The sequence below is a fragment of the Sapajus apella genome, unplaced genomic scaffold (assembly GCF_009761245.1).
Source record: "Sapajus apella isolate SASKATOON/1434 unplaced genomic scaffold, GSC_monkey_1.0 scaffold10, whole genome shotgun sequence".
Lineage (NCBI taxonomy): Eukaryota > Metazoa > Chordata > Mammalia > Primates > Cebidae > Sapajus > Sapajus apella.
The window spans coordinates 40,043,169-40,331,526 of record NW_022436950.1 but is presented as its reverse complement, the minus strand read 5'-3'; the positions used below and the strand labels follow the sequence as shown (position 1 = coordinate 40,331,526).

The window sequence follows — 288,358 nt, the reverse complement described above, 5'->3', positions numbered from 1 at the left end:
GACAGAGACGCAATAACTCCATGTCATTCTTTGCCTAGCAGAGCACATATAACTGTTATGCAATGGTGTGGGTGTAAATTTGGAGGAGAAATATAAACAACCAGCACTATGTCCAGTAAGAGCCATGAAGACTAACTGAATTAAATAGGATGTTTTCTTGAGTAGCATCCACCACTAGCTGCCTCCAATATCTATTCTCCTCTTCTTTGGTAAGAAAACCATAACTTTAGTTGTACACATGGCTACCCAAAGAAAGACTACACATCTTGGAGTGTCTTGTGACAAGTGTCACATTTCTATGCAACCACTGGAGAAATCACAGTGTTGGCTAACACATACTGAGCTCTCACTAATTGTTAGCTACAATTCTAAGTATTTTACCTGTATTAACTTTTGTGGGGGGGTGTGGCTTAAATAAGACAGAAATATGCTCCTCACCTAACAGCCTGGAGGGAGGTAGTCCAGAGCTGGGATGGCAGGCTTGCTCTGCAAGGTTATGCAGGGGCCCAGGCACCTTTCATCTTGTCATTTCATTTTCTGTAGGGTGTTATCATTCTCCTCATACACATACCAATCATTTATATATACTTTTAATCATTATAACAACCCTAGCTAAGAACTATTATTATCCCATCTTATAAAAGGACTAAGGTACAGGAAAAATAAGTAAATTGCTCATGTAATAGAGTCAAATCCAAACCCAGGCCTCTTTGCCACTGCTTCTGCCCACCCATTCCAAGGTCCTGTCACCCCTCACAGTTGCCTCTGCTGAATGAAACTCTTACTGCAATTCATTGCCTCTTTCACTTTTTAACACACATTTTTCATGACATTTTAAATATTTTTAGTAAAATAGGCTGAAAGCTTCCTTTATTTTATTTATGTATTAATTTTCATAGAGACGAGGTCCTACGACGATCTTGAACACCTGGGCTCAAGCAGTCCTCCCGCCTCAGCTTCCCAGAGTGCTGGGATTATAGGCCTGAGCCACAGCACCCAGCCCTGACAGCTTTCATAAGACAGGTTATATGTATGATTCATCTTTGCATTCTCACACACCTCATGTGGTGCCTAGCAAACAGTACTAGCAAACAAATTTATTTAAATGAATGGATTTACACATGTCTGGGATGCCTGCAATGTGACAAGCTCATTGAAGCCTATGAATGATTGCATCTTCCCCTTTAAACTGTTTTGGTTTTTAATAGAAAAAACTTCAATTTTACCACAGTATTCCCCATTTTAATTGTTAGTTTGAGCTCCTTCTTTCACATCCTCTATTTGACAAATTAGTATCAACGTCTTGCAAAGTCCAATGATTTTTTAAAAATTTTTCTTCTTTTCTATATACAAGTCAAGTCTTCTGGGGTTTTTTATTGGTAGTTTTCTATTGTTCTATTTTAGTACAGACTACGTATGTTATTTTAATTTTTACCAAATATATGTATATGTATATATATCTATATATATATACACATATAGATATATATATCGTGTTACAGCTCTTTTAAAATTTGTTCAGCAGGCTTTCCAATTTTTGCCAGAAAGCCCCCTAAAAAATAAAAAAATAAAGAAATAAAGAAAAAAATACACATAAATATATTTAAAGATCAGAAGAAATATGTAAATCCTTCTTTTCAGCATATATTGTAAATATTTGGCAGACCATATCACATTTGAAATTCTTGCATGAATTCAATAGCTATTGACCATTATACACCCAGGGAAATCATATTGTTCTATGTGGTTGATTGTTAGAAAGAACCTAAGGAGAGCTTTAACTAAGAGGCCAGGGACATTACTATGCATTTGTCTATTTAACCTTGATTCAAGCAATAAGAGCATTGTGAACATTTCTATGGAAGCTCAACCACCCAACATAAAGCCTAGTAAGATAATAATAAAAATCCTCATCCACCTCCTCAGGCCTCTTAACACCTGCCACCCAGTGAAGATTCCTGTGGTACTCGACTCCCAACTCCCTCCTCACATACTTGTTACTTATGACGAGGTCCGTGAATCACTCTAAAGATGCTGTCCACCCTTTAATATCCTGCACAACCCTAAATTGTGCGCAGCTGAGCCATCAGCAGCTAAGGAAGAGGTTCAAAGAATAGCTATTCACGGTATAGCCACAAGATACAACGTGGAGACCAAAGGGCATCAAAAGAAAGACTCAAAGAGCAGAATGTTGGAGTGAGGCAGAGGCTTTTGAGAGAAAAGGAAACTTTGAGACGGCAGTTTTACCGGGGATTAAGACAAGTGACCCTGTTTACCTACACAGGATGGCTTCCTTTAATTAGTGGTCTCAGCAGGAGGAATTTGTGATGCTAAGGATATCACAAAGGGCAGGTAATATTCTGATACCTGTCTTAAGCACTCTGAAATCCTTGAAGTATCCATCTAGAAAACAATTTTTTTAAATAAAAGGAGAAAGAAAATCCTGTTAGTTTATCAGACTGACTTTCTAGCTGCCTGAGTTCACCCAGATGCAGTTTAAGTATATGTAGAATGTATTTTACCACATCTACTTTGCTTCTACTTTTAATTCCACGCAATATTGAATGTCTGAGGAACACAAAGTAGTTGTTTAATGATAATGGTATTGGAATTACATTCTTTCTTCAAAATATGTATGTGCCAAGTCAAAGCCTGAATGTGAGTTAAGCATATGCCTAAATTTGTATGACTTTACATGCAGTCCACTAAACATATAACTAATAATTTTAGTGACAAAAATAGAAATCTCTTATTTTTATCACATTTTACAGTTTACAAAGCACTTTGAGTAGATGGTGAGTTTCATTTATGAAACAATATTTGAAGGAATTTCACAAAATTTTACAATGATTACATCTGATTAGAAAAACACATGCTTCTTATAGAAATAACTTGGAAAAATTTAAAGATAACTAAGAGCACTTTAACATCCCCTACACACACACACACACACACACACACACACACACTCACACACACACACACACGCACACACAGAAACCTATAAAAATTTTTGCTAAATTTCTTTTCAGGCATATGCTCTATAATTTATTTATACCCTACATTGTTCCAGAAAGGATTTAAAGTGGTTTACAGTGAAATACGGTTATAGCAAAATAAATGAAAACTCTTGAGAATTTAAAAGAAAATAACAAGGATAGAAAAGGAGACTAAAATAAAACTAATTTTTTGAAAATCAAAAGGCAGACGATGACAATGTTCATGCCTGCCACCAGCTTATCATGCTTTTAGCAATTAACACAAAGCAGTAAGATTGCTTAGTTGCACAATTTACTTAAGTGGCCATTGGGGAAGGGCGACAAGGAAACAAATTTCTCAAACAAAGCACAGCTCTTCCTTATGTTCCTTATATTTTTTTCAGATGGTCTTTATAAAAATGCAATGAAGGACATCTACCAATCTTATGGTAGATTTGACCATGAGATTCAAAAAGCTGTTTCTTACAGGGCCTTCCAATATAGGATAATAAGAGTCTTCCGTTATGTCTATTCCACACATACACACACAAACTATATTTAAAGTCATGTACCACATAAGATGTTTGGTCAATGACAGACTGCATATATGATGATGGTCCCATAAGATTATAATATTTTTACTGTAGTTTTTCTATGTTTAGATATACAAATACTTACCACTGTGTTATATTGGCCTACAGTATTTAGCATAGTCCCATGCTATACAAGACTGTAGCCTAGGAACAACAGGATACATCATATAGCCAAGATGTGTAGTAGGCTACACCACCTAGAGTTGTGAAAGTACACTCTGTGATGTTCACACGATCAAATCTCATAATGATGCATTTCTCAGAATGTTTCCCATCACTAAGCAATGCATGACTCTTACACATATATCTTTTATTATATTTATTATATTATATAAGTATATAAGATATACATATATAAGGGCAACACACACACTTTGATTACTTAACAATCAATTATATCGGGCATTTATACTCTAGTTTTTCACTATTTTAACACTGGGATAAATGTCTTTACATATAACTTTATCTCTGCTTCTTTAGGAATAATTTCTAGAAGCGGAAATGGTAACTAAAAGGTATGAATATGTCTAAGTCTCTTCCCATATTCTGTCAAAATACTAGCCAAGAAATACTGATACCAATGTATGCTTCCATCAACAGACTATGAGAGTATTCAAACTGATAGTCTTAATATTACCAGTTTTTAAAATTCCTGCCAAAATAAGAAGAAAAAAGAAGAAGCAGAAGAAATAATTTGTGGTTCTCTTTGGCATATGTTAAAATATTTTCACAAATGTAGAGAATAAATTGTATTTATAAAGTATGGCGTGGTGTTTTTGGTTTGGTTGGTTGGTTTGATTTTTCTAGACTATAAGCTTTGTAAAGGCAAGTATCACACTTCACAGAGCCTAGAACAAGACCTGGTACATAATTGACAGGTAAAATTATTCACTGCATGAATAAATGATTATATGTTTATTTACATCAGCTTTTGTGTATTAACATTTTGGCTCTGCATTGAAATGACGAAGATTTTTGTCCTTGACCAAACTCTAGCTAGGTTCCTCTAAATCATCTTTAAACCAGGCCCAGGCCTTAATCTTGGGCATATAGAAACTACAGACTCTCAACACAAATTATTTGATCCATACTTTTGCCCCAACATTAAAGACTTAAGCAAACACCTATATGGTTTCTAAGAGCTCCAGGATGTATCCCTAGATGATCACAGCCCTCCTTTAAAGTGCCTGCCCCCTTTAAAGAACATACAATTTACTGCTTGTTCTAGCCAATACTCAAATATAGCAGCCTTTCTTAGAGTATTTACTCAAAAGGGCTTGAAATTGTAAATCTTTCCTCTGTTGCTTTGAGATGTATGTTAATCTATTATTCTAGAGTGCCTTTCTCAAAGACCTAAAAGCCAGTCCTTTAAAATATAGAAGGATAGGAGCTCTGCTTCACAGGCTCTATGGGAGAATAGAATCCCAGCTTAAGTAATTCCAGGTAGCAGATGTAGCTGGCCTAATCAGCCTTTATACTAACCAATCTTTTTTAATTTCTCCCTTCTCTGACTCTACTGAGCCCCCTGCTCATCCTCCTCCTTCCCATTCCCTCATTTTTCTGTTAAAACACCCAGTCACCTTCACACAAATAAAAGTTGAATTCAGTTTACTACAGACCTTCTTCCCTAATGCAATTGTGTATTACTGATTAAGATCTCTCCCTACCACTTTAGCATCCATCTTTCTTTTATTTTTGTTAGAAACTCATCCTTGTCCTCTCTATCATTTCAGGGATTACTGGTGAACCAAATGTTCTAGCAAAACTAATTATATCTTTGCAGATAATTTAATAAGAAGAATGCCAATCAACTGGTGTTTGTATATATGTGCTTAGATTTCTTTTTCTTACATCTCACTGGAAGCTTTAGGCTTATATGGTTATAATTTGAATAACATGTTAAATAACTGTCTCCAAATATAAAATCCCATGGGCCATTAAAAGCTGTAACATCTTTTCGCACATGCCTAAAACTTTACTATCAGTCTCATAGTTTGTGCCACAAAATATATTATCTGTTCCAACTGAAAAAGTATCAGACCTTCTGTCAACCTTTTTAATGATTTTCTATTAATGGTCATTGTCTTGTACATCTGTCTCTGTGTTTCAGAAGTTCACAGGTAAATAGTAACGATGGCTACCATTGGAGGGTACTGGCAGAGTATCAGGCTTATATAAGATGCTCCAATGCACATCCCCTCAAAACTTAACAATAGCACAGTAAAATTGATACTTCTAAAGATGAGAAAACTGAAGCTCAAAGAGGTTAAACAAATTGCCAAAGATCACAGAGCCCGTAAATAATGGAGCCATGATTTGAACCATCAACTGTTTGACTGCAAAGTCTGTGTTCTTTCGATGATGCTTCACAACCTAGACATAGTCACACATAGATTTTTGGCTCTTTCATATTTCTCATCTTTGATAACTAACATGCAGTCAAAACAAAGTGAATGAGGGGGAAAATTATACTCAGAATAAACATTGTAATTATAAAAGAAATAAAAAGGAAAAGAAGAAAACAGTCAAGCTGTGGCAAAGCAAACTCCAAAGCAACCAAGAGGCTTATAAACCTCTAGTTTTCTTTAAAGGAGCTGTATTTCCTCCCTCTAAAAACTCTGGCTTTGGAATGAAGGTGACATACTGTGGGAAGACCAAGGAAATTAAACTTTTTTCATCTTATTGATTCCTATTTCTTTCATTCCATCTGTTTCCTTGGCATGGTGAAGGGGGTGACGATCGACGCAGAGTAAGCCGGCTCTGTCAGTCAGAAGATAGGAGCTGACAAACCAGACACGGGCTTGGGAAGGCCTTCCATGAGGGAAAGAATCTGTGCCAGATGACAGGACTCACAGAGAGTCTGACAAAATGTTGCAGACAATCAGGAAGCGTCTGATCCAGATTTCATAGATAATAAGCAGGCTCTTTCCTGTGTGCGTGCACATAGATTTGAGTATTTCTGATCAAGTGCCCCATTTTTACACAGAACAGGAAGTACATCACAGAAAAATATCAAATGAAAGAGGACAAGAAGGAGGGTATAAAAAAGGAAAAACAAACAACTAAACTGGTAACGCAGAAAACTTGAGTATATAATATGATGACATGTTAAAAAATGCTTTAGAAGTTAATAATTCTAATATTTATCACCAGGGTGCAAATACATTGGAATTTCACAAAAACAATTTGCTATAGGTTAGAGCCTTCTTAAAAATCATACAGCACTCAGTTGCTCTTCTATCATACAAAGCATATTTTGTGATTTCCAACATTTACGTCATATCCAACATAAACTCTAAAATCGCCGTAAAAAAATGCTGCTTGCATGAGAAAGAATCTGAAGTAGATCACTAGACAGTCTTGTGATTAAACTCTAATAAGGATATAAATTCTGTGTGTCATTAAGAGCTTCATGCAGGAAAGGCTTCTACTCTGGCAGAGAAAAGACTAAAATGAAAGGAAGCTCATTTTGTTGGGAGCCAAAAGACCCATATATGGTGAGGCTGGAAAGTGAATCAGTTTTACCATTTCATTGGCCCCACCACCAAGTTAAGCTACTATCATCGACAAAAGGCATAATGTTATCTCTTTGCTTGCTCTCTCCTGGACTGGAAAGCTCCCATCAAAACAGACAAGAAATGTCAAAAACTGAACAGGGCTGATTTATAAACCTCACATGGGAACACTTCGGTTGTGAAATCCTCCTGAACACTATTATGTGCTGAATTGTGTCCCTCAAAAAAAGATACTAGAGTCCTAACTCCCAGTACTTCAGAATGTGACTTTATTTGTAGATAGGGCTCTTACAGAGGTCATAAAGTTAAAATGAGATCATTAGGGTGGGCCCTAATCCAATGGTGTTCTTATAAAAAGAGACATTTGGACACAGGAAGAGGTATACCCATAGAGGAAATTCCCTGTGATAAAAACGCAAGGAGAACATAGCCATCTATAAGCCAAGGAATGGGGCCTGGAACAGATCTTCCCTCATGATCCTCAGAAGGAACTAACCCTGCCAACACCTTGATTTCAGACTTCTAGCCTCCAAAACTAGGAGACAATAAATTTCTATTGCTTAAGCCACCCAGTTTAACACCCTTTGTTAGAGCAGTGCTAGCAAATTCATACAGATTTGGTAACTGGAAACGATCCATTGCTGTAACAAACACCAAAAAATGTGAAATTGGCTTTGGAATCGGTAATGGGTAGAAGCTCAAAGTTTTGAGGTACATGATAGGAAAAGCCTGTATTGCCTTAAAGGAGAATGTTGCTGGGAATATGAATGTTACCGGTGCTTTTTGGTGAGGCCTCAGACAAAAATGATGAATACGTTACTGGAAACTAGAGGAAAGGTGATCCCTCTCATAAAGTGATAAAGCACTTGACCAAATTGTGTTCCGCTGATTAGAAGAGAGAAGTTGTAAGCTATGAACTTTGATATTTCATTGAGGAGATTTCTAGGCAAAGTATTAAAGGTGCAGCATGGGGCCTCCTCACTGCTTATAGTATAATACAAGAGGGGAGACATAAATTGAAGCAGCAAAAAGGAACTAGAAGTTGAGGATCTGGAAAATGCCCAGCCGACTCATATTGAAAGAGTATATTCTGGAGAAAACTTCAAGGGTATAGCTGAACCACTCTTTGCTAAAGACATTAGGCGTGTGACTTGTAGACCCAATCAACCATCTCAGCAGAAACAGTGCCAGCTTGGACTGAAGGATACAGAGACAAGACAAGACAAAGGGAGGCTGTCTGACTTCAGGAATTCTGCAGGCAGAAAACAGTCCAATAAAGCTATTTGGCTATGCACATGTGTTAACCCCCAAAAGGGTGACTCCAAAGACAGCTGGAGGAGGTTGGTGGAGCTTCCATTGCCATCACTGGCCCAGAGGATGGGGACACTGTCTTCATTTAACACGGCAAAACTAGTCTCATTGTCATTCTTGGCCTCCTTCTATGGCCTCACTTCCAGTAACCCAAGTTTAAAACTTGTCATCAGTGACCCCTTTCCTTTCATTCATATTCAATTAGGCACCTGTTCCTATCGACTCTTCTATTCTTCACAGACATTTATATCACTGAAGATTGTACTTTCAGTAATAAAAAGCATTCTTAACTAGTTTTATGACATCGTGCTAAGAACTTTATGCAGTTTATGGTTTTTCATCCTCATAACAGTGCAATGCGATAGGTATGCTATTAATATTCATTTCACAGATAGGAAAACTGAAGCTCAAAGAGATACCAAATCACTATATTTGCCCAAATCACATAGTCATGAAGCATCAGAGAAGGGACTTGAACCAGACTGAACTGTCTCTTCTCCTGACCTATATTTTTAAAATCTCATCTCAAAAGTATCTAAGTGTAAGTTACACCTTAGCTCAAAATTTTTCTGACTTCTCATTGCCTGTAGCCAAAATACCTTAATCTGACATTTCACAGTACCTTTACTCATCATGCCACCTGTCAAAATCTTGCCCGTCCTAAATGCCCAGTCTCACTGTGAAAATTTATCTTTCAAATTTTTATCTGAACATAGGAAAATATTACTTAGAAAAATAGTCTTTCTCCTTGGAAGTTGCTATGGCTTGAATGTTTGTCCTCTCCAAAACTCACGTTAAAATTTAATCCCAACGTGGCAGTATTGATGGGGGGTGTGTTATAAGAAGTGATTGGGTCATGAAGGTTCTGTCCTTCATGACAGATTAATAGATTAATAGATTAATGAATTATCATGGGAGGGGAACTGGTGGCTTTACAAGAAGAGGAAGAAAGATCTGAGCTAGCACATTAGCAAGCTCAGCTCTCTCACCATGTCCTGCATCTCCTCAGGACTCCGTAGAAAGTCTCCACCAGCAAGAAGGCTCTGACCAGATGTGGCCCCTCAAACTTGGACTTCTCAGCCTTCATATTTTTGTTAAAAAAAAGTTTCTTTATAAATTACCTAGTTCCTGATATTCTAAGCAACAGAAAACAGACACACAAAAGTCTATGATGTGTAATATTCATTCATATCAACTTCAGAATTAACATGTCAACCACTGAGACTGAAATCAGCCTCTTCTTTCAAAACTCCTTCTCCCAGTATTCTCTGCCCACCTGCCAATCATTCACCCACTCTTGAAATCCTGATACTGTCTTTGACTCCTGCTACTTTTCATGTGTTATCTGCTGCTAAGTCCTATTGTTTGTTCTGCCACTGAAGGGCTCTCAATCTATCCCTTCTTCTCCATTGTCATTATCTCCATCCTCATTTATGCTCCCTGGACTTGAAAGCATAATACAGCTTAAGAGAACTACCACTAGATTAAATTTCCACCACAAAATAAGCAGAGAGTGACAGGACAGAGGCACTGGGGGAAGAGGAAAGAGACACAGGAGAGAAATTGCCACATCCTCCATGAGAGACCTAGGCCTAAAAGAAAGTGAAGAAAGAGAGAATAAAATCCACATCAAATGGAGTGGAGGGATGGGGAAGAGAGGTGGCGATGGGAAGTGCTGACAGCTTGAAGATGAGGAAATCAAGGAGAGGAGAAACCAGGTAGAAAAAAGATGGTTGGTGTTATGAATCTGATTCTTTTAATTTACCTTTGGGAGACATGGCATTATTTTTTAAATTACACTCTGACTGTTATATACTATGCTTCTTTGACAGAGCTGTTCTCTAAACCAAGGGGAATAGTCTTTTCTAGTCCTGCATTCTCTATAACTCAGCTCTCAATTGTCTACTAAAACTACCTCTTGCTTGGCATGTGATGCTCTGAACCAACAGCCCCAACCCACTCTTCCTCAGCCAGCCTCTCCCACCCATGACAGTGCACCCCCAACAGCTTCCTCCTCCACATGGGTCTTTACCTGTACTCTCCTCCCTCAGAAACTTCCAGCCTCCATCCCTACCTCTCAAAATCCTCTCCATCCGATAGGGTTTGGATGTTTTGTTTCCCCCAAATCTCATGTTAAAACGTGATCCCAGTGTTGGAGCTGGGGCCCAGTAGGAGGTGTTAGGGTCATGGTAGATACCTCACAAATGGCTCAGTGCCATCCCTGCAGTAGTGAATAATAAGGAGTACATGAGAGATCTGCATGTTTTAAAGATTCTGGGACCTTCTCCCTCCCTCTCTCTCCCCCTCTTGCTATGTGACATGCTTGCTTCCCCTTCTCTTTCTACCATCATTGGAATCTCCCTGAGACCATAGCCTGAAGCAGATGCCAACACCATGCTTCTTGTACAGCCTACAGAACTGTGAGCCAAAATAAACCTCTTTCCTTTATAAATTACCCAATCTCAGGCATTTCTTTATAACAACACAAACGGACTAACGCTCTATCCCTCAGGGTGTAAGGAAAAGGCTACTTCCATGACTCCCTCATCTGGAATTGCTCTTGTTCCCTCCTTTGTGCACAAACAATGCTTTGTGTTTTGTCTTTTTAGTCCTGTTTCTTTTCTAATTCTGCTTGTCCTGAATTGGAATATTAGCCTATCTTAGTTCCTGAATAGAATACACACAGCCTTAAAGGTAAGGACAGGACCATGACTTGTTTATCTTGATGCACATAACCGAGTATCTTACACAAAATAAGTGCCCCACACATATTTGCCAACTGAAGTGGCATTTTATCCCAATGGCTTTTTTATTTTTCTCCTATTAAGCAAGGAGGTAGGTTGTCCACAAGGGTTTTGCGTGGGAAAATTTCTCATGGAAAATTTTAGCCTCTTTGTTATAGATGAAGCATCAATTAAAAAGCACAAAGTGACACAGTCTGAACCTAGAATATGTCCTGGGGCCCAAACCAAAGAAAGAGACAAATTTAAAGTTGTACAAACCAACAGTGGGAGGACCATCTATACTTAGTGACTAGTCTGTCAGAGTAAAAAACCTCAAGTGGGTTGTAAATATAGGGTGGATTCTTTGGGGGATTTTTCTTCTATTTGCTGATTCAGCTCCTACAATCAAGAGATTTTGTTATTCAATTTTACTTAAGGCAGACTAAATCAACTGATTTCATGTTTATTCCTGATTTTTGTTTTTCTTACCTTGACTAAACTCTATAGTTTAGGAAGCTCTTTCAGTTTCAGTGATCAGAAATATGCTTTTATTCTTTTTTTTTTTCCAAAAGCTATTTCTTTGCTTGTAGGCTTCTATGGAAATTCAACTAATTTGTTAAAAAATGTAATTTTTTTGAATTTTCAGGAATCCACAGGACTCTTGTCTTCTGAAATTCTGGTTGATGATATGGATGCATTTTTTTCCCAGCACTCAATAAGACCCCCTGTGAATACATGGCTGCATAACACGTACAGGATACACTCTTGGTACCAAATGGTTGTTTTGGCATTTTGTATTCCCAAATGTCCTAATGGAACTTTTTATGATTGTCATTTTCCAAACCAAGAAAGATATATTGAAGGTATGTCTTTTGAGGACTGCTCATCTCATGAAATCCATTCTACTTAGAGTTTACCTAATTATGATGACTTTAAATTGGGAAATTAGCAAAACAACAATGATTAAAGTTTCCTAAGCATTGATTGGGCATTTTTGAGACTTCCTTCTAGAGCTACGTGATATGGTGATTAGACTTTCAGAAGAATAACTGAAAGATTAGACGAAGCAGACCACCACTGCCCCTAACCCACACTAAAGTTGTAGACTGAAAAACGATAGAAAAGAAAAATTGAAAATAAAGGGAAAGGAAGAGTCCTTTGGGGACTTTCATATATTAACTGTCAGCAATTTACATTCTCCTTGAACAATTGCTGAATTTCCTACCCTATCTCCACCTCTCTAAATAACAATTTTCCAAACCTAAAACTCTGTTTTTTTACAATTCATCCCCATTACAGGCACCTATGTATGCATGCTCACATATTCATATACACACAACCACACAGTTTTTCTCAGATTTGCAGAGAGGTCAGAGACAAAGGAGGGGGATGACTTAAAAAAAAAAAACAAAAAAAAAACCTCCAGTAAGTTTGATCTAAACAAAATGGTTATTCAAATGGGTCCCCTACTAATTTCACAAAGATGCATGATAATATCCAACATATGGCTTTAACTATGTTTTTTAATATTAGAAATTGAATGCACATTTTAAGACACAAGTTTTGCTGATATGCTGTTGATAATGTAGGAGAACTATTTTCCATTTGTTTCTAATTATCTTAAAGACAGCCCTGGGGATCATTTACCCATGGTTTAAGAGCACTCAGATAAGTCTACAGATGCAACAGGAGGGCATGTGTGTCAGCTACTGCAGCGGGGCTGCGTGAGGGTGGCTTAGCCAAGACTATCCTCTTATGTTTGAAATCACTAGATACGGTTCCTAAGGTCAAGCAGTACTAAAAAATAAAATCCTTCCTTTGTCAACATTCTTAGGGTGTGGGCTATGGAGCCACACTGCCTGGCATTTAAGCAACTGGGTGACTTTGGGCAAGTTAGTTAACCTCTCTTTGCCTCAATTTCCTCACCTGAAAAATGGGGTTGTACCTATAAAATGGTGCCCAAAAGAGAGAAGGCACACAATCATTGATTTGGCCCCCGCTTAACTCCCTACTTTGTCTCTCTCTGTCTTCCACTCTCAACTGCTTTCCCTGATCTTGCCATCAAGGTTCCTTCCAATTCTTCAAACATGCTCTCCCTTGACTCTCCTGGAATATTTTCTTCTTTCCTTCTGGCTAATCCACACTCCTCTGCCAGGTCTCGGTGCAGACTGTACTCCCTCCAGCCTGAGTTTGGTGGTCTTCACCTATGTGGCCACAGGTGCCTGGGATCCTTCTATTATTGTGTGTCTAACACAGCCTTTTAATACTTATTGGTTTCCCCCATTGGACTCTGAGGAAAATACTGGATCTGTCTTGTTCATTGTTGCAATCCCACCTCGTGAAAAAAGCTTAGCACTGGAACTAATTGTATTTTTTCTTTGCAAAGCATAAAAAGAGTCTTCCTCCTTAATGTACAAAAATAGACAAAAATGCAGGGGAGGTATGTTTGCTTGAGAACATTTTTAATTTTAATCCTTCCTAAGATTTGGTGAGCCCTTTCAATCTGAAAATTCAAGTGTTTCCTTGGCTCAGAGATTTATTCACACACATGTACATACACATGCATGCACAGTTGCAAGTATACATATGTGCACACACTTGTATTTATTACTTCATTTCTATTCTTCTTTTTTCTCAGTTAGTAATGGTCATTGTTTGCTTATTGGAGCTCTTGAATTTGTCTTCCTTGTCTCTTACTGCATCTTTTCACTCGTGATTTTCATTTCTTTTGCTTCATTTCTTTGATATGTGTTTGCAACTGTTCCCCCACTTGATCTTACAGATTATTTATTTCATTTTTCAGTGTTTGGATTCTTTTTTCCACCCTTCTACTAGTAAACTATTTTAATTTGGAAATTGTTGTTTTATTACTTTCATCATTTCCTAAAATGTGGCTAAAGCATTCTAAATTCTTTCTTGGTTTTTGTTTTTCAAAATCCCTTTTACTTTTATTGGATCTTCCCCATACCTGGCAGCTCGGTTTCTCTTCTTCAAGTAATTGAGATTTCTTTGCTTGCTCCTAAGCTAAGTGGGTCCTCTAGTGCCATGCAGCTCAGGCTGCTGGGGCCTGGAGCAGTGCTAGACCAGCTAGCTTTGAGAGATGAGACTGGCATTTCTTTTCTTGGAGGCTAGTCATGAAGTGCCCACAGGCACCTAGGACCTCTCCACTGAGAGCTAGAGCCTCAGCCAGCGGCTGCAGCATCTGCTTTCTCCTCCCTAGGTTCTGGCAGTGGCCCTGGAAACATTGGCCCTCTGTACCAGCAACTCTCCTCCCTGCAAGTCCTGCACTTCTTAAGGATCCCAGACCTCAGGTGATTGTTTCATACAACGTGAGTGTATCCTGCAAGGTTTGCCGAGAGGTAGATGAAGGCTATGAGCATGTATTGAGGCTACCATTTTCCATTATTTAATTTTAAAATTATCTGAGAGAATGAGAGTGGACAAGGCATAAAACAACCTCTTTCATATTAAATAAATACTTTTTACATTCAAAAAAGTTGAAATGCTCAAAATTAAAATAACCAATTAAGAATAATTTTTAATTTTTAAGAAAAAAACTATAAAATTAAAATTTCTCTGAAGTTTAGTAAGACACACTATAAGACAATCAAACTCATATGGGAAAAATTAGCCTCAAAGCTCATCATACTCTTTGAAATACATCATGGCTGGCCTTGCAACACTGAATATAGAGGAAGTATGGTGATTAAGAACGTAGACTCCAGAATTCATTACTTATTCTTTCATTGCCTTGGTTTCCTCATCTGAAAAAAAAGGGAGGTAATAATACTACCTACCATATAGCTTTGTGAAGATGAAATGAATCAATATTTGAAAAGTGCTTAGAATAGTATCTGGCATATAATAAATGCTATATAAGCATTTGTTAAATAAAATAAGATAAAATAAGTATAAAAGCTGTGAACACTATAGGGAATTTTTTATATCCAGGATATCATTGAATTTTTTTCATCTTTTTAAAATACCTTTGCCTTCAAAATGGGCTCACTGCTGCCTATTTGAAAATAATTCCCTAACAGATGCTATAACAAGGACTGTGGCATAGACAGTTCTGGAATGCCAAGAATTTCCATTGAGAGGAAAGAAGTGGGAATTTTTTACTTTAAAATGTTTACTCAAGGCATATGTTTTTATTATAATTCACTTTCAACTTTATGGTAAAATAACAAAGTATTTCTATCAAGTAGATATTAAAAATAGCCTGAAATTTTTCATGTTTCAGAGAACAGTGTACCCACAAGACATGACAGAGGCCTGTTTCCTGGTGTGCCCATTTTTAAGCACACCCCACACATTCACACAGTTGCTCCACTAGATTCTAACAGAGATGTATACACAAATGGACCATTTTGCTGTCTCTTCCTAACTCTATAGTCACAAAGATGAAAAGAAAAGAAACTATGATCAGCATCTGAACAATGTCAGAAATGTCAAAAGTTCTATCAATTACATAATTTTAGAATAAAAATTACAAAAGCTAACATTTATTGAGGCATCTTGATAAGAACTTTCCATGCATTATCTCATTTGAGTTTCTGGTAGATAGGGCTCAATATTTTACTTCTCTGATGACCACTTAGGCCCTTCTTGGCCTCTTAAGTTAGCTGTATCTTTTTCAATGCTGAAGTCCAGGAAATAAAACTGAGCAAATTTAATTTAGTTTTAATAATTTTGATGAGCCAAATGCCAGTGACAGAGGTTTGGGATAAAAATGTGTTTTTGATCTGTGCCGAGGGGGCATGGTAAGCAGCATAGCCTAAATGGTTGGCTATGGACCTCTGAATAAGCTTTAATCAGCTGTATAATTCACACAAAGCATTCAGTTTGATCCAGGCAACCAAAGACAATGTGGGATTTTATCCTATTTGATCTGCAGTGGAAGCATTGACTCATTATGTTTCTTGTCAACTTTCTATGTTGCTTAATGTCATGTAGAATCCAGTTCAAAGATAATCTTTTGGTAACATTTTTTAAGAGCAGCAGAAGCTCATGCATTCAAGAGAAAACAAATGTATGTGACATGCAGAGCCAGGAAGGAGGTTGAGTCAACTGCAAATTTGGATTTTCAAATCTACACCATTGCCCAGGTCCTGACCCTAACCTTCTGTCTCCCAATGGCAAAGAGAACCAGGGTGTTCTGCCTCCCATAACATGAGAAGCCACTCTGCTGTGTGAAATCCCCCATCAATTTTGCAGAGGTTTTCTGCCATTATCACACTCCAGGTAGGCAGTTGTCATGAAGCATTAGAGCCGTGAGAAGCTGACAGCATAACTGCGGGCGAGCCCAGGGCTCAGTGCCGTCCAGCACCTGCCGCCTGCTCAGGCAGGAGTGTCCCCTGTCAAGACACAGCCTGGCAAGAGGCTTCAGGAATCACTTGTATCGGTGCCCTTCATTGACAGCACGCTGGAGGGCAGCCTGTCTAGCAAAAGCAGGACAGAAACCTTTGCCAGCCACCTGCCTGCCCCCATATGGTAGCCATTTAAAAACCCGTCACTTTTATAAAGAAACTCTCGAATTATTCATTCATCAACACAGTTTTGACTGGCCTGACTGCCTCAATGCATGATCACCTGGCTCTGTGATTAGCAGAGGCTTGTTTTCGCAGGACTTCATTTTGGTACCACTAAGGAAGAAATCGCCTAAATATAGCTGGGTGAGCAAATTAAGTCCATTCTACCTTATGGAATCTCACTGTTCCAAGGAGGGCATTCCTGGGGAGCAAGAGTATTTTCATACACAAGTGGATTCCATCAACATGCCAGGAGCAGCTCTCTCTAGGACAATGGAGGAAGTGTCTGAAGGAATCTTGCAATGTGATACCTTGTTTCCTCACTTTCCAGATCCAGAGGTAATAGGGGAGCAGTTAACAGGGAAGGAGGCAGGGGAAATTTTTTTCAAAAATCATAACCAAAAAATGAAAACCCCCTGATTATTCACTGGAGCCGTCAATAGATTCTAGAAAATTTAACAATGGAAATACACTTTAAATGACCTAGAAATTCATTACTACTTGCATGCATGTCAAAATTTTACTAATAATTTTTTCTGTTAAATTACATTCCTGAGAGAATGTAAGTGTATGGCAAGGTTTCAATTGATATGTTGAAATTTTCTTCCTTGTTTCCATGTTTTCTCACTATCTCCCTCCACTCTCATGTAAACTCCATGAGGTTAGTGGTCTTGTCACTGTCACTGTGCTCAGTAAATATTTAGTGGGCTAACGATAAATAAATGCAAAAAAAAAAAGCATGAATGAATGGTAGACATTTGGAATAAAGCACCAGATGTCTTATGATATGGCTTCTAAACTTTGTACAGAGGTTGTGACAGAAAGCATAGAGTGAAATCGAATTACAAGAATAATAAAGATTCTTGAATATTTTAAAGTATGTTTGGTACATTTTGGTTAAAGACTCAGAATTTTAAAAATAAGTTGCAATAATAAAGAGTGAATGAATGATTCAGGTACCTGAGTGTTGAGTGCAATTCCTGTTGTTTGAGCTTAAGACTCATTGTACGTGTCCCACCTGCCAAAGGAGTTTTCAGAAGGCAAGCAGGTGAGAATTTACATGCTTCCTTCTAAAACCAGCTACTAATCGCTAGGTTTTTTTTTCTTCTTTCTTTCTGCCAATCTTACCGTCTGTTCTTTTTTCTCCAGCTGAAACCTGTGCCCAGATGCTCTTCACCCTGAGGCTTTCCCATGAGATTGAGCTGCTTCTACCTAACTACCTCTGAGACCTTTAGCTCTACTGTGGTGTCCCACAGACTCTCAAATGCAACAGTCTCAAACTTAGCTCCTGACCATCTTCCCACACTAGCGCCTCCCACCACATCCTCCATCTCAGCAAAGGGAGCCCCGTGTTTGTACTCATTCAATTCAGAAATCTGGAGACATCCCAGACTCTTCTCAAATTTCGCCTACCATACCACATCTAATTAATAATCAAGCCCCGTGGATCCTGATCCCTTATCATCTCCAACTTCTATACTCTCCTCCCCTTCGCTACAACCACTGGCTTCATTCAGACTTTCATTATTCTCACAAGGATTATTGCAATAGTCTCTCAATGGTTGCCCTGACTCCAGTTTTGCCTGGGTGATCTTTATGAAATGAGACAGTGCACAAGTTACCCCACCTATTCACCAGGTTGGCTTACACGTCTTCATGGCTCCTTATTGTCTCAGGAGATATGGCCGAGTCTCTGTAGTATGACCTACATTTGTGATCTAGTCATTGTTTCACTTCTCAGCAAGCCCCTTCTTTTTCTTCTGTTTCAGCCATTTGAGCTGCACAGTTCTCAGTAGGTCATGTTGTTTCATCCGTGGGACTTCAGCTCTCACTGATGCAGCTTCTAGTAACCCAATATGAAATTTCTTTTTTATTTAACTTTTATTTTAAGTTCAGGGATACATGTGCAGGTTTGTTATGTAGGTACCCTTGTGTCATAGGAGTTTGTTGTGCAGATTATTTTGTCACCCAGGTACTAAGCCTAGTTAGTACCCACCAGTTATTTTTCCTGATCCTCTCCCTCCTTTCACCCTCTACCCTTTAACAGGCCCTGTCTGTTGTTCCCCTCTACATGTCCATGTGTTCTCATTGTTTAGCTCCTACTGATAAGTGAAAACACACAGTATTTACTTTTGTGTTACTACATCAGTTTGCTAAGGATAATGGCCTCCAGCTCCATCCATGTTTCTACAAAAGACATGGTAGCATTCTTTTTTATGGATGCATAGCATTCTATGGTATATAGGTATCACATTTTCTTTATCCAATCTACGATTGATGGGCATTTATATTGATTCCATGCCTTTGCTATTATGAATAGTGCTGCAATGAACATATGCACACATGTATCTTTGATAGAACAATTTATATTCCTTTGGGTATGTACCCAGTGATGAGATTGCTGGGTCAAATGATTTTAGGTCTTTGGGGAATCACACTGTTTTTCCACAATGGTTGAACTAATTTACACTCCCACCAACAGTCTAAAAGCATTCCATTTTTCTCCAACATGAAATGTCTGCCTCCATCACCAGATGAGTTAGGCCTTAAAAAAGGAAGGCAGTACTCCAAAGCTAAACTGTTCCCTCTCTGGATGCTGGAGTGAGACAGGCAGCAAAAGAGAGAAACTCCATTAGGACTGTTTACCCCACCCAACACATTAGCTCACTGAAGTGGTTAGTCTAAGGTATTTTCCTTTAATTTTGGGGTGAGAAAGAATTAACCAGACCTTCATGATTTCTTGCCTTGACAGCAAAATGCCTTTGGAACTGTCCTACCTTCAGTCATTTTTCTAATCCACTCTCCGCACTACTGTCAATCAGCTTCCCAAACCTCTAATAGGTTTACACTACACCCCTACTTAAACATCTTCAGCAGCTCCCATCTTCTGCCTGGCTCCTGAAAGTGTTTTCCACATCTCCTGGTGCAGTGTATGGAACACTCCACAACTTCCTGCTGAACACAGTTATGTTAGCAACTTGAGGACTGGCCCAATTGAATGTTAACTATTTAAGTAAGAATAGACAGATGTAAAACAACAATAAAAATTAGCTTGTCAGAGTCTGTCAATACGGTGACATGTTTAGGAACAAGGTTAAACTTGAAAGCATTACTCCTTTGTCTCTCCCACAAATTTAAGCAAAAAGTAGCTGAAAAACTACAGGCTTTGAATGACATAGACTCTGGTTCAACTCCTGGCCCTGCCACCCATATATGATCATGTACAAATGGCTGGCTCTCTGCATGTCCTGATTCCTCACCTGTAAATGGACATCATAATACCTATATCCCAATCGTTATGAGGACTAAGTGAGGTATTCTCATTTCAAAAGTAACCCAACTCACCTTCTCTAGTAAAACAATATGCCCATCCATTCTGATCGCCTACCTCAAATTTAAAAGGCACTATGTTTTTTTAATTTAAAATTATTGTTTTAGTAAAACAGATATACAAAAATGACAACAAAAAAGTATGCCAAGCCCATGACTAGAGGTAAGATTTTGGATTTTAAATGATGGGCTGTTTTTTTTTGTTTGTTTGTATTTCCTTCTCTTGCACAATGTTGGGTTATAAGAGATTGGCTGAAGTGGATGCTATAAAGAGAACACGTGATAAAAGGAATGAACTCTCAGGAAAGGAAAACCCTGTTTTTAAGTCTTTGAAATCCTTAAGGTCGGCTTCAAACAGGCAGTTGGGATAACCTAGCCAAATTGGCAGTGACTAGGAAGTGACCCAAGCCAAGTAGCAAATTACTTGCTAATAGTCCCAAGTCACCTTTACTGCAGCCCTCAGCAGAGCTCCAAGTTTGTCTACCTGCCATCGACAGCATGGGGGAGAGTTTGTCCTCAGAGGGACCACCACCTACAAAGCCTGGCTCCAGTTTAGCGCTTGGATGGAAGGTATTTAGATAAACTAATTGCACAGGGATGTGGTTTGCTCTGGAGAAGTCAAGACTGTGTTTAAATGTCTGAAATTCCTGGTGTCGCTAATAATTGTAACCTCTGCTTCAATAAAACACACAAATAATGTTACTGAAACACTTCCAATCACAAGGTATTATTTTTGGTCTAAAACAGATGTAGCCCTCGGTACTTAAAAGGAGGATGTCTGGATAAATTTACCTCTGCCCAAAGGGAAACAAAGCTCCTGGAACTTTGGCCAAGGCCTCATTTCTGAGAAGCATCTATTGCAGCAATGGCAGCCCAGCAGCACGACTGTGGTGTCATTCCCGGCACAAGTAAGGGCCACTTTGGGAAACCTATTTAAGGTGCTGGAATGGATAAGCTGGGAGCTCTAAGGGAAATAAAGTAGTACTTTTGAATATTTAGTAGTTGTCAGGCAGGGCATTAATATGGATTATTTCATTTAAGCAGCATGGCAGCTCCATTTTACAGAGGAGGAAACTAACGACTAAAAAGACTAAATAATAAACTCAGACACTGAGCCACTAAGTGTGGAATTGGAATTTAAACTCAGGGCTGTCTATACATAAAGCACATGCCTTTCACATTGTATCATACAGTATCTCTAAGAAATTACAAAGAGCTAACCCTAAATAAAGGGATGTCTGGAGTGAAACTGCCAGGATTCAAATTTCTGTTCTATCATTTGCTATTCGTGTGACCAAAGATAAGGCATTTAATCTCTCTGACTTTTAAGTTTCCTCATAATAAAATGGGAAAGAATAATAGTAACTGATAGTGCTGTTGGGTTGATTTTTGTGCATGGTGTAAGATAGAGGTCCAATTTTATATATCTGCACATGAATATCCAGTTTTCATCATTTATTGAAGAGACTATCTTTTTCCCATTGTGTATTCTTGCCACCCTTGTTAAAGATCAGTTGATCATATATGCATGGGTTTATTCCTGGGCTCTCTATTCTGTTTCATTGGTCTGCATTTCTGTGTTTATGCCAATACCATACTGTATTGATTACTGCAGCTTTGTAATATATTTTAAAATCAGGAATGTGATACTTGTAGCTTTGTGTTTGGTGTTTAAAATAGCTTTGATTATTCAGAGTCTTTTGCACTTCCATATGAATGTTAACATTTTTCTTCCTATTTCTGTTAAAAAAACAATGCCATTGGGATTTTGATAGGGATTGTACTGAATTTACAGATAGATTTGTGTAGTATGGGCATTTTAACAATATTAATCATCTCTATACATGAACACCAGACATATTTCCATTTTTTGTGTGTCTGTTTTATTTCTTTCATCAGTGTTTTATGGTTTTCAATGCATGAGTCTTTCATCTTTGTCAGTAAGTTTATTTCAAAGTATTTTATTCCTTTTGACAGTATTGTTAGTGGAATTGTTTTCTTAATTTTTTTAGGTAGTTAATTGTGAGTGTATAGAAGCACAACTGAGTTTTGTACATTGACTTTATGTCCTGCAACTTCACTGAATTCTTTACTTAGTTTTACCAGGTTTTGTGTGTGTGTGTGTGTGTGTGTGTGTGTGTGTGTGTGTGGAGTCTTCCAGGTTTCGTACATACAAGTTTATGTCATCTGTAAACATAGACAATTTAACTTCTTTCTTTCTAATTTGGATGAGTTTTATTACTTTTTCTTGCCCAATTGCTCTGGTTAGGACTTCCAGGACTACATTGGACAGGAGTGATAACAAAAATGACAATATTTTTGTTGAGATGAGAGTGGGTATCCTTGCTTTGTTCCAGATCTTAGAGGAAAAGCTTTCAAGTTCTCATCATTGAGAATGATATTAGCAGTGGGTTTTTATATGTGACCTTTATTGTGTTGTGATAAGTTCCTTCTATACTTAATGTATTCAGAGGTTTTGCCATGAATGGATATTAAATTTTGTAAGTGCTTTTTCTGCATCTATTGACAGGATTATGTGATTTGTGTCCATTTGTTCTGTTATTATTTTGCATCACATTGATTGATTGGCATATGTTGACCCATCCTTGCATCCTAGGGATAAAGCCCACTTGCTCATGACATATGACCTTTTTAGTGTGCAGTTGAATTTAGTTTTCTGATACTTGGTTGAGAATTTTTGTATTCATGCTTTTCAGGGATATTGGCCAGTAGTTTTCTTTTCTTGTGGTACTGGTATCTTTGCCTGGTTTGGGTATCAGGGTGATACAGTACTAGTACTGACCTCATAAAAAGAAATGTTCCCTCTTCTTTTATTTTTGGGAAGAGTTTAAGAAAGATTGGTATTGATTCATCTTTAAATGTTTGTTAGGATTTACCTGTGAAGCCATCTAGTTCTGGGCTTTTCTTTTTTAGAAGGTTTTGATTACTAATTCAATCTTCTTATTTGTTATTGGTCTGTTTAGGCTTTCTATCCCTTCTTGATTCAGTCTTAATTGGTGATATACTTTTAAGACTCCATCCATTTCTTCCAAGTTGTATGGTTTGTTGCTATATAATTGTTCATAATAGTTACTTATAATCTTTTTTATTTTTGTGACACTAGTTGTATTATGTCCTCTTTCATTTCTCATTTTCTTTATTTAAGACTTCTCTCTTTTCTTCTCAGTCTAGGTAAGGGCTTAGCAACTTTATTTATCTTTTCAATTTTTGTCTATGACACTAAACAATAAAAGCAAAACTAGACAGGTAGAATTACATCAGACTAAACTGTTTCTGCACAGCAAAGGAAACAGTCAACAGAATGAAAAGCAACCCACAGAATGGGAAAAAGTATCTCTAACCCATAAGGGGTTAATATCCAAAATTTATAAGAAACTCTTACAATTCAATTGCAAAAAAAAAAAAAAAAAGGCAACCCAATTTAAAAATGGGCAAAGGAACTGAGTGCCATCTCTTCAAAGAAGACATACAAATGGCCAACAGTTATATAAAAAGGTACTCAATATCACTAATCATCAGGGAAATGTAAATCAAAATCACAGTGAGACATTATCTCATATCTGTTAGGATGGCTATTATCAAACAGAAAAACAAAACAAAAGATAACACATGTTGGTGAGGATGTGTAAAAAAGGAACCCTTATAAACTGTTGGTAGGAATGTGGATTGGTGCAGTCACTGTGGAAAACATTATGAAGTTTCCTCAAAAAATTAAAAATAGAACTACCATATGTTCCAGCAATCCCACGTCTAGGTATATATCCAAAGGAATTGAAATCAGGATCTCAAAGAGATATCTGCACTCCCACATTCATACAGCATTATTGAGCATTAGCCAAGAAAAATCCTACCATTTGCAACAACATGGAGGAACCTGAAGGACATTATGCTAAGTGAAATAAGTCAGACACAGAAGGACAAATACTACATGCTACCACTTATATGATAAACCTAAAATAGTTAAACTCATAGAAGCAGAGAGTGAAATGGTGGTTATCAGGAGCTGAAGGGAAGGAGAAATGGAATGATATCGGTCAAAGGATACAAAGATTCAGTTATGTAAAACGAGTAAGTCCTAGAGATTTACTATACAGGATAGTATTTTAGTTAACAATACTGTACTGTGTACTTAAAAATTTGCTAAGATGATAGACCTTATGTTAAATATTCTTATCACAAAATAATAATAAAGAGGGCAGGATAAAACTTTTGGAAGTGATAGACAAGTTTATGTCATACATTGTAGTGATTTCACAACTGTAAACTTATCTCAAAACTTATCGAGTCATATACATTAAATACATACAGCTTTCTGTATGTTGATCATATGCAATAAAGTTGCTTAAATAAGAACAGTGCTATTGGGCAAATTAAAAGAGCAATACAGGTAAAGCGCTTAGTGTTGTACCTTTAGCCTTGTGCCCAATCCAGATGCTCAGACATCAAAACTCAGAGAAGCAAACTGGCTTGTCTCTTCAGCCCAGGCACCTAGGGAGGAACCCAGGGTCAGCCCACAGACACTCACTGGAGCCCCCAAAAGGGGGACCCACCCTGCACAAAATACCCAGCAGACAACCATGTCTAATGGCCAAAGGCTTCATCCAGCACAGAGCAAGTTGCCTTCCAAATTTCACACTGAGTTGCCCACCTAAGCATATCTTGAACTACAAACTCAAGGGCTACAAATTCAGCCCAGTCATGGTAATTCACATTTCTTTAGTATCCCACATTGTGCTGGAGTACATCAATAAAGATTTGCTGGGCACATGTGGAAAACATTAGTTACTATGTGCATTCACGCAAAGGTGGTTAGTATCCAAATAAATCAGATTGATGCTTTATCTAACAACCATTAAATCTAGGCCTGAATTCAACATTTTCTGGCTGCTGACAAGGCTTAATATTTTAAAAATCACCCCAACTGAAAGAACTAAGTCTTTAGGTGTGGTAGTGCCTACTCCTTAGCCAAAAATGTATGTATACCAGTGGTACAGCAGTTCACATCTTGCATGGGATATATTAAAAAAAGATAAAGTACACACCAATTCTATGGAATTATGAAAAATTAGGCAATGGGGTAAAAGAAATTCTTCCTTTTTGAAGTTAATCATTAACATTTCTCCAGGAAACAAACAACTGAGATTACTGTCTTATTTCCAAAGGTTGTCCAGGGGTGAGCAAAAAAGCTAATTTCATTAGATGTAATACATAACCAAGGGTGGTCATACAATCATTGCCTGCACATGTGCCTGACCGTAAAAAATACCTCAAGGAATAGGAAGTTTCAAAATAAATGCAAAAATAAGATACATGAGAACATTTTCACAGTGTTTAAACACATACATGCTTCAATAAGATGCACAAACAATGTATTCATTGTTTAAATATGCCCAATTGGCCATTATTCAATGCGCATCAGGTATCAAGAAAGAAGAAACTGACTTCTTCTTCAATTCTCTTACTAGATGCTTATAATAGAGGTCAAGAAATTGTGCAAACAATACATCAAACCAAGCAACCAAGTACAGTATCAAGGAGGAAAAAATCAGAATATTCAATTTTTCAGTAACCAATAATTTAAAAAGTGATCTTTTATTTTTATTCTCAAAGTCGAATGGCCAATAAAGTTATGAGTTACAAGGTTTTCATCACTAAAAGTAATTTAATTCTATTAAATATAGCAACTGTCAGTGTGGGGCTCTGTCATATAAACAAAAAAGCACTTAGCACAGTACCTGGCATTTGTAAGAACTCATGACGATAATTAACTGTTTTTCCTTTTCTGAAATTGATCCTAACAATGAAGTATGTCACATATTTTTCTGTCCTCTCCAGAAGTAATTAGATTAAAATGAAGTCATTAGTGTAAGCTCTAATCCAATATGACTGGGATCTACACCCAGAGGAATGACAACATGTAGAGAGACAAGGAGAATCCATGTGAAGACAGAAGGTGGAAGGGATGAACCTACAAGCCAAGGAAGGCCAAAGACTGCTGGCAAACCACCAGAAGCTAGGAAAGGAAAGTGAGAATTTCCCTATTGGTTTCAGAGGAAGTATGGCCCTGCCTAGGCCTTGATTTTAGACTTCTGGCCTCCAGAACTCTGAGACGATACATTTTTGCTGTTTTAAGTCACCCATGGTGCTTCACTACAGCACCTCTGGGAGACAAACACACCTGGTAATGGGTAGTCTTCAGCTGGCTGTCAATGGCCTCCTGCCCCTGCTTCATGACTGACCTCAGAATCCCTCCCAGTGGGCACATGTAAGAATTTCAGTCCAAGCCCGACTTCAGCAACTGGACTAGAATTTGTCTGCAGAGCTATCATGGCTTTTTTGAATATGCTATACAGTTGAGAAAAAGATATCTGGTTGAAAAAATATGTATATATATATATGTATACGTATATTTATATGTATACATATATACGTATATATGTGTGTATATATATATGTATATGTCTATATATATACATATATACATATATATACACGTATATATATATATACGTGTATATATATATGTGTGTGTGTGTGTGTGTGTGTATATATAGATAGATAGAGAGAGAGAGACTTGCTTTGTCATTCAGACTGGAGTACAGTGGCACAATCTTAGCTCACTGCAAACTCCACCACCAAATTTCAAGCAATTCTTGTGCCTCAGCCTCCCGAGTAGCTAGGATTATAGGCATGGCCACCACACCAAGCTAATTATTCTATTTTTAGTAGAGATGGGGTTTTGCCATATTGGACAGGCTGGTCTTAAACTCCTGGCCTCAAGTGATCCACCTGCCCCTCCCTAAGTGCTGGGATTACAGGTATGAGTCACAGTGCCTGGCCTATATTTTTGTACAATTCAAAATAAAGTTCCAAAAGGAAGGCAAGGAATGGAGACAATAATCTGTTGTTACATGTTCATTTTAGTTACAGGAGTATATGTTATCGCTAAGGAGGTCTTTGATCTTTCCATGATTATAAAACAAGATAATTTTCTAAGGTGACAATAGTTCTTAGTTTTTAAAAATGGCACATGCAAAATATACTCAAAGTATTCAAAGTCACACATCTGCATTACAGCCCGTGTCAAATTAATTAATATGTTTTTTCCCTTGAAGTTCTGGCTGGAAAGAGTCCCTGAATGTGATAATAATAATGATGCTAAAGCAGCGATAATAACAAATATATAACATATGCCACCCACTATAGCAAATCTTTTATAGGTTTCATTTCATTTAGGCCTGATTATGGTCCTTTAAAATAGGTACTAATATTTTTGCAGATGAAGAAGCAAAATCAGAATGTACAAGTAACTTGCTGATATAGTTTGAATGCGTGTCCCCAACCAAATTTCATATTGAAATAAGATCCCCGATGTTGGAGGTGGGACCTTGTAATAGGTGATTGGATCATGAGGGTGGATTTCTCTTTAATGGTTTAGTACCATCCCATTGGTGCTCTTTTTGCATTCGTAAGTTCTCGGGAGATCTGGTCATTTAAAAGTGAGTGCCATCTCCTGCTTGACGTCTTTTGTTCTTACACTGGCCATGTGATGTCCCCTTCACCTTCTGCCATGAGTGTAAGTTTCCTGAGGCTTCTCCAGAAGCCCTGCAGATGCCAGCATCATGCTTCCTGTACAGCCTGCAGAACCATAAGCCAATTAAAACTGTTTTCTTTATAAATTGCCAAGTCTCAGGTATTTCTTTACAGCCATGAAAGAATGGACTAACACACTTTCCCTAAATAAGAGGATGAGTAAATAGCAGGAGTACAACTTGAACCCCAGTTTGTAACTCCAGAGCCCCATATTCAAGCAGTGCACATGTCTTCTTCTGCTCAGTGTTTCCACCTCTGGTGTAATTTAGTTAAGGCTGAATGCTGTAACAAAGATACTTGGATGCTCCTGTTTAGATTGACAGCTCACTCTCAACCAGTCAACCTTGAGCTCCTTGTTGTGATCAGTCAGCCTACACACTTAGAAATATGAATGGAAATTGCAACCATCTTCTGGTGGCATTTTATATTCTTTCCATTGATTTGAAGTACTTCATTTTAAAATTCTTAGTAAGCCAGTCAGGGGTTATTTTTAACATCGTTCAATTATTTATATATACTTAAAAGCACCCAGAGAGTTGAACTTGACTTCAGGCCAGCTCTCATTATTAATCAAACTACGATTTTTTCATTTTTTTTATTTCCATCTTTCTGATAAAGGGCCCAAAATGAAATGTATAACAAATGCACAGTACACAGTGAATGCTTTACATTTACAGGTATTCTGGCAATTTGAGATATCAGGTCAAATCTGGTCTATTAAACTTTGCCATGCAGAAATATTACCTCAATGGTCAGTACAACTTTATGGCAGATTCTTTACAAAAGGAAATCCTGCCATTGGTTGAATACCTACTCAACTAAGATGCTAGGACCAATCCTGGGCATTCTGGGTACAAAACTGATCATAAACTCCTCATTTTACAGATGGAGAATCTGATGGTTCAACGATGTCAGAACTTGCCAGTGGCCTTGCAATCAGTAAAGGGAAGGGCTAGATTTCTACAGAGGACCGTCCTACTCTTAACTCTTTCACCATCCTGATTCTCTAGCCACACTGTCAGGGTGTTGACTAGGAAGACAGACAAAAGATTAGTCTAGGGACTTGGGCACTGTGTGGAGTCCTGATGCAGGCAAATCATTTACATTACTTTGTCTGCCTGAAGATATTTTTATTTGAAGACTAAATGAAGAGAAATTTATTTTCAAGCATGCCTGTAATTTGGACTAAATAATCCTGCTTCTGGAAAATCTATGGATTTTAAATCCAGATTCTCTAGAAAGACCAGAAAAATCACTCAATTCTCATTCGTCATCTTCTCCAAGCACAAAATAGAAATATGACTTTGGGGGAATCAGTGGTGCCAATCTCTCAGAGAGGGGTATGAAAAATAATATTTTTGTTGGTCAAAAGGACTCCAATGTGGTCCTTAGCTCTATAATTCCACAGTAAGTGCTCACTAGTTATTTAGTGGGTACCACTGAACTCAGTCAGACTTGGTTATTCTCCTACAACTCAACCACGCTGGAAAAGGACATAAAAATGTCTCAATGCCTCAATTTACCCTTTGGCAATATTATGACAACAATATATTTTTGTCATAAATATCAAGTACTACTCAAATTTGAGGCTTTATACTATGACACCCTTTTCCTTTATTATCAATAATAATATACTCCCTGGTAATCTACCAAAAAATGCCAGGAAAGTTACTATTTACTCAAATATTTCTCTCATTCACTTCCATTCACGCCTCTGTTAGAACTCAGCAATTGTTCTGTGATTTGTTTTTCTGGACATTCACCATGAACTTGTCAGCAGCCAGCACAGAGCACTCACATGATGTACTTCTGCTCCCCACTCTGCTTGTCTACCTGGTGACCAACCACACCTGCAATGGATTCACGGTACCTCCCCAATACCAGTGTTCTTGGCTTGCTGAATGATGTTACAGGGTTGAGTTTTAAGTCCCCATCTGTACAAGACTCACAATTTATTCCACTTAGTGTGACAAACGTGTTCTTACCAAGAAAAGCAACCAATTGGCCCACATTCTGCTTTACATTTATTAAGTATATTGTCTGCTTTTAATCAATAGCGTCAAATCTCTCCTGAGTCTTCTTTACTTCCCACCCCCTCAGATGGAAAAGTATGAAAAGCCACATCAATTACTTCCACTCACTCATCCTTCTCTGACACAGAAAAATTATTTTGGATTTAGCAAATGGCTGCTTAGTGTGAGGCTTATCATTAGCTAGTTATTTAAAGTACTAGTTCTTAAACTTGGCTGACTATTGGCATCCCTCAAGGAGCTTTAAAAATTCTAATGCCCAAATCTCACCCTTAGAAATTCTGATATAATTGGTCTGGAGTATAGCCTGGACATTGGGATTTTAAAACTCCCCATGGGATTCTAAAATACAGTCAAATTTGAAAGCCATTGATTTTGAATTTGGGAAGGCTAGGTTTGAGTAGATTTAGCAAGTCAGGAGATAAAACTATAATAGTAGGGATGAAGATACCTTGACTTCTCTTTGGTAGGTCCCAGGTTTTCCTTGGAAACTCCTGATATACTCCAGTTCATACTGCTACCAGGCTCAGGGTTTTATACTCCCTCTACAATTTCCCTAATACCCTCCCCTTTTTTGGGAAGTTTTATTCCTTGGATTCCTTTGACTTTTATTTAAAGTAGAAATGTTTTTTAAACATTATTGAAATCCATTCTCATCTTTCGGTTTTGCAATGCCATGACTTTTAATAAAGAAGGTCAATTTTTTTTTAATAAAGACGGTCAGTCCGAGAGAGGTCCAAGACTGCTGATCACTAGCAGCTCGGGATTGTAGCTCCCACTGAAAGAGCAGAGAACGAGAGGACGCCACACTTTCAGATTAATTTTTGTTGCTCACGCACCAGGAGATTCCCAGCGGAGGAACCCCACGTGTCGCCAGCGCGACTCTTGAGGCCGGCTAGGCGGTTTTGCCGCTGCCTTGGAGCAGCGGTTCTTGGTGCAGAGTCAGAAAAGCAACATCAATCTTAAACCGCTGTTTTGGCTGGCGCAGTGGGTTGCTCAGATTCTAGCGCCGGGAATCAACAAGTTGGACGTCCATTCAGAAACCCAACTATAAAGACGGTAATTATAAAGACCGCAGATGGATAAATTTATAACAAAGGGAAGAAACCAGCCTAAGAAGGCTGAGAATATCCAAAATCAGAACGCCTCTCCCTCTACAGGGGATCACAGTTCCTCATTAGCAACAGAACAAGGCCTGATGGAGAAAGGCTGTGTTCCATTAGCAGACGCTGGCTTTAAAAAGTGGATGATAAGAAACTTCTGGGAATTAAAAGAACTTGTTCTAACCCAATGCAAAGAAACTAAGAACTTTGAAAAAAGATTTGACGAAATGTTAACAATAACACACAATTTAGAGAGGAATATAAGTGAATTAATGGAGCTGAAAAATACAACACGAGAACTTCACGAACTATGCACAAGTTTTAACAGCCAAATTGATTAAGCAGAAGAAAAGTTATCAGAGGTCGAAGACCAACTTCATGAAATAAAACAAAAAGACAAGATTAGAGAAAAAAGGATAAAAAAGAACGAGCAAAGTCTCCAAGAAATATGGGACTATGTGAAAAGACCTAATCTACGTTTGATAGGTGTACCTGAATGTGACGAAGAGAATCAATCCAAGCTGGAAAATATGCTTCAGGATATTATTCAGGAAAACTTTCCCAACCTAGCAAGACAGGACAATATTCAACTCCAGGAAATACAGAGAACACCACAAAAATATTCCTCAAGAAGACCAACCTCAAGGCACATAATCACCAGATTCACCAGGGTTGAAATGCAAGAGAAAATACTGAGGGCAGCCAGAGAGAAAGGTCAGGTTACCCAAAAAGGGAAGCCCATCAGACTCACAGCAGATCTCTCAGCAGAAACCCTACAAGACAGAAGAGAGTGGGGGCCAATATTCAACACCCTTAAAGAAAAGAACTTTCAACCCAGAATTTTACATCCAGCCAAACTAAGCTTCATAAGCGAAGGAAAAATAAAATCTTTTGTGAACAAGCAAGCACTCAGAGATTTCATCACCACCAGGCCTGCTTTACAAGAGCTTCTGAAAGAACCACTACAAATAGAAAGGAACAACCAGTATCAGCCTTTCTAAAAAATACCAAAAAATAAAGAACATCAACATAATTAAGAAATTGCATCAACTAATGGGCAAAACAGCCAGCTAACATAAAATGACAGTATCAAACACATATATTGTTATTAATTCTAAATTTAAATCGACTAAATCCCCCAATCCAAAGACACAGACAGGTAAAAAAAGCCAAGACCCATTGGTATGCTACATCCAGATCCATCTCACATGCAAGGATACACAAAGACTCAAAACAAAGGGATGGAGAAAAATTTACCAACCAAATGGAGAGCAAAAATAAATAAACAGAAAGCAGGAGTTGCAATTTTTGCTGATAAAATAGATTTCAAAGCAACAAAGATCAAAAGAAGCAAAGAAGGATATTATATAAAGATAAAAGGATCAATGTAACAAGAAGAGCTAAAGATCCTAAATATATATGCACCCAATACAGGAATACCCAGATATATAAGACTTATAAAGAGACTTGGACCCCCACACAATAATAGCGGGAGACTTCAACATCAATATTAGATAGATCAATGAGACAGAATGTTAATATCGATATTCAGGACTTGAACTCAGATCCGGAACAAGTAGACTTAATTAATATTCATAGAACTCTCCACTTTAAATACACAAAATATACACTCTTATCAGTACTACATCACACGTATTTACAGGTTTAAATGAAATATTGGTTGGCTGCTTGTTAATTATTTTCTTCCCTCATTTTTTTTCCATTTTTTTTTATGTCTCTATTATTAAATACAATTACAGGCATACCCAGTTTTAGACTGCATTCTAGCCCGGGCAATAAAGCAACACCCCTGTTCTCTCTCCCTCTTCCTCTTTCTTCCTTTCCTTTATTCTTTTTCTTTTTTTTTATTCTTTTTCTTTCTTTCTCAAATAAATAAATAAATAAATAAATAAAAATCCTTCTCCCTATTCCTTTCCCCTCCTAGACCCCTGCCTTACACACACACACACACACACACACACACACACACACACACACAAAAGAAGGTCAATTTTCAAACAAAGTTGAAACAAACCAACCCTTCCTTTTGAAGTTGCTTAGCGAAAATTCTAAATACCAATCCCAGCAATGAAAACAAAGAGTATAACCTGAATGAATGGGGATCATTTCTCCCTGAGTAATTAACTAAGTTGCTGAGCATCAAAATGACAAGCCAAGAAAACACCAGGTGAAGAAAGAATCCTGGTTAGTAATAGTCGACATCAGTGCGGCTGAAAAAGGCAGCGTGGTCCAGAATATTTGGCCTTAAATTGGAATTTCCTTGTTTTGGCGAGTTTAAGTCCTTAGCATTAATGTCATGCAGTTATTTTTGTATGGTTTATTTTCTTTTCCTTTTTGTCCTTTAATACTCAAAACAATGTGAAATGTACATTCTTCTTCACATGGAGAATGAATTCAGCAACAACTCAAGCACATAATTCTTCCCTGCATGGAAGGAGATGCCGGACATCTGCTCACCCCAGATCTACAGAACAACACGGCACATTCACACGGAGTTACTAAGGGAGGGGGTCCCCTGTGAAGCTTCTCAAACAAAGACTTCAAGAGAGATACAAGCACACAGGCTTTATTAGAGGTAAGGGACCTAGTTAATACATTTTTTTTTAATTCTGTTTATTATTTGTCTGCCTGTTTCCTTGAGGATAAAGTCTCCATGAAACCAGTGTGTTGTAACCTAGCTGTAGCTTCTGAGTCAAAACAATGCATGGCATATAGAAGACACTCAATAAATACTTGTTAAATGAATAAAAGATTCCTATTTAATATATCCAATCATAAAGATAAAGAAAAGGACAATATATCTCTTTCTCACTCTGGCAGCGAAGAAATGGGAGTAAAAATGAGTGTTTTTCTCCAAACTCCATACACAACTCTTCACAGGTGGACAGGGACACATTTTTTTTTTCTAGAAACCAGGTCTTACCTTTGTCATCCAGGCTGGAGTGTAGTGGCACAATCATAGTTCATTGCAGCCTTGACTCCCCAGGCTCAAGCAGTCCTCCAGTCTTAGCCTGCCAAGTAGCTGGGGCTACAGGTACACAGCACCATGGCCAGCTAATTTTTTTAAAAAATGTTTGTAGAGGTGGAGGTCTACGGTATGTTGCCCAGGCTGGTCTCAAGCTTCTATCCGCAAGCAATCCTCATTCCTTGGCCTCCTAATGTGCTAGTGGCAAGTGTGATCCACTGCGCTGGGCCAAACGTATTTGATTCTTTGAATATCTTCTGCAAGCATCTTCCCCACCCCAGGCAAGCTCAACTTCTTTAAAATAACATACCGAATCTCTTGGGGCAGACAGAGTTCCGTAAATTGCCCCAGTTTGTTCCCCTGACACTCCTAAGCCCAGCCTGACTCCAGCTCTGGCCCTCCCATCAGCAGCCCAGGTCAGGGGTTCCCAAACATTAGCAAATATTAGAATCACTTGGAGGGCTTGTTAAACCAGATTGCAGGACTTGACAGTCACATCACAATTAAGTACAGCTGTTTAGTAAAAGATCTTCTGCCTATCTTCTTAACACCATGAGTGTGCGCCTAAATTAAGAAAACTAGTTTTCTTTTTTTTTTTTTAGGTTTTATTTTAAGTTCAGGGGTAAATGTGCAGGATGTGCAGATTTGTTACACAGGTAAATGTGTGTCGTAGAAGTTTGTTGTACGGATTATTTTATCACCCAGGTTTTAAGCCTAATAGTCATTAATTATTTTTTCTGATCCTCTCCCTCCTTCCACCCTTCATCCTCCCATAGGCCTCAGTGTGTGTTGTTACCCTCTATGTGTCCGTGTGTTCTCATCATTTAGCTCCCACTTACAAATGAGAACATGTGGTATTTGGTTTTCTGTTCCTGTGTTAGTTTGCTAAGGATAATGGCCTCCAGTTCGATTCATGTCCTTGCAAAGGACATGATCTCATTCTTTCTTAGGTTGAATAGTATTCCATGGTATATATGTATCATATTTTCTTTATTCATTCTATCATTGATGGACATTTAGGTTGATTCCATGTCTTTGCTATTATAAATAGTGCTGCAATGAACATATATATGCATGTGTCTTTATAATAGAACAATTTATATTCCTTTCAGTATAAATTCAGTAATGGAATTTCTGGGTTAGATGGTATTTCTGACTTTAGGTCTTTGAGGAATCACCACACTGTCTTCCACAATGAGTGAATTAATTCACACTCCCACCAACCGTGTATAAGCATTCCTTTTTCTCTACAACCTCTCCAGCATCTGCTATTTTTTGACTTTTTAATAATAGTCAGTCTGACTGGTGTGAGATGGTGTGTTGTCATGGTTTTAATTTGCATTTCTCTAATGATCAGTGATGTTGAGTTTTTTTTCCTATGCTTTTTGGCCACATGTATGTCTTCTTTTGAGAATTGTCTATTCATGTCCTTTGCCCATTTAATGTCCTTTGTCTGTTCATGTCCTTTGCCTTTGTAGTGTGCTTTGTTTTTCTCTTGTAAATTTGTTTAAGTTCCTTATGGATGCTGGATATTAGACCTTTTTCAGATGCATAGTTTGCAAAAATTTTCTCCCTATCTGTAGGTTATCTGTTTATTCTGTTGATAGTTTTTTTGCTGTGCAGAAGCCCTTTAGTTTAAACAGATCCCATTTGTCAAATTTTGCTTTTCTTTCAATTGCTTTTGGTGTCTTCATCATGAAACCTTTGCTCGTGCCTATGTCCTAAATGGTTGTCTTCCAGGGTTTTTATAGTTTTGTGCTTTACATTTCAGTCTTTAATCCATCTTAAGTTAATTTTTGTATATGGTGTAAAGAAGGGGTCCAGTTTCAGTTTTCTGCATATGACTGGCCAGTTATCCCAGCACCATTTATTGAACAGGTAATCCTTTCCTTATTGCTTGTTTTTGTCAGATTTGTCAAAAATCAGACAGTTGTAGGTGTGGTCTTATTTCTGGGTTCTCTATTCTTTTCCATTGGTCTATTTGTCTTTTCTTGTACCAGTACCATGCTGTTTTAGTTACTATACTCCTGTAGTATGGTTTAAAGTCAGGTAGTGTTAGGCCTCCAGCTTTGTGCTTTTTGCTTAGGATTGCCTTGTCTATTTGGGCTTTGTCCGGTTCTAGCCCAAGCTGAGGTCCAAGGGGAGTAGGTGTGCAAGTGGCAGGTAACTGAAAGAATACTTGAGAAATTGTAGGCAGTTGTGAGATGGCTTTATTCTCTTTCTTGGTGCAAGCCATACGTATAGTGTCAGCAGGGTAGTTATACCTTTTATAGACAATAGTGGCTCTGAGCCAAGCACAAGCTCTCGTGGGTGGTTATGTAATATGGGGAGTTGTGCGCCTGTGCTCCAAGCATGTTGAGTCTTGCTGCGCCAGGCCTGTGGCCGTGTCCACAGCTGTTAGTGCATGCGTATACCCTTCCAACTTCAGCAGCAACCCAATGTAGTCTACTTGCCATCTTGTCAAGGACACTCACCCTATTGTCACTTTTTGTGTAACACTGGGCATGCACATGTTTAGGGTATGCCTGATCACATGCCAGGCATTTCTGACAACCCTCTGAAATATCTTGCATGCGCAGGGATGGACTCCAATGCTTATTGACCTGTTGCATCAGTTTACCCCCCACACATCCCAGTTTCCAGTGTAGCCACAAGACCACTCATGTAGGTTGCCAACTCTAACCATCAGACCATGGCTAAGGCATCTGCCTCATCATTTTCAGGGGTGGCCAAAGACATATGACCTGACACATGATAAATAGTCACATCCTTCTGCTAACCCATTTACCAGAGGTATTTCCACATGGCTTGGCCCCAAATGGGTCAGTGGCCAACTAGCCAATTCTATATTTTCCAGGTAGTTAATCACAAGGTTAAGCCTCAATAGATTGCCCAGCTATCCATATTGATTACCACAGGAGTCTCCTCTTTGATGATAACCATCTATACTGCTCTAAATTATAGTGGTCCAGACAGCAGTAGTGACTCAGCTAGATCCATTTGTGAACCACGCTCCTTTGGGAAAGGAGGGGGGTGCCCTTCTTTGAATGGTGATGGTTCAGGGTCCAAGCGTACCTCAGGCTGACCCATAGCCTTTTCTTGCATTAGGACTACAGGTCCCAAGACCTCTTGCAGCTCTACTGCTAAGGGACTTGTGCTCAGAGTACTCTGCTGCTATAAGTAGGCAGCCCACTTTGCTAAAGTGGATACCTGTGCCATCCCAGTCCAGGAGGTCATTACCCATGAACGCATCCATCCCACTATTAGGTAACTCATCTGCATGATGACTGAAGCCTGTCCTATCACATTCTCATAAGCCTGCAAGGCTACATGTACAGCTGCAGCTGTTTCTCTATCAAGGAATACCAGAGCTCAGCTCCTTTCCATGGTTGAGACATCCTCAACCATGATGTTCTCAAGTGCTCTGTGCACTGCCATAGGCCCAACCAAAACCATCTATGGCCACATGCACATCCAGCTCGCACTGATGTCCCTGGTAAACTACCTATAGGGTTTGTGCCAGCTGAATAGCCTACTTGGCTGCCAGAAAGGTGGTCTCAGCTGTATCATCCCAATCCCAGGTAATTCCCTTCTTTGTTAATCAATACAACAGTTTTGTCATTTGAGTTAAATGGGGCACAAATGCCTGTCAATATCCCAAAAGACCCACAGACATTTGTAACTGCTTCACTGTGGTGGGATGGGAATATGGCTGAATTTTATTGATGATATCTTCTGGGATGGACTTGGTCTTACCCAACCAGGTAACTCCCAAGAATTTGGCAGATAACCCAGGCCCTTCGAACTTGGATTTGTTGACAGCCCAACTGCATGCTGTGAAATGTTGCCATGAAAGGGGCGCCATCACTTCTAAATCTGCAAGAGAATCAGAGATTAATATCAATATAATGGAATAGGCGGGCTACTCCCGGACATCGCCAGATGGCTAAATGATGGCAACGAGACCATGGCATATGGTGGGGCTCTGCACAAGTCCCTACGGCAACACTGTAAAAGTCCATTGTCATCCTTTCCAAGTGAAGGTGAACTGAAGCAATGTCGATGAAGAAAAATGCATTGACTGAGTCCACTACATAGTGGTACTGTCCCAGTTCTGTCATCAAATGGTCCATCAAATCCATGATTGATGCAAAGGGGGTATTATTTCATTCAGTTTCCAATAGTTCACCCTCATCCTCCAAGTTTTATCAGACTTTCTAACTGGCCACACTGGAGAATTGTAGGGGCTTTGGGTGCCACCCACTATCTGCACCTCCTCCAGCTTTTTAATTGTCTCTCAGTTATCTCTGTATGCCCACCTGGAAAATGGTATTAATGGGTGGAAGTAACCCGTCGGAGTTGCAGCAGGACCTGAGGCTGGTGATGCATACGTCTGCACAGCACCAGCTTCACCACATGCACTCGAAGTCTGAATTCCCCGGCCATGGTTTGTAATGCCAGGCCATGTAAAATGTCCACCCCCAGAATGTATTCAGGTATGGGGGAGAAATATACAATGTCTAAGTGAAGAGTCAAGGGACCAATGTCAAGGTACAGAGATACATGTTTCACTTTCACTGACCAGCCTCCTTATCCATCAATGTATGCAGCCTTGCCCAGAAAATTTAACCAGGTTCCCATAATTGGTGGGACACCAGTGGATTGCCAAATCCACATGTGGCCTGTGGTCATCTGGTGTCCTCACAAGCTGAGCACATTGGCCAGTTCCCTAATCAAACAGAAAAGGCTCTACATTTCTGCCTGGATGTAGCAAGTAGTCTGTGAGCCAGTGCGCCTGAGAAAGACTGGGTCACATAGCAATGTCCTTCCCCCACTTGGGCATTATCTGGAATTGCTGCTCTGGAGACAGATGCCTCCACAAAGTTAATAGTACTCCATTGGGCTGCTTATCTATTTTCTATCGGTCAACCCCAGCCAAGATTAAATGTATCCACACCTGTGAGCATGTCACTCATTAGGGCCCCCTTTTCTCTCTCAGTCCTGCTGAAGGCCTGTTTACCTGAGAGCAACCATAGCAGTGGTCACTTAATGTATGCGGTGCCCTATGTACAGGGTGAGGACAGCAGCTAGTGAGCTAAAAGTACTCAGGGGAATAGAACCCAACAAGAGATCCCTCATTTGGGGGGATGAAACATTCTTCATCTGGTCCTTGGGTATTCAAGTCAAACAGCCTGCCACATACCCATCACCCAGAGGACTGGCACCAAATCGACATACGACGGCCATTTCATCACAGTTTCAGGTATTGCCCCAGCGTCGTTCCACACAGTCCATATGGCTGCTCACAGCCACTGAATCAGAATGTGGTCACCTTGCCCTGTGGCTAACTGCCTGCTCACTTGCAACTGCTGACAGAGGGAGGAATGAGTCATGATAGAGGCCAGCTTTTCCATCTCAGAGGCAGAACAGGAGATACTATCTGCTCCCTTGTCCCACAGATGAAGCATCCAGGTGGGCAGGGGTTCTCCTGGACGCTGGTGGCACTGCTCGCCTAATTCCCTCAACTCAGTTAGGGTATAGGCAATATATGAAGCGTGTTTTCTTATGGTGGGGGTTCCCTGAGCCCGCCCTTGGGGCCCCACTGGCTGTTCATGATCTACTTTCTGACAGACCACTGGGTGAGCCTGCAACGGGCGTTCTTCCTCCTCGGTATCACATTGAGTGGGGATCTTCAGCCAAAACGGCAGACCCAGGCCTGCCTTCATGGCAGCCTCTAATTCTTTCTCCAAGCTCTGTAGCGGGGCCTTCAGGCACCCCACCTGTACCTGGAGGTCCCTCACCTGAGCTATATCCCTCAGGGACTAGGTATGTGCCTCTTATAGCACAGTCAAAAACACCCATCCAACTCTGCCGGCAAAAGCTCACTGCTTCTCAGTGCTCTATGCTTCCAGCTGCTTCAGCACCTTTTCCAAGCTCACGGGTGACCCATCCACCACCACCCAAGTTCCCACCGGGGCCTGTCCTCACAGCACAGTTGCCACTAGGTACCACAATCTAGTAGCCACATGGTCAACCCAGAATCAGTGGGTGCCAAAGTCTCACTCACCTCAGGATCCTGCCAACTATGCCAAGTGTCAGGTTCTGGCGCAAGCTGAGGTCCAAGGGGAGTGAGTGTGTGACTGGCGGACAGCTGAAGGACCACTTTAGTAATCGTAGGCAGTTGCCACATGGCTTTATTCTCTTTCTGGATGCATCCGTATGTACAGCGTCAGCAGGATAGTTATACCTTTACAACTGATCTAAGCCCACTTTCAAGTATGGCTTCACAGTTAGTATAGGTACCTTATAACAGAGTAGTCCCAATTCCCTCCTCTCATTCCTTATAACATCACTGTCATTTGTTTCCTTTATAAGCTATAATCCCGCAACACATGTAAAAGATGAGTACTAACAAAAAATTAATATTAATAGAAATGCACTTGTACACATATGTGTACACACAAGTAAACACACACACATGAACACTTAATCGCCTATGAATTGTCCTCACATATTCTGCCCTTACTAGGGGAGGGGAGTATTTGAGGAGATTGTCCAACCACACCTTTTTGGGGAACAAAAATGATAGAATGTGAATAAAGAAAAACAAGGCAATTAATTTGATGTAGCATTAAATTAAAAGTTTCAATGTTCCTGTTTAAAGCCTACCCTCCTCTCCATGATGAAGGAGAAGACACACATATCCAGAGAGAAGCACCCAGTGAGGTTGAGACATTGCAAAGCCTCTCCTGAGACCTGCTGCTCTGGGCCTGTAGACCTCATGGCTTCAGCAAAAATAACTTTTATTCTTGCTTCTCTCCTTGTAGACGGCATGTGCCTTCTGTGAATTAGTCTTTCATGGGATCCACAAGAAAATAAATTCCTTTTATGGTCAGTCCAAATCTTCCTTGCCATTTCTCTCTAGTGCTTGCTGTTTTCAGCAAAAGCACCGGTCAAAAACAAAACAAAAAACAAAAACCTTGATTTCCCATCAGCATCTCACCCATTGATCTAAACAGCCGTTCATGAGGGATCAATGGACATCAGATCAGTATTCTACCATTGCTGTTCATTAGAATTCATTAGGGACTAAAATCAATTTCCCATTCTGTGCTTCTTACTACCCTGAAATCATCTGTTCAGCATAGCTTTCTGACAGTTTTTGGCTTAATTTAATACCTAATATCTCACTTGTGCACTAACAAAGGGATCAATGTTCAACCAAAGCTGTACTGGTAAATGTTTAACAATCAGCTCTCCAAAAACAGTGGGGGGCTGATTTGTAGCATTTGCCAATTTCTGCAGTATAAATACCACCACCATAACCAATTTTAAACTGCCAAGATGACAGCACCAAACATGGAATTGGAAATTTATTTAATTGTAAATTTGCATAATTTAATTTTTAATAATGGCTGTATTTAACAACTACCTCCCAACATTCCTAATTTTAACAATCAGAAAGCTGTTTTGAGTGAGATCTAGCACACTCTTAAAAGAAAGGATGGTGGAGGAATGGAAACAACACCATAGCAAGAAGGGCCTGGATTTTAGCTAAGAGACCACAGGTGACCTACTGAAGTTTTCTGGCTTTAGAGGTAAGAGTAGGCAATCTCAGGACATAGGCATAGGCAAGGACTTCATGACTAAAACACCAAAAGCATTGGCGACAAAAGCCAAAATAGACAAATGGGACCTAATTAAACTCCAGAGCTTCTGCACAGCAAAAGAAACAATCATTAGGGTGAACCAGCAACCAACAGAATGGGAAAAAATTGTTGCAACCTACCCATCTGACAAAGGACTTATATCCAAAATCTACAAAGAACTAAAACAGATTTACAAGGAAAAAACCAACCCATTCAAAAGTGGGCAAAAGATATGAACAGACACTTTACAAAGAAGACATATATGAGGCCAAGAAACATGAAAAAATGCTCATCATCACTGGTCATTAGAGAAATGCAAATCAATACTACATTGAGATACCATCTCACGCCAGTTAGAATGGCGATCATTAAAAAATCTGGAGACAACAGATGCTGGAGAGGATGTGGAGAAATAGAAACACTTTTACACTGTTGGTAGTGTAAATTAGTTCAACTATTGTGGAAGACAGTGTGGCGATTCCTCAAGGACCTAGAAATAGAAATTCCATTTTACCCAGTAATCCCATTACTGGGTACATATCCAAAGGATTATAAATCGTTCTATTATAAGGACACATGCACATGTATGTTCATTGCAGCACTGTTTACAATAGCAAAAACTTGGAACCAACCCAAATGCCCATTGATGACAGACTGGACAAGGAAAATGTGGCACATATACACCATGAAGTACTATGTAGCCATAAAAAACAATGAGTTCCTGTCCTTTGTAAGGACATGGATGAACCTGGAAACCATCATTCTCAGCAAACTGACACAAGAACAGAAAATCAAACACCGCATGTTATCACTCATAGGCGGGTGTTGAACAATGAGAACACATGGACACAGGGAGGGGAGCATCACACACTGAGGTCTGTGGTGCGGGTCTAGGGGAGGGACAGTGGGGGGTAGGGAGTTGGGGAGGGATAACATGGGGAGAAATGCCAGATATAGGTGATATGGATGGAGAAAGCAAACCATATTGCCATGTATGTACCTATGCAACAATCCTGCATGTTCTTTACATATATCCCAGAACCTAAAATGCAATTTTATATATATATATATATATAATAAAATTTAAAAAAAGAAGAAGAAAAAGAAAAAAAAATAACCATCCTCTTCAAGGATTCTGTGATTTTACAATCTTCCAATACCACCTCAAATAACTGGATTCTGTTGCCCTTTCCACTGTGCACTTACAGTTTTCTTTCTACTCAAACACTAATTAAATGAACTAATAATAACTTTTCAATAACAATAATAGGCAACATTTATTGAGGATGTACCATGTGCCAGGAATCTTAACTTATTAAATCTGCGCAACGCTAAGAGATTGATGCTACGATTATAACCATTTCAACAATGAGTACATGAATGTTGAGAGAAGTTATATAAATTACTGAAGGTCTCACACCTTGGCCTCTGTGTATTTAATCATGGCACTCTAAATAAATAAACCATAACTTTCCATTACAGAGGGGACATTTTTAGGACTCCATAGAGTTATGACTTCTAAAGGAATATCTGATGAAACAAGAAGTGTGTATGAGGTAGTAGGTAAGCCAAAGAAATTTCCTTAGTGTGTCCAGGGTACATTTTTTTTAAGTGGTTCAAATTTTAAAAGGTTTGTGACCATGATTCATGGCCACTTCCTTTGCTATCTAATACCTACAGTTAGTTCCTTACAAAGGAAATAATTCTTTATTAATTCTTAAATATGCTCCCGTACTATACAATGGGAAGGATGGCAGCATTCAGTAACACAAACTTCCTTAAATAAATTAGATATTCCATTACCCCCCAATAAAATCTTATAAGAAACCACCAATTACTGTGAGAATTATCTTCATTTTAACCATCTGGTTCTTCTGAATAGAGAGAGTGTTTGCACATGAGCCTGAGACATAAGACAGAGAACTGTTGTTATCTTGATATATTGCAACATGTGAAAATAATTGCTTTTCGTGTGGCTAATACTCCTATCATACACAATACAACTGTAGGGCAAAATTCTTGTCTGTGTTCCATATAAATAATTTGACTCCAACATTTAACTCTCCGTATATGTACAAGGCTGACTAGACATTCTAAGACTGACTTAATTGTGCATAAAATTTCCCAAACTAACTCAAGGATGAAAACCCACACACAAGAAGAATAGGGAGTTAGTGTGACTATTTCCATAATGCACATGAACATGTGATTTGACTTCTTTAAGAAGATAAAGCGTATGTGTCCTGTGTGCTGATTATCCTCTGTTTGTCTCTCACATTTATTTCTTATCCTCCACTGTCTTGTTCTGTACCCAGGAGGGTGATTTCTATTGTTGTAAGCCCCAGACCCCTTTGTACTCTGGCTTCAGGTTGGTTTGGGCCAATAGGAGAAATTGACAGGAGATTGAAACATTAAGAAATGGAACAAGGGTTTTATATCACCACCAATATTCTAAGGCCATGGATCCTGCCATGCAGTCCCTCTTACCCTTCCACTTCCTGGTCCTTTCAGACCTGTGGTAACAGCATGTGCCCGTCTTCCCTTTTGGTTCCCTTAATTTTGACTACATCTCTATAAACAGGGCCTTTGTTAAACTCACTTTGGCTAAACACTTCACACGGCCATCTGTTCCCTACCAGGGTATTCACTGAAATATCATTCTCCAAATAAGTTAAATACAGATACCAAAAATGTTCTAAATGTCATATATTATTTGTTATACATGGTAACTTCTCCCATATATGTGTGTGTGTGTTTGTGTGTGTGTGTCTTTGTATGTATATCACATATTTTATCCTTTCCATATGCCTTTAAACAGAGAGCAAGTCCTTATTTATTGGATACAGGTAAAACTGAATTAAAGCAACTTTTCAGGCACCTGTTGCACACATTGAGGTATCCTGAAAATGCAGATTGCAGTTTGATGCTGAAGAAAATCCTGTTTAAAGATGCAGCTTGGTCTGTAGCCAAGGTTTTGAAAGCGGGCAGAGTCCAGAAGAAAACACAATCTATTCGATTCCAAGTTATAGGAAGCTGATTACACAGTTTTACATTATCATGTCAAAGAGTTCTATTTTGTTGCCTTTCCATTGTACATCTATAGATTCCTTCCCAGTAAAACACTGACAAAATGAGTCAATAATTATTAATAAAAATAATAGCTAACATTTATTGAGCCAAATATTGCATGGGGCACATGTATACTAAAAATTATATGTTGTTTTTAAGATATTCAAATTTAACTAGGTGTCCTGCTTTTTAAATTTTTGTTTTGTTTTGTTTTGCTAAATAAGGAACCCTACACATGTGTGAATGTCTATCAGACTGAGCAACATAGATGTACAACATTTTCATTACTGCAGAAAATTCTACTGGAGAGCTCTTTTTAAAAATCATATCATGAACTCAGTTTATATTAGTACTTAGTGTTAATACAAAAAAAACCAATAATGCAGTGTATCATCATCTTGCTATCTAAAGAGCAATGCATTCTGTCAAAAACAGACATTTGTGTAGTTAAAATTCTGAAATTTTACATTTATTTTATTTACTTTGGATGTGAAACAGAGACTGACTTCTGACCACCAGCTTTCAAATGAACACGTAGGGAGCTGGATAGTCATTTTTCCAATAATTAACCCTTTGAGATAGTCTTTCTTTTAATATCCCATAATGGCATTCTTTTAAAAAAAGAGAATTACATTATTGTAAAATGTAACCTCCATGCAGAAATATGCTTAATATATATTTGTACAGTTTCTAAAATAACCATAAGGCTTCACATTCCTTTGCGATATGTATTATAGGCTGCTTGCTCTCATGGGATCATTCAGAGTTCGTCCTTCATAATTTTCTAGGTCTGGGCAGACATATTTTTTCCTTATGTTTAAACACCCCATCAGCACCTGGTAAATATGTAGCTAGAATCCTCGGTAAATTATTTAGAAACTAAAGGAATAGATTGTATTTTTTTAAAAGGGCATTAAGAAAATTGACTTCTGTTTCTCTAATAAAAGTGGGAAAGGCAGGACCCTTCCATCCATATCAATGCCATTAATTGGTTATTGGAGCAAATGAATGATTCCTTCTACCTGTTCTCCTCCAAGTTTAGGAGGAAATAATCTGGTCAATTAAACTTTGGCTTCATGGGTTTGAAGCAATTTGGAAGAAGGTTAGTTTTTTTTTATTTCCCTGGGCTATTCTTTTGTCCCCTATGCTTTAAGAGGAAACTCAATTCAAGACATTCCAACAAATCCAGAAGGAAAAATCCTGATTCCCCTAATGCTTGAGAAGTGAGACTCACAAGCAGGCAACGGGCCTTTATTTCTGGAGGGAGACAGCTGGAGCAAGCTCTCTCTGCAGGGCTAAGAGCATCTTGCTCTTTATTCGGTTTCTCTGATGAGGCCTTTAGTTGGGCATCAGTTTACCCATTGGTAAATGGAGTTGAATAATATATACTTACCACTCCATAGTAAATGAATATTGAAGATCTTTGGCTAAAGAGGGCTATGAATATGTAAAAGCACTGTGAATACAAATCAAGAATTCATGACTTAGTAAAAGCTCAATATGTTGATAAATCTTGAATTTTTGCAAATGCTGAGATGTTTCACTTTTATTCAGAATATATAATAGTTAGGGATTGAAGTTTAGCCAGAGAGGCTTTATGCAAAGGACACATATGTAACTATGTACAGTAAAAAGCTGTACATCTGGCATGTTGGGGGAGACTGGAGGCACCAATCAGTCAAAAGTTCTGACTAACAATTTTCATTGCTTCTGGTAGTTCTCTTGTTTCTTTTCTTGGGCTCTCTATTAAAGCCTAGATGTGTGCGTGTGGTAGTGGGGAGATGGCAGTTTTACTCAGGGAAAGCTCTGTTTGCCCAAAGTTCACTGAAACATCAATGTAACTCAACCCTATCCCCATGCAAGACTCAACCACAGAGAGCTCCATGCACACAAATCATGGGATCCTTAGGTGTGGCATTGTGACATCAGAGGAACAGATGCTGAAATGGGATACATACATGCAAATGGACTTGTGCACAAGTGTGAGCTGAGCCACACCTGGCCCATTCTGCACTTTGGTACTAATCAGAAAAAAAAGGTCCCTTCCTGTGGATAAAAGCAGGGTCTACAAGCAGCATGAGAGTTGGTGAGCCTCCACTTTTATCTTTACTTGGTTACCCATGCTGTGAACAACCTACACAATCAGATGAGGTGGCCCCAAATGTGAACTTGGGGAATTCTTTGATCCCTCCAGAAGGATGGATTTGTCTGTGTGAAGAAATTGTATTCAGTTTAATTTTTAATGACTTGCTGCTAAAACTCATATACTCTCCAAATGTCGCTTTCTGGGTAATTTGAGGTTGTCACCTTTTTCTCGTTTAGAAGTACAGGATTAATTAAATAGCTACGAGTAGACAGATTTGATGCTGAGCTTCCTAGTAGCCAGCACAAGAAACAGAAACTCAAGAAATTCAGTTGATCTCACTATCAGATAAAGAAAGTAGCATACCCAGTTCCACTAGGGAATGAATGATCCTTTTTTACTTTCAAATCTAAAAGAAATTTCTTGTATGAAATTTCACCTAAAAGCCACTGAGGCATCTTAGGCAACCATTGCACTAACGGTTCATAGTAAATGTAATGGCAATATTTGGCAGCAGTTTCCTGCAAAATCCTTAAAAAAAAAAAAAAAGCAAAGTCCAATTGAGTGAATTCTGAGAAGGCTGAGCAAATTTGGATTTAGGTGTGTATCTTTTGGTGCCCGAGTTAATCAAAGGACAGAACTTCTGGGAAGCTAAATAGCCTAGTCCTCAGACTGGCAGTTTCTAGATCTCATCTGCAGTCAGCTTCTGGGTGGTAACAGAGTTTTTTCTGAACCCCAGAAAAAGGAGCGGGAAAAAAGGATAAGACACACAGATTTCACAGCAAATTGATTCACTTTCCTCACTTGAATAGGACTGTGCTTTATTTTATTGTATTTTTTTAGAGACAGGGCCTCGCATGGTCACCCAGGCTGGAGTCCAGTGACACAATCATAGCTCATGGTAACCTTGAACTCCTGGCCTCAAATAATCCTCCCAGCCTCAGCCTCCCCAAGGTGCTGGAATTACTTATAGGCATGAACCATCCTGCCCAGGCGGGCTATGATTTATTCTAAGATGATGTCCTTCCAACTTTGGGAAGGGTTCAAAGTGCTTTCTTTGGTGTAATAATGGCAGAAAGGGTAGAAATTTTATATTTTGTATTGCTTGTTGAATGTCTTTATTGGCGAATATGAACTTGAAAAATCTTTATTGGCCCCCAAGTCTAAGAGGTGGCTACTACTGGTCCAAGAAGTCCCCAAGTCTGACAATGACAGTCATAGACTATATTCCCAAAATAGCATTTCCCAAAGTGATAGAGAAGAGAGTCATACTTGCAGACGGTGCCTGGGCTGAAGGGCCCTTATCCTTTAATGGTGCTGAAGATAGCAAGACTTCTCCAATATTCCCAATACAGTAAGCATCCTCATTGCCACTAGAATGGGTATCAAGGATATCTTTATAAATCAACTTACTTCAGTGCGCAAGCCTGTAGATATAATGGTTAAAACCCAATTGTTCTACTGAGTGCAGAGGTTTTCAAAGCAATGTTACCTGTAAACTGTCTCTAATATAGAGAACTTTCTTACAGTTTGACAATCTTTCTGATATTAAACACCCCAACCTTATGCTAGTCCATGGTGGAAATAGTTATAAAATGTATTCTCCCAGATAATCTAATGAGTTGGTCTGCCATCTGGAAATATTTAGTAGTGTCCAAGTGAATATAGAAGAATGATTGATGGAAGTGATTTACCCTTGATCAAGTTCACACTGAGTCACTTTTACAGTCACTCTTAGTCAAATAAGACTAGGTATTATTTGATGCCACTCTTAGTTTCTCCTAGTAAAAGCAGGCATCAGTACCTCAGAGGACACTTACTTCCCCATCCATAGTGTGTCTACATTATTTCACCTTGGATTTTATTATTTTTTGGTTTATAAATTACCTACCTACTGACATATTTTTCTCAAAGGGAAATACCATGACTTCAATGAACATTCTCATATTTTTTTTTTTAAATGAGCACTTTGTACCAAGGATCATCCTTGGTAATGGGAATACAAAGATGTTGCAGGAAAACTATCATTCATAAGCAGGCATATGCTTTATACTGGCTAAGTATGCTTTATATGGGCTAACCGTAATTCACACACACACACACGCACACACACACACACTGCAAGGGAAGTATTATTTTTCTTTTTTAATTTTTTTTTAGCAGATGTGGAAACTAAGAGCCAGGCCAAATAATAGTTCCAAATTATAGAAAGCTAGGAAGTAGAGGGGATCTATTTCTAGATAGATACCAGCCCTCTCTGATTTCAAAGCAACATTACGTTGTTCTAATAAGACATAGTATCTTTCCTTAAAGAGTTCGAAGCCTAGTATATTTGGCATACTTTTTGGGTCCTGAGCACCTCTGACTATTTTTTCTATGTCTAGAGAATTTCCTACCTATGAGTCCAAGACAGAAGACAAATGCACTTTCCCAGCCTTCCTGGCATATGACTTAGGCTCCTTCAATAAGTAGCTGATGCACGAGACTTTTATTTGGAAGGGAATGGAATTTAAAAAAAAAAAGTACCATGTGAAATCCATTTCACTAAGCAGTAGCAGAGCCATCCAGGCTTCAGAGGCAGCAGGAGCAGAGGTTTTGCAGGTGGCATTCAGTGCCCAGGAGCAGGGGACCAAGTTCTGATGCTTGTGCACTGTGCTGCAGCAGCAGTCTCCGCTGGAGTCATCTTAGATACTGATCCTAACCTCTAACCCTGATTTTCTCACTTTCCCAGAAATTCTCTGGGCCTTCAAATAGCTTTTACTAAATTCCTTTTTCTGTTTAACTAGTTAAATTTAGTTCGGTACTAGTTAAATTTAGTTCTGTTGTTGTCAACTAAAGGTCCTGACTTTATTTCCCTCACAATGGCTTCAATATAACAGAGATTTTATGAATCTGGTTGATTGGTTGGTTGACAAAAGAAAAAATGATTTAACAGAATAAATTAATAGAAGATACACTTTCTAGGCCCTTATACATCCTTGTCACCCTCTGTTTTTAGAATGTATCTCAATTTATCAACATCCTTCTAAATCATGTCATCCAGAACTGAAAACAATGTTGCAATGTGGCCTGATTAGTATTGAAGAGTGTAAGATGATCACCTTTCTTGGTTTAAGCTATTTATCTCTATGCATGCAGTCTGGAATGACATAAGCTCTCTTAGTAGCTGTATCACACAATTAAGAAAGAAAGCCTGAGAACTTATAGGGTTTAGTAATCAATATTCAATATAAGCCTAAATATGTGAGGTGGCTACTAAGAAGAGTCAATTCAGTTTTATATGGGATCAATAATAGTGGAAAAGAGTACTAACCAAAAGTGGAATGAGCTGAATTCCAAACTCGTAAGTTCCTAGTCATGAAGGAACAAAGACTGCATGGACTCCAGCCAAGGATGCCTGAAAAGGAATTTCTGCTTTGAATAAGAGGATGTGCAGGATGACAAAGCCCATGATTCTGTGATTCTATCTTCCAAGACAGCACAGAATCACAGACTATGAATTACCTGAATGTGGGGCTTACCAATGTCAGTTGTGGAAGCTTTTGAGGCCAAGGCACTTGCAACTCAAGTACCTTTATTACGCGTTAGAGAAGTATTCGGATGAAGTTTCTCCCTATAAGGCAATTGAAATATTTAATCTTGGCTGAAGTTGGGAAAGTTTCAAATTCCAGCAGAGATAAACTGCTATGAAATGTACCCCATTCATCAAATATTTATTGGTTAAAGGGGAGGAAAGGGCTTTGTGCCCTCCTGGGCTGAGGAAGCTGACAAAAAATAAAAACATGAAATACAAGTAAATCATAGAGTATGTTAGAAGCTATGAAAAAGAAAATGCAGGACAAGATAAAAAGAATCCAGAAGGCAGGTCAGTTTGCAATTTTAAATAAGGTGATCAGAATAGTTCTCACTGAGAAGATGATTTTTGGGCAGACGGGAAGGAATTGAGGAAGCCAGTCATGCAGCTGTCTGGGAAAAGAGGTTTCCTGGCAGAGAGAAGAGCTAGAGGAACAAAGGCCTGAGGCAAGAGTGGGCCTAGTGTATTCCAGGGACAGCAGGGAGCCTGTGTATCTGGAGCTCAGTAAACACAGGAGAGAGAATGAAGGAGAGGAGATCAGAGAAGGGTCAGATCACATATGGCCTTGCAGGTCATTGTAAGGACATTGGTTTAATCCTGAAGAGGTGACAGGGTCAAGCAGGAGACCGGTGTGAGGCTGTTGCTACACTCCGGGTAAGCAATGATGGTGGCTCTGATCAAGCTGGCAGCAATGTTGCTGGTGAAAGGTTGTAAGATTGTGAATATATTTGGAAGGTAAAGCCAATAGGACCTTCCTGACAGATGAAATGCTGTTTTAAAGGATAAGAATAGAAGGTAAATTCAAGGCTTTAGGCCTAAGCAACTGGAAAGCTGGAGTTGCCAACAGGTGAGAGGAACAGTTCAGGGAAGAAGAGGAGGTCGTCCGGGGCCTTGTGAAGTGTGCCGGGCATGTAGAGGAGTTGAACAGGCAGCGGACCCTACTGGTTTGGAGATCCAGGAAATGTCTAGGCTAAAGACAGAAATTGTAGTGTATTCAGCATTTTGGGTGCATTTAGTGTCATGATGCTGGATGAGGAAGAAGAGTACATTTGGGAAAACGAGGATGAACGGAAGAACCCTGGATCATCTTGGGCATAAAGGCTTGGAGAGAAGAGAATCAGCAAAATACACTGAAAAAGAAGAAGAATGAGGTGGCAGAAAAACAAGCAAGTATGGTATCATTAAAGTTTAAATACCTAATTATGAAGACTTCAGAAGACTGCTAAAATGCCTCATTCATTTTGTGTGCAACTAAGAAAGAAAATCATTTTATAGCTCTTGATAGGAAGAAGAAATGGAAGGAAGAGAGAGATGGAGAGAAAAAAATTATAATGAAAGAGAATGGAAGAAAAAGTGGGAGAGGGAGAAACAAATCAAGTGTGGCATAACAGCCCTTTATCCTTAAAGATTTTAAATCACACAAAAAAGATTTAAACATAAGACCTAATCCTACTCTGAAACTCATCTGAACTATTTTTAAGTCCTCTGTAACATTTGATTATATCCTGACTTTTTTCTCCCTGAGAAAAAGGGAGGAAAGGAAATAAGGAATTATACTAGATGCTTCCACATACTTATTATATATAATCATGACAACCTTGAAATATATAAATCATTAGCCCTATTTTGAAAGATACAGGATCTCACTATGTTGCCCAGGGTGGTCTTGAACTCCTGGCCTCAAGCTATCCTCTTGCCTTGGCCTCCCAAACTGCTGGGATTATAGGTGTGAGCCACTGTTACTGGGCCTATTTTAGGAATGAAGAAACTAGGGATTGAGAAGTAACTTTTTCAAGATGCAATATTAGTAAAAAATAGAAACTGGAACAACTCATTGCCACCACACAATCAACTAGAGATGAATTAAAGTTGTAAAGACTTTTTTTTCCTTACCTGTTCCTTAAGGGTAGGTTCCTAGGACTGCTCAGTCCAAAGTTAACACTGAATCCCCCCTGATTCCCTCAGCCTGTGTTATTTTGTGTTTAAATGGGATCATGCTTATTAATGGATAGTGAATAAATTATAGTTATCTCTTTAATTAATCATTGCTCTGCACAATTTATTACATTGCTAATGGAATATTTTTGTAATTATTTCTCCACATGTGAAGGTAACACTTTAAGCCTTTTAAAATGTCACCAAAGAAACTACTTCTACATTCTTCTGGGACAATTATAGTAGCAGATCATGGTGTTTTCTAAAAGTAAGCTTTCCCTCAGAACAAAACTCAATCAGGAATGTCATACTTGAACAAGATTATGAAAAAGTGTGTTCAGAAATGTCAAATGGTTATGTCATATAAAACATGCTGGTCAAAGAACTGATTCTTAGTTTATGCATTCTTTCTAGGACATTCTAGGATACAAAAAGAGAGGTGTGTGATACTGGGGAGAAATGCAGACTTTGCTTTAGAACCTGGCTCTATTATTTCCTAGCAATATTGAATTTGCAGGGTGCCAAATCACCTCCCTTCATCGTACCCTTCATTCACTGTTCCTGTCTCTGACTCAATATGCCAGTCCTAGACACGATCATCCAGATGACACATTGTCATGCCTATCCCCATACAGCCCTGTGTCACCTCCACCTGACCACCCACCCCTGTTCTCTGCATGGCCAAATGCAAAGACCTCAGTCAGGCCTTGCTATTGTCTTTAAAGAGTCACATCCACCCCCAAGCCTGCTCAGCTATTGCCCAAATCTCTCTTAATCACTTTTGATGTAGTCTCCTAGAATTTATGCTTCTCCACTCACTTTGAAAATATGAGTGGAAGGTAGAAGTAAAGCAAAATGTGCCCGATTCATAGATGTTCACTTTTAAGTGGTAAGGATTTCAGACACAAATTAATGTGTTTAGCTTCACTTTCAAGGTTCCTTGGAGTAGCATCCTCTGGGGTGATAGAAAACAAAAATCTTATAAACTAATCAATTTAAATGTATTCAGAACTTCTTTGATTCTGTATTAAAAATCAAGGCCACTAATGGTGCTCAATAAGTATATTTGCTAAAAAGATTGAGCTGATCATGGCATTCCTATGGTCATACCACAAGCCTTAATTAAATATGTCTATAATAGCTATATAAAAGCTTAAATGTTGCTTTATTTCATCCTGATCCCTGAAAGTTAATAAATAAAATTAATCAAAGTTAGATCAATACTTAGCAATTTCTGAAGGCAAATGTAATATTTTCATAAAGGTTACCAGTCTCAAAGCATCTTATACCACTGGATTCTCCATAACCCTGTAAGAGTCACCATGTCCGATTTTTAGATGAGGAACATTAGGCTAAACAACATAATTAGCCCAACATTACACAACCAGGAAATGAGCCACCATCAGTACTCAAATATTCTGAAACCCTTATTCCCTTCAAAGTTTCGGGCCTTTCTTTATGAATATCATCTGCCATGTTCAGTCACCAAAGTCTGTAACATAAACCCAGGAGATGGGAAGTAACCTCGTGAAGGCTGTCTTCAAACACTGTTCTATTAGTTTTAATGAGTGGTACAGACAAATGCCATGAATTTGGAAGAGGAAATAACAGTTACCTGTGAGTTATAATGGTCTTAAAGTAGATCATTTTAGGAACAGGTTTGGCTTTTTCTACTTTATTTTATAAGCATATTAAGAATATTACAGTTTGGAAAAAATCTCAATGAACATCCTTAACTTTTGCCAATATTGGTTATCCTGTATCCTTTTATCAATTTCCCAATTTTTATGATTTGGAAAGATCTAGAAATCATAAAAGACTACACGAACCCAAAAGTATGTGTCTTGAATAATTGTTTAGGCATATATGAAAAAGAGCAATAAACTCACTTTGAGACCTTGAGTTAGGCAGAGCTTCCTTTCTCACTGTTAACTGAAAATAAGAGTATTTGTAAGGAGTGGCTGTGAGGGGAGAGCTCTGCCAGTGTCGGGTTCCTTTCTCCTGCTCCTCTGCTCGCTGTCCTATAGTGTGCCTTATTCTCTGACTCTTTATCTTTGAATGCATTGTTTTTTCCACATATTTAATAAACAATCATTCAATCAACATTTTTGAGTGCACTGTTCTAGGTACTGAGGAACTCCATGTCTGGGATTCAGCTGTAGGTCACAAGGGCTCATGGGAAATAAACATTTAGCACAGTAACCACAACATGCTACAAACTCTGCACAGTGGAATACCCTGGGAGCGGCATGAGCATGGAAGAATTTGTATGACACTGGCAAGGCAGATCGGGAAGGGCTTCCTGGAAGAACTGCTGCTTGGGCTGATCGTTAAAGTTAGCCAGGAATAAACTTGACCTCAGGATGAGGAGAAGGAAGAGATGTAAGGTGCAGGAAGTAACAGCAGGGCAAATGTGCCTCTTCACTTATCACTTTCTTATCTATTATTACCAACATTCTTCTAATATCTTCTAACACAGAGGTTGTTGGCTGCCTAGCAATTATCCATTCTCCCCCTTTCTCTGAAATTCATGGAACAGCTAGAAACATTTACTAGTCTCCCTTGCATTCAGGTATAGGACTTGAAGAAAGAGAGCATAGTCGCTCTTTTCTAACTGTGGATTCAACCAATGGCAAATCAAAAATATTTGTTTTTAAAAATGAATGGTTGTGTCTATACTGAACATGTACAGACTTTTTTTCCTTGTCATTCTTCCCTAAACGATACAACTATTAACATAGCACTTATGTTATACTGATTGTATTACCATATATACTAACATACATAATATACTATGTATACTGATTGTATTAGATATTTTAAATAGTAAAAGATGATTTAAAGTATAAGGGAGGATACCCAAAGGTTATATGCAAAACTATGCCATTTTACATAAGGCACTTGAGCACTAGTAGATTTTGGTATCCATGGGTTGGGTATGTGTGTGTGTGGGGGGGGGGTGTCCTGAAACCAATCCCCTACAGTACCAAGGGAAGATTGTGTGTCATTCTTCACTTCTTTTTCCCTCCTGGTGCCTGGAAGTTAGGTGTGAGAGCGAGAGTTCTGGTGATCATCCTGGACCATGAAGAGGGAACCCAGGAAAATAATGGAGCTGTGAGCTGGAAAAAGCGTGAGTCTCTGACTTCATGAAGCCAGCTTATTTCAGCAATTTCTTTCATGTAAGAAACACTTGTTGGGTCATTATTACTTTGTGCTTTTTTTTTTTTCTATTGTACACAGCTAATCCTAATAATAAATGATCCACCTTCCAAGATCATTCTTACAAGCAATAATTACTTAATTCATAGTATGTGTTTATACCACCCATTAAACAAATACATTTCTGTCTGAAGACAACTTTTGTGTGACTATTTCATTTTTCCTGGATTTATGTTGTGCCTTTCCAACACAACATAAAGCACTAAGGAGGAGAAAGCACTAAGTCATACATTCTTCTTTGTCGCCGCAATTTCTAGCAAATTGTTTGGTATAGAGTACATGCTTAATAAATGTTTACTATCTGATTACAGCATGATTGTCCTTTAGAAAGAATGTGAAGAATTTAAAGTCTTTTTTTAAGACTCTTCAGAAAGGAAAGTAACAGTGTAAAGAAACATATGTCCTCTAGACACACACACACACAGCAACAAACCTGCGAAGTGATGGCTCTGAGATTTGCTATAACATCACTTTGTTTACTTGAGAAATTCCTAGTTTGCTTTCTTGAAAATGGAAGTCACCAGCATAGAGACACCTAGGCAGAACCCAATTCATCTGTGTGTAGAGCCTCCCACTGATGAAGTTTGACTCCTAAAAACACAATCTCATGAATGTGCAAGCTCCTTGTGCTAAAAGTCATTATTTCACAAATGCTTTTCTTTTCTTTAGTCTAAATGCAGAGTTCATTTACATTTGCATAAATAACGTTTCACCCTGTGTTGAGCCTCTAGTTGTTTTTAAAAACCTTCAGCACCCTGAAGCTGTCTGCAAACACTTGGTTTTCACAAATTGTCCTTAAAACATATCTGCATGGTCCATGGGCTATTAACTGTCATAGAAAAAAAGATAAGGGAAACCGAGGAAGAAATAGAAGCTACATCGGTATGTCAATCAAATGCAGGAAAATGAAAAAAAACAAAACAAAACAAAAAACATTTACAGTATCAAAACAAAATCACTTTTTAATTTACTTTCTCTTTGTCAATTCTGAAGTGAAGCACTTGCTCTTTCCTTACTAACATTAGTCTTTTGAGCAATTTTTTCCATTGTAAGCACTTTCTATAAAATCATTTTCACACATTTCTCAGATACATCAATTCTTTCGGCATTCCTCCATGCACACATTATGGCACCCTAGCTCTAAATATAAAAAACTTTTATTATGTCCATTAACTGTGGACATATGTGCTCCAAAAGTTTCCTGACACGCAGTCATTTGTGGTTTTTTAATTATAAACAGAAAATATTCACTAGAAAAATAAAGCAGCAGCCTAAAAATATATCTTCACACACTTGAGTTTTGTTTGTATATGACAAAAGATTGGATAAATGACTGTCCCTGTTGCAGCTCCAGGAAGTGAGCATGCATGTATTTATATAAACACAGAAACACACATATATTCACATGTGCAATTAAATCCATGCATTGTACAGGACCCATACATCTGTAATTGTGGGTACCACTGTCTTGTTTCTAAAATAAGGATACAAATTTTCCTAAGACTCACCAGGTCTCTCTCTGCATGAAAAATTAAATGGGGAAGCAAGTAAAGCCCAGTAAAATACTTGACAAACAAAGTCATATTTATTGAATGCGTTTATTTTAACAACCAAAAAATTCTAACAGCCTAACAATGCACATAAGTTAAAAATTAATTATCACTTAGTGATAACAAAGATAGTTGATTTACATGGAAAAAAGAACATTTACAATATGTTAATCCTTATTCACATTGTTGATACCGCAATAAAACACAATTTGTTTTTTTCATTTCACAAAAAAAAAAGGCGGGAAATTGTGCTTTGTCAAGAGGCACTACAAGAGAAAGTTTCTTCTTCCAAATAGATATTATATGACAGATATTGAATAAATAGACATATATGCATTGTAATTCGCAAAGATCTGGCAAGACCACAGGCTAAAATGCCCACAGATTCACTTAGAACCACTGCAAACTTGGCAGTGAAATTAAAAAATAAAAGGCAAGACTTAGCATTGAAAAATACCTAATAAATTTTTGGTTGAAGTGTAAAAGATACCAAATGCGGATGCCATCGATAGATGAACCACCTTGTAAGAGCTTGGCAAAATCAGTTTCCATTACGTGTACAGAGTGACTTTCAGCAACAGTGTAAGAAGACAATTTGGAAAGAGTAACTCGGAGATCAGGAAGCAGCAACCATGGACTTTCTGATTAAAGCTGCAGCATACTACAGAAATAGGAAGGATGGGCCCAGGGCTAACTGCAAACAACCATCCTTTTGCAAAGGTATATGACGCTCGTGTCAAGATAATTTTTAAACATCATTATTTGAAAAAGTACAGGAAAATGTCCCTTTAAAAACTCCAGAGGTTACTGAGCAGCTAGAATTAGCTTGTATTGCAACATGTCTTCTCCCTGTATATTGTAAGTTCTGAGTTAATATCTACACATAGAGGTTTTTTTTAACTCCTACCTTTTATACCTTTCAAATATATAAATAGTATTAACAGTTATATTACAATGTTTGTGTAGTAAACAGAAAATAACTTTCAAAGTGATATTGCATGAGGTCTTTGACAAGGTTTCGTGAGAGTACAACTCAAAAAAGAAAAAAGAAATCCAACCACGTGGGACTGTTTAATGGCCAGTTTAAAGCATGGATTACGTTCACTAGGCCAGTCCTGAAGGTGAGGTCTCCTCTTGCAATTACTGTAAGTAGAAGTGGAAAGTAATGCTTCTGGTGTTTCTCATAGGAAGCTGAAAGAGATCTGGAGTACTATAGTAGATTGCAGCTTTAATGCTCATCCCTTTAAACATCCAGTCAGCATTAGTTTTGCTTTACATAAGGTAATTGCCATGTAGGTAACTGGGATAATGTTTTCTTTTAGGATGAGTAGGTAATTCTACTGAAATCACTTCACATAATCTATTGCCCAGAGCTGCACAACGATTCAAAAACAGTTCTTGTTAGGGCTGTCATCCCAGGAAAAGGGACAGGAGAGATTAGGAACTGAAAATGTTTGATTACGTAGATGGAATGTGTGTGAAGAAGAGGAAGCACAAAGTGAAACAGAAGTAAGAAATGTCTTTTGGGAGGGTGAAGGATAGAGATTTGAGAGGGAGCCCCTTTAACTGGGCAGCAACTTCTTTTCTAACTTAATATTACACTGAACTATTTTCTATTTAAAAAAAAACAAAAAAGACAAAAAAAAAAAAAACAGCAACAGCAAACAACTTTTAAATGAGCAGGCTTATTAATTTTCAAATTTGAAGCCACAAGGTAAATAAATTTCACAACAAAATGTGGCTCATACTATGAATTCCATATGTCCAATGTCAAAATGTCACTTGATCAAGACTTGCACTAATGGACAGAGTTTTCTCTGCACTGAATTTCAGTTTTAATTATTTGAAATTCCACAGAAATACATCTGTTCACTACAGTAATGACAAATTGAATAACGGAACATAGCGAGTCATTTTATTGAGTCATTTTAAGTGTGCATTGTGTCTTTAAAAATAATTTGACTTGTATCATTTTAATGTGCCCTGATTTTTTTCACTCTACTTTCTTCTATTTCTTTTTTTTTTTTTTTTTTGGCAGTGTTGGTTTATTTTGTTAAATACATACCTCAAAAATTACCCATTAAGCTGCCAGATAGGAAGCCATAGAATTTAAAAAAATCAGGGACAAACACAAAAAATAAATAGGAATTCAAAAATAGTCACCCCACCCTGAGAGCAGGCCGCAGTTTATCAAAAAGCCAAAGCGACTCACTGTGAAGTGGTTTTTTTTTTTAATACATAAACAAGTCTTTTCTTTAAGAACTCATTTCACAGTCTATTCTTTCGGATTGTAAAGTCTCTGTCCCATGCAATTTTAATATATATATGTAAATATAGAGATATATACATATACATATACACACACACTTGTAGCTTCCTTCATCTATTTCGTAGTTCTTTTCATCCTGGAACTTGCCTGATGTAACTTCTGTTAAGTGCAAGGATAATGAAGGCAGAGTCTCCTGTGATTATAATAACTATGATCCAGTCATAGAGACGGGATAAAGTGTAACGCTTTAATGTCTTTGCCAAGGCGATGTCTGATTCGGAAATACTGAACTTATTCAGTCTATAGGTGTATCCTGTGCAACAAAGAAATGTCCAAAAGGGTAAGAAAAACAAAACAAATAGACATAAAAAGACAAAAATAAAGCAAAAAAGAAAAAAAAAAAAAAAAGAAGAAAAAGTAAAAAAAAAACAAACCAAACAAAAAAACTTTTAAAGAAACAAAAGCAGAAAATCCTTGGACCGACGTATTGCTTTGCCTAGTAGGAGTTCACATTATCTCTGGTCAATTTCGGCAGGTGCTGCCTTGCTTTTGTCAGCATTTTCCTCCTCGGTCTCCACTTTGTACATCTCCTCGGAGCCTTCCTCGCTGTCATTCTCCTCTGACTCGGTCAGCAGCTCCTCGTCCTTATACTCGGCCACGTCCACCGCGGAGCCCAGGTGCTCCTTCAGCTTCCCGTGGTGCTTCACGTGGTACCGCTGATTCTGGAAGAACTTGATGATGGTGTGTTTGGGGAGATCCAACTGGGCCGAAAGAGTGTGGATGGCTTCCTGGTCAGGGTACAGGCCTACATCATGAATAAAGCTTTGGAGGATCCCCAGGGCTTCTAAGGAGATCTTTGTGCGAGACCGGGGCTTTTTGGCACAACTGTCTTCAGTCGGAGGAGGTGGGGGAGGCGCTTCTTCTCTGGGAGGGGAACTCTCCTTGGCTGGCTGAGACTGCTGTCTATGAAGGACCTGATAATTAAAAGAGAAAAAAAAATGAACATTGGACTCATGATTTTGTCTTTCCAAAGCCATTGGCCGTCTGAAATATGCGTTACCTATCTAGCACTGGAGGTAAGCTATAGTCATTTGTAAAGTCAGGTCTTTGGGAGGCTTAAAAGCATTTCTGGAGATTTAGTATTTCACCTACAAAACAGGAGTTATAATAGTATTTGCCAACAATTAGTAGTATTTGCCAATACTTATATACTGAGACAAAAAGTCAAGTCATTTGTTGCCCAAGGTCATCTTGATTTAAGCAACCCGGCTTCAGAGTCTTTCTATATCTTTAACCACCAAGCTATGCCACCTCTCAGAAGGCTAACAGCAAAGAAACTGGACGCAAAGGGGAAAGTATGGACTCTACCATAATGGCTTCAAGTTCATATTCTTCTACTTAGCTGAGTATCCCTGGGCAAGTCACTTAATATCTTTAAGCCTCGATTTCATCATCTATCTAAGTAGGATAAGAAACTAACCTGCTGGGGATGTTGTAAGGATTAAATGACATAATTATTAAAAAGAACATTGCTTGTCTTAAATTAGGGATTGGCAAACTTCTTCAGGAAAGGGCAAGACAGTAAATATTTGAGGCTTTGGAGGGTCAATCTCTGCCACAACTACCCAATTCTATTCTATTGCATAAGCAAATGAACATGGCTGTGCTCCAGTAAGACTAGATTTGGCCCATGAGTCACAGTTTGCCTCATCTCTGGCTTAGAGCAAATATCCAATAAATGACAGTAATTATTATCAGTCTCATAGTGACTCTTACAGTATTACAGAGGAATAATTGATACTTAAGCCAGGAAATCAATCCTTTGTAAAATTAGAAATTATTTTAGATTCTTTTGGTTCTAATTTTGATCCTTTTGATTTTAAATGTACTTTTTTAGAATGTGAAAATGTTCAAACTAATTTAAAGACATAACTGTTTCTTAAGTTATGAATTTAAATGACTATTTTATACTTACATAGATGGACTTTCTCAATATCACTATAAATTAATTAATCCTCTGTTTTGCATATACTTTCTAATTTCTGTGTTTTTTTCTCCTAACGTTAAAACTTTCTAGCTGTAATTTAAATAATTTTTCTTTCATTTCTACCTATTCTACCTATTCCCCACTCATTTAAATGAAAGCAAAATCTTAGGTGAACTTACTCTTGATCTTCATAATTACTTAAACAAAATCTCTCTGCATGAAATAATTTCCCATTCTAATATTAATTGTATTAACTTCTTCAGTTTGATGAAAGAAAGCGATTCAGGGGAAATTGTCAAAGGAACTCAGCCCCGGCAATCCCCACAGGCCTATGTGAGAAGGACTTGGTAACGGGGGAGATGGGGCATGAAGTCCTGATGAGGAACTGTGGCCATTGCCCACACCTTACAGCTTCAGCTGTATGACAGAATTACAAGGCTACTGTGCTCTACCTGCTTACAATGTGTCATGTTGGCGCCAAAGGCAAAAGACCACATTACCTTATACTTACGTCAGTGCCTAATTTCCTAAATCCCCCCAAAACTTTTAAGAAGAGTGAGTTCACTTTTTAAAAAACACAATTCTCCTTTTACTATTCTCTCATATGTTATGGATCTTTTTCGCATAATAACAAATTAAACATTTTCCAGAGTTCAGGAGGAAGAAATCCAACCAATTCAAAGAAAACACGTTTAGTTACATTTGAGGATCATTCGTACCACCATCCCTGCCACCTTTCTACCACCACCACACACTACCCATATGATTCATGTGTTTTAGCTACGAAACATCAGCATCAAAGCAAGCATTTAAGAAAGAAAAAATCTCTGCCATTCATCCTTGTCTTGAGGGACATATGATGAAAAGATACTTTCCCACCAATGTGAAAATGTCAGTCTTTTATGTAGAACTTAATAAGTATCAGGGCAGATGAAACTGTTATCTAAATAAGGTAGCAATAAACAAAAGAGGTTTAAACTTTTCAAGAAATAATCAAAAATCAAATAACAGTAAAAAGGATAATCAGAAGCAAATAAGAGTATCCGCTATAATAAGCTGATGGCTAGTGGCAGAAAGAAATCCTAAGCACAGGACTATAAAACAGTGGCACTAAAGTCTGTATAATGTTGACCAATTAAAATGAATGTTCTTAGCATTTTGCTTACCACTTTCAACTAAGAGTAAACTCATGTGGTCTGTTGTGGTAAGCTGGCATCAGCAAAAAAAAGTGAGAGCTCTGTTACTTCAGCATCCTAATTATACCCAGCAGGGAAAGCAGAGTTCCGGGGAGGTGGTGGGAGTGGCGGGAGGAACTGGTGCTGGTCAGGTCAGCTTTCACGGCAGAAGGATATTTGCTCTGAGGCCATGATCTGGACAGTATGAGCATCGTAATAAATAAACCTCTGTGTCAACAGGTGAGGATTCCAGTTTTTGATGAGAGAGAGACTGAAATTATGTGCAAAGTACATACTGGACTCAAGCATGAGTACTCCCCATTAGAGCAATTGTGCTAATTGGAAAACAAAAGAGAATTAAAATGCCCCATTTTCTAAATTATGCTTGCCTTCTGTAGTAAAAGTCAGCATAACGGTTCCATTTAATTGAATAATTAGATTGGTTCTTCAGGGACTTTCCATTGTGAATTGGTTAGATTTAAAGAGATTTTCCAAAACTATACTTTGAAGTTACTATAATCTTTCTGCATGATTGCATTTCTTCTTCTCCTTAGGTCCAACCAACTGGCCTACTTCACTCCCCCTTATTTCCTAGAACTGAGCACTAGTAATACACATGTACAGAGAAGCCAAACATGAAACAGAGAAAGAACAGTAAGAATACCCCTCACTGAATGTTTATTCTGTGCCAGGCAGTTCTAAGAACTTTACAAGGATAAATTAAATGAATCCTGACAAGTTCCTCACAAAGGTGCTATCTGGATCAAGGCTGAACTGAAAACATGTAACATTTCCTCTTGATTCCAATTCCCCTCTGAATTGGAAATTACAAGCACAGGGGGCTGTCAGTCCGATAAAGAAGGTCTCCAGGGAGCAATGACAAGGCAACTGCCCGTGATACACTAGGAAGATACTTCTCAAGAGAAGTAATAGCAAGGAAATCATCTACAAAGTAAAATATATAGTTTCTCATCAGATAATGTACCATACCATAGTCAGTTGGGCGGCATGATGACATCTACATGAAGATGGTTATGTCTTCTAGCATCTTTTAAGATGCTAGAAGAGGAAAGAGCAAAACACTGAATGCCCAAATTGGCCTCTCTAAAGTGAAACTGTCTTACAAGTTACCAAAGGGGCTGAGCTTTTTCTATTATACTGACACTTTTCTTTGGCTATAAGTCCCTCAATCATAATATATATAATATCTGAGATTAAAAGATTCCCAAAGTTATCTGTCCCAACTATCTGTATTCCCCTAAAATGTTCTAATTACTACAGGCAGAGAGTTACTGTCTCTAGACAATTCCTAGCAAAAGGAGTACATAATTTCCTCTCTAACCAATGGCTAAGAATCCTTCTTAATACCATTTGGTACCTTCTTCTAGTGGTATAAGTACTCTGAACAAAAGCAGAGCAGTGCCTAATGCTTATAAGATGGTCTTCTCTAGGCAGGAAAACCAATCCAAATCCTCTTCTAAAATCTTCCCATTTAAAGGGCAGAATCAAGTCATCTTTTCTTCACTTTCTCACATCTTGACTAAATAATGTCAACTCTTTTAGCCATTTTTTCACAGGAAGTTTCTGAACTCCCACTTAACTGATATTTAGGGTTTTTTTTTTTTTTTCCCCCCGGTCTGCATTTCTCAGAACATCTTCTTAATTCCCAGCTAGTGAACTAGAATGAATCAAATTTGGTCTCTGTCCCAAGCAAGTGCCCTGAGAATCATGATGTTGATTGCTGATGGAGAGACCTATAAGTGGTTTCATTCCCAGGCTCATTTGACAGTTTGGGCATACATTTTTGGTTGATTAATATTTTAAGTCACAAAATTCACAGTTAGTCCAACTAAGAGAATGCCCTGCAAAATGAAAAAAATTCTCTTTCCAAAGTAGTCCTTAATGCAGTCAGATTATAGTTTTCTGAGATTTTCTTTATGTTAAGTTTAACTGAGCATCTTCCCAAGCATTTATGAAAAGCTGGCAGGACCAAGGACTTTCCAGCATTACCTTGTTTCCCTTTCTCAAAATGGGCCCAGTGGAGGGGAAATAAATCCTCATTGATATTACCTATGAATACCAAGCATACAAACACTGCATAAACCAGAAATGAAAGCCTATGTCCTCTAAAAGGCATGCTCAAAGCAGTTTAGTCATAACTGGAAACAACCCAAGTGTCTACCAATAATAAGATTGATAAATAAATTGTGATATACTTATATAACAGAGCAGTAGGAAAAATGAACTACGGCTATACACACCCAAATGTAGATAAATACCACAGACTTACTGTTGAGTGAAAGAAGTCAGATACAAAAGACTAAAAACTGTATGATTCCATTTATGTGAAACAATAGGAAAAACAAATTAATATATAAGAATAGAAAAAAGAATAAGAAAAGCCTGCCTTGACAGATACCAGCATAATGGGTTTCCACTGAGGTTTACTGAGTGGAAGGGGTGGAAGACAGCCTTCTGGGATGTTGCAAATACTCTCTCTATTGACTTGCGTGTTTGTTAAAAGGATGTGTGTATGTCTAAAAGATTATCAAGCTGTACAATTAAAATCTGTGCATTTTACTGTATGTAAACTATACCATATTTCAATATAAAAGTTTTTAAAAGTGGGCTTAGTAGTTGGCATTTATTTATTCCTAAGGTAAACCCTCTCTTCATGTGATTTTCCCAAATAATGGAATATTTAATTCTGTAAGCATAACTGTCCACTCCTTTTTACCCTTGATCTTTGCGCACTGAAGCCTATCAACTCATCCTACTTCTTTTTTGGTTTGGATTTTTCTCCATCAACACTAAAGTTAATCTAGATAACAAATTTATTTCTGATAATTTCTGTAAAAAGAGTCCTAAATGGTTTATTTAAAAGCCTTTCTTTTTCATAGTTTTCTGCTGTTGATTTTTCAGTATGACAAGAAGGGTTAACAGTAATGAAATATCTAAGTAGCTTTAATAACAGGAACAATGGTAATAATAGGTGTTACCATTCATATAAAGCTTACTCATAAGCCACATATTGACCTAAATGCTATAAATATAATTTATGTTATTTAATTTTCACAGTACTCTTGGAGGGAGGTATTCTTGCCCTCATTTTCTGATGGGAAAACTGGAGTTCCAAAAGTAGGTAATTTGTTTATGTAGAGTTTGGAAGCAGCAGAACTGGGCTTGTCAAGCATATCTTATTCAAGCATATGTTAAAGCCCGTGCCCTTAAACATTATGTTCTCCTGACTTCTATGAGTAAAATATAGAAAAAAATTGAACAAATACTTTAGAGTAGAGGAGACAGATCATAAATAAAACATCAGATAGTAACAAATACATAGAGCAATGCATAAGGAGGATCACTGTGGAGAGAGGAAGTTATTTGAGATAAGGTGAATCGGAGAAGGCTCCCTACAGAGGCGACATTGCAGCCCAGGCCTGAAGGATGTGAGGCCCAGCCACGAGGAATAACATTCCAGATAATACAAAGGCAAGCAAAAAGGCTGCAAGGCAAGAGTATACTTGATACATCTGCAAAACAGGAAGAAACAAGAAAACGTGTTAGAGCTGCGCCGCCCAATACAGCAGCCACTAGCCACATGTGGCTATTTACATTTAAATTAAACAAAACAAACAAACAAACATTCAGTTCCTCAGTCACATCAGCCACATTTCAAGTGTTCCATTGCGTCACTTGTGCGATGCCATGTTGGACAACACAATACAGAGCATCTCCCTTAGCAGGGAAAGTACTGTTGGACAGTACCATGCTCCAGCAAAACGACACCTGAGAGAGCCACACCCACAGCTTGAAGTGCTTGGCATGCCGCTGTCAGGGTAATGCAAAGCCCTCACAATGAACTTCAATCATAAAATCTGAGACAGCCAAAAGTATGCTAAGACTTGAAAACTACTAATATTTATATAATTACTTAGTAAATTAAAGTAATATTTAGATCATTATTTAGTAAAAAAATTCAATTTGTTATATATTACTGGACTTTTATCGAAGTTTTACAAATAGCAATATTGTCATAAAGACAGCCAGAAGTATGCATTGGCACTTCTACCCTCAAAAGAATGGTTAATTTACATTTAACTGATTGCTGCCTTCATCAGAGTTAATTTACATTTAACTGATTATTGTTTTCTTCATCTAAAAGGAATGATGTTGAAAACAGCCTTGGGTTAAAAGAATTTTTTTTTTAAATGTATCCGTATATCAAACCTTTATGGAGTATCTACAATAACTGGACCTATTAATTTACACAGCCTTTTAATAAGAAGTCCTATTTCCAACAATTAAGAGTCGATGAACAAGTTATGGGTAGGATGTAAACAAATATTAGGTTAAAACTCTAGTAAGCTTCTTATTTATTTGCTGTAATTCTCTGGGCTGAAATATGACACATCTGTCTATAAAGGGACGTGAAGATGGCAATGAAGAAAGAGAAGTTGTAAATAAAAGAGACATTAACTGCAAATGAAACCCAAAAGTTCCTTGCCCAGTCATAAAGCACAATTATAATATGGACACATGTTGTTTCTCTGCCTTCAAAACTGAAAAATTTGAAAACAAAAAGACCTAAGGGTACCATGACCAAAGTTGACTAAGAGAGATAAAGCAGCTCTTCTTAAAGCTCTCAGTGTTCAAAATGGATGTTGAAGGCCTCAGTGAAAACCAGCTGGGAGCCATGTGTAAAATATAATGCTTTTTGCCTACAGGGAAGGAAGTGAGATCTTGAATGATTAAGTTTAGGAAAGTATGTAATTCACTGTATCATTATGGGGTGAGCTGGATTACTTATAATATGCCAACACTTTGTGGTCTTCTTTTATAGAGAAAATGAGAAATTATTAAGAAGGTGACTGTGCAAGGTGGTGGATCCAGTGTAGTAACAGGGTAAAACAGTTTCCCTGGTGGTTGTATCTGTCTCCCTATGAGAAGCCTCACCGAAAGCTTCAAGTCCTGGAGTTAGTAAGGTACATTAACAGGAGATGAGAACACAAACAAGATTACCTTTGTCTACATTCATTTTGGTTTAGAATTATTTTGACTTGTTGCTTAATTTTACCTCAGTTTTTTAGAATAGAACATAAACTAGGTGATCCAAGAAAGGAAAGCATTCTTCTACTAAAAGTTTCAAGAAAAAATATATTTAAGGCCAGGCGTGGTAGCTCATGCCTATAATCCCAACACTTTGGGAGGTCTAGGCCGGCGGATCACTTGAGGTCAGGAGTTCAAAACCAGCCTGGACAACATAATGAAACCCTGTCTCTACTAAAAATACAAAAATTAGCCAGGTATGGTGGGGTGCTCCTGCAATCCCAGCTACTCAGGAGGCTGAGACAGGAGAATCGCTTGAACCCAGGAGGTGAAGGATGCAGTGAGCTGAGATCACACCACTGCACTCCCTCCTGGGTGACACAGCAAGATCCTGTCTCAAAAAAAAAAAAAAATGTATATATATGTATACACACATACAGACACACACACACACGTATATATGTATATATAATATACTTTTTTTTTTACTTAAAAGTAACAACAATTGGTTGAAAGTCCTTATGCATAACTCAATTAGAATTTGTTGACTAGATGAAGGAATACATGCTGTTTTTTTTTAATGTACTATATATAAAATATTGTGTAATTGAAAGTTTTAAAAACCTAGCTCTACCCTCTAATATTCCCCTTTTTTCAAAATCAGCATTAGGGACAATTAATTTTGGCTCAAACATTCAGTGAGAAGAACTTTAATGATTAATAACTAATGTAAATGGTAAAGTAACTATTGTATGTCTATGTCACTATTGGACTGTGAGCTACATATTGGCATACCATATGCCTGGCATACAATTAGTGCTCAGTGTCTCTGTTGTGTGGCACTGAATTCCATATTCTCTCTTCTTTACTTTCAGATCAGTTATAATTCTTGTTCAGCAAAACTAGTTATTACTTTTCTTGCTATTATTCCTTTTTAGCAAAACTATGTTTAAAAAGTAAAGAAGCTGCCACTAATTGTAGGAATTTATATCTAGTGTGTATCTGAGAGTAGGGATATAATTCTTTTCTGTGTAAAAAAAAAAAATTCTAGGGCACCATATAACCTGTAAGATGGCATTGTATACACCTGGTAAGGAGAAGTTTTGAGGTCACAAAGTTCTGGTTTCAAATCCAGTTTCTACCATAAAACCACAACTGCTTACTAGTCTTCTAACTCTGAGCACATTACTTACTCTCTCTGAGCCAGAGTGTTTGTTAATCTTTAAAATCTTCCTTGCAGTGTTAGGAGGAAAAGTGAGATAATATATGCTAAGCATGTAGCAGCAAAGTTCTGAAGTCATAAGTAGGGTTTCAATTAGTAGTAGTTATCATTACAAAATGTGAGGAGGATTTAAGAATCAGGAGTATAACACATCACTCATTTTTGCTATCAACATGCTTACTGTAAAAGCAACAAATTAAGAAATATTTTTCACCCCACAGATCTACAAATAGGCGCATCTACCAATAATTTTTCTTATTTCTTTCACTCAAACACTACATACGCTTTGTATTTAAAGTGGCACCTAGCACATGAAACTTGCCTCTGAAGCATGTGTCACATGGAATTGAGCCTCAAGTTATAGTCTGTTTAAGGTGACGCCTTCTATTCAGACAGCCTGACATCCTCTTAGGAAGACATTCTTTATCAATGGTCCTCAAAATGTGGTCCATGCAAGAGGCCCATGACATCAAAACTATTTTTATAGCAAATCCAAGACATTATTTACCTTTTTGACCTTGCTGAAATTTGCCATGAGCTTGTGGCAGTGAAAAATGCAACTGCCTGGACCATTTGGTGCTGCTGCCTCGATTGTTGCAGACCAGCATTTGTACCATTTGCAGATTTCAGCAAAGTCAAAAAGGCAAATGATGTCTTGGATTTCCTATGAAGATAGTTTTGATGTCATGGGCTTCTTGCATGGACCACACGTTGAAATTTGCAGATGGTATAAAAGCACTGGTGGGAAATGCTGGCCTGCAGCAATCAAGACAGCAGCACCAAATGGTCCAGGCAGTTGTATTATTCACTGCCACAAGCTCATGGCAAAAATGATGCCACTTTCATTTAAGAGTATCTTTGATGAAGCAGTAAAATTGTACTGATTATATTAAGTCTCAATCCTTTAGAATACTTCTTTTTAACGTTCTATATGAAGAAAAGGGAAGTGCATATGAAGTACTTCTGTAGCATACTGAAAAAAAGATGGTTGTCTTGAGAAACAGCACTTGTATGATTGTTGGACTTGAAAGCTGAGCCAACCATCTTTGTCATGGAGTGTCATTTGGGCTTGAAAGAACAACTGATAGACAGACTATGGTTATTCGGATCTGTGTATTTGACACTGTTTTAAAAATAAAGTGAGCCTATCACTCCAAGAAAAATAGCTGACAGTATTTGTTGCCAATGATACATTTTAACCTTTGAAGCAAACATTAGAATTTTGGAAAACCTGTAGTGGCCACCATATGCTTAATAGTTTCCCAGTACTTAACTTTCTTGATATTAGTGGTGATTTAACACATATGTTTGGTTTTGCTTTTCGATATGTCATATAATAAAATGTGTCAACATTTGTGAGGGCTGCATGACCTTACAAAATACAGTAAACCAGTATTTTCCAAATGACCAATGCATGATGTTATAAAGTTACGAATACATAAAAAGAGAAAGTATGAAAAGTTCATGAATATGGTTTTAGATTCAATTACACTTTCCAACTAACCTTTAAGAAACTACCATTTGTAGAATGTTGCTATAGTATCAAAGAAGAATATCACAATTCTCTGAAATGCAGATTAAAATATTCCTTCCTATTCTAATTACACGTCTACCTGAGCCTTGATTTGCCTCAGTGGTGTCAACCAAAACCACATATCATATTGTATTAGACTAAATGCTGAAGTGATTATGAAAATCCAATTGTCTTTCATTAAGTCAGACATTAAAATATTTACAAATGTATATAAAACATTGGCATTCTCCTATTTTTTTGTTTTGAAAATGTATTTATTGTCAAATAAATATAACATTTACATATATGCATATATAGTTGGCCCACCATATCCATGGGTTCCACACCTGGGGAGTCAACAAACCATAATCAAAAATATTTAGAAAAAAAAAAAAGAATGGTTGTGTCTGTACTAAACATGTGTCAACTATTTTTTGTCATTATTTCCCAAACAATACAGTATAGTAACTATATGGCATTTATGTTGTATGAGGTATCATAAGTAAACTAGAGATAATTTAAAGAATATGGAAGGGTGCATGTACATTATATGCAAATACTACACCATTTTATATAAGGAGCTTGAGCATCCATGAATTTTGCTCACTGCAAGAGGTTCTGGAATCAATCCCCATGGATACAAAGGGATGACTGTGTATTATCTAGAATTATTTTTAAATTAGTAAGCATTTAAAAAATTCCTCAGAATTAATTTCTAATATGGTAATATTGGTAAATATAACACATTGGGGTCCTCAATAGTAACAGTGAAAACGAATTCTGAGACCAAAAAGTTTGAAAACTTTGGACAACATGAATCACACTCAGTAGTAAACACATCCTTCCCTGAGTCAAGTCACTTAGGAAAGCCTTACAGAAAGAGTGTAGGAGAAAATCACCCAGGAAAGCCTTAGAGAAGACAGCAGGAAAAATGACACACGCATTATGATTTGTCTCTTGACTTTATCACACACAGACATTTTCACAGGCAAAACATATTCTCTTAGATACACAACTCAGCACTATTTCTAACTTCAAATGATGTTACTTAAGTTCACTCTTATGATTGTAATTTCACATCCTAACATTATAGGACCTATTAAAAAACCATGGTTTAGCTTTGTTGCTTTTTTTGGATTACACAGTATCCTAAGGTCAAAACTCAGGAAATCTGTTATTAAAAAAAAAAAAAAAGTATCCATGAAGTGATGACAAATTGCAGACTACAGGTGTTAGATTACATTTTGACTCCAGGCGGATTTAATATAAGTTGGGTATCTTTTACAATTGCTCTTAGCACATACAGTTATAGGAGGGGGATTTTAAAAAGAGAGAGAGAAAGAAAATAAGGAAAAAAAAGTGGTGCTCAATAAAAGAAGACCATGTCAAGAGAAATCAATACAAACAAGCAAAATGGTAGGAAGTCTGACATGGAAATATGTGTTCAATTTCATCCAGCCTTAGTCTGGTTTTTTTTTTTTTTTTTTTTTTTTTTAATATTGTAACCAAGATACTGTTGGAACACTGTGTATGTAATTTAATGCAGTTTAATAATTGTTTCTCAAAATACTTTGGTCATAGATAAAAGCATAAAAATATTGTGACACAATAAGCTGTTAAACTTGGGTTTTGGAGGAAGCATGGTTCTTAAAACAGCCTTTGGCTTATATCATTTCCTCTTTGGTAATAAATTGAGAACAACTATACCAACAGCTTTGGTATAGTTTGGGGGGAAAAAAGAGTGGCATAGTCATTAATCTGATTACTGGGAGTGGCCAGAATCTTCGAACACTGAAGAGGTGGCTGAGTGAGCTGCTTCTTCAATGTAAGGAGATGAGTAACTATATCAAATAGATACAGAGAATATAGAAAACAATCCTCTCTCCAGCTAGAACTTGGGGAAAAGCACGGACACATAATGCACCTAATGGCAGTTATACCTTTCCCTTCATCAGCACCACCTGAGAAACAGTTTTATTTGATCATCTAGGGCCTAACATGACCAAAACGATTCCGAAAAGACAGCAAACACAATCCATGAGAAGACTTGGGAAGACCAGGCCCTTTAGGACAGTTAGGCTGTGATCGTGTGTCCTTATGCCTGGGAGACTCCATCCCCAGCCCACCCGCCACACCCTCTCTTGCCGGATATCCGTCAACAATAATTTCTCCCTGTTCCAACATTCCTCCCCTGCTCTTCACAATGTATTCTCACAACACAAAACCTGGCCTAAAAATTCACAGGAAAGGCCTATCTTTTGAAGAACCAATTCAAGCACAGATTTAAGTGTCTTTAAAGACCTTACATTTGGTTAAAATGAATAAAGAGTAACAAGGAAATGAGCAGGAAAACAGTTACCTCTAGGATTCTGATTTTTAAATAAATGTGTGACTTTCTTCATGGGTATGATTGAGAAAAAAAGTGCTTCTGCACCAGCATACATGAGAGAAGATGTTCTTAAGTTAAACATAACCAGGTAACTAAATGAGGAAGCTGAAAGGTTAGGATGACTTGGTACCACAATCACAATGATATTAAAAGAACTAAACTAGAAATTTGCAATACCTCAGCAATGGCAAAAGGCTAAGAAAAAATGTGGAAAGCGTTCAGATTAAGCATGGTCTATTAGAATGCTTACATAGTCAATCCAGCTGGCTAAATAATTTTCAAGCAAAGTAAAAATGTGATTCAAATGAAAATAACTTCATCAATGCCAGCGATACATGATTTAAAGTGAGTTCTGAAAATTGTTTTAAAACAGATTCAAGGTAAGCTTAAAATAACAGAATACAGAGACCACTTCAGATAAATACATTTCATCCATTAAATTTAACCAGAGAACAGCTTTGATTCCTTTTCAATGAAAATGTTTTAAGATACATGAAGGAAAATAATAGACACATTTAATAAGAAGAGCTATCACTAGTCAGCCAAGAATTGTCAATGAAGACTTAAATAATGATTCCTAAGGTAAAGCACCAAAGAGTCAGAATTCAAACCATTTCTAAATCCCCTTATAGTATTTATAAATCTAGCGATGAAAAATGTAAATTGAAAACACCTATTTGGAATAGGATGATTTAGAAACAAGGACAATACGGAGGGTGTAGGGAAGGGGGATAATATGTATACTTTCAGTCATAGGATCTCAATAAGTAAGCTTCACTGAAATAAAGCATTACTATTACTGATTTATACATAGATTATATAGTAAGACTCCATGGTCATGTATCAAATTTCTGTAATTATTTAAATCCTGTAATTATTCTCAAAGCTCTTTATCATCTTTTGTATTTCTTATTTCTTAAAAAGAACAAAATAATCTCACAATATTGGTAGATACTATTGTATTTATTCTTGAGAGGAAGAAACAAATGCCCAAAATTGAGCTCTGACTCCAAAATCACAGACCCCCGAGTCTAACATGAAATAAATATATGCTTCCTGCTGTTTGGCTAGTTAATGGAGAAAAATACAAAATTATGTTCTGTTTCAATTTAAGTTTTTAGCACAAATTTCTTCTAGTATGAATAAACATCTTCAACTAAAATCTACTAAAGCCCAAGAATAACAGTAAAAATGATGGAAGCTACTATTCGATATTTCAAGTTCAGAATTAAAAGTGAAAACAACACAAAAGTTAAGAAAAATTAGAATACCTTATGGGGAAGTTTCTCTCCCAAATGTCCATTTTGAGCGAGTTATAAAGGGATTTTTACATTTCCATCTGTGTGCACTGTTTTTAAAAGGCAGATGCCCAATTTCATCAAAATTTGCTAGCACAAAAAGAGAGACCCTTCCTGACAAATCTCAGCCAAGAATCAGTTTAGGATTTAAAATCCCCATCACTGTGATGGCACTAGTGACATCACAACTGAAGTGTTTTAGAGCTTCTTAAAAGAGAGGGCTTCAAGTATTTAAGGAGAAAGGGTGTCTGGATGAGATGCTTTACTTCAGGGGAAAGAGATGAAAGAAGGTATTTAGAATTCCATATTAGGCCACATTTTCTGTTTAATTTTTACAGTTGGGGTACTCAGAAGTCAGAACAATCTGACAGTTATGGTTAGTGAAAATATTAGATGTTCACCAAGAAAATGCTATGTCAGCATATTTTTTGCTTTCTGAATGTAACCACTTAATAACAGGACTTGAGAAAACGGCACTGTGTGAATCAAACACATAAAAGTACAAATATTCCTTTTATAGAAAGTAGATCTTAGGCAGTGCATTATAATCAACCACTCTGGTAAAAGAAAAAAATATTGAGCATTACCACACCACGGACATATTATAGTTTATTATACCCAAAAGTCCAAACTGGGTAAACAAAGTCAAATGATCAAAGAAGGTTTTTGCCTCAAACCATGAGGCAGAGGTCACTGATCTCTAGGGAGTGGCTGCAAAGATTCCTGGTGGCTTAGCATTTACAAGGTATCGAGTGAGAGCTTATCAAACATAGCCTTTAGTTTTCAACTTCATTTAATTTCATCAGAGACTGGTTTTCTTGGTATTGTTTTCTTTCAAGAGAAAAAGAACATGGAAAAATTAAATGATGTGAGGTAAAAACTTCCCAAAAGTTAATAGGCTCTTAATCCTAGACTATGCTTTTCCATTCTAAACCACTTTTAATTCACTATGGGAATATTGGTTTTATATCCTCCACATTAATGATCTTACTACCTGTGACCAGGTATGGAGAGACTTTGGTTTCTCAACTTTGTGGCAGGTATATTGGGTGAGAAGTGGAGAGCCGACAGACATTCTGTTTAGACCACAGCTTTCTCAAGAAAATGAGTCTCCTTTTCCCAGGGTGCCAAGGATGGTCACTGGGAAAAGAAATCTCAGTTCCTAATTCCCTGGGGCAAAGTAACTGGACTGGGGTGACTCCTTTTTCCACAGGCAAGATTCCAGTCTCTGAGCAGTAAAGGATCATTCTACTCCCACAAGGCCACTCAGCATCCTTATCTACTCAGATTCACAAAACAAGCCCAACTGTGTCTCCACACCACGTCTCCTTGGCTTTTCTGGGCCTATTTGCTTACCCTGTGTAGGTCGTCCTTAGAAACTGGAACTGTGAAGTTATTATACTTTCAAATGTGAATATGCTTTGGGGCGGATTTAATTTAATAGCTGAGAACTCAGTGCAAAACAAACATAGTTACAAATGACATTAGGGAATTAATCATTAACGCTCTCGATTGGTGCTCCAAGACCAACCCCCCAGGTTGCTCCAGCTAAGATCTGAGAGTTCTCGCTGACTCCTTCTCCTCTGAAACTCCGCATCTAGTCGACCCCACGTGTTGCTAATTATTCCTTTTAAACAATTCTTGGATTAATTTTCCCATCTCCAGATGTACTCCCATTGCTGTAATTCAGACCCCTATAATCTCTTGCCTGAATTACTCTGACTTCCTCCCAACAGGCCTCCCTGTCCCAGCCAATCAAACATCTTGCTAAAGGCCCTCAGTGGCCTTCAGGTGGTTTAGACTTCTGTGTCCAAGAAGGCCCCGTAACCTGACTGCAGCTTGAGGCCCTGCCTTGCAGGCTGTGCTCCGGCAACTATACACTGGAGCCCCACACACATGTTATGTCACCTTTTCTTGGAAACCTATGATGATGAATCTGCAAGGGCCATGTGCAGCACTACTCCCTGGAAGCCTTCTGAGTTCTCCAACTCACCAGGTGTGGGGCAGGCATGCCCCTTTTGTGCTTTTCTTTCTCTTACTTACATGCTGTATTAAAGCTCTCTGGTCTCATATCTGCCTCTCCACTGATCTCTGGACTCCTTAAGGCTAGATTCTGTGTTATATTCACCTCCACATACTCTAAACTTAGCACAATGTCAAGGCACTGTGCTTTAAATGAATACTTTACATCTATATGGTTAATAGCCGTATTACACAGACCGAAAGTCATCCTAAAATTTAGAACACATCTAATAGTCCTAAGGGGAAATAAAGTAATAAGTCTACATAGGCACTAACTAAAAATGCACGTATTACCAAAAAGAGCTGAATTACCACAGTTTATAATAATTTGTTACATGCACATACACTTGGTATAGGTTAATAAATACCATATTGACTCACACAGTTCCTTAATTCCCCCAAAAAAATCTGATTGAAAATTATTAACACTCAAGAGACATTTAGGGCATTCCTATTCTAAGGGATAAAAACTGACATATTCATCGGTTTGCTTCTCTCTCTTCCTCCCCAGTCTGCAGAAATATTTCTACTATCACCAGAACTTAAAGGGCCTGCAGCAGACAGCTTCTATGACAAGAAAAGTTGCTAGAGGCAAAGCGGCAAAACAGCAAATAAAAATGAGAGAATCCATATAAGACAAACAAAGGGAACCTTAAAAAAACACACACACAGAGTTTATAAAAAGCAGAAGTATTTGTTAAAAAATGGATCATATGTATCACAATAAAATCTGAAATGGAAATGTCTCTTGACTGAGCAAAATATGAAGGAATACTGCCTATATACGAAGTGTTATGGAAAACACTGAATGTCTTGTCCAAAACAAATATTAAATGCCAAAATGATTTTCTTTGGAACAGAATGAAAGCCTTTGTGAAGAAACGACAAAGAAAAAAAGTAGCAAAATTAATTCAATGTATATATTTTTTGCCCCCACTTTGAGTTAACCTATATCGTTCCAACACCACATATTTCAAGGTAAGCAAAAAGAATGGTTTCAAGTTAGAGCCACAAACTGTATTTACTGCTTTTTGCCTGTCTTTGTAACTTAGACTTCATCAAAATTTGTTTCTAAAAATCTGCAACTGAAACTAAATAATTTATTTTTTTAAGGTACAGTAAGAAAATCTAGAGTCCAAGTATAAGACATTTCATTTATACTTACAGAAATCAGAAAGCATTTTGGCATTAAACAACATTTTTTTTTAAGGTACAGTGCTTTTAGGGCATTATATAATTACCCTTACTGAGAGTACATTTTTTAGCTTTGTCAGGGTCTCTATTGGAATTATAATTCCATACTGAGCAAAGAATTCTATCAAAACTCATATCATATTAAAACACCTGATTAGGCCAGGCCTGGTGGTTCACACCTGCAATCCTAGCACTTTGGGAGGCCAATGTGGGTGGATCACCTGAGGTCAGGAGTTCGAGATCAGCCTGGCCAACATGGCGAAACCCCGTCTCTACTAAAAATACAACAATTAGCCGGACATGGTGGCACAACCCTATAATCCCAGCTACTCAGGAGGCTGGAGCAGGAGAATCACTTGAACCCGGGAAGCAGAGGTTGCAGTGAGCCAAGATTGTGCCAATGCACTCCAGCCTGGGGGATACAGTAAGACTCTGTATCCTCCCCCCACACCCCCCAAAAACACTTGATTAACGGTACCCTCAAGATTCCAAACTTTCTGTTTCTGAAAAGAGAACCAACTTAATGAGACATTTTGAAAGTAGAGCTGGTAAAAAGAATATTTGTGAAAAGCAATGCAAAAAAAAAAAAAAAAAAAAAAAAACACACAACAAAAAACCACTTCATGGACCTCACAGGGCAGAAACAGCAAAGGCAAAATTTACCACATATACTGGAGCAACGGGTATTAAATAATCATCTGTGAATAAACTCTACAAATCAATATGGTCCTTTTGGTCTAAACGAAGAATGGTATTGCCTAAAGGAAATCTCTAAGGTCAACCAGCAATTAACTGAAAGGTTTTGATTGAAAATGCTATTGACAGCTTTCATATCAGACAGCTTCCTGGTTATTATACTTCATGGGCTAAGTAGGTGCCAAGACATTAAACTGTCAATAATCTATTAATACTAGACTACTATGCTTACTCTCCCTGAATCTGGGCAGGCAAACATATTCAAGCCTTGTACCTGTTAAGAACTAATGCAAATTCCCCAACCCTGATGTGGAAATCATATCTTTATTACCTCCCAGTTTAAATGTCTAGTAGTGTTGTCAGGGTATATGAAAAATATGCAGATAATAAATGCTTATTCAGATGAGTTAAACTAACATTTGTTTTTAAAGAGATGGTTAAAGGGATAGAGAATATGTCTTGGAATCTGACTTCCTTCCTAAGCCATATTTAACAGTTTCTAATTGAATGTAATAAACACTTTACAAAGAGAAATGAGAAGTTATTTAAAGTGAGGCTTATAGGTCTTTTCCACTCAGCATCTGGAAAGCAGTTATACATGGAGAGTCGGGGAGAACTTTTAATGAATCTAATAGAGAAAAGCACTTTAATTAAATGCTGTCAAAGTAGATTGTATTAATGATGGTACACAGAGGAATTTTAAGTCAGCCAAGTTTATTTAGCAAATAGAAATGGAGCTTTTGAAGCCTGCAACTATTTATGTTTCTGCAGTTGCAGTACATCTAGATGATGGTGCCAAATGAAACTGTTGAGTTATTAGATATAATTTTATTTATTGTATATTATTAAAGTTTCAAAAGCGTCAGGGGAATTAATCTCATTTTCAAAATGAAATACCACATTTGATCAGAAAGGGTTAAGAAAAGAGAATATTGTCCCCCAATTTTTTTTCTGTTCCCTGGAATTTTGATGCAAATTAATGGCTAGTGGGGACAGCCTTTTCTAGGTTCATCCAGTCAGAATTCACTTTATTAGACAGTAGTAGCAGAGAAATCAATGACAGTATTTCTCCTGTGAGTTTTTCTCCTGTTTTCTTTTTCTAATGATTTGCCACCAAACATAATCCATTCTATTATACATAGCAATAAGCAAAAAGATGACCAAAGCTCTTAAAAATCTCCATGAAAATTTGGTTGCCATAACATTCTTAATCAAAAACATGAGTAGCCCAAAACTCTACAAAGAAAAAGGTATCAAATGTTTGACTTGGGGACAACAGGAAAAAAAGGGGTCTTTCTCAGTATTTTTGATTCAGAAGTTGACCACAGAACAAGCCTATTATTAATGATAATATTTTTTAAATAAACAAAGAAAATATGAGCCTTAATGCATGAAAGCTCTAAAAGATTGAAAAGCTGGTCTGGCTGGAAAATACTATGTGTGTGTCAAAATGATTTTCTCTACTGTTTGTAAAAATGTAATTATCCATGATATGCTATTACCCATGATATGCTACGAGGGTGAGGGATTTCAAGTAAATCCATTGGAAGCTGAGGATTCGCTTTTGGTATTCAGTCTCTGACACCACCATGTCTGTGAGATCACAAACCACTGCCATGATTTACCACATCCTTCTTGCAGTTATATATATTTACCCTTTCAGCCTGTCTTTAGCTTTTAATTCAAAACATGAAAAAGGGGGAGAAAGGAAACGTGAGGGTGGGAGGAAAAAAAAACTCACCATCTATTTCCTTTCAAGATGAGAGAAACTATCACAAATACTTTCAACCTTCTAAATAAATAATCTAATTTTTAATGTTCCCCCCTATTTATTAATATCATATGTTTGATCTGTGTCTTTGTAGTTCTGGAACTTATAAGTAACTCTGTTTTTCCCATCTCTGCCAAGATGTTTCCGACTAATCTTTGAAATGTTGCAAATGCAGATGACTGTGACATGGAATAGAAACTGATTACACACATATTCTTTATGTGAGGAATAGCAACACAGAAGACAGATGACAGTTACATGTTCACATGGTATAATGTACTACTCCGCTTCATATATGCAAATATATAGAGATCATCAAAGTACAGCATGCCACCTCCACTGTATCGGTATTAGGAACTCAAATTGGTGGATTTCTTATCAAAATGACAAGAAAATTTCTTCTCTCCTGGTACATCAGTTGTCCTAATATGAAGTTCTATCAAAGATAGGTCAACTGATAGAATATCCTGATGCATTTGATCCAGGTTATGTTTTACAACCAAATAATCAGTTAATTTGGTTCTTTCCTTTCATTACTATGTTAACTTGCTATGCATGCTGTTTAACTATTTCAGCCCCTAACTCCTTGGGAGATTTTCATTTCCCATGATGCACCCAAATAAAAATTCCTCTCAAAAGTATAGCCCTATACACCACATGGAAATATTTGACATTGGCCCACCACAATTCCTTGCCCCTCTTCTCTTACCACACTTTTGAGTACACTGTTGACATGCGTTGTCAAAAAAACAAAAAGAAATGCAAAACACTATACTTTAAAAAATCATTACACGTGAACACTGCACTTATACAATACCTGCTCACTTTAGCACCTTCTCATTTTGATCATAACAGAAACAGGAATACCTTTCCATATTCACATATATCTTTAAGAGTTCACATCATAGATTTTAGCTCCTTAATTTACTTCAAAAAAAAAAAACCTACTTATTTTGAGGTATATTGTTTGAGCTATCATATCTAAAAAAAAAAAAAAAAAAACTGTTGAAATAATTTGTTCTTGTTTTCTACCTAAAGTCCTCAAATATCTTGGGTGTTTGGCATTAGGAAATCACAAATTATGGACTCATTATGCTACATGAGTCTACAAAGTTGATCCAACCAGATACTCGAGTGAGCTTTGAATGCTGCACAAGAAAGAAATACAAAGATAAACGTGTCTGGACACGAAGAAATAAATTTAAACTAAAAGAAAGCATGGAGAGGAAAGAGTAGAAACAACTGCTATTTAAATAAACTATTTTTGTTATCTGGGTGATCAAATGAGCTGTATCACCAATCAATCCGCTCTGAAAACACCTGACCTTTCATTCAAACAATTATTTTCAGCAAGTTTTGTTTATAAAAAAATAAATAACACAAGGATGGCCACAGAGTTTGAATTTAAAAAGTTAACTGAAGTCTACTCAGTGTTGCACTGGCAAATATTTAACAACTGAGTCTCTAAATTAAAAAAAAGCCCCAGTTGGATAATCCACCAGTTTTTGTAGTGTGAATAATCCTACCACGGCCAGTTTCATGCTGCCAATGGTATAACAACTACGTTTTGAAATTGCTAAAAATTTAACAATTGGCCTCTCCAAGCCAGAATAGGGTTTCTCCAGCATACTCGGTCTCTACTGTAGAGAAGCGACACCACGTCCCTCCTGACAAGCCACATGCTGCTTCCCAGACTTGCTCACTGAATCCCTTTGCCTGGCCTGGCTTACCTGTCATTTTCTCAGCCCCAAAGTGATCATTAGGATGACCCCAATGTGATCCACAATTCCATAAAATATTCTATATAAAAAGGTGAAGGGTTATATGATTTGCAGTGAATTCGATCTAGAAACAACTTGTGAGGAAATTGAACTTGTGACCTTAGAACTGTCAAACCTATCTAGTTTGCTTGATCTCCCATTTCTAGGGTCAAACCAAGTAATAATAAAATAAATGAATTTCAGATCTTTGGCAGTTTTCCTTTAATTGAAAGTGTGCTTTTCTATCATTACAAGGGGAAGTTCCAGACTTCAACTTAATAAAAATCAGCAGTAGTTTTCAGCTACATTAGATTTCCACACTAAACAGAAACAGCTGAGAAGCCACAGTAGGTAGGTTTGGTTACGATAGTTTAAAACTCAGTGGCTGGCTTTCTCTTGCAATTGCCAAAACCATCAGTCATAAGAAAATCAACTAAGTCTCTGAGTCCAATATAAGATGTTCATAATCTGTTATGGTGTTGCTAATTTGTTTTTCCAAAATGCATTTGAGCCTCCCAGGAGCAACGTGTTTTGTTTTGTTTGTTGCTGTTGTTTGTATTTTACACTCTCATTAAAATACTCAAATGGAAATTAGAAATGGACGAGCCAACTTATAGTATGAGTGTTTCAGATAAAAGGGGTCTCTGCAATCACCTAACTCATGTTGTCATAATTTAGAAAGCAGTAGATGGAGGCCAGGCACAGTGGCTCACACCAGCAATCCCAGCACTTTCGGAGACCGAGGCAGGTAGACTGCTTGAGTCCAGGAGTTTGAGACAAGCCTGGGAAACATGGTGAAACCACATCTCTACTAAACATATAAGAAATTAGCCAGGCATGGTGGTGTGCACTACCTGTAGTCCCAGCTACCTTGGAGGCTGAGGTGGGAGAAGAGAGAACCTCCTGGGTGCCACTGCACTCCAGCCTGGGCAACCAGAGTAAGACCCTGTCTCAAACAAACAAAATAAAAACAACATAAAACAGTAGATGGAAATTCAGAGTGAAATGCCTCACCAAGGTCACACACTCAGCCCTGGGATTAGACTCTATGTCACTTACAGTGCCCTTTTCTTTACCATGTCATCTTTTTTTCCCACTGGGTCAAAGGTTCATTAAAAATAGAGATAGAGAGTAATGTTTTTCTTTATAAGATGCTCCAGTCTCTGATACAGCACATAGAAATCCTCAGGGTGGGGGCAAAAATTATATAGAAAAATTTTAAATATTTGGAAACTTTTTAACCTTAAAGCCATACTACACTTAGACAAGCAAATCCCAGTCATCTGTTCATAATGCACTTAAAGTTTATAATCGGAAACCTCTGATTTCAAAAGAAGCATTTGTGTTTATTTCTACTATTATATGATTTTTTTTAATTAAAAAAATATGATTTTTTTTTCAAATCATAAGATATGATTTTTTTTTAATTAAAGTCAAATGGTTATATTCATTGCCCTGTGGCTTTCATTTATAAAGCCATGGCTAGTTATGTGTTCATTGTGAACTACACTTAAAATAATTTGCTACCATCAACAGTTAAAATACCAAAATTTGCAAATGCTTTACTTTTTTTTTTCGTTTGGTTTGAGTAAATTAGAACTGCTTTTATATTCCATCTACAATGACACTACCACATATAAGTCCACTCCTGTTTACACGCATACATGGGAGAGAAAGAGGTAGAATTCCAGGTGGTCATGCCCAGAAAAGTCATTCATGTGAAAACAGGCCATTATTATTCTCAGCACAGAGGTCCCGCTGAAGGGTGTCCTGGGATTACAGCAAATTCTGCATCTTCACTCTACTTGTCACTTCATATCGTAATTCATAAAAGGCTGAATTCATCTTCCTGGTGGCCTCTAAGGAACCCAAGGCCAGAGAATAATTATTTTCCCTTGTTTGAGTCCATCACGGCCAACACAGAGCTACTAATGTGGGAGATGCTTCTTTAATGTTGCACCAAAGAGTCTCAAAAATCATCACTACAGGGCACTTTCACAACTTTGTGGATGCTAATGGGTAGCAAGGACAGCAGAAGTCTCAGAGATGATGCGGAAGCTGAAGTAACCTTTTCGTTTTTTAAGCTTAAAAACATTAAAAAAAACAAAGCACTAACCAACTTTTGTCATACCCAATGGCATTTTATTATGCTCTACAGAAGGATTTCATTCAGAGCTGAAAAGAAAAGTTCTCACTTAACTTTTAAATAAGTTACAATGACTTTTAAAGGAGCTTAAAATGTAGAAAGGCCATATGAAACCAGACAGCTGAGTCTCTAAATGTGTCTTGAAACAATTGTAGTACATGTAAACAATAGAGGCCAGGCATGCTCCTGTAACTTGCTGAATATAAAATTCCATGCTGACACCATCCTTGATTCAATTATTCTGGGCTCTTTTGAGTAGGAACTATTCTCTTTATTCTTAAGATTAATAGTAATAATGCTCAGATCCTACTAACATTTCTTAGGTGCCTTCTATACAATCACTATCTCATATAAGCTTCAAATAACCATACAAATTTGGGATTATTATAGCAAATTAGCTTCAGAAATTTTAAGCAGACTCTACATCAGAGCTCCTTTTCCAGTGATGGTCCTAGAATTCAAACCCAGGTCTTCTGAAGGTCTAGTGCCTTTCCTTTCCATGCAAACACCTCGCCATGCTTTCAGCAGAGATATTTCAGTCTACTTGGATAAGCTCCTTGACAACTTATACTACCTATTTTTTTAAAATGGAGGTTTAAAACAAATTATATTTTCATTTGTACATTTTACTTTGTACTGAAATATTTTTTAAGTCAGACAGTCCAAAATGCTTTATCAGTGACTGTATTAGTATGTATTGGTAGGTCAAGTTTGTTGAGTCCAGATCCCCAGCATGTAGCCTCATACTTAATCAGAAATGCAACTGGGACTGAGCTTCTTAAGCTACCCTCATCCCCTATCTATTTCAACTGTAATGACTTCCTAGATTTACGACCTTGTCTGAGTGACTGGACCCAAATCAAAGTATGTGAGACAAGTGCACTGACCACACAGAGTGAACTAATGAGAACTTTATCTACCCAGGTGGGGAAGCCCTTCTCTGCAGATGTTCTTTTCTGTTTCTTCTGCAATGATGATGAATACCTTTGAAATCAACAATTACCAATGAGAAGCACTCTGGTAGAAATTGAAATAGAAAATGTGAAGAAGGCTCCCATTTTCCTAGAACAGCATGTGATTTTCTGCCATAACAGCTCATTATTTAGAGGGACTAGTTCACACACCTAACCTTCCAAGGACCACAGCTTATTAAAGGCACACCAATGAGCCTGGTGGTTTGGTTCATGTACTAACAATGAACTAGCCCATACCTCAGTGCCAAGTAAATAGGGTTGCTAATTTGGAGAAATTCTGGCTGGAGAGAATAAATATGAGCAGGACAAAAAAAGAGAAGTGTTTGTGTGGTCAGGGAGAAACTAGTGTCAGAATGGATATACTTATTATCTATCTGTTTTCCATCAAAACTATTTTTTAAAATGCCACTTTATCATTAATCAACAGATGCCATTCTTTGTAGAGCTACATAAATCACTTTAAACTCTACAGAACAGACTTAAAAGGTCTGTTTGCTTCAATACCTTCAAACAGCCACACTTTGTTCTTTTACGGTAATCTCATCTCTGAAAGGTTTAACGTGTTTTAGAGATATTACCTGTCCATTCTAGAAGCAGCTAGAAAAACAGAAGCAGAGAGTTGTCACCCAGGGTCAGGATCAGAGGAAGAAAGAGAACCTATGGATTCCACTAATTTATAGTCTGAATTCTAGAATGATGTGAGGTAGCCAGAGGGAAAATGGAAGTAAAATACACTCCAAGTAAAGGAGAAAACTGCTCAATATACATGTGAAATTTTGTTTTTCACTGTGATATATGTGGTGCCTAGAATAATACTTGGCATATTGAAGAAACTCAACAAACATTTGTTGAATGAATAAGTAAACATGGGAGAATAAAAATGGCCCATCTTCTCAATCACATCTATAACTTGAAGCCTGAGAACAGGCTTATCAATGAACTTTAATCATTTTTTCCAAAAGCCAAGCTTTGCTAGATATCTATACTAAAGTATAAAGGAATGTGTTTGCCCTCTCACAGATGAAATGTGACAAAGCCCTTGACTAGAGCAATGACACATCAATATCTACAAATACCTGAATTTTAATTTAGATTCACTTTTTTTTTTATGGGTTGGAAGGGAAAGAAGAATGCATTTTCATGCACTTTCTACCTTAGTCTCTCTTTATTTTGCCGTTCTCTTTCTCGTTGTTCTATGCTGCTTAATTTAATCAGTTTGCTCTTTCAGAAAATGTACTAGCCACTGACTTCTTTTAGGTTTAAATAAAGAATGCTTCAGAGTATTAAAAAAAAAAAAAAGGAATAAAGAAAGAAAGTAAAAGGAGGGAGGGAGGGAGGGAAAAGAAAGGAAGGAAGGAAGGGGCAAGGAACGGAACAAAGGAAGGAAGGAAATAAACAGCAACATTGAGTTGACCAATAGGACAACAGCAAAACCAGCCCCGAACAAATTCCAAAGCAATATTTAAAAAGAAAGAAAATGAAGCTTTATGTTCAAAAGCATTCTGTTTCATTTTATTTTCCTACCAAATACCAGAAAAAAAAAAAAAAAAAAGTCAAGGCACTAAAGGTTTAATGTTATACCTGGTTTCATCTACTATCACCAGAAGGAAAAGAATATGAAAACATGTAGGAGTACCCTTGTTATTCCAAAACTTTTTAAAACCTTTAAAAATCTCAATATTCTATTAAAATAGAAAGACAATATAGATTAGTAATTTTGGTGGTTTTTGAGCACTGGGCAGTGCAGAAACTTATATCAGTGAGGACTTTTTGTACTGATATAAATGACACAGCTGACTGTGATTCTTCCCTTTACCTCTAGGGAAACATTAGACAAAGTGCCTTCTGCTCAGTTTTAGGACCTAAAAACCAAGAGGGTAAGTTGCATGAATTGTATTGCCTTTCAAAAATGCAGAATATCAAAATTAGACTATTATTTAAAGAAACATAGCAATTGTGGAAGAACAAGCTACTCAAGAAATCAGGGTTCTTTATGTTTCCAGAAGGCAGGAAAAGACTGAGAGAAGTGGAACCCAGCTGTTTGACATTTCACTTCCAACCAATAACTAACACTGAATGTTGAATTTGGAAGGCGGTGTGTTACAGAGGTCCAGCCACTCATAGGAGGAGCTCTGCTTGGCAAAAACATTAAAACTACCCCATGATGAATGAGAAGCATAAAGCTAACTTCAGTAATTAAAATGGTAAGCCTAGAAAAATGTTGAACTCACTTAAAAAAAATACATAAGCAGAACCAGTAGAGACTACTATAAAAATTTATATTTAATATTTATCAGTTTCTACAGAACAGTGACTAAACATAAGGACCTGCATGATAAATGTTAGAAAAACTGCAATAAGATAAAAAGGTGGAATATTATGGACACACCTGGAACTTAAAATCACCCTTAGGCATTGGTTTCCTACTACTTGCATGCCCACAGCACTTTACATTAAAAGAGAAGCCATATGAATCTCCCTTGATAATGAAAAGTTTATTCTAGGCTTGTTAACCATACCTGTATTCTTCTACCCTGATAAATGCAGGGGTCTTAGAAGCCACGTTCCACTAAATGGCCCTAACTTCCCAGCTCAAAGACAGCTCATGTACAGGTTACCTACAAGTGCTCTATGGCCGGGTGGCTTTCTACTTCCCCTTTTTCCTGAGATTATTCTAATATTTTGCCCAACAAATCTCTCTCTTTAAAATGCAATGCCTTCCAAATTAGGTATTCAGATGATGGGAAATTAAATGCCAAGAAAGTCAGCCTTCAGGAGGATAAGGTTAACTGGTCAATTTCCCTCTTAGATCAACTTAAAGTAGTAAATATAGAGTATGCAAGAGAAAGTGGGTTTGACAAAGGCATGAGAAAAGGTCATGAGGTAGAGCAGGGACCAAGGGCGGGCCTAGATGTGGAGGAGGCAGAATTATAATGTAGAGACACTGTGAGTTGTATGCAGAAGTTAGTTACAAGTTCTGCATATCTCTGTCTCTCTCTAAAGACAGAGATATATAGAAGATGGTAGATGAGATGATGCTGGGAAGAAAAGCTTATAGTGGAAAGAAGTTGACATGAGAAAAAGGTATGCTATGTTTAGGATGACAATGGAGAAGATAAATCCATAAACGGCAGCTGCTGAATTCCCAGTTCCAGGTTCAGAGAAACCTAAGTGTACTCAGAATCTTATACCTGGATTTTCATGATGTTCTAGCATCTTCAATTTCTTTGAACACATCTCCAATTATTAAGTTGAATTTGTCTTGTAAAAGAAAAAAATTTAACAACTCTTAGAAACTGTACATTTCTTTGGCGTACTTTGCCTGGCTACTTTTTAAATTTTACAGTTTCTTAGAGTTTTTAAAAATCTCAAGGTAAAACAAAGCCATAGCTAATGTCTAATCTACTGACTGTAATGAACTTCTTCAACTTTCTGATGATCACTGAAGGAAATCTGTTCAGCACACTTTGGAACATAGTGAACAGTGAACCCAAGATGAAAATGTCTGTCTCCTAGAGTAAGAAGAATTGATAACAATAACTTTCAAATCAAATTTAAAATTTTACACATGTTGAAAAACTAGTAATATAAGAAATCAAGGATGCTCTTCAGGTTGAATAAATACATACAGGACAACATAATATCAACATGAAAAATGCTAGTGTGGCCTTACTGACAGGAACTCCCAACATTTTCTCAAGTGAGGACTTGCTTCTACCCAATTACTACAATATTTCATTACAGATGCAAGTTCTCTTTTGCATCTCTTCTCAGGACTAGAGTGGAGATTCACAACTCTGGAGGCACATTCACACAGTAGGCTGTGAATAGGAGCTTGGAATGAATCCAAGGTGAAACAAAAATTCTAGTAACCTGGTAGAGAATTTGCAAATATTCTCAACAGATTATTTATTTTCCTGGAAGATGTCCTTCAGGAAGTAAGTTTACAAATCAAGATACAGTCTGTGCAGCTGGAGTAGAAAATCAGGGTCAGATTCCCAGGGGTGAGAGGTAAATCTGAAGTCCCCTTAAATATTAGCCATGAGAGGCACATTCTAAAGCCACCTCAAAAATGCCAAAGCAGCTATGAAAAGTAAAAATTTCAGTCACGTCAGTTCTTTGACATCACACCAAAGATTGGTGGGTTTCAATGCACTAGGTGTCCTGTAAATATGAAAACTCTCAGAACTAGATCTACTTAGTGAATGGTTAAAAATGAAGATCTCATAAACAGCTCTGCATCACAGCAAAAGCTAATAGTGAGTATTCAGGGAATGCTGGCTGTTGCATGTTAGCAGTTCTTTCTAGCACACAGATAAAAGTCAGACTCTGAAGGTAGACAGATGTGAATTTAAGTTCTCACTTTGAGGGAATTACGTTAGCTTCTTTAAGCTTCGATTTCTCATCTGTGAAAGTATTAATAGATAAAAATCAACCACCCCTTTGGTTGTTCACAATAACTGAAGAAGATAAGACGTGAAAATCTCACATTTTGAAAGCCTGGCTCTCAAAAAAGCTAGTTACTGCCAGAGAAATAGGAAAAGGAGGAGGCAGGGAGGAGGAAGAAGGGAGAAGGAGGAGGAAGAAGGAAGATGAAGGAGAAGCAGCAGCAGTGTCACCATTGTTATTATTACAGAATTTTTTTTATAGGAAAAACTCGGAATCAGCCTCAGAGATGCTAATGATTTTTTATCTTTCACTGTTAGGCAATTACTGGTACAAGCTTTCATTCTTGGCATTGTAGGTCACATAAGTCTTTGTTTTGGGGGGTTGCCCTGTGCATGGTAGGATATTTGGCAGCATCCCTGGCCTCCATCCACTAGATGCCAGTAGCACTCCCAAATTATAATAACCAAAAATGACTCCAGATATTGCCAAAATATCCCATGGAAGCAAAATCACCCCTGGTTGAGAATCACTGGTCACTACCAAGGACAGGGAGTTTGTGGCTTATATTGAAAATCACCTGAGTGAGAAGAACCCAGACAAGTCAAGGGACAATGCTGGTGCCTAACTGTCACTAACTGGGTCTCACATTTCTTATTCAATGTACAGCATGGAATTTTAAAACAAGTACTTGTCAGGAAACCACACAGCAGCAAGCTTAGAATTCCTGAACTTACAAAATAACCCATGGAAACAGTGTGGTGGAAATACAATAAAGCACAAATGACACAGACAGGAACAATTTGGTGAGCGCTCCCTAATCACCCTCGCTTAGTGACCTAGTCACAGCATGAACAATGTCCTTTCTTCTCTCCTGCATGAGGAGGGAAATGTGGTCAGAGGAAAGACGGGATGCCAAAATCGCCTGTTTTCATTCCGCTGGTGACCCTGGCTTCAGGCAAGGCTTGACGTCTCTGCTCTAGTTTTTCCAATTGTAAAATGAAGTTGGTAGTAATGAACCTAACCTAACCAGTATTTTATTCAAAGCTGAGAGTATCCATTCAGCATAAGGCCTTGGGTTATAATAGCCACTGGGAGAAAAATCACTACAACCACAGGAAATACTTTTATCTCCAACCTTTTGGGGTGAAAAATGGAATTTCTTTCCTCTTTTTCATAAAATGCTTTGGTTTGGTTTGCCTTACAAGGTCTCCTCTCTGTTGATCTCCTATGTGCTATCTACACATGGACTAGAAACATTATGTAGAGTAGTATATCTCAACTTGTTTTTCAGTACCAATCCCCTCAGAAGGTTTTCAGGGCATTTTTGTGTTAATCGTGGCCCCTCTGTATGAAATTTTAATACCAGAGAGATATTATCTCTTTATGTACCACATCCCTTTGGAGGGCCACAAACCACTGTAAATCTAAGATATTTACCCTTCCCTAGGAACCAATTCTGACCCCACTGGGGCAATGCTGGTCCCACTGTGGACTCATGATGTGACAGGATCTAGCTTACGAAGTGTGTTCAGATCCTGAAGAGCTAGCTTCCAAAAGCAGGGGCTCAAATGGGGGTTTCTGAAGAGACTGAGAATGCTGAAGAGAAAACTGGATAGACCAGATAATTCAATATGATGTCAAAGCTACACATCGCCTGAAGAAATCCAAATATTCAAGGAAGAACCATCTCATTCTTCCAGGGCTGGCAAGTCTTTGGGGCTGACAACATCCCTCAGTGGCTCAGGTCCAGCTCGGTCTCAATTATAACCTGTTTCATCTCTAAAGAGAAATTCTATAAAACATACACTTAAGCCTGCAAAAAACTGTGTAGGGATTATAAAAATAAATGGCATGTAATAGCTACCATTAAAGAAACTGGAGCCATGGGGCAAAGACACTTGGGGCTTTGATTGGCCGTCAGGTGACCTCATAGGAGGGAAGCCTCAAGAAATCAAAAGACAGCTATATATGCACGTACACTTGGAGGAGCGGAGACAGGGTCCGGGGCAGCAGGACAGTGAGTGTGTGCCCTGCAGGAAGGACATTGGTTCTAGCTACATAAAACTCTGAGCGTGGATCACATCTGACTTTCTAGATTTTACGTGGTATCTTCTAAGTTTTAAATGAGGATTTGGGGGTCCTATAGGAGGGCAGAAGGTGGGAGGAGAGGGAAGATCAGAAAAAATAATCGGCAACCAGGCTTAATGCCTGGGTGATGAAATAATCTGTGCAACAGACCTCCATGATACAAGCTTACCTATGTACAAACCTGTATGTGTACTCCTGAACTTAAAAGACAAGGGCTTAAAATTTCTAAACCCTCTGTACGCTTAACAGAAACACATCTGAAGACAATAAAAAACTGTCCATTTGTCAACTCCATTTTCACACAAAAAGCAAGATAAAGTGTCTCTCTTCTGTAAGAAGAGAGGCTGTGACTCTAAGGGACTTCTCAATATCACAGAAAGCACCAAATAGAGAAGGAGTGATATAAAGCTCCCTCTTTTTATTCCAGTACATCTGTGGGACCCTAATACAACAGATTAATCTGGTGGGTCATTGTGCACAGAAAGCACTGCCTCGTATCTTTACCATTTTTATGAAAAATTTGGGAATAGTGTACCCTAATTACCTAAAGAAATTTAAATGGCACGCTTCCACGACCACAAGTGGGGGGGACTTCTGTGTTTTTTAGTATGTTGCATATATCAGAAGCTCTTAAAAATCACTGATTTCACCCATACTCAACCATTTAATAATGGACATTTCCTATCTAATTAGACAAAAATGTAACATCACCAAACTAATATTATTCTACATATAAATTTTTAAGACTTTTAAAACAGGTAAGTAATTGTATCTCGCTAAAAACTGAGTTGATACTAAAGGCCCAAGTGAATTCCAGTCCCGAGTTCCTGGCTTTTGGACAATTACAGACCTTTTTGTAATAGCTTGGTATGTTTTTAAATAGAGTCACAGAGTCTGTCCCAACTGTATTCTCTATGTCTCAGGAGTTCTGCTGTCTAACGTCAGTTATTTTTCTTCACTTTTCATACTATGACTGTAATAAACAATCCACAGCTTTGCATTTTGCTGACAAATACAAATTCAACATTGCAAAGCAGTGTCACTTAGATATAGGCATAATGTTTTAAAAAATGTGATGTGCTGATGAGTTTCACAGTAGTTATGAGCTCAAGGTCAACGGCTGAGGCAAATTCACTTCAGAGAAAATTACCTTATTTGTACACTCTTTAGCTAAGATCTGAGTAACGGGAACAACCTTTTATAAAGTAAGTGCATTTTCTCTTAGCGTTATCAGAAGTTATGTTAATAGCCACAAGGTGCTTAAAACTGAAAAGGAAAATTATAGATTCTTGCTTAACCATTAAATATTGTCAGCATACTCTAGTTCTGACATACTAATAGAAAAGATAATAAAACTCATAAATCCACTGGCTGTCTGCTTCTAAGATTTACTGTATTCAAACTGGCCAACTATAAGACAAAATATTATGTTGAATATCCTTTTAGCTACCTCAACAGAGGGCCCACTAAGATGATAATTTATGGACAAAAAACAGACAGGTATGGTATAAGAGCTGTCATCCAGATGAAGGGAGGCCCTCAATTATAACAAATAATGTATTTTAGTACTTTTATCTCAAATGTTAGTACTTTTATCTCAGATTTCTTTGTTTCCAACTTTATCATCATTTTATTAAAATTAGCTGTTATTAGTATGTAGAATAAATGACTTTTTCATTGCGGTTTTATTTTTCCTTCATTTTCTGAACTAAGATAGACCCTGAATAAAAATTCCATGCAAAGCCAGTGATTCCCTGAAGCAAGTCCTTGGCCTTGTGTTGGCTCAAGACAGAAGTCTAATCCAGTTCACATCAAAATGAGAAAAAAAGGCGGTGGTGGTGCAGGGGGAGTGATAGATTTTCAAATGGCCCAACTGTACCACTGATATGACCTTTTGTCTGAGGCTGTCCATTTCATTAATTTGTTTAATATCAAAGAGTATGTTATGAAATGATATTCATTATAATTAGGAGCTTCCCTAAAACTTTTCAAATAAATTTATTTTCTAAAATTAAAGGTTAGAAAGCCTATATTGGGCCCCTCTTTAGTTTTAACTTCAATTAAATCTCTAAGTCTGAAAGCCACTGCTCTTCGTGACTCAATAAGCAGGTTTAATTATCTATAGGGAGGTGCCCTGCTGCTTGGATGAGGTCAGAAAAGGACCAAGAAGGGAAGGGGGAGGGTGGGTCCTGAAGGGTGAGGATGAGCTATGTACCCTCATCACCCCACCCCCAACTCTGGGATCACTGTGGATACTGCAAGAGACCACCTCTACAAATTCATGAGTCTAATTGTCAAACTATTAAATTTGGGCAGTTCACTCTGTGACTTTGACCCTGGAAACTGACCAATGATAGCACAAAAGTATAGCACAAAAACACTGGTAGAGAGGATGCTATTCAGATGAAAAGTGATGTAAGAACTTGTTAACTTCTGGCTTCTCTCCCAAGTGTGTGATGGGGGAGCAAGGGGAAAGGAGACAGAAACCTCAGGGTGGGGTGTTTCACCACATCCCTCACCACTCCTCTCTATCAAGAAACTGTGCTTCACTCTCCCTTTATCTTCTCCTCTTCCATTCTGCACCACATGTGCACATGCACTCATGCCTCAACTTTCTTCTTTTTACTCCAGGAGATTCAGAGATTGGCTGAAGGGTCCTCTTTGGCGACAGCTGAAATTGAGAGTATTGGGCAGTAGGCCCATCTTATAACCTACCCAAACAATTTGTGGGCCAAACTGCAGGGGGTCTAACGTTGGAAATCTCAATTAATATTTCTTCTTGAAAGCAATTAATTTTAGATTACAGAAAGAGTCAGTAGTTAAACTCAATTACTTTGGGAAAGCAATATTATTTCTCTCAATGACAGCAAAAACTAAGCCAACAAAACACACAATCTAAAGGAAGGCAGATTTCTAAATGAGATGTAACGAAAGACAGCAAAGCTCATCTTAAAATTCTAAGAATCTGTCACAATCTGTCTCTCAAGGTTCAGCTGAGTTCAGTGGTATTCCCTAGGTCATGTGGCTATTTCTTCTCAGTCTAATCAAACATTCTTTGAGGAATTTTGGATGCAAAACTACTTCACAGGTTTTTTTTTTTTTTTTTTTTTATGGAAAATGAACTGATGGAAACCATGTTTTCCAACTGAGAGATTTCAATTCTCCGTGAGTGCTCTGGCTTTACAATCCCACAAGCAAAATGCTCTCAGGAAAGCAGCTGTCTTTGGCATTCAACTTTTCTCGTCATTTTTCTTTTGTATGTATGTACACATAAACACACACACGCATGCACACACACAGTACCACTGTGACAACAGCGTCTTTTGTAATTGGGGACCTGGCATGAGACATCCTCTGACAGAAGTGAGTGTGGTGTGTACCACTTGGACCCTCAGCAGCTACTGCTGGCACAGAGAGCCCTGCTCAGGTGGGGAGCGGGGGTCAGGGACACTGACCTGCACCGGCTCAGGTGGAAGCTGGACTACGTGTTGCATGCGTTCACTGTGGTGGTGCCTCGACTCCTCCTCGTAGATCACATCCCTCTCATGCTGGGGAAGGTTCAGGAAGCGACGGATAGTACAGAGGTTTTCCCAGAGGGTGCGGTTTTCTGGGCTTGGGTTCTCCTTCCAGCGGAGCAGTTCACACAGCCAGCCCTGGAGAGAGAGGAGGTTGCTTGCATTAACCTGGAGAGTGCAGAGGAGCTGAGGGGACCTTGACTGCGGTCCGGTGCCATCCCAGCAGTTCATCATTTTCTGTCAAAATTGTTCCCGCCAACCAGGGGAGATACTGAAACAGTATGACTCTAAAAACCAACCCCTGACCACATGGGTGGTTATACCAACGCCCAAGAATCTTTCCTCTTGTTAAATATTGTATTGCTCTGCCTACAGAATAGATTCTCAATTGAAGTTTCTCCATAAAAGATAAGCAAAATTACAGTTACCCGATTCTCAAAAAAAGTAATTTGTGTCGGTCAGCTACAATTTTTAAAAATTACCCAACTGGGCAGCACTTCATGCTAAGAAAAGAGTGAGGATAAACAAATATGCATTACAGGACAGCAAATTCTAAAAAATAAAAATCGTTTAGGTGTAAACAACATGAATTCTCTAGGGAGGAAATATTCTTACAATTATCAGTAACTCCACAAAATAGAAGCAATAACCTTGGCTAGAATGAAAAGAAATGTATATGTGCTTAATCTCTGAATACCTTGGCCTCTAGGCCCTCTTAACCATCACCTTCCCGCCACAGCCACACCTGCAGGAAGGTAGGCAGTTGGTCGGGTCACACCTGCAAATGTCTGCTTCCAAACTCTGGCATCCGGATGTTCTCTCTCTTGCAACTGCACGAGAAAGAAAATGTAATGCAAATAATGATGGATTATATGAAAATAATACAGAGGATGCTGTCAACATCGCTCACTGACTCATGTCAAAATATTTTACCCAGTAGCTTTCTAACCCATCATTTCCAAGCTATGTCGCTAATTTTAAAAACAAGAACTGTCCCACATCACGCCTTTTGCAAAAGAGTAAAAAATTTTTCTTAAAAGGTGCATAAACAGAAATGACTTTGTGAAAAATAATTCCCAAACCTCAACAAATTCTGTATCATCATTTGTAAGCCAATGAAAGTTCCTGACACGCATTATAAAAACCCCATATAATATCATAAGCCGTTGTTTGTCTAACTCTCCACTGTGTCTTCTGCCTTTACCCAAAAAAAAAAAAGGCAAGATTTGATTATCTCCGCTGCATCAGCCAAGACAGCAACACCAGCTGTTCTCATTGTGCAGCCTCTTCCTCGCGGCCTCCATGTTAATAACCTGATCATTCCATTTTCTCCTTCAACTGCCGGCTGCAGCACTGCGAAGAGACAAAAACCCAGGCCCATCTGCAGCAGCTGTAGGCACTGAACTGTGAAGCCACCGGGGATTTATAAACTAATCTGTAACACAACACTGCCTTGTTTTTACAAGTGAGAGGCCACATTTGCGCAGACCTGATCTTTTCTTGCAATAAACTGGAAGCTTGGGAGAGTTAGAAGGTTAGGAAGAATGAAAACAAGATATCTTATCATTTGCTTGGAAGTGTTTTTCCAAGTATTGTCATAGATTTTTTTTTTTCAGCTCAACTGAAAGGCAGGTAATGGTTGATTTTCAAGGTGCAATGTATATGAAAAATGAAGACAAATTTTTTTTATCCCTACCAGAAAATAAACTATATTTTTTAAAAATCTCCTAGTCCCCAAGTGTTTCCTCAAGGGTTTCTTTGCATAAAGTAAAAGAATTCTTGAAATGGAAAACAAACCATCTGTGGAAAAATAAGCTCCTACCTCTCTATCTTTTCACAAATCTGAATAAGTCTCCAACTGAATTCTTTCCAATGTTTCAAACAGGTATGTTTAACATCTCCCAGGGGAGGCAAGGGCATGGAGACCAATCATTTAATGGAAAATAGAAACAAAAACCTGCATCTGTTAAAAGATGAAGATCTGAGATACCCAGATCTTAAGGAAGACAGCACCTGCTGTTCTGCTTAAGGATTGAACTGCATTGTGGGAAGCTGCAGCTAGAAAGGAGACAGGTGACAGCTGAGTGGTATCTCCACTTATGACACTGGGAATGTCTTGCACAACATTCATTGCCACATTTGATTTATATGCGCTGTTATAATCTGCACTCATTACAATCACTTAGAACAACACTACAGGACTCGTTATGGACTGTGTGCTGTCTGCCATCAGTCTTTAAGAAGTGTAGTGCTCAATTTGCCCACTGACATGCAAGGTCTTGACCTTGAAGCTATTAGGGAGCAGATTAGACACAAGTGTGATCATGTGTGCAGACATAAGCAAACTAAATTAATTTCTGGCACAGGGAGGTAGCCAACAAGACCCTGTTCTTAGGGCACCAGAGGACTTCCTCAAATCCCTGATGGAGCTGAGCTAATAGCATGTTTAAGGGAACCCAGTTTTAGAGATGAAGCAAATTCATGGTATTTAGAGGGTTATTAATCTAGTTTCCCCACAAAGTGTTTGCTTGGCTGATCAGATTAAGGGATGGAGCCTTCAACAGCGCACCCCCACCACAGCAGGCCCCAAGAAATCTGTGATACTTCACAGCCTTGGACATATTGCACCATGTGTACCCAGCTGCCTCAATAATTAGCTTTGAATGTATCAGCTGGTTCTGTGATTTTTATAAATAATAACTAACCTACAGAGCAGAAAGACTGTCAAGAGCCTTATAGTAGCACAAAATTGGAAGGTGATCCTAACTCTACCTTGCTCTTCTCCTAAAGGCTGTTATTCCCTACTATGAGCATTCCTGTGATGCCATTTATAGGTATTTATTTTGTATCTGAACTGGCAATGTATTTTTGTGTCAGTTTTCTTCATGGCAGCCATGACTTGCCTTCCCCTTGCTCTGGTTCGCTTGTTCATTCCACGTATTTGTATGCCTATCTTCAGGGAATCTATTCTTCCACCTCACTTCCCATCGCACGCACCATCATTTTATTCATATCATCTTTTCACCAGCGCATTTTGGATGCTTATCTCTGTTTTCTCAATAGGGTCTCTTATTAGCTTGTTTGCTGGCTAATGAATGTGTGAGAAAGTGCCACACGGTTGCATGAACACACACGTATGTAACTGTGAGTGAACCCATCACAGAAGAGATAAAGGGTCCCCACATTGGGATTTTTTTCATTTAGATAATTTTTGCATGCCATCCAAGAAAGTTTTGCAATATCAGGCAAAAAAAAAAAAAGTGTAAATGTCAAATAAAACAGTGACAGATGACAGTATTCTCTATTGAATAGCAAGCACTGTTTCTGTCGTGCATGTTCAATGGGAACTCATGAATTATTAATAAACAAATCTCCTTTTTCTGTTAAAAATCTCAAGTAGGTTTTTTTGTTGTTTTCTCTGTGTTATGTGGAGCATTCCATGAGATTATTTTCATTTCAGAAATGCTGATACAGAAGTTCATCTGGTTTCCAGCCTTGCCCAGCTCTGTGAGTGGGCACTATGAACTGTGGAGTATATACTTCCCTGGGATTTCTCTCTTAGACTGGTTTTAAGTTTTGAGCAAAGGTTGGATGGATAGTCATATAGTCCATTTAGCTTTCATAGTCTGGTAAAACCAGGACTAAGTGAATTACAAGTATTTGAGCATAGCTAGGAAGTATAGAGAGTATCAAACCTGGATCTCTGAGATCTATCTGCTAAGTTCCTGGTCTGTCATTAAATAGCTGTGACCTTTGGGCAAATAATTATCCTGTTCAAGCTCCTGGGTGCTTAGCTGTAAAAGGATGGGTGTGTTAACAAAAGATGGTCTATAAGTTCCTTTTTGGTTCTACATTCCATGATCTGTTACCTTTGTTATCTGTCAGAAATAGCAGATAGTGATAAACCATCAGGGTTAAAGGTACAAAGAAAAAATAACCTTGACAAAGTGGTCAAGGTCAGCCTAACTAGTGATGATATACTGACACCATGAATGTGCTGATATGATGCACTGCAAAGGATACAACATCATATGTGAAGTAGCCTTGCCCAAAATGCATAACCTCAGTTGAAACATGAGAAACTATCAAACAAACCCAAATGGAGAAGTGTTCCAACAAAATAACCAAAAATGGCAAGGTCATAAAAGAAAAGGAAAGACTTAAGAACTGTCACAGAAATGCAAAAGATTAAGGAGAAATAATAACAACTAAATGCAATGTGGTTACTGGATAGGATCCTGGCACAGAACATAGACATTAGTAGAAAAACTGGTGAAATTAGAATAAGACTTTTGTTTAGTTAACAGTATTGAAACAATATCAATTTCCTTTTTTTTGTTGTTTGTTTGTTTATTTGACAATTGCACCATCATCAATAATTCCACTATGGTGATAAAAGGTGTCAACATTAGGGGAAGATAGGCGAGGGATATACAATACAGTGCAATGATCCCTTCCATACTAGTTTAGCAACATTTTTGTGAATCTAAAATTAGTTCAAAATAAAAAGCTTTTATTTAGATACAGGAAATACCTGAAACTTATAGAGAAAAACATACATGGAGTCTAAATGTAATGATACCAAGAGGTTCATAATTAAAACTTTATTTTACCTTCAAAGTCTGAATCCAGAGAAGGAATGTATCAATAAGATCAAAGACTGCTTCCTTGCAATCAATGGTTAAAAAGTTCCCAAGCATTTGGTGCATAAGCAAATAATATTTATTCACATCTTATTTTAGCCATCTCCTCAGCCTCTTAAACAAATATATTTCCCTCAGTATAAAAAAACAACTCTGACTGCCCTTCCAACTATGCAGGTGAGATGACACTCCTACCAGTCAAGATATAGTTTGTTTACAATCCACGTGTTCCTGGAAAGTGGCATATCAATCTACATTTACAAAGCAAATCACATTATAAATATATTAGACATTCTTACTATTTGAAGAAATGTGCCATTAATTCTTTCTGGGTGATGAACAATAACTACGTAGCTTATCTTTCATTAAGTTGAGAGATTCATTAATGAGTTGCATAAAGGAGAGAACCTCTAGTTCACAATTCAAGAGCATTAGTAGAGGCAAGAAAAACCACAATTTGCCCCTATTTTTTTTTCATGACCTCGTCTCCCACCAATTCCCCTACTGACCTTGTGCTCCAGCCACTGTGAATTACTCATAGGTACATTCTCACCTTCATGCTTTTGCCATGTTACTCTCTTAGATGGAATGTCTCATACTCAAACTTCTTTTCCCCATGAGAAGCTGTGCTTTAAGGCTCAACTGATGTGGTTTCATTTGTTGCTCACTCTGGTATGACCCTAAAGCATTTTGTTTATACCTTTTCACAACTTGATAATTATTATTGTTAGGGGTGGGCATGTCTGGATTCCTATAAGAACAGTTAGCTTCTCGATGGGAGTGGAGGGCATGGGTTGGTTTCTTACTCATTTTAGCATTTTCAGAGCAGAGTATGGTTTCTTGCATACAGTAACTTCTCAATAAGTAGTCATTAGATTAAACCAAAACTATCAGAGCACACAGAAATTAGCCTAGAGGAATGTTTTACAGACTCAAATTCAGAGAGTCATTGTTAGAGAGAAGCACTAGTTTTAGAAAGCAACCCTGTCAATGTTCTAAGGTTTGTTTCCCCATCTCTAATGCATGAATATGATAGGGAAAATGCTTCATTATATAAATTGCAAACAGTAATAGCAGTCTCTCAGGAAATTGATTATGTTGACAATTTTCTATTGAGCACGTAACTCCTGCATGCCACGAAATGGCTAGTGCATTACATATATTATTTAGTTGTCATTGTTACTTTTTACTTAAAATGTTAATTTTGAGATTGTCAACAAGAAAGTGAGTAATTCTGACTATGAAGCAGTTCAGGAAAAACTGTCATCATTGAGAATATGACATATAAGGTGAATCTTGAAAGATAAAGATAGATTTCACCAGGTGGGGAAAAAACTGAAAGTCTAGAAATGAAGGTAGGGCTCAGGTTATAAAGAATGGCATGCAAAAAAACTGTTATGATAAAGAATTAACTTGTCTTTCTTTTCCTCTTTTCCCCACACCTTCTTCCTTTCTAAGAAGAAGTTCTTGGGGGAAAGACTATGATAAAATCAAGAACATGACTTATCCTAGCATAGATATCTTTTTTCACAGTCAACTTGTATCCCTTGGTATTAACAGGGACCCACAATGGCCTGGTACTGATAAAGTACACACTTCATAACCTCCACCCTCCAGGAGTGTTCATTCTAAAAAGACAAGACATATATCATGAAGAACCACACTACATCAATAATTTAAATAATCTGTTCTCATCATTTTAAGCATTTTCTATATATATGTGTGTGTGCTGCTATTGTTACTGTTCATATTAGAGTTTTTAAAGTTCTCTTCAACTGAAAATGAATGCAATATGGCAATATCTATTTCACTTATAAAATATTTTAGAAGATTAAAATATTTCAAGTTGAAAATAAATGAGTGGCATATCCTCCAAACCAAATACTGAAGGCTGAAATATTCAAATGACCAGGGAGGCCTTTCACAAAACAATTATATGGCCCCGTGTTTGTGCTTGGAGCCTATCAGATATGAGTTTGAATCTTAGCTGTAAACCTTATGTGTAAGTGATAAGAAGGGGAGGGGCACGCTGCACATAAAGAGTGGGGTTCCTGTCCATGGTACTGAAATGCCACTGCGGACAAAGTGGCATGCTTTCTCTTCCCCAGGACACTTGGTTTTGACTTTATATTCTCCCAGCCCCTAAGTTTTTTCCTTAAAAAACATTGGTCTATGTTTATGACCAACTTCCTAGTTTTTACAATACTTCAGAACAAATACAAACTAGAACTTGCTCAGCACTAAACACAAAACACTTATAGCCTGCTCAGATCTCCCACAAGAGAGTCAATAACTTTGTCCCTGCTGAATAAAGCTGTATATGCTCCTTGAAGGCAGGGCCTCTTCACAGTGATTATTCCCCTTGATATGCCTAACACAAAGCTAATGAGTTAATTCACCTACTAATTAGTAAGTAGCCCCCACTTCCTTTGCCCCTCTAGGAACTCTAATGAATGAACAACTCAGCAAGTGAACAGTTCTTCAGGAGAATGACTCATAGCTTCTTGCAGCAGAAATGCAAAAGGCCATTTACTCACCCACACCTTCAATACAGAAAATGTCAGCATATGTAACCAAAGGGAAATGTTTTCTGAGTATCTCAAAAGGAAATTCATATTATTAACCACAGACAGTTCGCTTTCTAAATGAAAGCACATAAAGTCCCCAAACAAACTTTTGTAACTGTGAAAGGATTTCTCTTCAGATGGTTGAGACTCTTCTGAAGTGTGAAATGAGCCAGATAATATTCAGCTCTTGTTTCTTCGTCGCCGAATTCTCTTTTCATGAATCCAATAAGTGTCTATTAAAATAAATAACCCCCCTAATGACTCAAGATAACCTAATCAAGAAAACTGAAATGGATAAGAGGCTAACTAAAAGGAAGGCTTGTCAAGGGCTTCAGAGAATCCCTGACGAGGAGGTCATCTAAACCTGAAAAAAGATTTGTGCTGGCTGTTTGGTTACAGTTCAAGGTTAATTATTTTATACTTTAAATGTGGTAAGTAAAAATGATCTGCTTCTTTTTTACTTTTTAAAACTGTATACTAAATTCTAAACTGTATTTTCATGGGGACCAATTTTTAGCTATCTCTGGGCTATCTGACATTTCTATGGATGTGTCTGTAAAGATTGAGTCTGTAATTGAGAGTAATGAAAATTTTTATTTCAGAACAGCCCTTTAAACCTCTGATAGACTGGGCTCAAGTCAAGAGGAGATTATACAAAATTTTGTTACCCTCCTTAGCATAGATACATGGAATATACATAGCTATTTAATAGTATGGAGATTTGGTATGCCTTTACATGTATAAATATGTACAAACGTATATACATGGTTACCTGCACCTGAAAAAGCCAATTAGTGTGAAGAATAAATCTAGAATCTTGTACTTCTTCACTTAAACAGTAGAAAGACAGTAACAGCAAAATGAACTAGGCTAAAATATTGAACAGAAAACAATCAAAATGCTTCTAGGGCCTCCCTTCAGGTCCAAATGCCAGCATATCTGTCACATATCACTGTATATTGCAAACTTCCTCAAGAACTTATCATAATGGGGGTGGTGTGGTGGGGGATAGTGGTTGGGGTAACCAGACAGAGCAGAAGAACCGGAGTAAGACTTCTTTGAAAAACCAGGGTGAGACTAGAATGAGGTGAGCAAGCGACTAGGGCATGAAATGTAAATAGTATGGCCTGACAAGTGTGTGCCTTCTTACATCTTGCACCCTAGGAAGCTAGTTTTCCTTACCCTAGTCTTGATCCTGTGAAAAAAAAGATTAGTCTCAACAGTAAAGTGGCAGCAACCATTCATAGATACCAACATTCTCCCACTGTAAGAACCACAGTTTAACTCAATGTCCTCTTCCCCAAAGGGCTGGGGAGAAATAAAAGAGGAGGCTTTAATATGGCAACCTAATTTGCTTCAAAGTCACATGCAAGTTTCCAAAGTTGCCAAGTCATGAACAGGCAAAATAATAAACTCAAAGGTTGCTGCAGAGAATAAAATGAGTTCAAAACAAGTTCAAAACTTTAGTGATGAGTTAAAAGTATTTGACATTTTAAGAACTGCATATGAAGTCTGATTACGTATGCAGTTCATTGATTATCATCATTATTATTGATTGTCTAATTAAGGACTCCTATAAAGGCTAATTTTAAGGCATGAAACATTAACATAATTAATTGTGAGGGTGGTAAAAGAACTCAATTCTTGATGTGAGGTTGATATTAAAACTGAGATCTTACGGAATATCTGAGGAGATTCCTTCACTAGGATCTGATCTCTTGAGATTATACCAAGAGAAAAAGGAGGGAAGGGGAGGCTGAAGGGCTCAACTTGATGCTCACACATTACTCTGTTCACATCCACTTGGTTTAGCATTTGGGAATCTTGAGAAATTTCTTCACTAGGCATAATACTTTTCAAGTAATTTTAGAGTACATATATTAAATTTTTTGAATTTGAATTTGGAACACCACCCCTAAATTTTAGTATACTTGCTCTGGTTGACAAGAGCAGAGACTAGTCCATGACAGGCTCTCAGAATGATTGAGTTCTGAAGAAACCTACCTGGCAGCTACTCAGGAAAGACCGCACACCTCATTTTAGCCTGCCTTACGTGCTGAATATGAATGGCAAAAGCAAAATCATTAGGAGTGAGATAGACCACCAACTCATTTTACACAGGGTATCCTATGGCCTATAGTTTCAGTTATTCTTTATACCAGAGAGATCAGGGTAACCACGTCTACTTCCAGTGCCCTAAGTTATCCCAGCCCTAATAAAGCCATCCTCAAAATGGAAACTTAATAATATAAGATCAACATTAAAGTACTTTTTTTTGTGCAAAATGGCAAAACTTTGATCTTAATGCCACATTTTTTAAAGGCCAAGAAGCTAATGAGACAAGATAATATTTTATATTTTGTAAATTTACCATCCTACATAAAAACATTGTCTTAAAAAATTATAGTTTTAACTTGTCTCATAATTATGTGTTGCACGGTTATAATCACAATTAGGATATAAACACGCACATATAATCCCATGTAAACATACACACGTTGAAAGGAAAGGTTCTAAAATGTTAATAGTAACTACATTTGGGTCATAAAATCATGGGTGATCCATGTTTTTACTTTCATATTGTTCATCACTTTATGAATTTTTTAAAATGAGGCTGTTAAATAACTTATGTAATAACAAAATATAAATTATTTCTTTAAAAAGTCTACAAATATGTGCCTGAGACATTTTTAAGAAAAGATGCAAAAACAAAAATTAATTTGTCTTTCTTTCCTTTATTTTTGTTTTATATAAAAATAATCTGCCCACAGAGACCTACACGTTTTAAGTTATTTAGCCTGTCAAGCAAATTAGACCATCTATCAGGAGAGATTTTAAGAAAAAAATAATGTTCATAAAATCTGAGCTTGTAAACTACATCTAAAACATAAGTACACTCTCACTTAGGAATACAATTTGTTAAGTAGTTGAGAACTTGAAACACATCTTTTTTTTTTTTTTTTGGTAGAAACACAGTGATAAGGCATAAAGGTCAGTACACAAAATCCACTTAATCCTAATGTACATGAAGCACAGAACATACCGAAACCCAATCACCATGTAGGTCATACTTTCTATGGGTAAAATGATTTTAGAATTGTGTATTAAAAGCCAGAAATCCATCTCTTCTAGCTACAATAGGATCACAATTATGCCTGCCATTCTAAAGTGTACAGTAGGAGGAAGAACTCTCTCATCCCTGATTTTAGTGGCAGCTGCTGCAGCTAGTGGGCTTCATACATAGCATGGAGGATTGGCAGAGGTCTTTAAACCTTCATAAAGATGAGGACATCTTACTAATATCATCTCACCCAAGACTCCCTTGGTCCCTGTTCATTCCAAGATCACCCTTTTTCTTTTATCCCAGCAGCCTCTGGGGCTGGCCCTTTCATTATCACCATCTGGCTGTCTCTTTCCCCTTGTCTGTATAGAACAGAACAGGGCATGTCAGTTTGTCTCCACCTTCCTGACACAAAAAACAAGTCTACAGCCCTTCTGAAGTTTGTTTTTATCTTTTTAATGGAGGAAAGGGGAAATAAGGATTAGAAATGAACCCCTTTCCATTTCTCTCCCTACTCTATTTTTACCCGAACCTAGTAGGAAAAAACAATCACATTATGTAGTGTTGGGTCTTTGGATATACAGATAATAATAATAAAGATTCACTCACTTCTTAAAAAAGAAAAACAAAAGAAAACTTCAGATGATCCTTAGCATTCTATACATTAACCTAATGTAGCCTATAAAAGAGAGAAGACAGCAGGATATGTGATGGAAAAAAAAAAAAAAAACAGTTTCTGGGAAATGGGGTAACTGATGTCATGGGAGAGAAATGTGGCTGATGATGCTGTCAAAGTACATGACCATCCCTAGAGATGTGCCCGCAAGTTACGATGTTTCCTCATCTCTAGATTTCTACTTCCCAGATCACAGGTGATCAGGTAAAATTGGGAAGAAAGGGGGAAAGTGGCCCTAAAGAATCTGCAGAAGGACAGGAAGATTAGCAGAAGCTTTTGAGGAACAAAGCGTTCCTGTGGCCACTCAGACTGAATGTGGGGTGGTCGCTCCCTGGTGGCCCTTTGTATGTGAGGGTCAGACTGGAGTTATACAGAAAACACTCCATGTGCCTTTACATATGGCTTCTACTAAGAACCCCTAACTCCTAATTCACAGAGAACTATCACTGTCATTCCATTCCATGATCTGAGTATTCTGCAGACAGAAAAGAAAGGTAATCCTTAGAATTCACACACAGAAAATTACTTTAAATCACTAAATTGGTCCTAAATAGAAAACGAAAGAAAAGTGCAAGGTAAAATGTGCATAAACATGTCTTTACCTCTGGTCTTACTCTTCTTTGACTTCTTTCCCATGAAGAAAGGGGCAACGGCCTGAGAGAAGATATCTAATTGGAAGTGGATGATGGAGTGGCCTGGCCATCACCAAGAGACTAAAGCTGAGCTGCAGGAAGTGGTCTGGGACCCTACAAATGCATCCTCATGTCACCCATGCACTAGGGAAACATATACACACACTTCTCAGTAATGGATTTTCACAATGAACTAGTTTGCCACCTTTTCAACTCCTTTTCTGAACCCCTTTCCTTGCATTGTGTCTTGACCCTAAACACTTACAGCCCTCAAGGACCCTCTTGGCCCACCATGCCTACTCTCTCTAAAACTTTCCTCCCTCTTCTTTTTCCTGATTCAAGGCTTCCCTAACACACAGGACAGTGTTAGATATTATTCTTAACAGCTGATTATAGCAATTAACGTCAAGGAGTGAGTAAGGCTTAATGGAGGGATCATTTCTATTTTAAAAGAAATTTCAGATGGAAGGAGAAGGTTGCTATGCATATTTGAACTGGGCCTTCAGGGATTCAAGGCAACTCCAGTTCACAAGAGTACCTAATTAATAGTTTCCCTAATTTCACCTTCAGGAGAAGGGAAAGCCCTTGTTGTGCATCTGCCTCTTCAGTCACTGCAAGAACTTAAGATCCCTCCAAAGAAAAATAAAAGAAGGAGGGAAGAAAATGCAAGAGAAAAACCTTTGTTCTTCTTTGTCCTTACAATACAATGGAGTAGGTGTGGCCACTCCCCATTGCAGCTTGGAGAGGTTAAGCCTTATGATTAGTCATCTATGACTAAGATATTTATATAAATTCATAAGGTGTATATATATGACTAAGATATATATATCCATAAGATGTATCTATGCATGTGTGTATATGTATAGACATATATATATAGACATGTATATACATACACCTTATGGATAGGCACCAAATATATGTGCAATGTATCAAGTCATGCAGTTGATTTCACTTTTATCAAGTGAATACTGATACTTATAAAATGGAGTGAATATCATTTGTTAAATTGCCTTTGAAACTACCCGTTAAATTCATTTTGTTTGGCAGCACCATTTTTATAAAAAAACACAATGCCTGAATTGCCTATCTAGTCAGCTATTTACAATAAGGTTCCCTACTCATAAATGAAAATGAGATCATTGTTTCAGTGAAAAAAGAACAACCTCAAAGCCTCTTATCCTCACTTAAGCTCAACCTTACCTTCAGCATATTAATTTGCAGAACTATGTTCTCCTCCATATTCTACGAAATCAGGGCTACTGATTTCTTCAGGAGACATAAAAAATTTGGAGAGCTAAGCTTCTGCCAGTTGGCAAAAATAGCTTTCAATCAGCTACCTGAATTAGTTTGGGAGGCTGGAGGCATCACTATTTCCAAAAGCCATAGTGCTAGTCAACAGGAAGATTATAGGCATTTTGAATCAAGTTCTCAGACTGTGGTCTTCAGTTTTTCTCAAAAGCTGCTTATAAAAGAAGGACTGTGTGAAACTTTGATATTTACATCAAGTCACAACTAAGGGGCAGGTTTGCAAAATCAATTGTGCAGTTTTTATCCTCACTGCACATTTACCACATATGTCCTTTATTACACAGTGGAAAACCATTAAATGCACAGTAGTTTTGCCAAGTGGCATTATGCATTTAACAGCTTTATTCATTTAACAGCTCCAACTCTCATTATATTTTGCCATGTGGTACATGGGATTTTATGCATTTAACAGTTTAAGAGGCTCTATGGTATTTTCTTTTCATGTACTTCATACTATGGTTGGACATCATGTCTTAGCAAACTGTATTTCACTGATTTCATTGATGAGAGAAAGTCAGAGTAATCTGGAAAAATTACTACACTGAAATTGAAAAGGGAAACAAACATTCTAATCCCTTTCCAAGTTCCTTGACGTTCTACTCCTATCCTTTTATCAACATCTGAAAATAACCTACATCAGGTTAAAACTGCAGGTAAAAAAGGCTAACCTTGTACTCTATAATTAATCCAAGTATAACATTTAACTATAGTTTGAATTTTTTTCAGTTTTAAAAACTTAATTTTTATTGAAAACCTTCTTGCTTAATAGAAATACAATAGGCACTTCCTTTCTTTATAGCACACAACAGATTTTTTAGGGAGATGATCAACCATTTTACTATTTACATATGTAGGGATGAGAACATTTGTCATATAAGGACACAGAGGAAATCAAGCTCAGAATCAAAGGACTCTCAAAATCATGCTTCCATTAACTTTTGCTTCCTCCACTCTGCATTAGGTGTTCACCCTAGGTATAAATAAATAAGCACGTACCTCAAACTAACCTAGGATTCTAGGTTTGGGCAGACAGTACCTTTAAATCAAGAGCTGAAGCAGATAGTAGATCCCATCAACTGTTGCTGCTTTCAGAAATAAAAAACCTAAGCATCTGTCTGCTCTTTTCCCCAGAGCATTACATTCTCCACAAACCCAGCACTCTGAAAAATTTTACTGGATAAGCTTCTATGTTTTTCTGTTAAAAGATTTTAGCACTTACTCTGCACTCCCCCATGTGTGTTTTCTCCTGGAAAAACAACTGTATTCTGTACATAAAAGAAACACCTGACATGAAAAGGTGTCTCTGGGGCTGGGGAAAAGTGGTTATTATAAGAGTCAGCCATTCCCCTGCTGGGAACAGGAGAGGTGATGAGACTTGGCTAAAACTTGGTCTCAGAAAGGTGCTGTCATATACATTGTAAGTTTTGTTCAAATATATATTTTTATATGTTTAATATATTGATATATGTTTCAAATATATATATATATATATATATATATATGGAAAAGGAGAGAAAAAAGGTACACTGCAGTGTTTAGAATAAGGAGAGAAATTATTCTAGGCTATTTTTTTTTTAATCTTTAAAAGAAAAAAGTTGGGATTTTGGCCTCATCTCTATTTTGAACTCCAACGGGAATAAAAGCAAACTGGAGAGCAAAAGGCAGAACATGACAAGTTCCTTGGGGATTATTATTGTTATTATTATTATGGGAACAGATGTATTTTTATTGGTGGGAGGAGGAGAAGGGTCTAATTCCAGCCCTCAATTTTGCTCTTTTAAAAACCACTCACCTGACTTTTATTTGCAGCCACTTTGGCAAACAGGGCTTGAGACACCTTGGCCCTTTTCATCTCCTGTTGGATCTCGTCATAAATGGCAGCTGTGATGTTGACGTTGGCGCCGTCCACCTTAATAGGGAGGTCTGTTGTCGGTGTCGAGGTTTTGGCCTACCAAGAGACCATGAAAATAATAATTTAAAAAGTGTTGCATTCAGCCCAGCCATCTGTGCAGAAATTATCAAAGGATTTCAGTCAGCTGATGCCAAACTGCATTAGCTACAGAGGGACACTTCCTGTCCATTATTCTAATCAGGTTAATTGTGATTGGAAATAATTGCAGTGCATTCCTATAGGACATGCAGAATCCTGTCAACCCTATTTTCTCACAGTAGCCCAAATGATGGTTCACAGGTAGGATGACTCTCCTAGACACCAAACTATAAGCAATCATCTAACTACAAAACAAACATGCAGAACACACATGCAGCTACCTTTTTCTTTCTAAAAATGGCAAACCTTAGAAGAAGAGCCAATTCTTCCAGAAAAAATGAGTAAATGGGTAGAGGTCTCTAAATAATACATTATTACTCAATTTAATGCACTCCGGAGTCTCTCTCATTCTTTATTAAAGCTTTATGTATGTCATTCGAGTATGTATGGTTTCCCATCATTATCTTCATTATGCTACCCAGACAGTCACCTAATTTCACCTAGGAAATCAGTGGAAATGAAACAAAATTTCATTTCATAAAACTAGGCTTCAGAATGCCTTTGATGTGCTGTTTTCATTTTCTTAAACTCATATTGTGGTTTTATGTATTCTGCCGTGCTCATTTTAATTGAATGATTTCCCATCAGCTTCAGAGACAAATGAAGGGCAATATAGAAAGTGTCTGTACTTCTTGGGGTTAGGATAATCCTAAAATGTTTAAGTCTACTTAATCCAAAAGATGGTGACAACATTTACTTGGTGTGAGCCCTGGAATGCTTTGCTGGTGTCTAACAAGAGAGGGCTGAGACATCTTCTTAGAACCACTGCAGCAAGACTTTAGGAAAAGACCTCATTGATCCTTGTGCACTACCAGCTGAAGTGGCCAAACCTGGGTTTTTTTTCTTTGTCCTCATTCACCCTAGAATTCCAGACCAACAGAGTTATTCCCAAATCACAAGTTTCCCTGTGCAGATGCCCTGAGCTATTCTCTACTGGATCCAGCAGGAGGAAGGTCCAGAGAAAGGTGTAACAGGCAGTTTGGACCCCCTGTGATCAATGGTGTCTGGAGGCAGAACTTAAGGACCTACATTTCCATAAAGGCTTTGCTTCCTAAGAGTACTCAGCGACTTCTGGCCATTTTCCTTTTACCTCCTTCTCTCATAATATTTTCTAATTACCGCAAAGCAAGAATCAGTATAACGTATGGTGCTCTTTTAAGGGCCAGGTACTCCAGAAAGTATTTAACTTTTGCTATCACATTTAATTCATTTAAGATTCCAATGAAATAGACATCATTATTTTCATTTTACAGAGGAAGAAACTGAAATAAAAGAAGATCTTAATCTAGGACGCCCAGCAGCCCATGAAGGAACCATGATCTAACACAGTCTTGCAGGCTTGAAAGCATGGGCTCAGGACACTGCACGACATACTGCCTCTAAAACCTCCAATGTATGCCAGGTGCTGCTACAAGAATTCCCTTGCTAGGCTGGGACTTTCCCATTAAAATTCAATTATCTGTAATTTTTTAAAAGAAACTCTTTTTTCTGCTCAAAATTTCTAGTTAACCCACAGGGCTTTCCCTGTTAACAGAAGCTTTAGCATAACATGTCTGTCTTTCTCAGTTCAGTTTTCATAATTTGCTTCACTGAGGATCTCATCCTGCCTGACAGGTCAAATCTTCTCTAGAACCATGAGGGCTAAGATGAAACCCCTCAAGGAACTACAAAATATGGTTGAGAGCCCAGCTTTTGGAATCAGAGAAACTACAGTTCAAATCCTACCTTTTCCACTCAGCCATGTGACGTTACACAAGTTACTGAATCCATCTAAACCTCAGTTCCCTCATCTGTAAAATGGGCACAATACCACAAAATAGTGACAATTGAATTCATGCATAACGTTCACAATACCTAATACACAGTAAGCATTTTAACAAATGATCATTCTAATCTTAGTATTGTTTTGTTATTATTAAGTACACCAAAGAATGCTGGCCAACTGAAGAAATAAAAAGAGGCTGGAGGTGTAACTTCAAATTTGAAATTTCTTCAATTTGTTTTCAGCTACTAACAAAGTACAGATGGGATCTGGAAAATAATCTCCCTGTATCAATGTAAAGCTGCCTGTGTACACTAAATTGCTGACTCCAACTAAAAGGCTGAGTCAGTAAGTACTCCTCTAATACTTGTTCTCACAATGAAATCTGTGCTGTACTATGATCTTTACTGTTGAGATATGTCTGTAAAAAATTTTAAGTCAGTAATCACAAAATATTTTAAAAGACTTTAATAAATTCTCCTTTCTCAATCTTTACCCGAGAGAAAAAGAAGACAATTCTAGAGAATGTACAAATGCAATGCCATGATTGCATTCTCAAAAACATGTTGAAATATTTATTTTCAAAAATCTCAAAACTGTAAAATTAAATAAGCAATTTCCCTGCTATACATATCCCTAAAGGGCACCTTTAACTATGAATTTTCTAGATGGGATTCTGCTCAAAGTAAGCAAAATACTGACCCTAACTGTGTGGTCTTATAAGTCGGTCTGGCACTGAAAGCTATCAGGTCTTTGAAAACGTGCCTACGATATATAATCTTGTCAGGAAAATAGTACAAAAGAGCTGAAAACAAACACATAGACCTGTGTTATTTTCTAACAAGCAGAAGTAACTTTCTAAGAAGAGCCGCCTTGACAAGTGGCCATAAAGTACGGTTGGACTCTTCTATAATGGTTTAACAGGCTTCGAAAGTGGTAAAAATATTGATGAATTTAGCAGAAGTAAATATTAGTGTACATTAACAACTTGCCCAACTTACTAACTCAATATGTATTCCCCAGATTTTTTTTAAATAAATAAAAATGCTTGGTTACACTCATCCAAAGTAAGCAGCCAAGAGACTTATTTTTGTTTTAAACAGTAACTAAACCTCATAATTCACTAAAGACTGAAGTGTAAGTGACACAATTTGGCAGTGCATGATAGAAAGTAATCTTCAATTAAAAGTTTATTGCAGAGTACAAAAATATAAAGAGTTAAAATGTGTGAAAAAATGGATATACTTGAAAAAGCTCAAATACTTCTACTAGAATACAATTCTGCTTCTATGTTTAATCAGTTCCTTAGAATGTATCAGAAAACACTCACAAAACCAAAGCTATAATATCTAATCAAAATAACCTTTGGTTTTTGAACCACCCATTTTTCAGATTTATATAAATGTATATCCATTAGGCCAGGCACAGTGGTTCACACCTGTAATCCCAGCACTTTGTAAGGCCAAGGTGAGTGGATTACTTGAGGTCAGGAGTTCGAGACCAGCATGGCCAACATGCTGAAACCCCATCTTTATTAAAAATGCAAAAATTAGCCTGGTATGGTGGCACGTGCCTGTAATCCCAGCTACTCAGGAGGCTGAGGCAGGAGAATCACTTGAACCCGAGAGGCAGAAGTTGCAGTGAGCCATGATAGCACCACTGCACTCCAGCCTGGGCAACAGAGCGAGACTCCTTCTTAAAAAGAAAAAAATGTATACCTATTAAATATTGGTTTTAAGAATTACCACTCAGAACCTGTAACCATCGTAGCAACAGTGAATGGGCTGGCTTTATCGTAAGTCTATCGAGTAGTAAAAGTTTAGGGGAAATAGGGCACAGGCCAGAAATGAGGGGGCTTGGATGTGAACTGGAAATGATCCCTGACTGCTGAGAACTTGACCCTTGAGTTAGGAGCTTTGCGGCACACATTACTAGATGTATACACTTGCATGAGGTCTAAGAAAAGAATACTTTTCAAGTATGTGAAGAAGAAGAATGGAAATCACCAAATCCTGTAGGGAGATCATTCTAGGAAGGAAAATAATTAAGGCCTACCTTTCCATCATCATTTTCTAGAGGATCATCAAGTGACATTTCAGTCATTCTTACCTAGCTACTGCATATGCATGCTTCTACTACATGCTTCCTCCATTTTGTCTTTTTCAGACTACATAAAACAGAGCTTAAACTACCCTCTGCCCTCTGCCCCCTGCCCCCAGCCACCCTTCAGCCCATCCAGCCAAACCAAATAAACATACCATTTAAGGGAAAGCAACCTGCTTGCTATGCAAACTCAGCTTCAACACAAATGTCTAACTACTTTTTCAGCAACTGAGCAACTATATATAAACATTCTAGAGCCTGCCCCTGTGCCCACTTCTGCCTACCCACCCCTCACCTACCATGTATGGAAAAATGGGACTTCCTAAAGGGATAGAAATATAGTATGAGATCATATATGGTTAGAGGTTCATATCTTTTGATCAACATATTCAGCGGATTAAAAAATCCTTGAATTGGCCTGGTGTGGTGGCCCATGCCTGTAACCCCAACACTTTGGGAGGCTGAAGCGGACAGATCACCTGGGGTCAGGAGTTCAAAAACAGCCTGGACAACATGGTAAAACCCTAAAATAAAAAAAATTAGCCGGGTGTGGTGGTGGACCCCTGTAATTCCAGCTACTTGGGAGGCTGAGGCAGAAGAATTGCTCGAACCCGGGAAGTGGAGGTTGCAGTGAGCTGAGATCGCACCACTGCACTCCAGCCTGTGTAACAGAATAAGACTACTTCTCAGAAAAAAGAAAGGAGAGGAAGAGAAAAGAGAAGAGAAGAGAAGAGAAGAGAAGAGAAGAGAAGAGAAGAGAAGAGAAGAGAAGAGAAGAGAAATCCTTGAATTATGTCTCTTAGTGTTCGAGGGAAAACACAGTACGTAGTAAAGGCAAAATGTTTCCAAGTCAAAGAGTGAAAAATCCGGAGAGCAAGTTTCTCACCTGAGGGGTTCGGGAGGAGCTGGGACTGCTGGAGGCCGAGGAGACCATGCTCACATTGGGATTCATGCTCCGCTCCCTCTCATCCTGGTAGATGCGATCTCGCTCCACTTCTGGCAGATTTAGGAAATTCTGCATGGCCCTCAGGTTTACTAGAAGAGACTGAGAGGCTGTCCGAGGGTCTTCTTCCTTACGCAGAATCTCAGACAACAATCCCTGATTAGATGGGGGGAAAAACAGACCAAGTCACATTTGCAGGTATATGTGTGTGTTTCTGTCTTCTGCCCCTCTCTTCCTTTGTTTGGTTTAACCAGCTAGCTGTGATGTCAAAAACCTCACGCTAATTCTGTAGGGTTCTCTGGTATGAAGGGAATGTGCTTGCTTTCTGGGGGATATGCATTATTTTAGGACTGTTCTATTCTGACACTTTATCATCACTGTAATAATCATCGGTGTACAGACATGCCAGCTAGCAAGGTAGGCACTTGGGAAGAATTGTGAAACCGCAATTACCACCAGGTGCCTCCTACAAGTATTTCAGGAACTGTTAGAACTCTCTCTGCTTGAAACTGGGAACACTTGGCAGTCCTGCTTAGCTTTACAAATCTGCCAAGTTTGGTAAATTTAGTTTCGACATTTAAACAGCATGGGAGATTTACATCAATTTAAAAAAAAAAAAATTGGCTGAATTTTTTTATGACCGGCCACTGTTTTCAATATAAAAATTTTTTTTTGGCAAAAAAAAAAAAAAAAAAAAAAAGAAAAAGAAAAAGAAAAAAAGACACAAAGCAAATGGCTAAATTGTATTAATCCTCTGATAATTTCCCAAGCTACACACACAATAGTTATCCTTACATATATATGGAGGGCACCCAAAGCTTTTATGAGATATCTTCATCGGGGAAACCCTAATCTCACCAGCAAAGCAATGAAAATGAAGGCACCTCTGGTGAAGGGCTGAGCACAGCATAACAACATGGAATGCTATGATAGGCCCAGACACTTTCTGAATGTGTGACTCACCCAAAAGAAAAGCTTTACATAGGGAAGTAGTGTTTTCATGTGCTCTGATGACAGGGAATTCACAAAGAAAAGAAAAGTGTTGCCAAGTCTACAGAATAGTATGGACTCCAGAAAAGGGCTGGAGATCTAAGGTGGGACACTGTAGTATTGGGGGTAGGTGCAGATTCATTTCCATTCTGCACACTTGTTGGATTATCACACAGAGACATCACTTTATATTCCCAGCTAATACTGCTTCTCAGAGCAGTATAAGACAGGGTTTAGGATTATCCCCCTGGGAAGAGCTGAGATGTTAATCCCATATCTTAGAACAGATGGGGCAACTGAAATCATGAAAAGTCACTTCTTTAACTGTAGTCAAGTAGAACAGATGCCAAAGATGTTTCCACTCAGGTGAAAATTAATGCAAAGGAAACACTATCAGATTTCTAATATGTGGCTTAAATATGAAAAGGCAATGGATGTAAGAAGAATATGCTATCTCTGGTGGTCCAAAAATATTCAGGGTAAGATAGGCAATATTTTAAAATAAAGCAATGCATTATAACATAGTGAAGCAAATGCCACTTATAGGCAGTGCATCACATAGCACTCCAAGGAAGCAGTCACCACTCAGAACATCACATAGTCAATTTTACTACGAGGAACATTTCAAGCACTATGTCATCTGTCAGTTTCACAATTTGGGTGTCATGTAACTTTGATTTAGAGAAATTCTAAGTAATACCTGGTATAAACGCTAGAGATCAGTGTGTGGTGTGTGTGTGTCTGTGTCTGTGAGTGCGTATGCATGCATGCCCAAAGAAGGGGACAAGGTAGGATGTGTATGTAAAAACAACCGACTGGTACATGATTCTTGAAAACATCCAGGTTTCCTGTCATGCTTTTAGAAGAAATGAGTGAGACACTTATCTTCCAGAAAATGTGATATAATCTAGGTATTCACTCTGAAATTAAAAGTCAGTTCTGCCTAAAGTTACCCTACTTTCCACTTGCACTAAGCAACCTGAAATATTCATAATGAATTTGTTTTGAAGATACAAATCTTCAAATGAATATGCGGAGAAGCAAGAGCAAAGTGGATTTCAATTTTCAATACCAGTAAAAGCCACTAAGATTGATATTTTCTGAGTCTTCTTTAATGATAAATTCTGCATATAAAGGATGAGTTGGTCTTTTTCCTTCTCTCTCCCTCCTTTCTCTTTCTCTCTTTCATGATCATACATAAATTTGGGATTTCAATAAATTTCAAATGACTAAAACTTGAAGGAGTTTTAGGGTCAACATAAATTGTTTTAGTTATTATCATTATACTCAAGAGATCTCAAAGGCAAAGTTTATAAACTTATTCTTCCCCTGTGAAATTATTTTCACAAGTTGTGGAGTATATTACAGCAAAGATTTGGGATACAAAATAGTAATATAACAAAAATACTATTCTAATGGACCATGACTCAAATTTATGTTTGTTCATTCTTAATAAAAAAAAAAAATTAAAAAACACAGTGTTTCAATTTGTTTCTTGTTTTTTTTTTTTTTCATTTTAAAACTATATAGCTCCTTCTCCTACATTTTTTACATACTGGACAACCTTGCAGGGAAATTAATCCATTTCCAAAAAAAATTAAGATGAAGTATCCTTGAGAATGACTGATTATCCATTTCTGAGGTGAATACAATATTTATAGTTTTAAAGGCTGGTGGAATATACTGTTGCCTCTGTTTCACATGCTTAATTGAAGATAAAGCCTCAAACCAACAAGGTAGCCAGTGTCACCTCCATATCTTACCCCCAGAGAATCAGAACACTGTTCTAAATTATTTACTAAAACTCTCTTCTGTGTAGCTATGGTCCCAAAGCAGATTCTTTTCACCACAGACATTTTCAATAACAAGTGGCTCACTGGTGGGCAAAAGAAGAGTTCTAGTTGTTTTGTTGAGTGTTTTTCATTTGGGTTATTTATGTGCTTTTAACTATTTAGACTGGGATGTTTAAAAATGTAGTCCAAATTCTGCAGCCTCATAAATGGAAAGTGAGTCTATTTCATTAGCTGAAAATCATCAGAGGAGAAAAAGATCAGAGGAAAACAGACAGCATAACTTTCATATACCACAAATCACCCCATCTAATTATCAAGATAAGTAAATGTTTATCATATTGAAACTGTCTTGAATAGAACATAAATTAATAATTTATCTCACATAAATATTTCTAAAGCCCTTGCCACTATGTCATCTGGCATTTTAATTATCAACCAGCCAAGCTGGAGGTGTCACTTGGACATTCTCATTATGTAGCCTGGGATATAGAAAATGTGGCACAGCACCTGGGCACTGAAAAAAAGATGTACTTTTATGAATAGAAAGGTCATGAATATTGAGAATGTGCAAATGGAGGGAAATTAATAAATTAACCAGGATATAGCTTATTAAACTTTCATATCAGTAATCATATTAAAATATATTGCAAGTATTGAGTAAAGTGATCATTAAGTATTTTCCTCATCATAGGCAACAGAAGCTTTCTCCAGGGACACATTAAAACAATTCCCTCCACAGTGTGAGCTGAGATTATGTAAGACCAGGAAACATGCTGACTAAAAGGAGCAGAAGGAACATCTGCACAAGGTAGAGAGATACCCTCCAAAATAATTCTTGGGTTACAAGCCACTGGAAAAAGAAGGAAGTCAGGTAAAAAGAACCTCGAATTGGCCTTTTCTACAGCCTAATTAACATTTTGCAGGCTTCATATGATTTCCAGGACCACCAAAGAATACATGAGTTCAGCAAAATATTCATTAAAAGCAAAATAATTCAAAGTACGAAATGAGCAATAACTTACTATAATGTCATCTAGCTTGCTAACAATTTAGCCTGCTTGCTACATCTATACACACAGCAAAGAATGGGGCAAATTTTTTTTTAATGAAAAATTGATGCCCTTATTTTTTCTAGTATTTAAAAATAATATTTCTTTATAACAAATTAAATGACCTTACAGATTCTGAGTCTGTACCTTCTGTGCCGATGGGCTTTTGATTTCCATATTTCCTTAACATTTTAAATAGTTTGTCCCAAATTGTTAGTGTGTACGATACATGCTGATATTCAGAAAAGTCGGGGAAATGTTATCATGAATGGCTCTATAAAATTTACTTCCAAGTTTTTGCCCTAGCCTTTGACATCTTGTTTGGGACAGGTGAGAAATTATCTTTGATGAGCCTTTAACCCTGTAAGAGAGCAATAACAGAACCCACACCTGGGCTAGGTTTTAGGCATGCTGAGCCTGAGCCCCATAGAGAGTCCATGCCACTCCTGACAGCAACAGTTAAAGCCATTACTGACTAGATTTTAACAGATATCTGTTCTTCATGGCTCTCAGACCACAAGTAATTCTCTAGGATCAGGCTATATCTCTCATGGATGACCTCAGAAGCCTCTAAATCCAGTATTTCCCATTGATTTTCTAGGGAACCCCCAAATTCAATATACCTAGTCTCAAAAAATAACAGATCAGTCTATTAATTCATTTGTTATTTAGGACTGAATACAAAGTTCTGAGAGGGATGAAGAGATTTAATAAGAGACAGATTCTGCTTCCCAGGAGTTTACCCTACAATGGGAAGGAGACGGTATTATAGCAGCACAAGGTAAAAGATGCCATGCATCATCAATGTAAGCCAGAACTAGTGTCACTTTGGTTCAAAGGAGGGAGAAAGTATTGTCAACTGCAGGATCCAGGGGAAAAATTTTGGAAGAGGTAAGATTTAACTTAGCTGGAACTTTAAATATAGATAGTACATGGATATAGACTTATGATGAAAATTGGGCAGCCTGTGAAACTGGGCAGTATCAAAACATTTGAAGAAAGAGAAAGCACATGCCTACTCTGGAATACCAAGACAAACCTCGGTTTCCCTAAAAGCTGTAAAATAAAGTGCAAAAACTGATAAAGTGATAGAAGATATTTTGAAGCAAACACAGTAAGTCCATATTAATATGATTCTGAACTACTGGAGTAGTTAACCAGCAAACCAGCAAACATTACCGCCCAAAATGAAGTGATATTAGGTAATCTGTTCAGCCTTTTTGTCACCTGCAACAAATTAGGCTTTCAATATGCAAAACATCTTCCTTCCAGAAAAACAAATGATCACGATTCCATTTAATTGTAATTTAATGAGGCATAATTTATTTTTTAAAGTGATATACACCAGGTGTGTACTGAGGAAACTGGCCAGCCAAACCCTAGTACTTCCCTTTGGAAAAAGCCTAAAGCTAGCTAGAGACTGTTTTCCTTTCTGGAAATTTTGTTTCTGTTTGTGGCAGGTGAAATGAGAAGTAGAAAAGGTAATTTGCAATGTTCATCTATTTACTAAAACATGTAGCTTTTGAACTATCCCAATCCAAAAAACATTCATTTATCATAGAAAGCATAAAGTAGAAAAGTATTAGGTTCCAATGTGAACAAAGATAGACATTCAAATGTTATATAAATCCCAAAGACAGCTTAGATGTACTTCTGATTCCCATGCTAAAAGTAAAATCATATGCTGAACACTTCTTTAGAAACATCTGGACTAGATAGAGAAAATAAGCCCTATCCCCTTATATTTTAATTATTAATTCTGGGATGATAATCCTCTTCAGAAATCAAGTTAAATCTCTTTAAAGGTATATGATTCAGAATATTTACTAGTGAAAACATATTTTAGTTCATAATTATATATTGCTTTAAATGAATAGTATCACAACCAATCAGTAAGGTTAAAAAAATCACATCCTGCCATTTACAGATTAAAATTACAGAAGTCTTGGCACTCACATGGGTCAACCATCCACCCTGCCCCTGGATAACCTATCACGTTTCCCTTGATGCCAGATATAGGTGATGGGGGGTTGGAGGCAGCAAACCACCTTGCCATGTATGTACCTATGCAACAATCCTGCATGATCTGCACATGTACCCTGGAACCTAAAGCACAATAAAAAAAAAAAAATTTATTAAAAAAAAAGTCAAAAATAAAAAGAAGGTTCTTTCCAAATAAGGTCCCCTTATTCCTCATGTTTCACCCCCTTTTGTATGCTTGCTAGCCTTAATTTTCACGTAATTCTGAAATACCTATGTGCAGCTGACAGGAAAGCAAAAAACTGGTATCCTCTTAAGAAAACTATGTAATATCAAACTCCTAGTCTAATCACACAAAGTGAACTCTTAAATTTCAGTGGTCAATTCAGAGTTGGCCAAAGAGGTTAAATCAGCGGCATGGCTGTAGAAAGTATTGGTATCCTACCATCTGAAAGCTGACCTGACAAAATCGTTTCTCTCCTAACCTGTAGTCTCTCATTTCCTTCTAGATTCTCATGAGAGGCATTTCCCACTCTGTTCACGAATATTAAGAGGTTTCCCTGGGTTCTGTATTCATAATCTATAGCCCCACTATGATTCTGGCTGCTGAAATTCATTTGTGTAATGCTAAAAATACTCTCCCATCCCCCACGCCCCAGAGTATTGCTTAGCCATGAAGCCAGAGTACTTAGTCTGATTTGAATAAAAGGTATACAGGGCACAACAATGACAATTTGATTTTTATTATTAAAAACGATGTGTTAAATCCTCAAAGAAAATGTCGTTATTGCATTAGTTTAATAAAATCTCTCTTTTATTACAATATTTCTTTATTAGGAAAGGCAGCCTATGCACGTGGCATTTTAGTAGGATGGAGTGGATAGAATTGAGCATCTAAAGGGAATTGATGTATTCTGCAAATATAAATGCATATATAAAAGTAATGTTTGCAGACAAATGTTGTTACTATAGAGATATATTCTGTAAAGCACTAAAAGACTAGGTATACATGTATATATGTATACACACTGCAGTTGGAAATACTTTCTCCCTCCTTTGAACCAAAACAGCAATAGTTCTATCTCACATTTATAAGACATCTTTTGCACTGTGCTACCATAAAACCTTCCTCCCATGATACAGTAAACTCCCTGGTGGCAGAATCCGCATATTTTGCACTTAGCGGCCTGTTGGTAATATACAGGAATGGTTCTACGAAGGCACCAAATGTATTATTTTTTAAATTTCTGGAAGTGGGACTCCTATCTTTGCTAAACAGCTAGCAGCAGGCCCTGGCAGGCTACATATTGAAACCATGACTCACATTATACTCAAGATCTTTTCATTCAGCCTGCTGAAAACAAGATAATTGAAACTGAAATTTGGGGTCATGAAAACTTCACTTTAGAACAAATATTTCAGGTACCCCAGGTCTGAAATTTATTAAGTAAAACACTTGCCTCACAGATTTGTTTTTTTGTGGATACAATAAAACTTCACTTTTGCCAACGGACACGTCAGAATACAGTACGCACGTAACACAAAGTGAGTAGATATAACAGAGCGCATTCTTGAAGCCAGAACAGTCTGTGTTCCCTTAACTGAATACCTTTGACCAAGCCACACTTGAGCACATACAATAGAGGAACTTAGCCAAAACCACATTCCTGGCAACTTTACTGTTTTTTGCTTGTCTGTTTGTTTTTGCCTACTTAATCTATGCAATGATTGTCCCTTCCTCCTTGATATCTCTAGGAAGTCTTAGGTACTGGAATAAGAGGCTACGCACAATCCAAGTCAAAATTTATAAAACACATTAGCACCAAAATGTGAAAGCAAACAGAAATGAACAGGTTCCCTTTGGAAACGTTTTACTAGTAGTGTTCTTCAGCTCTGGGCACATACATGGTTTCTACTCACACCTCAAGTACCTGGCACTACGACTATTTCATTCACAAAGTTCTGGGCCCTTCTTATTCCTAGTTTCCATGAGTGTTCTGTAAAACAACTGTTGGCAACCTGCCCAAAAAATTTACTAGCTTTGGCTACTTTGTCAAAACATTGGCAAAAATAGTACTTTCCTAAAACAAAACAAACAAAAAAAATACATTTATTGAATATTTATATCTCAAATGCATCAGATGCCTTCAGATATAAGCAAAGCAGTCTATTAACACTTGACTTTTTCTGAAACAGGTATAAAATATTATTCATTCCTGCTGAAACATTTCTGGATTAGTTTTAATCACCTTCAGGGTCAAAAGCATTTGTTCTCACATAGCACATGGGACACGTCACAGTCCTAATTATATCACAAAAGGATTACTGGTTTGAAAGTCTGTTTACCCTCTGTACCTCTTTGAAGGAGGGATTATGTCCTTCATCTTCCACCCTGTGGTAGCAGAAATTATTGAGAATAAAGTAGTTTTGAGTGTGAGTCATGAAATCAGACTCACTGGGTTCAAAATCGGGCTCTAATTGGACAAGGATCAATTAGTCTCCCTGTGGCACAGTTTCCTCACCTGCAAAACTAAAATAATTCTGCTTCCCTTATGGGGTCCCCTGGAGAGCTTGTATCTGTATGTTGTAAATACTAAGAGTTTAATCAACGTTAGCCATCATTAGGATTTCTAATATAGTTTCTGAATACTTAATAAATATTTGATGAATACATAAATACATCACAGTACAATTTTTATTTTACATCTACAACTTTATATATATTCAGGACACTCTAGCTATATTTTGCTAAATGTCTTCTCAAAGAGAAGGCAGAAAATACAAATAATAACTTTTAGGAAGTGGAATAATTAAAACTATTTTACATAGAGAAGAGTAGAAAGAAAAATGTAATAAATTATATGAAGCAAAAATGACAACATGAATATTCTAGATAACACTCAATTAAGATATTCAATTTATACTTCAGAAAAGTAAAACAACTTCCTTTCTCTAAGTAATTTTGCCATCTTTTAAAATCAGCTTTAATCTGTATCACTGTTCAAACATGGGCCATAACTATTAGTGGATCATAAAATTAATTTAGCATATCATAACTTTGTATTATAAATTAGAATTAAAAATCTTAGAAAGTACCAGAGTGTTTCATACATGGTAACAGCATTGTTCCATGAAGGATTTTTTTCTTTCATGAAGCCTTTGGTTTAGAAATCTTTAGATACGGAGAGGTGGAAATGAGATACAGCTAGAGACAGACATACAGACGTGTGGGCACATGCACATCTGTGGGTGTGTACCAATTCATGATGTAAAAAGTATTTCTTATAGGTACTGCAGTCAAAGTAGTTTGGAAGTAAATTCTGTAGTCTATACTGACACTTTTTAGGCATAGAACTGTACATAAAATTGAAACAACCTAGTAACTTCAAATTGATAGCAATTATATTTTTCTTTCAGCATTTCTGGCCTTTAAACTTACTTCACTTTATTTGAGCAAATGTGCAATTAACCCAAGGCCAAGTGGTCATCATTTTAATAAATGGTCATGAAAGGAAAACTCCTTGTATATATTTTTTAAATTGGTTTAAATGAGCAATGATGAAAATATATACAAATAATGGGATTTAAAGCTAGTGTTTCCTTGAATTTTTTTTTATAAAAATTATATTGTAAATATAACATCACTCAGAATTTCAGGAGACTAGTTAAATAATACAACAGTGGACTTCCGCATTAAAAGTGCAAGTTTCAGTCAGATGTGGTGGCTCATGCCTATAATCCCAGCACTTTGGGAGGCCAAGGCAGCCAGATCACTTGAGGTCAGGAGTTTGAAGTGAGCCTGGCCAACATGGCAAAACCCCATCTCTATTAAAAATACAAAAAAAATTAGCCAGGCGTGGTGGCACATGCCTATAATCCCAGCTACTCTGGAGACTGAGGTGGGAGGATCACTTGAACTCAGGAGGCGGAGGCTGCAGTGACCCAAGATCATGCCACTACATTCCAGCCTGGGTGACAAAGCAAGACTCCCATTTAAACAAAAAAGTACCAATTTCTACTGAAACATACTCATGAGAGGTGACAGTCTTCATTGAGGACAGAGACCTCTGTGAAATGAGTCAATCATTCCCTGTTAGACAATGGTGAAACAAGATTATAGAATTCGCCAAAAGTGAGTTTTCTTTAGTAAAAACAGAGAAGCCCAAATTTTCTATAATGAGTCTAGTAACTAATTTTTAAGGACTTTGCACATTGGTCGGGGATAAAAGGAAAAGATAGGCTGGGTGTGGTGGCTCACGCCTGTAATCCCAGCACTTTGGGAGGCCAAGGTGGGCAACAGCCTGAGCTCAGAATTCTAGACCAGCCTGGGCAACATGGTGATACCCCAAATCTACCGAAGTGCAAAAAATTAGCGAGGCATGGCAATGCATGCCTGTAGTCCCAGCTACTTGGGAGGCTGTGGTGGGAGAATCGCTTGAACGTAGGAGGCAGAGGTTGCAGTGAACCGAGATCACACCATTAAACTCCAGCCTTTAAACTCTCACTCTGGGTGACAGAGTGAGACTCCGCCTTGAAAAAAAGGAAAGGACAAGACAGACTAGTATGCCATCATGTTAGCTTCTTCTGATTCTCTTGCATGAGTTTTGTGAAGGAGGGAGAAAAAAATGTCTTCTTTTACGTACAAGTCTCTATTTCAGGTGGATTTAGAAGAGTGAGGACAGTTGCATATGTTTGACAGCTGCTAAATTAGCCTTCTCTTTAACCAGAACACAAACAAAGCCACTACATCCCCAAGTCTGTTTAGACGAGCCCTTTGACCTACCAATTCAGGTTTTGTGGCTAAAACTGCCTAAAAAAGGTGACAATTAACAACAGATAGTCTTGTATGTGCAAGGGGAACTAAAGGGAACCTGCTACCTACAGGGCTACCCTCAAGCAATCTAATAACTTTGAGACACTGCTAACCTAGGAGATATTAATATTATTATAATCTGAAAATCTATGAATTCAAGCCAGTGATCCTGAAATGAAAGACTGTTTATTTTATGAAGCAAGCAGGGCCATCTCTTCCCACTTTATTAATTTAATGTTCTGAAATCAAAAGAGGGTATATTATTTACTTCAAAACTCAATAACAGGTTCATGCTTGATCTGCGGCATTTCATATTTACAGTTCATCTTTCAGTGGGTGGACTTCCTTTTTTCACAGGTTTCCTTGTCATTTTATAACCAGCTCACTGGACCATGGAGTCAAGACCCCTGGACTTAACATTGTATTCTATTACTCTGTGACTTGCTGGGCGCTTGTATCTCTATTGGATAGTGGGAAATAATGACGACTGAGACCAGAGGCAGGCTGACAGAGAATTCTGAATACCTTAAAGCTCAAGTTTTCTAGAAACATAAACTGTATGTATGATTATATTGTGCCAATCTTTGGCTAACAATACGTATAACTCAAACAAAGGAGTTTAAAGAGAAGTTTCTACTCCAAAAAAACTGACTGGTAACACACTGAAGCTCAGACTCACCAACATTTTGGTTGCCAAGATTTTCATGTTATTGTTACATATCTCTTCTTAACTGTGCCACTTCAAAATATAATATTTAGAAAGTCCGTCATTTTTAACCTTAATAATGTGGGGCATGAATATACCATAAACACTGTGTCAATAAAGCATAAAAGCAAAAGCCATGTCATTTCACACGAAAAGTTTACATTTTAGCAGGTGACCTTACTGTCAGCGTTCCTGATACATTATTCAACCTAATTATCCAATCCATTGAAAACATTCTCCAGTTCCTGAGTGACTTCATAAATTATATTTATGATTCTGTCTTAAGTTTCTTCAAATGATGTGGCTTTAATGACTAAACTGTAGATTTTTTTTACAAAGTCTCACAAAAACTAAAACTAGTCAAATGAGGACGGGTCGACCAAATTCTATGAGTTTCAAATAATTTTTAAAATCCTGTTCTCTATCACATAAGACCAGGGTGCACAGCTTTCCATAGCAAGGCCTTTGATGTAAGGTTGCAAACTGTGTAACTCTGTGACTTTTTCAATGAACTGAAGGAGCAAGATACCAAATTAGAGACTTGCTGTCACAAAAGAATAGCACATTTTGCAAAACACACCTGTACTTACAACTTGCAAATATGTTTCCAAGAATCAGATCAGAAGAACTACCTGAGACACAAAATGAACCTGAAACTTTCTTAATTATGGCATGATCTGCTGGAGAGAGAGAAAAAAATAACCACATAACACAAATAACGAGTGTGGCAAATGTCTCATTTTCAAATGATACAGACTTCTTATTGCCAACTGCTTGCATAAGGATGTTTCCTGAACTCTGCCACCAAGGTAAGGAGACAGTGGTATAGAGAAGATATGAGGATCACACCTGATTTCCCTTTTCTGGCATTCTAATGCTCCCATTCACATGTGACAGGGCATCCGTTCCACTGGATTTAGCCTAGTTTGGCTCAAAGCTTCCTCTACTTCATTTAACAGATTTGCTCAGATAGGAGGTCTCAGAGGAGAAACAATGTTAGTAAAGGGGGGATTTTTGAACATACGAATATGTAGGTCATTGGATTTTTAAATAAATTAGAGAATAGTTTATCTATTAAGGAAGATTCACTGTACATATTTTATGAAACCATGCTTATTATAGGTCAGTGGATATTCTACGACCATCCCTCAGTAATATTAAGTCTTTTAAAATACTGTCATAAACCTTTCCATCCTGGCATAAACCCCTGGTTAATTTTTTAAAGTCCACAAAGTAACAAAGGGCAAAAGAATGCTTAAAGTTGAAATTCATAATCACACTGTCAAAAGGCAAAGATGTAAACAAATTAAAGAGTCAAGCAACATATTTCATGCACATAGGCCTAGTAAGTCAAAGTATGTCAGCACTAAAATGAATTCAAAATATAAGCAAGGAAGAATGAAGAGAGGAACAACAAAAAAGGAAACCTGACAGAGCACTTGTCCTACTGCTTCCTGCAATTATTATTCCCATAGACACTACCCGCATCACTGCAGGAGCACAGGAGAAGGATGGGGCCGAGGGGCAAAGCTACTCTCAAACTCACAGAATCACGTAATTCACCATTTAGACCCAGTAAGGACAGTTTTTCATTTACGTCAAATTTGGCACTCTCACAAGGCCTTAAATCCAGCATCTTTTTCTGTCTCATTTTTATTCATTCTCTCTCTCTCTCTCCCCACATTCAATCATAAGTCAGTCTGGACGATATCAATATTGGTCCATTGAATTGCAGAGCTATGGGGGGTGTAGGTTTTAAACAATAATACTGTTGATATTTTCAAAAGAAAGGAGTAAAAAATCCAATACTAGTTCCATAATAACATATGGCTTTTGGTTTGCAAAGCAAGTGGACATAAAACTATAGATAGGTTTTACTCAAACTACTACCCCGTGGCATGACCAATTAGACTAGAAATGGCATAGATTTATAACCTGGGATAAAACACAGATCCTCAGACAGAGACTGCCATGCAAGTGGTTTATTAAGAAGGACTTGCAAACAAAACTGCTGAGGGAGTGTGAGAAGCAGGTCAGGGAAGAGAAGAAACACAAGCAAATTCCCAGCTTCAGCCTGGCCCTGCAGAGCGCTCTGGAGTAGAAGTTGAGGAGGCCGGGAACTGCACTGTTTTCATCCTCCTGGACCCATCAGACAGTGGTAAGCATTTCCATCTCTGACAGCATCCCAAACTGAGGAGAGTCCTTTAACAGAAGAGCCTAACAACAGACTTAGATTTTCAGAAGTAAAACCATGGGAGGGGTATGGGTAGGGGAGCATCAAAAACAGAGCAGGGATGTCATCTGCCTGAGCCTCCTCTGATGTATAACCATCCATCTCACTTTGTGGCCACAGGTTAAAGTGCTTAGAAATACATCATGGGATTGCCTTAATATTAACGGCCAGGTCAGAAAATGCCTTATCATTTTCACCTTACTGTTTTCACTGGGTCTCATTTGCCCTAAAAGTTTTCAGAGACAGAGAAAGCAGGGCTAATCTTATCTTCAAAAGACTAGTGAAAAAAAAAAAAAAAAAAAAAAAAAAAAAAAAAAAAAAAACAGTGGTGATATTCAGGATGTATTTTATATAAGATCATAATGACCACCCTGATGGAACAGACAGGACACAAGGCTCTGCTATACCATGTCTAGAAACACACGAGTCCCAGGCCCGTCGTGAACATCCCATATCCTGGCATTGCACGACCTCTAACATGCTGTATCCCCAGCCCAGAACAAATGACTCAATTTTATGTTCTTAGTTTAGACAGTATGTATTTTTGTTAGCAAACCAAAAGAGAAATGTAAGGATAAAAAAATAAAGCAATAAAAAATAAAATCATATCGGCAGAAGGCTGTCTGTCTCTGACTTCAGCAGATGCCATGACCTTGTCATAAAGTGTGGACAGGGCATCATGTTATCAAACAAATACATTTTATGTTCTTAAAAGACATATTTATTAAAATAAAAATAAACTAAAAAGGAGCTCTTGAAAATACGGCTCTATTCTCTTAATTATGTTATTTCACATAATCAAATGATATGGTGACAATGAATCAGCCATAACAAGGTAATTAATAGTTTCTCTTTGGAGAACTGACATTTGAAATGTTATTTATTATGAATTTAAGTTTTTCATCTGGAAGTCTTAAGAAAAACTGGGAATTTTTTTTTTAACAGTTCTAGCTTTATTTGTAAATGTTTGCATATTATTTTATATACAGTTGCACACACACAGACACACACACACATACACACATTAGATTTGTTCTTAGTAAAATCATGAAACACAAATCCAGGAACACAAAGTATAAGGTGACAAAATGCATTAAAATGCTTTTTATTGAATTTGATAATATATGAATAATAGAAATCATGAACTATTTCTGGAAAATATTCAATTGAGGATATGCTACAATGTTTATTTTTGTTTATTCTAGCTGGCAAGTTATTATATCATCCATAAATGTCTGACTTCACTCAAAAAAGTCTAAACATTTGTAAAACCTATGGTTGGTTTCATGGGGCATAATATACCATATTTTCCATTTAACAATGCTGCTGGTAAAACCAGCTGCCCTGTCCTGCTGTTAGTGACTACAGTACATACAGCAAAAAACAATCTGCCTGCTGACCTCCTGCTTAAGTTCAAACTATGTCATTCTGTCAATACCATCTACCTTGATTAGGTTGGGCTTTATACACAACAGGTTATGATCCCAGAGGGATGAAAAGCTTTCCCAAATTAAAAGCAGAATTTTAAAAGGAAATACTCATACATTCCTATGCAGTTTCCATTTGATATCCTCAAGGCTGGCCCATGAACTCAAGCTCATGTTGATTGAAAGTGAATGTTTCTTTCTGGGTGTAGCCATCTTACAAATTTAATGGCAGGAGGAAAATAATAAAATGTGTTCCATGCTTCAATTAGACCTTTTATAACTTGGCACTTCAAAGATGGCAATGCCAAAGAAAAATCATTAATCCATAAAAATAGACAAAAAGGATTATATGGGAGAAGACAGACCTCCAGGAGTCTAGGGCCTTGGCAAAGTATATCCTCTTACCAATATGGTCTGTCTTTATTTTACCTCATTGTGAGTTTTCTCTCATGCTTCATGCTACTTGGATAAAATGTATACTGTGTTTGCTTCTAAAATCCAAAGTAATACAACCATGCTTTCAATTTTATCCTTAGCCAAAGAAGCTGTATACATAACTAGGCAATAAAACGTGGCTAGACATGAAATGCCTATTCATGCACATGAATGAGAGATGAAATAACACACACACATACACACATACACACAGAGAGAGAGAGAGAGAGAGAAAGAGAGATTGAGAGAGAGAGAAAGAGAGATTGAGAGAGAAAGAACGAGAGAAGGGAGAATTGCAAAATACAGAGCCAAAAGATGGATCCTTCCAATTTTTATTTTGCAGTAGTATGCAACAGACTTACTCAAAAGGATCAGAGCCTTTCATAACTCCAGTCCAGATAACTATGGACACACAAATATTGCCTGAGTACTTTGAATCACAAGAGAAAGTTGAGGAGTGATGTCTGGAACATGTGAGAGTCTGTTAGGACCTCTGAACTCATTCTCAAGTGATGTTAAAAGACTCTTTCAATATTAGAATGTATAAATTAGCTAAGAGTCAAGGGAGCAAGAGATTTCACCTCTCTTGGTCTCCTGCCATACCTGAAATGTCAGCAGCAAACCTCAAACAATCCCACTGTGTTTCTTCCTTGCTCCCAGTCCTGCAGTTTCAGCGCTGCAGAAGACCGTTAGCAAATCACGATTGGTACCATCCCTAGTTCATGCTGTGAGGCCCCAAACTACCTCCTAAATCCTGTGATCTCAAATTGACCCCTATCACATCCAAACTGCCCATCCACTTCTAGCCTCCCTTTCAACATCAAATTTTGGGAAGTGTCATGTACTTAACTTCTTAAGTACATTAGCATCCTCAACAGCTAATCACTCCTTAACTCCTGAATTCTGATTCCTGTCCTCATCACTCCGATGAAATTACACTCTAAACTTTACCAGTCTTCTTCCAACCAACTGCCAAATCTGATGACATGGTTTTAAGCCTCTCTCTCTTAACTTCTTAGCTTTCCACAAGTAGGCAAGTCTTCTTCTGGAAACTCCCCACGCATGTCCTCTATACTCTCACTACTGTGTATGTCCCTATTCTTCCACCTCTACCTGTCCCCATCTCCTGGCATTTCTTCTGTCTCTCTTTCCTAGGGCTGGTGCTGCTGGGCAATAGTGGTGGATTCTCCCCTTCCATATGCTGACTCTACCATTTCCTGTCCCAGGCCCTGTGACACAATTTCTAACCTCTTTCTCTAGCACTGATAACAATCTCTAGTGCCAAACTCCTATTTTCAATGACTGTTGCACATTTTCACTTAAGAAGTCGGCCAGCACTTCAACATCAAAATAACCCTACCTAAAATGGTGGCTTTAAACTTATTCCAACCACTCTTTCCATGTCTTCCTCGATTCTCTTCATAATTATACCTTTATTCTCAGTCATTGGGATTGAAGCTCGGTGTCAGCTCTACTCCTCTCTTTATCCATTCATATACTTTCTGTCAATTTTATTTCCAAAATGTTTCTTCTCTGTACCCTGCCCACCAGTCTAGTTCAAAACCTCCTTACATTTCAGCTGGATACTTGCAGCAGCTTCCTAAATCAAATTCCTACCCTCTTGCTATCAACCCTCTGTAAGATCTAATTCAGATGGTTGAGCACAGCACATTCCTACATAAGACCTTAGATGGTTTCCACTGCCTGTTAAAGTTCAGAGCTCTTGTCACGGCACTCAAGACCTTTTTCAATCTGTGCCCTCCCTTTTACATTTTATTACCTACCTTTCTTATCAACTACCAACTATACTTACAGTTTTTATACTTGCAAATTGATGACAACTCTTTGCAAGAAAATATAACAAATATCTTTACACCAAAATTAGAAGTTTTTCCCATGAAAAGGTAGAATATATATAATGAGAGATAAACCACAACTTGCCACATGAGGCCAGTAGGAAATCCCAACCATTAACAAAAACTCATTTTTCAATGTCTCATTAATCATAGGACAATTTGAAAACTAATAAAAATTGAAGTTGCCTACATAACAGAAATACATTTCAATTCAACCAGAGACCCAACACACTTTTAAATAAAGAGAGGAAAAAAGTATTGACTGACTTAAAAACACTGTCTATTTAACTCATGTAGCATTGCTTAAAGAGTATCCACAAAATTCGTACCTCAATGCTTTCTTGCAAAAGAAGTGGAAACCAAAAGTACGCAGACTCTCTTTAACAATGAACCACTGATAAACAAAAAATATTTATAACCGGTATAAGATTTCATTTAGGTGCATTCTTTGAGCGTTAACTTGCATTAGGAAATCCAGCTTACCAATGTTTATCAGATTTCTTTCCGGTGAGAGTTTTCACTTAACTTTTTTTTTTTGAGATGGAGTCTTGCTCTGTAGCCTACCCTGGAATGTAGTGGCACAATCTAGGCTCACTGCAACCTCCACCTCCTGGGGTCAAGTGATTCTCCCCTGCTTCACCCTGCTGAGTAGCTAAGACTACAGGTATGCACAACCTTGCCCAGCTAATTGTTTTGTTTTGTTTCAGTAGAGATGGGGTTTTACCATGTTGGCCACGCTGGTCTTGAACTCCTGACCTCAAGTGATATGCCTATCTCAGCCTCCCAAAGTGCTGGGACTACAGACATGAGCCACCATGCCCAGCCTCTTAACTTTTGAAATAATCATTAAATTTGGAAACATTCCTGCATCTTCCAAACTATTGGAGTTTCAATCCAGCATGCTTTCTTATATTTGTAAGGTCCATCTATAGTGTGTGTTATCATGTATCTGTGAACAGATATCAGATAATGAAGGCATTCCTACATTCTGTACATTCACAGGGTTTTTCTGAGAAATGAGTTGTTTTATGTCTTCAAATTATTCCTGCATTTTTTAACTCAACATTTTTCCTATGAATTTCTTTAGCTTAAAATAATACCCTTCTTCTTCTTCATCTTTGGCTCCTGTACTTTATTTATCCTTCAAGGTCTAATCCCTTGACAACCTAATACTCTAGTGTGTTGTTTACATAAGTGCTTGCCCATTATCTTTTTCGTCTTTGCATCTGCACAGAGCTTAGCTTCCTGCCTTGCATTTACCAGGGTGCTGAAACTTTAACCTACTGTTTTCTTGAAGGCTTACCATATTCATTCTCCTGGAAGTATTCCTCACCTCCAGCTCGCCGTGAACCTCCACCGCAATCATTGCTTATACTCTCCCACATTACTCATCACACTTCACATTTTACTCTAGTTATCTGGTTACACGGTTTTCACCACCAGATCACCAGCTCCCTGAGGTTATGCACATTTGCTTTGTTCTTACTCATATAAGGGCTAGGTAAGTGTTTCTCAACATGTGGCCCCAGACCAGTGCCATCAGCATCACCTGGGGTTTTGTTAGGAATATTAATTTCTGAATCCAACCTCAGACTTACTCAATAAGAAACTATGGGACAAGGCCCAGCACTCCGTGTTTTCATAGCTCTCCAGGTGATTCTGATGCATACTCCAGTTTAAGAACTACTGGAGGAAAACAATGTCTTACATATAAGCACCCTCAATAAAAAAAGACATACATGAATTAACTGTTTACGTTTTCAATACTTAATGTTATATTAGCATATAATTCTCTCAAACATTAAAAATAAAAGTAAGCTATCCATTATCATTTTATCAATATCTCAAATCTAACTTGTATGTTTTGAAGGATTTTTATAGATTTTTAAATAAAACTTTACTTATATAATTATAAAATATAATTTTATTTATATTATAAAGTTCAAAACCAAGGGAAAAAAATAGATTGTCTGAGTATGCATAGTTTTATAACTTGTTTTAAAAGGAAACCAGCAAGAGAGTGATAATCACAAAATTCAAGATCAGAGTTACATCTGGGAACAATAAATGGAGAGGATGAGAGAGTACATACCCAAGCCATTAGTAACATTTGGGGTCCTGAGCTGCATGTTGGATTCGAAGATGTCTATTACATTATTAAAATTAATCAGTTAGTTAATTAATTAATCAGGTCATGCATGGATCAATGGTGATAGCGTTTCATGAACTAAGGATTATTAATTAATCTAATTATATGTGCTGAGATCCATAAAACTTTTTAAAGAGATAAAAATAATTATGACCTATCTCAATTCTGTCCCTGGTATTATTGTTAATTACAGCGTTCAATGCTAATTGTACCTGTGTGCGGTTGAATGCCACTCTTGCAAAGACAGCTTGGGACACACTGGCCCTCTTCAGCTCATCTCTGACTTGCTGGTAGATATCTGGAGAGACTTCCACGGAAGAGTTAGTTGGCTCTGGTTTAACTGCTCTGGGGATGGGTGGATGGTTCAGGAACTGCTGGTTGATGGCTTGAGGATGCTGGTGAGCCAGAAGCCGGCTAACGGCAATCTGTTGGTTTATCAGATGGGCCATGGCTATTTGTTGCCTTACAAGTTGTGGACTGAGCTGGGGAGAAAGAAGACCAGGGCTCATGATGGGCTGTAATGCGGGCACTTGGTTTCTGATTGGAGTACTGTGATGGATTTGGCTGTGAGGAGACTGTTCGTTGGTTTTCCCCAGGGATGCCAGCTGGTTCATATTTGGTAAATGCATTGGACGCTGGCCCAGAACACAATAGTCTGAAAGGTTTTCTCGTTCCACTCTTTCCACTGTTAAGAGATAACAATGATAATTCATCATTATTTTCATTGGTACAATGTATTGCTAATATGTGTAGAACTGAATTATCATACTTTTGGTATGTTAATAACATAAACATTTTTTCATACAATGATGGAAGTTCCAGGATAAAAGTGATATCTTTTTCCTGCAAAGTGTTACAATAGATTTTTTTCATGGAACACATGACAGTAAAAGTATTTGTGACTTCAATTTGTTAAAATTCTTAAAAATAAGTATTTCATTAAATAGCCAAGACAGAAACCAATGACTGTTCTAAATCCTCCTGGATCCCCAAGCTCTATCATCCCCGCCAATCACCCTTTGATATAGAAGCACTAGCTGTTCTTAGCTTCTGTAGCATGCAATTAATAGTTATCAGGAAATGACAAGGACAACATCTCCTGCCAAATTAAGTGCTACCTTCTAGTAAAAATCTCACATAAATATTGTTATACAACTATGGAAATGTTCTTTAAAAAATGTCTACCACATCGTATATCCATTTATTGATTCATTTGCTTTTTGATAGAAATGTTTCTATAAGAAACTGATATTTTAAACATTGTGATATGCACTCAGATAAGAAAAAAAATCACAAAATTAATAATATCACCTCAACTTGCCATTAAATGAAGTTCTCCCCCTCTCCAGGTTATCTGCTTTATTACATTACATTGCACTTTAATAAAGATTTCAAGAATAAACTTGAAAGGTAGAAGAAAGTATCATACATGTAAAAGCATAAGGCAAGTATTTTTCTTTCCCTAAGATAATGTCTCAGGAAAGACAGAGTCACCTCATAGCCAAATCCTTAACCAAGTCTCTATATTACTCTATCATGAAAAACAAAGCTTGGTTTAGAGAAAAGAAATAGGGTTGAAAGAATCCCATCATTATTAGTTTTAAATGCTTATAGGTATAATATAATTTAACAAGATATCCTTTTGAAAGCAAAAATTCCACATACATTTTGCAATTATTTCTTATAATTGCAAATGCTGGATATGATTATGCAAAAGTACATTAAAGATAACTTTAAGAAGCTAGAGATCAAACATATTCACCTATAGAACAGATTAAAAAAAACTGTCCCCCTATTATGCAAAGAGCACATGTGGTTTGGCATATAGTTAACAGTGACAGAATCACGTTTTTACCAAAAAACACTGAGTCTCAAAAAATTTAGGCAGAAATGATGTGTGCTGGACAACTGCGTGAGATGACTCAAAACAGGGGAGTTGGTGATGACAGACACTGGTGCCAAGCCACATGTGAAGCATCTGAATAAAATCAATGAACTGTAAGGGTGAAAAAAAGTAATATTTCTAAATTAATATTTTATGTAATATGTGATTTTAAAAATGTATGTGTGGAAGTAAATGAATACATTAAAATGTGGGTAGACATTTAACTATTTTATATCCATGTCTACAAGTTTTATGCATGCAAAGTATCTCATTGAGAAAACACATTAACAGCCAAGTCTTGGTATCACCTTATATTTAGACATGTACAGTGCTTTTTCCTGCTTTTTTTAAAAAAACTGAGTTCAGCCAGGGACGGTTGAACTCACACCTGTAATCCCAGCATTTTAGGACATTGAGGCAGGTGGATCACCTGAAGTCAGGAGTTTGAAGCCAGTCTGGCCAACACAGCAAAACCCCATCTCTACTAAAAGTACAAAAATTATCCAGGCATGATAGCATGCACCTGTAATCCCAGATATTTGGGAGGCTGAGTCAGGAGAATCACTTGTTGCAGGGAGTGGAGATCGCACCACTGCACTCCAGCCTGGGTGACAGAGTGAGACTCCATCTCAAAAAAAAAAAAAAAAACCTGAATTCTGCTTAACATTCCTAAAATCTCCCAAATAAGTCAAAAGTTTACTTCAACTTATGTTAGGGCTCAATTTCTAACTTAATCCTTACAATGTTTGTTTGTTTTTGAGACGGAGTTTCAGTCTTGTTGCCCAGGCTCTTGTTGCCCATTTGTAGTGCAATGGCTCCATCTCAGCTCACTGCAGTCTCCACCTCCCAGATTCAAGTGGTACTCCTGTCTCAGCCTCCCAAGTCACTGGGATTACTGACATGTGTCACCACACCCAGCTAATATTTTTGTATTTTTAGTAGAGACAGGGTTTCACCATGTTGGCCAGGTTGTCTTGAACTCCTGGCCTCAGGTGATCCGCCCGCCTTGGCTTCCCAAAGTGCTGGGAATACAGGCATGAGCCACTGCACCCAGCCTAACCCTTACAATGTAATTTATTTGTTTTACATGTCACCTTTCCTTCATAAGATTCAAGCTAATTTTTTTTACTCATCTTCTAAACGTAAACCTTTTCAATTATTGTATTAATTAAACTTTAAAGTACATAGTCTGAAAACCAAACCAAGCAAATGGAGCTATCAGATAACATAATCTAACAGTTTCCATAGAACAAGAATTACCATCATAATTTCCTCACTGAAAAGAAAAAGGTAAAGAGACCATGAACTGCTTCCAAAGTAAAATCTTATAGACAAATGTTTGGTTTCAGTTAAATACTTGATTCACTTTTGCTTGTTTATTTGCTTTTAATTCAGTCAAAGTAAAGATAAATTCAGATATTAAATTATGTTTTCAGGTACTTAGTAAGCAAATAATCTATTTCATTTTTTTTGTGGGGGGAGGGGTTTGAGACTGAGTCTCACTCTGTCACCCAAGATGGCGTACAGTGGTATGATCTCCGCTCACTGCAACCTCTGTCTCCCGGGTTCAAGTAATTCTCATACTTCAGCCTACTTAGTAACTGGGATCACAGGCGTGCGCCACCACCATACCCAACTGATTTTTGTATTTTTAACAGAGATAGGATTTCACCCAAGTTGACCAGGCTAGTCTCAAACTCCTGACCTCAGGTGATCCAACCACGTTGGCTTCCCTAAGTGCTGGGATTATAGGCGTAAGCCACTGTGCCCAGCCATCTATTTCATTTTCTACCTAAAAAACATAGAATCATCCTCCTCTAGAATGCATTCTTTGAAAAAAATGTTAATTTTCAAAAATGCAGGTATTTTCATTTTTCAACAATTTAATTACACTTGAGTGAGTTTAGTTTCTTGAGATATATCTAAATCACATAATTAAAAAACATTTCATTCCTAGATCTAGTCAAAATCATGTACACAATTAAGCAGAAACATCAGAGCTCCCTGAAACCTATACAAATTGGTGCAATAAGAGTCTGAATAATGTCAGTCCCTATTCTTTTAGGTTATATATAATCATTCTATCCTTTTGAGCATCCAGGTAGATCCTTCTAAATTCTTATAGTTAAGAAGAGTAACTATGGAAGTATCCTATAGAGAAATAGCAACATACTACATCCATAGTAACACCATGAAGTACTAACTACTTAGTAAACATTAATGAAGAAACTGCAAATGCAAATACCTACCTGTTCAAGTAGATAACAGCCAGAAAAGCCAGCTACAGAAGAGCTAGGTGAAGGAAAGTCTATCCATTTCAATGGTAGCAATCACTATCTTACCTCAGCCAGTTTCTGTCTAATTTTTGTTTGTTTGTTTTGAGATGCAGTCTCGCTCTGTCACCCAAGCGATTCTCCTGCCTCAGCCCACCAAGTAGTCGGGTCTACAGGCGCGCACCAACTTGCCCAGCTAATTTTTGTATTTTTAGTGAAGACGGAGTGTTACCATGTTGATCTCTTGACCTCCTGATCCGCCTGCCTCAGCATCTTACAGTGCTGATATTACAGGCATGAGTCACTGCATCCGGCCTGTGGCTTTCTTATATTGCCGTTTCTTTAGTTTTTTTTTTTTTTTTTTTTTTTTTTTGAGACAGAGTCTCCCTCTGTTGCCAGGCTGGAGTGAAGTGACTTGATCTCAGCTCACTGCAACCTCCACCTCCCGGGTTCAAGAGACTCTCCTGCCTCCGCCTCCTGAGTAGCTGGGACTACGGGTGCACGCCACCATGCCCAGCTAATTTTTTTGTATTTTTAGTAGAGACAGGGTTTCACCATGTTGGCCAGGATGGTCTCCATCTCTTGACCTCGTGATCTACCCTCCTCAGCCTCCCAAAGTGCTGGGATTACAGACATGAGCCACTGTGCCTGGCACAATTAGATTTTTTTTTTCAAGAAAACAAAAAGTCTGGATTTTACATGGTATCTCCTAATTTTTAAGTATTAGCAACTAATTCCACTTCAGAATACAATAAAAGCCAAACAAAACATTTCTAAAAACTAGATCTGCCCATGGCTGCCAGTTTTAAAATTCTGCCTATGAGACCAGTCACCCTTTATGTTTTTCATTCCCTAACAGCTCTACCAATAAAAGCCAAGTTCTTTACTCCCAAGAAAAAAAAAATTATCATTCCAACTTTAAGAATGCTTAAGGATCAAATGCTCATCAAAAGGTTGCATCTCCAATGACCGAGACAGAACACAATTTCAAAAACCATTTACATAGGTTTTGCCTTTTTTTTTTTTTTTTTTAGACAGAGTCTCACTACATTATCCAGGATGGAGTGCAGTAATGTGATCTCATCTCACTGCAACCTCTGCCTCCTGGGTTCAAGTGATTTTCATGCCTCAGCCTCCTGAGTAGTTGGGGTTACAAGCATGTGCCACTGTGCCCAGCTAATTTTTGTATTTTTAGTGGAGATGAAGGTTTCACCATGTTGGCCAGGCTAGTCTCAAACTTCTGACCTCAAGTGATCCACTCGCCTCAGCCTCCTGAAGTGCTGGGATTACAGGCATGAGCCACTGTGTCTGGCTAACTTTGCCTAAATTGAGAACATTTTAATTTAGTTCTTACTGCCACTCTCATAAAAATAATATCAGAATAATGTTTTAAGCCTCTTAAGTCACAGCAAGTGAAGTACAGATGCTTAAAAAAGAGGGTGCATCAGGATGTGCCAGGCTGCAGTGGGAAATTGAGCCTGAGCTTTATTTTTCTCCTTCTTTCCTCCCTCTCTCCCTTCCTACCTTCCTTCTTGTCTCTCTCCTTCTCTTCTTTCCTTTCCTCTCTCCCTTCCTTTACCTTCTTTCTTTTAAATTAATTTGAAAGGAGGCACAACGTCTGAAACACAGACCTAAGAGCAGTGCCTGGTTTTGTGTTCTTGCTTTTTCATGGTGTAATGGAAAGCATCATATTAAGTCTGTCTTAAACTAAACAAGACCAAAAAGAACACCTTGGCCCTAAGGGTCATCTTACCTTTGCAGTATTTAGCAGATCAGAAATCCTGGAAAAAGGCCAGGCACAGTGGCTCACGCCTGTAATCCCAGTACTTTGGGAGGCTGAGGCAGGCAGACCACAAGGTCAGGAGTTCAAGACCAGTCTGGCCAACAGGGTAAAACCCCGCCTCTACTAAAAATATAAAAACTAGCTGGGCATGGTGGAGGGCACCTGTAATCCCAGCTCCTAGGGAGGCTGAGGCAGGAGAATCGCTTGAACCAAGGAGGTGGAGGTTGCAATGAGCCGAGACCATGCCATTGCACTGCAGCCTGGGTGACAGAGCAAGACTAAGACTCCATGTCAAAAAAAAAAGAAAAAGAAATCCTGGAAAAAATGAAGGATAAAAGGCAGTGCTGTCTCTGACGGTGAAAGCAATGTTCACATTCACTATAGAAAATATTCTGATAAAGGCAACATGCTTACTTATTAAAGAAAGAGTAAAAACAACTGCTGTCTGGGCGTGGTGGCTCATGCCTGTAATCCCATCACTTTGGAAGGCCGAGGAGGGCGGATCACTTGAGGTCAGGAGCTCAAGACCAGCCTGGCCAACGTGGTGAAACCTGGTCTCTACTAAAAACACAAAAATTAGCCAGGTGTAGTGGGTCACGCCTGTAATCCCAGCTACTTAGGTGGCTGAGGCAGGAGAATCACTTGAATCTGAGAGGCAGAGGTTGCAATGAGTTGAGATTTTGCCACTGCACTGCAGCCTGGGTGACAGAGCAAGACTGCTTCAAAACTAACTAACTAACTAAACAAACAAACAAAAACCTCACAACTGCCCCAGGGCTCTGAATAAGAGCTGAAATTTAATTCACAGTGAACTTGATTCTACTGTGGCTGAAGCTGTGAAGGTAAGTACTGGAGAGGGAATTGCCTCTAGCTTCTAATATGAGTCCCCAAACAGGACACAGTTTAAGGAACCGTCAAGGCAAAGGGGGCTCAAATGCTTCTATGTTCAGTAGCTGTGAGACTTCTGGGAGCTATTCTAACGTCTGGGGAAGGGTACCAGTCCAGGGGACTTCCAGACAAACAGTTCAGATCTGGAGTCTGCTCAGGTCTCTGGGAAACTCTGAGTTCTAAGAGGATCTTACACATTCCTTCAAGATTCCTGGGACTGAGTGAAAACTGCAAGAAATGGCCAACCATTATCTAACCACCCTCTAAGCTTCCGGGATTCCATTTAACTCTAAAGTAGGTAGGGCCTTTGTAGCCCTGTATCAGAATTTCAGAAACTCCTATAACCTCAGCAAGTTCACAGCAATGATGCTCTAACCAAGAGCACCATGACCATTAGCTATTCAGATGCTCACAACTGCTGCCTGTGACTAGTTGTTCATAGATGAAAAAGTTACCCTCCTCCCTTGGGAATTTACCTGCATAACAATTAAAACATATTTGGTCCAAAAATCTTGTTTTATTTAACACACCTTTTATGGTACATCTAGGAAGCCAAGTATTTGTTTTAAATATTATAAATCCCTGACATATATTTATACATTTTAGGTTACAAGAACATTTTCAATACTCAAAAAATAAAATAATACACACACATGTACAAAACTGAAATTTCAAAGGCCTGGGTTGTAACTAGATGAGTGATCTGGGGATTTTCTGTAAAATGGAGAGGATTACCTGTAATGTGGTCTTACAGTAACCTTCTAGGTTACTTACCTGAGAGCATCTTTAAAAGTACTGTTTTAAAACAATTCTCTTTCTCAGAATACTTGTTTCTGCTCTTTACTCTTCAGCAGGAATTTAAGACTGCCCTTAGACATCTCTGTGAAACTCCCCATTACAAGAAAAATAGTTGTTTATACAGTGGCAATAGCAGTAGTAATTACAGTATTGCTCTTGCAAGTTTATCAACACTGCTAAAAGGATAGATAATATTTCTAGAGCTAAGATTCTAGTATTTTCATGCAAACCTTAACACAGTTGCTTTTGTGAAATAGCCCCTGGGGTTTGTCCATAGTTATAATGGGTAGAAAGCAATTAATTGGGTAAAAGGCTTTGCACTGAGAAATTTCCAGAATCTCAGACCTATGGATTTTTCTTTAAGCCATTAAGATGCTTATGCAAATGAAAATGGATTAGCATGAATGAGTGCTAATGGATTCCTTAATAAGATAACACTCTAGTATTCCCCAGAACCTCTCCTAGAAACCCTGGGTAGAAGAACATAAGCCAAAAAAAAAAAAAAAAAAAGAAAGAAAAGATGGCAGAATTTCTCTATGACTCCTTCAACCTCGGAAAGTAATTCTACAAATGGAAGTGATTCTACAAATGTAAAAAAGGACATAGGCTTGCTTTTGGCACTCTTAGTAAAAAAAAAAACTGCCAATCAAATCAACAATTTCAAACTGGTACTCAAACATTGGCACAGAAAAAAGATACTCGAGCATATGAATACCTTAAATTTACAAACCTCTTCTCCAGGTTCCCTGCTCCCCCACCTCATGCTCTAAAACTTTGGAGACCAATTTTAAAGATAATGATCTTGTCTAATACCAGGGAAATTTAAAAATGTGTTCTAGGTCAAATAACTGTCCAAATGCAGATAAATATTTAGAAATATTCAAAAATGATTATGGCTGCTGGCTCTGGCCTCATAATAAGAAATAATAAACCACATGGCCAATGAAAACTAGCTTTTTCCTTTTTCTGTGCATAGCTCAAAGTCAAATTCTAGGGCCTAAATGTTTCACAGTACTTTTTAATGGATTTCCTTAGAAAAAATATATTTATTATCAGTGTAAGAATTTTTATATTTTTACTGCTAACATACCTTTTTCAAACTGTATTGATGTCTCAGGTAACACCAAGCCCTACCATGTATACAGTGGTTAAAGCACTGAGCTAAATCCTTTACACAACATTATTGTTTAACTCTCACAACAATTCTATGACTTGGTTATTAAGATGCCCACTTTATTAAAGAAGCCAAAGCTCAGTGGGCTTCTTTAATGTCATTATTTGACTTTAATGTCATAATAGTTTGATGTTACAAACCTGTTAAAGGAAGACTGAATTCAAACCTATGTCCTCAGCACCCTGCAGCCTGTATTCCGCTGCTTAAGGTAAACCATCCAGTTTGGCGCATGTGGTTATTAATAGTTTCAGGGTTTGGGTCAGGAGCAATCAACTTTCTTACTGATAAGTTTCACTTTGTATTTGCATGTGTGTGTGCACAAGCGCACACGGCACACATATGTGACATGTAGGATGGATGAGTCATTAAGAGCTCAACCTGAGCCTCTACTGTATGCTTTGTGTAACACAGACTGAAAAGACTGTCAATTTTAAAAGTGATAAAATCACTGATTCCTCAACAGTTGAATCCGCTAATCACTTAAATAGAATTATTTACATTAAAATTCATATAATAAACATTACAAACATTTATTTATCAATTATTATGTGCCAGGAATGAGGGCAGCCCCTAGAGATACAGTACTGAATAATCTTAACTTTAAAAAACTCCATCAATATATTTGCTTCAGACAATTTAACTGTCTGCTACACATAGATGGGCCCATAACATCTGCCTATGATTTAAAGTGCATTTCTATTGGATGATAAAAGATAGCCCCTGTAACTTCATGTTTTGTCAATTTATTAACAATTCATTCTAGTCATCTGTAAGGTATATATATGTGTCTTATCTATATGTCTTACACTAGATATGTAGTGATTATATTTATTTTTATAAATCCCCTCCCTTTATCTCATTTTTCTTGAGGCCAAGCTTTTGTCCCAAAATGAGTGTCATCAGCATGGATTCCACCTGACTGATGAAAGACATGAATCACTCAACAGAGAGCTTTTGCAAGTACCCTATAAATTCTGTAAATGGAAAGTATTTCTTTGAAACAAGTAAACAACAAGAAATGAAATGGGGTATGCACACTCATGTAACATGATAACCTTGAGAATCTTGGGCAATCACAAATTCATATATAATTGAACTATGTGAAATCGGTGATATGTAACAATTTTGACCTATAAAAATGGCAACTCTATATGCTTCCACCTGATACTTATTTTTTCTCCTTTCACTAATCTGGGCTACACATTAATTCTCAATAAACTCATTGTCCACCGAAAGTCTTTCATTGGGTTAACTTCTTTTTAAAAGGTAAACATAATACTAATTTTCCCCAACAAACCAGAATTGCAACCCATCTGCCAACACTGAGTAAGCCCAATCACTCTGGTTTATTCTCTCCTAGATAATAACTGAAGGTGTTAGGTCAATTTATCATACAAAAAAAAAAAAAATTCTGTTAATACAAACATGGGCATGATTGCAGTGGCCAAAGCTAATATGTTATAGCTCTCAGGTATAAATCCCATACCATTAAAACAAACAAAACTACTACCAGAAGAGTTCACTGAATATAATTTTTAAAAATTATTAGGAGCTTGAAAGAGCGGAAGAGTAAAAGAAAAAAGAAAAAAAAACTAGCTACCAAACCCAAAGATTTTCTTTTTCTTTAAATTTGTTCAAGAGAATTTGTCTCTGGGTTGAGAACTTGCTTGCAAAGTCACTTGCCTAGAGCAAGATATTCAGAGCCAACTTGTTAACTCCTAATAAAACAGCCCATAAGCAAAGTCTACCAGCCGGCATTGCGATAATACCAGATGACTGGTTTTCTTAGGTGTATTTTCCCCTTATTATCAACTTCCTTTTTCCATCATATTAACCTCCACAGAAACATATATATCCACCATGAAGTAACTCAAATGTGGACACCTCTTGTTTCTTTGGCAATAAAAGCTCCTAGGACCCATTGTGTTCCATGGAAAAAGTGAGCATTATCCGCCTTTCCTAGTCTACACCCTCTGCACCAGAACACTATTGTCCCTTTTGGTTTCAAACAATGCGTTATCACAGTTTGACATCACTGATCATTTCAAGTATTCCTATAACGTTCTATATAGGTTATAGCTGCTTATATCTAATCATATCTTTTTTTTTAATCTAAAACTATAATTTCTAAGGTGAATTCAGCACATGATAGTAAAAAAAAAAATCATATTGTTGAAACTTAACATTACTGCTTAGGAAAATTCTGCCTTTGCCAGTTGGAATTCCATGTGTATTAATCCTTTAATTCAACCTACCGAAGAAAAGTTAATCAAGGAAACAATCAATTCATGATTCATTCTTTTCCTCTGACCAGTCTCTGTGATTTTCATAGGACTTGAATGTTTTTAGGACATTATATTAAGGAAAATACTCAATAAACTAGCTAAGAAAACCTCAAAGGTATTTATCTTAGGCTACACAAATGGTCTCTAATTTGTACTTTATAAAGGTATTACTGTCCCATTCAACTGAATTGACTATTGTTAAGTCTTTAGCTCAATAACTAGTAGAAAAATAGAATGATTCTAACCAATTACTAATTTTCTAAGGACATTTGCAATATGAATTAAACAAGCAAAGATTTTCTTTCTTTTTCTCTCAATTGAAAGATCAGGTAGCAAATATGATTAGTGCCCCATATGATATGTGTAAAAATAAAACCGCTCTGAGTGCATATATTCAAATAAGTTCATGTATATTACATCCAATTCTATTAATATTTACTAAGTATTTACAGTGTTTAAGGGCCCATGCTCTCAGGACTCTGAGGAGGACAGAAAATGGATATGTTCTCGTGTTCCCCAAACCTCCACCTCTGAGGAGCTTTTGGTCCAGAAGGGGGATGAGTCAAAAATCAAAATTACCAAGGTACATACAATTTAGAAAGGTGATAGCCTGAAAGGCCCAATGTTAGAACTCATAGTCCAATTTGTATTCTAGGTGATTATAGATTCATCTCCATTCCCTTGGGAGTTCAGGATTCCAAGATCAAATAATCTCAAATAATCAGTCAGACAAATAGTTAAATAACTGTCTCCCATTAGGCAATGTGATTGTAGTCCTAGCATCTTACATAGCATTTACAGTTAAGTACGATGCACCTTAGGAGCTAAAGTGCTTTTCAGCTTTGAACTTTGTAATCGACTGAGGAAAATCAGGTAATAAATAATCTTTAACCTATCAAGAAACCAAGAGAGTTCTCTCATTTTAACCTGCTGGTCTCCCAGTAGAAGAGAACATCCCCATAATCATCCTATTTTAAATAAGCTGGGCATTTCGTGGCCTACACACAAAAACTCTCATTTCACACTTCTGTAGATTCATTGTCAACCACCATCACATCTACCTTCATTTTTGAGTTTTTCATTTTGTTTCTGGACAGGTCAAATGGAAATTTGAAGCCAGGAGTAATCTAAAGCACACTATCTCCTTGTTCCCCAGACATGGTCTGTCCAGAATCTATTTCAGGTGTTCTCACCACCAAGCCCCATCCTAATCATTCTCTCCTTCACTGCTAGAAGGTCATGCCAGCCCAGCCCCACACTTCATGCCATGAGCTGCCCATCCGCACTGTCCACTACATTTCCAGAATCTTCCTCCTTATGCATCTCCTTGACCTTCTCCCAGGTTCTGAAGAAAACATCACTATTTCTCTTTCTTTCAAACAGGACATCATCATCTGTGCCTCAGATCCATTCCCTCCCTCCTTGCTGGTGGGCTCTTGCTTATCACCCCTCTTCCTCTTCAAAACTGCTGGCTTCATCCTCTTTCTGCTAATTACACTTGGCCATCATGCTTCAGTTAGCCACTTTTAGACTCTTTCCTCTCATGTCCTTGCCACTCCTCCCTTAGAAGATGCACAGACTTGCCCTATTCTCACACTGCAGAGACAGCTCCTTCCAATGGCATTATGCTATCCTTTATGCCAAAGCCAAGAGCCTCCAATTCCCTCTCCTCTCCCCTGCCCCTCCACTGCACCCTTGATAACACTTTCCCCCTGGTAACTCATCTTCCCTTGGCTTCCCTTGACACCTCACTCTGTCTAGTTGCATCTTCTTAACTCCTGGCCCTTTTTCTCTAAAAGCTTCCAGCCCTCTCCTGCTCTTGCTCTCCTCTTTAAGGAATGTTCCTTTGGTACCATTTCAACTGTCCTCCAATAAAGTAGCCTGAAAATTTATTCTCCATCCTGTCCTTTAGTTGGCTGGTTCCACATCTCAAACAGCCTAATGGATATTTCTACCTAGTTGTCAATTCTCACTGAGGTATCAGCAATCTCATCTCCACTGGTATTGTCTTATTTCTGTCACAACCATCAGGAGTCACTTAAGCTCAAAACCTGGATTCTGCTTCCATGTCTCTTTCTCATTCCCATCCCCCTATTCACTCTCACCAAGTCTCATGGCTCTTTTCTGCTTGAACCTCTTGCATTGGTGGCTTCCTGTCTTTTTCACTCCTGCCACTCAAAGCCAGGGCCTCACTTCCCTCACCACTCCACTTCCATCAATTACTGCAACAGATTCGATTTTGCCTACTTCTACCAGGTGTACACACCTATCTTCCCCCTCCCACCCACCTCCCTTCCTGCCATACACCTACTCACATCCTCATACAGCTTCAGATGGTGTCTACAGGAATCATTCTTAAAACCACCATATTCAATATGTCACTCTCTTGCTGAAAAACCTTCAAGTATCCCCAAAATACCTCAACTGGGCTTTCAAAGACCCCTAAGGTGTATTCTCTACCTTCTCAACCTTATTTTTCACTGTTATAACACATACGATCTCCCAGCCAGATCCCAACCACTTCTTTCCTTTTTTTTTTTTTTTAAGGTGAGAGAGAGTCTTACTCTGTCACCCAGACTGGAGTGCAGTGGGACAATCTCAGCTCACTGCAACCTCCGCCTCCCAGGTTCAAGCAATTCTCCTGCCTCAGCATCCCAAGCAGCTGAGATTACAGGTGCATGCCACCACGCCTCGCTAATTTTTTGTATTTTTAGTAGAGACGGAGTTTCACTGTGTAAGTCAGGATGGTCTCGATTTCCTGACCTTGTGATCTGCCCACCTTGGCCTCCCAAAGTGCTGGGATTACAAACGTGAGCCACCACACCCAGCCAGATCCCAATCATTTCTACCAACATTTGGTGTCATTACCCTCCCTATATCCAGGGATGTTCTAGCTTTGCCTTTTCACTGATTAAAAGCTTAGCCATTCTGGGCACCTGTTATATTACAGTATCAGGATAAATGTAATGCCATTCTAGACATACTGGACAGCCACTTGGTAATTTTCTACCTCTTCATCTGTACTCATGAACATGCAGTTGCCTGAAACATTCCTCCTTCTCTTTTCCTCCTTGCTGCAAAACTACTTGTCCTTAAGGTATAATTCATGCACTGCTTCTCCCTAACTGCCCACCACCCACCCCATGTCAAACCTAGCAAGAAGAGTGTACGGACCTTCCTCTATGCTACCATCACACTAGTTTACATCACTACTATATATTTGCCAGATCCATTTATACAGCTGCTTCTCCTGCTAGGTTGAGGGCAACACAATTAGAGGTAGGAAGCACATCTTATGAGTGTACGGACATTTCTCACGGCTTCTAGCACAGACTATGGCTTGTAGCAGAAGCGTTCACTAATCATTTAGTTAAAAATATTTATTTAATTATGACTACAATTATCTCATGAGGAAGGACAAGGTAATGCTCTCCACTGTATTCTCAGTCCTTAGAATCCCGCCAGGTATTATATGTAAAATAGTTTTACAAACTAAAATTTGTTTTTGAATGACAAGATATGTGTTATATTATGAATTATGTGTTTCATATAGATTGTAGGCTTTTGGAAAGCAGGAACTATGTTTTATGCTTCTTCTAAAGAGTAGGTACATGATGGCTGGATGGATGAATAGATACATGAGAAGTAGGGAAGGCAAAAGGAAAGTAGGTCATTTTTCCCTTTGCATCCTTTTTTAATGTCTATCTAAAATAACATCATAAATAATATAAATATGAGTAGGTTGCAAGTTCATTTCTTTTAATCTACAAACTACATCACTAACAAACAAATGTTTTTACATCTTTAAACATTTATGAATAAGTATATTCAGGCCAACAAGGCAGTTACAGTACAGCTGGAATGAGCTTCTTAAGATCCATGCAAGGAACTAGCCTACGTTTAAGCTGAGTGCTCAAGACATTCCCATGCACCATTTTTCCCCTTAAACTACTAATAAGCTTTCCATTGGGGGGCCAAGCAAGCATAGGTGATTTATGCATACTATCAGTGACTATCACAATGAAAATGTGCACAGGTCTTCCATATGTCGGAAAACCCATGAGATGGAAGGTGGTTGATAGCAGAGGTGAATGTTTCTATATGCGACAACATGAGTAGAATTGGAGAACACTGTGTCAAGCGAAATAAGTCAAGCACAGAAAGACAAATGCTGCATGTTCTCACTTATATGTGGAATCTAAAACAATTTAATTCATAGAAGTAGAGAGTAGAATGGTGTTTAACAGAGACTGGGAGGTGGGAGCAGAGAGATGATAATCAAGCGGTACAAAGTCTCAGTGAGGAGAAACAAGTTTGATTTCTTTTTTTTTGAGGTCTACTTTACAGAATGGTGACTATAGCTAATAATTGAGTACCGTGCATTTTAATATCACAGAGTAAGTCTCAGATGTTCTTATCACAAAAATGTCAAATATTTGGGGTGACTAATAGATTAATTCACTTGATTTAATCATTTCGCATTGTATTAAAAATCATAACATCACTTTGTACCTCATAAATATGTACAGCTATAATTTGTCAGTATAAAATACACAAATATGTATACAATATTCAAAGGATTTTATGTTGCCATTACTTTCAACAAGTACAACATAGGGCAGACAAACTTCCTTGCAGAACATTTCATTCAGATCTGAAGCTGAAAGCAAATTTCTTTCATGACAGAAAAATTAGGTAGACAAAAGTAAGTTACTTCTACCTCATCAGAGTTAAACAACAGCAGAGGCAGAAAGACCAGGAGTTGATTAAAGGCATTGTTCTGACCACTGATACCACCATGGCTAAGCAAGGGCTGCCTTATGGAACCAGGTCAGGGGACACTGATTTCTCTATTCAACTCCAAGGCACCGCTTTGTAAATGACACAATCATTTTCGAGTACAAGAGGTGCTTTAAATGTGGTAACATTATATCATTTCAGCTATAATGATCATAATTACTTATTTCTTTTAATCACAACCCACTTAACCACTTTAGTACAGAGGACTAGTTCAAGGAGTTTAATTTTCATTCAACATCTAATCTTTGTGTTTACTGAAACCCTTCATGGGCTTTGTTTACTGTCTGCCTGCTGGCCTGGACGTTTGATCTTGCAAGACTAGATCAGACAGGGTCAGATAAAATACTGATTACTAGAATAAACCAGGCTTGCGGAAGTAACACTGGTTTTTAAAATCTTCTTTTCTCCCAGGTTTTTAATATCTGGCAAAATAAGTTCAAATAAACAAATAAAATTAAGACAACTAACAATCAGGGGTTTCTTGGGCAATGACTGAAAAAAGAAAAGTGATGCGGATAATTTTGCACTCTGGCCAAAATACAGGATTTGGTTAGGTCCATTCATTCTAATGGTATTATTTTATGACATAAATAATTTTATAATAGCCATGAGTATTTGTTTAAACTTTCAATGACACTTCAATTCTTGAGGCATGCTAAATAATTGGCATTGACCTCACCAAAGGTGACTACTTATTTTGCTTTTGGTACCAGATGACAAAATACTTTAGATATAAAATTATTTTCTTGTAGCTTATTAATTAGGACACATTTAAAATATGTAAAAGATTCTTTTTTAAGGCTTTTTCTTATTTTTATTATATCCTCTGCAGAAGTAGATTGCCATGAAACTAATAGTGGTACTACGTATATGATAGCCACTGTTTCATAAAAATGATGAGGAAAGTTCACATCTCAGGATCAGCCAAAAAAAAGAGTTGGGTAAAAAAATATACATACATTTATTAAAATGTGTAGAACTTATGAAAAAAAATTACTTGGGTAAATTCCTCATAATTCTAAGACCTTAAAAATAATTTTGGAATAGCATGAATGTTTCTAGGTGTCTATGAATTCTCCTCATGTACAATACTAAAACTCCTAAACATTAAACAATTATTAATATTGGTCTTTTTTTTTTTTTTTTGCTTTTAGATAAAATGTACATTTTTTTTCTTATACTTGGGAGCTTATAAGCTCTACATTGTAAAATCCAGACAAGATGCAATTATAGTATGCTATGATCAGCAATTTTAAAAAATGCCTAAACCAACCTACCACACTACCCTACCCACCCACTCCATTTTCTTCAATGTCAAGTACTCCTGGGAAACAGATTCGTGGTCCTAGACCTTGAAACCAGAGTATACACACTGTCTCCCTATCTATCCTGAAGTAATGCTCATGTTAACTCAAATATGTCTGTGTCAACCATGATTGTCTTTGAAATTAAAGAAAAAAGGTAAACAGAATGTGCTTTGCTGTGATCACTGGGGAAAATAAAGTTAACATGCTAAGCCAAACCAATTTAGGACTTTCTAAAGAATAAGTGTAAATAGTTTAGCTATAATAACAACAAATTCAAAATATGCACATTAAAATGTTTACTTCAAAATTTAGACAATTCCATTTGTATACAGTTTTTACATCTGTTTTTGATGATATCAAATTATTGATTATTCATTTTTCCCATATTTATTTAAGCATTAACTATAGAATTTGCAATCTGATCTTTTTTTATCCTTTCAGTAGACTTTTATTTTTGCCAGGTTTTAGTCATATTTACTTTGATCTTTTGGAGTATATCATTATTTTACTGTTTATTTCTATGAGAAGAGAAAAAATCTTGACCTAGGAGATCTATATGTGGCAATTTGTAACAGAATCACATAGCTTATGTTTAGGAAATCATGTTTTTGATTAAGAAGCAACCACTTAGTTCCCACTGTTTTATTAAAACAGACATTAGCAGATAATAGGAAACATATTTAACAATGTGGCCTGCATTTAGTTTGGGACGTCAGTAAGTTCACTTGAGATTTTCTTCCACGCTGAACAGTGCATAGAAGTGCATGTAAATTGGTAACTTTGAGGTAGAAATGGAAAGTAGGGAGGCTGGGAGCGACATGGAACTCTGACTTCTAGTTTCTTAGAGCCCTGCGGTAGAATTCTGGTTTTGCTACTACTAGTTTCCAAATTTGAAATTCATTGCTTCTTTTTTTCACTTTGAAAGCAGGGACACAAATTTTACAAATCAAATCATTACTTTCCCATGAGAAATGGATCCTACTAGGTAGAAACTCCCACAGCAACATCTATTCATAGAAAAAGGCTTCTACCAAATGAAATGTGCCTGCCTCGGTCCAACACTTCCTTTTTTCTGAGGGTCGAAAGTTAACATAACGCACTTCTCTGGGTGTTTATTTTCTGCACACCATTATACCTGTCATGAATTCTTTGTTTTTCCTCCCACTCCCTTGGTTGATGAATCAACACCACTTGAACTGTTTTATGGCAGCTTGTGTTTACTTCACACATACCTTAACCTTCCCTTTTCTCCTCCTACTGACACACACACAGACACACATACACACTTTTCAACAGCAATGACTAGCTCCATCTCTTTGAATAGTATGTGTACACAGTGTCTGACAGCCTCTTCAGGTGTGGATCCTTGACCTGCTGAATGAAATCAAGGTCTCAGTCTGCTTTTACGGCACTTAAAGATTTAACTGTGCATTTACTATCTTAAAAAAAAAAATACAGCTTGAAGAATTAAAGCTCAAGACATGAGTGTTAATGTGCGACTGCACACACACACACACACACACACACACACACACACACATTCTGTAGTGGCAATTCTGAAAACACTAGAGTGAAGAGTTTCCAATCTTTTTTCTGAATCTGGGATTACACACCAGCCTATTAAAAGAGGACAGTCTCTTACTTTCTCTTATAACAGCAAGTAAATGGGATCTAACAAATGACCTTGAAGCTGCATGATTCTTTTGATTTTTACTCAAAGAGGATATGTTCAAGCACTTTAACAATCCTATTTTAAAAGAAAAACTTGGAGGCAACACTTACAGAAAAGAAACCCTTCTCAACCACATAATGATGTTGTATAATGAGAAGGAGTTATTCATCTTATATTGTACAAGGGTGAATATTAATATCCTAAAGCATTTGCCCAAACCAGAATCTAACGGGTTCTAAGAATTTTAGAATCTGTTGAAAAGAAATGGATCTTAATTCAATTTTCAGTGTACTTAATTTCTCCCCGGTAGCTCAATGTTTTGACTTGCCTTATAAAATGTATATTTAGCAAAAATACTCTCATACCTTTGTGATCAGAAATGTGCTGCCAATGTAGGTAAACTTCATTTTTTCAAAAGGTAACCTTGTAAAGAAGCTCCCAAGTATTCAATAGCCAACAAGTACTAATTTGACACCCTGTCTCCCCTGAGAAAACCTCCAAGAAGTAAAACAAATAAATTCATCCTTTACTTTTACTTACCCACCATAAATTGTCATTTGCCCCTCAAATGGGGGCAGTGTAAGCAAGGCTAGGAATTCATGTAACAAAGTGTGATAAATATGTCATAATTATGCAAAATATGGACTAGAAGAACCATCAAACCAATGTTACAAAAAATTCCCCAAATCCCCTCAGGGGCCTGAATAGGTAACTGGAGTGAAATCCAGAAAGCAGGTATCTGAGTGGAGTGAAAACAAAAGAATTTCTCCACCACTAACATATTTGAAATGGTCCTGACATGTTTAAAGGTCTAGGTGATCTAAAATAGCATGCTATTTACTACATAAGAGAACTTTATTTTTAGGACCAAACATAATTCCATATGTAATACATTACTGCTAGAACAACTCCTACAATTAATTATTAGTAGTTTAGTATTCTACTATTATCTATCAAGAGGTTACTTTGTGCCAGTATTGTCTTATTTAGTCCTCGCATCTACCCAGTGACCTAAGTACTTTGACTATTTCCCATTTTCAGATGAGGAAATTGAGTCTTGGTGAAGTTAAATAATCTGCTTAAGCTCCCACAGCTAGCAAGTAGAAGCCAAAGATTTGAACCCAAGTCTGCCTGAATGTTTTCACCACTGCTCTGGAATCGTCGACAAACGGACACATCAAACTCCACTTCTGATCAAATACTTCCTGATATGGTAACAGTATCGGTTAACCAGTACCTGAAATGTAAGTGTTGATTTAACCAAGAATGACAGCTTTTAAGTTTCCATTCTAAAGGATTTTGGTCTTTGCAGGTATCACTTATGAAAACTATAAACTTAACATACTGTGCTACTAATTTTACTTTTACTTCAAATATCTTCTTAGTTTTAAGAGAGCCGATTTGGATCTCATGACAGGAAATTAAAGATCTCACCTTTGTAAAAAAATATATAAGTTGTATATTAAATGAGCATAAATTCCAAACAACCAACAATTCATGAACCTCGGAAACTGAAAACAGGCTTTACAAACAAAAAAGTCAGTTTACCTTTAATCTTCTTGTACTTTTTATACCATCTCCCAAACTCCTGGCACTTGGTTGCTGACACATTGGCATAATATGTGCTATTTACAATGGATGAAATCATACTCTGAAAAAAAATATATAATTATTTTTTCAAAATATGAATACTTCTTTTTAGGACAAGAAACAGCACTATATAGCCTGCTATAGCCAGCTAACCTGTTTTGTCTTTTAAACTTAAAACAGTCCCTCTCCCATAAACTAAGCTATTTAACATCAAACATGATTACCATCCCTTTAACTTATACAATGATAGTGCTTTCTCCAAAAAGCCAACCCTGGGGCAATGTCAACAATGGAGGGGACAGAACACACAGATAAAATGCAAAGAGGTGGAACAGCTGTGATTTAGGAACCAGAGCAAAAGGTGAGATCAGATGCTCCAGCACCCATAATCCAAATAATGCCTTTCAGATGCGTCTGTCCCGCTTCCAACTACAACAAGCTTACACAGCCAAGAATCTGAGAACATCCGTGCTACACACTGCAGAACAACATTTAGGAAAATAAGTTAAATTAATATAATTTATAGAAACGTGTGATTAGCACTTGTGTGAAAATTCACCAAATGAAAAAATTAACAGTGCTATTTTGGAGCAGGGGAAACTAAACATAACACTTGTACTGTGTTTCAATAAAAAATGAACCAAAGCTCAAACTTTCTGAGTGCTTAAGTGCCTTGTTCTCATCTTCCTCAGCCCAACCGATCAGCTGATTTGTTTGTATTAATAATTCGGGTTAAAAGAGAAGGGTAGTATAACCTGACTTAGCACTGAAAACTTAAAATTATAATTGCACACCTTGAATTGAACTTCCTACAGATATATGTTTGCAGTTAATACAGTATGTTTGAGCCAACATTTGTGGCAGATGCTAACTTATACCTGAATTGACTGTGTATGTTTTATACATAGATTTTTATTTCTTGGTTTCTATTTTGTCTTAGGCATAAACTCAAGAGATCCAAATGACCTGTGTAAGGTTTTATATCTTGCCTTGGAATCTCATCTTTCTCAAAAAAAAGTTAGCCCCAGACATAGAACAGCCAGAGAAATCTTAGAGCTTCTAATGACATTTCTACAAAGTAGTAGAGAGAAAAAGGGTAACAATGAATCAAGTTATTTACCAGGAGGTTAAAATGCCGACAGACTTTCACAGACTCCCATTTAAAACATCAGACTCCTCTTTTTTCAATCACTATGCAGTACTGGTGGGGGAGGGGGTTCTTAATTCAATTCACAGAAGCCTCTTTGGCCCTTTCTATATAGCAGATGGTTAGCCCTCCCTAGTTGCTGATATACACATGACAATTCCTTTCTCTAAGGGAAGATAGTAAGGATAATTCTTTTCATCTCAAGGTCTCAACATAGCACTGGGAACTCAAAGGGCTAATATCATCAGAGTGTATCACAGAACCTATGGGGCCCTGTCTGCTGCCTTATAGGATGACCACTGGAATTCTCATCTCCCTGAGGCAGGGTTCTGCTTTGTGCTACTAACGACCAAGTACAGCTGTGTCCTAACTAGCTGAGCTAGCTCCCTCTCTGGGCTGAGATTCTCTCTGTTCTTAAGACTGTGAGACCCTTGAGGACAGTGACTATGTTTCTTTCATTTTTTTTTTTTTTTTCTACCTCGTGTCTCACATAGTTCTGATGTGGGATATCTGAGTCACTGAAATTTAACACAGGAAAAGGGACAGTGATGAAATTTAAAAGTGCCAAACTGAAATGTCATAATAATAAAATTTTTTAACATGAAATCAGCTTAATAATAGATGCATCAGCCACACTAGTGTATGTGAATAATCACAAATGTGCTTGTCATCTCTCTATCTTGTTTCTATGAATTTATCCTCTGGAAAGGCACAGGATATACAGCCATGGCAGGAGTCGGAGTTAAACCCTGTATAGCAAAATGGTCTAGAAAGTGGACTAAAATGGACAGTGTCTAATTACTGCCTGGCGCTGTTCCTAAATTCTTCCTGGTTCATAATACAAGGTTACAAGCCCAGAAGCCCGCATCACTCTGGCCCCAGATAATCCAAATTCCCCTCACTCTCTAGCCTCTCTATTTTGCCCTTGCTCCTGCTGTATCTTCATTGACCCTGTACAAGACAGAATGGCAAGGAAATAAATATCTGGGCTCCTACTGGCTCCATTGGCAGGTCCTGTATTTCACACAACTCATTTATAAAGTAGACATTGGCTTCCCTGACTCAATCAGATTTGTTTTCTGTCCCAGATAATTATAAATAAGTTTTACCTCTACTGATCACAGGACAATAAACAGGTTTGAACTATGAACTGAGAGAAAAAAATGGTATCAAATAAATTTCCTAGATAATGAGTATCTTTAATTGCCAGAAAAGTCTCTTTGAGTTTATGACACATTTTATTCATATCAATTCCCTGCAGGTCTTTATACAGAGCTAATACCCAAAATAGTTTTTACTGATAAGAATTGTTATAGTCCATCCTCAGAGGACTTTAGAATCAAAAGATATAAAAATATCCGGAGAATATTTTAAAAGAAAGGCTATGTTATGTCTGATTATTCCAGTTTCATGAATATTTTCTAACCCTATATTAGACTGTTAAATTCTCATAATCTGAATCTAAACCAGTAGACTCCACTAGAATGCTCTGGACACATACTACAAGGTCATATTGATGTTAGTGTCCATTAAATATCTAGAACATCAAAACTTAATTAATGATATGTAAAGCTGAACGGGGCTAACATGAACCCAGCATGTGCTATTACTCTATAGGAAACAATGTTCTCTAGAGGTCCTGGGACACAGAGAATTTGTGTTTTCCATATTTCATCCACTTTTTATACTTTAACATCACTGCGATAGAGATGTATCTTACAATCAATTGCATCGTAAACCTGATGAGATACAATTAATGCAGAATGAGATGAGTAATGATTAAAATCTTTCCCACCTACCACCCAGCCAAAAAAAATCTAATTCAATTTTTTGCTTTTTAAAATACACAAAATTTTGCAGTTTGTGTTGCTCTTTTATGTTTTCTAATCATTCTACAACAACCATACAGTTGGACTTTTAGGATCCACATCTTTTTGATAAAGGAATAAAATCTGAGTTCACTTTTTCAATCCAGAATCCAACCAACACGAGTATCCATGTTTATATAAAGCAATGCTAATACAAATAACCCAGAACATATGTGTATTGCTATTTTAACACTTAAACAGAAGAACTATGATTTACTAAGGCTAATATTAAAATGATTTTGCATTTACTAAGCACACATCGCTCTGCATGGTGATGGGTTGTGAAAAAGAAAAGATGAGGTATACATATAATGGGCAACTGAGGCAGTCCCCATTTGAGACATAACTATAAACACTACCACATAAACAGTGGCCACAGACAAAGCTATTTTATGAATATATTATGTTCTAAGATAAATTAAAAGGTTTAAAGTGTCTTTCTAATTATAGAAACTTTTGAAAATTTCAGACTTCGATGTAGTTAATTATGAAATTTTAAGTATAAAGATGTTGGATGGGAGATAAAGTCTAGGTGTCCTTATTTGTAGTCAATTTAACATTTAGTTTGCCATTAATATCTGGAATTTTTATAAAATAAGGTACTTGAGGAATCAAACTATATTAGAATTTTCTTTACTTACTCCAAAGTTTACTAGCAGATTTGAATTTGCTCTAAGCCAAACTGCAAGAGAATAAATTTTATAATATTGTTATTTAATACTTATGATTGATAGACTGACCTATCTAAAAATAAATTTTATTTTAGGTTCCTGAAACAAATTTTTAACTCGCTTGTTTTTTAACTAGCCCAGAGAATAGATGTCACATATGCTTATAAGCATGGTTCATGGCCGGGCATGGTGGCTCACACCTGTAATCCAAGCACTTTGGAGGCCAAGGCGGGTGAATCACCTGAGGTCAGGAGCTCAAGACCAGCCTGACTAACATGGTGAAACCCTGTCTTAAAATTTAAAAAAATAATAATAATAAGCATGGTTCATTTTGAAACTGAGGGCCCAGAAGCTCAGAATGAAAAGCATCTTTCCCAAAGTCAAATAGCATTGGGAGGGACCACGAAGACACTCTGTTAGTGGACCAGTATTTCATGGGTCTTTTAAGAAGGGAAACTAATGAATGAATGGAAGGAAACATTTAGCACCACCTCCCTCAGCTACCAGATGCTCAACAGCTAATGCTACACCAATACTTTAGAAAAAACAAAAAAAAGGTAACAGCAGCAAAAAAAGGAAAACATGAAGTTGTGATCTCCGGCCCCTTATAAGAGTTAATTAAGAAGTTTATAATCAAAGAAAGCTAAGGAACCTAGAGGCAATTTAAAACTTAATAGGAAAAAGCAAAATAATAAACACAAGTTAAAATGATTTGTACGATACACTTAGAAAAACAGAGATCTGAGCACCCCCTTTTCCCACAATAAAATGAAAGAAAGATAAAAACTGTATATCCTTCACTGCATTCTGCCTGGCTTGGTGGGATTTATTTGTTTGAACAGCAGTGTGGTACTAAGAGTAGCTAAGCTGAAAACACATAATACACTTGCTGTAAAGAACATTTTTAAACCAAAGTGAAGAATTACATATTCTGCCAGTGAGAATCCCCTGTCTGGGGGTGGAGAAGTGGCATCCCCTAGCCTCCTCTTCCATGTCTACATGAGAGAGAGAGCAAAGACAGGCAATGAGTGTTATGTGCATTCTTTGCTCATTTTCAGCCTTTTCAATCTGCTTGGTGAGATGCTAAATAATATATTAAACATGAGACTATAATGATACTTCAATTAGGCAAAGGGAAAAAATTGAATTGGAGGAATTACTTTGTCATGAAAAAAATTCATTTAATGTCATCTGGCAGCCTTCTACTACCTCTCCTCTCCCCACTTCCGAACTATAATATCAGAATCGAAAACTGCGCCATTTTAAAGGAACGAAACACTTCCTCTGAACTTTGGAGTATGAAACACTACATTTGAAAGCTCCTCCCCTAAGTTGTTGCAGAATGGCTCGCTTGTCTAATGTCAACACCCCCACCTGTGACTGAGGATATTGTCTCCTGCATCAGAGAATGCAAGGATTCTGTGAGATGATTTGTGTAAAAGGCCTAGCACAAGATGTGGAATCAACAAATGGCAGCTTTCTCCCCATTGTGGAATCATTTCTTATGGTCACTGCAATCCCCTGGTTAGGAATTATTGTCAAGCTGTCATTTGTGAGCCTTCTTCAACATGAGTTCATGAGGTTGGGACACAAACTAAAACAACTGCACATGAAAATAACTAAAACAGACAGTTGGCAACTGGTTAACACGTGACATGATTCATCCCCTCTACATGCATGAACTTAGGCTGAATTAAACGGACAGCTGGCAACTGGTTAAAACATGATTCTGGTCCATGCAGTTGATCAGCCACTGTGTATGATGAGCACATGCTCAATTTGTCTTTTTCTGCTGACCTAACTGGCTGCTTGATTTCACTACAGTACTCAATTATTTTGGCATGTTGTACATATAAGTTAAGTCGAAATGGGTAAGGCTTGCTTAGGATGACAGAAGTAATTATCTTACAATCTATTTCTAAAGGCACACTATACAAATGCCTTACCATTGTCACACTGGAAATCTAGTAATAGTAACATCTTTGCAATTCAGTAACTTTAGTCAGTCATTTTGTTCCTCAAATATTTAGCAACAAAATCTCAACCAGCAGCATGGGACAGATCTACAACAAAAACATGTCTACATGCTAAGTAAAACAAACCAGCACAAAATAAATGTTCTATTATTCCACTTACATAAGGTAGGTAGAATAGGCAAATTCACAGAGACAGAATACAGAATAGAGGCTACTGGGGGTCAGGATGAGAGGAGAAAGGGAAATTGTTGCTTAAAGGTTACAGACTTTCTGTTTGGAGTAATGAAAAAGTTCTGGAAAGAGACAGGGGTGATGGTTGCATAACATTGTGAATGTAATTAATGCTACTCAATTGTAAGCTTAAAAACGGTTAAAATGGTAAGCTTCATGTTATGTATATTTTACCATAGAAAATTATTTTAACATATCGAGAGTCACAGAGAACATGTGTAGGAGATGGGGCACATTGGAAGTTGCACGCACTTACAAACTATTCTTTCATTACAGTTTTCAGGCTGGATGCAGTGGCTCATGTCTGCAATTCAAGCACTTTCGGAAGCCAAGACAGAAGGATCACTTGGGGTCAGGGGCTCAAGACTAGCCTGGCTAACATGGTGAAATCTTATCTCTACTAAAAACACAAAAATTAGCTGGGCGTGGTGGCACTCACCTATAATCCTAGCTATTTGGGAGGCTGAGGGAGGAGAATCACATCAGCCCGGGAGGCAGAGGCTGCAGTGAGCTGAGATCATGCCACTGCACTCCAGCCAGGGCAACACAGCAAGACTCTGTCTCAAAAAGAAAAACAACAACAACAACAACAACAACAAATGCCCCACAATTTTCAGTTAACAAGACTGTGTCTTTAGTCATTCCATTTGAACATCATGATCACCTATGAGATGCATAAGGCAGGTACTGGTACCTCTACTTATTTAAATGGGTCAAAACCCTGAAGACCTGGGGTTTCACAATCAAAACCCGACCTTAGGTCTTTCAACTCCTCCTCAAGTAAGAATAAGTAAGCCACAGAAAGATGCAATCATGTTTTCTAATTTGAACAGTTAAGGACCATTTAATAAGGGAGGACTATGCCTAAGGTCTGATAAATTAGGATGCTCAGGACAGCCAGTGACAGAGCAAAGAGGCTTCAAGTGGTTACTCCCAGAGACATCAGAGGAAAAGGCAAAGGTGCCAGCACTTAAACACACTTTGAAAGGTGAAATCAAAAATAAATACGCAGACACAAAACCACAATCTGTACTTTCCAAGCATCTGGCCAGACAGAGAAGGGCTAAATCATCACTTCCCTGTTTTAAATATATATACCTCAGGCTACAATTGTTGCACTTTTATGGACTTCTCCATACCTTTCTTCTGCCTTCAGGGCTGCTCTTTTGAACTTCAGACCACTGGGGTGTTCAAGAAAGTATGAACTATCCACTAAATCATTCCTTTATGAAATTGCCAAACTCGAGTGAAGAAACACCTAATACAGTTTGGCTTGGGGGTAATAAGGAACAATTATTTCAACAACAGGAATCTTTTACTCATGAGTTGAATCTATTTTTGAAAAACCCAACAAGTCAACTTTCTCACCTAAGGTGAGTAGTACTGGATGCCTCACTCTCTTTCTTCCCATATTGAAAGGGATTTAGTTCCGCTCAGCTTCATTGTTGTATCCCCAGCCATTGCAAAGTGCCTGATTCTTAATCAGAACTCCAGGAATGCCAGTGGAAGTAAACTGTTGGATTACTGCTTCACCTTGCTTAGAACAAAAATGCATTCTTTTTCACTTTATATAGGCTGAACTTCAAAAACTGCATGCACCTGTTCTGTGACAACCGCCAACAAAATGGGCAAGCTTTTCTCCACACTAAAATACAATCTAGCTATGCAATTTAAGTGAATAATCTGGAATATTTAAGGGTAACGACCACAGAATGAATGCCAGGGTCACATTACATATCCATGCTGGCTGACAAGAACTATCCCAGTGAGATTTTCCATAACCACACAATGTATCAGAAGCCTAAATCGAATCTCCCCGAAATCTAAACAACAGAACTGAGCTCCTCTTTAACTGAAATGTGCTGGGCATCAATCACCAAATTATTCTGTTTACGTTTCTAGTTCAAAATGTTTTGGAGCTGCCAAGAACATTGTAATAATAATAAAACTTTAACTTTACATACTAAGAAAACTATATTTTCTGAAACATTTTTATACTTAATTCATTAAGCACATCAGGGGAGTGGTTAACTGAGAGTTGTATTGCTCCTGCCATGGGACCTTTAGCAATGTCCAATGGAGACATTTTGGTTGTCACAACTGGGGGCAGGGGTATAGTGGCATGCTACTGGCATCTAGTGGGTAACGGATGGGGATGCTGCAATGCAAGGACAGCCCCCACCACAAAGAAGTACTGCCAAAAGGTTATCCTGCATTATAGGATCCTGCATTATAATTATATGACATGTATATAATTATATATATAAACATATATATAATTACATAATATGTAATTATCCAATTATCCTGCATTATAGTAACAACTACATGCAAAATATACATTATGCTGAATGGTGATGGCACAAAAATCAATAAGAGGTGGCCTCTGTTATTGTGGACAGTCCAGCTAGTGATGGAAACTGACAAGTTACAATGACAACAGGCTAAGTGCTGTGACAGGGGTATTTACAAAAGGCTACTAAGAGCAGATGAAGCAACTACTTCAACCAGAAGGTTGAGGCACTTCACTAGCGGTAACTTTCCAGCTGGAATCTGAAAGATAATTTCATCAAGTAGAAAAGAGTAGTACATTCTAGCCAGGTGAGATCGTGTGCAAAAGCAAACAAGTGTCAAACTGAAGGATTCTAGAGTCACCAGGTTTGTGTGCAGGGGCTTCCAAAGCCAGAGATTAACAAGGTACATCTTTCTGAAGAACCAGTCTCATGTGGAAAGAAGGAGATGACTAACTTAACAGGTAAAATAATTTTATGGCATTTAAAAAATATTTAAAACACAGGGATCAGGCGTGGTGGCTCACACCTGTAATCCCAGGACTTTGGGAGGCCGAGGAGAATGGATCATGAGGTCAGGAGATTGAGACCATCTTGGGTAACACAATGAAACCCCATCTCTACTAAAAATACAGAAAATTAGCTGGGCATGGTGGTATGTGCCTGTAGTCCCAGCTACTCAGGAGGCTGAGGCAGAAGAATCTCTTGAACCTGGGAGGCAGAGGTTGCAGTGAGCCAAGATCATGCCACTGCACTCCGGCCTGGGCAACAGAGCAAGACTCCATCTCAAACAAAAACAAAAAACAAAAACAAAAACACATAGGTATATGGACTAGAATACAAACTTGGCATTAATTTTTAAGATAACACAGAAGGTGGCTTTGTTAGATTTGTAATGCTATACTAGTTCGGTTGCTCCCACTCTCAAGAGATATTTGGTAAAGTCTGAGCAATGGTAAACATTTCAGAATAATTAATTTCATGTGTTTGGAATACAGGATGAGCACAGGAAGAGGCGAGAAGTTAGCTCTAGTGAAAAATAAGGCTGAACAGTGTCAACCTGATGGTCTTATGCTATGGAGTCCTACTTCTTATAGTCTGGGTAGGGGGAGTCACTGGGGGATTATAAACAAGGAACACAGGAGAATCAGGCAGCAGGAGAAAAGTCATCAGGCAAGAAGATGGGAAATAATTTAGATGATAGGTTATGAAAGGATAAACAAGGCAGTGGCACAGGAGAAAAATATTTTAGACGGAGAAGTGGTAGAAACCATAGGATAAAACAGAAGAATGAAGGAGAAGGAACTGTTTAGGTCAGGCAACCACGTGGGTAAACCATGAGAGCAGACAGTGGAGGGGGAGAGAGGTTTTTATGATAGGCGTAAAGATGATCTCATTTGAACGTCAAGACAACCCTGAGAACTATGTGAAATACGCCGATACCGTGATGCCCAGCTTACAGATGAGTTTAACAAGACTCTGAGAAGTGGATGGATTTGCCCAGGATAACATATCTGGCATAAAATAACTGAGATTAGAGCCCAGGGCTCTCGGCTCCTGATCTGGATTCTCCCCACTCATGTTGCCTCTCTAGTTATACTTGTAGTTATAACCAAACATGACTGTCATGACACAACAGTTTGGGCCAAACTTCCGCATGCCTCAGAAGCCCTAGATAAAATTCTGAACTGGTAATATCAAGTCAGAGGCTTTGCCCACTTTCAGGCAAAGCCCATTTTGACTTCCATGTGAATGCAAGAGAAAATTAATTGTGAATGATTGAGAAATTCAGGGAAAATTATTGATAGCTTTTCCTAACTTGTTCTTTATCCAGTTCCTCTGTATCACCAGCATAATCAAAATATGCATTTTATAACTTTGTATGCAACAGGCTTTAACACCTACATACATAGCTACAGGTAGGTATTAAAATGGCCTGTGTGAAAAGTCCTAAACATAGGTCAGAATAATGTCCTATTCTATCTAACTGCCTATATGTGAATGCATGCCTTCTTGATTTTTTTGGAAGCAAAAATATTAATAGCATACTTTGCTTGAGAGGATACAAATTCCAAAACACTCTAAAGGACACACACACACACACACACACACACACACACACACATTCAGCTCACATCACCTCTCAATAATAATAGCTGATACTGTTTATATGCATAATTGAATGCCAGGCATTAGGCCAAACATTTTGTGTGATTTCCAATCATTGATTCCTCTTCATATAACTCAGAACCATTACTACTTACTAACAAAAAAGGAGGGAGCTCATAAAGGTAAGGTTATAGAGGCTTGTCAACCAGGACATGAATCCAGCTCTGATTCCAGGATACATGCTCTTAACCAATAGCCTTCCTCCTATGTTCCAGAGACTCTCTTACAGTCTGGAACAAAGCTCATGGCACAGCAAGTTTCTGCAATAGGTTTCCCATCATTTTCCCTCAAACTTAACAGACATTGTCCTAAATCATGTGTAGCAGCTCAACCAGGAAATAAGGTTTCATTCAAAGCTTCAAATAATATGTCAATCTGAGTTCATTTCTACAGCAGCCCTAAGCCACCATAGGCAAAAATATTACCTCATCAGTAGAAAAAAGTAGGGTCCCAGCCCATGAACACAAATGGAAAAAGCAGCCCTTTCCTCCACTGCTCTTCTTCTGATCCTCTCAATCTCATTGTCATGGCTTGTATTAGTTGATGGTACATTCACTAAAAAATGGAGTATCGCTTTTTCTCATGATGCATTTTCATGTGGTGAATTCACTACAAAACCTCCATAAATGTATATGATGTGAAGATCACCTCTCTACACCAGATAGGCAAAAGGGCCAATAACTCATGCATAGATGGGTTCAGCATGGCTGACTCATTCAACTGACCAAGTAAAACAACAATCTGGAGCATCCACTTTGAAAGGGGATGTCGGGAGTAGCATCTCAACCTGCCACTTAGCCAACTAGTATGCTTAGGCAGTGACTACAAGTGCTTCTCTAAACTTCTACTTCTTGATCTATAAAATGGAGACACTGGTCTCTATCTCTGATGAAATATGTGAGAAATTAATGACTGTATATGTGAAATGTTTATTTTAATTTTTAAAATTTTTTTATTTTAGGGACGGAGTCTTGCTATCTTGCTATGTTGCCCAGGCTAGTCTCAAACTCCAGGGCTCAAGGAATTCCCTGGCCTTGGCCTCCCAAAGTGCAGGGATTACAGGTGTGAGCCACCGAGCCTGGCCCATATGCATAAAATGTTTTAATACTGTCTCCTTACCCCAAAAGTCTCAATAAATAATAACGTTTTTCTTTTTTGAGACCCAGGGTCTTGCTCTGTCACCCAGGTTAGAGCGCAGTGGCGCGATCTTGGCTCACTGCAACCTTCACCTCCCAGGCTCAGGCAATCCTCCCACCTCAGCCTCCCAAGTAGCTGGGACTACAGGCATATACCACCATGCCCAGCTAATTTTTGTATTCTTTGTAGAGACGGGGTTTCGCCATGTTGCCCACACTGTTTCGAACATCTGAGCTCAAGCAATCAGCCTGCTTTGGCCTCCCAAAGTGCTGGAACTACAGGCATGAGCTACCCCACGCCCGCCCAATGAGTGGTAACTTCTGTTCTACAACCAGAAGCAACATAAGCTTTACATTTTTTACACCTCAAATGCAGTGTAAGTCTATAAATAAAAGACAGAGAAGACAGCTATGGAAGCAGAAGGAACCCTCCTGCTAGAGAGTCTACCATTGGCTTCCTCTGTTTCCCAGACCCCACCTGGAGATACCGACCTGGGAGAGAGGGCATTCTTTGGCTAATGTGCTCTGGTTCATCTCTTTGAGCAGTTCCTTTAAGGCATTGCGGACTGTGGCATGGTTCCACTGCTCCGCAGGCAAGTCTTCCAACTTTGAACAACTGCAAAACAGAGCAAGAATGAACAATACACAAACCTCAACCAGGGCCCCTGACTGAAGAGGAGACAGCGCAGCAGTCGCTCTTGGGTCTTGTGTGTACTTCAGAAGAAATGCTGAAGGATGGGGTCTAAGTGAGGGAAGGGAAGTAAAACTGCTTCTCCAAGACTTTGCTGGAGCCCAAGGGGTCTCTTTTAAATTTGTCATCCCATTCATCTAAGAAAAATAGTCACTTTCAATACAAGAAATGCTATTTTTATAAAATATTATTTTTGCAATGTGCTGATGGAAATGGCATGGCAGTGTGGTCATAAACTTCCCCAATACAAATGTAATTATTGGGCATGACTAAGATTAAATGTCAGCAAACATTCCCCATCAGATTTGCAGTTTGAAGGTCCACCCTCACCCCCATAGGATGGCTCAGAGTTTTAACTTTCTGAACCAAAAAAATAACTTTTAAGATCCTCACCCATTTATAGACACAGATGGGGATGCTGGGGGTCCATTTTTAAAGTATAAATGCCCCAATAGGGGAAAATTCGAAACACTTACACTAAAGGACAACATTCCGTAAATCACACCTAGAAGGCACTTTACAATAAAAGACTGCAAAGAACCTCCAGTTCTTTAGAGGCATATCTTGTTCTGGGGTGTGTGTGTGTGTGTGTGTGTGTGTGTGTGTGTGTGTGTGTGTGTGTGTGTGTGTCTGTGTGTGTGTGTTTGATGTGGCCCTTGGAAACAGAAAATAAAGATCTCCAAGAATAAAACTCCCCCTTCGTGTGTGTGTGTGTGTGTGTGTGTGTGTGTGTGTGTGTGTATAAAGATCTCCAAGAATAAAACTCTCCCTTCGTGTGTGTGTGTGTGTGTGTGTGTGTGTGTGTGATACTATATGTGCTACACATTTAAGCAGGCCTAGCGGACCCATTGAATAGGGGCTGTGTGAAGTTTCTTTTAAGGGGTATAGATTTTTAATGATTTGTCAAGTTGCCCCTAGGTTACCACTTCACAGCTTCTGAAAACAAAGCATAAAGCAGTTGGAATGTGACTATAAAGACACCTGGGGAAGGGCCCTCCTTCCTTCCTCTCTCTCCTTCTTTTCATTTTGTCCAATGCCTAGAAATTAATAAAGACAGGACAAGCTGATCTTTGCAGTGAATCTATGATTGACAGAGCAGCTCTGAGAGTAAGGAAAGGCAGATGTTCAGAAACACCCACCTTTGTAATTGGATTTTCAACGTCACAACATGATAGACATCTTGTAGCATGTCGGCCACTGTCGCGTCAGGTGCATCTGTCACATAACTGAGGGGGAGAGGGTTCCACCTTCCCAGCTTGATTATTCCTGCACAGGGAAGAAAAACATAATAAACACATATCTGCTATTTATTAAACCTTCCCATTGTTTGTTCAATGTTAAGAAGGTCATTCAATCATCAATGTTCAAGGCCCTCTCAGATATTTTACAACCCGGTGCAATAAGCTGTTTCTTTCTGGCTGACAATTGAGTTAGTTAACTATACAGGAAGATGGGAATGAAAGAATGAGGTTTAATCACAGACAATCAGTTCTTTTATGTTTTCCTGTTTCTTAAATTACTTAGAAAACCATACGGATACTTCCTTCCACCCTAGAATTGTTTCACATTCTAACTTAAGTCTGATGCTAAATATACAGGACTGCTGATTTCATAGACCAAAAAAAAAAAAAAGTAAGCCTTAAGTAAATATAAGATTCAGTCTTGAATTGTACAAGAAAATTCCTGTGTGTGGGCTCAGCACGCAGTTACATCCTGACTGTGGTGTGATTCCCAGTGCGAATAGCATTTGGAGCTCATGAAGCAGTTAGAGTTCGCTCCCATATTCGTGTTTCACCAGGCAGTGGGGTTGCTTTCCCAGGCCAAATGCCATACCATGGTCATTGACCACAGATCAGAAATAGCAAAGATGCCCTCAACTTCCTTTCTTTTTTTTTTTTTTTTTTTATTTCTCAGCTCTTTTGAGAGTGACAATAGCACTTTTTGCCTGTGGATTTCCTGCTGCATATGGTAAACATGCATAACAATGAAAAAATAATAAAAATCCTTTTCAAATTTGGGCTACGTAGAGCAGTAATTTTAGGAATACCCTTGTTAGAGGAAGATTCATGGGATGGTTTCAGCAACATATGGTGAAAATGCTAACTTATTCATAGATAGGCTCATTTTATGTGGTGCACAGGGCACACAAAACATTGATGAAGAAAAATAGAGGAACCCATTTCACATATGATACAGGGTAACAAAAATTTTATTTGTATGCGATGAAAAATCCAGTGGTCTCCAGGTTGTCAGAAATTGTCACACATAAAAAGCAGTGATGTTTTAGTGATAAAACAGCATTTTTATTTTTATTTTTAACAATACAGGTGAGTCCAACTACACTATTCTTAAAAAAAAAAAAATCATCAAAGAGAGAAAACACCTGTGTACCCAAGTGAACTTTTAAAGCTTCACAAAATGATAGCTATGGGGCAAAATTCCAACAATAGGAAATGAACTTTCTGGTCAGGGCACGTCCTGTCCAAGACGAAATAAATGAATGCGCAATGCTTGACATAATGCTTGAAAACAGGGAATAAACAGAACAAAAATATTAAAATGATACACTGTTTCAGTATTAAGATTTAACAATCTGGTGCTGAATATGCTGCAGTATAAATAGTGCCTGGACTCAGATCCAATAAAGTAACACAGCTCTCATTCATAGTACCGTATGTCTCCAGTTCTGGCTCCTTAAGTCATATTTCACTTGCCAAGAAAAGCTGTTTTCTTGCGGGGATAGTTTTCTTAACATTCTCTCTCATGACAATGAAAAGTGCACAGCACGCAGCATGTAGTAGTCATGAAATGAACATCCAGGACCCACTGGACAGCCACCCACGAGAGAGTGGGTCTGCTTCCTTGCTTCTTTTACTCCTGACATTTGCAAATACTAAAACGAAACCATGTAACATGTCTAACTTATTTCCTTTTTAAAAAATCATTCTACAATTTTAAATTCCTTTCAAAAGTCATTATCGTGATCACCCATAAGTTGAATATAAATTGACTGCATTCTAAAGGCACACAGATAATATAGGAGAGAATGGGCGGGGCGGGGGGGAGAATGAAGTTGATAATTACGCACTATGATAGGCAAGTAAAAGAGGCAGATTTTGTGGGTCATTTTGGTTACTAAGACTATGCAAGTAATATAAAAAAAAAAAAGAACTCTACAAACTTCAATGCACAGCTCTATAGGAGATTCATTCAAGCTGTTGTAGTGTCAGTAGTTGATTCCTTTTTATTGTAAAGAAGTGTTCCATTGTAAGAATACACCACACTGCAGCCAGACACAACAGAATATATCTGTATGATTTCATTTATATGAAATACAAGAACAGGCAAGACTAATCTAATGGGGACAGAAGTCAGAGGGACAGAAAGGGGCACTGCATAGACAGGGACATAAGGGGATTTTCTTGTTTGGCATGGTGGTTGCATGGTTATACAAATTGTCAAAATTTATCACACTAATCACTTATTATGCATACATTTTTTGTATGTAAATTATACCTCAATTTTTTAGAGAGGGGAGGGAGAGAAATTTCTATAGGAAAACATAGACAACTCATTCTACTGGAAATAGAATCTCCATGTAGGTAAATTATTACCACACCTTGATGAGCCGGAAGACTTGTTTGGGCTGGAATTAGACACACACAGGTGTTTTCACAATACTTAATACCTCCACATAGAGCAGCTGCTACAGGTTGGTTTCTATATCTTGGAAGAGAGCTGTTGGCACATGTTATTTTCCCAGGCAATGGGAAATGTATGCTTTTTCTTTTTTGTACCCTATTAACTAACTTTCACAGTCCAAGAAGTCATGGTCTCTGCCCAGCTATTTACCAGGGTCTGCACGTGCAAGATCTGCTAGGACAACTATGGCCAGAAGGCCACTCTGTTCCAGCCAGGTAGGGGCTTAGAGTAACTCTTAATGAGCCTTTCCTCCAAACAGGTTCTCTGTCTAATGTACTGTATCAATCCTCTTTGGAAACACATTTCTTAGAACAGTCCTCCTTCCCTGATATAAAATAGACAAAAATATTACTTGGAATAGTAGTTAAGTGTTAATTGAGGAAATCAAATTGGGAAGCAGTATACCATAGTGACTAAGAATGCAGGCTTCCAAGTTAAATTGCCTCTGTTCACATCCTGGCTCTGCCACCTACTAATTATGTAACCCTAGCAAGTTACTTAAAATTCTCCATACCTCAATCCTCTCATCTGTAAACTGGAACAATAAAAGTACTGATCTTACAAGAATACGGTGCAGATTAAATGTAAAAGAATTAGTAAAAAGCCTGAATATAATTTAATCTCAAAAACTGTTTAGTCATTACTGTGACCTGTTTAATGTGCCTTAAAGATATAGTCAGTTTATTTCAAAATATATTGACTCAAAATATTTTTATGATTATATTAGCTTTCAATCATATGTCTACAAAAAACTTGTTTTTAATCACAAAGGAGGAGTATACATCGATATGTCCCATCTTCTATTCCCACCACTTCCCCATTAATTTCTTCCATCCTTGCTCCTCAGTGGCTTTTTTATTTTTACCTATAAGTAGATTCAGATATCCTCTAATTTTCTTTTCTTTTTTTTTTTTCTGACACAGGGTCTGGCTCTGTCATCCAAGCTGAAGTGTAGCAGTGACATCTCAGCTCATTGAAACCTCTGCCTCCCACGCTCAAGCCAACCTCCCACCTCAGCCTCTCAAGTAGCTGGGACTACAGGTATGTGCCACTATGCCTGGCTAATTTTTGTACTTTTATAGAGACAGGGTTTCACCATGTTGGCCAGCCTGGTCTCGAACTCCTGGGCTCAAGCAATCTGCCCACTTCAGCCTCCCAAAGTACTGGGATTACAGGCATGAGCCACTGCACCCAGCCCTCTCCTACTTTAAAACAAACAAAAACACTATGACATTCTCTCTGTTCCTTCCATCTCTTATTTTCTGTACCACCAAACCTACTATAGATGTACCTCCAATTTCTCCATCAGTTCTTTACCCATGGATATCTAGTTTCACCTCCCTCCATGAGAAACTGGAGATTCAGAAGGGATGGGTTATCTTAAGTAGCCAAGGTAATATTACTAGCAAGTAGCAGAGCTCAGATTCACTTCAAAGACCAGGCTCTCACTCTTCTTGTTATCACACTGGCTCAAACGAGAGGCAAACTAGAAGAAAAGACAGGTTCTAGGTTTCAGGAGGCCATGGATGCCTGAATCAGTAGCACACTGTCTAGGACAGAGGTTAGGAGTAAGGTCTGGAGTCAAAAGCCTGAGTTTATCTCCATCTTCCTCTGCTTGTGAGACTTTGGGCAAACTGTTTAGTCTCTCCATGTGTCCAATTCCGTATCTGTAAAATGGGGATAAGAACAATGCCTACCCTTTAGGGTTATCATGAGATTTTACATGAAAAGGAGACTTTAGCACCGGGACTGCTACATAATAAGTGCTCCATAAAAGTTAAGGGAAAATAGATCCTTGTAAGTTTCTTAGTGTAGACATAACAACAATAAAGCAAAGTTTCCAGAGATTACTTCATACGGGTTGAGTATTCCTTATCTAAATTCCATGGAGAACCAGAAGTAATTCAGATTTTGGATTCATTCAGATTTTGAAGTAGTTGATTTTGAAGTAGTTACACCTACTAGATAAGCATCCCAAATCCAAAAATCCAAAATCAGAAATGCTCGAATGATCATTTCCTTTGAGTTTCATGTTGGTACTCAAAAGATCTCAGATTTTTAAACATTTCAGATTTTGGATTTGCAGATTTGAGATGCTCAACCTGTACTGGACTGCAGGTGGATTAAAAAGGGCAAGGATTCCAAGGGGAGAAAAAAGAACTAAAATAATTCAGGGAGGTATGTCTAGTTACAACTGTAACAGCCTCTTCCTGGCTTCTAAGAAGGATGCAGACACCACCAATCACTCCAGTGTAGTGAACAAGGACAAAGAAGAAAGAACAAGTCATGTGACCTTTGGGAATAATACTGCAATACTAGAGAAATGCCAATAATAATGGCATAACTTAAGTATACAGATGTTATTCCCAACATTCACATTCTATAAATAAGTTTTATAACCACAATATGAAAAAATGAAAAAAAACTAGTGATGATTACATTAGGAAATATTTCATACATGTGCATATGCACATGCACACAGACACACACCCTTGAGTTCAGCCAGGCACACAGATGCTCAGTGCATGGCAATTTCCATTTTTCCTCTGAAAATTTGTCACACTCTCACTCCATCTATAGAGTACTGATCCCCAATATTTACTTCTAGAAACTGTCTATATTATTCTTGAAATTCTGCCATGGGAATAATTCCAATCCTGATAACCCACCTGAAGTAATCCTTTCTGTATAACACTATACAGTAAACATTCTTGGTTGGTTTGTACATCTTATAAGAAACTTATTTAATCACAAGATCCTTATATGTTACTTTACACTTTGCACAGTGTTTTATACAACCCTTATTTTATCCTTATGAAAACAGCCTGAACTCAGCATTCTACCTGGAAGTATGCTGAAGATCAAAGGAGAATGACTTTTCAAGGATATAAGTGTATAAAAAGCAGGACTAGACCCCAGGCTTCATTTTGCAAGTTTTTGAACTACTGGCCCAATATCCTTTCTACTCAGCTCTGCTACTACTGCCCTGAGGATGTACCCACATGCAAGTGCCCAGCCACACAATGGGCCCCTGAAGAGGAGAGCCAGAGCTCATCCGCAGTCAACACATCAGGCAGTATCTGGACATTTAATGTTAAACCAATGAATAAATGAGACCATTGAGCAACAGGTGACATCACAGGCCCGGAAGACTGAAGAGCCAGTTACACTTGGGACTTCTCTGGAAATAAATCGTTTCCCACAACAGTGCCATTTCAGACATAAACGTTGTTTACCAATCATCTTTATTATTTACAAAGAATTTATCATCTGCAAATGTTTAGAAAATGCTTGGTGTAAGACTATTACAGATGCTGTTTCAAGGTCTTTGAGTCATAGATTGTGGGCCTTTATTTTGGGGTTGAAATTCATACAAATGTTAACATGGTTGAATTGAGCACAGTATAAAACTTTGTATCTAGACAAATCTGTTCACTAAAATATAGAGTACCGATCCACTCAATGTGTAATGTGTACAGACCAAATAACAAAATGCAATTGTAGGTAAATTTCCCATTAGTGATATAAAATTAGATTGGGAATGGAGGCAATTTTTGTCTAAAATTAAAAAGATACAATAATGGAAACCAGTTTTTTATTTTCTCAATGCAGTATTCTGCCAGAGTTAAAGAGCTGACATTTCAGAAAAGGAAATATCAATAGTTGTGTTCACATGATTTTGGTATTAATCTACGTCAAATAAACCAATTACTCTTCTCAGTAAATGCATAATTCGTCTTTTTAGTATTATTTGCCTCTAATTATATAAAAACAAAAGAGTGATGATAATACACACTATAGTTGATCAATATTTGATTCAAGCTTTTAGAAAGTCAATCACATCTTAGGATAAAATAAAATGTGATAACAATATAATCAGTGAACCATTAGAAGGGTTTATATAAAGCATGAAACATTCATTCATTCAACAAATTTTTCTTGTGTGTCTCCAGCATAAGTCACTAAGATGCAAAGATAACCTTAATATATACTGTCCCTGTAATTACGGAGCTCACAATTGAGCAGAGAAGCTTATTATTGCTAAACACACAGCTAAGTGAAACCACTCCTAAAATAAACCAAGATGATAGCTTCTACCCCTGTACCTCAAATATGAGAAATATTTACTTCACGAAGGCCTACAACAGACCGCCTGTGAAGTACATGAGAACAATTCTCACAGTTTGCAGTGACATGTAAATAGATGCTGATAAAATATATATAGGGTATGCTGCAGGATAAAGTCCGCAAATCAATCTGTGAAACAAATATAAGCAACCCAGCAAGATACCAGTAGTATTCTTACAATTCAGCTTAATGGATAATCTTCTGCTATGCCAGGTGCATTTTAACATTAATTTTTAAAGTAAAATGAAAACTCAGACTGAGAAAAAAAATGAGACATTAGCTTTAATATCTAAAGGCTGGGGTTTATATATCTCATAACTCCCTGGAAAAGATCTCAGCAAAAGAGTGTCAATAAAAACCCCAGCCTCAGAAGAACTAAGCCTTGGGGCTTCTGGTTCTCCGTATTATTTCCACAATACCAACTGCCGATGAGGCCCCTTGTAAAAACAGGAGAACTCATGACATTGATTGCATCTGTTTATCCTCCTCAGAGTGGTTGTGTTCTTATGCTATAGCATATAATTTTCTGTTGTTCAGCTATGCTTTGTTAAAGAAATTAAAAACTGTCTATCCTATATAATAAGAACATAGAATTATTTATCCATAAATCAGTTCACAGGAAATCACTACCCAGCAGTATATAATAATTCAGCCTGTGTTTCTAACCTGTGGCCTGACTATGGTATATCATCAAATTGCAGCAGCAAAAAGACATAAATTGTAGTTATTATTGCTAAACCTGTGGTGGGAATGACTTTTCAATAAGGAAAAAGAAAAAAAGGCAAAACACAAATGGTTTTTGAAGTATACTCAGTTTCCTTTTTAATGCATGTTTAGCAGTACCTCAATACAACTTACTGGAATAAGCCTAACTCTTCTATACCTTCTGCTTTGATTTTAAGAACTCGCTATATATATTTCAAATGGCCTCCATTGGGGTAAAAGTAAGTGGAAAATGATTGAGTCATATGTCTTATCAAAAAAAAAGTAAGTGGAAAATGAAACAGCATTTTTGAGGCATCTTACATGATTCAAGTGCCTTTATAACTTACACAAATTAATGAAACCTAACAACATACTTGTCTGGGAGCCTACAATATATTTAATCCTGCATTTATAACAATACAAAAGGAAACACCAGACAAAAATAAATAATTCAATGATTCAAAATAAACACTGAGGCTATACTGTCATATGAATTTATCTAAAAATCAAAGAGATACAAGTGTGTACGCGCACACACACGCAACAGTTTCCCATCCCCACAAATAACTTCCCTATTTGTAAGTTCCAGTAATACTGACAAACACAAAGAAAGTAGTTTTTACTATTTAAAAATACTAACCTTTATATTTAAATCATATTTACATCTTTCAGAGGAAATTATCAAGAAGCGTATTAGCATTTAAAAATCAAAATTAATTTTAGAGCACTTTCTGAATAAAGTATAGTGATACAGTTGCCTTTTTTTTTTTTTTGAGCTGACTACCCCATTACACTACAGAAATGTTTTATTTTAGAATATATACAGTACCATTTGGTGCCTTGTAATTCTATACATGGCTTTTACAATTTTGCGGCATAAAGATTTTGTCTCATGTAATAGATGCTGCTTCACATTTGGGAAATGTTATGTTACAACCCTGACTTTTATTAGATTATTTAATATAAGCACTAAGTAACTAGACTAAATTAATAAAGACCTTATTGAAAAAAAATGGAGAGACAGGGAGAGAACAAAATTAAATAAAACTTTCTGAAGTTGGCATTTCAGAAACCTTTATTTAATTTTCAGAATTCCAGTTCTTCTGTAAAACAGCCAAAATACTGGTCAGGATATATTTTAAAAAATGTGGTTGGCATTTAGTTATTTATTTCATAAGAGTGCCATTTAAAACTATTACATGGAGAAATAAGACAAATGAGAAAGAAAAGTGTGATGAGAAATTATTTGGGGTTGGTTCTAAACTTCTGTCACTCATTAAAAGCTAATTCATCCAGTACATATTTTCTTATTGTTGTTCTAAGTTTAATCATTTTCTAAAAGAGTTTTAAATTAAAAAACTAATTTTGGCAGTTAACGCAAACAAGCTTCTCTTTTTCCTCTTTTCTATTCAGAAATACATTTGCATAAAGAGATTTCCCCCTAGCATTTGTCCCCCTAAAATATCTTCAATAATCAAAGACACAGGTGAAAAAAGTATACTCTTTTAAACATACTTTGCTACATTCTAGCAGATGCTATTCATAACTTATGTTTAGCCCATGTTTCTGCATCCAGATCTAAGAATACCAGTTGCCTCACATATTTCACATCCTACTTAATTACATGTATTCTTTTCAGATGGGAACTAAGATGTTGCAATAGGTTTTTCTGAGGACCTGGCTTTCCAGGTACTCCATCACTGGGCTCAATACCCTGAAAACTCTATCAACTGCATGCTCCCAGTTATACATTCTAGAATTGTCCTCCAGGCATACTGTGTTTCCTACAATTTAGGGTTACATAATACTTAATCTTAAGGGCAATATTATGATGGCATGTAGATTATCAAAGAAAACGTTGCCATATCTTAATATTATGAAAGCAAACGTGTATTCATTTATGTTACACATTTTTATTCACGTTCCAACTAACCTGATTTTGCAGTAATTTGCTAAGAAACTACAAGACATAGAAGCACTATGGCTATAAGTGGTAGAAGTGGCAACTGCTTTTGTTTTGAAGATTCTGGCGTTTTTTGTTCCCTTAAGAATATTTTAATAAATTTACTTTCAATATTCATATACATATCAGGGACATTTTCATATATACTTTGTTAAACCTAATAATGCACCATGGTTTCAGATGTTTGACACTCAAAGATATTCTGACAGTTCCTTGATTGACATTTTTTGGAAATGTCATATTTAAAAGCTGCAAACCAAATTTTAAAATACGCCACTACCATTTTAATGGCTGTAAGAGAAGCCAAGGGTCTAATACATAGGAGGTGTTCTCTCGGTAGGCAAATGTTTCTCTAATTGAATCAAAAGCAGACTTACAGTCACAACACACATGGCAATAAATAATGACAACGGCCTATTTGAGCCTCCAAAAATATTCAGCAATGTCAGAAAAATGCCATATAAATTGATAGGCAACAGAAATGTGGTAGAGTTTGAGACTATTCCTGATGCATGCCTAGGTGTCCTGTGGCAGCTGGACCACACAGTTAGAGACAATCTGGAGAGTAGGATTCTTTTTCTCCCCATTCCCAGGAATTTGCAGATTAGTAAGGGCTGTGGTGTTTGGAGTGGTCAGGTTAAGTAAATGGGTTCCCAAGTTCCAAGTTCATTTGTAGAGTAGTCTCATGGCCCTCATCCCGGCCTCTGAAACAAAAGCTTCACGGGTAGATCCCAGGAGATGCTGGTGATAAGCCAGGTCTGGAAATCACTGTCCAGGGTGCCCAGTAAAAAGCAAGGAATGGGGGCATCTAGAGGAATCTGTTGATTCTCCTCAAAAAAGCAGAAAATCAAGATTCCCAGATTCCTTTTTTTTTTTTTCCCTCAATTCACTGGCAAATCTCCTCACTACTGTTGAAGAGAAAGGAATATTATGACACGTAAGTAGGAAAGTAGGACTAGGGTGCTTTGTAACTGTGTTTTATTTCCTTTTAAGTATGAAGGACTTGACATAGGCTAAATAGACAATACCCAGGAAAAAAATCGTTTCTTGTGTATTAATAAACTTGAGAAACTTTTTCTTTTTTAACCATATTTAGACTATTTAGACTATAAACCACCAAAAGGCAAAGGTCATGTCAATTTAAATTATTCTAACAACTCTGGCTACAGCCCCACACAATGAGAATGTCTAAAATATAGTGGGTGTGTGTGTGTCACATACCCACTTTTGTCGAAGAGCAGCAGCCTGGCAATCAAGAGATCCTAGATTTGATCTTGGATCTGCCCCCTTTGGGCTGCAGCTCTGCTTCTATGGGTAACTCGCTTAGCCTCTCTGGGCCCCAGTTTCTCTTCTACAAAATAGGGAGTTGAAAGCTAAAAACAAGCAATAAGCAAACTCCCCTGCCTGACTCACAAGATGGTGATTACGATAAAATGACATGAGTTAAAGTACACTGAAGATTATAAAGTGCTGTATAAACATATGCTGGCATCAATGGATTTTAAGTTAACATAAAAGAGGTGAGCATTACATTTTTTAGGACGCTTTTAAGGGAAAGTTATCTTTATTTAAAAGAAGCAAAATCTTGGACCTTATAAAATGTCATCTGCTGGCATGGCAAGTCATCTGATATAGTCCAAAGACCCTGGGCTAGGAAATTTGTCCTAGCTCACTGACTGGGGTGTCACTTACTCTCTTTGAACCTCCATTTTGCCATCTGTAGGAGTACCCGCAAAAAGAAAAGGCATCGGGTACACCTACCCTTTGTTACAAATGATCCCAGAGAGCCTCTGCACTTAAGTATTTGGCACCTCTATTCTTCACTAGACTGTAACTTCCACACATAACACGGTGCCTGGCAGATGGCAGAGGATCCGAGATGAAGAAGGAAGAAAGTAAGGAAAGGAGTCGGGAATGAAGTGGGAAGGGAGGAAGGGTCACTGTGCCATGGCCCGTGGGCAGCACTAATTTTCTTTGCAGGTTGACCCCGTCCTTCCAGACCCTTCCCCAGCATTCTGCCAACCCCCAACAAATGGAAAAGTGAGCCCAATCCTTTCGGTACCCTGGACATCCAGGAAGACTACCCCACAAGATGTTCTAGACACCTGATAAAGGCACACAGAAGGGCCTCGAAAGCTGAAACCCTCAGCCAAATCTTGTGGAATCCACTACAGTCCCAGAGACTTAGATAATCTCCATGGCCCCTTGCAGTTCTGATGTTCTAGATCAAAATGACGTCCAAAAGCTTTGGGGATTAATAATGGTAGCCATTAATGTTCTACTTTTTTTAAAAAAAAGGCAAGCACCCAGCTTTTTGTTTCTCAGGAAGGGCTCATTTTTAAACTTTCAAAGTATAGTAAACAACTTCTAAATTCAGGATAATTGAAGGTCTGCCAGTTGGTGAGCAAAACAACAATGGCTTTCATATCAACCAAAAAAAAAAAAAGAACATGGCTCAATCAGGTTTTTTTAAACTCAGTATCATTCTGACAACTGCACTTCTTCCTAAAATAACAAAAACTGCTGCCTACAGACTACTAATGGACTTCTCTACCTGAATAAATTTTTGTGTTCATTAGTTCTTTATGTTAAAATTATTAAACAGTAATTTTCCCCAGGACCCTTTTATGTTAATGAAAGACAACACAATCATTAGGACAAGTAAAATACTCTCAAATCAATTTTACATTTGCATAGTACCCAATAGAATTGTTTACATACCTTCACCAAAAAGATATATTTGTATATGACCAATGAAGCCCCTACTATAAACCACATAAGTAAATAAATCTAATTTCCTCAGGAAGAATGACGCTGAAAGTTAGGTGCAAGGTACAAAAATCTCAAAATTATCTGACTATAAATACTAATAAATTCCCTAGGAATCACTGATATATGAAGACACTCCACATGCAGACAAGATTTACTTTTATTCGGAGCTTTTAAGACATAAAAACTGCTAAGAAAGATGAAAAGGTGGCAAGAACTGTGTGAGAGCTAATACTGTAGATTTCTATTACATTCTATTAGAAAAAAAGGCTGCGGGCCAGGCTCCGTGGCTCACGCCTGTAATCCCAGCACTTTGGGAGGCTGAGGTGGGAGAACTGCTTGAGCCCAGGAGTTGGAAACCAGCCTGGACAACATAAAGAAAAACCCTGTCTCTGAAAGAAAGGAAAAAAAAAAAAAAAAAAAAAAAAAAAAAGCCAGGCATGGTGGCACATGCCTATACTCCCAGCTACTTGGAAGGCTGAGGTGACAGAGTGAGACCCTGTCTCCAAAATAAGTATATGAATAAATAAATAAAAGTAAAAATAGATAAAAGGCTGCAAAGGGGCCCCAAGGGCTAATGTGTCATATGGGTTTTGTTTTAATTCAACTACCCTCAAAATAGCTTGAGTGGTGTTTCATTTTAATATCATATCACCATCAACTTCCCAGCTCTAAAAGGAAGGAAAATCACAAATAAAAATATATTTAGTCACTCAGGTCACTAACTTAAATGAGAAAAAAAAAAAAAAGAAGGAGGATCCATTTAATCTTATTTCATGTTGTTTCATTTTGTTTTGCTTTCATTTATACTCGGGAAGAAAAGCATACAAAATATTTACTACGGTCGGGCGCAGTGGCTCAAGCCTGCAATTCCAGCACTTTGGGAGGCTGAGGTGGGCAGCTCACAAGGTCAGGAGTTTAAGACTGGCCTGGCCAATATGGTGAAACCCTGTCTCTACTAAAAATACAAAAATTATCCGGGCATGGTGGTGTGTAGCCCCAGCTACCAGGGAGGCTGAGGCAGGATAATTACTTGAACCTAGGATGCAGAGGTTGCAGTGAGCCAAGATAGCACCACTGCACTCTAGCCTGGGTGACAGAGTGAGGCTCCATCTAAAAATAATGATAATAATAAAAATAAATAAATAAAAATTAAAAAGAAAATATTCACTATGATAAGACTTAGTGCCTTCATGTCTAATTTTTTTTAATACAGATGAGCCTTTGGATACTAATGATACCTTAGTGGGCCCCAGTTTACCTGTACTCATTTTTAGTTGGTTAAATAGTATTTAATCATAAGCACTTTATAATAATCTGTCAAGAAGCTGGGTGTTTAAGTTTATCATGGTAATTACTGTTACTACACCAGAAGAAAGTAGTTAACCAAGTTACCCAATATTACATTAAAATTAATTTGTACTAGAAACAACAAGCAAGTCATTAATTTTTAAATTCTGATAACAGTTTCCAGTATGACTCAAGGTAAGTTAAAATTTTGTTAAGTTAAAATGCCCATGGACATTTCGTTATCAGTTTGTGGTTCTTGGACGCTTGGATACAACTCAAAACCAGTCATAATCAACCAGAGACCACCTCATTCATCTAAGCTAGCCTGGTGCCTGACACTTAGTCAAAGAAATGCTTGTATATTAATACTGAAACATGATTCTGTTCTAAGAACTATGAGAGTCCAAAAACAATTATAAATTCCTTCCCCATCACATCTATGTGACAGATAATTTTAGTGTTTAATTTGTACTTTGCCAAATAAAATTAAGAAATAAGAAACAAAAGCTTTGCAATTCTTGCCCTTGCTATCAAATTACTTGATGACACAAATACTGGTTTGGGGTGGTACATGCAATAATGCTTATAATAAATCAGAATAAGGCCCTTAAAAATAAATCTTTTATTTATCCATAAACCACTCCATGTGAAGCAAACCCATGTAAAAGACTTTCATATGTATTTTGGGTACAGCTCCTTCTCTCGCTAGTCTACCCATGATGATGCAGAACATGTAAACTGTTAGATGTGTTTCTTACCCCTTCAAGGGCAAGAAATAATTTGGGTTACAAAATGGCTTCACATGAAATACTGCTCATGTTAAAGATCCAGTAATTTTCAAAACGGGCTAAATTATGCAACTGACAAAGCTGACTTTACTTTGTATAACTCTTTATGCACCCGAATCTTCAGATAGGGTCCAATTTGTCTTTTTGAACTTCCAGTTCCTGCTTAGTTCATACAAACCTCTTATTCTTTTCCTACAAAATATAATTATTAGTATCAAAATACTGTCTTAAAAATGTGTTTTAACAGTCATAAGAGATGCTTGATATTTCCATATTTACTGTCTCCATTATCTTTTTAGAAGATAATGCTTCACCCAGGGCACTCAAAGTGCCTATTGGAATAATCCAAAAATTCAATTGCCTAGAATGGATATCCTTATACAAACATTCATTCTGGATAGTTTAAAATATTTGCAAGTGTAAGGCCTACAGATGTGGTTTACAAAAATGAGAACAACATTTTGCATTTGGAATGTAGGGGAAAGTGATCTCTCAAAGTAGCTTCAGTATAAAAAAAGGTCACAGTCCCACCGGTCTCTAAAAACCTTGATGTCCTCAGGGAAGACTCAAGTGAGGATGGAGGAAATCATAAATGCCAAGGGTAGTCTGCCTCAGGTACACGCTGAGAAACTGCTCTAATGTAATCTGATCCATAGTTATTAGTGAAAATATCACCTTTGTTGTTACCTTATTCCCAACAAATTCATTTCTGCTTTAATGGAAAAGATCCGGGATCACGCTAATCAGGCCCAAAGGAAGGCCATATTAGCAATTTGGCAGGTGCCCGAGGGCCATACCTAATCTGCATAAAATGAAGCAGATTGCAACCGCCCTCATCTTTTTTATTTTTAAACTGGTTTTTGAAGTGGAGCATACATAAAATCTCAGAGGAAGAGACAGGAGATGGTAGTGCATACATTTTCCTTCATGCCTTTATTTTCATTCTTTTTGTACAAACCATCTTCCTGAATGGCTGTTTACCTAAAGAAGAATAACAAAATAAAAGGTGTAGGAAAAGGAGTAGGCTGCGATCACAAATGTTTAAAAAAAAAAGTCATATATTTTCATAGATCTTCACAATCCTCTCTAGTATACTTTCAAATCAGTTTTGATTTCAGTTTAGTGTTTTTATGTTTTGGGAAGACATGCTAAATGGAAATATACCTTGAATTTAGGTAAAGGTTGCAGCTAGCAGAGACTCCAAATCTAATAATTATTGTTAAATCTATGATATGCCTAACAGAGAAAAACAATAGGTTAAATCTCACCATTATCATCTCAACACTGGCTTCTGCTATTCATCGAATAATTTAAAGTATCAGTGCTCTTTGTATCCAAAGAATTTATCATCAAAGTCATTCAGTTCAAGTATGGGTGAAACTGAAAAATAACTCAGCAATAATGAATAGTAACTAATACAAGTCACACAAAATTTGAAAAAAAGAATGAATACACAAAGCTAAGTGTATCCAATAATTTTTTAAAATACAGTTAATGTAGGCCTAGAAGTCCCAAAGGGAACCATAATGGAAGAATTTGACTTTTGTTGCTTTAGAAAAATACATCAAAGATGGCCGGGCACTGTGGCTCACATCTGTAATCCTAGCCCTTTGGGAGGCCAAAGCAGGCAGATCACAGAAGTCAAGATTTCCAGAGCAGCCTGGCCAATATAATGAAACCCCATCACTACTAAAAATACAAAAATGAGCCAGGCATGGTGGCACACTGCTGTAATTCCAGCTACTCGGGAGGCTGAGGTGGCAGGATCACTTGAATCCAGGAGGCAGGATTTGCAGAGAGCCGAGATCTCACCACTGCCCTCCTCAAACAAACAAAACAGAAAGATATATGAAAGATGCTCAGTAGTTTAGCAGAGTGCTAAGGGACAAAGGAACATTACAAATGAAATGGTTCCATCTTAAAGAAGTCATTATGTTAAGTACATTTCGTACCTTGTCAGGATAATAGAATTAGCAAGAAATGAGGAGTGACTGGTGGTTTGGGGGAAGAATCTTAAGAGGATCCTGAAGTTCCTTCTCAGGGCAATGAGAAGCCAATGTAAACTATTAATACATGATTTAGAAATGCCAATATATCGGCTGGGAGCGGTGGTTCACACCTGTAATCCCAGCACTTTGGGAGGCCAAGCCAGGCAGATCACAGGGTCAAGAAATCGAGACCAGCCTGGCCAACATGGTAAAACCCCATCTCTACTAAAAACACAAAAATTAGCTGGGCGTGTTGGTGTGCGCCTGTAGTACCAGCTACTTGGGAGGCAGAAGAATCGCTTAAACCTGGGAGGCAGAGGTTGCAGTGAGCCAAGATAGCGCCACTGCACTCCAGCCTGGTGAAAGACTTCATAAGGAAAGGAAGGAAGGAAAGAAGGAAGGAAGGAAGGAAGGAAGATAGTAAGGAAGGAAGGAAGGAGAGATAGATCAATATATTAATGAAAAGACAGGCATATGTTTTCTAGAATAGGGAATCTGGGTCATAGGGAACTGCTGAATAATCTGGGCCTCTCTACTGCAGTAGAGAGGAAAAAAAAGAGAACGAGCATTGGTGACCTTGGAGAAAACAACAGAATCTGCAGATGGGCAAAACGGAAAAGCAGGTATGGTGCTCAAGGGTAGCAGAATATATCCCCCCAAAACATGCTACTTCTCAGATTGATTATTTTGAGCTGAAGACAATTGAGAAGCAGATACTGATGCACATGTCAATAAACTTGTTTGTTTTTCTCTTGTTAATCTGTCTTTTGTCATTCAGTTCACAGGGTCCTGGCTGGAGAAGAACTCTAGGGGTCAGAAGAAAAATGAAAAATGAAAAATTCTCCCCTACAGAATAAAGTTTTGAATTAGAATCACAGGACCAAGTCACACACACTCAGTGCCTCTGGGTCTCCTCATCTGTAAACAAGATGATGATGGCCTCCAACTCAAAGGTTTTTGAGGACATTAAATTAGGGAATATGAATTCAGGTTCTCTGTCTAGTTTTAAACATTTACTCAAATGTAAAGTACTATTATTATTGATGTTACAAAGGGTAAACACAATAATAAAGAGCTAAAATGACTGATTTCTTGTTTAGAATCTTAGAAGATTCACCAGATCTGACAAGTGTGAAAGTAAAAAAATAAACACTCACAGAATGAAGAACATTATTTTTTCTAACAGTGAGTAAGAGCTAAGTAAATCTAATAAATTGAATTTGAAGTGGTAATGAACAGACAAACTTTGAACTTTTAAAGATAAAGATATAGGTGAGATTTAGGCTGATGACAGTGGCTTGTGCCTGTAATCCCAGCACTTTGGGAGGCTAAGGTGGGCAGATCACTTAAGCTCATGAGGTCAAGACCAGCCTGAGGAACATGGCAAAATCCTACCTCTACAAAAAAATATAAACACTAGCCAGAAATGGTGATGTGCACCTATAGTCCCATCTACTTGGGAGGCTGAGGTGGGAGGATGGCCTGAGCCCAGGGGCAGAGGTTGCAGTGAGCCAAGATCCTACCACTGCACTCAAGCCTAGGTGACAGAGCCAGAACTTGTCTCAGAAAAATAAGCAAATAAAAGATTTTACAAAGTAGAAGAAATTCATGTTGGATCAGGTGAAGACATAGAACTATGGATTCTTGGGAATGGAAGCCATTTTGTAATTTCCTGGTACAGTGAGAAGAGTTTTCCAGATAATTGCAAAGATCCTGCATTTATAATTTCTTGTTGCATGCCAGACACTTTATCACTGTATTAATCTTCACAAAAATCCTATGACATATGTATTAGTTTGTTCTCACATTGCTACAAAGAAATACCTGAGACTGGGTAATCTATAAAGAAAAAAGTTTAGGCCAGGAGCGGTGGCTCACGTCTGTAATCCCAGCACTTTTGGAGGCTGAGGCAGGTGGATCACGAGGTCAAGAGATTGAGACCATCCTGGCCAACACAGTGAAACCCCCATCTCTACTAAAAAATCCAAAAATTAGCTGGGCATGGTGTCATGCACCTGTATTCCCAGCTACTTGGGAGGCTGAGGCAGGAGAATTGCTTGAACCCAGGAGGCGGAGATTGCAGTGAGCCGATATTGCGCCACTGCACTCCAGCCTGGCTCCTGGTGACAGAGCAAGACTCTGTCTCAAAAAAAAAAAAAAAGAAAAAAGGTTTAATTGGCTCACGGTTCCATAGACTGTATGAGAGGAAGCATAATACTGCCATCTGCTCAGCTTCTGGGAAACCCTCAGGAAACTTACATTCAGGACAGACAGCAAAGGAGGAGCAAGACGGCTTATATAGTGGAAGCAAAAGCAAGAGAAGTGGGGAGGCGCCACACATTTTCAAACAACCAGATCTTGAGATAACCCACTCACTTGCTTTTGAGAGGACAGAAGTCAGAAACCCACCCCATCATCCAATCACCCCTACCAGGCTCCACCTCCAATATTGCAGATTACATCTCCATGTGAGATTTGGGCAGGGACAACATTGAAACTACATCAATATAGATATTAATGTCTCCATTTTAGGTTAGAATACATGACTTGCCTAAGATTACAAGGATGTTAAATGGCAGACACTGGGACCCAAATCTGCCTGACTCCAAAACCCACATTCTTTTCCTCAGAACAAGGTACTTCTTATCCTCTGGAGAATACTGCTTAGCCTTTGAGACCCAACTCAAACCGTCCCTCCAGAAGGAACAGCACTTTTCCTATTCCCTCCAAGAGAATTAATCTCGCCACATTCTGCATTTACTCAAGAGGTGAAAAACTACACAATTCATGTGAAATCTCCTTTCCTCATTAAAATGCAGGCTACTCCATGGAGCTTCATCTTAGACCTCCCTGTTGCTCTAGCACTGAACTGAGCACCTGGCATAAAACAGACATCCAATCAATATTTGGCAAATGAATACCTAGAATTTAAAGACTCCAAATTGCCACCAAATAATATGATCTCAATCTTTTTATGCTGTTATTTTTATTAGCCATATGTATTTACTGAGGGTCAACTATGAGCCAGGTAGAGTTGCACTTGGTGTTGCGCCATCAACACATTTATACATTATGCTATTTAATCTTCACATCATTTCTTTTTTTAAAATTTTTTAAATTTATTTTTATTTTTTAGAGATGGGGTTTCATCATGTTAGCCAGGCTGGTCTTGAACTCCTGACCTCGGTGATCCACCCGCCTCAGCCTCACAAAGTGCCGAGATTACAGGCGTGAACCACTGTACCCAGCCCGCATCATTGCTTTAAAGTAAGGTCCCTATTTTGGAGATGAAGCAAAAACCAGAAACTAAACTAAAAAAAAAAAAAGAAACTACCTGCTATTTGCACTAACATACTAACATAATAATGATAAGACAATGATAATAATATCATGAATGAAGAGTCTATTTGTGGCATACACAGTGCTAGGACTTAACTGTTTGTTACCTCCTTTAATTTTCACCACAAACCAATGAGGTAGGTATTAACACCACATTTTGCAGATGAGAACACCAGGAGACAAAATGGTTAAGCAGTTTTTCAAGATTACACAGCTAACAGGCACTGTAACTATTTTTAAATTCATATTTTTTACTCCAAAGTCCATATTCTTTCCACTATATCAGATCTCTTCTACTATATTATGCTGCTTAAGTCTTTCTGTCTTAAATATCTGAGATAAACACTTGAGATAAAATAAATCTCCAATTGATTATTTAACCTACATTGTTTACACTTAATAAATGAGTAAGAATTAAAAATAGCCGGGCACGGTGGCTCACACCTGTAATCCCAGCACTTTGGGAGGCTGAGGCAGACGGATCACCTCAGGTCAGGAGTTCAAGACTAGCCTGGCCAGCATGGTGAAACCTTGTCTCTAATAAAAATATAAAAATTAGCCTGGCATGGTGGTAGGTGCCTATAATCCCAGCTACTTGGGAAGCTGAGGCAGAAGAATCGCTTGAAGCCAGGACGCAGAGGTTTCAGTGAGTTGAGATCATGCCACTGCACTCCAGTCTGGACGAGAAGAGTGAAACTCTGTCTCAAAAAAAAAAAAAAAAAAAAAATTAAAAATAACTGGTGTGGTAGGCAAAAGGAGGTCCAGGGATGTAGGCCTGATTCAACTAACTCAATCAGGTGTATTTTGTTGGACCCAAAATAACATATATATCTTTTGAACATGAAAGTCTACATCATACTAATATTCTCTTCCAAATGTATCAATAAACTTTCTCATTCATTGATTTATTTTAACATTTCTGGAGTGTTAACTCAGGCTAGACATACAAGATGGTGAACAAGATCGACATGGCGACTACACTCATGAAACTTAGGTCTACTTAGTCTCACCAATAAGAAAAGATACAATTAAAATTTTAATACATGCTAGGAATAAAAATAACAGGATGAGGCTGGGCACAGTGGCGCACACCTGTAAGCCCAACACTTTGGGAGGCCAAGGCAGGTGGATCACAAGGACAACAGTTTGAGACCAGCCTAGTCAACATGGTGAAACCCCATTTCTACTAAAAATACAAAAAAATTAGCCAGGCATGGTGGTAGGCACCTGTAATCCCAGCTACTCAGAAGGCTGAGACAGGAGAATCACTTGAGCCCAGGAGGGGGAAGTTGCAGTGAGCTGAGAACGCACCACTAAACTCCAGCCTAGGCAACAGAGTGAGACTCCATCTCGAAAAAACAAAAAATAATAATAAAAAATAATAGGATGTTATAAGAAAGAATAATCAGGTAGTCAGAGAAAATGGCCTGAGGGATAAAAAATAAATAAATAAATAATCTGCCTTTCAAAGAGTGATAAAAAGAGGGTGCTGGGCATAAATGTGAGGAAAAAATGTACAATGGTCATAAAACAGGAAAGGCTAGGCTGGGCTGGGCTGAGCTGAGAAATTCAAATAGGGCCAATGTAACTGGGAGTAAGCTTGGAGAATAAGTATTGCAGATGCAGATCAGAACAGATTAGAAAGAGCTTTGCAGATCACAGCAAGTATTTGTATTTCACTCTAAATTAAACAGAAAACCAGGGAAGGGTTTTAGGCAGATAAACGGTATTATTTACTTTCTGTATTTAAGTCATCATTCAGGTTACTGGGGGAGTCTGCCCTGAAGTGGATGAGAAGTGAAAGGCAGAGATACCAGCTAGGAGGCTGTTGCAGCGGGCCAGGTGAGAAAGGAGGGCCGCAGAAAGGACCAGGTGGAAGCAGTACAGGTAAAAAAAAAAAAAAAAAAAATCAGACACTTCCAAATTTTCCTCAAGATTTGATCCATTATCTAGTCAAGCATGGTGGCAGGTACCTGTAATCTCAGCTACCCAAAAGGCTGAGGCAGGAGAATCGCCTGAACCTAGGAAATGGAGGTTGCAGTGAGCCGAGATTGAGATTGCACCAGTGCCCTCCAGCCTGGGCAACAGCAAGACTCCATCTCAAAAAATAAAATAAAATAAAATAAAATAAGATTTGATCCATCATCACTGAGCTCCTTGGCATTAAAAAATCAGTTGCAGGCGGGCACAGTGGCTCATGCCTGTAAACCCAGCACTTTGGGAGGATGAGGCGGGCGGATCACAAGGTCAGGAAATCAAGACCATCCTGGCCAACATGGTGAAACCCCATCTTAAAAACAAAACAAAAAAAAAAAAAAAACAGTCAATTGCACTGAAGGGAACATGAAAGTTTCAAAGGTTCTAATAATGCTCTCTTTCCTAAGCAAAGTGATAAGTACAAAATTTTTGTTTTGTCACTTATTCTTTAATATTAAATATATACATTACTTATATTCTTTTGTAAGCAGGACGTATTTCACAATATTTCACAATAAGACGTTTAAAGATATCAATGCTATGAGTTTTAAATGACGAATGTCTTAGAACACTCAGATATAACAGTCTTGTCATTTCAGGGGGGTTTTATAAATCCCTCAGTTTGATCTTTCAATCAGGACAATGAAGCTCTTTACTAGCTCAAATCTAATGAAACAGGTATTTCTAAGTCCAGGTTAACTGTAATAATGAGAAAACTAAGTTAAATTTAAAATCTGAAATCAGACAGTGTTAAGACCTTAAATATCAGTGAAGATCAATCATGAATCTGTCAACCAGGAATAGAATGTAAACTTTTTAAATTATTGTCCATTATCCCAGTTAATGAATCAAAAACATAGAATGACACCCACAATGATGTTTATTAAAGTTATTCCTAATATTTTTAAAACTCTAAACCACCTGCATAAAACCAACAGAATGCTTATGTAAATTATGGTATTCTCACACAATCAGCCATTACAAAGGAATTAAAAATTAATGCCATGACAAAATGTTTGTCATGTTAAGTGAAAAACTAAGATATATAGATAGCCAATTGCCAATAAGGAAAGAAGGAAAAGAGACTGTGAGGGGCGTAAAGAGGATTTTAACTTTATCAGTAAAATTTTCAAGGTAAGAAATACCTTGGGTCACAGGTAACACCAAGGGGGAATTTTATTTTATCCTTCACACCATTTTGCATTTTTTATGTTTCCTACAATGGGTATGTTTATTGCTTTTAAATTGCTGTGCTTTCTTTCCTTGCAAATAAGGCAAAGCAACCTACACGCAAAAAGGAAGCTATTTGTATTCAGAAATCTCAGTTTTTTAAATAAATTCTTGACTATTTTCGGATGAGAAACCCTCCAATTTAGAAATCTTTATATAGAAACATGAACAGTTATAATGTTGCCTAAAAGGATATTAAGCAAGAAAGCCTTGATATTCAAAGTGGCTGGATTGGAACACCAACAAATTAAATCAATCTGGTCGGTTAGCAAAAATTAAGTCCTCCTCTATTCAACCATCTATTTAGCAAACATCTATACAGTGCCTTCTGGGATGGCAGGATACCAACCTGACAAGGGGGACACAGAGAATCAGAAGTCAATCTCTATCAATAAGGGGTTTATTATTCCTGGCTGGAGAAAGAGCAGGTAACCCAAAGATACCAGGAACAAATGAGCAAGTAAATAATCCACGTGCAGATGCCGAAGAAAGGCGAAGCAAGAGGAAGGAAAGGAGTGGCTTCTGAATGTCATACTGAGAAACCTCACTAGATGAGGAAGACTCTCAGATACCCAAGATAACTGCCAAAGGGGACATGTAGCCAGTGCCTCCTCACTGAAAGCAAGAGTAACATCATATCAAGAAAAGAGGCAAGGCCTTTCACATGAAAGTAGCCATCACAGAGGCTAGCACCCCCGACTCCCGATGTGGACCTGCTTTCTCTCATTTAGCTAAAATTCTCCTTATAGAGTGCCTAATGAATGATTATTATGTTAACAGATAGAAGACAAAATATAAGTGGCACCTCTAATTGATATAACCAATAACTCTCAGTTAATGATTACTTACTATAATTAAAATAGTGCTCATTATTTAAAAGAATGCTTTAATGTACCACAGGGAAGAACAATACAAGATATAAAATGGCACAGTATAATTCTGAGTGCAACCATGCAAAAAAAAGTATCATTTAAATCAGAGATTATTCATTTACCATATATTCTTAGCATAAGGAAAGTATATTCATTTTAAAAGTATGCACCCTTTGAGTATGGCTTTCATGCTATGTGTCTTTTTAGGTGCCAAAAATAAACATTTATAAAAACATTGTTTTAAACCAAAGGCTGTTTTTTAAAAAAAAGAATCAAATAATCACAAGTAACAATTTTTTAAAAAGCAATTCAGTTACATTTTTGCCTCCAAAGTATTATGTCACATCTATCAGAATACCAGACTACCCTTTTTATTTTCCTTTCTGGTTATGCCCTTAAAAACACTGTGATGCTCCTCAGAGCTTTAAACTTGTAAATAACCCCTCCCAGAAGCCCAAATCTCCATATCTTAATATCATGAAAGCTGGAACTGTAAAATAAAATCTGTTAGCAGCTGAAATCTTAATGAGGTTCTACAAAGAAGAGGCTTTTCTGCAATGACTCAATGCATGGAAACAGTTGAGTAATTATAAATGCATGGGCTGAATGTGAGTTGGCAAATATAATACCACAGAATGTACCCAGAACTAGGGTTGTCCCAGTTCAAATGAGACTATATTCCTTTACCAATACAGGCAAACAACTAACCTGAAATGTCTTTGGCTAAGAGATAGGTGTGAGCCCATAAAATTACGTCCCTTGACTCCTCATTTACATGGTGACAATCTGTTCTGGCCCACCAGCAGCCTGTTCAACAACAAAGCACTTCAGAAAGAGCTCTGCATAATATTGGTTTCATCAGACATAACAGAAGCCAATGACAAATGGACTTGAGCGGTGGCTCTCAAAACTTGGGGACATGAGGCTCCCCCATAAAGAACTTGAGAAAAATAAAAATTCTGGGGTCTGCCACCAGGGGACCCAATTCATTAGGTTTATATGAGCCTGGGAATCTGCACTTAAAGAAGCACCCTCCAGCCAAACAGGCTGACCAAGGAAAATATAATAGGGTATGTGCCCTGGAGGGAAATAGAGAAAGGCCAGAGGGCAAATGCAAATGATGGGTGGAGAAAAGGGAGCAGCATTTTTTGGGAGGGTGTATGGGGAGTACTCCACCACTGTCACTTTTTCAGAGAAAAGGAAAGCAGTTTCCTCAAAAGTGTTCCGTGAACCTTCATACATATAACTGTAAACTTAGAACATGTCCTAGAAATATTTTAGTACAATTATTCATGGTAAAGAAATCAAACTCCACATACTTATTTCTGGTTAAACGTAGTTTTTTAAAAGAAAAAAATAAAAAAGTAATAAAAAAGCTTCAGGGCCAAATTCTCTCAAATCCATTCTTACTTAGAAATTCTAAAAATTTAGGAATACTTGATTATATGAATATTGCATGGTATAAGGTAAGTGGAGTAGGTCCTCAGTCCATGGATTCTAGATCTGCAGATTCAACAAACTCCGGATTCAAAGTTGTAAGTAAATAATAATAATGCAACAATAAAAAAAGTACAAATTAAAATACAGTATAACAATTACTTACATAGCATTTACATTGTATTAGGTATTATAAGTAACCTAGAGGTGATTATTTAAAGCATACAGGGGGGAGGTAAGGAGGTAATAGGCAAACACTATGTGCTTTTACATAAGATGGACTTGAGCATCCTTGGTATGTTGGTATTCAAATGAGTCCTGAACCAATCCCCCTAGATACCAAAGGATGATTCTACTATTATTATTCTCTGATTACCATAGAAAAAAAACAGGAGGAGTCTTTATAATTAACACACCTAAACTTGGTAGAAAGTTAAAATGTAAACACTGAAACCTTACAGTTTCATAATTTTGTTTCCACAGTTTTTATTTATTTTTCCCTAAATCCACTAAATTCCAAGCCCTATATGTTAATATGTTTAGTTTTTACAATGTGTAGTCCTTTGTGAGAAAATTCAGTGAAATATCAGGATTTTCCACTGAGAATCTATCCTACCGGAAAAACAGAGGTTCGAACAGAGCCTTCTAAAAGCTACCGGCTGCCCCCATAGTCATCTGGCTTATAGTACTCATCATGAAAGGCATAATATAATAAATACCTTTATGAAGGTGAACTATTCTGGGCTTAAATCAGAAGAATAGACTTGAGAGACAAGCCATAGGAGTCTCTGAGGTACCAAAGACCACTCCTCCTGAAGAGTACAATAAACAGTAACACTCTATAAGGAGGTATGTATTCTATAGTTTAGGAAAACAGATATTGAAGAGCTGGAAAGAAAATGGGCAGGATTCCATGGATGAAATCATTTTAGGATAGATGGTTTAAAAGAGTTGTGAAGCTGTGAAAATATTTGTATGATCACAATTACGAAAAGGAAAAGGGGTAGGCATCATCATGAGAAATAATTGTAATAAGGGTAACATTTATTGTGTACAATGTCACTTATCATTAAAATAATATCTCAATCAATCCTTAAAACTGCCTTAAAGTAAGGAGGGATCTTATCTTATTTTACAAACGAAGTATAGAAAAGTTGGCCAGGAGCAGCGGCTCATGACTGTAACCCCAGCACTTTGGGAGGCCGAGGTGGGCAGATCATTTGCGGTCAGGAGTTCAGGACCAGCCTGGTCAACATGGTGAAACCTTGTCTCTACCAAAAACACACAAAAAATTATCAGGAGGCTGAGGCAGGAGAGTCATTTGAACCTGGGAGGCAGAGGTTGCAGTGAATTAAAATGGTGCCACTGTGCTCCAGCCTGGGCAACAGAGCAAGACTCTGTTCCCCCCAGCCCCCCCCCCCCAAAAAAAAGAACAAAAGAAAGAAGCATAGAAAAGTTAATTCCCTGAGGTCAGATGCCCTAGTAAGAGGTGAGGCCAGCATCTGAAAGTTATCTGATGATCTTAAATGATTAAGACTAGGTAAGTATTGTGGAAAATGGAGCAGAGAAACAAGAAGGAATCTCTAAGAATCTTATCAAAGAGGTTACAGCCCAGGATATCTGAGATATGTGAAAACTGCTAACTATGACAAAGTTATTAAGTGAAGTCAATAACTTAACGATGATCTAGAAAAACACAGGACAACTGCTTGTGGCAGATGATGTCATGTAAAAAGATAAAGAAAGTTAAGGCAAAACTACATAATTACCCACCTATTTCCATTTTATCTGCTAGACCAAAAAAAGTTTCAAACTGAAAATGCTAGAACAATGACTAAGAAAGCCCTAGGAGCTATCATGAAAAATAAAATTATAAAAAAAACACCTGGCTGCAGTAAATGCGTGTAAGCCTCCTGGCCTAGAGATTCACATCCTTGGGTATGAGAGGAATGCGCAGAATCAATATCGGATGGTAAAATAAATAAATAAATAAAATCATGAACAAACAGAAACTCCAGAACTAGTAAAATTTTCACTCAAAGTTCGAAAATCAAAAAAAAAAAAAAAGTTCAGTCCACAGATGTCATATCAAACCACAATCCTGTCCTTTTACTGGACTTACAGGAACAGCAGAAATATGTGAGGAAGTCTTTCATGATAAGTTAGTGGACCTGACAGTGCTGTTCCATAGTTTGTGCCTTGTTCAATAACTAGTGTTTTCTAAATTAAAAATCAGCCTGAAAGGTGATCTTCAGGGTTACACAAAGTGTACTATCTTGGGCCCTGCCTATTCAACATTTTACCAATGATTTGGATGAAGATGCTTATAAAATCTGTAGATTTTGCAATGTTAATATAATTGATAATATGATTTAGATTCAAAATGATGGGCTATATCACTTGACTATATAAAATAAAACAGAATTTAACAAGAATACATTATTTTTAAAATTATATATGTATACATATTTTGACCTTTCATAAATTTATATGAAAAATGAAACAAACAAAAACAAGACCAACAATTACATTGAGGTGACTTATTATGAGCCACCATTGTGAACATCTGCTAAAATGAATTAATGCATTTATAGAATGTCAAGACCAGCTGGGCGCAGTGGCTCACACCTGTAATCCCAGCACTTTGGGAGGCCAAGGTGGGTGGATGACAAGGTTAAGAGATCAAGACCATCCTGGCCAACATGGGGAAATCCCAGCTCTACTAAAAATACAAAAATTAACCAGGCATGGTGGCAAGGCCCTGTAGTCCCAGCTACTTAGGAGGCTGAGGCAGGAGAATTGCTGGAACCCAGGAGGCAGAGGTTGCAGCAAGCCAAGATTGCCACTGCACTCCAGCCTGGCGAAAGAGCGAGACTGTCTCAAAAAGAGAAAGGAAAGAAAAGAAAGGAAAGAAAGAAGGAAGGAAGGAAGGAAGGGAGGGAGGGAGGGAGGGAGGGAGGGAGGGAGGGAGGAAGGGAGGAAGGAAGGATAGAAAGTCAAGACCACACTGAGGTAATGGGATAAGTTAGTTTCAGAGGAATCACGAGCAACCAGATACAAGGGTGATACAAAGGTGGTATATTGGCTTGGTGCAAAAGTAATTGCAGTTTTTGCTGTTGAAAGTAATAGCAAAAACTGCAATTACTCTTGCACCAACCTAATACAACATGACAGGAGAGAAAAGAGACCACATGTACAAAGAGACCCCTGTGGTTGTCTAGCCTATCCGAAAAAAAAAAAAAAAAAAAGAGTCTTAAGGAGGGCATGATCTTAGTTTCCAAATAACAAGTTGTAGAAAAAGAAGTATATCATTATATTTTCAAGATGATTTCCTTTACAATCCGTAGAAATAGTAGAACAAGAGCAAATGGTGATGTCTACAGCCTCACAGAAAAGTGAGCTCCTCATCTCTGGAAGTAGCCAAGCAAATGCTGGATAAAGCTCCACCAGGGAAGTCATAGAGGACAGTGCTGAACCCAGTGAGAGACTGGGAAAAGATAACTTAAGTTTTATGGCTCAACAATAATCCCAATAGCCATCTAGTTTTTCTCTTTTCAGTAGAGAAGAGGGCATGATGATGTAAAACAGAAATTAAAGAAAATAATAATTAGAAAGCTGAACTTAGATCATGTGCAAACCTCCAACATTTTCTAGAGCAATACTTGGCTGTAAGATATTGCATAGTTAATAGCACTTCACTGAAAGAATAGCTTTTTCCATGGACAAGATGGTGAATTAACATTTTATCACGGCTAAAGGATGCTGCCTACTTTATATTTTCAATGCCTTACTTAAAAAAATCAAGACAAGATTTTTTTCTATACCATGGTGTCATAACTCCACTTACAACAAATGCCAAGTATTTCTGAAGGAAGAATCTTTGCCTGGAATATGTAAGCACTATTTAGCATTGTTTTGTTTTTAAAGACTGGTCACAGTGCAAATGCCCTTTCTACTGCAGGGGGTAGTGTTAAGAAAGTTAACTTGAAAAGAGTTTCTAGCTCATCTTCACAATGTAATAATACTCCTGCTAAGTCTGGATTTAATTATAAATCAACAAAGAATGAGGAAGGGAGGAAGTTCAACACGGCTCCCCATCACGCCACCACTGTCCCCCACCTTACTGACTTTTTTTTTTCTTTTGGTTTGTATACATCACAGGCCAGAGTCATTAATAACCTGTGCAAACAGACTATTCTAGAGATCACAAACTGCCTTTTTCTGTGTGTGTTAGTTCAGCAGTTCAGGCTATTTGAGGGATCTTAAAAGCACTACAGAATAAAACCTTTGTTTAAAGGAATATGGGGCACAGATTCTTCTCCCTGCTCCTCCTCCCAGAAAGTTAAGCAGAACTCCTTGAACTCTGACCTGAAAGGACACTTGGGTCAGCCACATCTAATCCTAGACTCTGAGATTAGTTTAATGATATTTGAGGCAGCTGGGATCAACCGTGCTAAATTCTGTGGCCACATTGTAAAATGAGTCATTGTTCCTTCAGGAGAGTATTCTTGTCTCAATTGGTATTTGGGTTAAACTGATATTACTGATCAACTATTCCTCAGTACAGATAACTTCACAATTAGAACAGGACTATATTTATGCCTTGTTTATCAGAACTCCATATTTTCCAGTATCATCTGCAAACCTTGCTTCTTCACAAAGAATCAAACAAAGAATGCTGGTAATTAATGTCTTTACCAATCTCCAATCTTGAGGTGAGACCACAACTCTGAAGCATTGCCCTCCCAGTGCATGCTACTATAACTTTATGGAACATTTAGACTGCAGTCCAAGAAGAATGAATGCTCCATTATTTTAACAGTCTGCTCAGGGTGGTCACTCTGTTTTTTATGCAATGTACTACACAGGAATGACATCATAAGGGTATCATAAAAGCAAGTGTTAAAACCTATGATGAATTTTCCTACTATAACTAAGCAGTTAATAAGTGTAAAAGTAGATCAAAACATACACTTATGGTCTGGTAAAACATTTACATTCACCTTTGTAAATATAAAAATAAAGTTTTTTTTAAAAGCCATAAAATTCCTTTTTGCCTCTTACTTCTAAAACTCCGTTAGTGATCACAAACACCTGGCTTTTTTATTTTTATTTTTTTGCTAATTAGAGAAGCCCAAGTAGTAATTGCTAATACATAGCATTTATTAATCTTGGGTAGTCTTTCTTATGATAAAGATCTCATTTGGGCAATACTGCTATGTATCAAATTCAAACATACTGAATCATTTACTCTCCTCTGCCACATGCATTCCCATTTCATTCTATAACAAAGCTTCCTTTGCCACCTGTGACAGGGCTTCTTTCCAACTCACTATGTCTAGGGAAAAAAAGTCACCTCTCATCTTTGTCCTCCCTATTACTTAAAACTTAACTCCATCCTTACAAGTAAAATGTATCATGCAGAAATTCACCAAGTATATCTATGCACGGCAATCCCCCTTAACTTTCCTTGCCTATATCTACCTTCAAACAAGAAGTGAAAAAGGAGGGAGGGTGTTACCACCAAATGAATATTGCTCTATTTATTAATTTTTTTCAACAAATATTATTTTAATATGATTACCTACCATGCTCTAGGCACTATGCTATGGACATTGTTTGGATGTCATTTTCACCTCACAACATTATGAGGGTAGGTATTATTTTTATTTACAGATAAACTGAAGTTCATAGAGGTCAACATACATACCCAATGTCACAAAACAAGCAAGTGACACAGTCAATGTATGAATCCCTGCCCTGGGATTCCAAAGCTAGTGCTTTCACCACTATAATGGTTACAGTGCAGTCTGGACCGTATGGCAAGTGGTAGGTATGGACAGGACTAGTCCCTAGACTACAATAACTCACAGAACAGGGAAAAAAGAGATAAGTCAGCAGATAAACAATAACCCATTGTGTTAACAACTGTTACAAAGATAAGTGTTACAAAAGCTTAAAGAAGAAAGTAACTAATGCTATTTGGTGAACAGTGGGATGGGGGGATGATCCTCCTAGGCTGATAACCTCAATTTAATCTTAAATTTCTCAGGTGAATTGAAGAGGGGGAAGTATTTCAAAAAATGCCTAAGGACAGAGATTCAAGAAAAAATATGGTGCATTTGATGAACTACGGCAAATAATTTAGCTCTGAAGGAGGGTGAGGAATGCAACAAGTCACATGGCTGAAGGGGATGAAAAGGAAGACCGGGGCCTGGCTGCCAGGCCCTAAATCTAATGAATAGAAAAGCACTGTTGACTGGGAACAGTGGCTCATGCCTGTAATCCCAGCAGTTTGGGGGGCTGAGGCAGGTGGATCACCAAGTCAGGACATGGAAACCATCCTGGCTAACACACTGAAACACCGTCTCTACTAAAAATATAAAAATTAGCCGGGCGTGGTAGCACACGCCTGTAGTCCCAGCTACCAGGGAGACTGAGGCAGAAGAATTGCTTGAACTCAGGAAGCAGAGGTTGCGGTGAGCTGAGATCGTGCCATTGCACTCCAGCCTGGGCAACAAGAGTGAAACTCCATCTCTTAAAAAAAAAAAAAAAAAAAAAAAAAAAAAACAGAAAAGAAAAGCACTGTTGTCCGGGAAGTGTGAAGCTATCTGAGGCAAATGACAGCTAGACGATAAGGACCATAAGGACAGAGTGATGCATACTTGAAAAACATTTAACAAGGAGGATATAAAATATGGTGGTAGCCTAAGTCAGGAAGCAAATAATAAGAATTTCTGGTTTTGTCTGGCGTAGTCTTGACTGAGCACTTCTATATTACAAACAGAAGAAGCCAATGAAAACTGAGAAATAGAAGATACTAGAATTCTGGGGACAAACAATGAAGCATAATCCCCAAAAAAAGTGGAAGTCAGCAACAGAAGGAGCAAGGAGAGAGGCTGCCCCTGGGCAGGGAAGGGAACCCCTCACCACACAGCCTTACTGAAAGCACAGCACACAAAGACTAAAGCGTCTGCTTCAGAATGGCATTACTTCATCTTCTGTGCTGTTCTTTATTTGTTCTACGTGTCTTTTTCTTCTCTCCCCAACTAGGTAATAAGTCCCCCAAAGGTAGTGGTCATATTTTCTATTTCTTTGTATCTCCCTCCATATTAAAACAATGTGGATACATATGAGCCAGTCTTTTATCACAATGATTTGAGGAGGAAATCAGGGATAGAGTAAAAAAACAACACCTTCCTAATGGGAACAAGTCACAGATAAGAAATAAAAACTGTATATCTTCACTTTGTAGGGGACAAACTTCCCCAGATGAAACTGTAATATACATGGAGAATGAAGCTGAGCTATTTACCAAGAAAGGAGTGTAATAAGTTGTCACATTATAAATAATCCTGTTAGAGCAGGGGCTTAAGGATGAATCTGCTATCTCTTACTTCCCTTACAATAAATAAATGCAAGTACTGTATAGTTGGTAACAGAAAACACTAGTGCCAAGGAATAGTACAGAATGTTTTTTTTAGATAATACATTTTAAGTTAATACATGAAATATGTTTACTAGTTCTTTGGTTCCTCAAATTAGGAGAAAATATTTTTTTAATAAAATGTATATCTTGTCTTAATCTATATGTTTATTTTTGTAACTTACTCAGTGTTTAATCTGAAAATAGTACTCCAAAGAACATATGTAATCTTTTCTTAGCATCACAGCTTTTGGCTGATAGGCTTTGAAGTCCCCAATTTTATAGATAAGAAAACTGAGGTTCAGAGAAGTAGCTTTTCTCAACACATACATGTTTTAATAATGATGCCAGAGCTAAAGCCTTTTTCCTAACTCATTGTCCCATATTCTTTCATTCAACAAACCTAAAATGGAAGCTGCTCTCTGAGATTATTTTCTCTGAATCTAATCAGGACTCCTTGCTGGCACTGTTAGCTTTCTGCCCCTCTGCTCCCTGCCTTCTCTGATTTCCCACGATAGATTCACAAATAAGCTGTGGCCAACAGTGCTCCTTACCTACCCAATACTTACTTTTCCTACTAGAGAATCCCATTTTTTTTTTTTATGAGCAGCATTGTGTCAAATGAAAAACTTGATTTCCCAGGCTCTCTAGTCTTGAGACTCACATAAAGACCAAGTCTTAAGGAAGGCTGTCCGTTCCAGAATAATAAAGGCAGAGCTTCCTGAGAGGCATTTGGCCTTCTGCTCTTCTTTCCCTACCCTCTTCCTGCCTGGAATATGAACCGGATATCTGGAGATCCAGCAGCCACTTTTCACTCATAAGAAGAGATGTCAGGAAGACCAGAGCCTGAGCCCAGGCCCCTGGTGGCATTGTGAAGATGCTGCACTGGTCACCTATACGAGACAAATAAAATCCCTGTTTGGTTAAGCCACTGTTGTAGAGTTATTGCTACATATAATCACTTGCAGTCTTAACAGATTAATACCTAAGCTAACATTTTAATAAGGACGGACATATTCCTAACATTTCACTCCACTGACTCAAACCCTTTCAGTGGTGGTCTCAAGCAGGAGACCACTAAATAAAACATTAACTTCTTAGCTTAGCAACCAAGGTACTTTACAATAGATTCTTGAGTCCTGATACCTCTTAAACATACCGTGCATACCAGGCAAGCAGAACTCGCTGCCAACTGTCTGTCTCACCTTCTCTCTGCCCATCAAAATCTTTCAGTCTTGTCAAGGCCCCTCTCACACATCACCTCCCTCATCCGTCTAAACTGATCTTTTCAATCTGATGAGATTTCTCCCTCTTTTGAATTTTCAAAGCAATTTTGTTTTCACGATAGCCACCGTACTTGCGTGTTGTCCTGGGCAAGGGTACATTTGGGTCGGGGATCTTGCCATACTGGTATGGGAATGCTCCTCTTTTCCCATCCACTCTGCCCCAGGGCAATGCCCAATACACAGCAGATGATTAATAGTCACTTATTAAATTGAATTAATAAATACTTCCCCCTCTCCTAATGCATCTCTGACTGATCCAGAAAGAGTCCATGCCAGCACTCTAATGACTTAGGAGGGAGCTTGTGTGACAGCAGGAGTGAGCTGAGCTGCAGTTCAAACTGCTGTATTGTTTTGACACCAGAACAAGTGATAATGGGCTGTGACTCGGTGTGTCAAAGCGTTCACTCAAGACTCCGGTGCCAGCCTCTCCTGCTTGTCACGGGCCCCAGTATGCAAAAGCCTTTCCTTTTGAAGCACCATGTGGCTTCTCCTTGAGAAAAGGCTGTAGCCGGTCACTACTCTCCCCAAGGATCACAAACAAAACAATAACTGGGAGAAAGGTCTCACTGGGATCTGACAGCTACACCTGTCCCTCCAGGAATGATCCCTGGCAGGTATGCAAGAGGGGATGAATGGGCAGCAGGCTGTGACAGCGAGCCAGGACAAGGCAAAACGGCAGAGTTTTCCCATAAAGCAAAGGCCACCTCACGTGCAGCACTGAGGAAGCAAGAAGTTCAGGTCGCAAAATGTTGGGGAAAATAAAAATTTACGGAATGAGTGCAATGGAGACTATGCAATTTAAATACAACCTAAAAAACAAAACAGCTAACATAAGAATGAGCACAATAATAACGTGTGTATTAAAAAACAGGATGCGAAGCAAGAAACACACTGTCCTTCACAGTACAGGCTCGTAACACATACTTTACATGTGTGACTACAAGTCCCAAAGGAATCTGTTATCTTCAGGAAGAGAATAGTTGTAAGCTTGTTATCTGACCAGTGGCCATGGGCTCAAAGAAATAACTGTTCAAAATGACTAAAACAAACTAACTGTTGTACACAATAAATTGAAATGGAGACCAAGTCATAAATTTGTATAAATCTCCAAGAAAAGTTGCTAATCATTAGCCATATGAATCATTTAAATCACTATATAGTATCATTTTAACTTATTAGCTGCTATGTATAACATGTTTAAAATTGTATTGCTATAAGAAGAATTTTATACCAATAATGCATGCTGGTTAAAACATAACTGAGTTTACATTAAGAAAATATATATGGATATCCAAACTGCATTGGAATACTGGAGATGAGTTATTTAATTTGATGGGAAAATGAATACTTCATTCATCAGAAGTGATTAAATGATTAAATCCCTCATTTATCCAGTGAGATTGTGCCTGATGAGTGACCCGTGGCCCTTCACCTCTCTAACGCCTTCGCACAAGGGCCTACTGTGGCCACACAAATCTCTATGATTAGAAGCTAGATATGGGTGGCCTTCACTGTGATCCTCCTGGCCCAAGCCCTTCTCTTTCCTAGCATGATGCTCCACCCTGCCTGCTCTCCAACACTTCTGCAGATATCCTCCAAGGCCAGTAACACTCCATGTCAGCTGTCTTTCTCTATAAGGATGTCCTCAGCCCCACCAAGCCTGTGTGCCAACTTGTAGCATCATCATTGCCCTCACTGCCACTGCCAAAGGCCACAGGGTAGAGAGGTGGCTGTCAAATGCATAGAGCTCAGCAGGAGTGAGTACTAAGGGAAAATAAAACCACGGACTCAGGACTCGGCAGACATTACATTACAATATTTGGCACAAAGACTATTATATTTCTATTTTGGTGCATTTCAGTTATTTCCATACAGGTGTGGTTCTATTATACCGAAGTAGGTTATTTTGTTTATGATCTAGTGGATTATACTTTGTGGGAAACTGAATGAATTTTAAAAATACACAATTTTGAAAACACTACTTTATGTACAAATCTATGAATGGGTAATTATCAAATAGACTATCCACTAATAATCATATTTGACCTTGAGGTACACCACACAATTTTTGATACAGATTTACCTTCATAATTATACTTTTCTTACAGTATTATTAGCTTTCAGTTGGTAATTTAATATTTAAATAAACACACACCAAAAACACAGTGGGACCACACATCTCCAAGTTGGCAGGAGAGAGGTCTTCTTCAAATGCTACATTTTACCACAGGTAATTCATGTTTAATTTTTTTTTAAGAATAGAATTCACTCAAAAATCAGGGAAGACAGGAGGGGTTTAAATACTAAGAAAAGGGAGAGAAACAGTAAAGTAGAAGACTGGAGAGGTGAAGAAAAAGTCAATAAAACAGAAAAATTAAACTACTCCTTTTGAATTCACCTCCATTTCATTTATCACTGCCTTACAGGCTAATTTCATTATGCTGTAACACGACTATAACATAACATGACCTACTGCCTTTAGGTGTGCTGGGCACTTAAGTCATACAAATATCACCATTTACTTTTTTTAAGCCATGATCATTTAGGCTAGGTAAAAATGCACCAAAATAATATAATTCAGCATGAAGCTATCTCCTGTGAAATGCTCTAGGAGAGAGAATGAAAAGGAGCCATGATTCAAAGGTGACAAGTTCAGTTCTCATTACATTCAAATTTTCCAGGATACAAATACCTACTGACAACAAGTCCCCAGAGGAAATCATTTACATCCCTTCTGCTCCACATAGCCCCAGATTTGTTTTGAGGCAGTTCCACAAGTGGAACCACTTGAGAAGAAAAGATAAGAGCAACTATTTCAGAGGAGGAATGGAAGGGAAAATCACCTGTTTTCTCTACACGACCCTGGGAAGAGTTGTGTTAAATTAAATGGCTTCACTGTAGTCAAGCTGCATTTGTACTGAAGTAACTCAGTATTAGAACTTTTTTTTTTTTAAACTTTATTTATTTATTTTATTTTATTTTATTTTTTTTTTTTTGAGACGGAGTTTCACTCATGTTACCCAGGCTGGAGTGCAATGGCGCGATCTCGGCTCACCGCAACCTCCGCCTCGTGGGTTCAGGCAATTCTCCTGCCTCAGCCTCCTGAGTAGCTGGGATTACAGGCACGCACCACCATGCCCAGCTAATTTTTTTTTTGTATTTTTAGTAGAGACGGGGTTTCACCATGTTGACCAGGATGGTCTCGATCTCTTGACCTCGTGATCCACCCGCCTCGGCCTCCCAAAGTGCCGGGATTATAGGCTTGAGCCACCGCGCCCGGCCAGTATTAGAACTTTAAAAAGAAAAGAGAAGGAACAGACAAAACATTTGTCCCGTGACTAAAAAATTAACTCACTAATTACAAAGCCATCAGTAAATATTTAAAGTTTCATTTGTCATTAGTTAAGGATATTTCATTTTTAAAAATACACAATTTTAACCAGATGATAGGGGTGGAAGGGAAGTTTTATTATATTGTCAGCCTGTGTAAATATATTAAGCACTGTGAAGACAAGGCGAAAGAGGCAACGTAGTTCAGAACACCTTATCCACAAAAAAAAACAAAGCAAAACAAAACAAATCATTCTTCTAAGTTGACGCAGTCACAGAATAGGATATTGTCAATTTAAAACACAGAAAACCAGAAGATCTAGTCTTCCAATACCTTAAGAAAATTTAATGTTGGTAGTTCATATCTAGTATCTCAGAATGAGGGCCTATATATGAATTGAAGCTACAGAAAACAAAAGAAATTAACACACTATATCTGGCTTCTGCATTGTAAAGTACCAATATTAACAACAGGAATCATAATAGCAACTAACATGATTCAGCCCTTACCCTGTGTCAAGGGCAATGTAAAGCACTTTATTTGGATTGTTTCACTTGATCTTCCTAACAACTCTGCAAGGGGGGAGTTATAATTACTACTCTGATTTTATAGAAGAGGAAACTGAGGCAGAGAATCACAGAGCTGGGAAGTGGGAGCACGAAGATGAAAAGCTCAGCAGAGTCCGCAATGCCTAACCACTGCACTATACTACAACACCCCCAATCAGAACCAAACTGTAAAAGACACAGAACTAGAGGGCCAAGTCGATTATACTGTGTTAGCTGTCAAATAATCTAACTGTTAAGTGAGCAAAGCCACTGTGATCAATTGCTTACCAGGAACAACTTCTAACCACTTCTTAGGAGAAAAAAACTAGTCAATTTGTTCTCCGCCATTTGTTTCATTATATTTAAATTATTTTAAAAACTAATGTAAAATATGAAATGTTTTTCTACATCCAAACATTTTCTATATCCACAATTTTTTTTACATCCACACATTTTTGTACGATTCAATTTGTTGATTTGGTCTAATAAATTCTAACTCGTATTAAATAACCACTTCTAGTCAACGTTTTGTTACACATAATAGACAACGTACCCAAAAAGAAAGCATTACATAAAGCATCTAATACAAGTCTTAGTTATACGGAATTATGTCCCCTGTGTGTCAGAATTCATCAGGCTGGAATCAGAGGCAAAACAGACTATGGTCTGCTGTATGGAGTTCCTTTTTTCCCTCTTTGACCCAAAGATTTGGTCTCCACTCCTGTTCCTGCCCACTCTTTACTAATCAGATGTCATTGATTCCTAAAGGAATCGGGTGAATGATTCTGGGCAGCTCAATGAGAACCCCATCACTGCAGAGCAAAACCAACATAATACAGTGCCACTGGTAATCACACACATCAACTCTCTCCCACGCAGATGACCATGCTCTCGTTTTCCCAGGATCACCAGTACTACAAACAGAACTATTTTGGTTCCACACATTTCAAAGCCCTTATAAAATTCAAGACAAACAAATGACTGTTGCAGCTTAGGGACACAGGTCCTTTGAGAAGTGCTTCAACTCACAACATCCATATTTTGAGTCTTCACCTTCCACCACCACAGAGGCCTAGAACATAGTGTTTTTAGGCCAGTGGGAAGTAAAAAGAATCCTTAGTCAGTCTTACTATGAATACATTATCTTCCAGCAGAAGTCAACACATATCTTCCAGGAAACTATTCAATGTACTAAGAGAGATAATTTTCTAAATGATACCCCCAGTGCCCTGAAAATAGTCCATTCTTCCCACAGAATAAAACAACTTATTTCTAAGGAGTAAGTTCATGCTAAAGATGGTCAATTAGAAAGATATATCTGCATTCCATGACTTTAGAAGTTCAACCTGGGCTTTGCTTGACAGCATGTTTTTTAAAAATTTCAGCATGGGTTATAAATTACCTCGGGATGTCCATGTGAAGGCAGTGCCCCCGGGAACGGTTCCTGTCATCTTGTAGCATACTCAGCTGCTCCCTCCACACAAATGGCACTTGTAATGAAAACGCTGCCATATATCTTGATTTGTCAGAGAACAAATCAGTTTTATCTGTTCATTTTGTGGTTTAGTGTCATAGGTATTTCAGAAAACATAATTTATAATTCCTCATGCAATTATATATGAAATTAAACCATCTCACTTTTCCAGAAGCATCAAAATATTTCAGATTAAGTAGAATGCATTTGTAATGTCTTTGAAGTTCTCTTCCTCTCTGCCTTCCTCCCAATCTACCCCCTGAAGAAAAAATAAATAAAGGAAAAGAGAAAGAGAAATATTTAGCATTTTAATGAGTTAATCCAGTTATATTAGGTTAGGCCTTACAGGGACTTTTATTCATGTTCTTAATGATAACCCACTATTAAAACAATGTCTTAATCATGCTCTAGAGAGGCAGAGGGGTGTGGTGGCTAAGTCACTATCTCAAGAAGCAGAATGCCTGGGTTTGAACATTTAGATCCTGGCTCCATCACTTACTTGCTGTGTACCCTGGGGTATGTCACTTAGCCCCTCTGTGCCTCAGTTTCCTCAGCTGTAAAGTGAAGAGAATGATACATATGCCGCACAAGGTTTGTGAACATTAAATGATTTAATGTGTGTAACACACTCAGAACAGTGCCTGACACACAGTAACCTCTGTTTCCTAGCATTATCATTAGCAACAATACCCATACCACTCTTTTTTTGTTTGTTTTTAGGACTAAATAGACATGACAATCTAGTAAGACTATGTCTTAAGGCATTCCAATAGGGGATGAAAAAAAAACATCCTACTGATAGGTGCTTGTTTGGATGATAAATTGGTTATTTTAGGGAACTCCAAGACAACGTGGCCAGCAGCCCTTACTGAGTACGAAGTGATAACTCAGTCTCCTGGTAGAATACGCCACCCAAATGTTTTAATCCCCTGATTTACAGCAGGGTTGGGCCTATTCCTTTTAATTTACCTGGTTAAATTAGTATCTATCAAGAGACTCAGATAAATTCATAATCTTGTCATCAGTCACAACAGGAAATTACTCCTTAATAAGTAAGATGGAAAAGCGATTGATGATCTTAATTGCATTACTTTAAAGTGCAAATGAATACATTTTAATGTCTAGTGGGGGTTACATGTAAAAAAGGAACACAGCAAATTAGAATGTAATATGTTACATAGATATCTGACTTGTATACTTATTGTATATTTATTTAATTATGCAACATTAGTTTCATATTTCTTTCATATAAATTGATACTTTTGGTTACATGAATACATTTTAATAGATAATTTGAGTTATACAAATGCTAGCCAATTATATCTATTATAAAAATCCAGGTATATATTTACTGAAAACTAATATTTCTCTCTATCTTGGGACTGCCGACATACTCACATAGGAAGAGAATGATCCCTATATCTGAAAATAGACCTCAGTATGAGCCGAATGACTCCAGAAATGCACTCAGAAGAGAGACAATCAGAATGGAGCCAATGACACTATTAACCAAAGGTTCAGAGTAGTCAAATAGGTTCCAGCTAGGCCCATCTCATACCTGCTATGCTACAGACTATGAAAAGAAGCTGGGTCGCCTGAGAACTGCACAATGCGAAAGGGAGACAGAGAGATGCTTATCTCTTTTCCATGCCCAGCAGGACCTGAGGTCCCATAGAAACAAACAATCAAAAAGGATTACAACCCATTGCTCCAGCAAACATGGGAGATTTCATGATTTGTTTGACAAATTCCCTACCTCTAATAATGGGCTGTTCTCAAGCAATTCAAACATAGCAAAAAACCTTCCTTCAGAATTTCCCCCAATGACTCTTTTATAAAATCTCCATCCTACTGCACATAGCAAAAAACAGAGGCTAAAAAATGGACAAACTGTCAAAGTTATTAATTCATGGGCAAAGAGGCATCTTAACACAGGACTGTCATTCATTGTGAAACTAGCAAGCAGTCAGTAACTAACCCGCGCGATGCTGTGTATATGTTTTGTAAAGAGGAAAATGAACAAAATGTAGAGGTTAAGAACAAGACTATTACAAAAACAAAATATGAAATCAATTAACTGAAGTTTCCTAAATGACACAATGTCTTTATAGCCTTCTTCCACATTAAAAACAAACACTTAACTCTTTTCCACAGGCAAAGGTAAGAAGGCACGCCAAATGAACATTAATGCCAAAAAAGCTTTTTAAAAAAATATCTGGCCTTGCACCTGCAATGAACAATGAAAATAAATTTATTTTCAAAGAACAACTGTATCTGCACATAAATGTTGACGTAAATCACTCTGATTGCCCAGCATGGGCTGGGTATAGTTTCTGCACTTAACACTTCCTATTTTACTGACCACTCCTAAAACCTTCCATTAACGATAATCAAGACAAAACCAATGTTTCTCATTTGATTTGAAAATCCAAAGCTTCACTGTTATGTAGTATTAAAATTAATAATATAGAATATGGAAATTATATAATGTTAAGTAAGAACCAGGAATGAAAACATTGCATACATCTGACCCCCACTATGTAGAAGCATGTATAGAGCTATAACTAAAGGAAAATAACACCAATATTACCTATGTTTGCCTCTAGAATGGTTGATTCATGAGGGAAATTTGTCTTCTTTCTACTTTTTAAAATTTTAGTTTTTTGTAATTAACAAGTATTACACTTTATAATTTAAAAAAATTTTAAACTTTATAAGTTTATAGGAAGCTTATATGTACAAATTTACAAAAATAGGATCTAATGAAACAGGTTCTTATAAAATGCCATCCATGATAGCAATTTCAATTTTGTTATTTAAGCTCAAAACAAGCTCCCCACTCAATTTAAAAATATATATCTTCATTAAGTTACCAATTTGAAAATGTCAATCTCTGGTTTATGCCTATAAGGCATAATTACTATTCGTTTAGATTCTAGACTCAATTGACAGATCAGAAATACAATGCCACTAAATGGGATACTGGTTAAGTACACATTTTCTGAAGCCAGTTTTTGGTTCTAGACAAGCTATTTACCTCTCTGAGCCTCAGCCTCTTTATTGGTAAAATATGGATATTAATATTACGTACTTCGTGGGGCTATTATGAGGTTGAATGAGTTAGTAAATGTTAAGCCCCAGGACAATGCCTGGTACATTTATTAACATTCAATAAATGTTAACAGATTTTATTATATCCATAATATGTCTATTATGTAAAAGCTTCAGTTTCCCTCACAAAAGCAAAACCGTGACTTAATATAAACTAATTATAACAATATTACATTTATCCTATTCCAAAAGTGAGCTAGTCCATGTAAGTAAATTTTTCAGATAATTTAGATAACTAAACCTTAACCTTTTAAGTATCATTTTAGTTTTAATCTTCAAAACGTATTCAAAACCTGTCATTTTGTTCTAGTTAAACAGCTACTTTTCAGAACTCTAAGTTTGCTAAACCATAGTTCTAGATAAGATGGAGAGAACGGGGTCAAAATAAGCTGCCATTAACATAATGTCAGGTCCTACCTAACATTTTATTACATATTGAGTTACTTATTTTCTATCTCCCCTACATACAAGAATGTAAGTATCTTGAGGGCAGAGACATTATGTATTTGGTTCTTTGCTGTGTCTCAACACCTAGAATAACGTCTGACACGTAACAGACACTCAAAAAATATTTGTGAAATGAATACCATGATATGATGCTGGAGAACCAGAGCCTCCAGGTGTGCTGTTTCGAAGTTTCTTAGTAGTTTTCCTTTCCACAAAATCAGAGTAGAAGAACTCAACCACCTATCTTCCAATAGTGCTCAAAAGACTTAAGAACTTAATTTTAAGATCTTCAAAGAAAAATATATAAGAATTGCATGGAAAAATCTTCCGTGAACAGATTTCTCCATGCAATTCTGAAACATTTTCATTGCAGATGACCTAACATATGCCCGCTTTAAAAGAAGTCTCTTCACCCCCTTAAGGAATCACTGTATTCATAGTAATAAAACAAGACATTTAGAATTATTACCACAGCTCTAGAGCATAGATTCTCAAGAAGAACCACCCTTTGAAGTTGGTAAGGCTGATGAGGGCTTTCAATCAACAATAGGCTGTCCTCTTAGCTCAGCTCCCATGACAGTAAGCTTTTACCTGGGAGATTATTAGACCTGAGCAGCTAAATCATTGAGGGCAGGAGTCTTAAATGTTCTAGGAGCTTTTCAGCATCCTATTCTCTGATTTATAAAACTGACAGAATACCTTGGAAACATCTCTCAGCAGAGAGCAAGCTGGAAGCTGAGGGGCATCTAGGTGCTGTCTGATTTGCATATAGCCTACAGCAATCTTTTCCAACCTGAGTAACGAGCTTGTAAAATAGCAGCACAGATTTGCTGCTCTGTCTTGAGTGATATTTCTTCAAACCAAAAAGAGGCAGATGGATAAAGGAAGAACCTCTGTGTTTTCTCTCATTGATACGCAAACAATTTTTTCAGTTACTGCTTTTGAGCACGCAAGTGGCACATGCTCTAGAGCCTTAACTTAAGACCCTTTAGAGCTCTCAAAGCTGCCATCAAAAGAAACCTGCATTTCAGAGGGCTGGGTTTTAAATGCTCATCACAGTCATGCAAAATCTATCTGGCACCTGGGAAACCAAACCCAGGTGCCCACGTGTGACCAAACAGACAGCAGGACGCTCACTTTTCACCCTTGCCTCTCAAAACCACCACGGAGCTCTTCTGTCACACTGAACACAGAGGAAGTCCCTAACAGCTCTGGGTCCCACTTATAAGCCAAGCTATTTGAACTAAGTAATAAATAAATTGAGCACTTACTGATACTAAAGAAATAAATGAATTTTTATAGAACTAGGATTCCATACTAATGTGAAAATACAGTAACACTGGATCCAGAAAAGTTTGGACAAAGTATTAAAATGTAAAATGTACACTAAAATATAAAGTGAAAGGCCTACAATTCTGAAATTTCACAATTCTGTAAAGAATTAACTGAAATTACAAGATTCAGATGATGAGAAATCTTTTCCAAAGGAAACAAAGACAAAATAGGAGGCAAGGAATTTCTTAAAAAGCATTTTAATATTATAAAATGCTCTATGGCCAAGACTTTCTTACTGTCCACTATGAATGCCAAAATAGACTTTACTTAGAGTAGGAATATAATGGTATAGCATCAAAACTAAGAGCTATATCAATGGAGAGCTTTAAATGTAAAGAATGTACCCAAAGAGTTAACAGCACTATTGAAAAATTTAAGTGCTTTAATGAATGTGCTTTTTTACCAAATGAGTTCCTTCAACGAAATCTGTACTGCATCTTCATAAAGCACAAACAGACCTAGGTATTCAGCAAACAACTCTATTTTGCATTTAAAAATCTATAAATTAGTAAAAGACAGTTATGCTTTAAAGGGAAACAATAAAAAATTAAATGTGATATATATCACACCAAAGTATCACCAATTTTAGGCTCTAGGTTTTACACTTGAAACTCCTAGAAGCTATATATTTTAATGGGACATACCTTCATTATTAAATGAAGGTTGTTTATATCTATGGGTCAGTCTGTTTAACCTGGATCATTTTACATGAATGCCTCAGATGACCAGTCCGCTCCAAATAATGGGCATTAATGCCTAAGCTCTGGAGAAGAAGGACTTTAGGCAGTTTAAAAAATATACCAAAGTTAATTGCTACCATGGCCTATTATGCCAAACAAAACAGACAACTGAAAACACTGATAAATACTTTCCTCATCGTGTAGAAAATAATGAGCTAGATTTTTAAAATGAATTATTTCCACTGATAGGATTTTCTTAAATGAGCATTCAAGTAGAAATTGCAAGGTCAGAGATAAGTAAGATCACTGATTCATTCCTTGCCCTAAACAGCCTTAATCAAGCACTACGTAGTCAACTGCTAGGCATCTCGAAAATCAAGTTGTGATAGAGCCTTCCCCCCCTACAAATTTACATATAAACAATATTTCCATCTGCTGACCTTCATGTGAGCCATAATTATATATCTATATATGTTAAATACATATTTATGCCAACATAAACAAATATAAGGAATACAGAATCATAAATATTATATGAGATATTCAATCTTAACTATGTATTGGGATGAGGAAATAAGGTGAACATTATTTTAACGTTGGCATTTAATTAGTGTTTCAGGTTTCACTGTGTGCATATGAACATGCATATGTGCACACACACATATGAATGAATATTTAATTTTATGTAGCAGGGGAGGAGTAGAGAGCAGGGGATCTGTTGAAGAATTGTGTCCTCCAAATCAGTGTTTTACATTGTGGCCGATCAAGCTCTAATGAAGGCTGAGACATGGTTAATAGTAATTTGGGGTAACATTTTCAGCTCTCTTTAGGGAGCCACAGAATGTTTTTAAACGCAGCTTGTCTGTTAAAAGTTTGCTCCAAGGTCTAAAATTTCTAAATATGTATCTTTTTTCAACATTGCCCTTATAAAGAAAAAGCTGCTGAAAGTGTCCCAAACATTTAGTGCTTAATTAAAGAAGGAGAAGTAGGGAAAAGAAAGAGAGTGAAAGGAAGAAATAGAGAAAGTGAGACAAAATAAAATCATTTTAAACATTTTTTTTTTTTCTTTTTGAGACACAGTCTCGCTCTGTCATCCAGACTGCAGTGCAGTGGCACGATCTCAGCTTACCGCAACCTGCTCCTCCCAGGCTCAAGTGATTCTCCTGTCTCAGCCTCTCAGGTAGCTGGGGTTACAGGTACATGCCACCACGCCCAGCTAATTTCTTATTTTTAGTAGAGACAGGGTTTCTTCATGTTGGCCAGGCTGGTCTCGAACTCCTGACTTCTGGTGATCCACCGCTTCGGCCTCCCAAAGGATTACAGGCGTGAGCCACCTCATCCAGCCCATTTTAAACATTTTCAATAGGAAAAATGTCAAGCTTTCAGAACATGAAAAACCTTTTGGCCTCAGACAAAATATATACTGTATAATTTTTTAACCATTCTCTCTCTCAAAAAAAAAAGGGCGAATTTCTGAATTTCTTACCAAGATTATGACTGCGCTTATTATCTATCTATCTATCTATCTATCTATCTATCTGTCTATCTATCTATAGCGAGACTCTGTCTCACTCTGTTGCCCAGGATAGACTGCAGTGGCACGACCTCAACCTCAGCTCACTGCAACCTCTGCCTGCTGAGTTCAAGTGATTCTCCGGCCTCAGCCTCCTGAGTATCTGGGATTGATTACAGGCACCCACCACCATGCCCAGATAATTTTTGTATTTTTAGCAGAGACGGGGTTTCGCTATGTTGACCAGGCTGGTCTCAAATTCCTAACCTCAAGTGATCTTCCTGCCTCAGCCTCCCAAAGTGCTGAGATTACAGGAATGAGTTATCATGTGCAGCCACTGTTTTTTTGAAATCATAGTATTTGAAGGAATTTATACGACTAGGATTGTCATTAAGTTTAGCAAACAAAAATAACTGAATTAAAGCAGCAAACCTAAGTTTCAGAAAAGAATTTTTTTAAGTGTAAGAGAATAGATAACCTATAGAGTCAAAAGAAATTTAAGAGCCACATCAACCAAGTGCAACTTATAGATTGGTATGGCTCCTAATTTGAATAAGCCAACACTAAAAAAATTATAAAATGATTAAGAAAATTTGAATATTTACTGAAAGTGAAATTAAAGAATTACCTTTTTTTAGGAGTTACGATAGTATTGTAGTTTATGCTTTCTAAGAGGGTCTTTATCTTGTAGAGATATTTATTAAAATATTTATGGATAAAATATAAAGTCTATGATATACTTTGAAATAACCAGTGGGGGAGGGGGTGAGAAGTGGGTAGGGACAGAGATGAGACAGGATTGGCCATGAATTTCTAATTGTTGATCCTAGATGAGGAGTTCATGAATATTTAATACATAAGTCTCTTGAATTTGTATATGTTGCATGTTTCCATAAAAAATGTTTTTGAAGAATTAAGAGCAGAGCATTTCAAGCACTGAACAATTTAAACTGAAATCAAGCACTGAACAATTTAAACTGAAAGAGTATTCATTTCTAATAATAAAATTTGCCTTAGAAGTAGCTTCTATGTAAAGATCTTCCCATAGTACATTGTAAAGAGATAGTACATTGAAAAATACATAATAAATAAATGAATAAAGTGATAATAAAAGCATTCATTTTTTATAAAAATATCCTTGGCATTTTGGTTTTAAATCTTTTTTTTATTGTCATTGTTTCCAGTTCATAGATGGAAATTCTTCTTTCTACATACAGTGCCTTCAAGCAGATGAGGTTCAGATCAACACTGACAAAACATCTGTAAGTTTCAAAAGAAACTACTGGATTAGAAATATTTTCTATTTTTATATCAGGACTCATTTTGATCACATAAGCAAGAATTATGTCTTTGAAATGTTCAACCTACTACAGGCCCTCTACAGGTATTTAGTTTTAGAAGTTGGCTTCAGTACATGACAATTCTGTAAGGTTTGGCTTTTTGTTTGCTTTTAAATTGTAATGAATGAAGTCTGTCTCTTTTACTTCAAAAAAGTATATATTTTACTTTAAAAAAAAGTGATATATTTCATCACGGAAATGAAATCTATAAACATCATTATCAAATATATATAATCAGCATGTATTTAGTAACCACCTAATCTAAAAAGTCCTAACTTTCAGGGCTTGTGTCCAAAAGTAAAGAGCAAGTGCTGGCAATCAAACTGATCACAGGACAGCTCTGTGGTTAAGGACCTTGACTCTAGAGGCAAATCAATGGACTTCAGATTCCAGCTCTTCAACCCACCAGCCTGTGCCCCAGGGAAAGTTATTCCCCCCACCTTTCTTTGCCTCAGTTTTCTCTTCTGTGAAATGGGAAATGTATGATAACTTGCTTCAAATGTCTGTTATGAGAATTAAAGGAATTAGTACATAAAAATCTCTTAGAATAGTGCCCAACATATAGTAATTGCTCAGTTGTTACCTTGCACTATTTCAAAGCTCTAAGAATTGCCTGGGCATAGGGGCTCACACCTTTAATCCTAACACTTTGGGAGGCTGAAGCAGGAGAATCATTACCTGAGGCAACATAAGGATACTTCGTCTCTATAAAATATAAAGTAGAAAGTAGGGTGGGCATGGTGGCATGGCCACCCAGCTACTCAGGAGGCTGAGGCAGGAGGATTGCTTGAGCCCAAAAGTTCAAGGCTGCAGTAAGCCATGATTGTGCCATTGCACTGCAGACTGAGATACACATACACATCAAGACTCTGTTTCAAAAAAAAAAAAAAAAAACCAACTTAAGAAATCCCTTGGTGTATACATCACAAGGGCTCATTAATGATTTATTGATTCTTTTTTTAATCCTCCACTGAAAAAACAGAAATGTATCTGTATCATGTATAAATTTTCACATTTATGGATAAATTAGGGATAAAATGAACAGCTTATCAAAATTGGGGAATAAGATAAACATAATTATCTTCCCATTTAAGAATTCATGGAGGAAGTAAAATTTCATATTTACATTTTTTTTCTGATTAGAAAAAGAAGAAAATCCCACATAATCCCATCAACTACTCTGTTGATTATTTTAATACACTGCCTTTGTCTTTGTTCTATGCATGTATGTGGAATTTTATATCATTGAGAATATGCTTAGCACCCTGCTTGATTCACATAACATTTATTAAATATACATATATATTTTTGAGATGGAGTCTTGCTGTCTCCAGGCTGGAGTGCAGTGGCACAATCTTGGCTCACTGCAATCTCCGCCTCCTGGGTTCAAGCAATTTTCCTGCCTCAGCCTCCCGAGTAGCTGGGACTACAGGTGCACGCCACCACACCCAGCTAATTTTTGTATTTTTTAGTAGAGATGGGGTTTCACCATGTTGGCCAGGATGGTCTAGATCCCTTGACCTTGTGATCCACCCGCCTCAGGCTCCCAAAGTGTTGGGATTACAGGCGTGAGCCACCGCGCCCAGCTATTGAATACATTTTTTTCTGTGTTTTAGAAACATTTAAATTGACTCCAATGTAAATAAGAAATAGTGGCAATAATATGCCCCTTCTTGAACCCATAATTTTGACCTTAAAAAAATCCACTGAGAAAGGATTTTTGCTTCTTTATTTGCTAAACAGGATTATTGCTTCTTTGTTTTAAAATAAAATTGTCAGCCTGGCACGGTGGCTCACGTCTATAATCCCAGCACTTTGGGAGGCCAAAGTGGGCGGATCACCTGAGATCAGGAGTTTGAGACCAGCCTGGCCAATATGGTGAAACTCTGTCTTTACTAAAAATACAAAAATTAGCCAGACATGGTTGCAGGCACCTGTAATCTCAGCTACTTGGAAGGCTGAGGCAGGAGAACTGCTTGGACCCTCGAGGCGGAGGTTGCAGTGAGCCAAGATTGTGCCACTGCACTCCAGCCTGGGCAACAGAGCAAGACTCCATCTCAAAAATTAATTAATTAGTTAATTAAATTTAATTGCCTGATCAACAGTCCATTTTAAAATTTATTTTAAAATTAACAGAAAGCAGGGGAGAGATAAAACACCCCCTTACAAATTAACTCAAACAAACACAGTGAGGCACCATCTTGCCATCACAGCTGCCTCCCAAAGCCCACCATTTACATTGGCAAGTATGAATAGCTACTCAACCAGTGGGCTCTGGACAGTGTGGGGAGCTCTATGGTTACTGCCAAAAGCCTTATGGGGAAGAACTGAAAGGACGAAAAGGAAAGAAGAAAGAATAGTAAAGCGAGTGATGAGTTTTAAGTTGGGAGTAAGGCAGTTCCCAGTGAAGAAGCAGTACCCTGGATTAACGTGCCTTTTTCAAAAGACTTTTAATGCAGAGACATGGACTCACAGCCCATCATACATACAGTGTAAAGTGTGCTTGCCATTTATTAGACCTTAGTCTGCCTATTCTGGTATAAGCAAAGGGCCTGCCAGCTTTCGGCTTTCTACATATGCAAAACAGCAAGTCTGATGAATCCTGCATTTCATATCCTTGAGAATCAGAGTTAACAGTATGTATGTTGGGAAATGGAGGGTATGGGTCAGCTAGAAAGACAGTTCCCATGGTGTATGACAATATCTTTCACATTATTCTCTCTTGGGTTCTAATATCCAGTCTTCAAATAAAGGTTACTTTTAACACAGGGAAAGAAATCCCTAAACTCCATTTTAGTAGAATTCCTATCATTCTTCAGAAGCAAATATTCTTTCTTAATAAAAATTATTCAACTCACCTGGGGGAATACCCTTTTAGAAAAAGAAATTGACTATCCTGTGTTCACAAGAGCATGGACCCGCTGCCTTGTCATTGGGACTTGAGGACTATTCCAAATAATGACATTGCTAATGTATTTCCTCCTTTACAGTCAATCTGAAATACTCTTCCAATTCAATTACTGAAACTCTTTTCTGGTCACATCAAAATGAAAAATCATGTTTCAAGAGCCTAGATTTTCAAAATGGCTAAAGCAACCCACTATCCTTGCAGCTTAGTTCTGCCCAACTTTTCCAGCATAGGAAAAAGAGATTCAAGAACACTGCAGTTTCTTTGCTGGAAATGGATTTGCTAGGATGTCCCCTCAATGACTCCCCCATCATGGAGGAATTATATAAACATGAAACAAACAACAAAGCCAAACAAAAACGAAAAGAAAACTACCCCCATAAAACCTCATGCCTTCAGTCATCAAGTCATATTTTGTTCTACCTCTTTGCTATCCTTCTCGCATGCTGCTGTTTGTCCAGCCTGTGAATTACCTGTCTAATCATGCATACTATTTGGTCTATAACACACATGCAGCAAACAGCATACTTTTCATGATCTGAATGAAGACAATGATCTAATACTTTCATTTCAAAGTACACAATTCTAAGTTTTTCCATTTCCCCAAAACAGAGATCGAAAGCCTAATTTAAAACAAACCGTGATTTATTTTCTTTGTGAGATTACAGTACAAGACCGAGTGATAAAACCTATGCTTTCCTACAAAATAAAGTATATCTGTACTCTAGAGCACCTTAAGAATATTGATTCAACTTATAAAAAGTATAATAGCATTTTAGCCTTAATATTCAAAAACCTTGAGGAAGCAAATATCACTTTTGACTTGTCCCCTGTTTAATAATCCTCCGCTGTAGATGACATTTATTGCTCGTATATCTCACCTTGGTGAGTAGAATTCTCAGTCCAAATCCCTGAAAGGAATAGTGTGGCTCCCTAGTGCAAATTTCCTGAGAGCCCCTTCCCTTAGCATGTGCCAAGAATCAAATCTTGGCCACTTAGTGCTCTGTGTTCCACATGTGAGCTCGCTACGCACTGAACGGCTGTGCTAACTGAGATGGATGGCCCTGTCAAACAGGAAGCTGGCACACCAGGGTGCAAGCAGTGGGATACAATGACCTTTACATTCAGAGAAAAATATCCCTAAAGTGGCATGAAAAGTTTGTGGGGGGAAGGGAAGGGAGATTCTTTTATTTCATTTAGGTACATAGCATGACATAAAAGCAATGGTGCCCAGTATGCAATTTGCTCAGGATCAAATCGTGAATATTCCTCACACAAGAAGGAAAGTCGTTGGAAAAAGGAAATGAATCATCCTTTATCAGGCTGCTTTGAGAGCACTGGACTCTATGATTCAGCTACACCACTGTGCCCAGCCTGGCCAGCGCTTGGATTCAGACTGCGCTGGGATTCACAATAACTCGTAGGGTACTACCTGCTCTAAGAAAACATTCCTAATTTCTATTAGGCTGCTTTCTTGATAGAACTAAAGTATAACTTAAATACTTAAAATTATTTCTTAAAAAGCACTAATCTACTTACAGAATCAAATTAAATACCTTGGGAATTTAAACCCCTTGGTCAGCACACTTGTGACTTCATATCAATATTTAATTTTAATCTCTCATAGTATCCTTATTGGTACAAATGAGGCTCTGACTGATAGTTTTAGGAATGATATGAAGAGAAACTCATTTTAAAAAAACAGCGAAAATCCTTGGCACATTCACAAATGTTAACTAAAGATAGGAATATAGGACATTAATATATCAACTAAGATCTGGAAGTTATGAATTTCTCTCCTTTAGTTATAACCATAATCATAAAGAATACTATACAATTCAATCATTTCAGCTGAAAAATCAAGAACAATAAATTCCATTAGATCAATTTTTTTTTTTTCCATTACTTAAGGTTTGGGGGTAATTTTTGTTGTTATTTGTTTTGTTAATTCTTTGGCATGAAAGAACAATGGGCTATACTTCAAAATGAAACAACAGGAGCTCACAGTGGGCTCCCCAGTATTGTATAATACGTACTGAAATAATGATGCAATTTTAATATTTAATTAAAAAGTGAAAGGATTGATCATAAAGACACTGCAATATTTTTTAATTGAATGGACCACATCAAAACTACAAAACAGTTTTCAAAGATACAAAAGGATAAGAGGCATCCATTTTTTTCTGTTCAATTAAAAGCATATCACAAAGTGCAGAAGCCACAGGCCCAAAGCAATAAGTAAATTTCAAAAACTGAATGCTTTATACACCATGTATTACAAGTTTGGATAAGTCAGGAGTTAAATATCTCAGGACTGGCCCTAACTTAGAGAAAATAACAGTGTTATGAATGCAAAAAAGCTACGATCACTTTGAAATGCAAGTTGATTTTGAGGCTCTAGAAGTGCTGGTCAAATGCTTCCCAAAAAAACAACAAGAAAACAAGAAACAAGACCTTCTACAAGAAATATTCTGCTGCTCACTAGGAAATGCTAAATCTGAAAATTCTCCTTCAACCTTTGTTTGGAGAACTATTTCAGAAAACATATTCTTCCTCAAATTATGACACACAAGAGACTTGGGAGGAGAGGGGAGAGGCATTAATACCTTGGGCCTGAGCGGCAGAGCTATGAGAATACCCCAGGGCCAGGAGCGCAGTCTCCACCAGCTGGCTAAAAAGCACATCTTTCCGCACCAGGACAAACTCAGCGTGTTCTTCTCTGTTGTCATATTCAAGAGAGCCGTCCAACTGCTCCACGACACAAAAGACAGGAATCATCAAACCTGAAGGGACAAAATTCAAGAGCAAAACACAAACATTACAAAGCAAATCTCAATCACCATGATGAGAAGGGAAGCGACAGTTATAAAAATCACTCATCTGTGATCGACAGTGGTTTAGATTAAACAAGCCTCTTAGTCATATCAGCCTAATGGAAAGCTGTGGGTTTTCCCCCTTATTATTACAGAATTGCCCAGGGCAGCAGCAGAAGCCCTTAGATTCCAGTCATTTCCACCAACCAGAGGTGTCCTGGTACATAGGTGAGACGAAGGTGACCTTACAGATACTAGATTCTTTAATGTCTATAGTTTCATCATTAACTGTTAGCACTAGTATTTTCAGATCAGATCTGCTCTTGTCTAGAAATACATTTCAAAGCTTCCAGTTATAATAAATATATTACTTTTAAATGTAAAAGTAATATACTTCAAAGCTCCTAGCTCCTTCTTACTAAAAAGGTATATTAGATTTTAGGACCTAAGCTGTTACGTGAATATAAAAAAGTCAATAGAAATTTAAAATAAGTCCCTCTTATATGTTTTTTTTTAAATCCTAGTAAATAGGTTATCAACTAGCCTAAAAATAACATGATCATAAACGTCTTAACTTACATTTAATTTATATCAAAATATACATCCAAATGTAAAAGTGTGCCTATGTAAAATTATTTCTACATTAACATCATTTACTACTGGAAAGGGAAGATCTTTTCTTGTGTTTTCAGAGAAAAGAAGTAAACTACCCTAAAGAATAAAGCAAATTAGTCTAGTTGAAAATCTGTTGAAATCTGTTGTCACTGAAATATTTCTCTGCTTTGTATCAAAGTGTGAAAAGCTAAAAAATGTTTAATTCACCAAGGATTTTTTAAAACTGTTTTTTATTTTTAAAAAAAGTCATACAGGCACTTAAATCTAAACATAACCAAGGCAGAAGAAGATCAAAGTTTTATCAACATGCAAGTAATAAACATGGACCCTGCCTAATGTGATTTGCACAGATTAGTATGTTACAGGTCTTCTTTTTGTGCAAGAAAAATTAAAAGTTATGAAGGATGGGTGAGCAGGCAGACAGGGGAGATAAAAGTTACATGGCCATGGTGAAGGTATTCACAACAAAAAGAAGACCTTTGCGTGAAATGACTATATGGAAATATGGTCCCTGACACAGAGAATGCATAGGAGTTTTTCAGAGCCCACTCCCTGTGGCCTCAACCCTAGAAGCCTCCTGACTCACTCTGATCTGGAAAGCCGAGGGTGGGAGCAGATGCTCTACAAACTACTGGGTTACAGATTGAGGTTTTTGTTCTAAAGATAATGCATTGGTGCAACTGGTTCCCATGTGCTAATTATTATTATTAAAGATAATAAGTATTGGGTATAATTATTAAATATAATCTTATTAACAATAATAATACTCATTAAGAATTGTTATCATTAAAGATCATGGTAATTATTATTAAGACTGCACAACAGTCTAACAAGTCAAACCATATCATACAAGACAACTATTGACTCAGTGTTCACTGCTGAGAACAAGAATTGTCTAAAGCAAATACACTCTCCATGGTGTAGATTTATTTAAAAATATAAGATACAGGTGGAGCAGACTGATTTTTTAGACAAAGAAGAAGATTTAGGACAGCCACACAATGCCTTGCAAGACATATTTTTTTCATTGTGACCATTACTGCTAGATGAAATCCTTATTTATTTATAGCAAGTTTATTCCAAAAAAAAAATATATATAGGATATGTAGCAAATAATATAAATTAGATTTCTTCCAAATTATCTTTTCTTTTTCTTTTTGAGACAGTCTCGCTCTTGTAGCCCAGGCTGGAGTACAGTGTTGAGATCTCGGCTCACTGCAACCTCCGCCTCCTGGGTTCAAGCGATTCTCCTTCCTCAGTCTCCTGAGTAGCTGGGATTACAGGCACCTACCACCATGCCCGACTATTTTTGTACTTTTGGTAGAGACAGGGTTTCGCCATCTTGGCCTGGCTGGTCTCGAACTCCTAACCTCAGGTGATCCACCCTCCTTGGTCTCCCAAAGTACTGGGATCGAAGGTGTGAGCCACTGCACCCAGCCCCAAATTACCTTTGTAGTCATTCATTTATCCACTGAATGCCTACTATGTGCCAGGTGGCTCCAGGGATACAAGTAAGAACAAGTCTTATATAACTGCTGCCCTCAATGTAGTTGAAGGTGCTGTAAAACCTTCCCACTCAAGCATAATGGCATTTTATAGGACTCATTCATGAGAGTCTGTACCAGCAAGGAATAGCCCCCATTTAGAGCTTTTAACTCTTACATGCTGGCATATAATCTTTGTCCAAGGAAGTAGGTAGATTTTTAATTCTAATGATTTAAGCATATGCACACATAGGGCCATATAGTCCATGGTGCCATAAGCTACTCCACCACTAATACCTGTGTGTACATAAGTGTCAATGCTGAAAATCCATGTGCAATTCCTAATGTCAATATCTGAGTGTCATACATCTGGGAATCACAGATAAGATCTTTAAATGAATCCAATTGCTCCATAAGCTATCATGTCTCCATTACTTAGAAACTATAAATCTTTCTCAAGTCTATGGTCAACTGAAAAACTTAAGACCCTATTAACTTTTAAAAATAATATTAACTATTCAACCAGTTAGATATGAAATATAACATGAAAGCACAGGGATCTATAACATGTAGGGACTTATAATTGTCAATTACTTAAATAGTTCCTAAACATTTTGCTTCAGTGATTGAAGGAAGCAATTGTTAGCTGACACATCAGTAATAGCTTCTTACAGAAAGCATGCACCAATCCTCCACTGGCATCACTTATTTAAAAAAAGCAGGGGGGTGCTTTGTGGTCATTTATAAAACAGTATTAATGAGGAATGTCTGATAATAGGGTTTGTTATGCAGCGCATATATATGAGATACTGAAGAATATCATAAAGAGCTTATATTTTAAAAAATTTACCTTCTTACTAGAATTTGACCCATCTAAACAATTATGGTTTTTATAATGAAATGCAATTTTTACAAAAGAAGAAAAAAGGAGGAAAAATAGATGTAACTGCTAGTGACAATAACAAGAGAAATGAAAAATAGTAAAATAGTATGACTGAGTTCAAGTGTAGAAAGAAGAAAATTAAGGCATAAGTTTAAAAAACCTTTAAAAACTGGAAATCCCTAAGGGAAGCAAACTGTAAAAGGATGAGTAAAAATATCTGCAGAGAGAGAAAGAGACAGAGATTTGTTCATTTTATCCACAACTCGTCCCAGGCAAAAAGAAGGAAGAAAAAAAGAAAGAGAAAAAGTGACAATGGATAGAAAGATAGGGAGGTGCTTGAAAAGCACTTCAGAAAATAATTTAAGAGTGAGAAGAATTTAAAAGCTCCAATAAAAGAAAAATGTAAAACTGAAATGCATTTTCTTTTTTTTGGAAGGGGGGGTAACCTCAGTGATATGAAATGCATCTTCAACAAAATTTAGAAATGGTGAAGAACAAGGAAAAACTTGCTCTAGCCCTATATCTTGAGCTTCCAACATTATTATTATTTTTTTTTATTGTAGCACAGACCCATTTTCAGATAATCTAGTGGAGAACTTTGAACCTTTTGATTATAAGCCTTACTAAGCCTTTTACAATTGCAGGAGGTAAGCAGGTAGTTTAATCTGGAGAACAGGCGCTCGGCCTCAGCCATTTGCTAAAAATTAAGAGTTGTTCTAGTAATTGGGATAAATGATGAATTCTGTTGTCAAAGAGGCAAAATAAGCCTGGTACCCTCTCTACACTAGAAAAATGCATTTTTCCAACTGTCATTAGTGATGATACTGAAATTGTCACTTTTATTCTGACATTATTTCTGAAGAAGTGTGTATAATTTATAAAGAGTTAACCATTGTTACTGCCGCTGTTCATGGCAACAGCTGTGAGAACTGAGACACGTGGGAAAATGGTTAGATGTGGTGATGAACAGCACCGGGTCAGGGTCAAGTCCTGGCTCTGTCCCTCTTTACCTGTGTGTGACCTTGAGTAGTTCATCTGACCTCTCTGAGGCTCAAATTCCTCCTAGCTAAAATGCAAACAATATCTACATCATATATCTGTTGTGAGGATTAAACAACATCATATAGTTAAATTGTCTGATAGCTCTCAAACAATGGAATCTATTTATTTTCCTTTTTCTCAAAATCAGTATTAATACGATTTTACAGAGGAAAAAAATTAAGCAGTAATTCTTTTCAGGGTCTGTAATCAATGTTCCTGATACTAACTAAAAGGCATTTCTTCAGAATAAAGAGGATACTAATAATCACTGAATGACCTATTATGCAAATGACAATGGCTTGAAGTGTTTAGCATGCCCTATAGCAAAAAAGGTGAAAGTGCCTTTTTAAAAGCACAGTAAAACTACCTGTCCATTATAGTAGCCTCTAACTTCATGTAGCAATTGAGCACTTGAAACATAGCTAGTCTCAAATTGAGATGTGCCATAAGTATAAAATACATATTAAATTTTAATGACTTAATAACAAAAAGAAATAAAAATAAATACATCATGAAGGTTTTTTAAAAAGTAACTGCATATAAAAATAATATCTTGGATATATTGAGTTAAATAAAATATGCTATGAAAATTAGCTTTACCTGTTTAACTTTTAGTCTAGCTACTAGAAAATATAAAATTATACATGTGGCTTATATTGTATTAATATCAGAGAGCACTGTTCTAATGAACCTGCCAAATAACAATATACAAGTTTTTCTCGCACAGGATACATTTATCACAAACTGACAGTAGGCCAATTGTGTGACTGTCGTGAGCCCTTTAGCTATCTTTCCTGTGTTGCAGATCTTAGGAGTCCTGAAGACAGAAGCACTCTTGGTTAAATTCCGAAATCCAAGGTGTTACCTTCTCTGCAATTGCAGGCTGCTGTTTCATTACTAACTATATTAATCCAACTTCTTTTATTAGGAAACAGTTCTTTCTCCCTTCCCTTCATTTTAAAGAACAGACTTCAGGAAATGTTAATACTGGCTATGAAAGTGACCTGAGGAATAGGTATTCGCAAAAGCTCTGAATGTTTAAAACTCAACAATGAAAGATGAATGGTGTAGCTGTGGCAGGACGTCTAGGTGACAGAATTCAGCTGCCTTCCGTCAAAGTTAGGACATGAAATAAACCCCTGCTTTGTACTGCACTTCCTAGATTATCACATAATCTAACATACACACCTCTATCCTCTCCTCACATTTACCCTGTGACAGGGTTAGCATTATTCTCATTTAATAAATTAGGAAACTGAAACTACGAGAGAAGTAACATGCCCCAAGAAACACAGCGAGGCAAGGGCAGAAGAGTTCAGGTTATCCAGCTCTAAATCCCAAGCAGGCTGCTTTCCTGAGGGCTGAAAACAACACTCCAGATCCACACCCATTGAAATCTAAGGGCTTGGCTTCTTACCAAAAATGACCCTTTACCACTTGCTATGTCCAATGGGTGACCTGTGCTACTCATAAGTGAATTCACCTTTTCTGCCTGCCAGATGTCAAGAACCATGCTAGGCATGGAGGGAGAACCAAAGAGGGCTCCTGACCTTCCATCATTCACAAAGAAAGAAAGGCTCACATGAATGGTCATACTCTAGTGTAAATCAGCATGGTCTCCAGCCTCCTCCCTAGCCCCTCTGTCTTCTAGTCCACCTGCACTTCTGAACGACAGGACCCAGTCTGAGATGAGAGGAGGCTAGGCTTTCGCCTCCCTTCTTTCAAAGGAATCCTGAAGCCCATCTGTCTCTGGAAGGAAAGCAGCAGACAGGGCCTACACCATATCTAGTTCTATCACCTGAGAAGGTCTGAGGGCTAACTGGAGATTATGAAGACTGTAAGGCAGAGCCTTGCATATCTTTTCCTTGTATAAAAATGAACCTGAAGTACCAGAGAACAAGCTGCTTGAAACACTGAAAAAATCGTTACCACAAAAACTGAGTGAATAACTGTCTTCCAGAGGACTGAGAGAGAAAAAATGAGGGATGGCTAATATTTTTTCTTACTGTAAATTTACCAGAAAATCAAAATAACTACTTGTTCTATAACCTCATATACTCTCTCTCGTGCACTGATACATTCATACACACACATACTGAGTCACAGACAAGAAGAGAAGTAGCTTGCCAACATTAATGTCTAGCCCCTTCTTTACACCCTAAAATAATAAAGAAGCCAGTCACAGTGGCTCACACCTGTAATTTTAGCACTTTGGGATGCTTAGGCAGGCAGATCAGCTGAGGTCAGGAGTTTGAAACCAGCCTGCCAACAGGGTGAAACCCCATCTCTACTAAAACTACAAAAACTAGTTGGGTGTGGTCGTGGGTGCCTGTAATCCCAGCTACTTGGGAGGCTGAGGGCAGGAGAATGGCTTGAACCTGGGAGGCAGAGATTGCAGTGAGCCAAGACCGTACCACTGCACTCCAGCCTGGGCAACAGCGCGAAATTCTGCCTCAAAAATAATAATAATAATGAACAAAAGCCTGAGCACCTAAAATTGTGACCAAAACCAGAAAGAATTAATAGAGTGTCTTTCACCTCCCTGTTAGGGTCCCAGGCAAAATTTCCAAAAGGGATGCAGTAAGTCCTTCCTAGTCTCCTCTTTGCGGCCCTGCTATCCTCTACGCGGCACTCAGCAGAGGCACTCAGCCTCCTGGGCTAAGGCAGCCGCAGGTTCCACATTCCACTCTAGCCTCCTACTCCCTCCAGGGGCTAATCTCAAAAATTCCAGAGATTAATAGATTAAAAGATGCTTGCTACACTGCTTGAATGGTTTAGTGGCCTCCTTAATCTCCTCAGCTAGATCTTCATTGTAAAAGATACATTTTATTTCAAATAAACTTCTCGTGGAAAGAATTTCAGGTAGTATAACAAGACACAGTAGAAAAAAAATTTTTCCTAATTGTTTTTTGAGAAGGAAGAGCAATCATTTGGATGCAAAGGGAGCCACCCACAGGTCCACAGGTGGACCAGAGGCCCTCTAGGCTCCCCCAACTGCTCCAGTTTTCAACACTGCTCCTCCCTGTTCTCAGCTTATAAACTACACATTCTCTGAAAAACAAATAATTCACTTGTTTTTCTAGCTGGTTTTGTTTTTTTCTTAACTCTTATTGTAGAGGAAGCAGGAGCCTAGACAGAGGTAGGACAGCTGCAGAAGTTCTAGGTGGTTTACAGGTGGAGATCAATTTTCCAATAAGAGGAAGGCAAACTCTGCATCATAATTACTATTTTTTTTTTTTTTTTTTTTGAGATAGCGTTTTGCTCTTGTTGCTCAGGCTGAAGTGCAGTGCAATGGCGAAATCTCAGCTCCCAGCAACTCTGCCTCCAGGGTTCAAACAATTCTCCTGCCTCAGCCTCCCCAGTAGCTGGGATTACAGGCATGCACCACCATGCCCAGCTAATTTTGTATTTTTAGTAGAGACGTTTCTCCATGTTGGTCAAGCTGGTCTTGAACTCCCAACCTCAGGTGATCCACCCGCCTCGGCCTCCCAAAGTGCTGGGATTACAGACATGAGCCACCGCACCCGGCCAGCATAATTACTCTTAAGCACAAACTGAGGCATACATACAATAATTTGATTTTGTTACTTATCCATAACCCAGGTGCAACTCAGGATTAGACCTCCAACTAAATAATAAATAGCATATTATTTATTATTCAATTTTATTATTTATTACGAAATAATAAAACCAGATACTACTTTGCAACCCCTGAGGCCAATCTTAACTTTGGACAATAAAAACAAAAAAAGGCCAGGGTGAGGATGGGAGGGTGGTTGCTAGTCCTGTCACACTGACCACCCCAAAGGATCAAACTGGGCCTCAAGTGGTAGGGAAGGAAAATGAGTTCTGGCCTTCCACACCTGATTCCAGGCCTGAACCCAGGCAAAGCAATCACAATTCAACCTGAAGTCAGGTCCGAGGGCTGAAGGAGAAACTCTAGGTCTCTAAACATCCTCCTGTTACAGAAATTTAGTGGGAAGATGAAGCTGGCCAGGCAGTTTGCAAAACAGTATTTCACAGGCATACAGGAGGCAATTCGTGGCAGCTTATCTAAACAAAAAAAGCCTGAACCACACCTGGGAACTCCGCCACAGCAAGCCTGACCCACGGAACTAAATTCTATGATGTCAGGAATGCCGAGGCTCTAGTGGGTGTGGAGGAGAGACCCACCGCTTTCCTCCTCAAACATAAGTCTTCTTTACTCCCTCACGCCCCTCCTAACCCGAGCCTGACCTATATAGTAGGCCCAAGATAAATGTTGGTTTAGTTTAACAAAATGCCAATTCCAGTTAGTTATTAATCACCACCATTAATAGGCAGTGTCTCCCTAGCTGTCAAACTCGTCCATATCACTCTGGCCCCATTGCACTGCACTCAGCATCAGCAGACAAGGAAAGCTTTCTAGGAAATGGTCCACACAAGTGGACGCAGGAGCTTGCTCCATGTTGTCCAGGGGAAGCTGGCCAGACCACAACACTGTGTATGACCACTGTTGACAGAACTTGTTGTCATATCACCACGGGCATCACATGGATGGGTGCGTAACAAAGTCGTGCACTGCACTGTGCTCTGTACACACCCTAGAGCCACCAGGGTCTTGCTGGCAGTCCTACCCATGCCCTGCACTGAAGGACTACAGCATCTTTTCTAAATTTAGTAACTATAGAAAGACAAAATGCTTAATGATCCTAGAATTAAAAATAATAATAAGGACAAAAGAGCCTGGCAATGGCCGGAGCCTATTAAACCCAGCTACTTGGGAGGCTGAAGTGGGAGGGTGGTTTGAGCTTAGGAGTTTGAGGCTACAGGAGTTCAGGGCTCACTGTGCACAAATAGGATCGAGTGCACAGCGAGCTATGATCTCACCACTGCACTCCAGCCGGAGTTACAGAGCCAGACACACCTCTAAAATAAATAAGTAATTTTTAAAAATACAAACGAAAAAAGGAGGATACACAAGCTTGAATCGAATATAACAGAAAAGTTCAAGTGTATGGCATGTTATTGAAGTAACCTCAGTTCAAGCGTAAATTCTTCAGGTTCTTTTTACAATAGTTTAAAAATGCATATATGTATATAAGTCCTCAGACTCAACCGCATGTTAAAAATGACTCTACCATAATTTATGAACACCAGGGTTTCTGTCCTTTGTTAAGTAAAATTTCATTCTGGAGGTTTCAGAGAGGGTTTTTTTTTTTGTTTTAGACAGAGTCTCGCTCTGTCGAAAATAGTATTTAAGTGGAGATCGATTCACCTCCCCACCTCACTCATCATCCTCTCTGGAAAAGCTATTTACAACTCAGAGTCCCATGTGTCAAAAAAGGAGTCAATGAAAATTGTCCCTACACTAACATTTACTTCAGGTTTCGAGCCTCCCTAAATGTTATTTTTTCTAATTCAAACAATTAAAAAAAAACACCTTGATTAATTTCTCCAGTGTAGTGTTAAGGAGAGGTTAACTGTACTGAGGTCCTCTTGCAAGGAATTAATAAAGGAATCAAGTGCTCAGCTCTCAATAAGACAAGACTAACCAGATTTCTAGTGGGAATATTTCATAGCACAAGCATGTTTTCTTTGGGGAATTTAACTCACAAAAATTATTAAAAATTGAGATCAAACACTGGTGCAGAGCCTCAAAGGAAATCATAGTAGAATGGAGAGATTTTTATCAAATAAAAAACTGAAAAGTAAAGTTTTCATAGCAAAAAATAAAAGGCTTTCTCCCTCACAAAAAGAAAATCCTACTGTCTATATTTGGAGTTCAAATAAGAAAACGTTTATGGATATTTAATAGACGTGTAGAAAGTAACACTGTGAAATGAATGCAGATTTCACAAAGCCGAGCTTAGGCAGACAGGCAACTACCACCATCGTTTCCCAGCCATTAAAAGCCACTCTCATTCTTATATTCAACAAATGCATCCATCAAGATGCAATAGCAACCAAGCTGGTGAAAAGGCTAACACTGAAAAGAGAAAGAGAAAAAAAAAAAAAAAAAACAGGAGGGAGAAAGAGCAAGAAAGCCGAAACCATAGCGTGTATTCTCTAGTCCCCTTAGGGGATCTGACTGAGATCTCTGGTTTGCAATAAGTAGGATATTATTATTGTGACTCAGATCAAGTTAATAAAACCCAGCCTACAGAGCAGGGAAACCAGGGTCTGACAGAATACTTCCCAGACAAAATATTTTAAGTATATATGTAGTACCTGTGCAATTTATAGAAATTAATCAGAAAAACAGAACAGAGAAAACTAGTATATATTTTTTTCACTTTATGGTTCTAATACATCTTCTTTATAATTTATAAAATTTCCAAAATAAAATATTAAAATTAATATTTTTTTAAAGAGACTATCGAAGTCTCTGCACACAAATCTCTTGGAAACCTTATGTACATCTGAATATGTTTATCCAAAGGATATCACCCAGCCAAAGAAAGAGTTATTCCACTTTTTTCTGCCTTTGAGAAGCGTTATCAAAACCTAAAGTGATTTCTCTCCAGGACAAAAAAGCAAGAAATCTTTACCCTAAATAAAATGTAAGATTCTACCTGCCTCAAAGCAAAAACCCTGGAAGACTACTGCAGCATTTTAGATTGGGAGTAATTTCAGGTATGAACACCTTAATCTCAAAAAAATTTCATTCTCCCCAGAATCCCCAGTTCATAAATTATTTAAGCGTAGAATATTAATAATTTCTGAACCACAAAATAAAGGTATTGGTGTTGTCCCTCCCCCTAGAAGGCCAGTTTCAAAACAGTTCTATACTGACAAGCCCAGTACAAAAATAACAGAAACACAAGTCAAACACTCTTTCAAACTCCATATTGAAAGAGAAAAGAATTTCATTTGGGATTAACTTAATAGTATACGTTTAAGTTTATGGGTGAACTCTAGTATCACCCAAGAGATAAGAGCTACTATTTTATCTTGGCACCATCACTGCTAGATCTAGATGGAGATGATAAAAGAAACTAAACATGACAGTTTCTATAAGTTCATTTCTTTATTTTGTTAACACAAATAGGATCGACAAACAGCTATGTTTTCAAAGAGCAAGCCTGTGTTTATTCTATATATGAGAGGCTGGCGGCGAGAAAGATGGCTTTACTGAGTCATTCTAGCAAAGGAAGAAGAGAGCTGCATCTCAGAAGCCTGCCTTGGTTAAAAAGAACTGTCTCCCTCAAACTCACTTTCAAGCTATACATCAATCTTCAATATAATTATGTTTGACAGAATATAAGCTCTTGGCAGTTAACTTGTTTACAATAAATGCTTAGTTTGGGTACATGGACTGTATTTCAGTCCTACAAATATCAAACACAAACCTACAACAGTCCCATTATGAAGCTGAGAATTATTTTGCTATAAATCTTTTTATTGGGGGGCCAAGGGAATTACTTTTCAGCTTGTTTCCCACTAACCGCTTGGAACAGTGTGAAAAGAGGTACATTTATGCTCTGACCCTGTGCTAATTGGAATTCTATACATTTCCATAGGAGAGTGTTCAGTATCAACCCCGAACATGCAGGTCAGCCCCCAGTTCTGCCATGGCGGCAAAAAATACACATAAAACAAAAGGGTTCTTACTAAAGTCACAGCATTTTCCTACAGTTCTTTTTCTCCTCAAAGTTTCTTGAGAATTAATGACCATTTGTAACAGTGTTGGCAGACTTTCAATGGTAAGCACCAGTTTTGGGGGGTGTTTTTAAGTTAGCAGTAAAAATGTGCTTAAGGCTCAAACTTGCCATATGAACGAGGCTGTAAATAGAGTTAGTTTTGCTGAATATTACCTAGAGATTCATTTGAGAAGGAAAAAGTCAGGATCACCTTATTTACCCTTGTAAAATGGCTTTATCTGGGTATTAAAGGTTTAATAACTTCCTATTCAGAGAACAATTTGCTCTTCTTATACTCCCTCAATTCTAAAGGGTTTGGGGTGTTCTAATATCACATTTCCCAAATCTAAAGGACAGCATCTTGTCTGAATGGAGCCTCTAGGAATGCTTCTCTCCTGACAGGAATCTTCACTCACATTCTGAATACCTTCTGGTTCTCAGATGAAGATAACTTATCATTTTAAGGTTTCTTTGTTGCTTTCTAATTTCCCATTTAACATGTAATTAGATTCCTAATAACTCAACTTTAACATAGTATTAATACATGAAAAAGAGCATATTAAGAATCGCAGTTTATCTTCCAAAATAAACAATACTGAAAAATTCAGTCACATTATAACCTAATATTAAGATTCCAACTTTTTCCTAGTCAATGTTACAATTACAGGTGACAAAAAAATTTAAAACGTGTTTGTCTCTCAGCTTCTAATAAAGAAGAATAGCAACTGATTTATAAGTTTCAACTGTCATGCAAAATGATTTCATTAAAAATTTTTACCACATGGCTTTCTTGTATGTACAGGGAAGAGAGACAGAAAGAAAAATATTTTCACTGCATTATCAGCCTCACAGAACTTTCTTGTTAATACCAAAGCACTAGTTTGCAATGTGAACTAATGGAAAATTGTTAAATTCACCTAAAATAACCACTCCTTTTTTTAAACTAAAGAAGCCCTTTTAAAACCTTGACTATTTAATTGCTGTTTACTTGGAGAAGGGGGACAAGGAGAAGGTGATCATATAAAAAAAAATCAAAACGCTTTTTTTTTAATTGTACAACAAAAATTCCCTCCAAGGCAAAAAAGACATTATGCCAAGTTCCACCCAGAATTAATGTTTAGGTTTAAATTATAAAGTCCAGAAGAAACGGAACCACTAATAGACCCTTAAAGCTCATGGCCTTCATCAACGCTGTTAGGTTATGTAAATTTTAAAACTGAAAACACTTTGCTGACAAAAGCATTTTAATGAAGGCGCTATTAACTAGACTCTCTGGATTAAATAACTTTTTTTAGAAAAGCTTTTTTAGGGCATTTGATGTACACTCCACTCTAAAGGGATGATAAATGCTCGGGAGAGTTCTGAAATTATGAAACCTTCACCAGGAGGATGTACTGTCTATCTTGTTTCTTTCATGTTGTCACCTCAGAAAGGTTTTTAAATATGAAACCCAAGAAAACTCAGCGACAGATGAAAGAAATATTCCCCTGTAGGTCTGTCAACTGAGTAAAACCTGGGGCTCTGACTGCTCTGATGGCCAACGTTATTTGCAGTTTTAGTATCCCCATAATGAGCAGGGTTCCTGGGTGAACTCCACTGTCACCACCTAGGTTTCTTCAGGAGCTCACAGTTTCTATGAATAAAGTAACAAATACATCCCAGAATGAGGGAAAACAAGCCCCTGATCTTGGCTGCTGCCCGGCGGTTCACTCGGAGTTGCTGAAAGCATAGCTCTGTGGAATGAGAGCTGGAGTCTCAGCAATGTTAAGAACATCGATTTCATGATTCAGAGGATTGCAGGTCAAAGAGGAGCCTCTGCATTTCGGGTGACAGTCGGGTGAGTACGAACCAGGTGATGTGCCCACAGGGCAACTCTGGTTGCCCCCATGTGTGCTGCTGAGAAGAAATGAGGGTGCTCATTATTCAGCCTCAACTCTCTCTCTCCCTTTCAGCCTGGTTTGGACTTTGGGAAGAGGAAGAACAGCAGGCCCAGGAACCACACCTAACCCTTACTTCGCTGGGCTTTGTAACAAGAGGAACATTCATTACTTCTGACTTCCATTTACAGAGACAAAAAAAAAAAAAAAAAAAAAAGTGGGGGGTGGTTAGAGAGTAGTTCCACCTCAGGTAGAATTTAAGAAAATGAGATTTTCCTGGTTAAACTGTGTATGAAGACAAAGTCAATGGTCATTTGTAATGTCTCCTGGGCAACCACTTCCCATGGGTTCCTCTCCAACTTCCCAGGGAAGAATGGGAGCCAAATGGTCTCTTCCCAAAACAGATTTTAGCTAATAAACACAACAAAGTAAGGGAAAAGCACTTCAGTTTTTCTGCATCTTCTTCAAGACTAAAAATTTGTACATTGTGTGACAGGTCCACCTCATTTTTCTTAATGACGTTTTTATTATTCTTTCACTCAATTAAAGCAGAAATGAATATTGCATCTTCTGACTGTATAATTGTTATTGTAATCTGTTTTCGATCACTGCTTGGGAAATGGGTCCAAAACAACATAAACTCTCCACCGCCTCAGAAGACAAGTCATTTTCTTTTACTACAACACTTAAAGGGACATTTATCATGATGCTCTGTTAGCATCTTTGGATTATGACAAAAGAAGGTTCTTGTTCTGTTTACCCCCAAAAAATAATATTTCCAAAATGCTATTGCTATTTCAAATGTTTTGATATGAATGCATCTTCCCAGTAAGCTATTAAATATATCAATTTTGCCTTTCTTTATATGCAATAATAATTGAAACGAATGCAATAAAAAGTACTCAATTTTAATATAGGACATAATTGGGAAATCTAAAAATACAGTATTTTTACTTTATGCCTTTTATTCTTTCCCAGGAGTCTTGGGCATGGCATTCAATCAAATTTGTTCTCTTTGCAAAGAAAATATTTTCTTGTGTTAAAAAAATATCAGTCATAATCAGTTATGAAAGAACTGATACACTTGCTTTCTAGCCAAATGCAAAAACAAGTAAAAAGTATTTTTTAAAGAAAGAAAAAGATGTGGTTAATGTGATGAAATTCAAGCTGTTTCTACGACAAATGCCTGCAAATCACCTCTGCTAGATCTCAGTACTTTGGAAAACATTTGCTCTAACTAGAGTCTCTTATTTTATATATAACGTACATATACATCTGTGTAAGTCTTCAGTCAAATATAAACGAAAGACACTGAACTGCTGTATACATTTCAGTAACTGTGCAACCATCAGTGGGCACCAAACAGCTACCCTGGTCTGAAATGGATCCCTTTTGATAAATAGTAGCTTGCAGTGCTTCCCCTTAATTTTTTGAATTTTGTTGTTATGTTACAGTTTAATAACCAACTATGCTAAGATAGAACTCCATTCTAATGGTATGGCTACTAGGTTATTGCAGAACTGAATTTGCCCACACACTATTAACGAGTAATAGTACCAGGAGCAATTAAAACTGAAATATATTAACCCAGGAGGTTTTCCTGTGCAATGTGTCATAACTACCCATAAAGAATATGCTTACTATAAGACTGACATAGTTTGCTGATAACTTTATTGCAAGGTTCAAATTCTTGAAATGTCTACTAATGCTTTTATCTGCATTTTAGGCATTTGTCAAACTAATAACTATAACATCTACTAGTTTAAGGATATAATCAAAAAGCGGGAAAATGCATGCAATAAATCCTATTGTCATAATTATATATCTAAAACAGGTTTATTCCATATTATGTCTTTTTATCTAGTTTTTAAAAAATCTCAAACAACTAAACCTTTTTAATTGAGTAGGAAAAGATACTCAAGTTGTAGAATGTGATTTCTGTTGCAGACTTTCAGTGCCCCTTAATTATACTGATTTTACCACAATTCTTAAATCACTTGCTACCAAACAGCAAAATAATTCTCTTAATTGAAAAATATATATACAGATAGAGTTCCATAATTTTGAAAACTCCATCATGGAACATTTTTACAAAAACACTGTAGCATGTTATGTTTATGGGGTTTGTTTCTACGTAGAAGAAGAAAAATAATTCTTTGGTTAATTGTTAACAATTAAGAGAGCAACGGAAAATAGCACACTATAGTGGTTACAACTGTGCTTTTTTCTTACTCTGTAAGTCCTCAACTGGTTTTTGTTTTAGTCATACCTCAGTTCCACTCAGGGCATCTACTTTGACTTTAAAATATCTATCACATTACATTTAAGTAGTAGGATGATGAATCTTTTGTATATAAAAATCCATTTTTAACACAGACATTTTCAAAACCTCTATTGCATTTTAAAATAACAGGAATTCACAGCTCTCCTTACTGGCACCCTAAATTAATGCTGGAGAGCAGTGCTGATTGGAAGTGAAAAAAGACCCATACAATCAAAGTCAGTAGAGGCAAATCATTCATTTAAAAATTGCTACAAAGAAAAGAATAGAAACTAAAAGGCAAACTCTTTTCTTCATTTTTCTGAGCTAAGCTTAAAGGTCTCCTACTTGAAACCATTTTAGGTTATTTCTCTCTTTTTTTTTCCAAAATATAATGAGTTAAAATGTATGGGTTAGATCCAACATTTCACTGCTGTTCTTATTCTTGGGGAGTGGGGGAGACGGGGAACTTGCTGCCAAAGCTTCTGAAAAGAGAGTTTGGGCTGCTAATTTTCCGTTCACAAAATCTAAATTCCCCTTATGCATTCTCACACAACTCATGAAATAATATGAAACAGTATTATATCACTGCAAATTGAGACATTTTTATCAAAATAAAGAGTGATGATGCCAACATTTCATTTGTCATTTCCCACTTGTCACTTTTCACTGACAAACTGTTACACATACAACTTTTGTCAAATGCTCCATCTTTAAATATGTTCCAAAATGCCATTGTATCTCAGTGTTCATGTAAAGAAGATAGTAAAAATTACTATGTTACCATCTATTAGTTATATAGGTTTTTAAAAGACTACTTATTAAATAAAAGAGCCTAAAGGATTCTTTATTAATTTACATGCTATGTAGGATGAAGTCTGGCTTTCTGAAATAAAACAAACTACATATTTTGAACACCTAATGTGAGATTTTTAGTTATAAGAAACTTTTCTTAATGGTCAGAAATTTTATTCCAACAGAAACCTAAAAAGTTTTAAAAGTATAACCCAAGAAAATAATACAATTTGGAATTCATCTAGCCCTGTAAATTAACATGTCTTTTTAAGTATACACATATATGCTAACTCTATAAAAAATACTTTTTTAAAAGAAAAAAATAGGATTTTAAACTATAACCACCAAACTTCACTGCTTACTACTTTGCCAGATGTACCAAATAATTACTGTAGTCTTGCCTGGAATAAAACTGATTTCCATATATTTAAAATGACTTAAATTCATATTCTTAGCTATCTAATAAATGATGATTAGTCTGTTTTCCCCTCTCTACAGAGATACATTGGTTTAAAAAATTTCAAGAAAGAAAAGAAGAATTCACACAAGATATCTCATATGTACAGACTTTGCTGGTTACAACCCTCTGGGAAAGGATGATATTGGTTATTTTCTGCATGGGTTAAAAATCAGATGCCTTAGAGACATCTATGTCGTTCGTACACACACACACACACACACACACACACACAACACTACAGATGATCTTGAATATACAATGGTCAGTGGGTTTCTGCTGATGGAACATAAGGCTTCCAAAATTACTTGAAACATCAAATTATGCTCAGGATTTTGAGGGGCGGATACCCTATGTTCTATTTAATGTGTATGTTCGATTGCATATATTTTTTTAACCAAGTATATCTTTATTTTAATAACAGGCCAAGAACCAAAAACACTTTAGAGAAGAGTTATTTTTCTACCTCAGCAAAACTACAGAGGACATGTTAGATTGCTGGATGACCCCAAAGCCTAAGTTCATTCTATTTAAAAGGTCTTAACACCCTTAAAAAAAAAAAAAAGAGAGAGAGAGAGAAAGAAAGAAAAGAAAAGAAAAAAAAAGTGGGTGGGAGGGAGAAATGCAATCTTTTCTCTTTTGAAGTAATGAGTCCTTCCTACAAGTATTATGATATTCATCCTTGGAAATGGAGTTTTCTCCATTTTACCCATGTTTACAAATATATTTCTAATTTTCTAAGTATTTTATACATCTCCATATATACCTATCTATACTTTCATATCTGCATTCCTTTCAAAAAGTTAAATGTCTCTCTACTGTTGCTGATATGGTGACTACACCTGACCCGAACTACATTTCTTTTCATCTGAAAGGAAATGTTCCACATGTAGACAATTAAACTAACTGTTGTTGTAGACAATGTTCAGCTTGAAATGAGGCCCTGACTAACAATCTTGATCACATTTGCTTCCCTATTTAAATACATCAGTGTGTACTGCATAATGATTTTTTTCCCCTTGCAACAAGACAGTTATGTTCTTGAAAGGGCTGCCTGGTAGCACAAATAGGTCTACTTTGGGTAGTCTAGTTATAAGATAACTTCGACAGAGAGTATGCCAACAAAATTAAATTGTTATTTATAAAACATAAATTATTTTTCAAAAATAAGCAAAAATTTTTTTAAAAAAGCAAATCTTTCTAAAAGATATTTTCAATGTTTAAATATTTTTCCCTAAAATCTAGAACATTTATCATCAAAAAAATCATAAAAATTCATAGGAAAATTAAAAATATCAAAAAGATTTCTGATGTTTAATGCCTCCTATCAGCAAATACACCATCTGGTATATTCAAGCGCTGTTCATTCAGTTTAAATAAAGCTGCCTAAAAGTTCTTCTTTAAGCCAAACATTAAAAAACGAAAATGCTTGTGTTAACAATGAATGAAGCACAATAATTTACTGCCATTAAAGCACAACTGGCCAGCACCTTTCAGTAGTCCAGGAGAAAAGCAGAATACCTTGCTTCCTCTGGAAACTTGATTGGCATCACTTTCATTTTATGCTGTTAAGTTGCGTGGCTGAAGCATTCCACACAGCAGAACATTTTAGGTGCTTATGCTAATGGTGGTAAAAAGGATCATCTGACTCTTATTTTCATCATCCTTAATAATCTCTTCTTTTCCTAAAACTTCAAATAGATCTGTAAGTTTTAATCAACAATTTCACAAATATAAATTTCCCCACCATTAATCATCCTTTTCCAAAATCCTTATGGAGTGAATTACTAGCTGAGAGGGGACGCCAATTCTAGTAAGTGAATGTTACCCAGCAGGGATATAAAGCTGTCAACACCATGGTGCTCTTGCTAGCTCTAAACTCTCTCCCAGCCTTCATATGTTTTTTAAAGAGATATTAGCCTTTTTTGCCTAAGGACTTTCTATGAAAGCTGACTGGCATATACATCTGAGCCCTTATATTTTATTAGATACATGCTTTAAAACACACTGCTCAGATAAGAGCAAAAACATCCTAGAAAGTGTTGCAAAGACAAAGCAAAACTGATCTAGTTTCTCATACAGTCTTCTAAAACTAACCACATTGTAAACAACACACTTTTAAGACCCCTGTTAAATAAAACACAACCTTAAAGACTGTGACAGTGTATCTACCACTTCTACTATTTAAATTCAGACACTAAAATAATGCCCCCCTGTTAATGAATACTTAGTTCTCACCAAAAACACAGCAAATTCCCTCTTCTTAAACAAGTAGAGTAACAGCAGTAGAATTTACTATTGCCAATGCATTCATAAATATATTTAAAATATATTTACCTCACTGCTTATCAAAAGCAGTAAGATAAATTGCTATTTGATTGGGCATCCAATTAACTTGATGTCCCTTATTTTTAAAAGAACAGCATTTAAGAAAGAGGAACACTAAAGGTTAACAAATATGTACTCCCAAATTTTTAGCTACACTTTCAAGACAAATTTTATTGTATCTGTCTTTACACCATTGACACGACTGCAATATATCTGAAAATGGTAATAAATAATACAGAGCTACAAATACTTGTGTAGTTATCTATGCTTACTATATTGCTTTATGTAGAAAATTTAAACAAAAGAACATAGAATGGTAGAAATATAATCTACTTTATATTTACTCTATGTTCAAAAAAACCTTTAATTACAAAAAACTTTTGAGTAGAAATTAATTTTAAACATTTTTTTTAAATTTAGAATGTGCAATTTTTAAAAGGGTTGGCTTTGCTCCAAACTATATACATGGTTAAAAGTTACAAAGAAATTATTAACATCTTAATGTACATTTGGAAATTATATAAACTTAAACTCATAAAGTAATTGTTACCATTCAATTAGAAAGCTCTGTACTATCAAAATCTTATCTTCTAAGCTATTATACTCCAAAGTTGTCTAAATTAATCTCTTTACAATCTATTATACTATACAGAGTAAAAGCTTTCTTTTAAAACAAATTTAAATTCCACTGAACATACACTATTTCAACCACTTCACTATCAAGTATTATAAATGATATGTATTAAGACAAAATAATGTCATCTTTATTTTCAATTTGGGAAGCAGCTAATAAGACCTCTGCTATTACTAAATACAGTTAATTAAGAGAAAGCGTCCAGTGCAGCTGGTTGAAACGAATCTATTATTCTTCACCAAGATAATAATTTTAGTTTATAGCAAATATATAAGGACTCAAATGTGAACTGTAGTCTCGGAAAATCTGAAAAGCAACCAAAAACCAAAGGTATCCCTGGTCAACAGAATGAGGTACTTTCCTTCATAGTTCGATATGATGTAGAAGAAGGGGAAAAAATTGTTTAGGGAAGCAAAATTCTTAACAATTACATTCTAAAATGTTTAGAGACTCCTTTCAATTTAGTGAATTTTTTTATATTGTCAGACAGATACCAAAATTTTTAAGTCCAAGCCTTTTCTGTCCACAAAGGCCACTTTGAAACACACTGCCTCCAAGGATTTCCAAAACTTTTTCAAACAAACACTTTCAGCACTTAGCATATCTCATAATTGGTACCATCATACTCTCTATGTATTCTTCTTTCTCATAGGCATATACTAAATGGTTATACAAAAAGTCTGACATTATTTGCTCCAGTATTAGGACAGCAAATTAATAAGCCTCACTTTTAAAATGTAAGTCACAGAACTGTCAAGTTTTCTTTTGCTTCAATGAAGTATATTTTCAAATCCCAAAAAGGGGATATAAACAAGCCAGAATCTATCATCGAATTTTTTTTTTTAATTTACAACATTGAAAGGATGAATACTTCTCAAGTGAGATGATTAATATGAAGGACTGAGACAAACCATGCTTACCATGAAGAAATAGAAATAGCAAAATAAGTAAAAAGAAAAAATAAATGATTTTATAAAACATACGTGTTTAACTCTTTAAAGAGTAGTGAACATTTTTAGAGGTAAGTAGGTATCTACTTTGAAATACACACAATAGACACTTATAACAAGAGGGTGGGAACTTATCATTAAGGTTTGCCAAGGTTTTATATCATTTAAGACAGGTTAATATGAAGAATTAAATTAAATGGGCTACTTTTGAAATTTTAGAGAGAAAAATCACAAGCAAAAAAAATTAAACTAGTAATTTATCCCAAACGCACAGAAAACCTGCATGCCATGTAGAATTACGTATTTTACATGTAAAAGACAACTAAGCAAATGGCATATAAACTTCAAAATATTTCAATGTTTAAATTTCTTCCATATCTTTATTTTATATGATTGCTTTTCCTGACCACTTTAAAAGAAAGTAGTTGCTTAAGTAGTAAAAACTACAGAAGATTTTCTTTAAGTAAAATTACTAATAAATTCTTGGGAGGTAAAACAGCATATAGTTAACAAGGCTACTTTGCTATTTTTACCTGTTGTCCTATAATTTATAACAAAGTTACAAATGCATACAACTAAACCTTATAGACAGCAGCAGCATTTAAGCTTGTAAGGGCCTGATGGATTCATGGTGATTCTTTATTTCCCACATTTCACCTGGCCGGAAATATTCCCAGTTGTCACTCATCTGTCTCTGAAGCACTGTCCTAACTACAAAGTAACATCAACTGTCCTTGTTCCTGTACTCGCCTGAGTATTAACGATTATTTTATTCCCTAAAAGCGAACGCACCTAAACTTCATCCCTACAACAGACACTCTGAGGCAAGGCAAAAGAGTTAAATCACTAAAAAGCTCTCTAGGAAAATCTAGAAACAGTTAGCTGGCTGTGACATAAACCTGCCAACACCTCAGCACACGGTGGCAAAATGCCCAAAAAATGCCACCCTCTGGGTAAAACCACTTTCTTGTTTTAACTCGAGATGAAGCTACCAGTTGCAGATGAGAGGCGACGGGGGCATTATTTGGCAACCTGGAATTCACTTCCTGTAATCCTACACCGCGACAGTGCCTAATCAACCTGAACCCTGACACCCGGGCCATTATCACTGGGCCTCGGGCTGCGCGCCTCCCTGCTCCGGGCTGTTACCTCCCACGGCCTTGGCCACGGCGCCGTTGGGCCTCCCGCGGGCTCCCATGGGGCTGCCGTTCTGCTCCAGCCGGGCCACCTTCACCGGGGGAGGCCCCTTGACGTCCGGGCTGCCGCTCCGCCGGTCGGGGCTGTCCCGCAGACACGGGCTCTCGCTCCGCCGCTCCATGCTGCTCCGACTCGGAGACAAAGTTCCCACCGGCAGGTCGCAATAAAACGCACAGGGACCTAGGGAGGGGGTGGGGGGAGGAAAGGGGGAGGGAGAAAAAAGAGGGAAAACCGCTCACACACGTGATAGACGTTCAGGCCAGTGGCAGAGCGCTGCACCACAGCCACACAAACTTCCTCCCACGCTGCCCGAGGGGCCCGAGCCGGGAAGCCGGTCCCAATCTTACATTGGGCGGCCCCCAGGAAGCCCAGCGCCTGGGTTCAGCGACTCTGCCCAGTCGCAGCTCCCCAGAAGTCAGCCCTCGGGGTCGCGGCCCGGGTTGGCACCCAGGGGCGCCTAAAAGTGGTCCATTCATTGGGACAGGATTGGCATAAACCGTTCCTGGGTGCAACAGCCTAGCCCATCCCAGGGTCACGGTTGTGGAAGGAAGGAACTTCAGAAAAAGACGTTCCACCCACTTGGTAAGGGAGTAGGCGGCGGGGGGTTGTGAGCAAGTCCATAACCAAATTAACCACCCGGTAAATACGCTGTGAATGGCCAGGCAGGAGCCAAAAGGCCGGGCAAAGAACCCCTTAAACGCCCGCTTTTTACCTACACGGAGCAAGTCCTGAGATAAACACTTTGCATAAAATCAATCCTAATTCCACATTAATAAGCATCTGAAAACACTTAGAGGTATTTATCAAAATAACCTCCATCACAAAGGCGGGCGCTACAATTATTCTGGAGCGTTCTTATCTTCATCTGATCCTGAATGCTTTTTTAAAAGATCTTCAGCATAAAACACAAAAGCAAAAAGCTTTTGAATTCTTAGTGCAGGAGCATTCTTCATCCGCCCCAATTTCAACATCGCTCCAGAAAGTTTTCCTCTGGGTCACTAGGTTGGCAGTGCGCTCCTCATGGAAGCCGCAGGTCTCGACACCCCTGGATTGGGGGATGGGGGGGCGGGGAAGGAGGGAAAACACCTGATGAAACGGCGCTCGTGCTGTCATTAACACCCACAAGAAGCAGGACCCGGGCAGGCACCTTACTGTGCGCTGGGAATCCTCTTGGGCACTCTCGCCGTGCGAGCAAAGTCGGCGCCACTGGTCAAGGGGACAAGGTGGGGGTGGCAGAGGGGAGATGAAAGGAAGGAAGCGGGATGAAGACCCGGAGCAGGAGGGCTGCGAGCGAGCGAGGGTTCCGCTTGCATTCCCCGATTTCGTGGTCCGAGAGGCCGAGAACGGCAGGGAGGGAACTTCGCCGGCCCCGGGCTTCCCCGAACTCCCGAGCGCGGCGCGGGAGCCCTCACCCTGCGTACTTACTGCTCACGGTCTGTCTGAAACTTGGCTGGCTGGGGCTCTGTCCATGGAGCAAAAGTAGAGAATCCAGGGTGGAAAGTTTCTGGTGCTTGGTTTTGCAGTATTCTCCTAGTCTTCTTCCTTTCTCTTTACTCCTTCCCCTTCCCTCTTCCCCAGGTCCTAACGTTTAAGGTCCTGGGTCAGGGTGTCTTCTTCTGGTGCGGAGATGGTTGTTATGATGATGATGGGGGGGAGGGAGGAGGGGGAGGAGGAGGAGAGGGAAAGGACTCCTCCAAAGGGACACCCGAGCAAGCGGGGGAGGGGACGGTGGAGGGGGGGGAAGAGAAGGAGGCTGAAAGAGCCTTTTCACACCTTCGGGAAGGAGACCCGTTCTGGAGAGAAGGGACTGAGAACCCAAAGGCAGCGGCGGCGGCGGCGGCGGTGGCGGGCCGGGGCTGCCGGTTCGCAGAGCCGCTAGCTCGCAAGGAGGCGCGGCCAGAGCGGCGGGACCGGTGACACCAAGAGCGGAGAAGGCGCAGGGACCCGGGACCGCGCGCAGGAGGAAACGGCGGCGGCCGCCCAAGCTGTCACCTCCAGCCTTTCCCCTCTCGGCCGCCTCTGCCAGCAGCCAGAGCCGGACTCACTGACAAGCCGCAGAGAAAGACACACTGAGAGGGAGATGATTATTAGTTGCGTTGAGTCATCAGGCAAAGTGAGTCCTTTTGGGTTGTCCTCGGTTTCCGATTTCTCCCCCTCCCCCTTTCCGTCCCCAGATCTAGCGCCTTCAAAATAATAATTTGGGGTGGGGGTAGGGGAAGTCTCTGGGTTATTTCGGGATGGGGGTGGGGGGGATGGATCTAAACCCAAGCCAGACTGGTCCACCGCAAGAAAAGAGGGGAGTGGGGGGCGGGGAGGAGGGTTGGGGAGGTTGCAGGGGGAGGGGGGCCCCGCCTGGCAGGAAATTAAACATCAATCAATCAATCGCTGTGAGCAAGGCGACCCTACGGCGGCGGGGCTTCGGAGGAGGCAGAGGGACAAGCCAGGGGCGGGTGGGAGGCAAGGAGGAGGGAGGAGGAGGAAGGAGAGAGTCGGCGGTAGGAGCGGGGTGACAAGGACCTCGCGCACGAGGCAGCGAAGGACCGATGGCAGAGGACCGAGTGCGGCGCGAGGCGGTGGCCGCGGCCAGCGGGTGGGTGCGTCTGGGCGCAGCCGGGCACCTGGGCCCAGGGTCTGGTCCTCCTCCTTGTGGCGGGTCCAGGGCGCGGCCGCCTCGCTCAGCCCGTAGACGCACTGGTCCCGGCGCGGAGGCGGCGGCGACACGGCAGTCGCTGGGTGCCGCGTCTGCCGGCGGAGGCGCAGACCGACGCGCAGGAGGCGACCGCGGTTGCCTCGGCTCCCAGCTCTGTTAACTGCGCGGAGTACTTTCGACTTTGGAGATAGGAGGGCGATCGCCTCCCCCACCCACCGCCTCCGCCCACCACCCACCGCCTCCGCCCCTCCGAGCAACTTTTCCCGGTGCCTGCTAGCTCCCCCTCAGCGCCTAGCCCAGCGTCCCGGCCCGCCGCGCTCTGTGCCGCGGCGCGCGCAGGGAAGGCCGCTTCTCCTTCAGAGCTGGCACGGCCGCGAGTCCGGAACAATAGCCCGGGTGTCCCGAATGGCAGGAGCACGGCCACCGCCCGCCGGGCTGTGGGTGGCACAGGAATGGGGGTTGCGTGGTGGGCGCAGAGCGGGGTGCATCCCTGGATGGCATCCCAGGAGCGCTCGCCGCTCCGGCGACATTGCGAGCGGCGCAGACCCGGCCGCCTGGAGCCCGTGACGCGGTGGCGGCGAGGGCGGTGGGTCTGCCTGTCCTCGAGCTACAGGACTAGGGTTCCTGGGGACCCCGCGCTGCTCGAGCCCAGGGCTGCGGGAGCGAGCAGAGCTGTGCCGTGAGGACCCGGCCTCTCCGCCCTGAGGGAGGCCGTACAGGAGCGTCCCCAGCAGGTCCCGCGAAAGCGTAACAGAGCCACAAACTTTTCCCGACTCCCGCGGCCGCGGCCGGCTGCAGCCCGACTCCGGCTGCGGTGCTCATTTAAGGTGGCGCGGCTACTAGCCAAGCAGGCTGGCCTCCGGCCGCGCTATTGTCCCTGCGATTCCGCTTGGGCGCGGTGCCTCCTTAAGGAAAAGCACGTGGGCAGGGGCGGCAGCCCCCGCGAGATGCCCGGGGCGTCGGCGGACCTTAGCCGCTAGGAACTTAGGTGAGAAAATGTGGACGCATCATCGCCGGCCCTGAGGCCAGAGAAGCCCCTCAACTGGTGGCGCCTCCGGTCCCTCCCGCACAAGCCTACTCTCCCTCCTAATCCCCAGAACCCCGAGGGCTCTCCCACTTCTCGCCGCCAGAGCCACCGATCCCCCTTAAGAAGCGTCGACTGTACGGCGGCGCCAGAGGGCCAAACTCAGTTCGGTTTCGGGAAACGCGCTCGGGAGTAATTCTGGAAATCCCGGCTGGGTGCACAGACTGGAAAGCTGAGTCCGCCGATTGTGCCCGGGACAAGGCTGCCTTCGACTCGTCGCATCTCCCTGGTGGGCGGCAGGCGCACAGGCTGAGAGGCTTCAGAACCTCTGGAAGAGAAAGGGTCCCAGAAAGGAAACCTGCCCCGGGCCTAAGAGTCGGCGCCCAGATCACCAAGAACCCAGCACCTAGGCGCCGCCCACCAAGTTCGAAAGAAGCCCCAGGCGACCCGGGAGTCTGTCGGATCCCAGCGAGAAAAGAAACAAGCAGGATAGTAAATCTTAGGGGAGCCACCCTGGGAACTTTAGGCACCGTTTGCCTTTCCCTGGTTTTCTTCACCAAGCCCCATCCTCCCCCTGCACCCCACCCCCAGTCAAACCGGCTGGAGAAAATGCCCAGTTCGAAGTCGGTAAGAGCAAAGTGGCTCTAGTAAATCAACCCGTGGTGGTAGTTAAAAGGTTTGGGGCTGCAAAGAAACAAACTGTAAGTTTGAGCAACAAACTTTTTTTTCAATCTGTAATATGTCGAAATGGGAAGGGGGTGTTGCAAAAGCCAACTACCATTGTCAAACTTAGCCGGTTTACAACATGAGGAAAGACGTATTTCTTACTAATATCTCAACAACGATAACAATGCTGTTTCCTTCCTTACCTTGATGTTGAACTGCGAATCCTCCTCCGGATCAATGTCCAGGAATTTAGAAGAATTGGTGATATTAGGAGTTCAGTACTTCTGGAAAAAAATGCAAATGGTTTAGCCAGGATCTTTCCTGTCTGATTCGTCACTATTATTATATCTGATGATGCGAATGGTTGGAGCGATTCAATCCCAAGTCATTAATGAGCTATTTTATAAACACCACTGTCTGAAGATCTTCATTTACATTTTACTAAGGATCACTTCGCTAACCTCACAGGCTTGTGTCAACAGCATGATTTGCAGGACTTCAGTTACACTCTTATAAACAACATGGCTGTATTGTTAATCGTTTAATATTTTATAAAGTGTAAATATTTTATTATGTTTTGAAGGGAACTATTGATTCTAAATTATTAACCTCTGAGACGGGCTATTTAAATGAAATATACAATTAATACAATTAAATGTACATTGTGGCTAGCTGGTTTTCAGATTCTTCATCCTTTTAGATTCATTGATTTTCTCTTTATTGGAGTTTCCTCTTGTCCATTTCTGATACTGAAAAAAAATCTATCATGTTAAGGAAAAGCCTGAATTATTTAAAGTTGCATTAAAGAAAGAGTAAAATGTCAAATTAGATTAATTATGACCAGAAATGTATTTTGGATGTTTGTAGAGTTGTATTTCATAACACATTTTACAAATTTATTTCGATTTAAAGGAGAGTTCTAGGAAGTTTTGTGATGTATGTCCGGTGTGGGTTTTTCTCCTCTGGAGTTTTGTCCCCAATAAAGGCCTTTTCTGTTTCAAATTACATACGCTTTTTACTGCACAATTTTTGTATTGACCTTATCTCAACTGAGCGAATATTTCCAGCAGGTTTAATTTCGACAATAAGATATATTTTAAATAATATTTTTACCTTTCGCTCGGATTTTCTACTGTTTAAAACAGTAAATAAATTTGATGATTCAAAAATATTTGTTTGGTTTCGTTTTGTATCCCTCAAATGGTTTATTTCCAAACATTTTTAAAACAAAATCACACGAAAGAATTGTTTTAATTACGCTCGATTTTTAAAAATACTTTTATCTAAAACCCATTTTGTGCATTAGGAGATAGTCTGCTTCCGTGCTCAAAACACAGAGTTCACATGTAGGGGACATTTTTATCCCTCAGTTTCCTTCTAACCGACGTTTTCGTCGGGAATCTGCTCAGACTTTTCCCCTTTTCTTCACCCACCCCCCAAGTTTTTCTTGTGTCATTTAGTAAAAGGCTGCCTGTCTTTCACAAACACAGATTTGTTATTTTAAAAATCGACAGATCTTTATATGCTAGTCTTAAAGGTGTATGGTTTTTATTTCTATCTTCTCTCCTTTTCTGTGAGGCCTTCTTCTTCTATGGCCTGCACATTTAATGACGTTTCTTGATTTCTCTTTGTCAACACTAAGTTTTTGTTGTGCTTGCTTTCGACCCTGGTCAACCTTCCTTCCCAGAGGCCCGCTCGGGGACAGCGTAGGCCTGGGCGCCGGGGTGCAGGGTGCCCGGCGCGGGACTTCGGCTCTCGCCTGGGCCACCCGAAACTCTGAGGGTCGGGCATCCTTCCCCAAGCTCCAAGGCTTTCAAGTTCGGCCATCCCAGCAGAGAGACCCTGCCTCCTAAAGAGCCCTGGAAAGTTGTGCCGCGTTTTCCCTCCACCCTGGAACAAGCAGGGAAAACTTTGGGAACCGCCCGCGTCAAAAGCTTTCGACGGCTTCTAGGAACCCAAGCGGGCCTGCCTCTTCCCCCGGAGCTTGCCCTACTGGGGGCGGGAGGAGGGCGGGAGGGAATCATTTCTTTCAAATGAAGCCCACGCCAGCTCTGAAGCCAATTTCCGCCGCGGACTGTCCTTGGGGAGTTGGCGACCAACACTTTCTCGGACGGCATAACCGCGAGGGGCTTAGACTGGAAATCGGATGCGCCAAGAGAACAAGAGCCAGGGGCCCCGGGGGAGTGGGGGGGGACGCGCCTTGGAGGACCGTTCGCCCCGGGTGGGCTTGAGCCCTTTCCCAGAGTGCTCCGGGCGTCTGGGGACTGACCCGAGCGCAAGGCGAGGGACACTTACTTCGTTATCCGCACGCTTTCCTCGTTGGCATCAGAGCCGGACAAATCCCAACCCGCGCAAGGCAAAGATAAATGACTCCAGGTTCCCCCGGTGGCTCAGGGGGCCTGGGAGGGGGCGGAGCGGGGAGGAAGCCGTTGGCCGCCGGAGGTAGGGACGGTGGAGGTCCTCCTCCGGGCCCCAAACGAACGAGCCCCTGCGGCCGGAGCAGAGAGATGCGCCTCAAGGGGACGACTGGTGGGGAAGGACGGTGGGCAACGAGTCGGCGCTAGGCGGTGAGCCCAGCACCCCAGAGGCCCGAGGGTCAGGGGCTAGCGAGGCGGGCCGCGCAGGGGCCGGGTGGGCGGGAAGGGAGGTGCCAAAGTCTGCCCAGGAGCTGCCTCGGGCGAGGACAGGGAGCTTTCTGCTCTGGGGTCTCCGGGGTAGGAGACAGGCGTCGGGTGTGGGCACTGCCTGACCCGGGGGAAGAAGCAAGAAGATAAGATTCAGAGCTGGGGGAGTCGTTGGTGGGAGATATGGGTGTCACTTCCGCGGCCACGGGCCTGGGGGCCTGGGAAGGCGGGGGGTCCTGCGGCCTCGAGCACCACCCTAGCCACACTGGGCAACGCCCCACGGGGCGCCCTTCATTCTTTAGCGGAGCCCAGAGCGTAATAGGTGGGTGTCCTTCTGCAACCGCGCTGCGAGAGAATGACCGCCCTGCTCATCTAGTTCACTTACAAAAATCGACTGTAAGCCGGGGCAACAAGGCAAGGGGAGAAGAAAAAGAAGCGCCTGAGGAGCCGCCGCTGCGTCTCCGCCCCCACCTCGGAGCGGCGGGAGTTGGAGCCCGGGGTGGCGCTCCCGACCCGCTGCGTTTTCCTTAGGGAAACACGGAGAGAGGCAGAGGATCTCAAGCCTAAGGTGGCTGCGAAGAGCCCCGAGGCCTCGGCTTGGCGTCAAGGTCCTACCACCCTGGAGCCCGGGTCACAGCCCGGGTCAGTGCCCGGGTCCCGGCCCCGAGCCCCGTCGTCCTCTCCCGACAGCGCCACCGCGTGGGCTGAGGCCGAAACCTTCCGCGCCAGCTCTGCCCGTTGCTTCCCGGAGCCAGCTCTGCCCGTTGCTTCCCGGAGCCAACTCTTCCGCGTCGCCTGCAGTCCACGGGTTAAGGATGTGGCGGGGGATGGGCAGGCTCCTGGCCCAAGGTACCACCGGCCACTCAACACAGAAACGCGCTGGCGCGTGCAAAATGCGAACGCCCACAGTTTGCCACAACCCCTTGAAAAGCACACCTGGAAACCTCAAGCCATAGCACCCCGTCCCCACCCCAAATTTCAGACAGGCCGGCCAGCGTCCCGAAATTCGCTCCCACCCCTCGTAGGGGCGGGCAAGCTCAGGCAGCCAGGACCAAGGGGGCCCAAACCGCAGTTGCCTCCGGAACGCTTTGCGGCCGTGGGCCCACGCGGGTCCACGCCGAGAGGACGAGAAAGCCGGCTGTGGGACCCAAGGTCCCAGATACCTACTGGAGCCAGGGACGAGAAGGGCAGTGTATCCCGCGGCCCAAACTCGTACGGAGTTGGGGGCAACTTAGAGGGCTTCCGGAGCTGGCGCCTCGTCTGTTTTCTCGGTCTCACGAATCCCCTCGGACACCCTTTCAGTCCGTCAAGATCTTGGCCTCCGGGAAAGGCCCAGGTGGCTGTGACGGCGGCGACTTGGGCTCAGTTCTTCCTCACCCCGCTGTGCGTTCCCACCCGGTCCTGCAGGCAAGCCCAGAGGAACAGGGCTCACCTCGCGCGGTCCCTGTGCCACATCTGGACTTGAGAACCCCGTGTCGGGCTTGAGGACTTCACTGAGCAGGCTGGGGTTTGTTTTCAATAAATTCAGCTATTTACACCCCCCCACACACTATTCACACACGCGCGCGCGCGCGCACACACACACACACACACACACACACAAAGAGGGGTTGCCAACTTGAGACAGTGACCCAGAAAGGTGTAAATTAACCTGGTGCACACCGAATTGCAAAGCTCTCAGACCCACCCAAGACAGCAGCGAGCCCTGGAGGTCTGATGGGCCCTACGCGCGACTCACGGCGTGAACACCCGCGCTCTGGCCGGGTCGGGGGAGCCCCGCAGCTGGCCCGCTGAGCTGCGGCGCCCCGCAGCCTCTTGGCCTCCACGCTTATCCCTTATTATTGACTGGGACCTGTTCCTTTCCAAAGTCTGATCCCCAGTGTCCTACCCTAGGCCACGCGGAGCTCTGTCTCGGCGTACCGGGCCCTGAGCCCTGGTCAGTGGCTCACCTCGGCTCGCTGCGCCAGGGCGGTAGGTCGGCGCGAGGACGCTGGCTGCTCACTTCCAGGAGCCCACAGAAGGTGCCTGCTGCGTTGCGCGTCCAGCCCTGGGGCTGATTTAAATAACTAATAAGCTCAGAGAAATTTTACGAGGGGAACTTTTCCTTTTAGTATCAATAAAGCCTAGTAATTGGGTTTGTTGGTTACCTAAGCTCGAGTTCCAGTTTCTCTCTCTCTCTCTCCCCTCTCTCTCTCTTCTCTCTCTCTCTCTGTCTCTCATTCAGAGGCAACGTTTTCAAAAACCGGCAATTGCGTGTGCGTTTGGGGTGTGCAAGTGTAAGTGTGAATGTGTGAAAGTTATTTGTTTCAAAAGTCCTTCCTCTCAAGAGCAATCATCATTGTAGTTTTGAGTGAAGAGTTTTCAAAGGTGAACTGTTGTTATTTCTGTCAACAGAAAACTGTTGACAACCATTCAAGTCTCAAAATACAAGTATAAGAGAGGGTGGAGTGTCTAAAGATGGTCCGGTTGGATATGATAGAAAGACATCTGCAGTGTTTCCCTAATAGTTTGCATTTTAATTAACTTTCATTACATTCTGACTTCAACTCAATATCCGTTGTTTTCAGTAAAGACTTCTATATGATAACACATTATAATTTCTTTTTGGTTTTCCAATCTTCTTGAAAACAGTTCTTAATTCTAAGGAATTTTTCCACCTGGGAGCCATGCCGCAATTTAAAAATATAAAAGAACTATCATGAACAATAACTGCAAATAACCCATTTCTTAGTATCTGCGGAGTTGCTGGCACATATACAAAATCTCTGAAATATAAAAGCAATCTAAGAATGTTTCCCTCCAACCATAGTGATATATACCTTTTTCATTTTTGTTGTGTGGAAGTTAGACACTTTTAAAGAGATTTTTTAGAAAAGTATTGTGCTAAAATTTACCTAAATTCTTTATCAATTCCAACATAACTAGTGCTTGTGAATGTTAGCCTAACGAAATGAAGAGTATTTCTGAATCAGATTATTGTTGGAGTCATACGCTAAATAGTCAATGAAAAGAAGTGGGAAGTCAAGTTTACAAACCAAGACCACAGAAAAGCTGGCTCCAGAAGTTATCAGGAACTCACCCAAACCTGTGCACTTATATCTCCTGTATTTACATATTATAGACAACCTTTCCTTTACACTTTTAGCTAGAAGATTGATGGGCTTCCCTTAGTTCGTCTGGTTTTAGGCTTTAAGACCCGAAGTCCACTGAGAGTTGCCCCTGCCAGGTAACTTCCAGAGACTCATAGTTACTGGGAGACAGATTGGGCCCTTTGTACATTCCAAGTGAAGGGCATCTTGCCCATTCTTCCCAGAGCCACCACCCACCTAACCTCTTCTGGACATTCAAAAGTTGGAGTAGGAGCACCTGACTCTTCCCAAGATCGTCCCCCAGTCCTTGTTGGCACTTGGCTGCAGCAGGATCTGAGCTGTGGGTGTACATACTCCCCATTTTCTGCTTCCCCAGAATATCAGAGACAACTTTTCTTCCCATCTGCTCCCTGCTGGAATTCTGTGATCACCCACCATCCCCAGTTGTTGCCATCTCTGGGCTCTTGGTGGTCAGCCCTTGTCCCCCAAGCTGGCCAAGTTAAAGGAGGACTTGTCCTCCATCTCTGTCTCTCAGTACCAGGACGCTGAGATCAGTGGCAGGGAATGGTGGATTGGCAATGAAAGCGCAGGGCTAAGTAGGGTAGCTCAGAGCCTCAGCAATGGGCACCTGACTTCCTCCAAACAACCTGTGGTCTCTCGGGCTCCCTGCTTTTCCACTGTTGGTCCCATCCTGGGCTACCCACCTCCACTGAGCTGCTCTGGGAACCTAGGGTCTCCCTCATTACCTGCCTTCTATGCCATGTTTTGGTTTCAGTTCAGCTATTTTCTGAAGATGTGGAAACCACTTTTATTCTTTTTCTGCGTCTCGGTACTCTTTTCCTTTTTTAAGAGTGTCCCCCAAGCCTGGCTGTTACCAGATCCTGTGCCATCTCCCCAAGCACTATTTATAAGAGCAAGAAGTGATTTGTCTGTCTATAGCAGGTTTAATTAAGACAGTTATGCTCTGTGATCTCTTTGGGCCTCAATCAATGCACTTTGATTTGGAAAGTCAAATAGAATCACAACTTACACGTGCGGCCCCAGCTGGCCGCCCAGACTGAGGACAGAGCTGTTGTGTTTCTACATCAGCCTCACTGGACCTTGGCAAGTCCCTTGAAGAACTGGCCACGCTGCTTCTCCCGAGAGACCTCAAGCCAGGTCTTTCCGCCAGAGTCAGGCCTTCCTGATAAGGGCGTGAAGGGCAGGCAGGACATCCAGAACGCTCCTGTTGGCCAGTGGCTAAGGAGCCAGGAGGATAACTTCTGCGGATTCGGCTTTCAGTCTGCTGGAGCTCTCCCCAGCCGGAGGCCTTAGCCCCGCACCATCCCTTGTCCAGACCGGCCAGTTTATGCACGGCAAAAAAAAAAAAAAAAGCTGGGAGGCAAGTCTCTTTTCCAAGCAGCTTTTATCCAACAGCCTCCCCCCCGCCAACTCTCAGCCTTAGGTGCCGAGCTGCAATCGAAACGTTTTCCAAATTTGTCATCACTGGAAACCTCTGACAAGTGGAGTGTAAAATTTTAAGGGTTTCCAGGTAGGCTCTGACTTCAGACATTCAATGAAAGGGGAAGGAGGGCTGAGGGCGGGGTGAGGGACGTGCACAGAGGACTCCCTGTAGTCTGCCGGACTGCCCTCTTTCTGCAGCCCAGCTGCACCCTCGAACACGCACTGGTCTTCCCTTCCCCCGGCTTCGGAAGAATCCCCACCACATTCTTTAGCTCTCAGGAAGGAAAGACAGCAGTCAGGTGAAGGTCTTTCAGCTTCCCTTCCCCAATATACCCACCCCCCTGCCCCTCACCACCACTGCGTTGTCCTAGGACACAGGACCCCAGGGTCAGGACCTCAGTGACTGCAGCTTATGCCACCTAAGGCAGAATGGGGTGTCCCCACTTCCACTGCTCCTCTCGGCCCCAGCATCCAGGCCCCCAAACCCCTGCGATTCTGGCCTGAGAAGCCACAGACTTGCCACCAACATCATGGTATCACCAATAATTGATCCACTCAGTTTTCAGTAGATGTGGAATCCAAAAAGAGTAACAACACCCTCCCCGCTCCACCCTCTCTTTCTCTCTCTCTAGAATTCAAAGCCCTTGAAACATTCTGAGCGTGCCTACAGTAGGGTCTCAGAGGAGTTACCCTGAAAGCTGTTGAGAACAGCCACCTTTGCTGTCACTGAGACCTTGAAAGGGTCAGCTCCGGTAGGCCGTGTGCACCCAGGCTCTGGTTGCACCAGGATGGCTTCCTGCAACCCAGTAGGAGGAGTGGGGTGTGTCGGTCGAGTATTTCGTTTCTTCCTCTTCCTTTATATTTTTAATGTCCCTCTTTATTTCTGTTGAGGAACAACCTCAGCATCAGAAGGGTGCAGTTGTTTGTCCTAAAGTGGCCTGTAACTCGCTCCTACCCTGTCGCAGGACATTAGCTCTGGGAGCACCGCCTGACAGGGCCTTCGCATTGGGCCTAGGCGTCCAACTGAGGCCCAGCAATCCCACCTGTGGGGCATCTTGCAGTGGGGTATTTGTGCATTCGGGGCGGGGAGTGAGGGGGAGAGAGCTGGGCTGGTGCAGTATCCATCGCCTCCCCGAGCGGAGCTCCAGTACAGACTCAGTGAATGAATCCATGAATCAGCTCTACAGCGGAAGGGTAAAAGAAGCAGCCGTCTCCGTTAAATGGGCTGTTGGCAGTTGCGGCTGCCTGCCTTACCCCCTCGCAGGCCCGCCTCTGGACAGTCCTGAGGTGGCCCTGGAGCCCCGCCAGCAGCCCCCGCCCCTCAGGCCGAGCTCTGGCCTTGGCAATCTCTGCACTTTGTCATCACGCCCGAGTATTTGACATTCGCAATTATCTGCAAATACCCTGATCGGTTTGTATATGAAACACTTTTTTTCCTGCCTTAAGGTTGGAATCTGGTAAGTTTCAGACAAGTGGTTAAGGGGGGAGATGACCCAGGGGACCGTGCGGGACCGGGCCGGTGAACCCGATTCAGCGAGGTGGGCGTCGCGAAGGGACTGGTCTGAATGCCTCTCCCAGTTCCCCAGCCCGGCTCCGAGGAAAGGCCGCGCGGAGGCGAGGAAGGGCCCACGTCTGGAGTCACGGGTCTCTCCTTGAAAGGAACACCCCCTAATCCCGTAGGAAGGGAGGGTGAAGGAGAAGGGGAGATCCAACTACCCGCAAGGCCGGAAGGTTAATCATCTGGATCACCGGAAAGGGTGCGGCCCCGCCTGGTCGTCACCAAGCGTGTCAGTCACTCGCTCTCGATTTCGCCGCAGAATTACCTGCTCAAAGAGCCATCTCGAGAAGCCCTCAGCTCCGAGGTCTTCCCGCCCGCTCCTGCGGAAAGTAAACGCCGTTCTCTCTCAAAAGAAGTTGGATGCCCCTTCGACTCTCCTCCGACCTCCGGCGGTTCCTAAATCTGGGAGAGCCAGCCCCGGCATCGGTCACTACTCCTGCACCTCAGCTTTGGGCTACCTGCCCAGCACAGACCATCAACCAAAAAAGAAAACAAGAAAAGTGGTGGTGGGGAGGTGGGGTCGGGCAGGGAGGGTAAAGTAGCGAGATCACTTGTTTGACCCTTCTGTTTTCTTAGGAACCTGATTCTGGCTCCCGGCAGAGCCTAAGGGCCCAAGCCAGGGACCTAGAAGTCGGACCCAGTTCTCGCGAGGTGTTCACAGCCTAGGCGCCCCGGGCTCGGCGTCTTACTGGCCAACAAGCCAAGCTCCCTTGCCACGGGTGTATCAGCAACTTAAGAGATAAACGCTAGTGAACCCCCTTCCCACATTTAGCTTGTGGCTCTGCTACAGACACTGGGCTTAGTCGCAGTTCACACCTATTACACATTCCCGGAGAGTGGGAGGAGCAGGAGGTAGAGAAAGGTATGTGTATTGGGGGAGGGGAGATGTGTGCAAAACCTTCCAGAAAGTGGGGAGGTAGTTTAGAAAGTTTTTCTCTGTAGCAGCCCAACTTCTGAGAAGGCAGAGAAAAGAAGAAAGCAGGCAAGAGATGAATCGCTTCCTCTCTCCTTTACCGCCATTCTTCACCCCCTGGACCAGGCTGGTCACCCGGCTGGGAATCAAGAGTATGTGGCTGGAAAGACACCAGTCTCTGCGCTCGGGTTCAGCCCAGTAGGGCAAGAAAGTGTGGGCAGCTGGAGAAGGTTGTCACAGCCTCCCGTGGAATCTTGATACCTGAGAAACCCATACGGGAAAGGGCTGAGACGACTCTTTCACACGCTGGTCGCAGCCCCTGCCAGAAGATCCCCAGGAAGATGCAGGGGACGCCCTGAGCGTTGGCCTTCCTTTACCCACAACTCCCTGAAGCTTTGTCTGGGGATGCCAACTTGGGGCATGGAGGCTCCGGGCTGCTCCGAGGCTGGGGGTTTTCTGCTTGGGTCAGAGGGATCACGACCTCAGCAAAGCCAGGAGAAGTCAGGTGACACCACTGAGTATTGCACTTGATTCAAAACTGCCCTCGGCCTGCGGAAGAGGCGAAGGCAAGAAGCCTGGTGGCGGTCCAACTTTCGCCCCATTATTTTCTACATTTTTTATGCCCATATCTTTGTTAGGTGTATGACTGCTGTACACCAACGGCTTGTTCTACAGAAAGTGTCCTTGAGGATTGGGTTAAGCTTTGCAAATTTGGCTTCCCAGGTAATGCGCTTCATTATTCTGCTCCCGACTTACCCACCACACCAGTGGGTACCCGGAGCAGCACCCACTTGGCAGAATTGGTGACTGCTCGGGCCCAGCGGAGTGCGCATTGCGCTAACATGCATAGAGAATTGCACCCTTCCCGGAGCCTCCGCACCGTGGGCCCTTCAAAGAGCTGGCGACCCCGCTCACCTGTCAGCAACCTCCACTTTGAAACTAATTCGCACCTGTGTCTTTCACCCCAAAGGACTTGGCCTGTGGACGCTGCTCTGACTCAGGACGCGGAGAGAGTCGCAAAGGCGAGAGCGAGGGGCTGGGGACTCCTGCTCACCTTAGTCCTTGATTTCGAAGGCCCCAATTAACTATCTTTTGTGTCAGGACCGGCGAGTGCAAAGTGGCTGCGCCCGGCTGACGCCCTCTCTCCCGGGTCCGGGTATCCCACCGCAGCTGGGGTGGGTGGTGCGGACTACCCCAGGCGCACGCAGATTCCCGCAGGGAAGAAGGGCTCGGTGTTCCAAGGACTGTCGTTTACCTCTCCCGAGATCAGCCCTGATCCGCTGGCAACTTAAGCGCCTCTGAACTCGGGGAGCGCTCAGTCGGGCGCCTCCCTGCACCCACCCCTACCCCTGGCTCCTTCCCAGGCCCAGCATCTTTCCCACCACTCTCACCCCCACCACCCCCAGGGCCCCGCCCGTTTAGAGGCGTGCGGTGGGCACTCGGTTTACAGAACTGGCGTTTCAGATGTTTATTTGCAACTAATTGCTTGTGCTGGAAAATGCTTGTTACCCGGACGGAGCGCTTCCGCTCTGCGCGGTCCGGACCCGCGGGCGGCAGCTTGCTGATCCCACCCGCAAAGCCGCAAAGAAGCGGGCGGCTGGGAAGCGGTTGTGCCACCCGGGACCTGGCCATCGGCGCTGCCCCAGGCTCCCGGTAGGGGGAGCCGCGGCGGGCGCCAGCCCCGCTTGTGTTCGGCCTCGGGTAGGCCCGGTAGCCAGCTGCCGAGACACCCAGCACAGGGTTCCAGTGGACTCCTCACCTGCCCTCCAGATAAGGCGCCATGAGCAGAAGGGAGCACAGGGCCAAGCTCCCTCCTAATTATTCCCTGTTGTTGCAGAGCAAAGAAGATAGGGGAAAACTAATTATATTCTCTAGCTCTAAATATTGTTGAAAAAATTTATAGGTGAGATCACCTCCTTTGCCCACATCCATATATATCCATTATATGTGTTTGCCCACATATATAGGTATGTCATATGTAAATATGTACATGTGTGTGTGTGTGTGTATGTGTGTAGCAGTGGTTTGAGTCCTTTTAATATTTTAGGTAACCTTATTCCTTCTCACTGTATTTTCCAAGTCACATATTTCTGAGAGTTTTAGGTGATCCCAGCAAAAAATAGGAGCTCAGATGAGACTTGCTGGTTTGGCTGCAGTAAAGTCAGCAACAGAGTCTCTTTCTGACTTCATAGACTTAAGGAGGGGTTTAGAGACTTTCATTTTAAGGTATGACTAATGTTTAGAGAAGGTCAAGGGGAAAGCATTTAGACTGTGAACCCGCAGACCATGCCACTGCACCCAGTGTGGCAGCACACCTTTGCTGAACGGCCAGAGACTTCCTGGTGGATACTCCCACAGGTAAAAGACTGCAGGCTCTCCTTTTACACAAATCCATCTTTCACTGGGAACCTACAACTCCTAACAATTCTCCAAATGCCAAGTCCTCAAAGCCTCTTCAAAGAGAATCATAAAAACAAAGAATTTCAAATTTGGAAGGAAACCTAAAGTTTACTGGTGAGAAGCCTGAACTGAGTAGAGAGGCAAAGGATCACACTCCAGGTGAGAAAGGCCCCATGCACTGAGCTGAGGTTGGAACTCTCCTCTTCTGACCCTCAGTCCAGTCCAGTTTGACTACAGAGCACTCATTATCATTGTGATTATTATGATCCCACGTATTGTAGCTTTCTTAGGCATATTCCTCTAACACTATTGTAATAATAGCAAAATCTGAAAGATCTTTAAAAAAGTGTCACAATTGCTTCCAAAGGAGGCTGAATTTTAGAAATGAAGTTACATATTAGAACTGAATTTTAGAAATGAAGCTACATTGACATACCTGGAGGAAAGACCAGAAAAATATGGTTTTATTGTTTTATCCCCATTTAAGAATGTTGGATACATGAGGCCAGGCACAGTGGCTCACGCCTATAATCCCACCACTTTGGGAAGCCAAGGCAGATGAGTCACTTGAAGCCAGGAATTCAAGACCAGCTGGCCAACATGGTGAAGCCCCATTTCTGTCTCTGCCAAAAATACAAAAATTATCCAGGTGTAGTGGTGGGCACCTGCAATCCCAGCTACTCAGGAGGCTGAGGCAGAAGAATCACTTCAACCCAGGAGGGGGTTCAATGGGATTGTGCCACTGCCCTCCAGCCTAGGTGAAAGAGTGAGATCCTATCTCAAAACAAAACAAAAAATATTGGATATTCGAAAGTATGTGAATGAATGAATATACGAAGCAATAAAAAAGGTGGTATTGTTGGTATTATAAAAGCATTCTTCCAAGTTGTGTATTTTTTCTCCAAAAACCAGATCTGAGTCCTTAATTTAAGTGTTTGTTTGTAGATTTTTAAGTGTTAGATTTTGGTATCATTTTTATGGGTCAACAGGAAGGAATTTCTAAAATAAGATTTGAAAAAAAAACTAATAAAAATTGATTTAGTGAAAGTAGGGAAAATTTATTTGAATGAAATATTGTAGGATAAGCCCAAAACATACTACCCACTGACTTTATCATAAATCCTGGGATATAAACAATATTTTATCATCCTTTCTATAATTATCCCCTTTTTGGTTTTGATAGGGTCAACACAAAAATTACTATTTGCAAGGTCAATTCACTATTCCTTTTTGTATTCTTGTTCACAAAGACAGAGATACATTATCAAATGAAAGCGTCTCCATCTTTTTCCGTAACTAATGTCCAATCTTTAGCAAATGGTGCTGTGATGTCACTGAAATAGGTATTGGACAAAGTACCAATTGATTTATTGATTTCCCTTCTTCAAAGTCATTCGGGAATTGAGGAGAAAAATGAAAGGCATAGCTTGGCTGAGATGTGCAATACTTATTCTATCACACACAGACACACAAAAATTACATTTGGCTGATAAAATTGACAATTCAGAAGCATTGCTTACCGAAATTCATAATGGGGTGACATCAAGGCCACTAAACTGATCAACCTGCCCTTTCTTCTCCTTATAATTTTATTTACTCCTCCAATTTCAGCCTTTTAGAAGTCAAAATCCACCAGGTTTTCAGTTAGTTTACAAGGGGAGCATGAGGAAAAGAGGATGGTCACAGGAAAGGAAATGGTGTATGTACTGTTGCTTTCAAACACAGGACCCCACAAACTCTGCACTGAGGTCCTATAAACACAGTAGTATCTCTAACACTGGGAATCTCACAAGGGGTCTTCTGTGGTCCATGGACTGGTGTGACTTCCCACCCAAGGTGGGAAGTCTCTGAGAGTATCCTGTGGCCTAAACCTGTGATGGTTCACAGCAACCCTATGGCAATAAAGAAAGTAAGACTGTTCTAATTGTCTTAGGTTTTTTAGGAGAGGCTTTCAAACCAGGGCTCCTTTCGGCCTCAATCACTGAACTAGTTTTTAAGGAGAAAGATTTTTAATCCAAGTCCTGTTAAGAAGACCAGATGATCAAACACCGCATGTTCTCACTCATAGGCGGGTGTTAAACAATGAGAACACATGGACACAGGGAGGGGAGCACTACACACTGGGGTGAGTTGGGGGGAAATAGGGGAGGGACGGTGGGGGGTGGGAAGCTGGGGAGAGATAGCAAGGGGAGAAATGCCAGATGTAGGTGATGGGGAGGAAGGCAGCAAATCACACTGCCACGTGTGTTCCTATGCAACAATTTTGCAAGTTCTTCACATGTACCCCAAAACCTAAAATGCAATAAAACAAATGGGAAAAAAAATAAAAAAAATAAAATAAAAAAATAAAAAAATAAAAAAAATAAAAAAAAAAATGCCAAATAAACCGCCCAGAGAAATTCCACATTGTAACATCTGCCTAAGAATTACCATACACAACAGTATCTATAGTGAAGCTGAAAATATATGAATAAAAACAAACCTCAGAATTCCTCTCCCTTGGCACTCTGCACGGGTAAGCCGCCTTGAGTAACAGGGAAGATTTACTATAATGCATTTGAAACACAATTGCATGCAAGCTACTTTGTTTTTCCTGCTCTCTTTCCCCACTTCAAGAAGAATGGAATATTTTTGTCTTCCAAGCTTTCTATTCATTTATCATAATCCTCTAGGCTTAGCACCATCATTTAGAAAATCCCTACTTGGCCGGGTGCTGTGGCTTATGTCTGTAATTCCAGCACTTTGGGAAGGGGAGGTTGGTGGATCACCTGAGGTCAGGAGTTTGAGACCAGTCTGGTCAACATGGTGAAACCCTGTCTCTACTAAAAATGCAAAAAATTAGCTCGGTGTGGTGGCAGGCACCTGTAATCCCAGCTGCTTGGGTGGCTGAGGCAGGAGAATAACTTGAACCTGGGAGGCGGAGGTTACAGTGAGCTGAGATCATGCCAATGCACTCCAGTATAGGCAGCAAGAGCAAAACTCCATTAAAAAAAAAAAAAAAAAAAACAAAAAAGAAAGAACAAAGGAAATCTCTGTTCACCAAGGATGCTTGACTCTTCTAGACCTGTGTGTGCTGGAGTCAGGGAAAGGGTGTGTTAAAGAGAGGTTCTCCCCTCCCCAGAGCATATGGTTCATTTTGCTCACACTTGAGCCTGGATTGTAGGCTCTTGCTATTCCAGAAGAAACTAGATGGGAAATACCCTGGAAAAAGGATTTGGAACACTCCCTACCTGCCTCCCATACATCCCTCCCCAGCCCCTCTCCACTGCCCAATCCCCCCATCCCAGGCTGGTGTTGAAGATGTTGGATGGGGAAGTGTGATGGAGGGAGAAGAACTATGATCACATTTCAGAAGGTTATGCCAGTGTGTGGAGCTGATGCAAGAAATGACTCTCTTTTTAAAAGATTGTTTTTATTTAGGCCGGGCATGGTGGCTTATACCTATAATCCCAGCATTTTGGAAGGCCAAGGTGGGAGGATCACTTGAGGCCAGGAATTTGAGACCAGCCTGGCCAACATGGTGAGACCCTGTCTCCAAAAAAAATATAAAAATTAGCCAGGCATGGCGGCACATGCCTGTAATCCTAGCTACTTGGGAGGCTGAGGCACGAGAATCACTTTAACCCAGGAGGCAGAGGTTGCAGTGAGCCAAGATCATGCCACTGCACTCCAGCCTGGGTGACAGAGCAAGACTCTTGTCTCAAAAAAAAAAAAAAAAAAATTACATTTGTGCAAACAATAGCATCCATCTTCCCGCAATGACTATTTAAAGATACATAAAAGTTCTGTAAATATTGAAGGAAATGAATTATGCTTTAGGATTTTAAACCTACAGAGGAAGTCAATTCTGTCTTTGTCATTTACTAGCTGTGTAAACTTAAGAGAGATCAGCTTGAGACTCTCTGAGCATCATTTTTTTTCTTTTTATCATATGAGTATTATACAAATAGGTATCTCAGAAAACTGTGAGGATTAAATGAAATATTACATGTAATTTGTTTAGAACAGTTCCTGGAACATAGTAAAAACTCAGAAAACATTCAGTAAAATGTTCAGTATATTATTGCGATGTGGGAATTGCTGATCCAGTTGACGCAATTCACAGTGCAAATTACTGGATTTGAAAAAGGAGTTGAAGATTGGGTCACATTGTTCTCTGATCCATTTTCTTTTATATAAAATAACTCAAACAACCCTATAACTTCACTAGCAATGAACTGTCCCTGGATTTTATTAGGCATCTCACTAGTACCTTTCCCTCAGCTGGATGGCACCCTATCTTCCCATACACTAGAGACTCCTCAGCTAGGGGAGGTGGGCCAACATTACCAGGACTATATGCTGAAAAGCCATTTCAAAGTCTTTCATAGAAGGCTGTGCTTGGGCACATAGAACTTTTCATTATACAGTCCCAGAGATGTGAAATTATCAAGGTTAGAGAAGAGAAAGAGACTCTGAGAAACAGTATCCTCTAGTCTTTCATTATTACTACAGGACCAAATGGTGTGATATCAAATGGGTGACAAGGTGCCAGGATTACTCTTTTTTTTTTTTTTTTTTTTTTTTGACAATAATAACAGAAATGTTTACTCATAAAATCTAGTTTGCAACATTAATGTACATTAACAAATAGTCCCGGCACGGCGGCTCACGCCTGTAATCCCAACACTATGGAAGGCCAAGGTGGGCAGATCACCCAAGGTCCAGAGTTTGACACCAGCCTGACCAACACGGAGAAACCTTGTCTTTACTAAAAATACAAAATTAGCTGGATGTGGTGACACATGCCTGCAATCCCAGCCACTAGAGCAACAGTCTGTCAGGCTTACTCTTAGAAACATCTCTCCCTTCTGAATTAAACTGGCACAGTGGCTGATAATGTTTTGTCTGTTATTAACAAAGTGATAAGATACTGCCATTTCTCTTTCTCTAAGATGATCTTTTTTTTTTTTTTTTTTTTTTTTTGAGACGAAGTCCAGCTCTGTCACCAGGCTGGAATACAGTGGCTCGATTTTGGCTCACTGCAATCTCTGCCTCCCGGGTTCAAGTGATTCCCCAGCCTTAGTCTCCCAAGTAGCTGGGACTACAGGCATGCACCACCACACTCAGCTAATTTTTTGTATTTTAGTAGGGACAAGGTTTCACCATGTTGGCCAGGCTGGTCTCAATTGCCTGACTTTGTGATCCACCCACCTCAGCCTCCCAAAATGCTGGGATTACAGGTGTGAACCACTGCACCCAGCTGATGATCTGGTTTTATGAAAGGAAATGGTTACACCTTGTTGAGTTGGGCAATATTCTCCATCCAATTTATAAGTTCCTATGCTGTTCTTACTGTGGTCAGCTTTTTCTCTGGGCTGTGTTCTTTTTGCTACACTGAAAGCACAAGTAGCCCCAGGAGGGGGTAGTGACAAAGCTGAGACATCCAGGAATCACAATACCAAGTCGTTCATTCTGTCCACTTACCTTCATGACCAAATGAAAATGCAGGGGGTTCTGCATGAAGACTCAAAAGAGCTGTCCCTCCAGCCTTTCACAAAAGCAGAAAAGATTGTAGGAATTAACAGCCAAAGGCCCACTGCCTCCGTCCAGTGGCTTTGTGTCTCTTTTCAGATGATTTCTCAAAGCATACACTAGGTCAAGTCCTCTGTCTTTTTATATACCTTTTTATAAACCTGGTCTACCAGTGCCTTTAACTCGAGAGGTAGATTATTAAAACACAAAGAGTTGTTAGGCCCAAGAAGAGAATGTCAGAAGAAAAGAACCCAAGATGCTTCTCTGCCTGGTTTTCTCTTTGATTCAATGTCGTGTTCTTTGTGAACTCTACCTCCACATTTACATTGGTTTGAAACATTCCGACAATAAAATTTCAGTGACCTTGCAGACTGTGTTCCCTCCCACAAACCAAACAAAAATTGATTGCTTTTTAGCAATCAATACTCTTTGGCAACTTAAGGGGAGATGCCATGCTGGGAACCCTTGTCCCACTTCAGCCAACTGGGCTATTAAAACTAAAGCAGAACCAAGGAGCCTGAGGTAGCAACTTTCTTGCTCCGTCCCTTCCCTCCTGCAAAACAGCCATTCATTTTTATCACTTCTGTGGGTATTTTCAGTCCTAGGAAAGGGAGACAGAGCAGAAAAAGGGGATGGCTCTAGATAATAGCCACCCAACTGAATTGACTGAAAGGTGCAGGCTTCTGCTGATAAGAGAGACTTCACAGATCCAATTTAACTGAACAGCTATACTGAGAAGCTACTGGGTCATTCATTTATTACTCAGCTGTCTTTTATTTTTTTATTGATTTTTGAGATGGAGTCTTGCTCTGTTGCCCAGGCTGGAGTGCAATGGCGCGATCTTGTCTCACTGCAACCTTCGCCCCCAGGGTTCAAGCGATTCTCCTGCCTCAGCCTCCCGAGTAGCTGGGATTACAGGTGCCCACAACCCACAACCATGCCCGGCTAATTTTTGTATTTTTAGTAAAGACGGGGTTTCACCGTGTTGGCCAGGCTGGTCTCGAACTCCTGCCCTCATGTGATCTGCCCTCCTCAGCATCCTCAAGTGCTGAGTTTACAGGCATGAGCCACCACGCCCAGCTTGTCTTTTATCTTAAGAAATAATGAAAACAACTACAAGAATGATAGCTATAAATTTTCCTAGGCACTTTACTTGTGCTATCTCATTTAATCCTCAAAACAATACTATGAAATAGGTACTATAATCTTCCACATTTTCCTTCTAAAAGTGAGTTTGGAGAGGTAAGATAATTAGCACAACGTCACACTGCTAATCAGGAATGGGTCTTAACTAAGATCAGAGCTACTCAGACTTTCCTTCTATCTGGTTCTGTCATTAGCAAAACACTGAGAAGTCAGAGATGGGTTTTTTAATTCATGGCCTTTTTTTTTTTTTGAGACAGAGTTTGGAGTTTTGCTCTTGTTGCCCAGGCTGGAGTGCAATGGTGTGATCTCAGCTCATGGCAACCTCTGCCTCCCAGGTTCAAGCGATTCTCCTGCCTCAGCTTCTTGAGTAGCTGGGATCACAGGCATGTGCCACCACACCCAGCTAATTTTGTATTTGTTTTTTTTAGTAAAGACGGGGTTTCTCCATGTTGGTCAGGCTGGTCTCAAACTCCCAACCTCAAACTCCCACCCACCTCAGCCTCCCAAAGTGCTGGGATTACAGGCATGAGCCACTGCACCCGGCAAGTTTGTGACCTTTTCTAAAGGCATCATTTAGCAATGATTTTGAAATGCCTTTGCCATCCAGAAACTGCCCCAGGCATATTAAACAGTACAACATTGCACCCTCTCAGAGTTTACAATCTATAATCAACTATTAATTGCATCACATCCTGCTAGATCATACAGATAATGAACAAAATACAAGAATAAACAAAACAGAGGTTTTATAGCCATATGTTCAATGGCACAAGTTCATATTATTTAGTGACAATTGCAGTGGATCAGCATATTTAAAAGTCCAGGCCACAGAGGAGCTGGGCTTTCTAACCTACTGATGAAATTTAGGGCCTGTTCCATGGAGAAAAGGGTACCTCCAATGCTGATGAAAATAAGACAAATGGGCTGGGCGCAGTGGCTCACACCTGTAATCCTAGCACTTTGGGAGGCCGAGGTGGGTGGATCACTTGAGGTCAGGTGTTCAAGACCAGCCTGGCCATCAGGGTAAAACCCCATCTTTAAAAAAAATTAAAACAAAAAGAAAAGAAAAGAAAAGAAAAGAAGACAAATGAACAGAGATTCACAAATGGGATTCACAGTTTGCTAAGGACGGAAGATGGAACAGTGATCAAAATAGTCAACAAGAGTCACAGGGAGAATGGTTGATTGGCAAGTCAGGGCAAAGATGATGTTTACCAAGGCTACACAGCTTGTTACTGACACCCCAAGTCCCCCCATTAGCTTTGTATTCCTTTGAATTTATGATCACCATCCCTATAAAATCTTCCTACAAATATTTGTGGGAAGGATGACACAGTGGTCTGACACACGTTAAGTCATCTAGCAAAGATGTAAATAAAGTTCTCAAAATATAATTATCTTGAGATGGTATGAGGAAAGCACGGAATTTACAAGATCTCACCCTTGTCCTTAAATAACTTGGAATTTATTTAGGATACAAGATTCACACCAATAAAATAGTTGGCAATAACTAAAAGGACATAATCGATTTTCCAAGGGATGAGGTACAGGCATAAATAAAATGTCATAGACATGACAGATAAACTTGAGAATTAATACAGTCCTGGCCGGATGTGGTGGCTCATGCCTATAATCCCAGCACTTTGGGAGGCCAAGGCAGGTGGATCACGAGGTCAATAGTTCGAGACCAGCCTGGCTAACATGGCAAGACCCCGTCTCTACTAAAAATACAAAAATACAAAATACAAAATTTAGCCGGGTCTGGTGGCATGTGCCTGTAACCCCAGCTACTCAGGAGGCTGATTCTCCTGAATCGCTTGAACTTGGGAGTTAGAGGTTGCAGTGAGCTGAGATCGTGCCATTGCACTCCAGCCTAAGTGACAGAGTGAAAAAAAAAAAAAAATTAATATGGTCCAGGAAGGTGAAAAATGTCTGTGACTTAAGTAAGCTGTGAGGGCCAGGACTGACAAGAGCAGAAGCTGGGTGCTGTAAGCAAAATGGGCAGGCTTTCCTTCAGAGACTAGGCTGAACGAGGAGGGAGGAGCACATTTGAGAGTTAGAGCAGGACTATTTATGGAGGCTTCAAGTGTAGCCCGAAGTATTTAGACCTGTCAGAAAAGAACCTAGAGCCAAAATAGCTCCTAACTGTGCCTCCCATTCCCTAACTTTTGAGGTATGGAAAACTGACTTTATTTTTTTCATTCTTACAAAAGTCATACATACTTAATGTACAAGCATTTAAATGTACAGTAGGAAAAATAAAAACATCAGCTCCAACAAAAATAAAAAATAAGTATAATACAACTCTAATAACTTTACTTGGTACATTCTGAAGTAAAGAAGGCTCACAATGAAAAGGATTTGGGGAATTATGGCAATAATATGCAGCTTTGAGGAACAAAAGGTGAGTGGCAGGGAGACAAGTTACCAGCAAGATAAGCAGCAAGATAAGCCTCTGAGAATCCTGAGAACCAGGCCCAGTAGCAGTGGGAATGCGGAAGAAAGGCTGGATCACAGAGATCGCCGGCGGAGGGCACCATCAGGCATTCTCTTCTGATAACTGCATTCCAGAGTCCTCCCAGCCTGTTGGAGTCCTTGCCCCTGGGCATAGCAATCAGAATCTTTGCCTGGATTTTCCTCTCCTATTGGTTTTCTTTCAGAGCCTGAATTACCTAGTGTCTCAGAAACTGGTCTCATCCCAGTAAAATATCCCCAAGGTATGTCAAGAGAGTACTAAAGTTCTAGAAATTACTATCTGCATGAGAGATCCTGGAAACTGTTTTTCAGCTTTTCAGAAACACTTTCATGGATTCAAACTCTTGGAACTGACCCCCTGAAGTCTTTTTCAAACTGAGCAGGCGTAGAGGTGCTCCTGGGTTAGCCATGTGCTGGATGGGCATCTCCTTCAGGGAAGAGAATGTAACTCCTAAATTTGTCAGAACAGCCTTCACATTTCATAATTCACCACAGCACTTCAATGCTTGCTCTATCCCTCTCCACTGGCAAATCACTCTTCTCAGTTGCTTCATGGTTCTTGCACTCAATTTCCAGCTCTGTTTTGCAGTAGCATTTTTTTTTTTTTTTTTTTTTTTAAAGACAGAGTTTTTGCTCTGTCACCCAGGCTGGAGTACAATGGCGTGATCTCGGCCCACTGCAACCTCTGCCTCCCGGGTTCAAACAATTCTGCCTCAGCCTCCTGAGTAGCTGGGATTACAGGCACCTGCCACCACTAATTATTTTTGTAATGTTTTTGTATTTTTAATAGAGACAGGGTTTCATCATGATGGCCGGCTGGTCTTGAACTGCTGACCTCAGGTGATCTGCTGACTTCAGGTGATCTGCTTGCTTCGGCATCTCAAAGTTTTGGGATTACAGGCGTGAGCCACAGTGCCTGCCAGCAATTCTTTATCATATTCTTTGGCAGCTTAAGGGGAGATGCCATGCTGGGAACCTTTGTCCAACTTCAGTCAACTGGGCTATTATAAACCAAAGCAGAACCAAGGAGCCTGAGGTAGCAACTTTCTTGCTCTTTCCCTCCCCTCCCAAAAAACTGCTATTTGTTTTTATCGCTTCTGTGGATATTTTCAGTCCTAGGAAAGGGAGAAGGAGCAGAAAATGGGGATGGCTCTCTATAACCACCAGCAACTTCTCTGCCTCTAAATTACCTTTTTTTTGAGACCGAGTCTCACTCCGTCACCCAGGCTAGAGTGCAGTGGCACGATCTTGGCTCACTGCAGCTTCTGCCTCCTGGGTTCAAGCGATTCTCCTGCCTCAGCCTCCCCGAGTAGCTGGGGCTACAGGTACATGCCATCATACCTGGCTAACTTTTGTATTTTTAGTAGAGATGAGGTTTCGCCACTTTGGCCAGGCTGGTCTGGAACTTCTGACCTCAGGTGATCCTTCCTCCTTGGCCTCCCAAAATGCTGAGATTACAGGCATGAGCCACTGTGACCAGCCTCTAAATTACTTTTGGATCACAAACTAGTAACCAAACTGTTTAAAGAGAAAATACTTTTCTAGGCAATGTATTTTTTTTTCTGTGGTGAAAAGTGGGGTGGATAGATCTTCAGAAATAAATATCAGCACTTAAGAGTAGCTCTCACAGCTATAATAGTAAGGAGCTTGTGACAGACTTCAGGTTCCCAATATTGTTCTCAGGTCTTCATCAGGTCACACGGCTGCCCAGTGAAGAAAGCCTACATTTCCCAGTTTCCCTTGCAACTATGTGACAAGTTTTGGCCAATTAAATGAGATAAGTGATGGGTGTTACTCTTGGTCTTAATTTTCAAATAGTCAGGTATGTACCTTCTCGAACTATTTGTCTGCCTGAAAAAAATATAAGGTGCCTTGGCCTCCCAAAGTGCTGGGATTACAAGCATGAGCCACCGTGCCCAGCCAGATGATGGTAATCTAAATACAACACAAAAGTGTGGCCAAGAAAAATTGGATCTGTGCTATTGACGTAGAGATTGTTGCTACCATTTTCCCCAGCCCTTTGATTTCCTAACTTCTCTGTCTCACATTCTCTGCTTGTTCCTGACTGCCATTTCAGGACTTAAACAAATAATAGAAACTAAGGAAACGTGCTCCAGACCACCTAACATTTCCAGATTACACCACACATCGCAGGCAGAACTTCTGCCGTGGTCACTAGCATCATTACTCTGCGGATAGGAAAGCTCTAACAACCATTCCTTTCTTAGGTTTCCTCCTCTTCCAGTGATCCATCTCGGCAAAGTGGACAGGTCTTGCACCCGTCCTACCCTGAAGTAGGCTCCCAGCACCCTCTGCTGGGCTCTGCGTAACACTCAGAATTTCTCTCTGAGTAGAAACCAGCAGGACCTTTCAGAGCAGAGAGGTCACTGAAAGAATTAAACAGAGACAGGGACTTCAAAGGCATTCATGCTGAGTGAAGGCAGTACTCCAATTAGGCCCCTTCCCTGGATTTCCTAAGGGCAGCTTTCCAAATCTTGATATCCAAATCCTGTAAATTATCTTCCTCACCCTTAAGGGGACAGAATTGCTTGAATTCAGACAGCTGTGGGCCACTCACCCCCTGCCCCACCTTGGTCACCCTCTATGCACCAGTAGAAGCCACCAGAGACCAGAAGCCAAAATATCCAATCAGATCTTCCATGATCCATTCCCAGTTCTGTCACTTAACAGCTTTTAAATGCTGGTCAAGGCAACCTTTTTTTGATTTCTTAGCTATAACATATGGATAAAAATCTATACATGCCTTGCCTGCTTCACAAGATGTTGTGACAATAAAAAGTGATAATTTGCTGAAAGGGACTTTGAAAACTGTAAAGTACTACACAAAATTCAGTTATTCCTGCTTTGATATCAGTGTCGATGAGTCAATCCACAATGTCAGTTTAGAAAAATGATAAAGCAAGTTCTTACACATAAATTATATTATCTGAAAATTTTATATCAACCAAATAAATAGAAATATCAGATTTCCTAAGCTTGACATGGTATCGAGCTCATATCAAACAGCTCAGTAATCTACAGCATAGATTCCACATGCAGAACCTGGTATCATCTCAGAAGCTAACCCCAAGCCAAATCTAGTTAGAGTCATGGAGAGCTGCACCTCATCCCCACACCATTCTCTAGGACAGGAGTCCACGCAAAGGAAATCTGGGGATGGGAAGAGAGGGTGGAAATCCCTGTGCGCTTAGCCAGGCTGCAAACCAGGCACGTTGAGGAGTTTATCTTACTCCCCCTGCTTTGACATTTTCTCCTAGTAGCATTCTGGCCTTTGCAGTCTCATTCGGTGGCATCTCTGCCCATGCACTGGACTCTAGCGCCCTCTAGGTGGGGGTCTGTCCTCCTAGCCACTAGAGCCATGTTATCCAACACAAATATTTTAAATGCTCTAGTAGCCATCTTTTTTTTCTAGTAGCCATCTTTTAAAAATAAAAAAAGTAGAATTAATTTTAATAATGTATTTTTTTTCAGACAGAGTTTTACTCTTGTTGCCCAGGCTAGAGTGCAATGGCGTGATCTCGGCTGACTGCAACCTCTGCCTCCTGGGTTCAGGCGATTCTCCTGCCTCAGCACTCCCAGGAGCTGGGATTACAGGCACGCGCTACCACGACTGGATAATTTTGTATTTTTAGTAGAGACAGGGTTTCTCCATGTTGGTCAGGCTGGTCTTGAACTCCCGACCTCAGGTAATCTGCCCACCTCAGCCTCCCAAAGTGCTAGGATTACAGGCGTAAGACACCATGCCTGGCCCAATAATATATTTTATTTAGCCCAACATATCTAAAATATTTTCAACATGTAATGAATACAAAACATTGGTGAGATATTTCAGGTCCTTTTTTCCCCCTACACTAAGTCTGAAACCTGGTATGTATTTTATATTTATAATACATCTCAGTTTTGGACTAGCTGAATTCCAAGGGTTCCAGAGCCACATGTGGCTAGAGGCTACTGGATTGGACAGCGTAGCACTAAAGTAAGTCACGGCCAGACATAGTAGTCTTTGCCCAGTGCCATTTCGTTTCCTAGATCCTCAAAGCCAAGTTTCCAAGGCTTCCAAAGTGCTAATGAGATAACCTGAGGCTCCATGGTAATATGAGGGAATTAGAAGAGTTAAGCCTCTCTACTCTTCCATTTATTAACAGCCAAACATCACAAACAACCCACACACACTATGTTTGAAATGCACAGATTCCTCCCTCTTTTTCTAGAAACTTTTGTGTTTCAATGGTAACTTCTTAACCTTTTTTGTTTGTTTGTTTGTTTGTTTTTACAGAGCCTCACTCTGTCACCCAGTCTGAAGTGCAGGCAGTAGCGTGATCTTGGCTCACTGCAACCTCCGCCACCTCCCAGGCTCAAGTGATTCTCTTCCCTCAGCCTCACGAGTAGCTGGGACTACAGGCATGTGTCACCATGCCCAGCTAATTTGTATTATTTAGTAGAGGGTTCACCATGTTGGCCAGGCTGGTCTCGAATCCTGACCTCAGGTGATCTGCCTGCCTCAGCCTCCCAAAGTGCTGGGATTATAGGCATTAGCCACCACACCTGGCCTACATTTTCTTGAGTAGGGACAGTGCAGTGGCCAAGACGAGGGATAACTGTGGGATCTGGCCATTTAAGGATGACAGAGTTAGTGAATGTAATCACCTCAAGTGTTTCTTGGCTCTGAATTTAATTCAACAAGCGTGTGTTGAGTACATATCAAGTATCCTGCTAGACAGCGAAAACACTGAAAATAGGGACCAGTTCTTCCTCATCTCCGTATGGCCAATGTCTCAACTGGTGAGTTTATACAATTTCAGCCAAAAGCAAAAGACAGTTGATGTTTTCTTTTTCTGTGCAGTTTTATTTCAGAGAAGTAAACATATGACATTTGAGAGACTTTCTCAAACACTGAAATCCACTGGTAAACCTTTATTGCTACCTTGGAGCTCTCCTGGATGCGTGGGTGAGAACTATAAGGTGAAGAACACAAGTCAACCTCCATTGTCTGACAAAGGGGGAAACTGAAGTCACCAGATCTTGGATCTATCCATAAAGAGATGTTTACAATCAGGTACTTTTCAAGGAGATAAGGGTAAGGAGTAGTAAGCAATTCATATCATTTTAACAGAGTTTGGCCCACTTCACTTTTAAAGGCTCCAGGCAGAGCCCCAGGCGAGAGGAAAGACCACCAACAATCTCCAACAAGGGAACCTTCAGGGTTTTGTGGCCCAAATGGCCAAAGGGAACCTCTGTACTCTTAGAAATGCCTCTCAAGCTTTTAAGGCTTGCAAACTGCCAAACTCTGCGGATCATTTTGTAAACTACATAATCACCAGCTAAAAAACAACATATTTTAGCCAGGTCAATCCAAAAAGCATCCCACACAGTACTTATTATAGAGAAACCTTGAACAAAAAAACTCCCTGGCCTGGGACATTTCCCAGGGAATCACAAACTTCTTTGGAAAACAGAAATGTCCGGTCATCTCATACGTGGGATGTGTGAAAAGCGCCCAGTCAGGGATGGATGGTGCTCCAGAGGTTCCTGTGTAAGTTCCTTGTTGGAAATCCTGAATGCATTTTCCCATACAAACACTGTTGTTGATTAGGCTCCCAGCCTATCCTGAAAGGACTGATTAACCCAAAGTGCTGCTGAAATACAATACTTTTATGATGAAATGTAGCAGGATGCTATGTCATTCCTAAGAATCAAGCACTAGAGGAAAACAAGTACACCGAAAAAGAGGCTGATACTCAGAATGAGAGCTGAATTAGAAGGAGATCCTCTGCATTGCCTGCCACCTCATCCTGGCAACAGGGAGCCTGTGATCCACAGCCCCTGCCCTATGCATTGGTTCTGTTGCCCGCTAAGGTCTCACCGAAGACTGAAGACTCATGGGCTCTCTCAGAAGACTGAAGAAAGAATTTCTCCCCTAGTTTTTGCCACTGGACACATGCAGTTCTCTCCCCAGTACTGCCCCCTCCTGGGGGAAGGGAGCTCCTTCCCCCAACTGTTGTCCTGATTAAAGCTGCCTTGCAGAAGGCAATCCCCCTTAGAAAGACACCCAAACTAAAGAGGAGAAAAAGAAAGACTTTACATTATTTTTTAGGTGCATCTCTTCTCTGAATACAGGAAGGAGAAACCAAGAGGATTGGTGCTGGTCCCTCAACCTAGGGAGGAAAGCAGGCCGGGGAAAGAATTAAGGAGCATTCTGACAATGAAACATTTATGAATACTAAATTTAAGATCAATAAAATTGACACGATACATTCTGTAGGAATTTGATAAATCTGTGTTAACTTCAGTGTTCTCTATGTTTCTTTCTTTCTTTCTTTCTTTTTTTAATTGAGACAGGATTTCACCATGTTGGCCGGGCTGTTCTTGAACTCCTGACCTCAGGTGATCCGCCTGCCTCGGCCTCCCAAAGTGCTGGGATTACAGGTGTGAGCCACCGCGCCTGGCCTATGTTCTCTATGTTTCATATATTGAAAGAAACAATTTTTCCAGGTCTTGAACTTTTTAGCAGGCCCCAGAAAAGCTTTATTTACTTTCTTTTTTTTGTTTGTTTTTCTTTTGAGATGGGGTCTTGCTCTGTCACCCAGGCTGGACTGCAGCAGTGTGGCTGGCTAATTTTTAATTTTTTTGGAGAGATGGGGTCTTGCTAGGTTGCCCAGCCCCCGGCAAATCTTGCTTGCTTTCTCTGCCTCTCTTTCTTCCTTTTTCTCTTTTTTTTCCTCCTTCCTCCTTCCCTTCCTTCCTGCCTGCCTGACTTCCTGCCTTCCCTCCCTCCTCCCTTCCTCCTTCCCCTTCCTCCTTTCCCTTCCTCCTTCCCCTTCCTCCTTCCCCTTCCCACCTGCCCCTTCCCACCTTCCCCTTCTTTCTTCCTTCCTTCTTTCCCTCTTTCTTTCTTTCTTTCTCTCTCTCTCTCTTTCTTCTTTCTCTTTCTTTCTAGCACAGGCTCAAGTGATCCTTTCCACCTCAGTCCCCCAAGTAGTTGGGACCACAGGCGCACACCATCACACTTGGCTAATTTGTAAATTTTTTGTCAACATGAGGTCTCCCTATGTTGCCCAGGCTGGTCTCCAACTCCTGGGCTCAAGCGAGCCACCTGCCTCAGCCTCCCAAAGTGCTGGGGTTACAGGCGTGAGGCACCACAACTGGCTCAGAAAAGCTTTAAAAGCTTAAAGAACTGTGTCTGTGGCCAAATATTCCTAGCTTTCTGAGATACAGCACAATTATCAGGCGACTGGTGGGTTTGTTAGCCTTAGGATGGGTCCTGTCAAGAAATAACTGACTTTACAATTTCACAAATCTTGTTATCCAGAAGCACCTAATAAAATTGACTAGAAAACTGATGGCTTCTAGCAAAATTAAACTTTAGGCCTGCCCACAGCTCTACTTTCAGGGATCTGTCTCAATGAGCATATACCAAAAAAGGTGTGCAAGGACAGTCACTACAGCACTGTTTATAATCTCGAAAACCTGGAAGCAACCCAAATATCTGTCAGGAGGGGAATGATTAAATGACAAACATGTTTCTCTGCCATGGAATATCATTCCAAAGTTTCTAAAGATTTAAGCGGATTTATACTAGCTAATGTGAAAACCTTTGAAGACAGATTTTTTTTTTTTTTTTTTTTGAGATCGAGTCTCACTTTGTCGCCCAGTCTGGATAGCAGTGGCATGATCTCGGCTCAATGTAACCTCCACTTCCTGGGTTCAAGTGATCCTTGTGCCTTAGCCTCCTGAGTATCTGGGACTACAGGGATGCACCATCACACCCGGCTAATTTTTGTATTTTTAGTAGAGACAGGGTTTCATCACATTGGCCAGGCTGGTCTCGAACTCCTGACCTCAAGTTATCCACCTGCCTTGGCCTCTCATAATGTTGGGATTACAGGCATGAGCCATCCAGCCTGGCCTGAAGACAGATTTTTAAGTGGAAAAAATGTTTCAAATTACTCTGAGCCCAAAGATGATAATCTATAAAACCATATCTTGTTTCTATATTAATATATATATATATTTTTTATACTATATTTATTTGTAACTACATAGAATAAAGCACTGAAAAAAAGATTCCTCTTTTTTTCTTCTTCTTTTTTGAGACAGAGTCTTGCTCTGTTTCCCAGGCTGAAGTATACACTGCAATCTCCACCTCTCATGTTCAAACAATTTTCCCACCTCAGCCTCCCAAATAGCTGGGATTATAGGCACCCGCCACCAGGCCTGGCTTATTTTTGTATTTTTAGTAGAAAGGGGGTTTCACCATGTTGGTCTTGAACTCCTAACTTCAGGTGATCTGCCTGTTTTGGCTTCCCAAAGTGCTGGATTTACAGGGGTGAGCCACTGCGCCTGGCCAAAAAGATACATCTTACTCTCAGAAGGAGAGTAAGATTATTTTTCAAGGAGGGGGCTTGAAGAAGACGATACAGAAGGACACCAAGTAGATGTGAAAGGCTACTTTGAACCTCTCCTTTATTTTTCAAGGAGTCTTTCAAGTCTACTTTGTATCTTTCTGTATTGTCTGCATTTTTTTTAATAATGGAAAAGTATTTAGATTTAGTTGAGTAATTTAAAAATTACATATAAATCAGACCAGAAGGCTGATCACATTGTACACGTGGTTGGGGTAGGTCCAGGCTTGATCTTAAGTCTTGTCTACCCTTAGGACTTGGCGAGTCTGAGCATGTCTTCTGGGGTGGAATTGCTAGGAATCTATTTTCAATACAGATAGTCATCTGGGAGAGGTTTACTCCCAAGGGAAGACAAAGGCAGGCACACATGTGTAGCCTACTAACCAAGGCTCAGTGGGTGGAAGCAGGAGCAGGTGTGAACCCAGCCCTGTGTGATTTGTTAACTAATGGCTAGAAATTAGGAAAGAGCTACTCAAGGGCACAGAGAGGAGGGAACTGGAGAGATGTGACTGACCGCCGTTCCTCTTCCTTACTCTCAATGTGTGCATTTTTGTTTTCTGCATTCCTATCAGGGTAAATGCCATCAAGTCACACAAATTTAAAAATCTTCAGGGCTCTGCCTCCCTTTCTGTTGTCCCTCACAGATAGGTCACTGAGCCTTCTCAGTCTGAGCTCAAAATATACCTGTCATCCATTACCTTCTCACCATTCCCACTTCTTTCCGTCCGGGAGGACAGTGAAGTCTCTCTACCTCAAATTAACCACCATACAGCTGCAAGCAGAACCTTTCTGAAACACTGAAGATTATTTTACCTTATTAAGATCCGATGGCTCTTCCAAATTCCTTGAAAAGTCACTACTGGGCCTGAGCTGAGCACATGCTGCTATCCAGGAACAATAAAATGACATACTTTTCCCCAGCTTAATATTTTTATATCCAGGCCCTTGCATTCACTATTTCTTCTGCTTGAAATGTCCTTTGCAGACTCCTCTATCTGGTGAATTCTTACCCATCCTTCAAAACCCAGCTGAAAACACTTCGCCAGTGACTCTATCCTCTTATGCTCCTCAAATACCTTGTATACACATCTACCACAATACAATCATATTGTATGATCCTGATAGTTTCCAGGCTTGCCTCTCAATATAGATCATGAGCTCTTCCAGCATGGGTATTTATTCAGTATTTACTATGTGACAGGCACTGTTCTCAGCACTAGGATAATAGCAATTAACAAGATACACAGGCTAGTGTGGCAGCTCATGCCTGTAATCCCAGCACTTACGGAGGTCAAGGTGGGAGAATGGCTTGGGCCCAGGAGTTCAAGACCATCCTCTGCAACACAGCCCCATTTCTACAAAATACTTTTAAAAATTAGCCAGGCATGCCAGTACATGCCTGTATTTCCAGCCACTCGGGAGGCTAAAGTAGGAGGATCTCTTGAGCCCAGGAGTTTGGGATTACAATGAGCTATAATCATGCCACTGCACTCCAGCCTGGGTAACAGAGCAAGACCCTGTCTCTTAAAAAAACAAAACAAAAAACAAAAAACAAACAAACAAAAAAAAACCCTAATGTTGGTTACTGAAAAGGGCTGTGAACACACAAAAACACAGGTAAGAGGACAAAGTGAGAATTTGGGAATCTGCTATTCTACCTATGATGTTTTAGGTCAGGGAGGGCCTCTCTGAGGAAGTAACATTTGTGTAGAGAGCAGAATCAAGTGAATTTCTGAAGGCAGGAGTGAGGGTTGGGGAAAAGGAGGAATCCAAGTAGAAGAAACAGCAAGTGCAAAGGACCTGAGCTGGACATGAACTAGATGTGATTCAAGTATCATGAGCAGGTCAGCACAGCTGGAGTAGCATGAGCAGGGAAGAGCGTGTGGACAATGAGGTAGGAGAGAGAGGCAGGGACCTGAAGGCATGGTAGGAAGTTTGGATTTTATTGTGAGCTTTGTTGGCAAGATATTGGAGGGCATGATCTTATTAAAAATTTTGTTTTGTTCTGTTTTGTTTTGTTTGGAGATAGTCTTGCTCTGTCAGCAGGCTGGAATGCAATGGCATGATCTCGGCTCACTGCAGCCTCCACCTTCCGGGTTCAAGCAATTCTCCCACCTCAGCCTCCCAAATAGCTGGGATTACAAGCTCGAGCCCCCACACCCAGCAAATTTTTGTATTTTTAGTAGAGATGGGGTTTCGCCATGTTGGCCAGACTGGTCTCGAACTCCTGACCTAAAGTGATCCACCCGCCTCGCCCTCCCAAAGTGCTGGGATTACAGCTGTGAGCCACCGTGTCTGGCCATGATTTAATTTTTAAGAAGGTCATCCTGGCCGCTGTTTGGAGAGTAGACAGTATGGAGCTGGGGGTGGAGGTGGAAAAACAGAGGAGAAGGAGTCTCCTGCCATTGTCCATGAAAGAGATGCTGGCTTGGACTAGGAGGGTGGCAGGATGTGGTGAGAACAGTGTGAATTCAACATTACTTGGGACAGCAGATTCTAGAGCAGTTGCTGAGAGCTTGGAAAAGAGAGAAGCCAGAGTGTAGTTTAGATTTTTAGTCCAAGCAACCGAGTGATAGGAAATGAATTACTTCTTTTCATGCCACCTCCACATATACAGCAGGCTGTCAAGAAATTTTTGTTGAAATTTGGCCTGTGACTATAAGGTTTCAGAACACTTCAATGGTGCTAATTTTTTCAGTATTGTATTTTTTTTTCTTATAAATATGTTTATCTTGACATGGAATTTTAAGTCAGAAATCTGGTGCTAGGATCCATCCTTCAGCAGTGGGGCTCAAGTTCTGAGTGTTAAGATGTGTCTGTGTGTGGGCACACCTGTACACACATGTGTGTGTGCACGTGTTTTTATGTCCACACAGAATGTGACTGGAAGAAAAGTCAGCATCCTAGCTTTAGTTGTACATGGTGTTTGGTTTCTTTCCAGTGTTCCTGTGTTTTGGAAAGTACTTAACAAAGGGGTAGTAAGGACACAAAGCATGGAAAAAATTCAGCATAGCCCCTGAATGACAGATGAGCCAGATACACACACCCCTCCAGCAGTATGGCAGCTGAAATGCTTTACATGTCTCCAGCTAACCTTACACATAACTATGTTTCATGACACACATGTAACAATGTGCCAAATATAAAAAATAACAGAAGCAGCAATAATCTGAAAAATCATTTTCCCAATTTTACCTTGAGGTCAGCCCTCATCTTCTTCACAGCAGATTGATTTTATTACTGCCTCTTTCTGGCAGCTTCTGCTTGATGAATGAGTGTTGTTTGAGGTAACCATATACTTCTGTATTGAGATCACGGACTACAAGAGGAGATTGGGGCTTCTTAACGCTGAATATAAGCAGAGATCTGAAACACTCAGTGGAGATACTAGAACTGTGAAGATGTGTATTTACAAGTGTTGCTGCTGAAATGGTGTATACATGACATATATATTCCCGAAAATGATGAGTTTTGTGAAATCTTGCACTCCAAATCACAAGTCTGTGGAGAATATATACTGGAAGCAAACCACTCAAAATCTATGGAACTTAATCCTTAGAGAAGTACCTAAATTACTAACAGCGAGCACAATTTAAGATGACTATACCAGCACAATTAAAAAAGATATGCTAAAATTACTAATAAATACATGTAATTAATGTAGTATTTAAACTTATAAACTAAAAATTAAATCTGAAGCCCCCTAACGCACTAAATGGATCCCCTATTGGCCAAGAGGACCCTACAGAAACCTTAAAAACTGAATTCCCAGCCATGATGGATGGGAGGTTAGACACGCCTCATTATAACCCTTCCCTTTTGTGGTTTAGACACAACTGACCACCATTAATGTTAAACTAGGGGTCATAAGAGTGACAAAATGGGATTTTTGTGGCAATAAGATACCAAATTATTATTTTTATTTTTATTTTTAAGACAGGGTCTTGCTCTATCACCCAGGCTGGAGTGCAGTGGCATGATCTTGGTTCACTGCAACCTCCACCTCCTAGGCTAAAGTGATCCTCCTGCCTCAGCCTCCTGAGTAGCTGGGACTACAGGAATGCACCACCATGCCCAGCTAATTTTAATTTTTTTTTGTAGATAAAGGATTTTACCATGTTGCCCAAGCTGATCTCAAACTCCAGGGCTCATGCAATCTACCCACCTAAGCCTCCCAAACTGCTGGGATTATAGGCATGAGCCACCATACCTGGCTAGATACCAAATTATAAACAGGACCTAAGGCTGTTCCAGGCAAGGTTGAAGTCAACCATTCTGCACTTAAAGAATAAACTTATTTTTTAACTGCCACAAAGTTTTTATTTTTCTTTAGCAGCTGAACAAGCGCTGGCTTCAAGAAAAGTAATATTGAAACACTTTGCGCCTCATCCACTACCAGATGCTGACCCCACCCCTCTATTCTACAAGCCATTACTACAGCTTTGATTGGGCAACAGACAAATTTCAGTAACTTTCTCCTGATGGGAATACCACCAACCATGGACTGGTTCTGGCTAGTTTACAGAGACTATGCACTTGAATGCCTTATGTCCTGAAAAGACCTTTCGATGTATAGGACCTACTTATAATACATTTAATTGCTAAGACTCAGCTGGGTGCAGTAGCTCACACCTGTAATCCCAGCACTTTAGGAGGCCGAGGCAGGAGGATCACCTGAGATCAGGAGTTCGAGGCCAGCCTGGCCAAAATGGTGAAACCACATCTCCTCTACTAAAGATACAAAAATTAGCCAGGCATGATGGCTCACACCTGTAGTCCCAGCTACTGGGGAGGCTGAGGCAACAGAATTATTTGAACCCAGGAGGTGGAGGTTGCAGTGAGCCAAGATGGCCTCACTGCACTCCAACCTGGGTGACAGGGCAAGACTCCATCTCAAAAAATAAAATAAATAAATAAAATAAATGCTAAGTCTCCACCTCAAGGTGAATATGGGTCATATGTAACATGCATGTTTGTTCAATATGCATGAGTCGGGGCCACTTTAATGAATATTCATAGCTCCCCCGTAACCTATTGAATATGTATGTTTGGCCAATTCATTCAGCTTAAATTACTGTCTTATCCCTCTCTCCCTCAAAGTGCCAGCCTTTTGGCTTCAACTGGAGGCTACACTTTCCAGCCGGTCGGAATGGCCACTTTTCAGATTGTAACCTTTCATAAAAAATAAACTCTCTTTTCCAATTTTATAAATTATATGATTCTTAAATTAACAAACTTTTTTTTTTTTTAAAGTCTCGCTTTGTCACCCAAGCTCAAGTGCAGTGGAGCAATCTAGGCTCACTGCAATCTCCCCCTCCTGGGTTCAAGCGATTCTCCTGCCTCAGTCTCCCGAGTAGCCAGGACTGCAGGCATGAGCTACTGTGCCCAGCTAATTTTTGTATTTTTAGTAGAGACGGAGTTTTAACATGTTGGCCAGGCTTGTCTCGAACTCCTGATCTCAAGCAATCCACCAGCCTCAGCCTCTCAAAATGCTGGGATTACAGGTGTGAGCCACCATACCCCCCCTAACAAACTTTTTAAAAAAGGCATTATTGTTTGATGAAAGGGACTTTAGATGGATAATGGATGGCTACAAATTCTTTGCTATTCTTGATATTGAGAGGTAGAATCTAGTACCCTTTTCTTCTAATCTGAACTGACCTTTGTAACTTACCTGAATAGAATGCAGCAAAAGTGATATTCTAAGATTCTAGAGGTTAGCTCATAAGAAGGCTTGGAGCTTCCACCATGGACTCTGAGAATGCTGGCATTGGGAGAAGCCAGCTGTCATATAAAAGAGGTTCAGTCACCCTGAGATCAACATGTTGCGAGGAAGCCTGAGCTTTCTACGTGGGGGTTAGAAAGCAACAGAGAATTAGATGTACAGAGATAGGGGATGGGAGGGGAGGACAGGAAAGAGAAGAGAAGAGAAAAGAGAAACCTAGCCAGACCCTGGATGTTCCAGTTCTCATCCACTGGATTCATCCCAGCTGAGGTCCCAGATGCTGCGAAACAGAGAGGAGATCTGCCCAACATTGCCAATACATGGGTAAATTAAATGTGTTGTTTTAAACCACTGAGTTTCATGGGGGCTTGTTATGCAGCAATAGATAAATTAAGCAGGGCTAAAAAGAATAATTGATGTTGCTGATTTACAGAGGAAAATTTTAAAAGAAACACTAGGGAGAAGCAGTTAATAAAGTAAACAGAGCCGAGGATAAGACTGTGGGGCAACTGTGGATTCTATTCACACTCATGGCTTGTGGTGCTTTGCCTTTAGTTGCTCTAACTTGCTGACACAACATGTTAAAATTCCAGGAAAAATCACATTTGAGTGAGCACAACTTTTGCATGATATTGATATTCTTATCCCAATTACCAACAACTTAGGGACTCATTCTTATTAAACAAACAAGCTGTCGAAGAGCACATTGTACTTGCTTTAGAAGCCCATGTCATCTACAATGTAGAGAATAAAAATGTCTTGATGGGTTCTTTGGATTTTGCACTTCAGGTTGAATTCCCGTGAGTCACTGGGAAAATAGCAGCAAGCAGAAAAAAGCTTCTGGGTCCAGGAGAGAGTGAAATCTTCTCACACACAGATAGAATAGTCACACACACTCTCTCTCTCTCTCTCTGTGTGTGTGTGTGTGTGTGTGTGCACGTGTGTGTGTGTGTGAGAGAGAGAGAGAGAGAGAGAGAGAGAGACAGAGAGAGAGTCTCACTGTGTCACCCAGCCTGGAGTGCAGTAACACAATCATAACTCACTGCAACCTCAACCTCCTTGGTGCCAAGAGGTCCTCCCACCTCAGCCTCCTGAATTGATGGGACTACAGGCATGCACCACTATTCCCAACTATTTCTTTTTATTTTTTGTAGAGACAGAATCTCACTATGTTGCCCAGGCTAATCTCCAACTCCTGGGCTCAAGTGGTTCTCCAGCTTTGGCCTCCCAAAGTGCTGAGATTACAGGTGCGAGCCTCTGTGCCTAGCCAGATGGTATCTCTTAATTATAGACAAGTAATGAAACAAAACTTTCTCAACCAGCTAAAAGGCATCTATGAAAGACTTATAGTTAACATTATATAAAATGGTGAAAGGCTGAATGAATGCTTTCCCTGATTGCAAGAAAAAGGTAGGTATTTCCAATCTCACAGTTTTAATTCAACATTGTACTGGAGGTTCTAGCCAGTGTAATAAGTTAAGAAAAAGAAGTTAAAGACATATAGATTGGAAAAAAAAGAAGTAAATTTGTCTTTATTTATAATATGATCTTTTGTATAGAAAATCCTAGAGAATCTACAAAAATACTATTAGAACTAATAAGCAAGATTATCAAGGTCACTGTATACAAGGTTAATATTAAAAATCCACTGTATTTCCTTCCTTCCTTCCTTCCATTTTTTTTTTTTTTTTTTTTTTGGTTGAGATGGAGTCTCGCTCTGTCACCCAGGCTGGAGTGCAGTGGCATGAACTTGACTCTCTGCAACCTCTGCCGCCCAGGTTCAAGTGAATCTCCTGCCTCAGTGTCCCAAGTAGCTGGGATTATAGGCTCCTGCCACTGCACTCAGCTAATTTTTGTGGTTTTCATAGAGATGGGGTTTCACCATCTTGGCCAGGCTGGCCTTGAACTCCTGACCTTGTAATCCACCCATCTCGGCTTCCCAAAGTTCTGGGATTACAGGCATTAACCACCGTATTTCTATATGTTGTAATGTAGATCAACTGTAATTCTATATGTTGATAATAAACAATTTGTAAATAAAAGTAAGAACACAATTCCATTCAGAATAGAGTTTCTTAAAACTCAATATTTAGTAATAAATTTAACAAAGTGCAATACGTGTACACTGAAAATGACAAAACTTTTCTGAGATAAATTAAAGTTTTAATTGTAGAGATGTTCCATGTTCACAAAATACTGTTAAGATGGCAGTTTTTCCCAGATTTGGATATAGATTCAACACAATTTCTGTAAAAACCAGCAGGCTTACTTTTGTAGAGTTTTTTAGTTTTTTGTTTTTTTTTTTTTTTTTTTTTTGAGACAGGATTTTGCTCTGTCACTGAGGCTGGAGTGCAGTGATACGATCTTGGCTCATTGCAACCTCTGCCCCCTGAGCTCAAATGATCCTCTCACCTCAGCCTCCCAAGTAGCTGGGACCACAGGTGCACACCACCATGCCCGGCTGTCTGTTGCAGAAATTAACAAGTGAATTATCTCATTTATATGGCCATATGAAGGACTTAAGTAATTGAAATAATTCTGAAAATGAATGAAGTTGGAGGACTTATATTATCTGATTTCAAAACTTACTATAAAGCTACAATATTTAAGACAGTGCAAAAAAATAAACATATTAGATCAATGGAATGTAATGAAAAATACAAAAATAAACCCTTACATTTGTAATCAGTTGATTTTCAACAAAAGTGTAAAAACAATGCAAGAGTCTTTCCAACACATAGTGCAAAGAGACAATTGAATCTCCACATTTAAAACAAATGAAAACTTAGAACCTCGCTTCACACTATATACAAGAGAATAAAAGTACAACACCCATACTGGGAGAATGTATTTGCAAATCACATCTGATAGAGAATATATAAAGAACTCCTAAAACTCAACTATAAGTAAACAACTCAATAAAAAAAGGGCAAAATATTTGAAAAGACCTTCTTCAAAGAAGACATAGAAACGGCAAATAAGCAAATGAAAAGATGTTCATCACCATCAGTCATTAGGAAAATGTAATGAACACCATGATATGCCAGTACACACCTACCAGAATGACTAAATTAACAAAAATAAAACAAAGAGATTAACACTCATTGATGGAAGATGATGTGACTCACCTGGAACTCTCTTGTACTACTAGTAGGAATATACATGATACCACTTAGGAATCAGTCACTTGCCACAGGGTCCAATAATCTCACTTTAAGGTGTTTACTCAAGAGAAATGAAAGCCCATATATGAGCTTTATTCATAGTTATCAAAACTATAAAGAACCCAAATGTTCATCAACTGGTGAATGGTACACAAATGTCCTTCAACTGGTGAAGTGGAAACAATCCAGTATCAATAAATTGAAAAATGATTAAACAAAATATGATATATTCATAAAATGGAATACTAGTCAGTTGTAAACAGGAATGAAGTACGAATAGATGCCACAACATGAATGAACCTTGATAATGCTCTGCTGGATCAAATAAGTCAGACACAAAAAGTTACATATTGTGTAATTCCACTTATACGAAATGTCCAGAATAGGCAAATCTATACACAAAGAAAGTCAATGGCGGATTTCAAGGACTGGAAGGAATGAGAAATGGGAAGTGACTGCTAATGTGTATGGGAGTTTTTCTGGAGGGAAGAAATAAAAATATTCTGAAATTTGAGTGGTAATGATTGCACAACTTTTTGCAAACACTACAGATTACTGAACTGTATACTTTATAGAAGGGTAAACTCGGCCGGGCAAGGTGGCTCACACCTGTAATCCTAGCACTTTGGGAGGCTGAGGCAGGTGGATCACTTAAGGTCAGGAATTTGAGACCAGCCTGGACAACATGATGAAACTCTGTGTCTACTAAAATTACAAAAATTAGCTAGGTGTGGTGATAGGCACCTGTCATCCCAGCTACTCTGGGAAGCGGAGGTTGCAGTGAGCTGAGATTGCGCCACTGCACTCCAGCCTGGATGGGAGAGCGAGACTCTGACTCAGAAAAAAAAAAGGGGGGGTTAAACTTTATGGTATGTGAGTGGTATCTTAATAAAGCTGTTATTAAAAGAAATAATAGTGGCCTTTAAAAAAGCGTGATCCTTTATCCCCTATTTTCCAGTTAACACTTAATATGTGCTCCTTCAGCTCTGCCTGGTGCTTCCAAACTCTAAATCTCTTTGGTTTGAATTTTTTAGACACCCCTCAGCTCCTCCCACAGTGCGCTGAAAATGGAAAGTCCTCTAGGGCAGTAATCCTAAATTCTGGACAAAGGAATATACCTTCTTTGCAATTTTTGCCATCTTAGCACATTATTGATATCATTCATCACTGATTTAACACTTTTCCTTAAATCAATGCAGACCTAAGATTAATACCTACCTCAGTGTTACCTAGGAAGTAATGCCCATGAATCATAGATTTGATGTCCTACTGTGGTATGGTAGTTTAAAAATGTTCACACATTTATTATATAGCTCCCTTCTAAAGGTGTAGTCAAATTATCCTACCCTGTGTCGCCTGTGCTTAGCAACTCACTTGTAATGAGTAGAATATGGCAAGCAATGGTTTGTGACCTCTAAGACTAGATCATGAAGGGGACTGTGATTTTCTCTTTGTTCTCTCTTTTAGATTACAAACTCTGGGGAAACTAGCTGACATATCATAAGAGCATTCAAGTAGTCTTATAGTGAAGTCCATGTCCAGTGAAACTGAAGACTCCTCTCAATAGCCATGTGACTGAACCCTCTTAGAAGCAGGCTCTCAGCCCCTGTGAAGCTTCAGATGACTGCAACCTTATGGCTATTCCTGAGCTAGAACAACTAACTAAGCTGCTCCTGAATTTCTGATCTGCATAAAGTATGAGTATATTAGTCTGTTCTCATGCTGCTAATAAAGACATACCTGAGACTGGGTAATTTATAAAGAAAAGAGGTTTAATGGACTCACAGTTCGATATGGCTGGGGAGGCCTCACAATCATGGCAGAAGGCAAGAAGTAAAGTCACATCTTACATTGTGGCAGGCAAGAGAGAATGAGAGCCAAGTGAAAGGGGAAACCTCTTATAAAACCATTAGAACTTGTGAGAGTTATTCCCTACCATGAGAACAGTATGGAGGATCCTGCCCCCATGATTCAATTATCTCCCACTGGGTCCTTCCCACAACACGTGGGAATTATGGGAGCTGCAATTCAAGATGAGATTTGGGAAGGGTTTGATTCTCAGGGAACCGTAGTTGAGAAGGGTTGAAGAGGGGTTAAGTTGGGCATAGATGCTGGAGCTAACCTGTATAGGGTCAAATCCAGGCTTCACCTGTAGCTTGCTGAACAACCAGGGACAAATCATTTGATCTTTCTGTGCTTTAATAACGACCGGGATAATAATAGTACCTACCCTCGTCCTAGAGTTGTTAGGAAGATTAAATGAGTTAATATATGTCAACACTTAGAACAATGTGTAGCGCATAGTCAATGTTATTCAAAGGGAAGTTAACATTATAAACACTTCACTATGACAAGAATAAATGTCCATTAATATGTTACCTAAAATCAGCTTGCATTATGTCAGTGGTGTATGTGCCACATGATGCTAGGTAATAAGCGGCTTCCTTTCCCCCATGGCTACTCCTCTTTACTGATAGTTTTCAAAAAGCTGTATTAAATCTTTTAAGCTGCTAGACTACAACTCAATATGAAACTGCTTCTGTCCAACCTTTATGATCTGAGAGGGCCTTGGTCACTTCTGTCTGCCAGTCCACGGGCAGCGAGAGGAGGAATCACCAGTTTGCCGCAAGGAAGGGAAAATGTGAGAGAGCCCAGCTCTTTGAATTTCTCACTGACTTTGAATACGCTGTAAGGCAAATAAGCATAGAATGTCTACTTATGTCTTCTTAGCATTGTTTCTAAACTTTAAATCAAAAAGAAGTTAAACTCCACACTGGACTGACCTTCTGAACTTCGGATTTGTGGCACAATGTTGATTTTAGGCCTGAAAGAGATACTGGAGTGTTGCTGAGAGCTGGGCTCCTGGAGAGAGTTTTATAACAGGGACAGTCTGACTCAGGATCTGAATCTAATAGTCATTGCACATTAAAGGCACCT

General features: G+C 39.0%; 1 protein-coding gene, 1 long non-coding RNA gene and 1 other non-coding gene across 7 annotated transcripts; 1 reads left to right on the top strand and 2 right to left on the bottom strand.

Annotated features, from left to right (window-relative positions):
- Positions 1–1,491: 1,491 nt before the first annotated feature.
- LOC116552047 lies at positions 1,492–1,553 on the top strand. Its single transcript, XR_004269172.1, has one exon. It is a non-coding gene; the product is annotated as a U7 small nuclear RNA (small nuclear RNA).
- A 55,272-nt stretch (positions 1,554–56,825) lies between these two features.
- Positions 56,826–264,798, bottom strand: SATB2 (SATB homeobox 2). 5 transcript variants are annotated; one of them, XM_032278758.1, is made up of 12 exons: positions 264,441–264,798; positions 247,151–247,231; positions 242,560–242,787; positions 220,258–220,434; positions 167,204–167,330; positions 165,866–165,989; positions 153,843–153,945; positions 133,642–134,114; positions 113,942–114,154; positions 108,933–109,088; positions 94,191–94,388; positions 56,826–60,036 (listed from the first exon to the last, which is right to left on the bottom strand). In XM_032278758.1, exons 3-12 carry the CDS (start codon positions 242,726–242,728, stop codon positions 59,575–59,577), a joined length of 2,202 nt encoding a protein of 733 aa, XP_032134649.1. In that variant the 5' UTR covers positions 242,729–242,787; positions 247,151–247,231; positions 264,441–264,798; the 3' UTR covers positions 56,826–59,574. The 5 variants fall into 5 exon arrangements, with proteins under 5 accessions (XP_032134649.1, XP_032134647.1, XP_032134645.1 ...); XM_032278756.1 differs by lacking the exon at positions 264,441–264,798 and adding an exon at positions 249,243–249,931; XM_032278754.1 differs by lacking the exon at positions 264,441–264,798 and having other exon boundaries at positions 247,151–248,832.
- On the bottom strand, positions 200,282–209,875 carry LOC116551983. The gene is made up of 3 exons (XR_004269146.1): positions 209,861–209,875; positions 205,819–205,824; positions 200,282–203,890 (listed from the first exon to the last, which is right to left on the bottom strand). It is a non-coding gene; the product is annotated as an uncharacterized LOC116551983 (long non-coding RNA).
- Positions 264,799–288,358: the final 23,560 nt, after the last annotated feature.

Bases quoted from the DNA above. Each gene is read 5' to 3' on its own strand.
- SATB2 (XM_032278758.1), bottom strand. From the start codon at position 242,728: ATGGAGCGGCGGAGCGAGAGCCCGTGTCTGCGGGACAGCCCCGACCGG. The intron at 94,389-108,932 runs GTGAGTGGTTTT...CTCTCTCTCCAG, and splicing joins TGGCTGCAAATAAAAGTCAG to GGCTGGCTGTGTGAACTGCT. The intron at 60,037-94,190 runs GTCAGTGTCCCT...TTTAATTATCAG, and splicing joins TTCCACCTGAGCCGGTGCAG to GTCCTTCATAGACAGCAGTC.